The sequence below is a fragment of the Heloderma suspectum genome, chromosome 2, assembly GCF_057233095.1.
Source record: "Heloderma suspectum isolate Gila_16-S chromosome 2, 16-S_ref, whole genome shotgun sequence".
NCBI lineage: Eukaryota > Metazoa > Chordata > Lepidosauria > Squamata > Helodermatidae > Heloderma > Heloderma suspectum.
This window is the reverse complement of record NC_139459.1, coordinates 273,269,815-273,509,630: the sequence shown is the minus strand read 5'-3', so window position 1 is coordinate 273,509,630 and position 239,816 is coordinate 273,269,815. Positions and strand designations below refer to the sequence as shown.

The window sequence follows — 239,816 nt, the reverse complement described above, 5'->3', positions numbered from 1 at the left end:
TGACCTAAATCATATCCCTTATGAATATACAGTAGAGGTGAGGAATAGATTTCAAGGATTAGACCTGATAGACAGAGTGCCTGAGGAACTATGGACGGAGGTCCGTAACATTGTTCAGGAGGCAGCAACTCAATCCATCCCAAAGAAAAAGAAATGCAAGAAAGCCAAGTGGCTGTCTGAGGAGGCTTTACAAGTAGCTGACGAAAGAAGGGAAGCGAAAAACAAGGGAGAAAGGGGAAGATATACCCAACTGAATGCAGAGTTCCAAAGAATAACAAGGAGAGACGAGAAGGCCTTCTTAAATGAACAATGCAAAGAAATGGAGGAAAACAACAGAATGGGAAAGACTAGAGATCTCTTCAAGAAAATTGGAGATCTCAAGGGAACGTTTTGTGCAAAGACGGGCATGATAAAGGACAAAGAAGGCAGGGACCTAACAGAAGCAGATGAGATTAAGAAGAGGTGGCAAGAATACACAGAAGAACTATACAGGAAAGATCTGAATGTCCCTGATAGCCATGACAGTGTGGTCACTGAACTTGAGCCGGACATCCTAGAGAGTGAAGTCAAGTGGGCCTTAGGAAGCATTACTAACAACAAAGCTAGCGGAGATGACTGTATTCCAGTTGAGCTATTAAGATCCTAAAAGATGATGCTGTTAAAGTGCTGCACTCAATATGCCAACAAATTTGGAACACTCAACAATGGCCACAAGACTGGAAAAGATCAGTTTATATTCCAATTCCAAAGAAGGGCAATGCCAAAGAATGTTCAAACTACTGTACAATTGCGCTCATTTCACATGCCAGCAAGGTGATGCTCAAAATCCTACAAGCTAGGCTTCAGCAGTATGTGAACTGAGAACTACCGGAAGTACAAGCTGGGTTTCGAAGAGGCAGAGGAACTAGAGATCAAATCGCCAACATTTGCTGGATCATGGAGAAAGCAAGAGAATTCCAGAAAAATGTCTATTTCTGCTTCATTGACTACGCTAAAGCCTTTGATTGTGTGGATCACAACAAACTGTGGCACATTCGTAAAGAGATGGGAGTACCAGACCACCTTACCTGTCTCCTGAGAAACCTGTATGAGGGTCAAGAAGCAATAGTAAGAACCGGACATGGAACAACCGATTGGTTCAAAATTGGGAAAGGAGTACGACATATTGTTGCCGTGCTTATTTAATTTATATACAGAGTACATCATGAGAAATGCCGGGTTGGATGAATCACAGGATGGAATTAAGATTGCTGGGAGAATTATCAACAACCTCAGATACGCAGACGATACCACCCTAATGACAGAAAGCGAAGAAGATCTGAAGAGCCTCTTGTTGAGGGTGAAAGTGGAGACTGCAAAAGCTGGTTTGAAACTCAACATTAAAAAAACGAAGATCATGGCATCTGGCCCCATCCCTTCCTGGCATATAGAAGGGGAAGAAATGGAAGCAGTGACAGATTTTATTTTCTTGGGCTCCAAGATCACCGCAGATGGTGACTGTAGCCATGAAATTAAAAGACGCTCGCTCCTTGGGAGGAAAGCTATGGCAAACCTAGACAGCATAGTAAGAAGCAGAGACATCACCTTGCCGACAAAGGTCTGTCTAATGAAAGCTATGGTTTTCCCAGTAGTAACGTATGGCTGTGAGAGCTGGACTATAAGGAAGGCTGAGCGCCGAAGAATCGATGCTTTCGAACTGTGGTGCTGTAGAAGACTCTTACGAGTCCCCTGGACTGCAAGGAGGTCAAACCAGTCCATACTAAAGGAAATCAACCCTGACTGCTCATTGGAAGGACAGATACTGAAGCTGAAGCTCAAATATTTTGGCCACCTAATGTGAAGAGAAAACTCTCTGGAAAAGACCCTGATGCTGGGAAAGACTGAAGGCAAAAGGAGAAGGGGACGGCAGAGGATGAGATGGCTAGATAGCATCACCGATGCAATGAATATGGACTTGAGCACACTCTGGGAGAGCGCGCAGGACAGGAAGGCCTGGTGTGCTATGGTCCATGGGGTCATGAAGAGTCGGACATGACTGAACGACCGAACAACAACAAAGTATAGTATAGTATAGTATAGTATAGTATAGTATAGTATAGTATAGTAGTATTAGTATTTCAATTACTTTAGATGCATTTCTAAAAAAGAAAAGAAAGGAAAGACTCAGGTCAACTTACAACAGAATTTAAAAAAAAACCACAATTTAAAACAGCTAGAATTATTAACAAAAATACAAGCCCCCCCATAAAACAGCCTCCCCTAAGCTGGTGCCTTCCAGATGTTTTGGACTTAACTCCCATCAGCCCCAGCCAACATGGTCAATGATCAGGAAGGCTAGGAATTGTTATAGTCCAACACCTCTGGAGGGCACCAGATTGGGAAAGGCTGCCATAAAACAAAACATCAGGAACAACCTTAAACAATTAGACATGCATTAAACAGTTCATCATATGCCATCATGTCTTTTAACGTGGCAACAAAAATATGACAGTGCTGGCATCAGGTGGGCGTGATGGGGGGAATATTCCACAGTTGGGGAGCCACCATGGAAAATGCCCTTTCCCTTGTTGCCATCCTCCAAATCATCAGGTATTGCGGCCCTAAGACATGTAGAGCTTTATAGGTTCAAACTAGCACCTTGAATTGGGCTTGGAAACATATTGGCAACCAGTGCAAGCAGGCCAGAATTAGTGTTATGTGCTCAGACCTTCTGATCCCTGTTATCAATCTGGCCAGTGCATTTTGCACAAGCTGCAGTTTCTGGACCATCTTCAAAGGCAGCTCCTCACAGAGCATCTTGCAGTAATCTAACCTGGAGGTTACCAGAGCATAGACTATTGAAACTTGGCCACCAACCAAAGTTGGTAGAAGGCACTCTGTGCCACTGAGGCCACCTGAGCCTCAAGTGACAATGATGATTCCACGGACCTGTCTTCATGGGTGATTTGCTGCAGATTGGGACTGTTTGGAGGTCCTTTGTGGCACATGACGTCATGGCCAATTCACGGCCGGTCTGCAGCCACCTCAGAGTTTACCTGTGGGGAAGCTGCATTTTTACAGAGTACTTGTACTCCATTATTTTCTTTAATTCAGCACCCCTGCAGTTCAACTGCTGTGTGCCCATTCCTCTGCTTTAAATTCGGTATGATTGGGGCGTTCCTTTCACGTGACTGTGTCCTTAGTAACCTAGGTAACTAGAGTAACTAGCCTGCCTTTCCAACTCATCAAAATGCTAGATCACTCTTTTGAGCCTACAGAATCATGCTGCACTTCCTTTTTTGCCAGTGGAAGTGACTGGGCTCCATGATTATGCACTTGTCTGATGTATGTGTTAAGTTGCTTCTCTGATGTTGTGCTAGGTCACTTCTCTGTTGTTGTGCTAAGTCACTTTGCTGATGTTCTATGAAGTTGCTTCTCTAATGTTGTGTAACTTTGCTTCTCTGTGATGCTTACAGTAAGAGCTTAAGGGCATTTTATCACAATGGCAATCTCCCACGGTCTTGAGATCACAGGAACAGAGAAGCCTGTCATTGCAAGGAGGGAGAAGTGGCGAGGGAAGGTGAAGAGGGGCTTGGAAGCTATAATTCCACAAGAGTTTGCTGGAATGGGATGAAATTGGGGTGGTGGGGTGCTCCCATGGGGAACCTTCAGATGCTGTACTGGATAATTGGGGATTTTGACTTCTTCATGGAAAACTGTGAATAAGTTACTCTCCATTCATAATAATTTAATAGCAGGGAAGAGCCTGGACAGCGGTGGGAACCAAGCCTCTCTCATTATTTGAGCAGCACCTGCCTAGATGATGACATTCAGTTCTATTCCCCCCACCCAACCCGGAAGTGAGTTCCTTTCAAGCACTGTGTGACCTGTGAAAAGCAATTTTACAGGTAGGGTACACTTGGCTTTTCTTGCTTCGTGTGTCCCTGACAGACCAAAGCAGATTCCATGAAAATCTGGATAATACTCCAAGACAGTTTTCATTCTGTTGTCATGAAGATCCCCCCCCCCCCCGGAAACCCCCCAAGCTGTGAACTTGCTCCTTCTGGGAGAGTGCAACCCATCCAGAACAAGTTGAGCACCCTCCATCCAGTCAGAAGAACCACCCACTAACAGCATTGAGCTTCAGTGTATGAGACCTCATCCACTCCGTTGTTGCAGCCAGGCACAAATTTATCACATCCACAGCTTCACCTGATGAAGATGAAGAGAAGAAATAGAGCTGCATGTCACCAGCATATTGATGACGACACACTCTGAAACTCCTGATGACCCTACTCAATGGTTTCATGCAGATGTTAACTAGCATGGGGGACAAAGCCATCCCCTGAGGAACCCCATACTGGAGAATCCACATGACCAAGGAATATCCCCCAAGCACCACCTTCTGGAGCCAACCATTGAAATAGCGGTGAGACCACTGCAGTGCAGTACTCCCCACTCCAAGCTACGACAGTCACCCCAGAAAGATACCATGGTCGATGGTATCAAAAGCCACTGAGAGATCAAGAAGAATCAATAGGGTCAAGATCAAGAAGAATCAATAGGGTCACACTCCCCCTGTCTGTCTCCCAACATAGCTCATTGTACAGGGCAACCAAGGCTATTTCCATGCCAAAGCCGAGCCTAAACCTCAACTAAAATGGATGCAGAAGCGTAAATGTAAAGCTTAACTATATACAAGCTAAGCCCACTGATAATTTACTACTGCAGTAATAGGTGATACCATCTTCTTATTTTTCCTGTGCTAATGTTTTACAACGATCTCACTACTTTAAGAGAACTCCTGAAGTTTAGAATGAAATACAGTCATTATTTTCTGCTTGTGTACTCTCCCTCCAAATGAATTCTTCATTTTCCACCTCTCTGATTTATTGGGAACAGCTCAAATGGTCAATAGATACCATCTGCAAACTGCTGCTCTTTTGAATGTTTTTTTCCTGGTTGCTTTCATGTCACTTTGTCTACACAAAAGGAATGCAGTGGTCTTTATGGAGAAAAAGAGATCAATATTCTTCTGAAGAGGTTGAACAGCAAATAAAGAGGGGGTTGCTGTTGTTTTAGTCTCCTGAGATTTTCACAAAAGCATTTGCAAAGTAAACAGCTAAATATGTTTACCCTCTGATCTTAAAAAAAAAAAAACCATGAAAGCAAGCTCCGCTGATTTCAGTAGAAGTCAATTCCACGCTTAGGACTGTGGCATTCATCCTTTCAGCTGGTCTCTTTGTACTCATAATTTTGAACCAGAATCAGAGCTCCAAAGGAACTAGGATTGTGATTTGCTTCAGGGTATGATCTTCCTTTTCACAGTATGTACCACTGCAGGGGACCTTTATCAGACAGAATCCAGACTAAATTAGTTGCATTCAGGTCCCTTTGAAATCAATGTGAAAAGTGAGCCATGGCTTAACTTCTCATTGATTTCAAAAGGACCCAAGGGTAACATCCAACATAAGTCCTACTTAGAGTAGTCCCACTGAAATAAATGGGACTGAACTTAGTCATGACTAACTTAAGTCCCATTCATTATAATGGGTCTACTCTGAGTGGGACTTATGCTGGATTTTACTGTAAGTGCTACTAAGGCAAGCAGCAATCCTATGATCTCTTACCTGGGAGTAAGTCCCACTGAGCTCAATGGGCTTACTTCTGAGTAATTGCCCTGCTAATCTGCATCCAACCCTATGGTCTTATGGATGATTGTGAATCCTCACTTTTCTGTTGCTCCAATTGCCGTGTCTTTATGAGCAGTGCTGTTGGTGATGATAAGCACAGGTTGCAGTCCTAAGACCCAATGAACACAGTGGCACCTACTTCTGAATGAGCATGCATAGGGTTGTAGTGACACAGTTTCCCAGCACTTCTATAACAGCATGAAGTTGCTGGGAGAATCTAGTTGTTGAGCTAGCCAATAGAACTGTCTCCCTTGTTTTGCTGTGGTAGACCTGCGAGTATCTCAGCCATTTGTTGGATAGTGCCTGTGATGTCACATGGGCATGTTAGTAGTCCTTCCCCAACCTAAATGTTCCATTTTGAAACTCTCACGAGTCGAAAAAGCCCTTTTCCAGTGTTCCCCACCACCACCATCTTCCCCAGAACATGCATTCATATGCACACCCCAGAAATGAATGAATGAAAAAATAATCTGCCCATCATTTAGCAACATGGCTTTCCTCTGGCAATATGACTAATCTTGACCTTCCAGTATATGAAGAAAGAGATGCAGATATACCATACTAATACAGCCCTGGTCATTTACACCTATCCTAGAAGCCAACATCCATCTGGATGTACCCAAAGAAGCCTGATTTATACGTGACAATGAATAGATGAAGCCTAATTTGGTATCAGACATCACCATTCATCTTACAGGGTAGTGATAGTGAGGGAGTGCAACTGAAATAGAATTGACTATGATGGTGGTTTTTCCCCCACTGTAACTAAAAACGTTACAAACTACTTTTCAGTTCCTTCACATTATTATAACCTTGGTTCATTATTTAGAAAAGGGTAACTAAAGGCGCAATCCTATGCATCTTTAGACAAAAAAGTCCTACAATTCCCAGCATTCCCCAGACAGCCATGCTGTCTGGGGAATGCTGGGAGGTGTAGGATTTTTTCTGTCTAAACACTCATCGGATTGTGCCCTAAGGCTGTAATCCTAAATACACAGGGAGTAAGCCCTGTTGAACATAGTGAGTCATTTCCAAGTAAACACGTTCTACAAGTGGACGGAAGCTTGGGCAATGGGTATTTTTCTTTCCCTCCTTCATCCTGCAGTCCCCTGTTGGCCTGTACCCCTTGAAAACCTCTCCAGAAGTTTGGGGGCCTCTCCTGAACAGTGGAGCCTGTGTTGCATATGGATGCACTGAAAGTGGGGAAATGCCCGAAATGGCACAGAAACATCTGCCACTGTTTAAGACGGCCTTCTGCTCGCACAAGCATTGGACGCAACCCCACACATATAGAATTGTGTTGCACATCTGAGAAATACTTATTAACACAGAACCATAGAGTTTATTGCCAGGCAGGTATTAGGATATAAGTCCCAAGCTCACCTTCCCCGCCCTGAAGCGTCTATTAAAAACAGTTGAGGGTGTGTGTGTGAAATTCGGAGATTGCAGTAACTGCTCCAGTTAATTAGAAAGGGACTGAGCCCTGATCATTTTTTTCTCTGGAATATGACTGTCACTTTTTTTCCTAGCAGGGCTCCATTTCTCCATGATACAGCTTACAGTGGTGTTTATTCAATTGCTATGCTTCTAGAGTGGGTTCCTATACACACTTACTTGGGAGCAGGTTCCCTTGAACTCACTGGTACTTACTTCTGAGTAGAAATGTATAGACCGGGGTAGGCAACCTTTTTGGGTGATGGGCACATTTAGCAATTTGAGAAACTGTCCTGGGCACCACCACAAAATGGCTTTCATGGGGGGCGGGTGTCACCTGCCCAAAAGACTGAGTACAAGGCAGAGATGGGGTCTGAGCCCCTGCACCCCAAACAATTCCTTTGAAACCTGTTTTCAGCACCAACAGAAACCTATTTCACAGCCATTGCAGCTGTAAGAAAATGTGTTTTCTTTTTTTAAGTGGGACGGGCAGAGCACCGTGGCAAGTACCAAGAAAGATGTCTGGGGGAACATTGCTGTCTGTGGGCACCACGTTGCCTACCTCCTGGTATAGGTGTTAGTCTTTTACAGTGCACAACCCTATTACAGGTAGTAAGTCCTACTGAATTTAATGGGTCTTGCTCTCATCCAGATAAGTGCAGTGGAGGCTGGTGGCTCTGATTTTGGCGGGGCCGTCGATCCGCTCTGGGTTTCAGTCAGAACTCTAAGGGAGCTATCCAAGCTGCTGAACCTATTTGGGGGATTGGGTTCAACATCTTGCACAGCTCCTTTAGAGTTCTGACTGCAACTCAGAGCGGATTTACAGCCCCACTGACATCAGAGCCACCAGCCTCCGCTGGATAAGTGTACAAACAGGGCTGCAGCCTTAAATGTATCCTTGTGACGCTCATGTGTCTTTTCTCTATTATTATTTTTTGTAGATACATCTCGAGCTGCCTCGAGCAGGCTGTAGAAAAGTCCCGCAAGCAAACAAACCAACGCCCGGCAGAACATCATCAGCTGCACGGGTCCCTCGTGGCAGGACCGCCTCGGTGCCGGAGTATGTATGTAAGTATGTATTTCATTTATACCCCGCCTTTTTTCCTCTTGCGAGGAACCCAAGGCGGCTTACATTATCCTCCTCCTCTCCGTTCTATCCTCACAACAACCACCCTGTGAGGTGGGTTGGGCTGAGAGTCTGTGACTGGCCCAAAGTCACCCAGTGAGCTGCCGTGGCCGAGCGGGGACCAGAACCCGGATCTCCGGGCTCCGAGTCCAGCACTCTCGCCTCGACACCACGTGATCGTAATGTGCCTTTTCTCTGTTCTTATTTCTTGCAGTTACATCTGGAGCTGCCTCGAGCACGCCGTCGAGAGCGGAAGGCAGGCCGTCGCCCCCGCAAGCAAAGAAACAAAGAAACGCCCGGGGGAACATCATCCGCGGCACGCGTCCCTCGTGGCAGCAGCGACTCGGCGCCGGAGTCAAGCCCGTCACTCGTTCCTGCCGCAGCCGGCAGAGGGCGCATGGACAGGCTGGCGAGGGGAGCGTCCTGCGGAGCGGCGCCTCGCGTTGGGCGCTCCCGCGCATGGGAGCTGCGAGAGCAGCCGGCGTCTGCGGTTGCAGGGGCGCCTCCGCCGCGGCCGCGGAGGCGCGCCGTGCTCCCTCGCCTCGATGCCGCCAAGTGGGCGATTCCCTCCAGGTGAGTGCATACCTTCCCGCGAGCCAAACGAAGCCTCTCCCCCGGGCCTGAGTCAATCCCACGTGCGATGGAAATGCCCGCGCCGCAGGTTCGGGCGCCCAAGGAGTAAGGCGAGCGGCCGGCTCGTCTCAACCTGGAGCAGGGCAACCTGCGCGCCAGAACGGATCGCGTTGCGCCGCACTTCCCGCGGCGCGCGCCTCTCGAAGGATCCGCGTCGAATCGTGCTCGACGTCACCGGCCAACATCTGTCTTGCGGGATGATGGCTTCCGTCAGGGGCGGGATTTGATAGGAGCCACCCAGGAGCATGAATGAAATCGCCGCGGGGCGGCCGGGTCGCTCTGTTGCGGCAAAAACATCAAAGAGTCTTGTGGCACCTTAAGGACGAACCGATTTATTCCCGCGTCAGCTTCGGTGGACACGAATTAAAGGGGCTTAAAACACACGCGCGCACCCTTGCAAACACACACGCGCGCGCGCGCACACGCGCACACACACACTAAGTGCAAAAGCAACCGCAGCGAAATAAAGAAGTCGTCATGAAGGCGACGTCCCTCTGAAATCGCGCTTCCCAGCAAACCGTGGGAAGGATCATGCTTGGCGTTGCAGAAGGAATGATTTATTCCATTTCCATCTTCTTGCTTTGTCTGAGGCAGGTTCCAGCTAAGGAATCAGGATGGACAGGTAAGTGTCTGTGTCTGTGGAGGGCAGAATAATAATAATTTTTAAAAGTGGACATAAAGGGTAAAAAGATAGCCACATCTGAGTAATGCATGAACCATCAGATTATAGCGGCTGAGATTTGACTGGGAATATTGTGAGCATTTAGAAAGAGTACTTGCCTTTTATTAAAGGATGAGGTACTTAACTGGAAGCCTATTATGGGAACCTGGACAGGCCAGAAGATTGCAGCATTTCTGACACTGACATACACACACACACACACGCATGCACATGAGTGCACATATAAATAACATGTATAGAATAGATCTAGAAGGGGGAAGCATAACAGTTGCTGCCTCTTTTTCTGATTGTTGTTGTTCTGCAAGCAAAGAAGCTTGACTGCAGAAGTAACATATTTGTTTGTGAAAAGATGTTCAACAGGTGTGCCCAGCCCAGGGGAGTGTTTTCAGAAATAGAGCTGATGTTTTTCTTCCTTTCCCCGTTGTCAGCAATCCAGTGTCAGCAGGACCAGCAAGGGTAGCGAATGGTAGCTGTAATTAGTGGTGCAACCCCACACTTGGACTAAATGCAGAAGCCTTTAGTTGTAGGCTAACCATAGAGACTGGCAAGCCTCTACCCAGTGGGCTGTCCGCGGGGCTGTGAATTGGGTTTCAATCAGAACTCTAAAGGAGCCAGCCAAGGTGCTGAACCTGAGCCCCGAAATAGGTTATTATCCATCCTAATGCCATACATGAGAGAGAGAGAGAGAGAGAGAAATCTAGCCAGGGTGGTGTAGTGATTAAAGTGCTGGATTAAAACTGGTGAGACACAGGTTCAGATTCTCGCTGTGACATGAAGCTCATTGGCTGACCTTGACCTAGTTGGAATCTTGCAACCTATCCTACCATACAGGGATGTTGTGTTTATAAAATGGTGATGGGACGCTGCCTTGAGCTCCTTAGAGGACAAGTGGGATATAAATATAATAAATACATAAAGAATGCGAGAAAGTGGCTTCAGTGCTTGGCTCCTAAAACAGGATGTTCTGGGGTTTAAGCCGTGCCACTGCTCTGTTCCATGATCCTTTGTGTATGTGGACAGGCAGTGGTTAATCAGTGGTGAGGAAAAAGCATTTTCCACATGTTCAGAGTCACATTTCTTTATTCACATATTCCACGACCTGGCATCAAAAACCAATTTGGGGACTGAATCCTGTTTCATGAGCTGTGGTGGAAGTTCTGGGTTGGTTTTAACCTGTATTCATCTCCATTTCCAATTCGGTAGCAAAAAGCTTCTTCTTTCTGATGTGCTGTCATGATTGGAATAAGCCCCTTCTCAACTGTTGTGTTTGGTTTTGGCTAAAACAGGATTAGATCCTCTTAGATTGCAATCCTATATGCAATGGAGGCGGGGGGCTCCAATGTCTGTGTGTACGCATCCACTCTGGGTTTCAGTCAGAACCAGCCAGAACTCTAAAGGAGCTATCCAAGGTGCTGAACCTAAACCCCCAGGTTCAGCACCTTGGATAGCTCCATTAGAGTTCTGACTGAAACTTGGAGTGGATTCACTGCCCACTGACACTGGAGTCCCCAGCCTCCGCTGCGTATATACCACTCTTCCCCAACCTGGTGCCTGCCAGATGAGTTGGACTAGAACTCCCAGCATTCCTGACCATTGGCTTTGCTGGCTGGGGCTTGTAGGAAGTTGTAGTCCAACATACCTGGCAGGCAGCAGGTTGGGGAAGACTTCTATACACGCATACCTGGGAGTAAGTCCCATTTGCTGCATGAAACGTATTTCTATGTTGACATGTCCGGGAGTTCACTCTTCATTTCAAGAATGAAGGCATGGGCACAGCTGCATTTAAGTTAAATCTGTGGAATTTCTCACATTTGATTTGCATGCTTATTTCCACAACCAGCATATGGATCAGCACAGGATCATAAAAAATACTCTCAGTGCTTATGATGATGTTTTTCAATTTGTGTGTGTGGGGGGGGGCAAGAGATTCTGCTGAGACAAGTTCTTTTTGGTATGTGAGTGTAACGTATGCGTATGGCAGGCACCAGTACAACACACTTGTGCATTTTTCTTATGTGTGCGCGCGTATGCTTTGTGGCTCAGAGTCACGTTCTATGACATTTAGAGGCTTACACAGAGTGGCAGAGAATCCTTAGAACTGGAGATCTGACAGTACCAACGCAGAAGAGCATTATATTCAGGCATCGCATAAGGCATTATGAAGTCCAACAAAACTTTATTTGGAGCGAGGGATAAGGATATAGAAAAAACTAAATAGAATGGGTGTTGTGGTGGTGGTGGGAGAGACGGATACAAAGCAATCCCTGTTAAGAATGCTGTATTGGATATTTTCTGGCATCACCACTAGGGCTGTACAGACTATGTAAAATCCATTCCGTCTGTGTTCTGCGGATTGTCAGACACCTTTTGTTCTGTTGTCCACCCATCGCCAGAATCAGATTTTTTTTTTGGTTTCCAAAATTGCGCAAATTTGCATGTGCAAAAATGTGCAATTTCTCCCCAAATGTGCAAATTCTCCCCAAATGTGCATTTTTACACTTTAGCCTAAGGGAGAAGTGCATGTTTTTGGCCATTGTATTTTTTTGGAATTGTATTTTTTCATATTTTTCTACAATTGGGGAAGTTAGAAAAATGGTCTGCAAGTCCACAGAATCTGCCCGACAGGGGAGAAGCCAGTCCGCTGTGGGTCAGATTCATAAAAATCCAAACTCATTTGGTTCCGTTGCAGATTCCTCCAGCATCCCTAATCACTACCCTTATCATAATGTTGATAACGTCACATGACTCCAGGAATGGGGTCCCTAGATTCTAGAATGATTTCCCTTCATCTTGAAAACATGCATCTTCATCTGTGGAGAATAGCGCAGGTGTCTGTTCGGAGTGTCTTTGGCAGGGGGAGGAGAACTGGGGATGCTTGTTCAGCATTTGGGGTTCTAGAGGAGCCTGGACAACTCACTGTAGTTTTCACATTGTTATCAGCCTCTTTGATGAGCCAGCATAATACAACTTTTGCATTAGTTGAATTCTGAACTGTGCAAATGTTCTTTTGGAACTGCACATTTTGTGTCTAGGTGGACACTCAAAAAATCCCTGGATAAGCTTTCCAGTAAGTGGAGACTTGTAGGAACCGTTCTACGCAACACAGAGCCTGGATAATGGCTTCCAATACATTCTCTTCATCTATGGCAGGGGAAGGCAACCATTTTGGGCCCATCCTGGGCACTACTACAAAATGGCTGTCACGGGAAGAGCGGCAAAAGGCAAGTAACCTGCCTCAAAGACTGCAAGGCAGAGGTGGGGTCTGAGTACCAACACACTAAACAACTCATTTGAAACCACAGTTTTCTGTGCCAGCTTCATCTCTTCATTCACTTCGTGCACATTCTCAGGCTGTATCAGCTGCAAGTGAGCCCATATAATTGGACCGGATGGGGCTCTGAATCCCTCCACTGTAATTGTACCAAAGACCGCAGCAAGATCATGGCAAATTTGAGCAACTTTATCTTTAAAGTACATTGCAGACTTGTCACAGCAGGCCTCTGGGAGTTCTGTTACATACCTGCTAGGGCCAGATTTGATGATGGTGTCAGTGGAGGCTGGTGGTTCCAGTTTCAATGGCACTGTGAATCAATTCTGGGTTTCAATCAGAGCCAGCCAGAATGCTGAAGGAGCTATCCAGGGTGCTGAATATAGTTTGGGGCCAGGGTTCAGCACCTTGGATAGCTCCTTCAAAGTTCTGGCTGGTTCTGACTGAAACCCAGAATGGATTCACAGCCCCATTGGAGCCACCATCCTCCACTGAATGATGTGGTATTGTCACATAGTTGGATCTGACTGGCGCTGTGGTGCTGTGATGTCCTGCTATTATTATTATTATTATTATTATTATTATTATTATTATTAATTTTATTATTATTTAAAATGTTTCTTGGCCGCCTGCTAGCTATGTGCTAGCTACATGATCCCTGACTGGCTGGACCTCATAGCCAGGAAGAAGAGGAATCATGTGTCAAAGCAGTAGCCAAGAGTGCAATGAGCCTGAGTAAAATGATGTGAAAAAGTCGATAGGTTTTTTGGGGTGGGGTGTGGGTCACCCAGAAAAATTCAGCTCAGCCTTAGTCTCTCGTGTCTGAAAGATGACCATTCTGCTGTGTCAGTTTAACTGTACATAAATAAAACTTTATTCTGCCAATTATCTGGATTATTTTCTGATCCCTGGTTAAATGATATTGCATTCTTTGATTTCTCCACCCCATTTTTTTCTTATAAGGTCTTCTATGAATGCTGTGTGTGTGTGTGTGTGTTTTTAGCACAACTGTTTGAGTGTGTGTGCGTGTGTGTGTGTTTTCTGGCAAATGATGGCTGAATGCCCTGACATTGACAAAATGGTTTTGATTATGATTATACTTGTGAAAAAGAAGATGGAACACTTGAAAAGCATTTGAAGATTCTGCTCCTGAAATAAAGGATGCTGCCGACTGGCAGTAAGAAGGCATGGTGGCTAAATGAATCAGATGTTACTGACTTTTGTGCTGCTGTTCTCTCATGACTTTTTCAGAGTTCATATCAGGGCTTTGAACAGTCGCTTATGTTTCTCCAGGAACAAAGGATGCAGTCCACTCCCAGGTGCACCGTGAAATCATAAGACCTCAGTGGAGAGCAGATGGAAGCTCTGGCAATGATAAGGTAGGTTTGCTTACAATGACAGGAAAGGTTTGTGCTTTCTCATCCCTTTCAGATAACCACTATCCTCCTGATCTGATCACTGGTGGGAATGATTTAGCAGTTGGTGGCTGGCAGATAAGTAGCTTTAAAATCTGCCTGAGCAGGATACAGTGAAGGTCATAAACCCATGCACCCATGATCAAAACAAGAGTGTGTGTGTGAAGATGTTCTCTGGCCTTTTGCATTGGCACCAGACAAGAGCATTAAAGCTAAAGAAAGATTCAAGCACAGTATTTTGATGCTTGGGTATTTATTTACTTTTGTTGTGCTTCCAGAAGAGCCAGTCTTTGGAAATGGGATTGATCCTAAACATTTGTTCCAGCGTTTCTGCTGGTGGCACCAGCATGTTGTCATACTTCGTAATGTGGTTCTGGCATAGGTGAACCCAGTTGTGCATACTATTAAGGCAGAGTGTTTTTAGAATTGGCTGGCCTTTCATGTATTATAAGTATCTTTTGTGTGACCTTGTTCTTTGTGCTTCTTGCTTAGGGTGGCCAGGTGTCTTACTTTACAGAGGACAGTCCTCTATTTCAAGAGCTTTTGGAGGACAGTCCTCTATTTGAAGGTGTCCCCTATTTGACGAGCTGCCCAGACCAAGTCTGGGTTAAAACCAAAGAACCATAAGAAGGGAGAGCAGCAGGGGCCTTGAAATTGCCCATCAAGAGTTAGCAGACAGTAGACTGAGCAGGCACACAAGTCATCTGGTCCATCTTCCTCGTCATGGTGAGATGTATTTCTGTTTAAATTATAGTATCTCTAAATTTGCATTTATGCATATAAATTAGCTTATGCAAATATGATGCAAATTGCTGACCTCCTTTGTCCTCTTTTGGTGATACATGAGTGGCCACTCTACTCTTGCTACTGCCCTTAGATTTACCTGTGGCCATTTGTGAAAATACTTAACAAAATGGCAGCTACTAACTCTCATTTGGAACTTTTGGTGAAGAAGTGCTTTTGGTGTGGGGCCCAGGGCCATGGGAAGACGAGCATGTTATCCTTATCAATGTTTATTTAACAGAGTTTCATTTGTATTCACCCCCACCCCTGTGAGGTAGTCCACTATCATTCATATTGCAAAGATGAGTAAGTGATAGTGAGGCTGAGACTGTGTCATTTGCCCAAGGCCATCTAGAGGAATCCTGGACCAAAATGGGAATCAAATCCATGCCTCACCCTTGAGTAGATCACACTGGTTCTGAAAAGGATTGGGAACAGTTCACACTGTTTCCCATATTTGAGCATCCACAGCCCCTTCTTGGCCATGTAATCACATAAGGAAACTGCAAACCTGCCTCCACATGGTGACAGCAGTTCTTTGAGACTGCAGCAGCTGGAAAAACTGCAGCTGTGATTGCGGAAATGTATGCCAGCTGTCTCCATGTGTAGCCTAACTCTGGCTCAGGCTTCCCTGCTTGTATATACAGGAATCTGATTGTGTGAACCAGATGTTGGATCCAGTCAATACTGCTGTTAGTGTCCCACCTGCTCTAGGCCTCAGGCCAACATTGGGAGTTTCTTCAGCCCCAAGTTATTTCCTACAGAAAAAGAATGGCTACAAGTGTGCAGCAGAATTGTCTGCAGAGATATTTTGTTGTTGTTGTTGTTGTTGTTCTGCTCCTCCCCCCCCCCTTTACTGTGTGGAAGCACCAGGCAGGTGTAAAGCACAAGAAACACAGTCAAAGCAAGCATAGATTTTTTTTATTATTATTCCTGTGTGTGTGGCAATACAATATGCTTTTGATCAAAAGATGTGGGAAGGGAACAGTTTTCTGGCTCACTGGCTATCAGATCCCTTGCTGAGTTACGGACTAAGAAGGATGTGGTAGGCCTTCTTTGACATGAACTAAGATACTTTTGTGATTTCATTATTATGCTTGGTGACAGAGTAAGTAAATAGATTGCCCAACAAAAAGATTGCATAGGCAACACCCAAGCTGGGAACTAAACTCACATCCTGTGCATTAGCTACAAACAGGGCACAAGCATGGTGAGGAGTACACTTTACCAGGGCCTGTAAATCCAGGGGGTTCCAGCCCAGGCTGCAACCCATGATCATGGGGGAAAAAATGGAAGTTGTACATCGTGCTTGGGGATATTTATGGAAATGTATTTCCCTGTATTTCTGTACCTATTGCCAGAGGAACGTATCGCTGGAGATCCTGTGAGATTTGCCAGAGGCAGTCGGAAGCACAGTAAGAGCAGAACAAGTAATGTTTTGAACAATGTGTTGCTGGCCCAGGGCTTGTACATGTGGGAAGGAAGGAGTTATTTGCCCATGCCCATACACTTTCCCCCCCCCTTCCCTTTACTGGGCCATGCTGGTATCCTTCTTAGGCCATGACAAGGAATCATTCTGATTAGTCAGCTTCCCCTTCTGAGGCAATATCCGTAGTTGTAGCAAGAGGATTGTTTTTTCCTTCTTCAGGACCTGCTTCCAGTAAGTGCCACAACTTGTCCACTTCTTAATTTTCTTGTAAGACAAATCTATATGAGTTACTTACATTGAATGTCCATGTATTGTTATAAAAAGTGTAGATTCTTAGAATCTTCCATGGATTCACAGAAGGGATATTATTCAAGGTATTTTCTTTTATTCCTCTAAGAGGAAGCATTTATTGCATCCAGGAATATCTCCATTAAAAAAAGCAATACATTTGAGAATTGGAAATTACCTTGAGAAAAGGCCCTAAAAAGATTCAAAGGTATGACTGAGCAATGAAGTAATCCATCTTTGATGGGATTAGTAGAAAAATGGGCGACAGAAAGCCACTTTCTGGGGGCAATATTTTCAAAATAGATTAGTAATTATGCTGTTCATCAACAGGACAGGTGGATTAGGATAGTTTGAAGATGTGAGGAAAGTCTGGTGGCAACAGGAGCAAATATTATTTTGAAAAATGATAATTGAGTACTGTGGTGAGAAGAAGGCCAAACAATATCACAGGAGATATAGAGATATTCAGAAGATGCTTTGGTACATATCAAATGTGTCCATTATTACAGAAAACTAGATGGGTGGCGTTAGGCTTTGCATCTTTCCCAATGAGCCAGTGATTCTCAAACTTTGTTGTATTGTAAACCACTTTTCTGTTTTGCTTCTTCTTTGAATCAGTCTTGGCTAGTAGTGGCTTGACTGGCAAATGTCACACAGCGCTTACCTTTTACCTTCAACTCATGCATTCACTGTAGTTACACAGCACTACAGGGGGTGAATTTTAATTCAGGGTTCATCACTGTTAGCTCCAGAAATGTGTTTTCCAGCATTTCTCTCCATTTACATTGTGGCCTCATATACTTCTTGAAAGCACCCTCTGGACCAATGAACCTGCAATATTTATTTATTTTATTTGACACTCAAGGCGGCCACAGCGTATATTTATCTGGAATTAAGTTCCAGTGAATGCTGTTGGATTTTCATCTAAGGAAACATGCATTGCATTGGGCTGTAACTGCTCAGCAGATGACTATTTAAGAATCAGTGAAATAAACAAACTGGTATCTTTGTGAAATTGTGTTTGATGCCTTGATGCGGTAAGACAGCCTTGTGGGTGTGAACAGAGCCCCTTCGCACCTGCCTTTGTTGCAGAAACAAACACACCAGGAAGTCTCTTATTAACTATAGTTTCCCATTTCATTCCAGCCAGGAAACTGTGGTTAACAGCGGAGGTGGGTAACTTCTAGCTCTCTAGATGCTTTGGCCTACGGCTCCCATCAGCCCTAGCCAGCATAGCCAATGGTGAGAGATGGTGGGTGTTGTAGGCCAACAGTTCTGGAAGGCCACGAGTTGCGCATTCCTGGTTAACAAGTTTGGAACAAGCCAGGATATGAAGCCGTGGTTTGAAGTTGGATTTCTCCAAAGCTCTTCAGTTTCCTGGTCTAGACAAAATGGGAAACTATCTTTAATGAAAGCCTTTCTAATTTGTTCACTCCTGGTGCAAAAGGTGGAGTGAAGGGGTTGTGTTCATGCCCATACTTTCCATTAGGATTATGGAGCTGAGATACGATTGTGTGATGCTGCCCGGTATATGTTTGTGTGTGTAAATGTTGGATTCTGTGTTATATGCAGCATCCACCCAGAGCTGAAGTCAAGATAACAGCTGAAGGAAGAAACTTCATCTTGGATGTTGAGAGGAATGAGTAAGTAAGCCGCCTTGTATGATATAAAGTTAGGGCATAAGTATATTTAAATACATAATTCAGGACTCGATTAGTCTATTATGTGAACTAGTGGGGGGCTTCCAGTTATTTTAGACTGAATAGCTTGTTTGGAACAGAAACGTTCAGGAAATGTAACATCTGCTGCTGCCACGCTGAAGACGTTGGACAGCTGTATAGCAGTCCAAAGGTGTAAGTCCCAAATTTGAGGGTTTGGCAACCCTCCAAAATTGCATTGTGCAAGCCATACATATACTTGCTGCAAAAACTCCAGCTTGGTCCTGTTCCCAGACGCTAGGAATGGAATCCCTTAAATCCATGGATTGAGGGGCAAAGGCACTTGAGGAAAGGCAAGATTTGATTTTGTATGAGTGAGTCTGGGCTGCTGCCATTGAGCCAAATAAAACAGAGAATCCTGGAGCAGTTTTGACCCCAGTGTTGAACTAGCCAGTGACTGGCATGAGGTTGAAATGTCAACATTTTTCAGTTCTTATCTAGTGTTTGCATTCTAGACCCTTGTAGTCCATATTTTATTTATTTACTTATTACATGTCTATACTGCCCAATAGCTGAAGCTCTCTGGGCTGTTCACAAAATAACACTTAAAGCCATGCAATGGGAAAACATAATGTAAAAAACTAAAGAAGTTTAAAACAACAACAGAATAAAACCAAAGTGAAAGCCAGCAGCAGTGCAAGTTCTAAAAATCATTAACAGCATTTTTAAAAACCAAGGGAGCAATCCTGTGGCCTCTAGTCAGCGGCTAGGCAGCCATAGGATATGTCGGTTTCTGGGAACTGACCTTGGAGCCCGGGCTCCGAGGTTGGTTCCCGGAGAACTGACCCCCACCCCTCCAGAATGGCCCCGTGCTCCACGCTCAGAAGAGGAGCGTGGAGTGGCATAAAAGGGGCGTTCCTGGGGGTAGGGCGGAGCGGGGCAGGTGGGAATGCTGGTACAACACATCCTATGTGTCGTCTGGCTGCTGCCACCCCTCCTCCTACTTCCTGCGGCCAGACAGCAGATTTTGGCTGTCTAGCCGTGAATGCACGGCAGGAGAAGCACAGAGGAGATGATCCCCTCCATTTTTCTCCTCCCCTGCATGGGATAGGCAGTCACCTCTGAGTTCGGCATATGCCTATCCTCATATGACTGTGCCCTAAATGACTCGAATGCTTGGGAGAATAAAAAGGCCTTCACCTGGCCCTCAAAAGACCACAACATAGATGCCAGGTGAGCCTCCCTGGGGAAGGCATTCCACTATGGGGGTGCCACCACAGAAAAGGCCCTCTCAAGTCATTTGGTGGGGGCACCCGAAGGAGGGCTTCTGAAGATGATCTAAGGGTTCAGGTAGTTATATATGGGAGGAGATAATCCTTTGGATAGCCTTGCCCCAAATTATTGAGGGCTTTTAAGGTTAATAGCAGCACTTTAAATTGGGCCTGGAAATGGACTGGCAGCCAGTGCAGATCACAAAGCACTGACATAACATGATCACATAGGCCACTCCCTGTTAACAGTCTCGCTGTCCTATTTTGGACCAGCTTAAGTTTCCAGACCATTTTCATATGCAGCCCCACATATAATGCATTACAGTAATGTATCCGAGAGGCTACCAGAGCATGGATAACTGTAGCTAGACTATCTCTGTCCAGATAGGGCAGTAGCTTAGTATATCAGCCTAAACTGATAAAAGGTGCCCCATGCCTTGATGCCAGCTGTGCCTCCAGTGACAATGCGGTATTCAAACTATGGACTTGTGCCTTTAGAGGGAGTGGAACCCCCTCCAGAACAGGCTGAAGACCAGCAACCCGCTAACAGTACTTCTGTCTTGTCTGGATTGAGTCTTAGTTTATTCGCCCTCAACCAGTCCATTACCATATGCAGGCACTGCTTCAGAACACCCAGTACTTCACCTGGATTTGATGAAAAGGAGAGCTGGATGTCATCTGCATATAGCAAACAGTTACTCTAGATTTTCACCCCAGTCACGAGGGCTGGAATGCAAGGCCAGCCCTCCCATTAAGCAGGGTGGTGTGCCTGCATCAGGCAGCGGAGTGGGAGGAGCAGCTCCTGCCAGGAGGGCCCGCTGCCACTGCCCTGCTGTCTGCAGTGGGTGCTCTGGAGAGCCCCGCCATTTGCCGCAGCAACAGAGTGGCTGGTGGGGCTCTTCGTGGTTTCCCTCGTCGTGTGCCCCCCTTGCTTTTGCCACTGCTGCATCAGCTCTATAGGGAGGCCCGCAGCTGGAAAAAACAGCTGTGAGGCTCTTGCGAGAGCTCGCCGCATCTCACTAGACCCCAGTGAGCTGTTGCGAGAGGCCCGCAGCCGCTTCTTCAAGCCATGCGGCTCTCCGTAGAGCCAATGTGGTGGCAAAGGGAAGGGGAAGGGGGCTTGATGCAGTGGTGGGTGTTCTCCTTGCCTCAGGCAGCGAGAGAGCTTGCGCCGGGGTTGCTGGATTGTTCGTGTTTATACACATGAAGCCGTGGAACTCCAAATTACACTGGAACCATACTTAACGAAGCTGCAAAAGCCCATTCTCCCTTGCAAGCACTCTCAGGTGGGGCGATTTGCTCTGGAGGAGGAAAGGGAGTATTTAACCTTTAACCTGCCAGTTGCTTTTCCTCTTGAAACTTCCTCTCCCTGCAATTGCCTGTATCCCTGCCAGCATATCAGGCTCCATGTTTACCTTGCAAAAACTGGTCTCGTACCCTGTAGGGGTAAGAGCAGCTGGGTGCAGGATTCAGGGGGCAGGGGAAAGTTTAAGCATTCCCTTCTCCTCTTCCTCTGCTTCAAAGCTCCTTCCCCTGTGAGTGTTTTTGCAAAGGATAAGGAGCTCTTCGTGCTGTGTTGCGCGAAACTCCAGTGTAATGTGTAGTTTGTTTCTGAGAAGTAAAGAAAGATAACAAAGACTGAGTTGCATTCTTCCTTTCCTTGCTTCTCAAATAATGTAGAAAGTAGGGACTCTCAGCTCTTACTCCTGTGCCACCCTGGGGGACTACGCAGCCCCTTGCCGCACCTTGTCCCTCACTGTCTCGCAGGCCGAATGAGTGAGATCTAGAAACACTCTTGTGTAAGTAAAGAAAGGAAGAGGGCAAATGCTGTCCTGTTAGGGCCACCTGCCTGCTACTTACAAATCAGAACTAGTTTTCATGAAGGCTTATTTTGTGGCCTGGACTAGAGCTGCTTATGCCACCGTATGAAAAACTGTTTTCCTATTTCCATTTGCTTACTAGTCCATCAGATTGGATACTTGCTTAGCCTCTCAAAATTTTACCCCGTGTCTTTTGTGTAGTCCCCCCTCCCCATTCTAAAGGGTTGAAATGCCTCTGCTAAGGCTTAGTTACTTAGGGTACAATCCTATCAATTGTGCCCGGGGTGATCAGAAGCCCATGAACTTGGAGGTGTCCAATCATCCAATGCAGGGTGGGAGGAGCAGCGGAGGTGACCTTTTGAGCCTGTCTAGCGAGGGCACTTCAGAGGGGGAGGGAAGGAGTCTGGGGGAGGCTCAGAATAACTCATATCCTGGCCTACCTGGTCTCCTCTCCTCCCTGCCCACTGGAACACCCCCTTTCCTCCTCCTCCAAGGTCATGTTTCCAACCTCGGAGGGCTGCCAGCACCGTTCTTTCCACACCGGCTGCGAGGGGGCAGGGGAGGAGGGTCTGCTCTCCAACTCCCCCTTCCAAGGTTGGAGCGCTGTCTCTGACATCGGAAGGGGGAATCCAAACAACCCTATGGTCCCTGGGACACTTGCCCAGTGACCATAGGATTGCTCTCTTAGTTAAGCTAAAATATGTTGGTATTTTTGACTCTGTCCTTTTGCTTTCGGCCCACTACTAGAATGCAGTCCCTGAGAGCGTCTCCATAATTGAATTCAGGCCTTGGGCTGAAAGAGGTTCAACACCTCTGCGCTAAAGGAAGCATGTGTGGTCCATTATTTAACGTAAGCTGTAGTTGGACCCTCAGAAGGAATTCCATTCCATGTCTCAGAAGGAGAAGAACATTGCAACTTTGCTTTGGTCAAGTGCCTTTAATCAACTGCAGCCAATTCTGGGGTAGAACATAGCAACCGATTAAAAAAAAAGCCACACACACAATACTGAAGAGTAGTTTGTAAAAGATGTTTGCTCAGCTTGGTTGAAATCAGAGGCATGAGTACACAGGGTTTTTCTCAGGATTTGGATGTCCAGAATTAGCATATCTGATCACTGTAACACACAGGACATCTGAATGGATCCCCTGCAAATCCCCGTAGCAGTGAGGAAGTGAGGTCATGTTGTGCAACACCCCATGTAACATGGTTCCTTGTCTTGGCAATGCAAGGATATAATGTAGGGCAGAGTTCCACAACCTTTTTTGGACCTGTGGGTGCATTTGGGAATTGGAGATACTGCTGTAGGCACCACCACAAAATGCCTAATCAGTGGATCGCCGCTTTGGTGTCTACCTTTCGCCGCTGTGGCTCTTAGGCTGTGTCTTATTGAGCAAAAACATTTGCTTTGTGTCTTTTGGACACCACAACATCTCTTTAATAAGGGATTGTCTAATACAGCTAATTGCTGGCAGTGCAATACAGCTAATGCTTCTTTTAAACATATGTTTTGGCAGTGTCCAGTAGCTGCTTCTTTTTGCTGGGACGTTGTTACACAGAAAAATTTTGTACTGAAACAGTCTAATATTCACTGATGCACAAGCGTTTTTAAATTATTGACATGCTTCATAGAAATTAACAAATGCTCAGCGTAAATGGATTATCTGTACCCTTTGGACAGCTAAAAGACTGATATTACAACACTGGAAGGAAAAACACTCATCTCCTATAATGCAATGGACTGAGGACCTTACAACGTTTTCAATATTTGAAAGCTGGCATATAGATGCCACCTTCAAATGGATACTTATTTAGAAGTTTGGTCCACTTTTGTTGAAGCCCATGTATAATTGCTAGAAAGCTGTATGCATTTCATACAAATCCATGTATGTATAGTTAAAAAATGGGGGGGGGATGTTAAAAATATATTTTCATTTGCCAGCAGGAACCATACTGGGGACCCATTTACAGGTGCCACTGGAGGTGCCCTCAGGCGCCACATTGAGGGCCACTGATGCAGGGGCTGATGCAAAGTGAAAATCCACTATACTCATTTTTTGCATCTAGACTAAAATCTTTGCTTCCTTAAAACTAAGGGAAGTTTTATTGACCTCAAAGAAGTCCAGCTTTCATTCCTGCTCCGATAAAGATATTTATGCATCTGTTCATTTGGTAAATGTTGGAGCAATGTTAAATGCATGCAAGATAATCCTGTTATAAAGTCAGGATCTAGCTGGAAAATTGACCCTTTTATTGGGAAAAGTCTTCAATCTGTTCCCTTGAGTTCCTTTGGGTATGCATCCTTGAGTAAACATGACCTTTGGGCATTTGCTCTTAAACTTTCAGCAGCATTTTTAGTTGTCCAGAACCTCAAAGGTAAACCTATTGGTGCAACAAAATTGGCAGATACAAAGTCTTGAGCAAAGCATTAGCTGTAGATTTAACTCTGAGCATAATGACATAACCTGCAGGTGTCTCCTGGGAACTCTTCTGAGCTATTTTCATCTGTAGCCTGCCCTCAACATGCTAGCAAAACGGAACCCATATATTGTATTTATTTCCTGCGTAGGCCCCTCATTCATCCAGACTCGCATCGTCATTTAACTTTGTAAGGAATTGCAGGAAAAAAGTAACCGGTGGAAGCATAATTTTGCTTGGTATCTAGTAAGTGTGACATCTCACTCTTCAACCAACTTTTATTAGTTACCCCAAACACAGAACCTTAGTTCTATACCAGTAGAAATAATATTCTGCTTATATTTAATTATGTCTGAAATAAAAGGATAATTGAGTCCATTGGTCTTCAACTGGTGGGTTATGTGACCCACAACAGTGGAGGCTGGTAGCTTCTATGAGTGGGGTGGTGAATCCCCTCTGAGTTTCAGTCAGAACCGGTCAGAACTCCAAAGGAGAATTTTGTTTAGTGCACATTGCAATGCAAACCGGCCTGATTCCCAAACCAATACGTGAACTGAAACACAGCTATTTTTTGATATTTGAATTTGGTAATGCTGTTCTCCAATTAAAAAAATGTGTGTATTAGGGGAAAGTGGCACAGAAATTGCATTACTAACAACAAAGCTAGCGGAGATGACAGTATGGAACTAATGTACAAAAATGCTTTGTATTAGGGCAAATTGCATACAGAATGCATATATTAGTAGATATGCCCATGGAAATACATACAAATTTTCCTGTGGACTTTTAAAAAAATTGCAAACTGGTGCTGAAACAGGATGGAACTGGGCTTAAGGTTGGAATGAGGTGCAACGGATAGAAACCCAAATTGACAGATTTGTCCATTTCTATTAGAGGTACAGTAGTAGACTGCTTGTGTGCTAAGCAGAATCCTCAATGGGACTTGTTTCTAGGTAAACATAGGATCAAGCTTGTATTGAGATCACTGTAAAAATACGGAGATCTCTGATTTTCTATTACTCTTTTGCAAGTCATTGAATGCAATAGTTTAGATTTCCATGGTTAACAATCTGAATTTGAAGCATAATCCTGTGTGTGTTTACTTAGGACAGGTGTGGGGAACCGGTGGCCTTCCAGATACTGTTGAACTACAAGTCCCATCACCCCTGACCATTTGGCATGCTGGTTGAGGTTGGTGGGAGTTGGAATCCAGCAACATCTGGAGGGCTACAAGATTCTCAGCCCTGACTTAAAAGTAAATCCACAGACTTCAGTGGGACTTCTCACCATGTAAGTGTGTTGGATTTTACTGTTACAGTGCAATCCTATATATGTCTACTCAAAAGTAAATCAAATTAAGTCAAATGGGACTTACTCCTGTGCAAGTGGGTATAGGATTTCAGCCATGCAGTGCAATCCTATACATGTCTCCTTATGAGTAAGCAAGCCCCAGTGAGCTCACTGTTAATGTTTTGCAATAAGCTGAGTACATACTTGAGCGCTGATTCTAAACATCTGAGGGTACATTGAGCATGTAAGAACTAACACTTGTTTATGTTTGGATCATTGTTTTTGCCAGTATTGAAGGGATACAAGCTGCATTTAATTCCACGGGAAGTTACTCTATTAGATATAATCTCTCAATGGATTCCCAAGCACCCGGTGCAGTCCCATTTATTTTTATAAAATGAGTTGTTGAGATGCTTAGGCTGTACAGCTGCAAAACAGAAAACCCAAGGCAGATGGTTAGCAAAATATATGGAGAGGCACTAAGAATAACATTGGCCCAAGCTCAGGAAGAACGTCAGACGTAGACAGATTGTTTAAAAATATGCATTTTGGAAAGAAAAGATGATAGATAGATAGATAGATAGATAGATAGATAGATAGATAGATCAACTTTGGCTGAAGATGTGCTGAAAACATAGGTTATATTTGGAAATGCTGTGTTTAAGGAATAGGCCCATGGGGTGAACATCAGCTGTCTGCACAGGACAAATTTCTAGGGGGAAAGATGTATTGGGCGGGAAAACCCTGCTGCTAGATAGTATCTCCTTTTGAAATGGAGGTGCCTTGTTGATAATCTACAAACTGTCCAACCAACTGCCCCTCTCTTCCCCACTTTGCCCATTTTCCAAAGTTGAATCCAGAAACTGACATCCAGGTTTTGTCCATAATAAAGGACAGACAATTATTTGAGCCCAGAATTTGTGGTGGTAGGGAGCTCCCAATTTGACCAGGGCAGCAACCAGGAAGGAGTACCTGTGTGTATATATCCTTGCATAGAGTAAAAATCAGCTTGTTGCTGCTGATGTTGGTTAGAAAAACTCCTCTCTCTCTCTCTCTCTCTCTCTCTCTCTCTCGTGTGTGTGTAACTCCCCCTTCCCTGGCCAATTCTTGGAAAGAAAAACAACAATCCCTTATATCTCAGGAAAATACTGACATCAGGAGATCCAGGGCTTCTCCACATGGAGCTTTTATCCCGCTATTGAGATTTGTTACTCACGGAAGTTTGTGGGCCCTTTAGATGATGTCGTCAACCTCCAGGGCATCTCCCACACTAAATGACCTTTATTCCAGTTTTTAAAAGATTGGAGATAATGAGCTATCAAATTACCGCTCCTGAGTTCTGCTTGAGTTCCCTCCGTGAAAAGAGGAAAAGCTGCAATAAGAGGAGCTAGACCACAGCACCATCTATCAGCTGTATAATGAAACGTATGGAAGACTGGGAGCATCTCTACACCAGCCTAAAATCCTGCATCTAAAACGGGGCTTTCTGCTTCCATTTTAATTGCAGGATCACGACGGACTCCCTTTACATGTGCTTCCTCCTCCCTTTCCCCCTCCTTTCCCCCCTTATTTGTTTCATTTCCATATGTTTCATTATACAGCCACTAGATGGTGCTGTGGTCTAGCTCCTCTTCTTGCGGCTTTTCCTTTTTTCATGGAGGGAACTCAAGCAGAACTCAAGCGCAGTGATTTGATAGCTCATTATCTCCGATCTTTTAAAAACTGGAATAAAGGTCATTTAGGGCGCAATCCTATGGCTGCTAGTTAGTGGCTAGATGGCTATAGGATAGGTCGGTTCCCTGAGAACTGACCTCCACCTCCACCCGTGCTGCCTCATAGGCAGCACGGATCAGCCCCGTGCTCTGTGCTCATAAGAACAGCATGGAGCAGCAAAAATGGGGCGTTCCTGGGGATAGGCTGGGGTGGGGAGGGCGCAAGTTCCTTTCTGACGCTTCCTATGTGTCGTCTGGCCTCCCCCCGCCCCGCTCCGACTTCTCACGATTGGATAGCTGAAATCGGCTGTCTAGCCGTGAATGCAGGGTGGCTGAAGTGTGGAGAAGAAGATCCCCTCCATGCTGCTCCTGCACTGGATAGGTGGTCGCCTCTGAGTTTGGAGGTGGTCACCTATCCCGCTAGGATTGCACCCTCTGTGCAGGAGCTGCCCTGGAGGTTGATGATGTCATCTGAAAGATCTGCAAACTTCTGTGAGTAAACAATCTCAATACCAGCATAAAAACTCCATGTGAAGAAGCCCTCAGATAAGAGGAAAAGGGGGGTGAGGAAGTGCATATCAAGGGAGTCCGTTGTGATCCTGCATTTAAGACAGAAGCAGAAAGCCCTGTTTCAAATGCAGGGTTTTAGGCTGGTGTAGAGATGCTCCTAGGCATAGATCCCCTGTGTTACCTGTTTTTAGCCCAAAATGAATGAGCCAGACATTTTGCTTGACATCGAAGTGAAGGCACTGCTTCTACACAGTTTCATGGAGGCAATGCTTCTACACAGTTTTGTTTAGAATTGTTATTTATACTTCAGCCATTACTGCATGCCTTGTGCCAAGACATGCAGTAATTGGCTAGTTGACCAGACCAGTTGACACAGAAAATATGCTGGCTCCCAGCCCAATTCAGATGTCTAATCCTAGACTTACTGTATCTTGGGAAACAAAGCTGTGTCACTGCCAAATGCACTGTACGGTTTCCTTGTGTCAGGGCTAACAAGAAAACCCCTCCCCACCGGACCGAAGATTCTTAGCCGGTGGATACTGGGACACATCCTGTTTTATCTGGGTCATTTCCTGCATTATCTGGTTTCCTGCTTATTTAAGGGGTCCATTTTAGTGCTAGGTAAGAAGGATAGCTAAGATGTTCTGCACTGTGGGTGGCTATACGGTTTCATTTTCTGGTAACTTCCTACATGCAGGGATACTAAATGTTGACAAATGATGGAAGGGTTTGACCTTCTCTCGCAGGTCTCACAAAGTGTATCTGAATGGTCAGAAAAAAACCCAGTTCTGGCACCTGGAGAGTTTTAGCTCTTCTTCCTCCCGGAATAATGATTTCATTGTCAGAAGGCCAGATAAGGAAGCTAGGCTTTCTAAGTTATCTCTTCCTTGACTCCAAACATTGCACAATTTCCTAGGCAGGAAGAATACTTCCTCCCTTCTCCCCTGCCCTCTTCTTGTTGATCTTGCTGGGAGATGTGCTGTTTGCTTGGCTTTGCATCTTTGCAGTGCAGTTCTTTGATCTGTGGGGGCATAAGGGGGGCTGCTTAGTTCTGCTGTAAATGCCCCTGATAGGAAAATGTTTCTAGAATAGCTCCTTCATCATCGGTAGGGTGGTGGGTAAACAGAACCCAAGTCTCAGGCATCAGCAGGACTAGGAGAGTGATACAATTGGATCCAAAATGGATGACCCAAGTTGCAAGCGTCTCTCCTCAGCTTGTGGGACTGCATATGCTTATGAAAGATACGTTCCATTCAGATAACCCCAAAGGGGTGCTTTCAGTTTTAATGTGTCAAGCATGGGCGGGAGGGTGCTGTTGCACTCATGTTCTGCTTGTGGGTTTCCCATGGGCAGCTAGTTGGCCACTGTACGAACAGAATGCTGGACTAGATGGACCCTTGGTCTGATCCAGCAGGGCTCTTCTGATGTTCTTAAGCAGCGCCATCTGAACATAACCCTGATCCAGTGAATAGCAAGATGGTTAACTGGGAGATGCATGTGCAAGCAGGCCTCTAAAACATAGTCCCAGCTCACATATGCATGTTTATTGAGCTGAGTGGCTGCAAAGCAAGTGATTGTTGGCATGTATGGAAGGACCATTGCTGATCAAATACCCCAAACAGAGCCATCATATGACATCACCTCAAAGTCAGTATTTCTCCATAGAGTTAGCCTGGTGGCCTCCCAGTGTTGGGGTGGAACTCCCATCATTCTCCTGAACAAACTGCCTTACCTTGCTTCATAGTAGGACTTGCCCTGGATGGGTGGGAGAGATCCAGTGAGCAGGGGCGATGAGAACTGCTTAGTGTAAAATGCATTTGCATGGTGCACCGTTCAGATGATGCATCTAATATGCATGTGACTGGTGTATGTGTTGGATTTGGATGGCGTATGGCAGCCTTCCCCAACCTGGTGCCCTCCAGAAGTTTTGCATTAGAACTCCCAGCATTCCTAACTATCAGTCATGCTGGATAGGGCTGCTGGGAATTGACGTCCAAAACATTTGGAGGGCACCAGATTGGGGAAGGCTGGTGTATGGAATATACCCTCCAAATGCATGCACCATTCCAATGCATACTAGAAACACCTTCCAATATGTGTCTGCATTCGGATGGTATATCTAGTATCCCAAGTCCTACTTGAACAGAGCCTTTAGCTGTGTCTGTGCATGTAGCATAGGAACTTGTGAGAAGATCCTCTTGTCTACTGTATGCTTTTTTCTATGGGCCAATCTACATTGCGCCCGCCATCGCAATGAATTCGGTGTCTCGTCGGGTTAAATGCTCTCGCATTAAAACGTGATTATTCACACTCACCCATTTTCCCCGTTGCAGTGCTTCATTGAATGCGCAAGCTCGGTTCGAGCGCTGTGCTGTTTTCCTGCGCGTGCTTGTCTGATCTTGGATGCTAATCAGGGTCGGCCCCGGTCAGTAGTTGGATGGGCAACTGCCTGGGAATCAGGCTTCCTGCATTGAGCAGGGGGTTGTTGTATCCCTTCAAATGAGACTAAATTTTACCCCCTCCTATCCCCTGCTCCGGATGTTTTTTTTTAAATTAAGGCGTTATCCTCGCAGAATCGGGGCTTCTCTGCGATGTTTTTTTTTCTAATTGAGGCATGATCTTCGAAGCTTCGAAGTATAGGAGGGGGTAAAACTTAATCTCATTTGAAGGGATACAGCAACCCCCTGCTCAGTGCAGGAAGCCTGATTCCCAGGTGGTCGCCCATCCAAGCACTGACCAGGACCGACCCCGCTTAGCTTCCAAGATCAGACAAGCACACGCACATCCAACCCTTTGCTTGTTGCTGAGGAAATGGGGGCCGCTGAGGAAGCTATGTGATCGGTAGCCGGAAGAAGACATGGGGCTGTCGAGAGCTGTGATTGAACCGGAGGGAAATACAAACACCGCTGTATATGGACAGGCGGGGGAGGGGACTACGACTGGATATGGTAGCGAAGGTGGAAAATCAGAGCACATTAAGGGGAAATACCGGGATATTAGGGTATTGAAAGCGGGAGCACGGAAGTGGGAAATTCCGGTTCCAATTTGAGGCGGCTACTGCGTAGTGTGAAAGGCGGGCGGTGAAACCTCATTGGAAGTGAAAAAAGGCAGTAAGTGTAGATCCAGCTTTTGACTTTGTCTGCTTGTACACTTGGGGGCAACAGCTCAGCACCTGCAACCCCAACCATGTTCTGCAATTCTGACACCTGGACACAGCTTTGTTGAAACATTGTTGACCCAAGGAAAGAGAGGAGTGTTTGCAAATAACACTAAGCTTCTTACAAAGAAAAAACAAACAACCCTGAACCATTCATCCAAGAGCTACTGGCTTTCATCTTATCCTGACTTGGTGGGTAAATGTGTTCTCCTCTGTCCCAAGGGACAGCGTGAAGAAAGTGTAATGTACAATAACTTCCAGGATTCATAAGCCAGCTAAAAACCTCCAGCTTTAATTATTTTATAGGGTTTGAACATTTCCAATCCCACATGACAGTGGAAATTAAAAAGCAGCTCTAATCATTACTATTCTGCTGGCCACATAATGCATGGGTGGAATAGTTTTGTTTCTCGTAACAAATGGTGATTTCATGTTACTGGAGTAGTGTTGCCACAGCAGAGTCAAACTATCACTTACTTGAAGGCTCTTTTGGGGTGATGTGTAAGTGGCCACCCTGCGAAATGTTTTGGGCTGGCAATGAGGCTGTGTCTGTGTAATCTTCTCCTAAGACGTTGTGAGCTTTCCTTCACAAGGCTGTTTATCCGCTGTATCTACTTGTAGTTTTGTTGCAGAATTGAGATCCAAGCTCTACAAAAAGAACTTTTCCTTTCCTGCTTTTCTGCTATGTAGCCTGTAAGAGGTGCAATATTGCAATTACAGAAGTAAGAAAATACCCTTTCTTTTGCTTTCAGTAGTAATACATCATTTTTCCTGCTCTAAAAAAGCCTGGAAAAGTGCTCTTAAAAAAACAGAAGCAAAACTGGAGGATTACAATGTCATCCAAAGAACTCGTAACATCCATGAGTAAGGTATCACGAGCACACAATAAATGCCTCTTCTAGAAAAGCTCTGTGTCCCTCTGGCAGGTATTTTTCAGCCCTTTAAATAAATTTCTCCAACAGCTGGCTTAGTTAGGCAGACTTGTATTAGCCAGATTTTCTGGGATCCTAGTACCAATCTATCCCTTTCCCAGCTCTGTTGCCACTTGAATATTTCATCATCCCAATAGTTCCGTGTAAGCCTAGTTCTCTGAGGTTAGGTGACTGAAGGCTGGTGACCTGGGTAATTTCTTTGAAGCACAGGCTATTTCTACCCACGAGATTATTGTTGAGCATTTTCCAGCCCAGGATGTCCTGGAATATCATATGGTGATACTGTTGTAACCCCGGGGGTGGGGACTGCTTGGATGGATCAGGAACAGTTATAACAAAGTACATTTAACGATAAACATGCCCGGAAAGCAGTAGCATATTCTGCTATCCAAACCCGGTGCTGCACATCTCTTCTTTTTGTGAGTTACGTTACAGTTACATGTCCTCATTCTTGTTTTTATGGCAGTTCAAAGGGCGGCGTTAATTCAGATGTGCACTTCTGTGCTTTTGCAAGTTTAAGATGGGCGGCATCTCTGAGACCAAAAGGTCTGGCTGTGCAGGCATGTGGGAAAGTATGGAGATCTGGCTCCATTCTGAGAGGGGTGTCAATTGTGTAGGAGCTGATGAAATCTACAGAACAGCCACGCGACAAGGGAGCTGTGATATGTGTGTATGTGTCTCTCTATTCCCATGTTGCCATTTAATGACATAATAGTCTCTTCTAACCTAAATTTCCATCTGCTCATTCACAAAGTATTTGACACTCCCCGCCCTGCAAATGGTGCTCAGTGCCACAAAATAGAAGCCCCCTTCACTGCAGGCGCTTTTACTGATCAGCCCCAAGGCTTTAAGATGGAGGCTTTGTTTGGAACAATGCTATCATTGATGGAGCCCAGCCGAGCCAAGAGCGCTCTGAATGGGGCTGGAGAGGAAGCACAGCCCTTAAGACATCTGTACATTATGGCTGTGGGCCAGAGCCTTGCTCACTCTTTGGCTCTGACGCTGCTCCTGAGGTTTGCAGCTCAATAAGAACTGGCAACAGCTGTCCACTTTGAGCCAGCGTCCACACTTCAGTAGAAGGAGGCTAAAAACTGTAGGCAGCAGCAGGCAAGCTGCATCTACACAAGCTAGTCTTTTAAAGCAGGCCTAGGCAACCTTTTGGGCCCCATTTGGCAGATTGAGAAGCTGTCCTGGGCACCTCCACAAAATGGGTGCAGTCCAGGTGAAAGCATCGGCCTGCAGCCACCCGCCATCTTCATCGCCTAAAAAAGTCTCTGAGCCCCATGTCTTCATGGGGCAAAATCCAACATAAGCCCTACGTAGAGTAGACCCTTTGGAATGAATGGGACTTAAGTTAGTCATGACCAGATTTAAAATGAGACTCAAGTCTCATTCATTTCAGGGGGTCTACTCTAAGTAGGGATTATGTGCGATTTTACTCGTTGGGAAAGTCGATGGGAAATAGCTAGAAGCCCTCACTTTGCTGTGAAGCCATCCCAGTTAGGAGTAAGAAACGTTATTTAAAATAAAGAAAGAAATAAAAAGTGGGAGGGATAAGGCACCTCGGCCGGTGCTAAGAAAAATGTCAGAGGTTGCACTGGTGCCTGCACACACCATGTTGCCTACCCCTGGTTTAGTGCATGCTGTGTGGCCTATTTCTTGCCTCTAGGTTAAGGCTGCGATTCTCTGCTAGAGATTTGAAGGTCCAGGGAAAAATGAGGAGGGAATCCACCCCCCATTTTTTCTAGACCCCCCACTTTTCCCCCATTTCCCCTCTGCTCGTTCACATCTCTGCTTTCTGTACATTTATCTGAGAGTAAGCTGCATTGAACTTTGGTGGAATGTACTTCCTAGCAAATATGTATAGATTCGAACTGCATGGTTACTTGGGAGTAAATCCCATTGAGCTTGCTTCTGTATGTAGCCATGCTGTAGACCTACTCTGAATTTATAATAGCCATAGAAAATCTCAAGTGTTTAAAATCAGGTTTTACACTAAAACTATCTATAGCTGCCATATTTATTCTTTAGATCTTTCTTTCTTTTTGGCTAATTCAGTGGAAGAAATAATCTGAAGTTGCCATCCTGCATATGCTTACTTGAAATTAAGTTCAATTGAATTCATAGGGGTTTACTTCTGTGTAAACATTCCTAGGCTCATGCTGTACATGGTCCTATGTTATTTTCCCCTCTATATCTGTTTTTGGGGGCTGGTTCATGCAGACAGTGCTTATTTTCTCTGTGTGATGGGTACTGTGTATGACCAGGTGGAAAAACATTATTGTGAACAGCTAGAGAGCCCCAGCCTTCTCAGTGATCACTGCAGCTTGAAAAACAGTTCCACATTTGTAGTTAACTTTATCAACAGGAGCAGCTTCCTTTCTGAATGGTACAGATAAAATATTACATTAAAAATCAACACTAGCAAAGTGCTGCTATAAGGGATGATGCATGAACAGCTTTTTAAAAATGATAGCTGATGAGTCTTACAGAATAAAGATCTATCAACCTTGCTTTGCTGCCAGGTATTGTGGATTTGATCACTTTTGCCCTACATTCATTGTTATTGTTACATTTTATTCTTTGGTGCCATTATGTGATGGCAGAAGAAATAATCAGCAAATCAATGAACAGGACTATTTATTGATTTTCATGTCCTCAGCAAATAAAAGTAGCTGGGAGGGATCGGAACTCATCACTCATATTACCTTGTCACAAACTTTATATTGTTTGCTGAAGAGAAATGTAGAGAAGTCATGAGAAACCTTGGTTCTACTGGAAGTGCATAATCAAAACAATGTAGGCACCAGGCAGACCTCTCTAGGGAGGGCATTCCATGATCTGGGGCTGCTACAGAAAAGGCCCTCCCACTCATGAGTTGCCACCCACTGAATCTCAGTGTGTGGGGACACTCGGAGCAGGGCTTTAGATGATGATCACAAGGCATAGGCAGGAACACATGGGAAGAGACAGTCCTTTAGATACTGTGGCCTCAAGCCATGTAGTTTAACACCAGAACTTTGAATAGGGCTCAGAAATGAACTGGGAGCCAGTGAAGATGATACAAGATTTTGTAGTAACTGAAGTTTCCGGACTGCCTTCAAGGGCTTACTCCTAGGTAATTGTGCATAAGATTGCAGGGATCTTGATTGAATTCAAACATGCATAAATTGGAAGTATTGTATTTGTTAATATCTTAAATGTAGGTCACAATCAGTATTGGTTCCAGCACTCAGGGAACCTCTCTCACCTGTAAAAGGCAAGACATGCATACTGAGAGTTCTCTTAGCTTGCATCTGATCTTCTTGGAAATGGTAGCACTGTTCAGGTGATCACTGGACCTCTGCTGGTCTTGGGACCCTGCCTTGATGCCCAGCATTGCCACCCCCTGGAGCCAGTCTTGGTCACAATAATATTAAGTATATGTTGGTAGCAGAGCGAAAATCAGATTGTGGAGTTGTGTTTGTTCACTGTAAATAATCCCAATATTTCCTGTTTCTTTCATAGTCTAAAGAATGGCATCATAGGCTGGGAAACAATAAGGGGAAATGGAGTGAAAGAGAAACAGTTAAGGGAATATATAAACAATATTCACTAATGGTACTGTACATTTGCTGAAAGAGGGGCTGCGGTGGCTTAGTGGTTAAGACGCTGAACTGCAGACTGGAAGGTTGGCAGGTCAGCAGTTCGAGACCCGAGTGCCGCGTGACGGAGTGAACTCCCGTCTTCAGTCCCAGCTTCTGCCAACCTAGCAGTTCGAAAGCAAGAAATTGCAGGTAGATAAATAGGTACCGCCTCAGCGGGAAAGGTAACAGCGTTCCATGCACCTCACTGTTCAGTCATGCCGGCCACATGACCACGGAAGCGTCTTCGGACAGCACTGGCTCTTCGGCTTAGAAACGGGGATGAGCACCGCACCCTAGAGTCGGACACGACTGGTTGGGGACACCTTTACCTTTATCTTTTTGCATTTGCTGAGGTTTAAATCGTAACTTGGTTGCTGTTTAAAAGAGCTGTCCTCTTTTAATCTGAAAACTGAGCTGGAAATGGGGGGAGATTAAAGATGATCAGGTAAAATAAAGTTCAGGTGAACAGGTATATGGATGAAATGATATAGGTAAGGATACATGGGAAATGTGGTGAACTTGGAGAAGCAGGAGATGCAGGTAATGGTGGTTTTGATTAAGTATGATCTACTGTATGGCAGTACATGGGAGAACAATGATTTTATAGCCAGCATATGACTGACACCTTTTCAGCTACTGACCCGACAACTCCTTTTCTATTAGGACAAGATTTCATGCTATGCTCAAGCCTGCAGCTGGTCGGATGGCCTAGGTGTGTGGATCATGACTTGCTCTTTTCTTTCACTCGAGATATATCTACATTAAAAGCATTTCTATGTCTCCCAGGAGGGTGGATTAGAGACGTGACTGAAGGGTTGTATACACTTATAAAGCCCACTGACAGGTATCCCTTTCTTCTCATCCATGTGGGAACAAATGACACCTCCAAGCGGAGCTACGAAGAAATCTCATCAGACTTTGAAGCTTTGGGAAAGAAACTTAAGAACTTTGGGCCCAGATAGTTTTCTCATCCATCCTTCCAGTAGTTAGAAGAGATACAAAGGGAAAAAAAATAGTCGAGGTGAATGACTGGCTACGAAGGTGGTGCCGACGTGAGAGATTTGGATTCTGGGACCATGGGTTATACTTCCTGGTAGATGGACTGTTGGCAAGGGGCGGGTTGCACCTCACAAAGGATGGGAAGAATGGATTTGGCCACAGCATGAAGAACTTCATTAGGAGGGTTTTAAACTGACTCCTGCGGGGGTGGGAGACATAAAGTTGGGAGTAATAATGGATGAAAGCTCATGCACCACAACGGACACAACAGCAGCTCTAATAGCACCCAATAATAGTCTTCAGAAACATGTAGGGAGAAAGCCAGACTATAAAGCACATGGTCTTTGATGTCTATATACTAATGCCCAAAGTATGGGAAGCAAACAGAACGAACTTGAACTCTTAATACAGGAGGGAAGTTGATAGGTATATCTGAGACGTGGTGGGATGACTCCCATGACTGGAATAAAGCAATGGAAGGATATAACTTGTTCAGAAAGAACAGAAGGAACAGAAAGGGAGGTGGAGTTGCACTATATGTTAATAATACAGATCTCTGCACAGAAATACAGGAGGATGAACTTTGTAGCCCCATCGAGAGCATCTGGGTTAAAATAAAAGGAGCAAAGAATAAAAGGAACGTGGTGGTCAGAGTCTACTACCGGCCACTCAATCAAGGAGAAGACGAGGATGAAACTTTTGAAAAGCAAATTGCCAATGTTTCAAGGAAGCATGATGTAGTAGTAATGGGGGACTTCAATTTCCCTGATATTTGTTGAGAGACAAATTCTACAAAACATGCCCCCTCCAGGAAATTCCTGACTTGTGTGGTGGATGACTTCCTCCTACAGAAAGTGGAGGAAGGAACTAGAGGATCAGCTCTCCTTGACGTGATCCTAACCAACAGAGATGACTTAGTGAATACAGTAGCAGTTACAGGAACTCTGGAGGAAAGTAACCATGTTATACTTGAGTTCATGGTTCTAAAGGAAGCAAAGCTGAGTACAGCCAAACTCGTACCCTGGATTTTAGGAAAGCTGATTTTACTAAACTGAACAATGATCAGTAAGGTCTCATGACAAGCAACCCTAACGAGAAAAGGAGTCCAAGATGGGTGGGAGTTTTTTAAAAAGGACATTCTCAAGGCACAATTACAAACAATTCCAACAAGAAGAAAAGGTGGAAGACAACAGAAGAAGCCAGTGTGGCTTCACAAAAAGCTTAGAGTTGACCTGAAAACAAAAATGACACAGATAGGAAGTGGAAGGAAGACCAAGCTACAAAGGAAGAGTACAGGCAGGTAGCACAGAATTGCAGGAATGGCATCAGGAAGGCTAAAGCTGAGAACGAACTGAGGTTAGCGAGGGATGCTAAAAGCATCAAAAAGGCTTTCTTCAGATATGTGCATAGTAAAAGTCAGATAGGTTCAACTATTAAATAAGGATGGCAAAATGATAACAGATGACAAAGAAAAGGCAGAAGTGCTCAATTCCTACTTTGGCTCAGTCTTCTCCTGAAAGAGGGTCTCCCCCCCCCCCCCCCGGGCAGAGGCGAAGTACAGACTGAAAGGGTAGGATTGCAGCTTGACATCGATAGGCATATGGTCAAGGAACACCTAATGACTTTGAATGAGTTCACATCTCCAGGGCCAGATGAACTGCACCCTAGAGTAATAAAGGAATTGGCAGAAGAACTCTCAGAGCCACTGCCTATTAGGGAAATCATGGAGGACGGGTGAAGTGCCAGATGACTCGAGGAGGGCTATCTTCAGAAAGGGCAAAAAGGATGAACCTGGGAACTACAGACCAGTCAGTCTAACATCAGTCCCTGGGAAAATTCTGGAGCGGATTCTAAAGTGATGAGCATGTAAGCACCTTGAAAACAATACATTGATTACTTGAACCCAACATGGATTTGTCAAAAACAAATCCTGCCAGACAAATCTGCTCTCATTTTTTTGATCAGGAGCCTCCCTTGTGGATTGTGGGAATGCTGTGGACATAATATACTTCGACTTCAGCAAAGCTTTCAACAAAGTGCCCCATGATATCCCGATGAGCAAACTAGCTCAAAGTGGGCTAGATGAAACAACTGTGGATTCACAGTTGGCTACAGAATCGGACTCAAAGAGTGCTTATCAATGGGATCTTCCCAAACTGGGGAGAGGTAACAAGCAGGGTACCGCAGGGCTCAGTCCTGGGCCCAGTGCTCTTCAACATTTTTATTAATGACTTGGAGGAGGAGGTGCAGGGAATGCTGATCAGATTTGCAGATGACACAAAATTGGGCGGAATAGCTAATACTTTGATACTAAGACAGAAACAAAATTCAAAGTGATCTTGATAGACTGGAGCGCTGGGCAGAAAACAACAGAATGACATTTAATAGGGATAAATGCCAAGTTCTGCACCTAGGAAAAAGAAACCAAATGCACAGCTACAAGATGGGGGATACGTGGCTCAACAACACTACAAGTGAGAAGGATCTTGGAATTGTTGTCGATCACAAGCTGAATATGAGCCAACAATGTGATGTGGCTGCAAAAAAGGCAAATGGTATTTTGGGCTGCATTAATAGACGCATAGCTTCCAAATACTGGGAAGTACTAGTTCCCCTCTACTCAGCATTGGTTAGGCCTCCTCTGGAGTACTGTGTCCAGTTCTGGGCACCGCACTTTAAGAAGCATGCAGACAAACTGGAGAGGGTTCAGAGGAGGGCAACGAAGATGATCAGGGGACTGGAAACAAAGCCCTATGAGGAGAGACTGAAAGAACTGGGCATGTTTAGCCTTGAGAAGAGAAGACTGAGGGGAGATATGATGGCACTCTTCAAGGGCTTGAAAGGCTGTCACAGAGAGGAAGGCCAGGATCTCTTCTCCATCATCCTAGAGTGCAGGACATGGAATCATGGGCTCAAGTTACAGGAAGCCAGATTCTGGCTGAACATCAGGAAAAACCTCCTGACTGTAAGAGCAATACAGCAATGGAACCAAGTATCTAGGGAAGTAGTGGGCTTTCCCATGCTGGAGGCGTTCAAGATGACGCTCGACAGCCATCTGTCAGGGATGCTTTGACTTGGATTCCTGCATTGAGCAGGGGGTTGGGTTTGATGCTCTTATAGGCCCCTTCCAAACCTACTATTCTATGATTCTATGTTATAATAATCTAACAGCTACAGCTTACCCCAAAGAATTCTGGAAATCGTAGTTTGGTGAGGATGCTGAAAATTCTGTTGAGAGATCACTACCCTAACCCTCATCTCCAGAAAACTACAGTTCCCATGTTGCCTTGGCAGAGGAAGTGATGGTGTGTAATATAGATAATATGTCCTAAAGATACTTTTATATTCTTCTTGTCAACCCACGTTCAAGAACCAGGTTTTAGTTTTTTTTTAAAGGTAGCTGAAGTGGGATTTGACAGAGGTTTACAAAATTATGAATAGCATGAAAAGAGTGGATAAAGACGAATTTGTCTCCTTTCAGAATACTAGAACTTGAGGTTGATTGATGAAACTGGTTTTCAAACAAAACTGTACTCCTTCACTTGGGAAATAGTAATAATAAGCAAAGCGCCGTCCATATTTTCACCTGTGCCCCTGAACTGCCATCCTGGAAAATTTACTTTAGTGTAATCTTGGGGTAGGGAACCTCTGGTCCTCCAGTTGTTGTTGGACTACAACTCCCATCAGTGATGGGAGTTGTAGTCCAACAACAACTGGAGGGCATCAGGTTCCCCACCCCTAGACTAATCTTATTGTAATCAGTAGTGTGAGTCCAGAAGTAATAACAACATTTTCTTTTCTTTTTTTTAGTTTAATCATATTTAGGTTAAATATATCACCAGAAAACAATCTCGGCACAGTCTGTCCCAAGGCCGTTGCTTGCTTTGAGCCCCTTGCTTAAGCCATTTGCCTGGAAGTTAATCCAATAGGGAAGGGACAGTAATTGCTTCTTGAAGATTCATGCTATTTAGACCATGACAGTGCAGGAGATAATATAGTGTTTACTTTGCAGGTTGGTGTTTGTATGTCTGTGTGTTTTTGGTTATCTGTAGTCTGCAGATGCAAGATTGTGTGACCTGTGTCAGCAAGAGTGAACAGAAAGAAGCAAAATTAGTTTTGCTAGAGGGCAGTACAGTGAGGATAAAAGTGTTAGGATGGCATCAGTTAACTCTAATTATCTCTACAGCACATTCAGTGTACAAAAAACGTTTACAATTATATGTCATTTAGGATGCAAACCTATGCATGTTCTGACAGAAAAACATCCTGCAACTCACAGCATTCCCCTGACAGCACGGCTGGCTGGGGAATGTTGGGAGTTGTAGGACTTTTTCCTGTCTAAATATGCATAGGATTGCACTCTTATTCTATGAAATGTATGAGGCTGAGAGTTCGTGGCTTACCCAGACCCTGTCCAGTGATATAAATGATCTAGGTTTATAAAATTAAGAACAGAAAGGGGGTAAAAAGAGAGCCTGTTTTCTTTCTGTCTAATAATTCCTCATGGATCATGCTGAGGTGCCAAGGGTCATTTAACAATGAATATCAGACCTCCTGCATGGCCTACTGTATTTGTTTATTTGACTCCATATTATGGCATAGATTGCAATTTATTTCAGCAATATATTGTTCAAACCATCAAAAAGTACACTTTTTATTGATACAACTTTAGGGAGGCCCAACCCAAATTCCATGTATGTTAAGCAGAGGTGTATCTATATATATGTTCTTTTCCAGATGTTAGGGTATGTCCTTGATTAGACAAGACAGCAAGTTTTCATGCACATGGATAATTTCAGTAATAATGCGTAGAATATAATTCTCTCTCCCCCCTCCCCCCTCTCCTCTCTCTCCTCTTTGTTGCTGGTAGGCACCTCTTTGCACCAGGCTACACTGAAACTCATTATACCAAGAGTGGAGTCCCCCACATGGTCACTTTGAACACCACAGTAAGTATTCCTGTGTAGTTTGTTTCTAATGGCAAAACAGCTTGGGTGCATAATTCTGGTGGGTTCCACATGAGCCTGTAAGAGGGTGTGAGGCCTGGGACAACGCCAGAAGAACTAGTTCATGGGAACAAGGGGTTAGTAAGAGCATTATTAGGGGTACCAAGTACAATTATACTGTGAGTGAAAGCTGGAGGAGCAAATAGAGTACTCGGAAATATTTTGAGGAAGCCCTCACTGCACCCTTGGAGACATCTCATTGCCAGATGTGTGACCTGGTGGGTTTACTTGAAAGTGGGGATTGTATGAACTTGCACCTTCATGGGAGACTTATATGGGTATCCATTAATTGTCCACTCGGGATAGTGGGATTTGAATTCTTGTTCTACTGTCAGTCATTTGCCAAGCAAAGCTATGCCAGCTGGCTCCTGCAGGACCTTCCTCAGGAACTAATTGGCTGGAAATGTTTTGCTTAGCTGGCACTTCACTGAAAAAGCACAAAATGCACTAATTATATGATTTAAAAATAAAAGCTAATAAAAGCTGAGATCATCCTTCTTGATATTGCTTCTTCTTCTCGTCTTCCCAGCATAAATGTTCCTTATAAAGATGGCTGTGTTGGGATTTTATTGGCAATTGAGTTGTAAAACCCAGTTCCTTGCCATTTATAATGACAGGAAGCCATATAATGGGGCTTTTTCACTTCATGCCATGCGGCTTTGCAAAAGAACTGAAATTATAACTTAATATCCGTCAGTCTAGCATTTATTTTATTAAAAAAAAACATTTTCTATCCCACCTTATATCATTGAGATCTCAGGGTGGTGAGCCAATGTACACCAGTTGCTGGGGAACATGGGTGGAAGGGTGCTGTTGTGCTCATGCCCTGCTTGTGGGTTCCTGGTCGATAGCTGGTTGGCCACTGTGTGAACAGAATGCTGGACCAGATGGATCCCTGGGTCTGATCCAGCATGGCTCTTCTTATGTTCTTAGGTTCTTATGAAAGCCTTCTCCTCCATGAATTTGTCCAGTCCCCTTTTAAAGCCATGCAAGTTGGTGTCCATAGTTTAAGTTTGCTCTGTGTGAATAAGGACTTAGTTTTATCTGTCCTGAATCTCCCACCAACCAGCTTCATGGGCTGACCCTGGATTCTAGCATTATGAGAGGACAAAAATGTCTCCCTATCCACTTTCTCCACACCATGCACAATTTTGTACACCTCTGTCATGTTTCCCCTAACTCGCCTCTTTTCTAAGCTCAGCAGTTCCAGATGTTGTAACCTTTCTTCATAGGGGAGTTGGTCCAGCTCCTTGATCATTTTAGTTGCCCCTTTCTGCACTTCTAATTCTACAGTATCCTGTTTTAGGAGCAGTGACCAGAACTGTACGAATATTCTAAGTGTGGTTGCACCATAGATTTGTATAAGGGAAGTATAATCTTGGCAGTTTTATTTTCAGTTCCTTTTCTAATTGTACCAGACTCATAGGAGTTGGAAATACCCAAAAAGGAGATTTAAATGTATAGTTGCTTTCAAGAAAACCATAGAAGTATGCTGCCAGATAGAAATGATTAGCAGTTGGATCCAGTCATACTTAGAGTACACCCACTGAAATCAATGGGACATGTTTAGTTGTCACTAAATTACATCCCATTGGTTTCAGTGTTGTTGTTGTTCAGTCATTCGGTCGTGTCCGACTCTTCGTGACCCCATGGACCATAGCACGCCAGGCCTTCCTGTCCTGCGCTGTCTCCCAGAGCGTGCTCAAGTTCATATTCATTGCATCGGTGATGCTATCTAGCCATCTCATCCTCTGCCGTCCCCTTCTCCTTTTGCCTTCAGTCTTTCCCAGCATCAGGGTCTTTTCCAGAGAGTTTTCTCTTTGCATTAGGTGGCCAAAATATTTGAGCTTCAGCTTCAGTATCTGTCCTTCCAATGAGCACTCAGGGTTGATTTCCTTTAGGATGGACTGATTTGACCTCCTTGCAGTCCAGGGGACTTGTAAGAGTCTTCTCCAGTGCCACAGTTTGAAAGCATCAATTCTTCGGCGCTCAGCTTTCCTTATAGTCCAGCTCTCACAGCCATACATTACTACTGGGAAAACCATAGCTTTGATTAGACGGACCTTTGTCGGCAAGGTGATGTCTCCGCTTCTTACTATGCTGTCTAGGTTTGCCATAGCTTTCCTCCCAAGGAGCAAGCGTCTTTTAATTTCATGGCTACGGTCACCATCTGCGGTGATCTTGGAGCCCAAGAAAATAAAATCTGTCACGGCTTCCATTTCTTCCCCTTCTATATCTCTAGCTATATCTCTAGCTGCTTCCCATCTTCTTTTCCCTTGAATGCCTCTGGGCCACATGTGGGGCTCAGAGACAACCTTAGGAAATGAAGTTGGCAGGTGCCTGCTGCTTTCACTTGAACTACACCCATTTTGTGGAGGTGCCCAGGACAGTTTCTCAAATTGCCAAATGTGCCCATGGGCTCTAAAAGGTTGCCTACCCCTGCCGAAGAGTTGGCTGACAATAAAAGTAAAATGCATATGAGTGAATCGACCATAGTTTGATTTCTCGTATGCTAGAATAAATGTGGTGTGTGTGTGTGTGTGTGTGTGTGTGTATAAGAGAGAGAATGAGTGTATGAGAATGAATGGGAGAGAAAATGGGTTCTAAAGAACTAATCTGAGGAGAATGTAGACTATCGCATATCATATCCCTGAAGGATTAGTTAGGTCAGGATGGGATCTCTGCCCTTTGTTGTCCTTTTCCTGCATAGTACTGAATTCAGTTCCAACCAAATGGGGGTGACAGTGGGAAAGATGAATAGTTTACAGAATGGTATCTTCCCTTTACAACCTCCATTTTGTCCTCCCAGGATCACTGCTTTTACCATGGTATCGTGAGAGGGATGGAAGACTCAAGTGTGGCACTCAGCACATGTAGTGGACTACGGTAAGGTCCAAGCTCCCCCTTACAATATCTCAGATCGGATTAATTCTCTGGATTCAGAGGGCCATTCTTATTGCTTTGTAATTCACTATTACAAGGTGGGATCCTGGCCAATAGCTAATATGACTGTTTTTTAAGGAATAGGCTAATTCATGGAGGAATGCTGATGTTCTTCTGATGGTGGACTTCCATAGGCACCTGCATGACTGTAATCAGATGCAGAATGTTAGATCCTTGATCTACTATATCAGGGCAGTTCTTATGTTCTCCCAGATGAGACATATCAAAAGGCGTCCATGAGGGATCCCCAGAACAATACATTCCAAAGGAAGTTGTCTGCATTATTCTTTTTATTTCCAAATACCATAAGAAAAAAATGTTCATTATGTACTCAGGAATCTAATTTCTCTGGGTTGTTCTTTACATCTTACCATGAATAGACTTAGGAAAATAGGAAGCTGTCTTCTACTGAGTCAAACCACTGGTCCGCCTGGCTCAGAGTTGTCCACTAGGGGTGGGAAATTCACAACAACAGAATAAGATCCATGTTGGGGTGTTATCTGGATTTTCATGGAATTGGCTTTGGTCTGTCAGGGACACACGAAGCAAGAAAAGCCAAGTGTACTGTATCTTCATAGAATCATAGAACAGTAGGGTTGGAGGGGGCCTACAAGACCATTGAGTCCAACTCCCTGCTCAGTGCAGGAATCCAAGTCAGAGCACGGATAAGCACACTTTGACTCTGATTCTGTAAAGATCTTTAAAATCTGGTTTTCGTGGGTCACACAGCGCTTGAAAGGAACATACTTCTTGGTTTGGTGAGGGAATAGAACTGAACGTCATCAGACTGGTAGTGTTTTGCACCTTGGATAGCTCCATCGTCGTCGTCGTCATCATCGTTGTTATTATTTATTGCATTTCTGTACTGCCCCATAGCTGAAGCTCTTTGGGTGGTTTACAAAAGTTAAAACATTAAATACAATATAAAAAGTTTAAAAGCCATTTACAAAAAAGCGCATAAAAGCACACAAACAATATACACAAACAATATATAATTAAAAACAACATTGAACTATCAGACATAACTAAAAACACATCCAGGACCGATTAAAACTCATCATATGCTAACAAATGCCTGGGAAAAGAGGTAGGTCTTAACCTGGTGCCGAAAAGATAATAATGTTGGCGCCAGGTGGACCTCATCAGGGAGCTTGTTCCACAGATGGGGGGCCACCACTGAGAAGGCCCTCTCCCTTGTTGCTGCCTTCCGAGCTTCCCTTGGAGGAGGCACTCGGACAAGGGCCTTAGATGCTGAATGTACTGTACAGGTAGGTTCATTTTGGGAGAGGCGTGCCATCAGGTATTGCAGTCCCAAGCTGTGTAGGGCATTATAGGTTAAAACCAGCACCTTGAATTGAGCTCGGAAGCATATAGGCAGCCAATGCAAGCAGGCCAGAGTCAGTCTTATATGTTCGAACCGTCTGGTCCCTGTTAACATTCTGGCTGCTGCATTTTGCACAAGCTGCAGCTTCCGAACCGTCTTCAAAGGCAGCCCCACGTAGAGCGCATTGCAGTAATCTAACTTGGAGGTTACCAGAGCGTAGACAACTGAAGCCAGGTTATCCCTGTCCAGATCTGGGGGGAGAGCTGGGCCACCAACCGAAGTTGGTAGAAGGCACTCCATGCCACTGAGGCCACTTGAGCCTCAAGTGACAAGGATGGTTCCAGAAGGACCCCCAAGCTATGGACCTGCTCCTTCAGGGGGAGTGCAACCCCATCCAGAACAGATTGAACACCCTCGATCCAGTCAGCGGAACCACCCACCAACAGCATCTCAGTCTTGTCTGGAAAGGTTCCTCCTGTGCAAGCACCGAGTCACTGCTGACTCCTAGAGGGACGCCGCTTTCGCTGGCATTTTCATGGCAGACTGTAGCGGGGTGGTTTGCCATTGCCTTCCCCAGTCGTGACTACCTTTCCCCCAGCAAGCTGGGTACTCATTTTACAGACCTCGGAAGGATGGAAGGCTGAGCCGACCTGAGCCGGCTGCCCAGCACCCAGCTTCCGCTGGGATCGAACTCAGGTCGTGGGGAGAGTTTTGGTTGCAATACTGCCACCTACCACTGGATTGAGTTTCAGTTTATTATCCTTCATCCCGTCCATTATTGCAGACAGGCACTGATCCAGCACATCCACAGCCTCACCTGAAGAAGATGAGAAGGAGAAATAGAGCTGCATGTCATCGGTATACTGATGACAATGCACTCCAAAACTTCGGATGACCGCACTCAGCGGTTTCATGTAGATGTTGAACAGCATGGGGGACAAAACGGACCCCTGTGGAACCTCGAGCAGTGTTCCCCAAGCACCACCTTCTGGAGCTGACCCTCCAAGTAGGAGTGAAACCACTGCAATGCAGTGCCTCCCACTTGCAGCTCAGAGAGCTGTCCCAGAAGGATACCATGGTTGATGGTATCGAAAGCCGCCAAGAGATCAAGGAGAATCAACAGAGTCACACTCCCCCTGTCTTTCTCCCGACATAGGTCATCATACAGGGCGACCAAGGCTGTTTCTGTGCCAAAACTTGGCCTGAACCCCAATTGAAATGAATCCAGATAATCGGTCTCATCCAAGAGTGCCTGGAGCTGGTTGGCAACCACTTGCTCAAGGACCTTGCCCAGGAATGGAACATTTTCAACTGGCCTATAATTATTAAGGTTTTCTGGGTCTAGGAAGGATTTCTTCAGGAGTGGTCTCACCACTGCCCCCTTCAGGCAGCCCGGGACCACTCCCTCTTGCAAGGAGGCATTAATCACCTCCCTAGCCCAGTCGGCTGTTCATTCCCTGCTAGTTTTTATTAGCCAAGAAGGGCAAGGATCTAATATGGAACTGGTTGCACAAACTTGTCCAAGAACCTTGTCCATGTCCTTGAGCTGTACCAACTGAAACTCATCCAAGAAAACTGGACAAGATTGTGCTCTGGATACCTCACCAGATTCACCTGTAGTAATACTGGAGTCTAAGTCCTGGTTGATGCAAGAGGTTTTATTCTGGAAGTGCCTAGCCAGTGTATTACAGATGGCCTCAGATGGTTCCATAGTGTCCTTAGGGCCGGAATGTAAAAGGCCCCGGACAACCCTAAAAAGCTCCGCTGGGCGGCATATGGACGACGGAATAGAGGAAGTGAAATATTTTTTCCTTGCCGCTCTCACTGCCTTTGAATATACCTGGCCCTAGGCATGCACCAGGGTTCGATTGCATCCGCTAGGAGTTTTCCTCCACTTGCACTCAAGCCATCTCCTATTTTGTTTCATCACTCTCAGCTCCGGGGTGTACCACGGAGCCATATGAGCTCTACTCTGGAGAGGGTGCTCAGGAGCAATCGTGTCAACTGCCCAGGTCATTTCTGCATTCCACAGATGGACCAGGTTCTTTAGAGTTCTGACTGGATCTGACTGAAACCCAGGGCAGATTCACTGCCCTACTGACATCAGAGCTGCCAGCCTACGCTGATTACAGTATCTTAGATTTTCACTCATGCTTGCTCTCTTGACTCCTCAGTCTTATCCCTTGCTTTCAGAACAGTCTTCTGCATTTTGTGCGCGCGTGTGCGCACACACACACACACACACACTCTCACCTTCCATCCTTTGGTGTCTTAAAAGCTTAATTTCTTCTGCAAAGCTGTCCTCTGCTGTTTATCCCTCCCGACAACAGCATTTTACAACGTTCCTGGTTAGCTGTGAGTCTGTAATGTAGATATGCACCCATTTACTCCACATGAGGAGGACTTGACCTCCAAAAACAATAAATGAAAGCTACTGTTTTTTATAAACAGGACATGGTCACCTTTATTCAAAGCTGGGCTTCTGTCCAATCAGGAAACAGTTTTGGCCAATTTTTATTTTTTTTAAGAATCCCTCAACAACCTCAAGTCACTTTTAATGTAAACAAACTGATGGATGTAAACAAAGTAAACCCTGGCCATTTATGGCTGACATAATGCACACAGCCCACACAAAATAGGAAGTATCACAGGTGCAACCTGACCCACTTTTATCCCCCTCACCCTGATTTTCCGGCTCTTTTCTGGCTGCCAAGTTGCCATTTAAAAGCACACTTTTCATTTAGAGTAGACTTGCTCCCCATGCTGGCCCGCACCCTTCATGTTGTTCTGACTTCTAAGTCATTGTAGGATTACTGGAAGTATATAGAAGCTAAACACTTGCATATGTTTTTTACTTCTTGGGCGGGGTGTGTGGGGGGGAAATGAGCAGGTGGGGAAAGGTGTGACTCTGTCCCTATAGGCAGTGCCTTCTTCCTCTCTACAGTGTGCTCTTAACAAATCCACTTGAGAAAATGTTCCCAATCATTCTGCATAAAAAAACCAAAAACAATTCTGTATAAAACTATACTATATTACTTCCCTCTGTGGAAAGCAGACCTTTCTGCAGCCTATGGTTACAGTGGTATGGACTAGTGCTTCTTCAATATCTACTGAAAATATGTATCTGGCTAGAGTATAATTCATAATGCATATGCCACCCTACCTCCAATGAGCTCATAAACATAAATGGATGTGAGGTACCTCACTTTGTCAACCCAACAACCCTGAGAGGTAGGTTTGGATGAGAAAGTGTGACTTGCCCAAAGACTCCCAGCTGGCTTCATGGCTGAATAGGGATTTTAACCCAGATCTTCTTAGCTGAAGCCCAGCACTAATCATTACCCCACATTTAGTATGTTAGTGGTGTAATAAAGGAAAGCATCAGTGAAAATGTTGTCAGTGCAGCAGCATTTTGAGAAGAGCCCTCCATTTGACATGTTTGCCACATTTTAAGAAAGAGCCCTCAAGCTTGCCAGCCTCGATCTCGCCACTCACTTTGATGAGCCGTAGTCCTTTAGTTTTGACTTTGGCATGGTGAAGCTCATGGCTCATGGTGAATATGAGCCAACAATGTGATGTGGCTGCAAAAAAGGCAAATGCTATTTTGGGCTGCATTAATAGAAGCATCGCTTCCAAATCCCGGGAAGTACTAGTTCCCCTCTACTCAGCACTGGTTAGGCCTCATCTGGAGTACTATGTCCAGTTCTGGGCACCACACTTTAAGAAGGATGCAGACAAGCTGGAGAGGGTTCAAAGGAGGGCAACAAAGATGATCAGGGGACTGGAAACAAAGCCCTATGAAGAGAGACTGAAAGAACTGGGCATGTTTAGCCTTGAGAAGAGAAGACTGAGGGGAGATATGATAGCACTCTTCAAGTACTTGAAAGGTTGTCACAGAGAAGAAGGCCAGGATCTCTTCTTGATCATCCCAGAGTGCAGGACACGGAATAATGGGCTCAAGTTACAGGAAGCCAGATTCCGGCTGAACATCAGGAAAAACTTCCTGAGTGTCAGAGCAATACGGCAATGGAACCAATTACCTGGGGAGGTGGTGGGCTCTCCCACACTGGAGGCCTTTAAGACGAGGCTGGACAGCCATTTGTCAGGGATGCTCTGACTTGGATTCCTGCATTGAGCAGGGGGTTGGACTCGATGGCCTTGTAGGCCCCTTCCAACCCTACTATTCTATGATTCTATGATTCTAAGCTCAGAGGCACTCTCTGAAAGGGCCGCCATTTTGATTGCTTTCAGAAACGTATGGCCTTTGTTAAAATGCAGCTTTGTTGCAAGCGTTTTAAGGAACTTTATCTTTCTGAATTAATAATATCATCATTCAGATTTTTTTTAAAATGATACTTGTAAGTTCAGATTAGAACAGCAAAAATCTGGAACATACATTAGAAGAAGGCAGAATAGTGTACAGGGGAAGCCCAGTCTCCAAGTGCCCTCATAGCTGCAGGATTATTGTTACTGATTCTTGCAATTTGTCCAACTCCTGATCTTTCCTTAAAAACCAACAATACAACAGACCCAGAACTAAATGAAGCTCACACTGGGAAGAAATTATCTCAAGGTCTTGACTGAAGTAAACTCTCTCTGTCTCTGTCTCTGAGAAAGTGACAGGAAGAAATGGTGTAGGGCCCATGAAGAAGAATAACCACTTTTCTCTCATATAATAAGTTTGATTATGTGATGGCCACCATTTTGGCTTACATCAGTATGAACTGGTATACTCATATGCCAGCTCTACGTTTTTGAGGGCCCGTGGTCAAGACATGCTCAATGGGCCCCCTCCCTCAGTGAGTTTGCCTTCTCGCCACCATTGTCACCAGCTGCTATACTCCTCTCCCTCTTCCTTAGAATTGCCACCACTTGCTTGCTTGATGGGTAGACAGCCAGTGAGCAAGCAGGTAGTAGCATCTGCTGCTGCCCCTCCTCACCACCACCATTGTCTGGGCCAGAGGAAGAGGCAGGAGAACAAACAGCATGCAATGATGGTGAAGAGGAGGGGCAAGTCCAGGGGGCTTTTGTCAGTGGAGTGTGGGCCCTTGGCTTGGCAGGCTCCCAAGCATGCCTGCCCTTGACTTCAGCCCTGTCCTCATAACTTAAAAAACTGCCTACACCTTTTATTTAGGCAAAGTCACAAACTGTGTAACTGGATTGTATCAGACTCCAGACAAGGGCACCCAATTCCTCATTTCAGTTGGGATGATGCAATGGCTTAGCAAATGAATAGCCCTCTAACATTTACCAATAATTTTAGACATCTGTTGGGGAGTCTGGTACATAAGGCTCTGCTTATGTTTCACACTTCTTATGTGTCCAGCAATTGCTTAAGTTTCCATTTTAGGAAACATATGTCGTCTTCCTATAGCTGCAATTCATATTTCTCAATTTCTTGGAAAACTGACAGCCGGACTCTGTTACGCCTTGAACATCTCCCATAGTTACAACAGTTTCATTTACACAATTTATTTTTGCAAATATTTTTAGCATAACCCGCTGGAAGCAATCTGGGGAGCATCCTACAAAGAGGTCTATGTAGTTGAACTCTCACAGAATTCTTATTTGTTACTGAAAATGCAGAGTAAAGGGACAGTTTGGGCTTTCAAGGGCAGCTGTCCAAACAATCAGGCAAGACTTCATAATGGTTCTCAGTTTGCTTGAAGTTGTGCCGGCCTGGTAGCTTAGAAGGTCTTGTGCCAGTAAAGACCATTAAACTGACAGCACGCTTATCATCTATAACATTTGGACAACTTGCCTAGACTTCTACCGTTGTAGTAACGCCATAATGTTTCCCGTATCTATTCATTTTCCTTTACACTTCTTTTTGATTACTGTGTTTAATGTAATATACTCCATCTTTCTTCCCCTATAAACTGTTCCAGAAAGCAGAATACTCTAATTGTGTTGCACAGCTTGATGAAAATGTGTGCAGCCAGTGTGTAGCCACTCTAAAAAAGACAAGCTCCATGTTAGATATAATTAGGAAAGGAACTGAGAATAAAACTGTCAATATCATGCTGCCTTTATACAAATCTATGGTGCACCACACTTGCAATACTGTGTACAGTTCTGGTCACCACACCTAAAAAAAGACATTGTAGAGCTGGAAAAGGTGCAGAAAAGGGCAACTAAAATGATCAAGGGGCTGGAGCTTCTCCCCTATGAGTGAAGGTTACAACAGCTGGGATTGTTTAGCTTGGAAAAAAGAGGGGAAGGGGAGACATGATAGAGGTCTACAAAATTATGCATGGTATGGAGAATGTGGATAGGGAGACATTTTTCTCCCTTTCTCATAATACTAGAACCCAGGGTCATCCCATGAAGCTGATTGGTGGGAGATTCAGGACAGATAAAAAGTACTTCTTCACACAGCTCATAGTTAAACTATGGAATTCGCTGCCACAATGTAGTGATGGCCACCAACTTGGATGGCTTCAAAAGGGGGCTAGATAAATTCCTGGAGAAGGCTATCGATGGCTACTGTTCCTGATGGTTATGTGCTACCTCTAGTATCAAAGGCAGTATGCCTGTGTACACCAGATGCTGGGGAACATGGGTGGGAGGGTGCTGTTGCACTCGTGTCCTGCTTGTGGCTTCCTGGTCGACAGCTAGTTGGCCATTGTGTGAACAGAATGCTGGACTAGATGGACCCTGGGTCTGATCCAGCGTGACTACTCTTATGTCCTTATGTTCTAATTGGCTAAGAGGATTGAAGTCAAATATGTGTCGGAACTAGCTATCTCTTTCCTTCGTTTATTTCAAAGTTTAATGTGCAGTTAATATTTTCCTATCAAATTCTTACAGCTTGATATTATTTGCATTTTTTTCTGGCTTCCGGTTCTAACAGTTTGATTAATTCTGGTCTAGGAAAACTGGGAAAAAAAAGTCTGGTAACCTTCTCTTACTAGAAATGAAATAAAATAACAAAACAGTTTTTACCAGAACCATGTAAAATGCTCTCAAAAAAGAATTTTGACTTCTTCTAAGGGAATGGTTTTCAAACCTTCTACCTTCAGGGATTCTCTCCAAATTGACGTGCCTGCCAGAGAACCTCCTTGCGCATGGTAGAAGATTATGGGGAATATGTTTTTGTTTGTACAGTCAGTTTCTGTAGAGGACTACCTAGGCTTATTGGGCCTCCTTGTTGCCACTTGGATTGAGAGAGCATCCTGAAACATACAGAGTACAGGGCGCTGGGAGCATATGCTTTCATAGAATCATAGAATAGTAGGGTTGGAAGGGGCCTACAAGACCATCAAGTCCAATCCCCTGCTCAATGCAGGAATCCAAGTCAGAGCATCCCTGACAGATGGCTGTCCAGCCTCGTCTTGAATGCCTCCAGGGTGGGAGAGCCCACCACCTCCCTAGGTCATTGGTTCCATTGTCATATTGCTCTAACAGTCAGGAATCTGGCTTCCTGTAACTTGAGCCCATGATTCCGTGTCCTGCACTCTGGGATGATCGAGAAGAGATCCTGGCCTTCCTCTCTGTGACAACCTTTCAAGTCCTTGAAGAGCGCTATCATATCTCCCCTCAGGCTTCTCTTCTCAAGGCTAAACATGCCCAGTTCTTTCAGTCTCTCTTTATAGTGCTGTGTTTCCAGTCCCTTGATCATCTTTGTTGCCCTCCTCTGAACCCTCTCCAGTTTTTCTGCATCCTTCTTAAAGTGTGGTACCCAGAACTGGACACAGTACTCCAGATGAGGCCTAACCAGTGCTGAGTAGAGGGGAACTAGTACTTCCTGGGATTTGGAAGCTATGCTTCTATTAATGGAACCCAAAATAGCATTTGCCTTTTTTGCAGCCACATCACATTGTTGGTTCATATTCAGCTTGTGATCGACAACAATTCTAAGATCCTTCTTGCTTGCAGTATTGTTGAGCCAAGTATCCCCCATCTTGTAACTGTGCATTTGGTTTCTTTTTCCTAGGTGCAGAACTTGGCATTTATCCCTATTAAATGTCATTCTGTTGTTTTCTGCCCAGCACTACAGTCTATCAAGATCACTTTGAATTTTGTTTCTGTCTTCCAAAGTATTAGCTATCCCGCCCAATTTGGTGTCATCTGCAAATCTGATCAGCATTCCCTGCACCTGCACCTCCTCCAAGTCATTAATAAAAATGTTGAAGAGCACTAGGCCCGGGACTGAGCCCTGCGGTAGCTCGCTTGTTACCTCTTCCCAGTTTGAGAAGATTCCACTGATAAACACTCTTTGAGTCCGATTCTGTACCCAACTGTGGATCCACAGTTGTTTCATCTAGCCCACTTTGAGCTAGTTTGCTCATCGGGATATCATGGGGCACTTTGTTGAAAGCTTTGCTGAAGTCGAAGTATATTATGTCCACAGCATTCCCACAGTCCAGAAGGGAGGTTACTTCATAAAAAAATGAGATCAGATTTGTCTGGCAGGATTTGTTCTTGACAAATCCATGTTGGCTTCGAGTAATCAATGCATTGTTTTCAAAGTGTTTACAGATGGATTGCTTTATCAACTGCTCCAGAATTTTCCCAGGGATTGATGTCAGACTGACTGGTCTGTAGTTCCCACATTCCTCCTTTTTACCCTTTTTGAAGATAGAGACAACATTAACTGGGCATGTGTAGCCCTGAGAAGAGAAGACTGGGGGGAGATATGATAGTGCTCTTCAAGTACTTGAAAGGTTGTCACAGAGAGGAAGGCCAGGATCTCTTCTTGATCATCCCAGAGTGCAGGACATGGAATAATGGGCTCAAGTTACATGAAGCCAGATTCCCGCTGAACATCAGGAAAAACCTCCTGACTGTTAGAGCAAGACGACAATGGAACCAATTCCCTAGGGAGGTAGTGGGCTCTCCCACACTGGAGTTATTCAAGAAAAAGGCTGGACAGCCATCTGTCAGGGATGCTCTGACTTGGATTTCTGCATTGAGCAGGGGGTTGGACTCAATGGCCTTGTAGGCCCCTTCCAACCCTACTATTCTATGATGCTATGATTAGCCCTCCTCTAGTCATCTGGCACTTCACCCGTCCTCCATGATTGCTCAAAGATAGTAGACAGTGGCTCTGAGAGTTATTCTGCCAGTTCCTTTATTACTCTAGGGTGCAGTTCATCTGGCCCTGGAGATTTGAACTCATTCGAAGTCATTAGGTTTTCCTTGACCATATGCCTATCGATTTCAAGCTGTAATCCTGCTCCTTCAGCCTGTACTTCGCCTTTGCCAGGGGGGTCATAGACCCTCTTTTGGGAGAAGACTGAGCCAAAGTAGAAATTGAGCACTTCTGCCTTTTCTTTGTCATCATTTTGCCATCCTTATTTAATAGCTGAACAACCATTTCTTTCCTCTGTCTTTTACTATGCACGTATCCGAAGAAAGCCTTTCTGTTGCTTTTAGCATCCCTCACTAACCTTAGCTCGTTCTCAGCTTTAGCCTTCCTGACACCATCCCTGCAATTCTGTTCTACCTGCCTGGACTCTTCCTCTGTTGCTTGGCCTTCCTTCCACTTCCTATATTTGTCCTTTTTTGTTTTCAGGTCATCTCTAAGCCTTTTGTGAAGCCACATTGGCTTCTTCTGTTGTCTTCTACCTTTTCTTCTTGTTGGAATTGTTTGTAATTGTGCCTTGAGAATGTCCTTTTTAAAAAACTCCCACCCATCTTGGACTCCTTTTCTCATTAGAGTTGCTTGCCATGGGACCTTACTGATCATTGTTCAGTTTAGTAAAATCAGCTTTCCTAAAATCCAGGGTACGAGTTTGGCTACACTCAGCTTTTGCTTCCTTTAGAACCATGAGCTCAAGTATAACATGGTCGCTTTCCCCAGAGTTCCTGTAACTGCTACTTTATCCACTAAGTCATCTCTGTTGGTTAGGATCTAGTCAAGAATAGCCAATCCTCTAGTTCCTTCCTCCACTTTCTGTAGGAGGAAGTTATCCACCACACAAGTCAGGAATTTCCTGGAGGGGGCATGTTTTGCAGAGTTTGTCTCCCAACAAATATCGGGGAAATTGAAGTCCCCCATTACTACGACATCATGCTTCCTTGAAACATTGGCAATTTGCTTTTCAAAAGTTTCATCCTCATCTTCTCCTGGATTGAGTGGCTGGTAGTAGACTCCGACCACCACGTTCCTTTTATTCTTTGCTCCATTGATTTTAACCCAGATGCTCTCGATGGGGCTACCAAGCTCATCCTCCTGTGTTTCTGTGCAGAGATATGTATTTTTAACATACAGTGCAACCCCACCTCCCTTTCTGTTCCTTCTCTTCTTTCTGAACAAGTTATATCCTTCCATTGCTGTATTCCAGTCATGGGAGTCATCCCACCAAGTCTCAGTAATACCTATCAAGTCATAATTTCCCTCCTGTATTAAGAGCTCAGTTTCGTTCTGTTTGTTTCCCATACTCTGGGCATTAGTATATAGACATGGAAGACTATGTGCTTCATAGTCTGGCTTTCTCCCTACGTGTTTTTGAAGACTATTTTTGGGTGTTATTAGAGCTGGTGTTGTGTCTGTTGTGGTGCATGAGCTTTCATCTATTGTTACTCCCAACTTTATGTCTCCCTTCCCCGTAGGATTCAGTTTAAAGCCCTCCTGATAAAGTTCTTCATGCTGTGGCCAAACCCATTCTTCCCATCCTTTGTGAGGTGCAACCCGTCCCTTGCCAACAGTCCCTTTGTTTCTAGCAGCTGTTTGGCTGGCTGGGGGAAGTGTTTTTCTGCAGAGAAACAACACACCTTGTTTCCCAAGAGGGTCACTGGGAATCTGGTCGTGTACCAGCGTTGGTGCTGGCCATGGAGGCAGCAGCAGGGCACAGTGGGATCCATCCTCTGGCATTGTGTCCAATTCCAGTGGTGGTGAGGGAGGGGTGCAGCTCACAGCAGGTTCTGGGTTAACCAGTACAGACTCCAGTCCACCAAAGTTGCCCACTCCTGCTCTGCATGGGGGACACCTTTGCACATGCAACTTCCGCATGAGCCAGAACCCTAATTGTTTTTGTTGTTGTTCAGTCGTTAAGTCGTGTCCGACTCTTCGTGACCCCATGGACCATAGCACGCCAGGCCTTCCTGTCCTCCGCTCTCTCCCGGAGTGTGCTCAAGTTCATATTCATTGCATCGGTGATGCTATCTAGCCATCTCATCCTTTGCCGTCCCCTTCTCCTTTTGCCTTCAATCTTTCCCAGCATCAGGGTCTTTTCCAGGGAGTTTTCTCTTTGCATTAGGTGGCCAAAATATTTGAGCTTCAGCTTCGGTATCTGTCCTTCCAGTGAGCACTCAGGGTTGATTTTCTTTAGGATGGACTGATTTGACCTCCTTGCAGTCCAGGGGGCTTGTACGGATCTTCTCCAGCACCACAGTTCGAAAGCATCAATTCTTCGGCACTCAGCCTTCCTCACAGTCCAGCTCTCACAGCCATACATTACTACTGGGAAAACCATAGCTTTGATTAGATGGACCTTTGTCGGCAAGGTGATGTCTCTGCTTCTTACTATGCTGTCTAGGTTTGCCATAGCTTTCCTCCCCAGGAGCAAGCATCTTTTAATTTCATGGCTACAGTCACCGTGTGCGGTGATCTTGGAGCCCAAGAAAATAAAATCTGTCACTGCTTCCATTTCGTCCCCTTCTATATGCTAGGAGGTGATGGGGCCAGATGCCATGATCTTAGTTTTTTTAATGTTGAGGTTCGAACCAGCTTTTACACTCTCCTCTTTCACCCTCAACAAGAGGCTTTTTAGATCCTCTTCACTTTCTGCTATTAGGGTGGTATCATCTGCGTATCTGAGGTTGTTGATCATTCTCCCAGCAATCTTAATTCCGGCCTGTGATTCATCCAACCTGGCGTTTCTCATGATGTACTCTGCATATACGTTAAGTAAGCAGGGCGACAATATGCAGCCTTGTCGTACTCCTTTCCCAATTTTGAACCAATCTGTTGTTCCATGTCTGGTTCTTCCTGTTGCTTCTTGACCCTCATACAGGTTTCTCAGGAGACAGGTAAGGTGGTCTGGTACTCCCATCTCTTTAAGAATTTGCCAGACTTTGTTGTGATCTCCACAATCAAAGGCTTTAGCATAATCAATGAAGCAGAAATAGACATTTTTCTGGAATTCCCTTGCTTTCTCCATGATCCAGCGAATGTTGGTGATTTGATCTCTTGTTCCTCTGCCTCTTCAGAACCCAGCTTGTACTTCCGGTAGTTCTCGGTTCACATACTGCTGAAGCCTAGCATAACCTTGCTGGCATGTGAAATGAGCGCAATTGTGCGGTAGTTTGAACACTCTTTGGCATTGCCCTTCTTTGGAATTGGAATGTAAACTGATCTTTTCCAGTATTGTGGCCACTGCTGAGTGTTCCAAACATATTGTTGGTATATTGAGTGCAGCACTTTAACAGCATCATCTTTTAGGACTTTAAATAGCTCAGCTGGAATACTGTAATCTCCGTTAGTAATGCTTCCTAAGGCCCACTTGACTTCACTCTCTAGGATGTCCGGCTCAAGTTCAGTGACCGCACTATCATGGCTATCAGGGACATTAAGATCTTTCCCGTATAGTTCTTCTGTGTATGCCTTCTACCTCTTCTTAATCTCATCTGCTTCTGTTAGGTCCCTGCCTTCTTTGTCCTTTATCATGCCCATCTTTGCACAAAACATTCCCTTGAGATCTCCAATTTTCTTGAAGAGATCTCTAGTCTTTCCCATGCTATTGTTTTCCTCCATTTCTTTGCATTGTTCATTTAAGAAGGCCTTCTTGTCTCTCCTTGCTATTCTTTGGAGCTCTGCATTCAGTTGGATATATCTTCCCCTTTCTCCCTTGCTTTTCGCTTCCCTTCATTCCTCAGCTACTTGTAAAGCCTCCTCAGACAGCCACTTTGCTTTCTTGCATTTCTTTTTCTTGGGGATGGATTGAGTTGCTGCCTCCTGAACAATGTTACGGACCTCCGTCCATAGTTCCTCAGGCACTCTGTCTATCAGGTCTAATCCCTGAAATCTATTCCTCACTGTATATTCATAAGGGATATGATTTAGGTCATACCTGAATGGTTTAATGGTTTTCCCTACGTTCTTCAATTTCAGCCAAGATTTTGCAACAAGAAGCTCATGATCTGAGCCACAGTCAGCTCCAGGTCTTGTTTTTACTGACTGTATAGAGCTTCTCCATCTTTGGCTGCAAAGTACGTAATCAATCTGATTTCGATATTGACCATCTGGTGATGTCCATGTGTAGAGTCGCCTCTTGTGCTGTTGGAAAAGAGTGTTTGCTATGTTCAGCGTGTTCTCTTGGCAAAACTCTATTAGCCTTTGTCCTGCTTCATTTTGTACACCAAGCCCATGCTTGCCTGTTATCCCAGTTATCTCTTGACTTCCTACTTTAGCATTCCAATCCCCTATGATGAAGAGGACATCTTTTTTTGGTGTTACTTCTAGAAGGTGTTGTAGGTCTTCACAAAACCGATCAACCTCAGCTTCTTCGGCATCAGTGGTTGGGGCATAGACTTGAATTACTGTGATGTTGAATGGTTTGCCTTGGATTCGTACTGAGATAATTCTATCGTTTTTGAGATTATACCCCAGTACTGCTTTTCCCACCCTTTTATTGAGTATGAGTGCTACTCCATTTCTTCTAAGGGATTCTTGCCCACAGTAGTAGATATAATGGTCACCTGAATTAAATTTGCCCATGCTTGTCCATTTTAGTTTGCTGATTCCCAAGATGTCGATATTCAATCTTGCCATCTCATGTTTGACCACCTCCAGCTTACCTTGATTCATTGACCTTACATTCCAGGTTCCTAAACAATATTGTTCTTTACAGCATCGGATTTTCTTTTCACCACCAGACACATCCACAGCTGAGTGACCTTTCGGCTTTGGCCCAGCTGCTTCACTCTTTCTGGCGCTATTTGGAAATTCCTTCTGCTCTTCCCCAGTAGTATATTGGACACCTTCCGACCTGAGGGGCTCATCTTCCAGCGTCATATCTTTTAGCCTTGTGATACGTTCCATGGGGTTTTCTTGGCAAGAATACTGGAGTGGGTTGCCATTTCCTTCTCCAGTGGACCACATTTTGTCAGAACTCTCCGCCATGACCTGTCCGTCTTGGGTGGCCCTGCACGGCATAGCTTATGGCTTCACTGAGTTACACAAGCCCCTTCGCCACAGCAAGGCAATGATCTATGAAGGGAAGAACCCTAATAGTGGTTAATTATTCCAATAATTAATTGCAGTTACTCATATGCTCCCCCGCCTTACTGCTCCTTGTGTCGTTTTGTATTGATATTGTAGCTGGAATTGTTTTAAACATGATTTGTATTGCTACTACAGTTGGAATTGTTTTTAATAGTGTATTTTAAATGTGTGGTTTTAATATTTATATGTGAAATGCTTAGAGATTTTATTATATTAAGCGGTATATAAGTATTAAGAAAAATAGTGCAGGGTTCTGGCTAGCATGGAAGCCTCTCTGCAGACATTCATGCTGTATGCATGGATGCCTGTGGGAGGAGCTAAACAGTACATGCAATATCAGGGGCGGAGCTGCTTGGTACAGCCCCATCCCCGCTGGTATGTTCAGGTAAGTGCAGCTATGATGGACACAGCTGATGGTGTTGGCTGCGGAGCTTGACCCTTCCACACACATTCTCTCTCTACCCATTTGCGATCTAGTCATTTCTCTCCCATGATGGAAACTTGGCTAGTATTGCTGACCATTGCTACTGGTATCAAAGGCCATCCTTCAGGCAGAACAGAATCCCTGACAGCCCTCTGGCAAATCTTTCCTTGAGGAAAGGCACCCTCCGCTGACAGCCAGATGAATATATTTGAATAGAAGCTTTTAAAAAGCTGGAGTCATTTCCCCCTTCCGTAAAGTATTTCCCCATCTGGGAAAAAACAATTTATTAAGTTTCAAATAATGTTTTTCCTAAAATCCCAAATGCACTACATTCACAACTCCCCGTTGTCTCTTACCGTCTGTCCCTTCTCTGATCTTAGACCTTAGCCAAATATGCTTTAACATTCTGATATTTTTTTAAAATGCTAAAATGTTCAGCCGTGTCACAGCATTATTTTTTTGTCTTAATTAGGAGAAAGGCCTTGTGTGTTAGTCCTAAAAAAAAGGAGAAGTGGGATCATTGTTATGGCTACAGTTTCCATAGCATCCAATGGGAAGAAATAACCAAATCCTGTTCGTAGCCAGTAAGGACACACCTGCAAGTTGCTTGTTTTAAGGCAGGGGTGCAGAACCCCAGACTGGAGCCCAAGTCTGGCTTTCCTGGGGTTCCAGTTCAGCCCATTGGGTTCCCTGCATAGCCAGGCCTCTTTTCCTTGGCTCCACCCCCTTCCCACCGACACCAATCATTTGGTGGTTTCCCGGCTTTTGTGCAGTTTTTTTCTTGCATTCTGGAAGGTTGAAAAGTCTCCCCTAAGGTGTCGTTGCTGGCAGTAAGAGTTTCTATGTGGGCATTTTTCTATTTTGGCCACACCCCTTTCGCCTTTGGCCCCGCCCACCACTGGAATGTGGCTCCCAAGAGCTTCTCCAAAATGAAATTGGGCCTTCAGGCTGAAAGCGGTCCTGAACCCCTATTTTAAGGGGTTGGAGGCATACCTGTATAATTGCCACAGTCCACACATACAGATCATGTTAGCATTGCTGGTTTCCCAAGCGCTCAGGCAAGTGATGCACACCCCCATCTGGACTACCAGTCAACATGGCTGGCTTTCTTCTTTCAGCACAGGGATATTCTAGGGGAAGCAGTGACTGCCCTCTGGACTTTGGTTTCAGTGCTACAATGCCAGGCAGAAGAAGGGGGAGTTGCCAGTTTACGCCTCGGAATTCCTAACACCTCGGAATTTAGAGATATTCTATGATATAGAATATTTCAGAAGTCTAATGGTGCATGGTCTGAAAGGGGGTGGAGAGGCAACTGCCCTTCTTGCCCTACATTAACTAACATGTAATGAAACTGGACCCAAATCAGCATAAAATGCCCAAAATACGCAAGGTGAGGTGGTTATTGGTTAGTATTCAGATAATTAGCAGTATGATCCTACACATGTCTAGTCAGAAGTAAGCCCCATCGAGTTCAAGTCTGGTAACTGGGTACAGGATTGCAGTCTTAGTTTAATTTTTGAGTAATCAAAATACTTGCCTTTCATAGGTTCTGTCTTATTGACATTGTCTTTCAGAGGCCTTATAGTTCTAAACAGCAACCTCAGTTATATCTTGGAACCACTTCCTCATAGTCAGGAACAACACTTGATCTACAGGTCTGAACATCTCAATCTCCCCAGGGGTACCTGTGGAAGTCAGCATTTGGAATCAAATGCTATGGATTGGCTTACTAAGTTGACAAATCAAACTGAGCCAGGTTATCACAGGGTGAGTACTTTTAAATTACTCCATTATTTCCTGTAAGATTAAAAAAATTAAAAATCCTAAGAATTCATATAGCTTCTTAAGCATTCAGAGTGTCGCTCATCTTAATAATCCTTACAACTACCCTATAAGGTAGGGCAGTTTATTACCCCCATATTACAGATGGATGGCTGAAGCTGAGAAATAGTGCCTTGCATAAGGCCGCCCCGTGAATTCATCTCTGAGCTGAACTGTGGCTCAACCAGATAATCTTAACCTCTTCACTATACCAACCATTTTTTTCCATTACTAATTTGTTTTAGTTTTCTTTTGAGAATGAAACAGAACGTTTTGTCAACCTGTTGGCCAACAATTAGGCCACCGGGAAGAGAATGCATCAGGTTCAGATGATTTTGAATTGTTTCACTGCGTCACAATAGGCCATCTTCTAACCCTCAAATTCTTCAGAACTGCTTTGCTTGAATGACACAGCCATTCAGGCATTCGAGCTTCCCCTTAAAATGATGAAGACCAGAAATGTTTCCTAATGTTTTTAGCATATGGGAAATTTAAAAAATACAATTTAAATTTGTAGGACTTATAACAAGACATTTACAGGGAGTGGATTCATAAATGCATTGAGAACTGAATAAGAATTCAAGTGATCCACAAAACTTTAAGTATGTGTCTGTGTGTGAGATGAGTGAGAGTGGGACTAAGATGAGGAAGAGACATGGTGAATTGCCTGTAGGAAAACAGTTCCTGGAAAAGTGACACAATTTCAAATACATCTCACACCATGTATACCATTGAAAAACTCCCCATGCAGGGCAAACTCATTTTTGGAACTCATTTGCCTTAAAACCACCATGTAGACAATGTCTTTTTGTATCTGACAAAATGAGTACTTTTTTAAAAAAATGTATAATTAGGATTTGAAGAAGCTTTATAAATCAGTTGAGCAAATACATATCTGTGCTTCTGCCATAGGTGAAGAGGGATGATCAACAGTCTATGAAATATGTGGAGCTTCTGCTAGTGGCTGATCATGCAGAGGTAAGAGAAACACGTATTTACACCAGATCAGAATCACACCCAGGATTGCTAGATGGCTCAGTGCCAAACTACACATTACACAGGACATCGGTGATGGAGAGAGCAAGCTTTCAACAAAGTGCCTCATGATATCCTGATGAGCAAACTAGCTCAAAGTGGGCTAGATGAAACAACTGTCAGGTGGATCCACAGTTGGCTACAGAATCAGACTCAAAGAGTGCTTATCAATGGGACCTTCTCAAGCTGGGGAGAGGTAACGAGTGGGGTACCGCAGGGCTCAGTCCTGGGCCCAGTGCTCTTCAACATTTTTATTAATGACTTGGAGGAGGTGCAGGTGCAGGGAATGCTCATCAAATTTGCAGATGACACAAAATTGGGCAGAATAGCTAGTACTTTGGAAGACAGAAACAAAATTCAAAGTGATCTTGATAGATTGGAGCGCTGGGCAGAAAACAACAGAATGACATTTAATAGGGATAAATGCCAAGTTCTGCACCTAGGAAAAAGACACCAAATGCACAGTTACAAGATGGGGGATACGTGGCTCAACAACACTACAAGCGAGAAAGATCTTGGAATTGTTGTTGATTACAAGCTGAATATGAGCCAACAATGTGATGTGGCTGCAAAAAAGGCAAATGCTCTTTTGGGCTGCATTAATAGAAGCATAGCTTCCAAATCCCAGGAAGTACTAGTTCCCCTCTACTCAGCACTGGTTAGGCCTCCTCTGGAGTACTGTGTCCAGTTCTGGGCACCACACTTTAAGAAGGATGCAGACAAACTGGAGAGGGTTCAGAGGAGGGCAACAAAGATGATCAAGGGACTGGAAACACAGCACTATAAAGAGAGACTGAAAGAACTGGGCATGTTTAGCCTTGAGAAGAGAAGCCTGAGGGGAGATATGATAGCGCTCTTCAAGGACTTGAAAGGTTGTCACAGAGAGGAAGGCCAGGATCTCTTCTCGATCATCCCAGAGTGCAGGACACGGAATCATGGGCTCAAGTTACAGGAAGCCAGATTCTGGCTGAACATCAGGAAAAACTTCCTGACTGGTAGAGCAATACGACAATGGAACCAATGACCTAGGGAGGTGGTGGGCTCTCCCACCCTGGAGGCATTCAAGACGAGGCTGGACAGCCATCTGTCAGGGATGCTCTGACCTGGATTCCTGCCTTGAGCAGGGGGTTGGACTTGATGGCCTTGTAGACCCCTTCCAACCCTACTATTCTATGATTCTATGATCTTATGGTCCCTGGGCAAGTGTCCCAGGGACCATAGGAAGGCTTGGGGAACCCCTCCAAGGTCAGAGATCTGACCCCAGACCCCTCCCCTTTGCAGCCGGAGCAGAAGGAACTGCAGCAGCTGCTTCTCCGACCTCGGTGGAGGAGGAAAGGGGGCATGTTATGGATCTGGTCTTGCTGGCTGTTTTCAATATATAGTTTCAGTATTTAGGAAGAGCACCCCAGCTAGATGGGCTGAAAAGCCCATCTAGCAAAATACAGGAGATCGGAGGGCGGGGAGGCGAAGATCTCCCCACCACTCCTTCCGCCTTGCTGGCTTCAGCCCGGCAGGGCATAGGAATCTCGGAAGCCCCTGAGTTTGGAAACTTCCAAGCGGCAAGAGCGCAGTCCATAGGATTGCGGCCTGAACCTTTCAGTGGCTGATTTTTTACATAAAAGTAGCTGTAGGAGTATCCTGTAGCTATATTTCTTTTTTCTCCACCATGGCTAATATTAACTTTGGCATATTATTGGCTTTTGATTTGGAAATGGCATGGGGAGAAAGGGGCTAACTTCTCCTAACTTCCAGTTAAAATTGGAATTTGGCCGTGGCTGCTTTTATGTAAAAATCAAAAATCCAATTTGGATCTCCTGCATAAACTGCTGTTTAGCTACTGCGTGCATTTTGCAGATCCAGCCTAACAATGCTCCTGAGCCCAGATCTGCAGTCATAATTTTCCAGTCCTATTCATTTAATTACCAGCCCTTTACTGAAACATTTAGTAAAGGATGGAACTGTGGTTGATACCACTCTCTTATTTCACGTACCCCTTGTAAGCAATTGACAGAGATATAAAAACATCCTGTCTGAATATGCCTGGGATCTGTTTCTCATCAGTGACCTGGAGCTTGTTGGGTCTCCTTAATCGCCCCCAAGAGCATTAGGTCATGCACGCATCTTTCATTTTAATGGCTTTTTTTCCTGGCACACTCTCCTTCAAATATGTGGTGGCTGCTCATATAATTTATCTGGAGGAACCTGATCCTCCCACTGTATCTTTATATGCCTGTTGTTTTCCCACTTGTAATTTTGCAGTTGATGTAAAGTGCATGTTCCCACCACCATCAACAATGTCTATAATTTATTCTGAGTAAAAGTAGAGCAGAAACACCATTGCATTTCTCTCTTCCTAAGAATCTGTGCCTAGGGTGTGAGAAAAATGCAGCAGATGCTGGTGCTTCCAGTGTATGATTTCCCTTATTCTTTTACTAGATAAATGGAATGTGCGCATTTGTTTAGGGACCTCAGAAAGAAATGGGCAACCTCGTTTTTCCAATCTCACCTTAAGGAAAAAAAGAAATGCATAATATTGTTGTTTTTAAAGAGCACACAAACCCACTAATACAGAGATGGGGGACTTGTGGCCTTCCATGCGCTGTTGGACTCACTCCCATTTCCCCCAGCTAGTATGGCCAATGGTCAGGGGTGTTAGGAGCTGTAATCCTGATGTAATCCAAGAACATCTGGAAGGCCACAAGTCTCCCACCTCCTGCACTAATAGTTGCTTGGATCAAGCAATGCATGTTCAGTTAACAGACAATTAATGCTAGTAGTAGAAGATACATTTTAAAACAATGTTGCAGAACCTTTTTTGGTGCAGAACGCAAGGGCCAAATTCCATTCTGGAAAAGCTCATGGGAGGCAACATGCAAGTGGCGAGCAGGGCCAAAGACAAAATGGGCAGGACCAAAAATACAAAAACCACCAGCATATTGTAGCTTCAAGTTCTTTCTGCATTTCAACCTTTTAGAATGAAGGGAAAACATGCAAAAGCCAGTTAACCACCACACAATTGGTGGTTGGGGGAAAGAACTTGGGAAACACAGAGGGCTGGATTTGGTCCCTGGGGTTCTGCACCCCTTCTTTAAAAGATAGGCATGGCGCACACATTTTTTGCAGTGTTTCCTTTGCAGAGGCTGCAAAGCAGAAGCTACATCGGCACTTGCAATAGTCATGAATTATGGCCAGCACAGGACATTACTGAGGTTGCTATGCAAACATCTGGACAACGTGACTTATCATGAGGCTAGTATGAGGTGACAGAACCAGATGAGCCTGAGGGAGAGGGATTAAAAACATTGGTGTCTATAAAACATGCTGTGCGCACCAAGACAATCCAAATAACCTCTGCCAAAAACGTCCAGATTCCATCTTCAGAATAATGTTCCAACTGTGTTGTGTAATGTAGAATGGGGAGATGGCCCCCTTTGTGGGGGATAATCCATTGTGGGGCTTTGAGAAGACACAAGCTAGGATCTGCTGTGCTAAAAGGTGTTTTTGGAATTTGTGGTGCTGTTCAGATGTTGCGGTATAAGCAGTTTCTGCCTGTCTGCTTGCTGTGGCACCCCCATAATGCCTGCTCAATTTGTCCATTTGTAAATAAAGAAATTATTACGACGATCCCTTAGATTGTTAGTGTTCTGTATTAAAAACAACAATGATTTGACCTACCATTCAGAAAATTGGGATCATGAAACAATAACATCAGCAGATCAAGAAAAATATGCATGTGATTACACTGAATAATTCATTCAATTTTCATTTCATTCATTCATTAGATTTTTGTGTCGCTTCCCACCACCAAGGAAGACTTGAAATGATGGACACACAAGAAAAGAACAAAAACCCATAGCCAATATAACAAAATCATACAAACAGAAGTAATCAGTATAACAAAATCATACAATATAAAGATACATTCAATAAAACTGTATCAAGTTGTATTTATTCTGCTTTATGATTGAATAATACAATATTTCATTTAAGCATGAACTGGGGGAGCAGAGGCTAAGGGAAAAGATTTGTTAGGTGTCCTTATTAAACCAAAACGTTGACTTACTTATGTTCATGGGATAAACTGAAATGTATGTTTCAAGTCCTGTGAGTTGGCCCGTAACAATAGGCAACTCCCTGGGGGCAGCATCACAAGGGAGCCAGAACAGAATCCCGCAGGAATACACTCCGCAGCCATGATCTTTTGCAGAGTGGTTCTGAATTGCTTTTCTTTCCCCTTTCAGTTTCAGAAGCATAATTACGATCTTCAAGCAACCAAGAATAAGTTAGTGGAGGCTGCCAATTATGTAGATAAGGTGAGACCAGCTATGTAAGTTTTACAAGAAAACTGGCATCCTTCAAAAAGGAAAAGCTGAGGACCTAATTGCATGTTATGTGCAGATGCCTACTTTTTTTCCTAGAGAAAAGCAGGTTGGAGGAGAAGTGCCTAAGCTTTTCTCCTCCCATAATTCCAAATCTTCCCACCCCCACCCTCATGCCACTCTCTCCCTGTGGGTTTCTAGGTGTTTCAGAGGACAAACCTGTTGCATGGGGAAAAGCCACTGGGAGAACACTGGAAGCAAAGGAGTGGGAGGCTGGTGGCAATCACCTCTTTTCCCCATTGCCCCAGCAATGTGTTGGTTTATGCTAGTGCAACATCATTAGTGCTAGTGGTGGCGTGCAGTTGGATCCTACCCTAAGCACTCATCTCCACTCTGTTCCTCTGCCTCATGTCACCATGCTCAGCCACCCAAGCTGCTGTTCCAAATAAGAACTGACACGGAGCAATTACAGACGTTTACATGTAATGCATAGTTTGTCTCTAAGAGACACGAAGAACTCAATTAAAACAGGGTTATAGAACGTCAGCATTTTGCTACATGGTTGTGTCACTTTCCTTCCTAGGGCCACTGGACACGGAGGAAAGTGGCGCAACACATTCTTCCTACAATTGAGTTCATATTAGAGATAGAAATAGGTAGAATCAGAGCCAGTTGATTAACTTCAGCTCTTCTTTTCCTCAACCTCTCAGTTTTACAAATCCCTGAACATACGGGTTGCTCTGGTCGGACTTGAGGTCTGGAACGACCACAATAAGTGTGATATCTCTGAGAACCCCCATTCAACCCTGTGGTCTTTTCTTTCTTGGAGGCGCAAACTGCTATTGTATAAAAAGCATGACAATGCTCAGCTGATCACGTAAGTTGCTTTTATAAGAAAAACATTTCCCCCTTTCTCCATGTTTGCAAGATGTGACCTGATATTATTCTTTGTGAAGGTGTCGCTACTCATGACACTTTGATTGTCTCGGTAGAATCAGCTGCAGTTATGACTCAAAACCAGGAAGTGCATTTTTTAGCAAATGTTCATGAATCCAGGCACATGTAGAAATGCATCTGTACTTGATGCTACGTGTTTGTTTGGGGAATATTCTAATTTTATATACCACACTTCCACTTCATATATCATTCACAGTTACTCGACATATTGATGACGCATTCCACTTGATTTGCTGAGATGTATGTTTTCCACAAGCATCTGTACATTATCATTATTATTTTGAATATCTGGTTCCTAAAGGATCGGTCATCGCGTGTGTCTCTCAGTACATTTAACAGAGAGAAGGCACAGGGTCGGAAACTGAGCAGAAGCTATTCATTTACCCTATTTATCTGACTTTGGGTGAATTCAGATGACGCATTAATGCTCCAGTTATATATCGATATCTGTCCCCTGTGAGTTTTCTTCCACTGGACAGGTACTTTATGTAGGTGTCAAAACTGTAAAGACCATTACAACTTCTGTCACTTTCAATAAAGAGCAGTGCATGGCCTTCTGTGGATTCCCAGAGGTCCGGATGTGGTCCCCCCACCTGAGGTTCCCTACCCCTGGCACAGATGGTCACAAAAGGCTCTGGTTTCTGTGAATCCCTTAACATTCGGCATTTGGTAATTTTAGTCTTATCTGCAATTGCATTCTCTCTCCAAATATATTTCAGTGGGATGTCCTTCCATGGTACTACTATTGGCCTGGCCCCTTTAATGGCCATGTGTTCTGTCTATCAGTCTGGAGGAGTAAATATGGTAAGTTATTCTAATACAGGAACGTAACTTGCTAGGAAGTTGTTGTGCTCAACATCTTCCACTGAAATGAAAAGGGGTGGTGCTTTGCGTGTGCTGCAGCTACAATCGGTAGAACTCGGAAGGCCAAAACAGACATTAATTTAAGCGTGTGTCTAGCGGCTGTGTCATCTAAAGAGGCGCAGTGGGGCCAATCCAGATCTCGAAAGCCCCTCTACCCTGCTGTGTCAGGGCCCCAATCCAGAACAGGGGCCCTGCACTTACTCTAGAGTAGAAAATGGGGGAAGAGAATGCTGTTGGACACACATTTAAAAAGGAGTAATAGATGTAGCTGTTAGATACACAAATTAGTTGGCAGTACGTTCAGGATATCCAAAAGAAAGCGCTACTCTGTGCAACATGGAAGTAAGGCATGGAATTTGCTGCCACAAGACACAATGATGGCCACTGGCATCTATGGCCTTGAAAAGGGTGATTAAGTAAATTTGTGGAAGACCGGTCTATTGGCAGCTACTTGCTATGAGAGCTAAATAGAGCCTCCATGTTCAGAGGCAGTATGCCTCTGAATACTATTTGTTGGGAGGACAAACAGTAGGGAAGGGCTATGGTCTTCATGGCCTGCTTGTGGGGTTCCTCCCAGAAGCATCTGGCTGGCCACTGTCAGGAACAGGATGCAAGACTAAGGGTGCGACCCTATACATGTTTAGATGGCAAAAAGTCCTACAACGCCCAGCATCCCCCAGCCAGCCATGAACTATGGGTATGATCCAGCAAAATGGCTCTTATGTTTTTAATAGAACATGGCCCCTAAAACATGGAATTACATACCTTTGTGATTTAAAAAAAATCATCCTAAAGACAAAATTTTGATGAGGAAGAAAATGCAGTAGCAACCAAATCTATAGCATTTGCCACATGAAGGTGGAGTCACTGTCCCAAATTGCTTCTAAGCCCACAAAAGCATTGTGAGAATGGATCAGCTCCCATTGTCCACCTGCTTCAACCAGTACTTGTTATAGACCATGAAGAAGCTCGCTTGGAACTTGAAGTCACATTTAGATGGCATGGGACCATATGCCAAACTCCTGTGATCATTATGGGTTTCCCAGGTTGATAGACTAGAGCTGCCATTTTATGTAAGGGTGTAAGCCCCATTGAACACAGTGGAACTTACTTCTGAGTAAACATGCATAGGATTAGACTGTAGGTTTAGAACATTTAATCTGATGATAGCTCTCTCTGGGGACATTGTACAGTTGGGGAGAGGACAGGTAGTCCATGGTGGTTACCAATGTCTGCAGAAGACAGAGCGCAACATTCACATGTGCATCTGAAGGATCATCTCTTTCCATATATACCTGCCCAGTCCATAAGATCATCCTCAGAGGCCCTTCTCTAGGTACCCTGCCAAATTAGGTGAGGTGGGTGGCTACTAAGTAGAGAGCCTTTTCGGTGGTGACACCCCTCTTGTGGAATGAGCTTCCCAGAGAGGCGTCCCTGGCACCTATGTTGTGGTCTTTTGGGCACCAGGGGAAGACCTTTTTTTTATTTTCCCAGGCATTTTAACCCTTCCATTTAAAATATTGCATTACGGCTTTTTTAGATCTTTACACCACTGCTGGCTTTTATCTTGGTTACTACTTTGGTTTTATTGTGTTTTAAACTTACGGGTTGTTATATTATGTTTTACTGTTATTGTATTTTATGGTTTTAAGTGTTGTCTTATGAACTACCCAGAGAGGTTTGGATAATGGGTGGTACAAAAATTTAATTAATTAATTAATTATACTACATCATCGTGTTGGCCATTCTGATTGATAAGCCCAACTCCTGAGCTAGATGGCATACATTTCCATTCCTGCATGATCTGCTGACTCTCACCCTCGATTCTATGCCTGAACAGGACCACTCTGAAAATGCCATTGGAGTTGCTGCTACCATGGCCCACGAGATGGGACATAATTTTGGCATGAGCCACGATTCAGCGGGCTGCTGCACTGCCAGCCCTAAAGATGGAGGATGCATCATGGCTGCTGCAACAGGGTGAGTTGGCTCCTCACGTTGTTCACTAGAATATACTAAACACTGAGCTCCGTCGTTGTGTTTTCCTTAATTTAAGTCTGAGTTGAGGAAAGAGATGCTATTAGAATTATAGCTTGGTCCATGAGCAAAAGGTCTGGAGTGTTCATACAGTCTAGTATTTGAAACTCACGACTAAAATTAAACAAAGCTAGGGTATTCAACACAAGATGGATTCCAACTTTAACAACTACAAAAAATTACAGTCCTAGTGGACCCACTTTTTACTCAACATACTAATGATGGGCTTTTCTACATGAGGCTTTTAACCCGCCACTTTACCGAGGCTTCTGCTTCCAGATCCTTTGTGGGATTAAGATCGGTTCCATTACACATGTTTTTTTCCCCCAGGGGTTTTCTTTCTCTACCTTTCTGTATGTTGCATTACACAACCACTAAGTGGCACTGTGGTACAGCAGAATTGTGCAACTGCACCAGGGTTTCACGCCGCCATTCACAGAAATACCAGACTTTCCCTTGTTAGAAAACCCCCCTCTATAATAGTTGCAAAGCACTGGAGAGGCCCTGGAGCATGACAATGTCGCGTAAAGCACTCACAAACTACTGTGAGTGAGGAATCATGAGCGCACAAATAATGCCTTGTGTTGAAAGGATCAACATCCTTAAGAAAAAAAGCATTGTTGTTTGGCAGGTTTTTGTACCAGAATATTCTCTGGGATCACTGTTATGGATGGACGGACCACTCTTTTTCTTGTCTGTTTCAGTTTCACGTGTGTTCATTTATAATTCTGTTCCATCCCATTTCTTCATTAAGAAGAAGATTTTAAAAAATTCACATGAAAATTGATATTTAAATATATTATATATTCATAAATTGTATATTTGGATGTGTATTTTTAATTATTTATAAGTATATCTTTTTGAATGCTTTTTCTCGCAAAATGTGCATTTCTCAGTGCATGTTCTCTCAAAGTATGCATTTCTAAATTTTTTTTTTAATCATAAAGAATACATTTTAGTGGGATGGATCCAATCCGTTGTTCTGCCAGGATACCGCTTGCAGAACAGGACTTCCAAGTCCTCTTCTTCCCCCTGTAGCCCACCGTGCGTGCTCCAAATCTTCTCTGAGGGGTGCCCAAATCTAGATGCAGCCCTACCTTTGGTATATTTTTTTGAGCTGAGCGCTGCATCCCAATATTTTAAGATGTGCGGAATCTGAAGGCTGACTGCTTTTGATCTATATTTCATTCTGGGAAGTGCAGATCAGATCAGTCTGCTTCAGAATGCAGACTGAATGAAATCCTTAAGCATCAAGGGTAGGCATGGTTGAGCACCTGCTGAGGGCCCACACCCCAGCAGGGGCCCACTGGCAAGAGCCTCCCAGAGTTGCTCCTTCTCTTCAACACTGCAACTTGCTGGTGCACCATTGAGGGCATCTTGCCCAGGGGCCCTTAAAAACCTGGAGCTGGAACTATCCTTAAGCATCCCTAGTCGCTGTAATATGTCACTCGATGATCCATTCAAATAACGTATCCTTCTGCCCCTGTTTGTTTACAGGGACCCATTTCCCCGGGTTTTCAACAGGTGCAATAGGAAAGAGCTGGACCGGTACTTGCAGTCTGGTGGAGGGATGTGTCTTTACAATATGCCAGATACGGAGACCTTATATGGGGGACAGAGATGTGGAAATGGTTACCTGGAAGAAGGGGAAGAGTGTGACTGTGGGGAAGTAGAGGTAACTCTTGTTTAGTTCGTTCCATAAATGTCATGGTCAAAGGGATTGCTAGTAAGACCTTCTCCTATCTGTGAACTACAGCTTTTGCTGGAATTAAAAACTAAAGTATAGGTTGCACTGTAGGCAGAGAGTGAGAAAATGGAACTATGTAGGATCTGCTCTGGGGTCTTTAGATTGTATTTCTGGACCCTGCTTAAAAAGTCCCCCCCCTTAGTGTTTATTTTGCTATTTCTTTAATTATTCCTTTATAGGAAACTAAAGCTCTTTGATACTCCTTTAGGGCACAATCCTATGTGTGTCTAGACAGAAAAAAGTCCTATGACTCCCAGCATTCTGGGAGTTATAGGACTTTTTTCTGTCTAAACATGCATAGGATTGCGCCCTTAGTCAAAATTCATCCCACCCAAGGCTGTTGAGGTTAAGGCATGTCGGTTTGCATAAGGGGGTGTGATTCAGCCAGATTTTAAGTTTTCTAGTCCTGTGGCTAAGGTACCCATTTGAAACGGAATGAACTATATGTTAGAAGAGAACAAGAGACACCAGAACATAGGAAGTTGTCTTACACCAGGTCAGAATATTTGTCCATCTAGTCCAGGACCATCCATGCCAGCCTTCCCCAACCTGATGTCTTCCAGATGTGTTGGACTACGACTTCATGCTGGTTGGGAATGATGGGAGGTGTAGTCCAACACATCTGGAGAGGGTCAGTTTGAGGAAGGCTAGTCTATGCTGACTGGTGCAGGGTCTCAGGTGGAGGATCTTCTCATCACCTGTTCCTTGATTCTGTTAACTGGAGATGCCGGGGATTGAACCTGGGACCTTCTGCTTGCAAAGCAGGTGCTGTCCCTCTGAGCTCCATGGTCCCTCTCCACAGAACTATCAGCCTTTGAAAATGGATGTGGATTGTTCATTCCCTTCTCAGGCTAGCACTCCAGAAGTCTCCACCCTGTATTGAGTGTCCTAATTTTCAATTTACTATAGAATATCATAGGTTCTTATATAAGAATGACAGAACATGAATGATCTCTCCAGGGCTCTGCTCTCTCTGGGGCTGGTCTTGTCCTTTCCCACCACTGTTCAGATTTCTTGGTGTTCTTCTGATTCCCCTAAAACAGGGGTGCAGAACCTCAGGCCCATGGGGCAAAGCTGGCCCTTCAGGGCTCCCAAGGCTCCCCAGAATGCCCTGCTCCCTTCCCTAGGCTCACTCCTTGCCCCCAACCACTGATCATTTGGATGTTTCCCAGCTTATGCGCAGTCCCCCCGCCCCCATTCTAAAAGGGTGAAATACCTCTCCTAATTTTATTTATTATTTCATTTCATTTCTATACTGCCCAATAGCCAAAGCTCTCTGGGCAGTTCACAGAATTAAAACCACAGAGCTCAGCATAAAACAGTATAAAATATGACAGCTTAAAACCACAATATAAGAGTACAACCAGAATAAAACCCAGCAGCAATGCAGAGATTTAAAATACAGATTTAAAACACCAGAGCTAAAAGACTAGGAAGCTAAAATGCTAAAATACTGGGAGAAAAAAAGGTCTTCTCCTGGAGCCGGAAGGTGTACAATGTAGGTGCCAGGCAAACCTCTCTAGGGAGCTCATTCCATAGCTGGGTGCCACAGCAGAAAAGGCCCTCTTCTTGGTAGCCACCTGCCCCACTTCCTTTGGCAGGGGCTCCTGGAGAAGGACCGCTGAGGATGATCGTAGGGTCTGGGCAGGCACATATGGGTCTGGGAGGAGGCAATCGTTCAGATAACCTGGCCCCAAGCCATTTAGGGCCTTGAATGTTAACCAGCACTTTGAATCGGTCCTGGAAATGGACTGCCAGCCAATGCAGCTGGAAAAGTACTTGTGTGATGTGATCTTGTTGGCCAGTCTCTGTTAACAGTCTTGCTGCCCTGTTTTGGACAGCTAAGTAACTGACAACTAAGTCTTCGTTACTGGCAGCAGGAGCTTCAAGCTAAAATATTCTGGGACTTTTGGGATTTTGCCCGGCCCCCTTTGCCTGCGGCCTCTCCAGCAGTGGATTGCGGCCCCCGAGAGCTTCTCCAAAATGGAATTTGGCTCTCAGGCTGAAAGAGGTTCAACACCCCTGCACTACAAGAGCAGGTAGAAGCGTGGATTTTGGATTCACAGTTCTCATACATACAAACTGCATTGCATATAGCCACAGGCCATCGCAACCTAAAAGGAAAAGAAATGGAACATCCAACATAGATCCACAGTGATCGGGTACTTGCCGTTCTCCTAACATACAGTTGCAGGTCCTGCTGTATGAGAAACTCAGGCCTGAAAATAGTACGGTGATTCCAGTTTTTTTGACAATCGGTGCAGTTCGATCACTGTGGCAGCCCACAAGAACATTGCAGTGGCAGTGATATGGTGACTAGAGAGTATGCTTGGGGTGTGTTCCAGATTCTTTGTTATGCTTGGGCGGAAGATCGAGAACATGTGCAGCAAGAATCTTACAGCCCATCCTGAACAACAGCCAAATGCTTTCCGGTGTTTTTAGACTCCGAACATCTGCCCTGTAAACACAGCATGTGTCTTGTTTCTTCCATCTCTCTCTCAGGAATGTAATAATCCTTGCTGCAATGCCGCTAATTGCTCTCTGAAGCCTGGTGCTGAGTGCGCTCATGGGACATGCTGTCACCTATGCAAGGTGGGGCGACTTGGTTCCTCTCTCTTTGACGCAAGAAAAGAAAGGACAATAAATGAGAAGTAGAGGGTGGGGACAGATGACCTCATTCAGTCTGGGACCCATTTGGATGTTAGATTTTGTGGGTGTGCGAGCTGATCCACACTTCTTTTTGGAAACTGCAGTATAAAAAGTAGTCAAGTTGGAGCATTTACTCCAGGGCAACCTGGCTGGCTAAAGATGCAGGCCCCATTCACAGCTGACGATGCCACATTTACATTTTGCTCTTATGTGGCCAGTTTTTGCTTGAAACACCTACTGTGACCACCTGTTTTGTGACTGATTGAAATATTCAGGTGTTTGTATGCTTTGGCAAGACTATGAAAGAGCCACCTTTTTTTGCCCTCTTCTGTATCTTTGGGGAGCCCCCCCCCCCCCCCGCAGCATACACACACCAGCTGTTTGGGCTTATGCTGGTGCCACCCTGTGAAGGGAGTTAGCAACTGCTTGTCTTTCAAAGGCAGCAACTGGGCCTTGCTGGGGTTGGAGTTGAGCCTCCCTGCTTGATTGTATTACCAGTTTATTAGCGTCTGTTTTTGTGTGCTGTGCCTTAATATGTGGAAAGACAAAACATGTGCTTGGCAATGCAGAAGGAGTTCTCCAGGGGGCTTGAACTGTCTTGCATCTTGACTCATAGCTTTCTGTTCTGGTTTCTACTGCACACTTGAATTCCTTTACCAACTGACTGACTGATCAAACTACACCGACCGGGTGGTTATATATACAGGCAAGGGATGTCCAAGTCTCACTTTACATCTCAGCTTTCCTAGGAACATGTCGTTAAAATAGTCTTGGTATGTTAACTCCTTCCATGCTCCTCCCTGAGGGCCATTTCTCAGGATAACAAGGGGTCCACTGGCTGCTTAAAATTGCTGTGCGTGTTGGTCCTACGTTTGTGGCCAACTGGTCACGCGCAGCCACTTTACACGAGGGATTCTGCAATTTGCACGCTACTGCCAGCCTGTATTTGGCATGCAACGTCTTAATCCACATTGCAGCAGCTGCATACAGCTGGCTGGGTACAGGCGTGGCACCAACAGACACAGCAGTGTTGAGCAGTGATGGTAAGAATCCTGAGCGATGGGAAGAATCAGTTGCGCTCTTGCATTTTACATACATATAGGCTTCCTTGTGATTTTGTGAGCACAAATGCTTTTCCTTCCTGCCACTGTGCTGAATTCAGCAAGGGAGGTGCTAAGGGTCAGCATCCGGTGGGCCTGCTGGTAGCCAGCAGCTTGGTGAATGGACAGGGTGCTGGCTGTGATTCTGGAGCCAGGGACTTGGAAAGTACTAGTGAAGATTTATGCAGTACCAGTCGTACATGCCAGGCACTGTATAAATGTAGAAATACTACTGATACTCGGGTTTGTTGAGGAAGCTCTTCAGTATCTCAGGCAGACACTTTTACCAGCCCTAGTGTCTGAGTGAGATCTTCTAAACTACCATTGAACACGGGACCTTTTTACAATACAGACTATGAGCTCTTCTGCCATGGAGTTATGAGCCCTCGCGTGGAAGAAGTCAGGTCATGGATATTGAGTAGTGAGGGTGGAGTATCACGGGAAGAGCACCTAGAGTGGTTTAGAGAGCGGTTCAGGGGAGACGTCGCTTTAAGTTAAACAACTTAAAAGGGGAAGATCTTGACAAAGAGAGATGGGAGATTGACTCATCCAGGTAGAGCTGAGACAAAAAGGGAACACATTTTTGGCAATGGTGAAAAGTTATTTCCGTTTTCGTGATGCTTTGTTGAATGAAGGTAAAGGTTTGCCCATGAAGATTGTGTGGTGCTGAGGATCCCGTTGATTGGAATCAATCATGTGACCAATCCAGGAAGCATTGGAGTTGGCTTTTTTGCCCTCAATGATGGTGTCACATAGTCAAATCTGATTGGCGATGTGTCACTAAAATGTCATCCTGATCATTACACAATCGCTTATTGGCTGGGAGACTCTAGGAAGGAGAAAGATGCACGAACCAGGAAAAAATGGTGCTGAGGCCAAAACATAAACCTGTTGGTCACCGGATGTGCACACTTGAGTTCCATGCTGAGAAAGCTGTTTGCATTAATTAATTAATTATTACTATATTGATTATAAATAATAAGATGTGTTCATCTGTGTTTCACCCAGAAATAACCCCTTCATTTATTTGTTTTGTTTGTTTGTTATTAATTGATTATTTATTGAATTGTTTTAATTCTTTAGCTGATTTTACCAGGAATTCTTTGCCGGGAACAAGCTAAACCATGTGACCTGCCAGAATATTGCACAGGCAAATCACCATTCTGCCCGGCAAACTTCTACCAACTGGATGGCACTCCATGTGCCAATGGGAGAGCATATTGTTACAGTGGAATGTGCCTGACATACGAACAGCAGTGCTTGCAGCTCTGGGGATATGGTAAGGAGGGTTTTTCTCTGAGAAGGAAATGTAACCAAATTGGGGGCGGCAGGCTAGGTCGAGAGCTCTAGGGGAATGAAGGGAGTATGTTGTTCCCGTACTGAGCTTGTGGAGGCTGTAGCTGTTTCATGATGTAGGAGCAGGGGAAGGAATAAGTTGGGACATGGACTTGACTCTCTATCCACTGAGGCGACTGTGATCTGATTTGATGGAGCTTGTCTGCTTGTGTGCTTTAAATAGCTGAGCAGAAGAGGGAATTTTACAAAGTGCAGCTTGTCATATCACTATGCTATAGAACAGAGAAAAATGGCATCTGCTGAAATTTCATCTACTACACTCAGAGTTAAAGGCCCAGTGTTCTGTTGCATGTGCTCACCTACTGCATCTATTACCCTCATTTTGGTAGTCTGAATGAGAGAAATCGTTCCACTCGACTCTGCTTGATTGGTGCATTTCTATCCAAGGTATCCAATATCGAATCCCAAGCCAGGGGATTCTAAACATTATGAAATTGCCTTTAAAATTTAAATTACAATATAATCTGGCTGGTTTTTTTTTTTCTCCTTTTCATCTTGTCCCGAATGTTTTCAGAGTGAGGAATCACTCTTGAGTTTATCTTCACAACCATGAAGGCTAGAACTCCTTTTTTAAAAAGTAGTATGACATTCTTGTGATTTTATCAAAAATTTCTATGCCAAGATGAGTTGTTCGGTAAGCAGCATGCGGCCCACATCATGTATATTTTTCAGTTCTGCTGTGTGCATCAGCTCACTAACTCTCATGCCAGGCTGTGTCACAGGAAGAGTGATATTCAGAACCAGCCATTAGGTAGAGTGAGGCAACTGCCTCTGGCAGCAGATTGTTGTTCCTGACCCCCTGGCCTCCTGTCAGAAGACAGAACTATGTGTGTCACACAGCCTTACTTGGCCCACCTAAAGTAGACTACTGTCTCAGGTATGGTGGAGGATGGTATTCTGTTGCTAGTGTTGAAGTAAAATTCACTTAGGGCACAATCCTATGGCCACTAGTCAGCAGCTAGACAGCTATAGGGTTGGTTAGTTCCTGGGAACCGATCTCGGAGCTCACACTCTGAGGTCGGTTCCTGGAGAAGTGCTCTCCACCCCCTCTCACACTGCCTCATAGGCAGTGCTGATCAGCCCTGCACTGTGCGCTCGGAAGAGCAGCACAGAGTGGGGAAAATGGGGCATTCCTGGGAGTAGGGCGGGGGGGTCGGAAGTGCCAGTACGACACTTCCTATGTGTCATCCGGCCTCCATTCTGAGGCCCCATGGCTAGACAGCCAAAATTGGTTGTCTAGCCATGACAGCAGGGTGGCTGGAGCGCGGAGGAGATGTGCTCACCACCACTCCTCCCGCTCTGCAGTGGATGGGTGGTCGCCACCGAGTTCAGAGGTGGTCGTCCCCCTCCCCCGGATTGCTCTCTCCATGATGTTTCCTTGCCAGTCCAGTAACCTCCTGTATGTGGAATGGGAGTGGTGGTGGGGGCTCCATCTTATCCTTTGCCTCAGGCAGAAAAATGTCATGGGGTGGCCCTGGTGATATGGATGACTTGGGTGGTTTAGTCTCCAGTGAGAGAACTTTTTGTTGTTGCCCTTCTCACCTGAAAAAGATAGTGCTGGGCTCACATCCAGTGCCATTGATGAAAGCAGGGGGGGGGATGACAGATTTGGGTAAGCTATCATCTTCCACAGATATCAGTCACATGAATCTCTTCCATACAGGTGCGAGGCCAGCGCCTGACCTCTGTTTTGAGAGGGTTAATGCTGCTGGAGATTCCTATGGGAACTGTGGGAAGGATATCAATGGCAGTTACAAGAAGTGCAACACAAGGTAGAAAGCAGACCAGCTATTCTGTGTGGGATGGGATAGTTCTGTGTTCTCACAAGTGAAAGGCTGAAAAATTAATCAAGTCTACGTTGTGACTGGTTACAAATTTTAATCTATATTGTGACTGGCTACCGATTAATGTTGATTCCTCAGCAATTTTGTTGTGCTGTATAAATGAAATAGCTATCTGATACATTGCGTAGTGGTTAGAATGTTGGACTGGGACTCGGGAGATCCGGGTTCTAGTCCCCACTTGGCTGTGAAGCTCACTCGGGGCCTGATTCTCAGCCTAATCTGCCTCACAGGGTTGTTGTGAGAATAAAATGGAGAGGAATAAATCACGTAAGCCACCTTGGGTTCTTTGCAAGAGGGCAAAAGGCGGGGATATAAATGTAGTAACAAAATAACATATCAAATTTTTTTAGGGCATGTTCACCTGGTCTGGGAAGGAGAAATCAGTCATTGCTCCTAGTCTCAGAATATCCCTCTGCTGCTCTTTGTGGCTGTGCGGTTCATACCTGAGAAGAACAGCAGAATAATGGTGTGTGAGTAAGCGCTCCTGCTGCTATGTGAAATGGCAAGTGGGAGTGCCTACTCATGAGCAGATTTGCTCCTTGGAGCAGAGCCCCTCCCCAGCCAGCACCTGATGATGGGTTGCAGCAGATCTGCTACTGAGGAGGAGACAGCAGGCTTGTGGGTTTACTCAGGAGAAACTCTGAGAAATACACTTTCCAACAAGGAAGCCTGAAAGCATAACACTAATCAGTGACTTATTCTAGGGTGATCCCAAGAAAGGACTGGGGGGAAGCTAATGAATCACACCCTTTAGTTGCAGCTGAGGGTCAAACTAGACATGATTTTAAGCACATTTTAAAATCCTTTGCTGAGGATTGGCCACACCCTTTTCTTTAAAAAAAATAAACAAAAACAGCCAGAAGGGCCCTTGGTCCAGATCAGGAATGCAGCAGAGGGAAGAGGGTTAACCCTTTCTTCCTACACTGTTTTCCTGCTGAAAGTCTCCCCCGGAAGCTTCTAGGTAACTTTTTTTTTAACAATGGGGCAAATAGCAGCTTTGGTTCATGGTTTTCAGTGGGAAAATAGCACAAGTGGAGAGGGTTAAATCCACCCCTGATCTGGATCGGGACCCCCCTTTTCCTTTTTGAAAAGGAAGATGTGGCCCATTCGAAGCATGGACTAGAAGAACACACTTCAAGTCACACTCAGTTTGACCTGACTGCAATCCCAAGGGTGCTCACCTGCAAGTACATCCTTAGTCTCTGAGATACAAAGGGCCTGCACCAATAAGGGCTATATACACATCAACATCAGCACCTGGGATTATTCCCAGAAAGCAATGGGAAGTCACTGGCAGTGTTGGAGCACATATATCAAGGATGGAGAACAGGTGTTGTTAGGCTGAAACTCCCAGCATCCTTTGCCCTTGGCTTTGCTGGGTAGGGCTGATGGGAGTTGCAGTCCAATAAACTGTGAAGGGCCACATGTTCCCCATCCCTTCTTTGTAGAATCATAGAATCCTAGGGTTGGAAGGGGCCTGCAAGACCATCCAGTCCACCCCCCTGCTCAGTGCAGGAAGCCTGATTCCCAGGCAGTCCCCATCCAAGTACTAACCAGGGCTGACCCTGCTTAGCTGCCGAGTTCAGACGAGATTGGGCACATCCAGCCCTTAATGTGCTTCTGGAAACCTACCCCCATCAGGATGAACTTCATAAGATGAATCTTACATGTGGGCATCCTGACATAGAGCACAGCATCGTAATCTAGTCTTGAGGCTAATAAGTGTGAATTATGGCTGTCAGCTCCTGATCACCTAGGACATCCTCAGTAAGCCCTCTGAATCTCCTCATATTGTAGGACGTAAATGACAGCTCATTTGATGTGAGGAACACTGAAAGTTTAACCAGAATGTTCAGATGAATGTGTCCCCCACTTCTCTTTGCAGAGATGCGAAGTGTGGCAAGATACAGTGCCAGAGTTCTGCTTCCAAGCCCTTGGAGTCCAATGCTGTTGCAATTGACACAACTATCACATTAGATGGAAGGCAGATCCACTGTCGCGGGACCCATGTATACCGAAACGAAGAAGATGAAGGGGATATGTTAGACCCAGGCCTTGTGATGGCAGGGACGAAGTGCGGTGACAGTCATGTAAGCACAGTTTGCCTCCTGCAGTCTCCCATCCCACCCACATTCGCACTTGGAAGAGAGCTCAGCGTGCTTGTTTCCAAAGTTCTCAAGCCCTTCTCGAAGGTTCTGTACATCTTTGAGCATCAGAAAACCACTGGAACTCTCATCAGACTGAACAAGAGGGCTGTGCTGCTGGAAAGCAGCTCAGTGTGAGAGCGGATGTCCTGGCCCCTAGTATGATGCTCTCTCTGGTCAAGAGCTGTGCTGCCATACTCAGTACAAGGCAGTGCTGCCAGGCTTGAGGCTGGTTATATATTTCTCTCCCCCTCACCCCCATATCAGAAGTTGGGTGCATCACCACAGAACTGTGAAGGCTGCCGAATTCTTGTTCAGCCTCATGCCAGCAAAAACAGGAAACCCTGGAAGAATGATGAGTTCCTGCTCTTCTTCCAGCACTTACTGACTTATGTTGGTTCTCATTCTGCTGGCCTGGGCAGCTCCATAACAGCAATGTTGTCGGGGGTGGGGGTGGTGCTGGAGTTCACAGTGGATGTTCAGGCTTCTCAGGCAATGCTGATGCAGCTCTGATGATCCCTCAGCCCAGGCGTTTCTTGTACCCCAATCGCATCATATTTAGTCTGCCTGCCTACCTGCCTTTCTTCTTCTTCTTCTTCTCCTCCTCCTCCTCCTCCTCCTCCTCCTCCTCCTCCTCTGTTATCATTAACGCATATCTTTCTCCTACAGGTTTGCTTTGAGGGGCACTGTCGGAACACTTCCTTCTTTGATACTGGAGACTGTGGGAAGAAGTGCAATGGCCATGGAGTAGGTGTCTTGGTTTCTGGCTTCTTAATCAGACACTGGTGTGTGTGTGTGTGTGTGTGTGTGTGTGTGTGTGTGAGAGAGAGAGAGAGAGAGAGAGAGAGAGAGAGAGAGAGAGAGATCTATTCGGGAAGTATAAATGAACTGGAAACAAGAAACAGTTAATGCAAAAAGAGAGATTATACCCCGTCAGAAAAATGCTCAGCCTTAGAATAGCTTCCAGTTCAATTGCATCTACTTTGGGACGAGGTTTCCAACGTAACACTTAAAAATCAGTTCTTGCTTAATTTGGTTTGTTGAAGGGTTAATGTCAAGCCTACATTGCCCAAAATATACAACAGGCTTCAAAAGGCCTTCCCTCTCCTATTTTCTATCCTGTATTATCAAAGATAACATATGACATAGATAACAGGTGGAAGATACAAAGGTGTTTTCTTGTTTGTTTGTTTGTTTATATAAAACATTTGTATCCCACCCTATATCATTAAGATCTCAGGGCGGTGTACAGATGAAATCTGTGTGTCAGTCCTCTTAAAGTAAACCCATAGGGATAACAGAGCAGTCCTAACACCCAGATCTAGCTTGCTATAGGGGGTTAGGATTAGGCGGTTAGGATTTGGCCTCCACCGGTAGAGAGGAACTCCAGGTGGGCAGAGGCTCCACTGCTGTGGAGGCCCCCATTATGCCTGCAGTTCTGCAGGTGTAACTGTACTACCAGTGATGTTCCGATGGATGGTAGCCAATGGCAGGTCCTGAAATGGTGCATTCTGAGGGCAGGGTGGTGCTGGTGGTGGTAGAGGGGAAGGCGGCTTTAGATCTACCAGTCTGAAAGCTCCTCCATTTTCCTGAAGGGCCCCAGGATTGGATCCCTCATCTGTGCTAGCATGGAGCTGGCATAGGAATTTTCCATCCCTCTGTTGTATCCAACTGGAGGGATTTTTTCAAAAACAAAAACACACCACTAAGCTTTTTTTTAAAAAAAAAATCCCCACCCCACACCCTGTTCTGCAGAGACCAGCATAAGCTGGCAGAACTTTGGATGAGGTAGCATATCTGCCACTTAGTTCCCCTGTCACCACCAACCCCATTTTGGATTGCCCTGTTAGGGCCATACATGTTTTGACATGAATACTTTTCATACTTTGTGATGAGAGAAGATGGATTAAAGACAAGGGAGAAACGAAACATAGAGTACAGTTAATTTAGGTTTTATTGCCCTAAACCTATCAGACTATGTTTTATAATAACATCCACAAATTAGCAGATCTTCTACTGGACATAGTCAACTGATCTGTTAGAGACGGTTGGATGTTGAGGAACCTGTCATGTCAGAGTTGATGCCCTTCAGGCAAGACTTAATTGGAGTTCCCTTCCCAATCTAAATTAATGTTGAATTGAAGCTATTAGGGATTTGTTAGGCATAGAAGGAAAGACTATTGAGTGTGATGTAGATCTTGAATACCAAATGTTGGATGGCCTGGCTTTTCTTAAGCTGTGGTGCCACATTTGAGAAGAAGCTATCCCCATGTGTTGTGGCTAGACAATGTTAGAGAGAATCTCAGCTGGGAGGTTAAAAATAGTGGGGAGTTATCTTGGTCCCACTTGAGGAATGTACATATACCCCAAGAGACTTTTGAGGGGTGGAAATATATCCTTTGGAACGTGGACAACAGAAATGACAAGAATGTTCAAACACTGCATTTCTTGGGGAGGCTGGTTGGTATGAGTGCTAATGAGATGGGGAACTTTCTTCATATAGATCTAGATTTTTCGGAGGGTTGAGCTCCAACAGATGCTGGTAGAAGATGCAAATGCTTCTTACTGATCAAAGCCTCTGTGTCGTAGAATGTTCATTGTGTTTCTGGTAACTAGGAAACACTGGTGTTAAATGCCTTGATTGTTCTCTCTACAGGTTTGCAACAACAACCAGAACTGCCATTGTTTCAGTGGATGGGCACCTCCATTTTGCAACAAACCGGGGAATGGCGGAAGCCTGGACAGTGGTCCCATGCTTCCAGAAAGTGGGTGTGACTCATGTTATTTGTGGAAATTTAGGAAAATTAAATGGATGAAGGTCATTAGTGCAGGGAATTAGGGTGACCAGATGGAGAACAAGAGCATCTATACCAGCAAAGCTGAACAGAAGAGGAAATTCAGCAGATGTTTTCCTCACCTATGCAGAGTTGTGACATGATATAACAAGCAGCCAGCCTTTGCTGAAAATTTCTCTTCCTCTCAACTATTAAAAATACAGCAGTCCTGTCCTCTGATTTTTTGTGTCTGGTCACCATAGGTAAGGAAATATTATGGGAAAGGGGGGCTCCAGTAACCTTGTTGCTTTTGCTCTTCTCCTTGCCAGGTCCTGTTCCAATCATAGCAGGAGTCTTGGTTTCCATCTTGCTTTTGATTGCATTTGCAGCTGCTGTTTGCTGCTATAAATGGAGAGCCAGGCGTGTGCCACTAAAGCAGACTATCATCACGCCAAAGAAAACCCAGCAGTTCAGGTGAATATTTAGAGCGTGATGGTAGCTGATGTATTTCCATTTCTGAAGCTCAATAGGCCTGGGACTGGGAGCTTTTCTAGGCCAGGTTTTTATTGTGTGTTCACCATTTCTTGCTCACAGTTCCTCACAGGTGCTTTAGATGACATTGTAACCCTCCAGTTGTGCTTTTGTTTTCTAAGAGAAATTTCATGGGAGGCAGGAATTGGAGGGGGAAAATCCCGTGTTTGGGGCATTGCAAAACAAAGTTCAAGTCCACACCAGTAGTTGTACTATTCTGCTATACCACAGCACCACCTAGAGGTTATGTAGCAGAAAATTCAGAAAGGCAGGAAAGGGAAGTAACTTTACACAGAGCTCTGAACTGAATTCTGCAATGAAACTAGAAGTAGAACAGTGGCTTAAACAGCCTCGTCTAAAAAAGCTCTGGATGTAAGAGCAGGATACATATACCAACAAACAGATTTCTGTAACTACAAACATTTAGGTATTGAAAAGGGAAGCAAGTGTAACTAATTCCTTTATCTTGTGCAAAAATCCCAGTTACTTTCCCCCTTGACTATTCATTTCACCCAGTCAGTACGTACCATACAGAGACCTCCTGCTGGAAAATTTAGTCTAGATGTATCAAGAGTCCTCTGTGCCCATAAATGAACCTGAATTATTGCAGCACAGTCAGCCATTACACTGGCCTCTTGAAAATATCTTTCACAGGCCTGATACATCCCTTTCTGATTCTAGTCTGGTTTGGACTGCTTCAGCTTGTATAGGGAATCATTAAACATATACATTGAGAAGCAGCTGCAATCACAAGCGTGGTTTGTCATTCTTGTTTCCTTTTGTTGTTTTGACGCAGCTCCCCTCCTCCTGTTCTGAATGTTGCCAATGGCCATGCCAACCCAGCCTTCAAGCTGAAAACCCCACAGGAACTTCAAAAGGTACTTGAAACAGCTTGCACCTCCAGAGTGGAATAATGTCCGATCTTCTCCATATTGTTAGCTCTGATTAACCCAATTTACAAAATTATGCCTGGTGTGGAGAATGTGGATAGGGAGACATTTTTCTCACTCTCTCAAAATACTAGAACCCGGGGTCATCCTATGAAGCTGATTGGTGGGAGATTCAGGACAGATAAAAGGAAGGGCTTCTTCACACAGCGCATAGTTAAACTGTGGAATTCGCTACCGCAAGACGTAGTGATGGCCATCAGTTTGGATGGCTCTAAAAGGGGATTAGACAAATTCCTGGAGGAGAAGGCTATCAATGGCTACTAGTCCTGATGGCTATGTGCTACTTCCAGTACCAGAGGCAGTGAGCCTATGTACACCAGTTGCTGGGGAACATGGGCGGGAGGGTGCTGTTGCGCTCATGTCCTACTTGGTGGTTTCCCACAGGCAGCTGGTTGTCCACTGTGTGAGCAAAGTGCTCGACTGGATGGACCCTTGGTCTGATCCAGCAGGGCTGTTCTTATGTTCAACATTGATCCACACTGGTCATTCCGTACCATTATAAAACATGTGATCCAAAGAAATGTCTTAGCTATAGGGCTGCTTCTCTTCTTACATTTTAAGGACACAGGATGAATGAAATTGTTCAGTGGACCATTTGGGATTCTCCAAAGCACCATTTTCTCACTGCAAATGTTTGCAGGCAAATACTCAGTCCAGCGTTATTTTATGGATTTTAAAATTTTAATATAATTGTTTGAAACAATGAATTCACATTGTTTATATTTTTTATGCAAGCCACCCCAAGGGCTTTATGGAGCCATAAAGACAAGGAGTGCCCAGAGGTGGGGGTGGGGAACGTATATGGTAATAAAATTGAGATTGTGCAGCCAGGACATGAATATATCGTCAGCATCCCTATTTGGTCATTTGAAGTCTCTAAGGAAGAAACCTGGGCAATGCAAACACAGCAATTTCAAATTTTTCAAATTTCAATGTTTCAAAAACATCACCTGCTATTTGTGTGATTTGCACGTAGGTTCTTGGCGTACCGACTATCCCTCCAAAACCTGGAGTGCTTTATTGCCAGCCAGCTCCTGAGCTCAAAATCCACGTACAGGCTCCACCCGCACTTCCTGCCAACTACACAAGGAGACCTCCCATTCTAGGGCATCAAGCCGAGGTCAAGGTTCTTCCAAGACGAACCCCGCCAAGCAGGCCAGCCCCGCCAGCTCCGAAAGCCATTGCTCCGCAGGTGAGAAATGCGATACATGCAGATGGAGATCCTCTGTATCAGTGTTAACCTGTTCGCATAGCTTGCTGAGAACAGAGGGCGTATATGAAGTTCAGGCTGCTTTTGGCATCGCCCCTGGTGCATTTTGGTAAATGTGTGCTAATGCAAACAGATATGTCTTTTTTATGTAGAAATATGGATTTGGTAGAAGCAGCTCAGGTATTGCTCTCTCCCTCCGGTCATGTGTGTCAGCACGGAAATAAACACCCGTATAACCATGTTCGAATATTTCTTTTCCCTGGCACTGCTGGGACAATCTGCACTGGCACTGCTTTCCCTGCAGGGGGAGCCCTTGTGCCAGTTTCCCTAATCAAATAATATATTATATTGGCATCTATCTGGCCTTTATAAAGAGGTAGCTGTAGTATTTGCAGAACACCAATCAGGCTGAAACAGCAGGACCATCCAGGGGCTCATGCAACCCTTGTGCGGATCTCTCCCCTTCCCTAGTCATCTTCTCATTTCTGTGTCTCACATTGGCTCCTGGGCGCCAGCAGGCTGTCGTGGTGTCTCCATTGGACAGAAGCACCAGCCTTAAGGTTCACTGCATTCACATGTGCATCCCACCTTCCTCCAGGGGCTTTGGAGGGTGTACAGCAGGGGTGGAGAATGTGTGTCCCTCCAGAGGTTGTTACATGTGGGTGGCTTTAAAAGGGGGTTGGACAAATACCTGGAGGAAAAGGCTATCAGTGGCTACTAGTCTTGATGGCTGTGTGCTGCCTCCAGTACCAGAGGCAGTGAGCCTATGTACACCCGTTGCTGGGGAATATGGATGGGAGAGTGCTGTTGTGCTCATGCCCTGCTTGTGGGTTCCTGGTCGACAGCTGGTTGGCCATTGTGTGAACAGAAGGCTGGACTCGATGGACCCTTGGTCTGATCCAGCATGGCTCTTCTCATGTTCTTATGTTCTTAACTCCAATCAGCCCCAGCCAGCATGCCCAATGGTGAGGGATGGTGGGAGATGTAGTCCAACAACATTTGGAGGGCCACCCCTTGTGTAGAGAGTGGAGATATCCTCTTTGATCCTCACAGTTAACCTGTGGGTAGGTTAGTCTGAAAGGGAGTGAATGTCTAAATCCAATGAGCTTTGAGGTCTTCCCTCTGGTCCTAGTACAGTACTCTGTCCACTAAAGCACACTGTCCCACTCTATGGTGGTGTCAGGAAACCCAGTATGATTTATCCAAGATCAGATGGGAAGCTGCCTGCCTTATCCTGAGTCAGATCATTGGACCATTTAGCCCAGTATTGTTGACAGTGACTGGTCGCAATGGCTCTCCAGGGGTTCAGGCAGGAGTTTTTCCAGCCCTGCCAGGAGGAGCTGGAGATCGAACCTGGGACCTGCTCGACCACTGAGCCACTGCCCTTCCCCTTCATCCATACTAACCCGAACCCTTCATCCATATTAGCGTAATGACTTGATTAGGCCAACCAAAAGACCACAAAAATTGTGCCAACATTTGCACATTTTTTGGTTGGCCTACTCAGGGTATTACACTAATATGGATTTTGGACTTTCACTTACGGCCAACATGGCCGCCTTTGCTTTTTGTGAGCTTTATTTATTTATTTGATGTTTTTTCAGAATCGCCCCCTTCACTCAATGGGTGCTCAAGGCAATTTACAATAAAAACCATATCACAGAATAAAAATAAAAGAACAACAACAGTAATAAAAACCAAAACAATAAAATGCAGTCATCAATAAAATGTAATGGTAGTATTGGGCTAAAGCACATTATATGCAAATGTGTGCTAACAATAGCCTACAGCCCATTTCAGTGAGGAAAATCACTTTCTGGTGGAGGCAGTCCAGAGTGGAACAGGAGCAGGGGAGGGGCAGTTAACCCCTTTCCTGCCTGCTTTTACCCTCTCCAAATCACTGTCACCAAATAGTTGCCCCCTCACTTTGGCATTATAAATGCAGGAACTCATTTTAAATAGCCCATGGGATAATAGCTATTTAGGGGAAGTGATATGGAATAGGGAGACTGTGGGCAAGGGAAGAATTAAGCATCCCTCTCTCCCCCACTGCTACTTCATTCCCAGTGGTATAGTGGCAAATTCTGAAGTGCAGGCGCTCATCATAACAGTACCCATAGTCACACCCCCAAGGACAGTGCCAGCAGTCAGGCAGCTGGGTTGGTCAATATCAACAAACCACTTCCAGTAGTTTTCATATCTATCCAGAGCAGGTCTTGTATAACGCTACTGGGCCAATGGAAGAATAGGCCATCCCCAAATGCCTTGCATTACAGCAGAGATCGCTCACAGCTATATAGTGTTGCTGAGGAAATTAATTCCACCTCCCCATGTACTGTGAGGATTGCAGCTAAGCTCAGAGCAAACGGAGTTCTGAGGGGGCTGGCAGAGGACGTCCATGTCCCGGCTAATCAAAAAGCGCCGGTGTTACGCCCTGTGAGCCCCGGCTCCACTACACCACTGCTCATTCCTGATGTTCCCCACCAGAAGTGATTTTCCCTCCTCTAAACGGGCATTCAGGAATGTGCATATAGCTGTGTAGTTCTGAGGGAAATCCTTCTTCCAAAGCTAGTACTTGCTGTGGTGGGGAATTCCCTTTTATGCCAATGGGAGATTCCACACCCACACAGCCAGCAAATACCAGCTTCACAGGAGGATTTTTCTTCAGGACAGCATCAGGAAGAAAGGAAAGGGTTAAATGCCCGCCTCCACACCTGCTGCAGCCCTAATACTTAATAACCCACCTACTCCAGCTGGTGGTATTTGCATTTTTAAAAACCTGCACATTTTGATTCAATGGGACATGTAGGGCGCAATCCTATGGCCGCTAGTCAGTGGCTGGATGGCCATAGGATAGGTTGGTTCCCGGGAACTTACCCCCACCCTGTCCCGCGCCGCCTCGTAAGCAGCACTGATCGGCCCCGCACTCTGAAGAGCAGCGCAGAGTGGCGAAAACAGGGTGTTCCCGGGGGCAGGCCGGGGTGGGGAGGTCATAAGTGCTGGTACGACACATCCTATGTGTCGTCCGGCCGCCACTTCCCACGTTCCGAGGTCTTGCGGCTAGACAGCTGTGAAAGCAGGGCAGGGGGAGCAGGGAGGAGATCCGCTCCTCACCACTCCTCCCGCCCTGCACTGGATAGGCGGTCGCCCCCAGGCTTGGAGGCGACCATCGACCTAGATAGGATTGTCCTGTTTAGTTTGGCCCTCAGTGTCACACTGGGAAACAGCATGAGTGGCACAACATGCCTGCTAGCCATAGCCGACCCTTCCAGTGAGTTTTTAGAGAGCTTCGGTACAGGAAAAGCCAATAAATTATTGAACCATAGTATATTTTCTCGGTGGTCTTTTGGGCAGTCGAAGCTGTGGATCCTCTATTGTTCTTCTCTGTATGGAATGCCACGTGGTATGGGAATAGCATCATCAGAATCTTTACAAGAGTTGATCACAGTTGGTTATTAAAAACAAACCAAGAATCGTGATTGGGTTTTGTTGTTGTTTTAGCAAATCAGAAATATTTAAGCAGAAATTAGAAATGATCAAATGAATCTTCCTATTAAATGCAGCATTTTACAGAAAAGCACATTTGGAGATGAGGCTTTGACCCACAACTTGGTGAGGCTCGTAATATAATGCAGTGAAGACTGATTGATATAATAGACTGATTGATTGATATAATCAATCAGTCTATTGATTTGATCATCATCGTCATCATCATCTTTCCTCCTTCTCCCTGCATTGTCATCTCTGAAAGGTCCAAGGGGGTGTAAAAATTATGGTGATACACGGACGGTAACGTGAGGCTCAGATAGAGAACCTTTCTCTCTGTCGGTGTCGGGCGGGCCTGACTTTACCCACCTTGCCCAGTGGTCAGTAAATGTCAGGAGTGAGCAGTGGTCAGTATTTCTGTGCATAATGCAGGAAGCCTTCTGTACAAGGCTTCCTGCATTATGTCAGGAGAAGAAGCAAAATCTCAGCCTGTGTCAGTTGGGAAGCTTCTTTGGACTGCAGTTAGGCACAGTTTGCAAGGACGCAAAGATACAGTCGTTGCCCTTCACCTGCCTCCTCTCCCCACCAAAAGTTAGGTCTGCCTTCCCCAACCAGGTGCCCTGCAAGTGTGTTGGACTGCAACTCCCATCATCCTGAGCAGCACGTGCAGTGGGCACACTGGGGCTGATGGGTGTTGTAGTCCAACAGAAGGGTGTCATATTGGGAAAGACTGATGATTGGCCATTTTAACTTTAGCTTACATTTCCAGTGATGCAAATGAATTGCAATCCAACATTTTGACTTGCATATAAATTTTCGAAAAAAATATTTAAAAGTACACCGCATTCTCATTTCTTGATGCCTACTATTTCTGTAGCTCATAAAACAGGAAACAGGGAAGCAGCAGCCTATAAGTCATGACTACATGTCATTAATAAATACACTCTTCATGGCCGGTCATTTATTTCGATCCTGGGATCCTCAGGTGTTCTTGACATCACAATGGAGATTTGGGGTTTTGTCCATTCTGGCCATTGGATCACTACCAGTTTTATAGACTTTACATAAGAACTGTAGAAGAGCCCTGCTAGATCTAACTCTCTTGTCCTAGGATTCTTCCAGACCACGGCCCCCTCAGAAAGCTCTTCCTGCCAATCCGATTCCTGCAAGCAGCAGAGCTGGGCTGCCCAAGGTAAATGCAGCAGCCGTACCACCACCACACGGTGCTGCAAGGAATGCAAGCGTGCACCGGCTTTTTAAGGAGGTGAGGCATATAAGATGATAAAAAAGACAGAGAAGCATGAGGCAAAACGACTTGCCCAGGCATTGTATAGCCATATCTATTATTTCACTGATTTATGCTATTTTACATTGGCCACTCAGTGGTTCTCCGGAAGGCTCGCAAGGATAAAATGATAAAGTACAATATTAAAAATATCATTAAAATTGCAGCGTAAAAAATTCAAGCAGAAAGGAGACCTAAAACCACATTTACAGAATAACTAAAAACATACTGTATACAATCAGTAGGATCAAAATTTCGATTTTAAGATCACACAGTTACAAAGCTGGAGAATACAAAAAGGTCTTCACCTGTCACCGAAAACGCTATAAAGAAGATGTTAGTTGAGTTTCTGTTCCATAGCCATGGTGCCACCGCTGAGAAGGCCCTTTCCCTGGTAGCCTCCCAGCTCGCGTCATTTGGTGGGATGTATGGCGCCAGAGCCTCAGAAGATCTTCAAGCACCTATAGGCAGAAGGCAGTCTTGCATCTAACCTGGTGGCAAGCTGTTAAAAGGATTAGCAGTTAAGGCCAGCACTTTAAACTGGACTTGTAAGCAGACTGGGAGCAGGTGCAGCTGACAAACCACTGGTGCAATATCAAACCTCCTGATGGGGTCAGATGTTCTAATTCAGCATCATCTGCAAGCAATGGCCTGTTCTGCTGAAGACATGGGAAATACAGAAGAAACCATGTGACTAAAACAAATGTCCACGGCCAAAGCAAGGCCGTGCGTTTTGAGTTGCCGTGGATAAACGGGGTGGCCATCACATTGAGCTCCCAGAGGCCTCTGGTTGCCTGATGCTGGAAAGAGTGCATGAAATGAGATGGATCTTGGTTTGATCCAGAATATACATTCCTATATTCTTATGAGACTAGCTCATCTGCTGTCGGTTGCACAACAGCATGGCTGGGCCTGGCTATCATCCTAGAACATTAAAGTGTGACTGCCCAGGCCCAAGAGGATAACAGGACCATCCTGATCAAGAAGCCAGTCAGTGCTTTCAGATGTTAAATGGGACTCAGCCCAGGATAGCTTCATGTTTCATTGGGACAGGAGTAACTACATTGGCCTGCTTTTGTAACACATGAAAGGGCTTCCAAAGAATTAGTTTTGGGAAGTGTGTTTTTTGTCTGTGAATTTAACGATTAGAGATTAATAAAAATCAGTGCTGCGAGTTCTTTTACTAGTAATCTGAAGTGTACACATACTCAGTCAAGGGAAATAGTAAAACTTTTTTTCCCATAAACTTCACTGTTGATTGAACATACCAGCAACTTGTTTGTTTTTCCTAATATATCTTACTACCATTCAGTGGACTTGGTACAGGCAGTAATTGCCATGCTGGTTCCAAGATAAAGAGCCCTATGAATCTGCACTGAGAGCAGCATGAATGTTGGTGTAGAAGGGTGCCAGTTTATGAGTTACACAGAACTCTTCATGAAGCAAAATAAAACACTTAGCTGGAAGTTTTATTGCGCTCAGCGGACCTTATTACTGAGAAAACACATATGAGATCAGGCTATAACTCTGTCATATAAAGTGAAAATAGTTACAAGAGACTAAAAATGTTTCTATCTAAAAGATACTATTCCTATCCATTGATCCACCTAAACCTAAGAAATCTCTTATCTGAGTTAGCAAGCATCCATTGCACAAATACTCATAATAATTTCCTCTTTCCTAGAATTCAACCATCAAGAATGCCGGATCAGTGAATACTCTGAAGTTTAGACACTGAAGTTCACCTTGCAACTCTAAAATCCACACCACCAGTTCCTTCTGGCTTGACCTGGGATTTCCCATGGGCTTTGTTTCCAGGAAGAAGACATGCCGGTCATGTACAAATCTCGAATTACGCTCCCCAGTCTCGAATGACTAACTGAGGCCACTTTCAGGTCTGGCTTTTGCAAAAGTATCTTCCATCCTTAGTGCAGGTAGATGCAACTCCCTTGGAAATGACTGGGGATTTTATCTGTGCACGCCAAGGTTCATGTGACCTGCTTTGCCTTTGGGCTTTTTTTCATGACAGGATTTGCTTGTTTAAAATGGCACTCACATGTTATAGTGCAATATGTTGAAATGAGAGAGGGAGAGGCCTTGATTCTCTCCCAGTAATTCATTGTCTCAACAAAAGACAAATTGATTTTAATCAACATCTAACCATCAAGCCAGTAAGTTCTTCTCAGCTTTCCCAGAACACCAAAATACTTTGTTAGAACTATGAGGAGTCCTATGAAGAAGGGCGAACTGTGATGCCACATCTCATGGCTAACAGGATCTCCTCCAAAGTACTTTACACCATATGGAAGAGTCTCCCAATCTTGTGGAATTTTGCTATATACCAATTTAGGAGGAGAGCTCCCTCCCTCCCTCTATTAAGAAATCTTCCAGGGTTCAGTACTTACTTAAGCTGTGTATTTTTCCCCCCTCTTGTGAAGTCTGATGTTCTTCTATGGACCTAATAATCAGCTTCTCAGCAAAAAGGTTTTTTTTTTCTGAACATAGCTTTCATGATTTGAAATCATTAGTGGTATAAGTACAGTGAGTCCTCACCCTGCACTCAACTTCCAGGGTCCTCTGAAGTCTACTCAGCCCTGTTTTGCATTTGGCATCTTAACAACAGATTATGTCCAATGGTACAGAATGCTGGAGCAGTTTTTTCTGGTGGCACACCGTTCCCTAGGACAACCTCCATGGACTTGGCATTTTTGGGCCCCCAACATTGGTGTTCAATTAACTCTTTCCCTGGCATTTCAGTCATCGCTGTGCTTGCTTCAGATCTCATTCTGGCAGGTGATAGGTGAGGTGTACACCACACCAGAAATACCAGCGGGAGGACCGCTCTATCAGAGACCCAGTCTGTTGACAGATTCTTCTTACATACCATATTTTTCTGCTCTGAGATAACATCCATGTAAGAAGAAGTTCATAAATTTTTCCTGGAGTACATAGCCTGATCCATGTACTAAATTCTTATGTCACATTTCATGCACTGTGATGCATACATGCTGTTTCCTACAGGAACTTGATCCAGATTTAGGCATATGCATCTGGGTTGCCAGAAGCAGATAATCTTGCCTCCTCCCCTCCACCCCCCTGAAACTGCTATACAGAAAGTTGGGTGAGTGAGGCAAGCTGTGATGTTTTGGGGAAGATCCCCAAAAATTTGGTGGAGGCACCTTCCCTGAGCACCTTTATGTCCATGGAAGGCAGAGCCTGGATCCAACCCATTATCTTCATGTGGGGGAAAAAAATCACACATGAAATAGCCTCTATTTTCAAATTGTAGGTTATTGAATTACAAGGGGGATGAGGGGAATTATTTGGGCTCCAAATAATTCTAGTTTTGGGTTTGTGCTTGTTTGGAAGATCCAAACCCTGCCAGTCAACCAAATATTTGCAAGACACTTTAAGGTTTTTGTATAAGTAATTGCATTTAATGATTAGTTCTGTCATGCACCATCTTGTTTATATAATCAGTACGCTCAGCTTAAGTTTTTGTGTATTTATCTTTCTTTTGGACTGGGCTTGTTCACATACAGAAATTGCTCCATTAATTTACTTCAGGGTAAATTACTCTGTAATCATAATCTTGGTTGTTCAGCAAGTTTTGGCTTACAGCTGATGTGCTTTACCCTAATTCAGAGTTAATCCAAATTAATGTTGAGCAATTTGGAAATAACCCCTGATTAAATCTGAGAGCAATTCAAATGCCCGTTACGTCTTTCTGATTTGGGACTGATGTAAAAAAGATAAAACTCTAGCAAATTTGTGACGTGAACAAGCCCTCAAACAAGGTACTACAGGCAAACTCCCTAGCCCCAATATAAGGAGAAACTATATCCTGTTACCACAGTATTTTGCTGCATGTCACCTCATTCAACAAAAATTCGTAGGCTTTGTGCCTCCCTTCATGTTCCAGTTCACCTGTGGGTACCCAATCATCCAAATAATTAGGTGTCCAACACATCTCAGTTGGCTCAGTAGAAAATTTAACTTGAGTCATGGTGCTTTCACCATTGGGCAGCTGATTAAAAATCCAACTTCCCTATAACTGGGCACCACGGTGCAAGCTGTCTATGCACTTTAAACAGTCCGGAGTTCCAATTATGCAGCTGCAGAACTGTCACTGATCTGAGGCTTTGCAAATATTCTCTCAGGTTTTAAAATCTTCATGGTGTTTTCTTTGCCCTGTGAATTTTTTTCTAGCTTGCTTTGCAACCTGTTGGTGCTAAAGAAAAGGAGGAGCTGTTTTTCCTGCCCTTGAATACAGATGACTTGAATCAAAACTACCACAGCCAGTCTTAGAAAATCTAGGTGCTAATGCAGAGAGTGTTTTGTTGGCTGTAATATAAACTGGTTTTGAATTTTTTTTTTTTTTGTTAATTTACCCAAGCTTTTATTTTAGGCTTGGTTGTAATTTTTTTTTTTAAAAGATGGGCCAGAGTGATTATAGCCCAGTTGCTCAAAATGCAACTTCGACAGTCCAAAGATCAACTAGGAACCCAAAGCAGTGTTCCTAGAAACGTGTTTCAAACTTGAGCATCAGCAGTTCCTGGTTAAATAACTTTGTGATTATCAAGTGGTATCTTCACTATGTAGCTTACATTGCTCTCATGTTACAGAATAAGAGGTTCACGTTAGCCCTATTAGGCCCGAATAAGGCATACTAACGCGTGTTAAGAGGGAGAGGGCTGTACACACCTGCCCTGCCCTGCCCTGCTCTGAGGATCCTCAACTTTCCCATGTTGACCAGGCAGGTCTGCAGGAGGCCTCTGTTGGTGTTCACTTGAATGTGGGTGGGAGCCGCCACGTGACTCGGAATCCTGTTCTGTCAGCGAAGTGTTCTACTCGCACTCAGGTGAACATGTATGTACCCTGCCCTGAGACCATAAATTTAACCTATCAATAAAATGAACAGATGCTGCCTGCAGACTTCCGTGCTCAACGTGGGGAGGGCAAGGATTTACCCTATTTACACATAACACTCTTTTGTCTACTGAATATCTACAACCATGGGTAAGTAATTTGTAGCACTCCAAATTCTTTCCACGATCCTCAGGTTGTGCTCATTACTTCCCACCAATTCCAACACTAGTTCTAAATATGAGATTGTATTATGAACAACACTCAAGATTTTTTGAGTCCTGTTTAACTTAAAATATTATGTGCATTAAGTGCGTGCGTGCGTGCATGCGTTTCAAATCCCGCAAGCAGCCATTTACTGGAAAGTGTGCCTCTCCAGAAAATGTAGCAGCCATGTATGCTGATCTCTGTCCTTGTAGGCTTAAGTTTCAGGCACTATCAGGGCAACGTGGTCAGCAATCCTCCACTCAGAGCTGTGACAGATGAAGAGATAACAAATACGTTCTGTTCTTATCTTAGTACTTCCTTGAGCAAATACTGAGTCTTGCCATAGGTTTAATTCATCCTTGGTTTTTGGCCATCTCAGAGTACTTGAAAGAACAACTGGCTACCATTCCAAGGAAAATGTTTAGAGCTGAATGGACAACTTCTTAATAGGGTTACCAACTCTCAGAAGGGGCTTCCTTAAAAGTTCCACAATGAAAAAATGAGCATCTTGCTTTCAGCTCCTCAATGCTACAAAAATATGGCTGTGTGTCCTCTATCCCCACCCGCTGTGGCCTGAAGCTAAAGATTCCCTGTGTTCTACCAAAGACGGGAGAGGAGGATGGAGGTTGCATTGCTACTTTGCCGTGAGAGAAAATCAAATTTGCTGAATTTCTTCTTTGTATGGAGCTTCTAAAAGGAGCTGTTTCAGGTTTGGGAATTGGCAGCCTTACCTCAGGTCTTAACAAGGTTGCTAAGTGGTTCATAAATAATTTTGTAATTTTTTTGTATGCCAGGAGGATGGATTGGGAGAAAAACACTAAGTGTGGCTGCAGTCCTATGCACACTACTTAGGAGGGAGGCCCACTGTATATAGTGGGACCTGCTCCCAAGAAAACATGCACAGCGTTGTGCCGGGTGATTTTCATTGCTATTATTTTGGGAGAGCCTATGCACCATGTGTCACTCTTTTATGTCTCACAGGTTTACAATAAGATCTCTGTTTATCTATGCAAATACTTGAATAATGCAGTTTGTTGTGCCTTTCGCCTAGGTATATTTAATAAATTTTGTGGTTATTATTACTGTAATCACTTATCAAATCATTGCATGGGGTGGAAGCGCTGGATTTGCTCTTGAAAGATGGGGAAGGGAGAGAGCTTACATCACTGCTAGTTGTCTGTCCTACTTGCATGTGAAGAACTATGGCTATGCTGCAAAAACCGAAAACCCAAATAATGATTTCTCATTACCAGCAGAGGGCGCTGCAGTCCTAGTTTTGTAGCACTTGGGTTTCTTGCAGGCTGGCCATGGAGAGCATACATTATGCAGAGCAATACAAAGAAGCAAACAACATTTAAAACAAAGCAGATCTCCACCTTTAAGAGTTTATATAAAAAGACCTTTATTCTCTCTTTCCAAGTATAAATGAGCAGTGTTGAAATGTCATATAATCAAACTAGGGTGACAAATCCCAGTCATACATCAAAACTATTCACAAAGCCACATTGATCTTGTTTAATTGTAAAATACATTCATTAGCAACAAAGATCCCAGGAGTTTTAAAGGACCTTTGTGGACAAGGAGGAGCTGCCACAGACCTGCACCACACACTTGTAACTGTTGCAGTGTTCTGGAAGATGCTCTCTCAACTGACTTGGTAACTTCCACTTGCTCTCTGATCTGCAGTTTGTGCTCTCTCAAGATGCATCTTCTCCTCCTTTATCCAGCTAAATGGTTTTTGTTAGCTACAGAAGATAACATGCATGCCAAAGGTGAGTGTTATTGTATCCAGGATACAGACTTTCATTCTGATGCGGCGAACTTGGTTATGCTTTGAAAATGCCACAGAGCTCTGCTCGCCAACCAAGCTCTTCAAGTGAAAAACCTGCAGCAGAGCAAGGACTGACTTGTGTTGCTGTGGCTGAAGTGGAATTGTATCACTGTCAAGGTTAGGCTGGCTGACTCTGCCCCACTTCCCAGAAAAATCTTTCCTTCCCAAGTATGACTACAGCTATGGCTGCTTTGTGCCAAAACACTGCTGTGCATGGCTTGGGAGGAAAACACCAGCGCGTTAGCACTGCAGTGCCTTGGGCTGGTCATGCCACTGAAGTGAGGCAATGACTGGGTTCACACAACTTGCTAACACACTCAGTGGTTGAGTGTCAGCTGTTGAACTGTGGTTGGTTTGTTGAACCATGGGCTAGCGTGCTGCCTGAACCCAGGATATTTTCTGCAGGGTGGCTTGTTAACCATGCAGTGTGGCTTATTTTTCTCGAACAAGTCACCTTGGGAACCCATGGTTTGTTGCTGGGTTGTTCAGAGTGGTTAACAAGCCACCCTGCGGAAAATGTCCTGGGTTCAGGAAACACGCTAACCCTACAATTCAACAAACAATCCACAGTTCAACAACAACCTGCATTCAATCACTGAGTGGGGGTTAGTGTGTTGTGTGAACAGCCCCATTGAGTTATTCCTTCATGCCAATGCAGAAAAACCGCTCTTAATATTAGGCCATTACAGCTAAATATCCAGAAGGCTTTCAATACCATGGGCTGTATCTTACCCTAACCATCCACCAGTATAGCAGAAACTGCTGGCAGAATGGTTTTCCTCGGCCCCCCTGCACACCTTACTGCTGAGGGATGGGGGAACCTCCAGAGCAGATTTGGAAGTCGCACAGGAGCCTGTCGGGGGTGGGAAGAAGAGAGCAAGGGGACGTCCCTTTGCACAAGTGAAAGACCACTCACGTCACGTTGGTTTGAAGCCCTATTATCATCTAAAAATAACAAAGACATTAAGTATTTCTTGCTTCGTTCAACAGTCTCATGATTTTGAACAAGTCTGGCCCATAAGCCTGTCTTGTGTTATCTTATTTGGTTTCCCACAATCAAAGACAATATGCCCATTAAAGAACTTTTTACAACTTTTTGGTCATCCAGGCTATGAGAAGAGACTTTCATTGACCAGGGCTAATCATTTGGGAAGCCAGTGAGGATCATGGGAGGCAAACCCTGACTCATTCACCTGTTACCACACCAGAAATCCCACCGGATTTGACACCCTTGATCCCAGTTTACACGGCTGTGATCATAACTGGGATCTGAGCTGTACAGAAAGATAACTGGGTCTACTACACACCCAGACTTCTACAGAACTTACAGTTCATTAACGTTAGGAAGCATTATTCCTTATTCTCGCCTTAAAGAAGGTACCTAAAAACACACACATGGTCCCAATTTACCTATCTTATTAAGACTAGAACTTCTTGCACATTAAGTTTTGCTACTCCATTAAAATGTGGCATGACATGATCCCCAAATAGAAATAATGGAGTACCACAGCTGCTCTGGTACTTAGCTGAGGAACACTGAATGAACACACAGAAGCACCAAGAGAAAAACCAAGGCCAAGTTTTCCCATGATACCAGCGGCATGGAATCCACAGTGCCTCCACTTCCCATGCTATCATGTACATGGCCCAAGTCCACATGGGAGGCACCCACATTGTGGCATGAATCCAGTTTCCCAAGGGATGGCGCTATCTGTCATGGGCAAGAGCTGCAACAGTGCCCCCCCCCCCCGTGTTTGTCCAAGGCGCCAGAGAAACGTAAGTACTGGGCCCGAGCACACAAGTGTGTAATCAACAATGTCGGGGGAGAAGTAGTTGACCCCAGCACCAGCATATGTGGCAAAGAGTTTTGTTATGGGAAATGTGGAAAACTGGAAGCATGGTAACATTCTTACTGCCACATGAGAGAGTACCGCAGAGGGCCACCTCGACCCATGGTTGTACGTACATTGATTGGTAAACGGTTGTCGAACACCCTTGGGTCATTTGCCAGCCCTTTGGTATAACGATGAGGCTAATCGAAGTACAAACAGCACTTTGCCTTATCGGAAGCTTACTAACGGCCATGGAATGTACTTCACAAGTTTGCATTGTTACACAGGCCTTCTGGGGAAAGAAATCAGATCACAATCACAATTAGCCTCTTGATATTCACTAGCACTGCAAAATGGTTGCTACAATATCATTCAAAACAACATCTAACGTGCTAGCTCACCAATTTAAACAAATTTATTTACAATAGTGGAAGCCTAAAAAGACACTAAAAACAATCCTATGCATATTTAGACCAAAAAAAGAGAGTTGTAGGGCTTTTTTCTGTCTAAACATGCCTAGGATTGCACCCTAAGGCTGCAATCCTATACCCATTTACCTGGGATTAAATGCCATTGAGCTTAGTGGGTCTTACATTTGAGTAGATATGTATAGGATTGCACTGTAAAGGCAAATCTACGCATGCAGAAAAAGTATGTGGTATAGTACTACTGGGATTCTACCAGTTAAGAAAACAGGTGAGACAACCACATGATTGAATCTCCCCACCCCACCCCAAATAAAAATCAGGAACTCTCAGGCACCATTAGAAAACTAGAGTGTCTGGGGAAAGAGTTCTATCATAGCATTATCCCTGATATAAGTAGCTTCTTTAAAAAATACACTTTCTTTTGCAGAACACTCTCAGTAAAGGATTTCAGGGTTGAAGAAGGTTGAATGTGAACCTTTGAAGCTTCATATTTTATTGTGGCTCTTGGCCTAAAAGTGCCCAGAGAAAGCCTTTGTCTGTGCTGTTAGAGAGAGGATCATCTTACCGAGGGACCAAGAAGCAACTTCAGCCATTGATATGGGCCAGTGAATACCTTGTTTTTTGAAACAGGCACAGTCATGTCAATCATGGAAATTCCAAGGAGTACAGAAAGTGCAGTGCCATTCCAAAGGATGAAAAGAAGGGATCCTAGGCAGATATGTGGCGAGGGAGCTCGTTCATTGCATTCAACAGGGAGCTTGTTCATTGTGTTCAATACATATTTTCAGAACATGTATATGGTGATGTTTCACTGAACACAAACTCTTGCACACATACAGTTAGGTCCCAGTCCCTGCAGCTTCAAGATAGTTTAGGTTTCAACTGTAGATCATGAAAACTTTGGGTTTGCCATCAGCCTTGGTTCCTGGACTATCCAACTCTATTAGGATGTTCTTGTCGTCCTTAATCGCAGGGGCCTGGTCGCTATTCTGAAGTATTTGTGGGAGGTTCCTTAAACTGATGTCCATATCTTTGAAGGCGTGGAGTAAAAATACCCCTAAAATAATGGTAAGGAATCCACATACTGTCCCAATAATGTCCACTACAGACATGGTGACCCACTCTTTAAAGAGGATGACGGAAGTGGTGATGACAATGGTAGTAAATAGCACATAGTAGACGGGGAAAACCATGGAGGTGTTGAAAATGTCCAGAGCCTTATTGAGGTAGTTGATCTGGGTGGTGATGGAGACCACTAATGTGATGACAAGAAGCCAGGTCAGTGGGTGCTGCAGAACAGGCCGGTGAGCAAAAAAGCCCGTGATGGCGATGCCCAGCCCTTTGACTGAAGATACGGAGAAAGCCCCGATCACAGAACAGATGGTGAGGTAGATGAGAATATTGGTCTGGCCATAACGTGGCGCTAGGAAAAAAATCAGAACCAGGCAGACCACCAAGAGAATGCTAGCATAAACAAGGAAACCTGGAAGAAAAAACAGCAACAGGAGGTGACAGTCAAGTAGCAGCAGCTTTATGCAACACAGAATGCAATTCATAGGTGTGGTTTTAGTACTGAATGTGTTGGCTTCAACAAGGCAAAAATGCACATAAATAGATAGATGTAAGGACTTCAATCAACCCACTGGATTCTAGTTGTAAGAAATGGGTATCCTTCCACTCATGTGAATGGAACAATATGGTTTTAGCCTGTCAGAAGAATTGGCACAAAGAACTGAAAGGAGGCACACATATTCAACAGGGCAGGAGCCAGAGAAAGATGTGTATACCGCCCATGCATGTAATTGCATTTCCCTCAGACTTTGCTTATTGGAAGTGGTCCCTCCCTACCCAGAACCCCAAAACTCTGATTTAAACTCCCACAAGGGGAGTTCAAAAGGAAGTCTAAAAATAAAAAAAGAAATTGGCAAAGGGACACGGGCAGTTTCACCCAGGGAAGAGCAAAACGGGGGTGGAGGCATTCCATGCGACAGCACTGAATTACAATATGTACAAGTATGATGGCTGCCACACTGGAGACTCACTCTTGTTGCGTCTGTCAAAAACTGCTTCCGTACCACCACCATCATGCTTGGGCTTCAGACAAAAGTTACGTTTTCGGTTAAATGGTGACATCTTTAAACCTATGTTACCATGAGTCATGGTTACCTGGCTCTTTCAGTTTAGAGGACATTTCATCCAGAGTGGTGACTTCCTCTTCCTCCGGAGCATGAATCACAAGTACTGTACTCCCCACAATGCTCAGCATGCAACCAAGTTTGCCCAGTAGGTTGAGCCGTTCTCCGAGGAGATAGGAGGACAAAATGGCACTGTGCGTAGCAGAAAAATAATTCAATGAAATTGCTTTGATATAATGCATTTACAGAAAAGTAAGCAGAAGTTAAAATGGCAAGACTGTCCCATTAATAACAGATTTATGGAACTTTGGAGAGGGCTGGGGGATTTCAGATGCATACGCAGTATTGGGATACCCCCAAATAGGAATTAATCATCGGACATTCTGTCTTCTTGGAGAAATGTAGCCTTCAGCAAGCAAATGAATGCCATTAATATGAGATGGCACACTTTGATAATGGCATCTTCCAATGATCATTACTTGAAAGTGACAGAAAATGTAAAACAATACAAATTTGTAATTTTAAATGAATGCTAGATTGAAGTCACCCCAGTATTAAAACGTAACATGCAAGCACTGCTCTGCAAATGAAAAGCTAAGCCAATATCTGTCTATTTGCATACTAGGAGAATGTTATCAAGCTATTTTTCTGTTTGCCTAGCAAATCACACTACTCCCAGCTGGAGATTTTCAGACCTAGAATAAATATGAGAGAACAGAGTAAATTGTGAAAGGAAATCACCTTATGAGCACACTCAGTGCTCCGAGTGGTGTAACAATTGTTGCAGGTGCAAAAGCATATGCGGCAAAATTGGCAGCTTCTCCTCCACCCACTGAGCAAATAGTCAAAGGAAAAACAAAGAACAAGTGAATTACAATAAATATTTTTCACGTTCCGATCTTCTTGCTAATCTTGTTTGCATTCAATGCCATAAAGTTTGCCCGCCACTTAAAAGGCGCACTGAAGTCCAGGGAACAAGAGTAGAGAAATTTTATGTCCATGGTCCTCTTTAAAAGAGAAAGGATTTTAGAGTCACATGATCAATAAGAATCAGCAAACCCCCATAGAAAAAGCCCCTAGCCAAATATCTCCTGAGTTTTGCAATGGATCCAAAATGAGATCCAAGGGAGAAAGATGTTGATCCAATTTTGCAGAAAGTACAAGAGGTTGGACCCAATCTATAAGCAAATCAGAATTTGTAGTAAAATGGCAACACTTCGGTCACCTTTGCCTTTGATCAGCAACTTCCAGAGGAGTTAGTCTGCTGCAGCAAAAACAACAGAGTCTTGTACCATTGAAGTGGGTTCTAGTCCACGGAAATTTATGCCATAATAGATCTGCTTGTTCTGAAAGGTGCTACAAGGCTCTTGGTTGTTTTTGATCAGCACATATGGATTCCTCCATATGTTGCAGCCCTCACAGGGAAGCTACAGAAAATGGATTCTGTGCTCCAAGGGACAGTGGTAACCTTTGAAAAATGATTTTTCACATGATTCAACTTAACCAGTTCAGTGCACAATCCTATGCATGTTTACTCAAAAAAGTGTCCTACAATCCCAGCATTCCCCGGCCAGCCATGCTGGGTGGGGGAATACTGGGAGATGTACAGCTTTCTTCTGTCCAAACAAGGATAGGATTGTGCCCTAAGGAGCTTCCAGATAGAGGGCTCTAGCACAAAAAATGAGAAGCCATTTTGAAGCTGTTTCACCTTTTCTTAATGGATTATCTGTGGTAAGAGAAAAGGCAGAAGAAGCAGTGGGAAAATATGGGAAGGTTACATGCTGAAGATGCAAATGTCTGGACACCCCCCACCTGCCAGCAAGATGTTGTTAACAAGGCAGGGCAATGGTGCCACAAAAGCTTTATCTGGAAGCACCCTTAGAGATGTTCCATGCCACAATGGAAAGAGGCTTTCAAATGCTGCAGCCAGCGTAAGGGGCACCACTACATGAAAGTGACCCCCCCATGGCATTTGTGGTGTATGGAGCAGGCCACACAGGGAGAGAACAGGGAGATGGGGATCAAGTTCTCCTGATCATCAAGATTAAACATTGGAGCAAGTTCAAATTCAGGCTAGTGTGAATAACCATACTTACTGGTGAGCAAACCAGCCCACCACAGCCAATCCCTTAGGTAGCCGTGACCTCCATTCCCTGGAAAACAAAAGGCACACATGCTTGAAGACTGATAAAAAAGACACATGCTGCCTTAAATAAATAAAAGCAAATAGCTAACTAGATGGTGAACTAGAAATATGAAGCAAAAAAAGGGCAAACCCCTCCTTTGGGAAAATACTAGTTTAACTATAAGCAATAGCAAAAGTATTTTAAGCCTTATAGAGGTTATAGAGGCAGGGTTTTTTAAATTCCTTCTGAGAATGAAAAGAAAATATTACCTGATCAAAATAATCACAGAGCACATTTTTGTCATGCATCCTCATATGCAATCCTTTTGTACCAAGTCTGAAAACACTATGGGCCTTTTTGCAAGTAATGCTAAACCATAGTTTAATGCTACAGAAGGGGCTTCAGACTCAGGCGCTCTCCCTTTTCTCCTTCAGCCTGACCACAAGGAGGAGATCAGCAGCTTTCACAACTGCTTTTAAACTAACCAGAGTTGCCATTATGTCCAAACTGAGGGAAACTCTGGTTAGTTTAAGCTATGGTTTGTTCGAACAAACCAGGCTCATTAACCATGGCTTGTTCCTGGCTTGTTTGAAAAGCCACAGTTTAACCACAGTTCCCTGAGAACTATGTGGTCACCTTTTTTCTGCACAATCACAAAATATGGAGCTTTGTGGCTTAAAGATTATGTCCACAGGACACTAATATTAATAAATCCAGAATAACTACATCTTCTTAATCCAGTCCTTGTTAATATAATACTAGAATAATTGCTCCCCATATAAACATGGATCAAAGCTGTGCAACCCATTCATCTTTTTTTATGCAACGTGCCAGGCGAAACGTCCTATGAAGATGATCACTGGCAAAGAAGGTGACAGTTACTATCCCAACAAGAGGGATAACAAACAAGTTCGTTATCAAAGTTGCCACCACTCATCTACTGCATTTCAACCTGCCCGGCAAATGCAATTCAGGCAAAACGGGACCCTCTGCGGCAAATCTGTATTGACAGGCCCATGCGAACACCCACTGCTTTCCTACAGCAAGCATCAGGCAATGTCACAGGAAGCTGCCTTATCCTGAGTCAGACCCTTGGCTCGTCTAGCCCAGTGCTGTTGACACTGACTGGCAGCAGCTCTGTAGGGTTTCAGGCAGGATTTTTCCTCAGCCACCAAGCTACAGCCACGTCGATGTTGTCTGTCTACTGACTGGGTTCAGTGATGGCCTAACCGTGCTGAAGATTATGTCAAAGGATTGGAAAAGCATGCCTGGGTCTACTCCACAGATGGATGCTCAACTACCCTGAGGCGTACCATTCCTACTTATATGGCTGGGTTTTCCCTCCACACTTTACCTTCTTGCCTAGGACTCGGATATTTATATCCATTCTCTTATTGTTTATAGTCACTAATTGTTACTAGCCCCCTTCAGACATTCTGGAGGATTCTAAGCGTGTTCAGCTGAATGCATGAAAACACCCCCCACCGTCAGACCTTTAGCCTCAGCATGCAAAGATCGGTGGGGGGGCAGGGACATTAAAGGCAGCGATAACCCATATGACCTCTCCCGCCATGCACTGCTCAAACATGGGGAAGAAAATTTCTGAAAAGGGCTGCTGTAACATTTTGTTCTCTGCTCTAACTAGTGAATTGTGTGGTAAGCCACAGTGTGCCATTACTGTTGACCTTGTGGTGTATGGTCGGTGAAGGGTTAAAAGGAAATTGGCTGTGGCCACCCTTCCTCCCATAACTCAGTGGGTGGGACTTATGTTCTGTGTCCTTCTGCTCCCCTCAGTCAGTCTTACGTTTGTGAGCCTCAAGGCCAGTTATATGTGTTACCCTCAATAAAGCTGTTCAACTGTTCTCCAGAAGTCTGCTGTGTTGAATGGCCAACAGAGAGGTGTGCAGTCATGTGAGTAATTGCACAGGGACCCATACAAGAATACTGCATGGTGTCAGAAATGGTCCTGTTCTCCATTAATATCCCAGCACTGTGGCAATGGAGCAAATAGAGTCCCCAGGAAAGCTAGTGTTTCAGGGGGAAAGTGGCCAAATAATTTCTTAGAAAAAAGGGAGGAATTATTGGACTATTTGTCTATTTATCCCTGTGCTGTCAATACTGATGAGGAGCACCCCTCCAGTGTCTCATGTATAAACACTTCCCAGGCTTGTTACCTTAGATCCTTTTATAGTTGGAAATGCCAGGGCCTGAACATGGGATATTATTCATGCAAACCTGTGCTGTACTACCGAGCTATAGGTGTTCTGTTCTGGATACTTCCAGATCAAGGGCCAAATCAGACATTACGAAATTTCTAGATGGAAGGCATTTCTGTGTAGGAAATAACGTGGAACCCTTGTGTAGAGCATAAGATGCGACAACTGTAAAGAAGTACTTCTTCATACAGAGCACAGTTAAACTATGGAATTTGCTACCACAAGATGGCCACCAGTTTAGATTACTTTGAAGGGAGCTAACTGTACAAGTGAGATCTGCATCATCTACACATAATGCAGTGCCAATCCCAGCATGTGTACATGCAGTGAACAACCCAAATACGCGACAATGACACCGTATGATCCAAGTTCCAATTTCATAATAATTCCTACAAGGAAGTACCTTATACTTTCCTTGAAGAGCACCAATGTAACATGAGAAGCTTTTCCAAGGTCAAATACAGAATGGTTGTTCCTCATATCAAGGAACTGCCTTGGAGGCACTCCACAGTCAGATCAACTCCTTCAAGGTCAAGAGAGAAATGACCAGTGTCCTAGAATCACAGAATCATAGAATAGTAGGGTTGGAAGGGGCCTACAAGGCCATGGAGTCCAACCCCCTGCTCAATGCAGGAATCCAAGTCAGAGCATCCCTGACAGATGGCTGTCCAGCCTCGTCTTGAACGCCCCCAGTGTGGGAGAGCCCACCACCTCCCTGGGTAATTGGTTCCATTGTCGTATTGCTCTAACAGTCAGGAAATTTTTCCTGATGATCAGCCGGAATCTGTCCTACTCACACCAAAGGTTTAGAGCAGAGGTGTTGGACCTCTTTCAGCCCTAAGGGCCAAAACCTATTTTGGAGAAGTGCTTGAGGGTTGCATACTAGTGGTGGGTGGGGCCAAAGGCAAATGGAGCGAGGCCAAACCCCCAAAATACCAGCATATTTTAGGTTAAAGCTCTTACTGCCAATACGTAAGCCACAGGAGAGGCAAGTCGGCCTTTTAGAATGGGGTGGGGGATGCATAAAAGTCAGGAAACCAGCAAATTACCACTGGTTGAAGAATGGGGTGTGGCCAGCTGGAAAATCCTAGAGGGCTGGATTTGGCCCCTGAGCCTGAGGCTCTGCATTCCTGGTTAAGAGCTTCACTGTGAACAAACCACTGGGGTACAAATGTGCTGTGTGGAAAGCTAAATGCAAGCTGAGCATTTTTGGAGGAAAAGCAAGAAAACCGTGGGAGAGTTACTTCACCATAGGAAGATTTTTATTTTTTTTTTACAGACATTTAGTTTTGTCCTATCTTGTCCAGCACTTCATGTTGGTCTCAAAAGGAGATACTTCAGCTCTCACAGAGGAGTAAAATTAAACAATATGGCCATTGTGAAGTCTGTGGCAATTATTATTATTTTACTGGGAAAAAAAGCCTCCCTTAGCTTCAGAAATGGTGACTGGCCCTTTAAGTGATGACTGGTAGGTGTCATTGATGAAACTGCGGATTTTGAAGTGATGTTATTTCCAAGGTTAATTACACTTCTAACATATTAGTAACTTGTTTCATGCTCTCTATTTAGCAATACTGTGTTATTTTCCAAAAATAAAGTAGAGCTTAACTATATATGTCTACTCATATCAACTTAGTGCTTCCTATCACATTAACAGATAGCTAACTGAACGTATTGTTGTTGTTGTTTATAATATATAGGATGTTATAAAAACATCCTAGTTTTAGAAATATACATTTCACAACACTGGAGTGCACAACACTGCAAAATAAGGAAGATGGAAATTTTTTTTATTTTATTTATTTATTGCATTTATATCCCGCCTTTTTTCCTCTTGCAAGGAACCCAAGGTGGCTTACATTATCCTCCTCCTCTCCATTTTATCCTCACAACAACAACCCTGTGAGGTAGGTTGGGCTGAGAGTCTGTGACTGGCCCAAAGTCACCCAGTGAGCTTCCATGGCCAAGTAGGGACTAGAACTCGGCTCTCCCGGCCCCCAGTCCATCACTTTCACCACTACACGACTGGCTGAGATTATCAGTTGCTACACATGAAAGTCCTGATTCCATTCCAGGATTTTATTGGAGGCAGAAGAGGTTGAATAATGCAAATATATAATAGCACAAGAGGAAGCACTACCTCTCACTACATCTTCGACTCACAGGAATGTAACAGAGACGTACTAATACACCATGGCAACAAATCTGGCCTGAATGCCTAGATGGAGAGATTAGATGGGCAGATAAAGAAAGCAGAACAGTGTTGTCCCCAAACTCCATAGCACCAGAGGAGTGACCACACTTGCATCTGTTCTTCCTTTTAGCCTGGGCTGGAAGGATTTCTCTAAGGCAGCCTTTCCCAATCTGGTGCCCTCCAGATGTGATAACTCTTATCATCAAAATAAATGGAGCAAAGACTAAAAAAAACCTGGTGGTCAGAGTCTACTACCAGCCACCCAATCAAGGAGAAGACGAGGATGAAACTTTTGAAAAGCAAATAGCCAATATTTCAAGGAAGCATGATGTAGTAGTAATGGGGGACTTCAATTTCCCCGATATTTGTTGGGAGACAAATTCTGCAAAACATGGCCCCTCCAGGAAATTCCTGACTTGTGTGACGGATAACTTCCCCCTACAGAAAGTGGAGGAAGGAACTAGAGGATCAGCTCTCCTTGACGTGATCCTAACCAACAGAGATGACTTAGTGGATAAAGTAGCAGTTACAGGAACTCTGGGGGAAAGCGACCATGTTGCACTTGAGTTCATGGTTCTAAGGGAAGCAAAAGCTGAGTGTAGTCAAACATGTACCCTGGATTTTAGGAAAGCAGATTTTAATAAACTCAGAACAATGATCACTAAGCTTGCCCATGGCAAGCGACTCTAATGAGAAAAGGAGTTCAAGATGGGTGGGAGTTTTTAAAAAAGGAAATTCTCAAGGCACAATTACAAACAATTCCAACAATAAGAAAAGGTGGAAGACAACAGAAGAAGCTAATGTGGCTTCACAAAAAGCTTACAGATGACCTGAAAACAAAAAAGGACATATATAGGAAGTGGAAAGAAGGCCAAGTAACAAAGGAAGAGTCCAGGCAGGTAGCACAGAATTGCAGGGATGGCTTCAGGAAGGCTAAAGCTGAGAATGAGCTGAGGTTAGTAAGGGATGCTAAAAGCAACAGAAAGGCTTTCTTCAGCTATGTGCATAGTAAAAGTCAGAGGACAGAAATGGTGGTTCAGCTATTAAATAAGGATGGCAAAATGATAACAGATAACAAAGAAAAGGCAGGGGTTATCAATTCCTACTTTGGCTCAGTCTTCTCCCGAAAGAGGGTCTATGAGCCCCCTGGCAAAGGTGAAGTACAGGCTGAAGGGGCAGGATTGCAGCTTGAGATCGATAGGCATATGGTCAAGGAACACCTAATTACTTTGAATGAGTTCAAACCTCCAGGGCAAGATGAACTGCATCCTAGAGTAATAAAGGAACTGGCAGAAGAACTCTCAGAGCCACTGCCTATTCTCTTTAAGAAATCATTGAGGATGGGTGAAGTGTCAGATGACTGGAGGAGGGCTCATGTTGTCCCTATCTTCAAAAAGGGTAAAAAGGAGCAACGTAGGAACTACAGACCAGTCAGTCTGACATCAATCCCTGGGAAAATTCTGGAGCAGATGATAAAGCAATCCATCTGGAAGCATCTTGAAAACAATGCAGTGATTACTCGAAGCCAACATGGATTTGTCAAGAACAAATCCTGCCAGACGAATCTGATCTCATTTTTTGATCAAGTAACCTCCCTTCTGGACTGTGGGAATGCTGTAGACATAATATACCTCAACTTCAGCAAAGTTTTCAACGAAGTGCCCCATGATAGTTCAGCAAACTAGCTCAAAGTGGGCTAGATGAAAGAACGATCTGGTGGATCCACAGTTGGCTACAGGATCGGACTCAACGTGTGCTTATCAATGGGATCTTCTCAAACTGGGGAGAGGTAACGAGTGGGGTACCGCAGGGCTCAGTCCTGGGCCCAGTGCTCTTCAACATTTTTATTAATGACTTGAAGGAGGAGGTGCAGGGAATGCTGATCAAATGTGCAGATGACACAAAATTGGGCGGGATAGCTAATACTTTGGAAGACAGAAACAAAATTCAAAGTGATCTTGATAGACTGGAGCGTTGGGCAGAAAACAACAGAATGACATTTAATAGGGATAAATGCCAAGTTCTGCACCTAGGAAAAAGAAACCAAATTACAAGATGGGGGATACGTGGCTCAACAACACTACAAGCGAGAAGGATCTTGGAATTGTTGTGGATCACAAGCTGAATATGAGCCAACAATGTGATGTGGCTACAAAATAGGCAAATGCTCTTTGGGGCTGCATTAATAGAAGCATAGCTTCCAAATCCCAGGAAGTACTAGTTCCCCTCTACTCAGCACTGGTTAGGCCTCATCTGGAGTACTGTGTCCAGTTCTGGGCACCACACTTTAAGAAGGATGCAGACAAGCTGCAGAGGGTTCAGAGGAGGGCAACAAAGATGATCAGGGGACTGGAAACAAAGCCCTATGAGGAGAGACTGAAAGAACTGGGCATGTTTAGCCTTGAGAAAAGAAGACTGAGGGGAGATATGATAGTGCTCTTCAAGTACTTGAAAGGTTGTCACAGAGAGGAAGGCCAGGATCTCTTCTCGATCATCCCAGAGTGCAGGACACAGAATAATGTGCTCAAGTTGCAGGAAGCCAGATTCCGGCTGAAGATCAGGAAAAACCTCCTGACTGTTAGAGCAATACGACAATGGAACCATTCCCTAGGGAGGTGGTGGGCTCTCCCACGCTGGAGGCATTCAAGACGAGGCTGGACAGCCATCTCTCAGGGATGCTCTGACTTGGATTCCTGCACTGAGCAGGGGGTTGGACACGATGGCCTTGTAGGCCCCTTCCAACCCTACTATTCTATGATTCTATGATCCCCACCAAATATGGCAACTTCCCAAGTTGGTTGGGGATGATGGGAGTTGTAGTCTAACATATCTGGAGGGCCCCAGGTTGGGGAAAACTGGTCTAGGGCTAAGAAGGGATGGACCAGTCAGCAGTCTTTTCAGTCCTGGGACCGGCCTTTAGTCAAAACATGCACTTGGGGAACCACTTCTCAATTTTTTTAACCATACGTTTGTATGGCAGGCATGCTGATGTTGCTGGGGGTAAGGCTGGGAGCCAGTTGTGGGTCCTGACCAACCAGCTGAAGGCCTATTGGTTAGATTACATATTGACCCAGTGCTGAGCTGGTTCACACATGCATGTTCATCACCTGATTGCAGCATAAGTGATGCCTTGGATGTGTGGATGAGCCCTCACAGTTCAAAGTATCATATATACTAAAAACAAACTCAGTTCTCCAAGCACTGAGCCCAAACAGCACACCTGTACACAACAGGGCAGTATCAGGAGGATTGGGGGAAACCCAACGTTTGCAGAAGTAGAAAAACAAATATTGGGGAGGGGGAGACCGTAAGAAGAGAGAAAACCCCAAAACAGGCATTTTGGGGTTTTCTCAAAGGACCAGGCATGCTCAGTGGCCACAGAATGCTGGTTGGCAGTTGGAGGGGAAGGACTGGAAAACCAGGAGGGACAATGGAATGGAGAATGCTGAAAGAAGCCACGGCTGGCTAGCTGGCATCCTAAAGAGGAGCCCTCCACAGTGCAACACTTTGTTCCATGTCCCACCCATGGGACTAGAGTTGCAGGGGTTGCCAAGTGGATCCCCATGACCACTTGAGGCTGTATTAACAACCCCTCAACTAACAAGGGGCTTGGTCCTTTATTGCTTTGTATCATACATTTTTCCCACCATAAAAATGGTAAGAACGGGCAAGAAAAGATGGAATTTATGATGTGCAAACTTCCACCCACTGATATTTGATCTACCTTTCTCCCATTCCCAACTACCTAAAGATTGTGATCCTCAGGGCCACTTCAGACATTATATTTTTAGGTGCGCGCTTAATGTGTTTTAAGCATATACCTTAAACTGAAAGAGGTATAAACACACAAGTGATTGTGACAAACCCATCTTTGCAAGCACAAGTCAGATACAGGCACACTCAGTAGGTAGCCATGATTGGCTGCAGCTTCCTGCTGAGCATACACACAATGCCAAATGCAGGTTGTGCTCTGTGTAATGTATGGAAAGGCCCTCAGATCCCAGAAGCCTTTGGGGCTCAAAGCGGACCTCTGTAACTTAGATACCACCATTGCTTTTTCAGAATAGACCTTTCTTCTATCCCTTCTCCCGCAAAGTCATACCTGCCCTGGTGCCTCCTTTCTCTACAAGTCGACGCAGTCCTTTCTTTTTGAGGATGACGCTGCTGCCAATGAGGAAGCTGGAGAAGATGGCCAGAGCCAAGCCAATGTAGAAGCCATATTTGTCTTCTACCTGCACCACCCAGCTGGTGTTTAAAGTGAGATTCTGGTGGGGTGAGGCTGTTGAACTGACATTCCCGACAACCTGGCAGACAGTCTGATGAGACAGGCAAGTCAGAGTGAACAATGAACCTGGTGAGACAAGAAGATTGGGAGCAGGGGTGGGAGAGAAAGGGAAATGAAGACGTCAATGGGTAATAAGCTGCTTGCCTCTATCTTACATGCCATCCCTCAAAATATATCATTATTTCGCTTCCTTCCTCCTTCATTTTGATTTCTGCATATTAAAAAAAAAAGTGACGTTCATGTATTTCTTTACAACCATGAGATTAAAACCTTATGTATTTTGAAACTTGCCAAGGTTAGGGATGTGAAACATGATGGTATCCAGAAACCTTGACTACGCAATTCTTATCCCAATGCTTCTTGGTTCTTCCTCTTGTTCTATAATGAATTTGCACCTGCAGATGAGCATCAGTCAATTCCACTCTAAACAGGTCATACTTTATGTATTGGTAGTGAGATCATCTTCAAGCACCTTAATTACTGCACAATTTCCACCTTTTGTGGAAATGCTCCTGTAACAGGTAAAAGGTTTCTCACCACTAAAGTCCTATTGTGAAAATCTTCAGCTGTTGACTTTCTGACAGCTATGAAGCTGTTAAAGGCACTGGAGCTCCACCAGAAAAAAGGGTGCCATCCTTATGCAGCTCAGTTAATGAGCTTTGGTCTGACTCTGCAGTACCCAAACTAGTTATTAAGAGTAACCCTATTGTTCTGAAGTGAGCAATTTGACAACTTATTCTGAAGTAGGGCACTAACATCACTGGAAGCACCATTTTGAAAAAGCTTAAAGATCAGACTAAAAGCTGTAGCAGATGGCAGGACCGATGCTTCCTTTTTAGGGTTGCACTGTCCTTCCCTAACAGAACTTTTAACAAGAGGAGTAGCTTTTCTTGTCATTGAGGAGATGGGAAAAGGAACTGGCATCTGTTCTATTTCTCACTATTAAGGCAAAAACAGCTCATTAGTAAAAGGCGAAAGATTTATACGACCTGAAGAGAAACCAGAGTATTTTTTTATTTTGTTCTTTTAAAATTTTTTTAATCTTTTTTTGGGGGGGGGGGTTGGTTTGGTTATGTTTTCGGTTTGTTTTGTTAAAACTCACAATAAAAAATTGGGAAAAAACCCCCAGCTCTGTGAGAAGACGCAGAGTATTGTTAAAATGTATTGTTAAATTGTAAAATGTATTGTTAAAATGTATTGTTAAAACTCACAATAAAAAATTGGGAAAAAACCCCCAGCTCTGTGAGAAGACGAGGTGGTGGCGATGGTCATGGCCAGCGCCAGCCCTCCAGGATAGGTCTCCGCGCCAAGCTATTTTTTAATTGATTGATTGGATTTGTACGCCGCCTTTCTACCAAGAACATGGTGCTCAAGGCAACTGTCCTAGTGCATGCTCCGTTTTGCCATCACCTGCCCTGAATTGGCTAGTTCACATGGAGGGAGGGTAGACTCCCTCTGCTCTCTGTTTATTCAATAGGAGGGAGAGCGCAGAATGGGAGGTGACAGGACAGTCTGCATCAAAACGAGGCTCCTCCTTCCTCAGCCGTTATGTGGAAAACGAAAATGTCAGCTTCGCCAGGTTGCTGGGCATTGTGACAGCAGCAACCTTGCCCACCTTGGAGAGGCGCACGAGGAGGGCTGCCATCTTTTTTTCATGACAGAGGCCTTGTGCTTTTAATCCCTGCAGAGCAGCCAGAAATTCAACCAGATAAGCTTTTCCAAGAATGGAGTTCAGCGAACTGGGAAAGATGAACCTGCTGTGTTTGTCTCTGCGATGTTAAAAGGCAGAGAGCCTCCACTGGCTTGTCCCATGGTTAGTTCATGAAATTGATAGGTATCTAATGCACAGGATAATTGTGAGGATGATGAGATAAAGGAGTTTCATGTCCCTGTGAAACCATTATTGCAGTAAAACAGATTATAATTCTAAGATAATAACTAGGGAATGGCATACATGGGATTGCGTTTTAGAACTGTCTCCTATGACAAGGCATGGATGTTATTAGAAGAGCGGACATAAACATAGAAACTTTATTTCTTGCAGTGAGCCTTATGATGTGTTGCATCATTTAAAAACATTTTGGCTTGGATCCAGGTTCTTTTCTGTCCATGGGAAATCACCACCTCCTGCACCATTACAGAGGATTGCCCAATCCTCTGGAGAAGATCGGGGGGCGGGGAGGCTGGGGACTGAAGGAGGAGAGAATAAACCAAGATCGCTTACTCCCCATCCACAGACATGCTCCACTGGATTGGAAGCCTTTGAAGGAGAATGGAGATACTAATATAATATAGTCATACACATATACTTTCTGTTAATCCCAGAAGTGATCAGCACACTACTATTGTTATCATGCAGCTATTAGTATAGGTCAAAAGGCCTTTCAAAAAGCTTCATAGCACATCTTTGGTAGTGCAAGGTGGCACAATTTTTGGTAGCACAAGGCTGACCAAAAAAGCTGGAGTCAGCATAACACGGCAGGGGCGTGGAAAGGTCATACGAAGAGAAACCTAGGAAGGAAGATGCAAGGACAAGACATTTGCTGACTTGATAGTCTAAAAATAGAGACAAACAGATGGGTTTGTGGTCTATATGTCAGAGGACTTCCTGGGGACAGTGAGGGTCGTCAAAACTTTGGAACAAACAAGTGAAGTAGGCGAGAGGCATGGGTAGATGGGAATAGGCCAGGATATGGGCAGGAGCCAATCAGACTTTAGGGCACACCATTACCAAGTCTGATATTTTGAATGGGGTTTTTAAGGCAATGTTAAGTTCTTGAAACACATCACACCTACCATTCCTGACTTCTGAGGTCCTGTAAGAGGGGTCACCGCTGCGGGAAGTTATCATGATTCACTGCTTGTTAAGACTTCATAAGTCAAATCTTCTTTGTGTTTTTTTTGTGTGTGAATGGGATATCTACTGTATATTTATAACCTGAATGAAACTTAGTTGCATTTATAAAGTGACTGTGCTGTTCAATTCAAGAAAGTGGGCAGAAACCCAAGAACCAAAGCTTCCCCTGTGGGACGAGGTTTGTAGGGACTCATCTAAAAACAGGGCTTGTGTATTTTACAGTATCTCCAAAAATCTCCTCCTCCTTCTTCAGACAGAAGCGGCAATATTCATTCTGCTAGCACAAATGATGTTGCGCTAGTGGAAACTAGGTTCCAAACTATGCGCAAGAGGAGGATCCAACTAAAGTTAGATAATGCTTTCACAATGGAAAGATTTGGCAGAGCTCCGCTAACACTACTGGAGTTTGCGAAATGACGCCATTACATACTGCCAACGAGCCCTTCCATTTAGGGAAGAAGGACCACGGATTCAACCCAGTATTTCTCAAACTGTCTCACACACATGGGCTGAATTAGTATTATTTTCCTCACTAACAAGTCATTCATCACAAACCATAAAGCTGGAAAAATTCGATTTATCTGCAAGCAGGGATAATAATAATTAACTTGCCCCCTTTTTTTGCAACTGCAAACACATCATGTGTGACTGATGGATATGGAACTATACATAATATATAAGCTATCCTTCCGGAAGCCAGACTATGATAGCCCACAAATTCTGTTAGTTTACCTTTGAAAATCCAAAACATGCAACCTGGACAGCCCTTAAAATGTTAAGTAAATGAAAGTCAAAAACATAGGATAAAATAAGCTAAAGGCTATAATTTTCACACTAACAGAATAAAATCTTCCTAATGGAGGATAATGGAATTCAATCAGTGGGCTAGATAGATAAACAGAAAAAGAGAAAAGCAAAGCAATTACACATTTAGAAACAGAATTGAAAGATAATACTCTCTGCGCCTGCCCACCCACACCGCCCCCCTCTTGCAGGATGAAACATGTAATTTATTTTTAACTGGAAGTAACACAGATACAAACAAGTTTTATCAGTTAGAACATACATACATACATACATACGTACGTATCAGCATCTGCAACTAAGGTGTGTCAGCCAGTGTGGGCGGGGAAGCTGATGAGACTTTCTGGTTCCCAGACTCCAGACACACCTAAGACACCAATCCATTTACATCACACTACAGGTCAAGTGGAAAGTATTGCAGCACGCTCTTTAAGAAAGCTCTTGATTGTACAAACATGATGCTTTAATGAGTGACTAAATGTGGGCGTGCTAATGGTTGAGATTTTTTTAATAAGAAATCTCATAATGCGCATTAAAATGGGTGGGGCACAGATAAAGATTAGGAAGGGCAAGTAATGGCAACAGTGCTTGAGAGCATTGATCTCTATGCATAGGACAAAAATAGGTTGGACCTATTGCCAGAAGGGAGAAAGAGGGGAGAAAAGCAATAGACACAAAGAAGGGGTGCTCTTAAATCTTATCCAGCCAACTGGTTGAACTATGCAGAGTAAATGACACTGAGCAGCAGCGAGATCCTAAGAGTTGAACTGCTTTGTGGAGGACCTGACTCTGGGTTAGCACAGTCTGCTATGTAAACTATGAGAAGTAACTAAGGAGGTGATCTGTTTTACCAACTGATTGCCAACTGATCAGAAAAAAATGCCTTCACCTGTGCTTGTGCCTTTAACAACAGCGTGATTGCAGAAATCAGCATGTGACACTTTTAATGACATGGGATATACATTATCAAGTGCTAATTACTCCCCCCACAATCTGAAGTACAGTGGGTGGCTACAAGATCTAGATTCTATAATGATTCGTGGTGGTTGCACCTCAGCTATGGAACGTACCGAAGTGAGAGACCTGCCTGGCACCACCGTGATCGGCTTTCAGGGTGTAGGTGAAAACCTATTGGGATGAATCCAGAGACAGAACTCTTCTTGTTGGTGTTTCCCTGGCTTATCTCCCCCACTACAGTCCCCTGTGCTCCCTGGAATGGCAGGTGGTGGGGCACAGGGAGTTGCAGGATGGGGCAGTTGGTAGGGCTGCCTTGCACAAGCAAAAGCATTTCCCAATCACATTTCCCAATCGCATTTCCCAATCATATTTCCCAATCCCAAAAGCATTTCCCATCACTAGAGCCAAGCCATTTATTCAAAAAGGATTTAATGGCTTGGATCCAGCATCAATATTCTGCCACCGGAGGACACCACTGGAGGAAGAGGACTTCCGTATGCTCTCCTCCCCCATCTCCTCCGCAGGGTTCCCCAACCTTCTGAAGCAGATTTGTAGGGTGCCCGGAGAACCGCAGGGGGGAGAAGAGGATGTGAAAGTCTTGTTCTGCCAATGGTATCCTTCTGCTGGCAGAATGAAGACGCTGGATCCAAGCCAATAATTTTTTTAAAATCTTAGGCAACATGTAGTATTTTGATGTTATGCTTTATTGAGAATGTATACGTTTTTTACAAAAATGAAAAGTGGATCCAATTATTTTACTCTTACTAATTTTTGTTAGTACAAAACTAACACTGAACCCATTGTCAAACAAAGGATCTTGAGGACCCCTAGGATGATGGTTCAGGGGGATCTCGACTTCCATGCCGAGGCTGCTCTAACCGGGACGGCTCAGGACTTCATGGCCAGCAAGACAACCATGGGGCTGTGTGAAGGATCAGTAGGGTTCGCTGCCTCTTACCAAACGCCTCACAAGTCACTCAGGGCATCACTGGTTTTCCCTGCACATACTGAGGTTCTCAGGCCAACGTGAAGGGCCAGGACTGCACAGCCACAGGTTCAAACAGAGAACGTCGCCAGCCGTTGCATGTTTGCAGCAGGGTCCATCCAAATGGGCATCACCTGAAGTGGGGTGTCGGTGGCAGGGAAAGGGAGAGAGGATAAAACAAAGACTGGACAGCAAGGATCGGGGGGTCTGCGGGACGAGCGAGGTTACCCATGGACAGCAGAGGAAGCAAGCCAAGAGGGACAGAAAGAAAGGCAAGAGAGGGGCTGGAAAGAGGAAGCAACTTGGGAAAGACAATGAAAAGGTATACGTGTGGGGAGGGCGGGGCAGCCCCGGAATGGGACAAAGAGTTAATGCAAGGCTGGTCTAGGATGCTGCTGCTCCCTGGGGGGTCGGGGGGGGGGAGACTTTTCAACCTCCTGTAGTTAACCCTAGTGTGGTAGGATGGACTGAATGACACAGCAGCTCAACTGTTCGGCACTGGAGAAGGTGGAGGCACGAACAGGATGGCATATTAGAGGCAAAGCAGCCAGAGATATTTTCTGCAAAGGAATGGGCAGCTCTGGGCTTAGGGTCAGCTAGCATGCTGTATGAGGACTGTTTTCCAGGGAGGAGACAATCCATTCCTTGAAGGTCAAAGACTGTTCTGTTATTGTTTGTTGTTGTTTATTCAGTCAGTCGCCTCCGACTCTTTGTGACTTCATGGACCAGCCCACGCCAGAGCTTCCTGTCGGCCACTGCCACTCCCAGCTCCCCCAAGGTCGAGTCCGTCACCTCCAGAATATCATCCATCCATCTTGCCCTTGGTCGGCCCCTCTTCCTTTTGCCTTCCACTTTCCCTAGCATCAGCATCTTCTCCAGGGTATCCTGTCTTCTCATGATGTGGCCAAAGTACTTCAGTTTTGCCTTTAAGATCATTCCTTCAAGTGAGCAGTCTGGCTTTATTTCCTGGAGTATGGACTGGTTTGATCTTCTTGCAGTCCAAGGCACTCTCAGAATTTTCCTCCAGCACCACAGTTCAAAAGCATCTATCTTCCTTCGCTCAGCCTTCCTTATGGTCCAACTATGGTCCTCAGCCATAGGTTACTACGGGGAATACCATTGCTTTAACTATGCGGACCTTTGTTGTCAGTGTGATGTCTCTGCTCTTAACTATTTTATCAAGATTTGTCATTGCTGTCCTCAGCAATAACAGTAACAAGTTATTGTTTACGGAAAGCTAATCCCTTTTGTGTTACAGCTTTAAGTGGACTGCCAGTGAAGGCAACTAGGACAGTCCTCATCAATAAAAGCTATCTTAACACTCACTGCTTGTTGCCATTTTGATGGAGACAATGGATCAAGGGGGGGGATTGATGTTCCCCTTCCTCAAGACCCGCTCACAGGCTGTCTCAACATGTCTTTGGCCCAACACATACTTGATCTGGTTTTCTAGATTGCTCAGGAGAATGGTGATTTGAAAGTGGAGGAATTAACATCTATCCCCTTGTCATGGTAAAATCACTTCCTATTGAGGTTTAGATTCTAGGTGGCCTTTGCCTTCTGCAAGGATGGGGGACCTCTTAAAATGGTCTGTCCCTGGAGGCTAATGGATTCCGATGGATTTGAGAGGGCTCTGGGGATTTTCCTGCTGGTATAGCTGGTGCTCCTGTCGAAGCCCAGATCGCTCTGTGGAAGACGGCATCGACACAATTGCGCCCAAGTGCCCTTTCTCCCTCTGAGCAGAACCAGGCCAGTTCCTTGGTATACACCCGACTGAGGGCAATGAAGCGAGGTTTGAGCTCATTACTGAGCCTACTCTGTGGCAGTGAGGGTGGCAGAGATTTCTTTTCCACCCCCAATGCATCTTCTCAGTATTATCCAGTGGCTTTTTTCTGAGTGGTTCATGTCCTGCTACACGCTGGGCCAGGGAGGGAAACTGTGGAACCCTTGGTAGCACACTGTGATGAGTTTGCACAATGCTTTAAAGACAAAGTTGCTCAGACTCGTTATGAATTGGACACCACAACTAATGCTGTTCCATTAGTAGAGGCATCCAGAGCACTGTCTGGTTCAGTATTATTGGAGGAGTTTGAGTTATTGAGGCTCGAGGATGCAGACAAAGTGCTTGGCTAAGTCCGGTCAAACACCTGTGTGCTTGATCCTTGCCTATCATGGCTTATCACATTAAATAAGATGGGGATGTCCAGCTGGATCCCAGAGGTTGTAAATTCCTCCTTGAGAGAGGGAGTGATGCTGGCCTCTTTGAAAGAGGCAGTAATTAGGCTATTATAACCTGGACTTCGAGGATATTAACGACTATAGGTCAGTAGCTAACATCCCCTTCCTGGGCAAGGTGCTTGAGCGGGTGGTTGCAGGACAGCTCCAGGCACTGTTGAATGAAACAGATTATCTAGATCCATTTCAATCGGGCTTCAGGCCTGGTTTTGGAACAGGAACTGCCTTGGTCGCCCTGTGGGATGACCTTTTCTGGGAGAGGGACAGGGGGAGTGCGACCCTACTGATTATCTTGGACCTCTAAGTGGCTGTCAATACCACTAACCATGGTATTGTTCTTCTGGACAGGTTGTCTGGGTTGGGAGTTGGAGGCACTGCACTGCAGTGGTTCTGCTCCTACTTGGATGGCTGATTCCAGAAAGTGGTGCTGGGGGATTACTGCTCTGTGCGTTGGCAACTCTCCTATGGGGTTCACAGGGTTTTAATTTTTGTGAACTGCCCAGAGAGCTTCAGCTATTGAGCAGTATAGAAATGAAATAAATACATACACACACACACACACACACACCCCAAAACTTGTTTTAAGTGTATTACTCAGCCAGAGGTTTCCTAAGTAACTATAGACTGGTAATGCTCAGCATAGTCCAAAAATCATTCCCCAACTCTTAAAAGCACAGGGACCCTACCAGAAGAACTAATGTTGGTAACCCTATGCTGAAAGGAAATGGCATGTGCCCATTTGCTAGAGCTGTTTAAATGTAGAATGAGAAAACAAGGCAATTAAATCACCTATAGCCAGATTAAAAAAGCACAACATTGCAGCTAAACTGCAAATACAGTAATGCAAATGTGGTATGGTGTTTAGACCCTGGCACTTTGCCTGATACAGGCCAGTCTTTGTGAGCCTGAAAACAAAAAGTGAATTATCTCCACCATATGCACAATGCTCCAATGTCATGGAGTAGCCTTTTCCTTCCTCAGTGATTGACAATAATACCAATATCCCACAAAGCAAAGATCAGCAGCAAAGATGGAGAAGGGTGAGGATGGAGGCCAGTTATGTTCTCACTATTTTTTTTTAGCTCAGGTTCTGCTATATTCTGTGAGGAGAAATTCAAAGAACGCTCAAGTCTTTTGAAGGGATAGCAGACATATCTTAGGCCTTGACTATACATGCAGCAGAAAAAGATGGTGATGAGGTAGAAGAGTCCTGAGGTAGCAGAATTGACTATCCTTTCAGACTGTGAGTGGAAGTCATTTTTTTTTTAGTACTTTCCTGTGTTTAAAGAACATGCAATGTAGTCAGAAAACTAGTACAAAAGGGAATGGGCCTGGAATACCATTTTTATCCTTGATGTGCTAGTGGGCTTTTTTTTTTTTACTTTCAGGAAGTTTATTCCATGTAGGAGAGCAACAAAAAATGTCTTCATGACAGCATGAAGTGGTACAGTCCACTCTTGCACCATAGGATTCTGTCACCTCATCTGCTATATATGTGAGTCAGCCCTTAGTATTTCCAGGTCAGCTTACATAAAAACTCACTACAGATAAAAGTAAATGTGCAAATGTGGAGCTTAACTAGACAGTATGATTTGTAGTGTAATCCAAAGCATGTTTATTCACAAGAAAGTTTCACTTTCAATAGGACTTGCTCCCTTATAGATTTGCCTTTGAAGATGATTCAGAACTGCAGCTTGTGGAAAATGCGGCGGCCAGTTTGATAACAGGAACCAGAAGGTCCGAAAATATCACCAATTCTAGCCCACTTGCATTGGCTGCCTGTACATGTTCGATCCTGATTCAAGGTGCTGGTTTTGACCTATAAAGCCTTACATGGCTCGGGACTGCAATACCTGATGTTGGTTCTCCAGGTATGAACCTACCCATATACTACGTATGCTCATTATCTGAGGTCTTCCTTCAAAGGAGACTCGGAGGGTGGTAACAAGAGAAACAGCCTTCTTGGTAGTGTCCCCCCAATTATGGAACTATCTCCCCAGTGAGGCCTGCCTGGTGCCAACGTTATCATCTTTTCGGTGCCAGGTTAAGAACTTCCTCTATATTCAGGCATTTGGCAGCATATGATAAAGTTTTTAATTGGGTCCTAGGATTTCTTACTGTTGATTGTTAAAATTGTTTCTATATGTATGTGTGTTTGTACGTAAACGATTTTAATATTATGTTACAATATTGAGTTTTTAAGGTTTTTAATCTTTGCAAACCACTCAAAGAGCTTTGGATATTGGGTGATATAGAAATCTAATAAACAAATGAAAATGAAGAATGAAGCTAAGGGATGATAGTACGCTATAGATACCAAAAAAAGCTGCAGCTGGTACAGAATGCGGTGGCTCGCCTGATTAAAGGCAGCCGCCAGCGAGATCACATCACTCCAGTGCTGAAGGAGTTGCACTGGTTACCAGTTGTTTTCCGGGCCAAATTCAAGGTGTTGGTTTTGACCTTTAAAACCCTATATGGTTCCGGCCCAGCCTATCTTAAGGAGCACCTCCAGCAGCACCAGACAGGCCGCTTAACAAGATCAGCCTCGGATGGCCTTCTCTCTGTCCCATCAGCCAGGACAGCTAGACTGGTGGGGACGAGGGAGAGGGCCTTTTCTGTAGTGGCCCCCACTCTGTGGAACTCCCTCCCTAGGGAACTCCGTCATGCCCCCTCTTTAACGAGCTTCCGTCATGCATTAAAAACGTGGCTGTTCAGGCAGGCATTTGGGGTGGGTTAGGGTATTTTAGAAAATGTTTTTATTGTAGAATTTTATTGTTTTATTGTATGTTGTACATCGCCCAGAGTGGCTGGGTGACCAGCCAGATGGGCGATTAATAAATATAATAAATAAATAAATAAATAAATAAATAAATAAATCTACTCATGCATCTTTATTATTGATGTTTCCTTGGCACTGCCATAATGCCTGAGGCTGAGATGCCAATTAAATCACATTCTTTGGGCCTGAGCTGAGTCCCCTTTGTTTCTTTGAAGCCTGTAGGCTGACTCCCATGCCAATAGCATGTTGGGGAAGGCTGCTCGAATCTAAGAAGGTACAGGTGCAGCAATTTCATACAGGTGTATGCACCTCATGCTTAGGGCTTCCAAGTGCCTGCTGATTGCACAGAGGCAGTCTGATGTCTTATCTATTGTTGGATCCTTTTTTCATTCCCTCCAAAAACATATTAATGCCATTTTATCTGTACACCTAGACATTTCGTTCACTACTTATCTCCTAATTTCTGAGCTGAAGGTAAACCTAGCTACTTCATAATCTCACAGCCTAGCTACACAATGCTCTCTCAAGATGTCTGCCCACCCCACCCCCATATGATCTGAACAGGAAACATCCACAACGGTAGCCATGCCATACTCATGTATAGAGGTAAAAAGAACAAAAATGCCCTATGGCATCATGAAGACTAAGAAATGTATTGCCTCATACCTTCAGTTTATTTTTTAAGATGTGTATGACAAAGTAGACTCTACTTCATTATGAAAGCAACTGTTGCCTTTGACCCTACAAGACTTTATTTAAATATGCTTAGGGAATTTCAATGGCAACGGAGAGTCAGGGAGAGAAACCGTCTCTCACATTTGTTTGTGAGTAGATGGGTGAGTGGCCAGTTAGAGAACACTGGCCACTGTATGGTCTAATACAGTTTTCTCAAACTTGGTGTCCTCCAGATGCTATTGACTACAACTCCCATCAACCCCACCTCATGTGCCTGATGGTCCAGGGTTATGGGAGTTGCAATTCAAAACATGTGGGGTTGGATCCAGATCTAGTAGACCCACTGAAATCAATGTGACTTAAGTGAGTCATGACATACTTATCCAGTTGATTTCAATGGCTCTACTTGAAGCATGATGGGATCTGGATAATCCAACTCCTGGAGGACACCAGTTTGGGGAAGGCTGCTCTAATCTAAGCAGCAACGCAGTCTGTAGAATTCACAAATCGTCATCCCAGAGACAATTCCCAGCATAGCAAGAAACTGAATAACCTAAGATTGGGAAGCTATTCTAGCTGAGCATGGCTGCGGGCGGGATGCCAGGATATCACCCCCACTTGGCTTTTTCCAGATTCTGACAAGCTTCTATGTTTGGATTTATGATAAAACTGGCGTTAACTGCTTCCGTGCTGAACTGTTCAACAGCTCCCATACTATACTCTTCGCTTTCTCCACTCACTTGCGTCACTAGTACAGTTGCCCCAGGGGACCATAGCCCACATTTCACCGGAGTTCCTGGGTCTGTCGCTGGGGGTACTCCAGGAGAAAGCCTCACACGCACACCACGTACCCGTGGAGAAACCCTCCTTTCACAAACGATAACATAACACGAAATGTCAGGTACACATCCTTCTCATGCACTCTCATCACCTCGCCAGTTTCAGCAAAGCAGTTTCAGCAAAGTTTCAGCAACACACTCCAGACTTTCTAGATCTGAGTATAAGTGCGCAGTTCCCAAGCGAGGTAGGAAAGCAGCCCTCTCGCAAAATCAGTTTCTCCCTCTGGATCTCAGCTAGCCTCTCCACGCTCTCTTTGCACAATCACCTTTTCTTCTGTGCCTTTTTTTGGGGGGGGGGGGGCGATACCTGGACATAGGACGAGAGCTGAGAAGGACCAGGTGAACAATCCCGGGAAACGCAGGAGAAAGCGCCTGCTTTCCTAACCACCATCACCCCGCTCGAGAACAAAACCAGAAACCCATCGAGACGCGGAGCGGACTCATCGGGCCCGTAAACGGCCAAGGGGTGCGGAGAAGAAGGGAGAAGCTGAGCCCTGGGGGTCGTGGCACAGTTTCTGACGGCCCCTAAACAGTCACGCGGGTCTCCCGGCAAACTCCTCCCGAGGTCAAGAGGCGATGTTAAGGGGGGCGGCGGCGAGCGGGCGGTGCTTCCAAGTCGTCTTGCAGCAGCGTGGGAAAGACCGAGGCCAGGTTCTTGGGCCCACAGTGCCACGCCCGGTGGGCTCCCTTCGAGCTGGGGAATGGGAGGGGAGGGGACTGTTTCCCTAAACCTGAGGAATGGAGGGCGAAGGCGGCGGCGGCGCCTCTCCCCTGCGGGCCCCTTCTCCGCCACCCGTCGCCCTTCCAACCCGCCCTGGCGGCGGCACAGCGAGTGCCTTCACTCACCGTCGGCACAGCTGCTGTTCACCCGCAGCAGCTCGGGTCGCTCCATGTGCGCCTTCCTCCTACGCCTCAAGGGGGGTCAGCGCATCTCCGGGCAGCAGCAGAAGCCAAGGGGAAGCGGCCGTCGAAGCCAGGAGCGGCGGGAGGGTGGTGGTGGCACCCGCCGCCGATCTCCTCGATTGCTGCTGGTTCTCTTCTTCTTTCGCCCGCAACCGGAGGAAGACCAGCCTCGCCTCGCCCCAACCTGTGGCGAACTGGAAAGTCGCCCCCGGCAAAACTGGGATCGCACCTGCTCCAGCCGGATACACCACGCCACGCTCCTCCCTTCTCCGCCTCCCCCTTTTCTCAAACGAGCGCAATGGGCACAAGCAGCGAACTCGATCTCCCGCCTCTCTGCGGCCGCAAGAGGAGCCGAGCGAAGCCCACCGTGCCGCGCACGTGCTCGCCAGCGCGTACGTGCGCAGAGGCCTCTGCGTTCCGGCAGCGCGCAATCCGCGCGCAAAGCTTGCCCGTGGCGAGAAATCCCATTCCTAGACGCCAAATGCCGGAGGTCGATTTGCATGGGGTGCACAGGTAGCCGTGTCGACCATAATTCAAATTCCGAAATCCGTATTAATGTAACGCCCTGATTAGGCCGTCCAGAAGAGCACGAAAAACGTGCAAGCTTCCGAGAACTCCAAATCTCTTCATTATGCAAGATTTTATAAAAAGCAGGTGGAGGGGGGCGGGGGGAGAAAAACAACCTGAGAAGAATGGAGAAGTCACATTGTTTGCAGTCAAGGACATGCAACACTATGACTTCACCATCGAGTCATTTTTTTTCTCCCCTGTTGCCCCTGGCCCCTAAATAAAGTTTTGTTTTGTTTTTTATGGAGAACCTCTTAATTTGAAAAAAACAAAAATAAAACGTGTCCCCACTATTTATTTCAAAATATGCAGCGCTCAAGCCTGCTTGGAAATCCTGAAAAAGTCCTTCCTTCCTACACTAAAGTGTGGGCACTGGTTGAAGGTTTCTTTTAACTTGTGAGTAGGGTCAACCCTGGTATCTAACGCCACCAAATTAAAATGACTCATGAGTAATCCACTGTGGACATGACTGTGTGAACGACCCCTCAGTACAAAAATGCACATATATCATCATGTGTGAAGATTGTGCAAATGTCTCTTTGAATGTATGTACTCTTGGCCAAATAAACACTCACATGGGTTACATGAACCTAAATCAGTGACAACATGGGCTCTAGAACGTGCTATTAAAGGAAACTGCCTGACCAGATCATAACATCATTGTGTGATACCTGTCACTGGCCTGGTTTGCGAAGCGCACAAGCCTCTGGGCTCACAGATTTCCTCTTCCCCTCCCTTCTCCAGCACAGCCACAAGGAGGTTATCAGAAACTTTTGCTTACAGTTTCACTCAGGGAGCAATCCTATGGCCGCTAGACAGTGGCTAGACGGCCATAGGTTATCTGGTTTTCCGGGAAGCGACCTCCCCCCACTTCTGTGCTGCCTTGGAGGCAGCACGGAACAGCCCCATCCTCTGCCCTCGCAAGAGGTGCGCAAAGCGGCCGAAAAGGGGTGTTCCGGGGGGCATTCTGGGGCGGGGACGGCGGAAATGCCTGTACGACACATCCAATGTGTCATACAGCAGCCTCCCCCCTCCCACTCTGCCCTCCCATGGCTAGACAGACAGCAATCGGCTGTCTAGCCAAAAGTGCAGGGCAGGAGGAGTGTGGAGGGAACAATCGCTTCTGCGCTTCTCCTGCCCTACACTGGATAGGCGGTCGCCCCCCAAGTTCAGAGGCGGCCGCCTATCTGAATAGGATTGCGCCCTTAGTTACTCATGTCCAAAGTTGGACAAATTGTGGTTACTCTTAACTATGGTTTAGGGAAACAGACCAACTTCAAAATGTGGTTCACAGTCCTGGCTTGTTTCCCTTTGTTGTTGTTCAGTCGTTCAGTCGTGTCCGACTCTTCGTGACCCCATGGACCATAGCACGCCAGGCCTTCCTGTCCTGAGCACTCTCCCGGAGTGTGCTCAGGTTCATATTCATTGCATCGGTGATGCTATCTAGCCATCTCATCCTCTGCCGTCCCCTTCTCCTTTTGCCTTCAGTCTTTCCCAGCATCAGGGTCTTTTCCAGAGAGTTTTCTCTTTGCATTAGGTGGCCAAAATATTTGAGCTTCAGCTTCAGTATCTGTCCTTCCAATGAGCACTCAGGGTTGATTTCCTTTAGGATTGACTGATTTGACCTCCTTGCAGTCCAGGGGACTCGTAAGAGCCTTCTCCAGCACCACAGTTCGAAAGCATCAATTCTTCGGCGCTCAGCCTTCCTTATAGTCCAGCTCTCACAGCCATACATTACTACTGGGAAAACCATAGCTTTGATTAGACGGACCTTTGTCGGCAAGGTGATGTCTCTGCTTCTTACTATGCTGTCTAGGTTGGCCATAGCTTTCCTCCCAAGGAGCAAGCGTCTTTTAATTTCATGGCTACAGTCACCGTCTGCGGTGATCTTGGAGCCCAAGAAAGTAAAATCTGTCACTGCTTCCATTTCTTCCCCTTCTATATGCCAGGAAGTGATGGGGCCAGATGCCATGATCTTAGTTTTTTTAATGTTGAGTTTCAAACCAGCTTTTGCACTCTCCTCTTTCACCCTCAACAAGAGGCTCTTTAGATCCTCTTCACTTTCTGCCATTAGGGTGGTATTGTCTGCATATCGGAGGTTGTTGATAATTCTCCCAGCAATCTTAATTCCGACCTCTGATTCATCCAACCCGGCATTTCTCATGATGTACTCTGCATATAAGTTAAATAAGCAGGGTGACAATATGCAGCCTTGTCGTACTCCTTTCCCAATTTTGAACCACTCGGTTGTTCCATGTCCGGTTCTTACTGTTGCTTCTTGACCCTCGTACAGGTTTCTCAGGAGACAGGTAAGGTGGTCTGGTACTCCCATCACTTTAAGAATTTGCCGCAGTTTGTTGTGATCCACACAATCAAAGGCTTTAGCGTAGTCAATGAAGCAGAAATAGACATTTTTCTGGAATTCTCTTGCTTTCTCCATGATGCAGCGAATGTTGGCGATTTGATCTCTAGTTCCTCTGCCTCTTCGAAACCCAGCTTGTACTTCCGGTAGTTCTTGGTTCGCATACTGCTGAAGCCTAGCTTGTAGGATTTTGAGCATCACCTTGCTGGCATGTGAAATGAGCGCAATTGTGCGGTAGTTTGAACACTCTTTGGCGTTGCCCTTCTTTGGAATTGGAATGTAAACTGACCTTTTCCAGTCTTGAGGCCATTGCTGAGTGTTCCAAATTTGTTGGCATATTGAATGCAGCACTTTAACAGCATCATCTTTTAGGATTTTAAATAGCTCAGCTGGAATACTGTCATCTCCGCTAGCTTTGTTGTTACTAATGCTTCCTAAGGCCCACTTGACTTCACTCTCGAGGATGTCCAGCTCAAGTTCAGTGACCGCACTATCATGGCTATCAAGGACATTACTATCATGGCTATCAAGGACATTAAGATCTTTCCTGTATAGTTCTTCTGTGTATTCTTTCCACCTCTTCTTAATCTTATCTGCTTCTGTGAGGTCCCTGCCTTCTTTGTCCTTTATCATGCCCGTCTTTGCACAAAACGTTCCCTTGAGATCTCCAATTTTCTTGAAGAGATCTCTAGTCTTTCCCTTTCTGTTGTTTTCCTCGATTTCCTTGCATTGTTCATTTAAGAAGGCCTTCTTGTCTCTCCTTGCTATTCTGTGGAACTCTGCATTCAGTTGGATATATCTTCCCCTTTCTCCCTTGCTTTTTGCTTCCCTTCTTTCCTCAGCTACTTGTAAAGCTTCATCAGACAGCCACTTGGCTTTCTTGCATTTCTTTTTCTTTGGGATGGATTGAATTGCTGCCTCCTGAACAATGTTATGGACCTCCGTCCATAGTTCCTCAGGCACTCTGTCTATCAGGTCTAATCCCTGAAATCTATTCCTCACCTCCACTGTATATTCATAAGGGATATGATTGAGGTCATACCTGAATGGTTTAGTGGTTTTCCCTTCGTTCTTCAATTTCAGCCGAAATTTTGCAAGAAGCAGCTCATGATCTGAGCCACAGTCAGCTCCAGGTCTTGTTTTTACTGACTGTATGGAGCTTCTCCATCTTTGGCTGCAAAGGACATAATCAATCTGATTTCGATATTGACCATCTGGTGATGTCCATGTGTAGAGTCGTCTCTTGTGCTGTTGGAAAAGAGTGTTTGCTATGATCAGCGTGTTCTCTTGGCAAAACTCTATTAGCTTTTGTCCTGCTTCATTTTGTACACCAAGGCCATGCCTGCCTGTTATCCCGGTGATTTCTTGACTTCCTACTTTAGCATTCCAGTCCCCTATGATGAAGAGGACATCTTTTTTTGGTGTTAGTTCTAGAAGGTGTTGTAGGTCTTCATAGAACCGATCAACCTCAGCTTCTTCGGCATCAGTGGTTGGGGCATAGACTTGAATTACTGTGATGTTGAATGGTTTGCCTTGGATTCGTACTGAGATCATTCTATCGTTTTTAAGATTGTACCCCAGTACTGCTTTTCCCACCCTTTTGTTGACTATGAGTGCTACTCCATTTCTTCTAAGGGATTCTTGGCCACAATAGTAGATATGATGGTCACCTGAATTAAATTCGCCCATGCCTGTCCATTTTAGTTCGCTGATTCCCAAGATGTCGATGTTCAATCTTGCCATCTCATGTTTGACCACCTCCAGCTTACCTTGATTCATTGATCTTACATTCCAGGTTCCTAAACAATATTGTTCTTTACAGCATCGGATTATCTAATCAGTAGTTAATATGAACAACAGTTCTCACTTCAGATGAAACGAATAACCGTTGTGACTTAAAAATGGAAGTGAAAGCTTCTGATCTCATGGCTGTGCCAGAGGAGGAGAGCAGCGAAGACTCCCCAGTCCCAGTTTTGTCCCCATAGTGATAAGCAGTGGTTTAGCATTATGTCCTAATGTGTAATCTTCAGACCTAAGGATGTCAAACAGTCTGATCTGCAGCTCCATTTAGATAACATAGTTGTAGTTAGACTGATTTGTCCTGAAGACACCAATGAGATCCACAGCCCAATATTAACTCAAATGTAAATCCCATAGTGTTAAGTGAGTCTTAAGAAATTTTCTTCGGATTGCAGCCTTAGGCTGTGACCCATTTTGAAAGCAAGTTCCCAAGAACACATTGGAACATAAGTTTAGGTGAATGTGTTTAGGAGTGAGCCATAAATTAGGTATTATCCACTAGACTGAGGCATAATCTAGTTTTATGTAGATTATGCCTCAATAAATAGTTTTAACTAGATTATGGATTGGGCTGGCCTAGGTCATTTTAAAGTGTTGCATGCCAGAATCTTCCCATCGATGGTATTAAAGACTGATATGCCTGAATAATTATTAGCAACAATGAAGATATGTAACTTCCCAATAAATGGACATCCTTTAAATGAAGATGTTTAACCCCTATCACAGAACCGTAGCTCTTCCCCTACTAAGCTCTTGTACTGGTGGAAACAGGTTGTACCTATTCAGTGTTTATACGGCCAGGAGGGAAACAAATGGGTGTTCTTCCCTTTTTCATATTAGCTTGTTTCCATGGTCATTTGTGATTCAGGCAATTTGTGGTTTCAAGAAATTAAAATAATGAAGTGCCCTCTCCCCACCTTCTGGTAACAGTTTTAAAGGGAAAGGGAACTTCTGTGTTGTATGTGCAGTTAAACCCAGGTGAAATGGGGACATTTGTCAAATGACTCCTTTTAAAAAAGACCCACCAACCCAGCCTGCCCCCCCCATCCCTCCCAATGAAACTCTCTACAGAACATTACTCTCTTAGCAATGCAGCCACACTTGAAATACTGGTTTGCAAAAAGGGAGCCGTGAGTCTGAGGTAACTGCAAGAATCTGGAGAGTAGGTTAACACAGTGCTTTCTGCTATGTTATTTGACTGTATAAGCAATACAGTTATACATAGTTGAAATCATTGTTGAAATATCCATCAGGTAGATGTGCCTGCTGCTGTGCTAAGGAGTTTTAGCAATGTCTTCTTCTTAAGCTGTTTTACCTGCTGCTCTTATTTCCTTTCTATATTCTATTGCTGTGGTGGTTTTATGACTTATTTTGTACTTTGAAATTGTTGCAAGCCATCCTGAGTGGATATAAATCAGGATATAATTTTTTAATCAATCAAGGTATTCAATACATAGTATTTTAAGCTGTTTCTGTATCCTTTTATATTGCTACATCCAGTTTTGTTTTGGTGAATCCCTGCAGGCCTAGAAACCAAGACGTTTCACCAAAGAGACAAAATCGTGGTATCTCTTCCTTGAAGTAATGAAAGTGTTTATGCCTGCTTCTGTCCTTCATGTTCAATGAGGGAACATTTCTGCCGCAGTTGATACATGACAACCACAGTATGCTTGGGAAGGGGGGTGGAATTACTAGCAAATCTGGCTGACCAGATGACAGGCCCATCAACTGTAAATTGGCTAACAACTTAAGATTTCACTGAAGCAAGACTGGCTGTAGGTAAGAGGCACTGTGAGGCTGGAACGCAGCAGCCAAGTGCTACACAGTACTCATTTCACTTGCAGTTCATTTATTTACAAAGTATTCCTAATGCCAGCCTGATAGCAGTGAACATATTTGTTTAAATTTTATTTCAAAGGTGACATTTTCTCAGACTATTCCTTGGGGATCGTTACATCTCTCTTGAATAAACAGGGCTCTCTTAAAGCAGTATTTTGACCTGAAGACCTCTACCTAAATGTTCACCCAAAATGTGGTTAATCAAGAAATAGTAATATGAAGAGAGAGGAGAGCACACAAACTATGAGATTGAAATAATGAAGTCACAATCCAACACAGTTGGGAAATGCTTGAACACATTGGGTTGGTTCCAGACTTTCCCCTCTTTGAACAGAAGGCCTCCTTTCTGTTAGCAAGGCAAACCAAAATGGAGGGTCCCCCAACCCACAGGAGCAAATTTTCAGGAGGCTACAAGGGGAATGATTAATGTGCGAAAATTACTGCCTTCCTCCAGTGGGAGCATCCCATGACCAGAGTTCCACTCAGGAACTCTTGAGTCCAAGCCATTTATTTTAAATGGCTTAAAATAGCCATAGGCTTAAGTGTATACAACTCTTGGGTTGGGTTGTGATCTGTTTTATTGCAAGCACAGGTGTTCTCATCTTTATAGACAGGAACTACTGCCTGAGGGGTGTAGGAGATTGTATTTGAAGGCCTTTCAGCTATGTGGATCTGGGAAACTGAACATAAGGGAGATAAATACATTAACTTTTCAAAGAAGAACAAGTAAAAATATTTTGGTTGGTGTAACTTCATCAGGCAGAACCTCAAAGAAGAATTATATGAAACTCAAAAGCTTGTTGTTGTTGTTTATTCGGTCAGTCGCTTCCAACTCTTCGTGACTTCATGGATCAGCCCATGCCAGAGCTTCCTGTCAGCCGTTGCCACCCCCAGCTCCCCCAAGGTCAAGTCTGTCACCTCCAGAATATCATCCATCCATCTTGCCCTTGGTCGGCCCCTCTTCCTTTTGCCTTCCACTTTCCCTAGCATCAGCAACTTCTCCAGGGTGTCCTGTCTTCTCATTATGTGGCCAAAGTACTTAAGTTTTGCCTTTAATATTATTCCCTCAAGTGAGCAGTCTGGCTTTATTTCCTGGAGTATGGACTGGTTTGATCTTCTTGCAGTCCAAGGCACTCTTCAGAATTTTCCTCCAGCACCACAGTTCAAAAGCATCTATCTTCCTTCGCTCAGCCTTCCTTATGGTCCAGCTCTCGCAGCCATAGGTTACTATGGGGAATACCATTGCTTTAACTATGCGGACCTTTGTTGTCAGTGTGATGTCTCTGCTCTTAACTGTTTTATCAAGATTTGTCATTGCTCTCCTCCCAAGAAGTAAACGTCTTCTGTTTTCCTGGCTGCAGTCAGCATCTACAGTAATCTTTGCGCCTAGAAAGACAAAGTCTGTCACTGCCCCCATGTTTTCTCCCTCTATTTGCCAGTTATCAATCAAGCTGGTTTCCATAATCTTGGTTTTTTGAGGTTTAACTGCAACCCAGCGTTTGCACTTTCTTCTTTCGCCTTCGTCATGAGGTTCCTCAGCTCCTCCTCGCTTTCAGCCATCAAAGTGGTATCATCTGCATATCTGAGATTGTTAATGTTTCTTCCAGAGATTTTAACTCCAGCCTTGGCTTCATGAAGCCCAGCACGTCGCGTGATGTGTTCTGAGTACAGGTTGAATAGGTAGGGTGAGAGTATACAACCCTGCCGTACTCTTTTCCCAATCTTAAACCAGTCCGTTGTTCCGTGGTCTGTTCTTACCGTTGCTACTTGGTCGTTATACAGATTCCTCAGGAGGCAGACAAGATGACTTGGTATCCCCATACCACCAAGAACTTGCTACAATTTGTTATGATCTACACAGTCAAAGGCTTTAGAATAGTCAATAAAACAGAAATAGATGTTTTTATGAAACTCCCTGGCCTTCTCCATTATCCAGCGGATATTGGCAATTTGGTCTCTAGTTCCTCTGCCTTTTCGAAACGCAGCTTGTACATCTGGCAATTCTCGTTCCATGAATTGCTGGAGTCTACCTTGCAAGATCTTGAGCATTACCTTACTGGCATGTGAAATAAGTGCCACTGTTCGATAGTCTGAACATTCTTTGGTGCTTCCCTTTTTTGGTATGGGGATATAAGTTGATTTTTTCCAATCTGTTGGCCATTCTTGTGTTTTCCAAACCTGCTGGCTTATGGCATGCATCACCTTGACAGCATCATCTTGCAAGATTTTAAACAGTTCAGCTGGGATACCATCGTCTCCTGCTACCTTATTATTAGCAATGCTTCTTAAGGCCCATTCAACCTCACTCTTCAGGATGCCTGGCTCTAGCTCACTGACCACGCCGTCAAATCTATCCCCGATATTATTATCCTTCCTATACAGATCTTCCGTATATTCTTGCCACCTTTTCTTGATCTCTTCTGCTTCTGTTAGGTCCTTGTCATCTTTGTTTTTGATCCATTTTTGCCTGGAATTTACCTCCGATGTTTCTAATGTTCTGGAAGAGGTCTCTTGTCCTTCCTATTCTATTATCTTCTTCCGCTTCTGCGCATTGCTTGTTTAAAAATAATTCCTGATCTCTTCTGGCTAACCTCTGGAATTTTTCATTTAATTAGGCATATCTCCCCCTATCACTGTTGCCTTTTGCTTTCCTTCTTTCTTGGGCTGCTTCCAGTGTCTCAGCAGACAGCCATCTTGCCTTCTTGGTTTTCTTTTTCTTTGGGACACTTTTTGTTGCCGCCTCCTGAACAATGTTGCGAACTTCTGTCCATAGTTCTTCCGGGACCCTATCTACTAAATCTAGTCCCTTAAATCTATTCTTCACCTCCACTGCATATTCATGAGGAATATTCGTGAGCTCATATCTAACTGATCTGTGGGTCTTCCCTATTCTCTTTAGTCTGATTCTAAATTGTGCAATAAGAAGTTCGTGATCTGAACTACAATCAGCTCCAGGTCTTGTTTTTACCGACTGCATAGATGTCCGCCACCTTTGGCTACAAAGGATGTAGTCAATCTGATTTCGGTGTCGACCGTCTGGTGAAGTCCATTTATAAAGTCGTCTCTTAGGTTGTTGGAAGAGAGTGTTGGTTATGCACAGTGAGTTGTCTTGGCAAAATTCTATCAGCCTATGTCCTGCTTCATTTTGTTCTCCCAGACCATGCTTGCCTGTAATTCCAGGTGTCGTTTGATTACCCACCTTAGCATTCCAGTCTCCTGTAATGAAAATAACATCTTTGTTTGGCGTACTATCCAGTAGGTGCTGCAGATCCTCATAGAACTGCTCTACTTCTGCTTCTTCAGCATCTGTGGTTGGGGCGTACATTTGGATCACTGTGATGTTAAATGGCTTACCCTGAATTCGAATTGAGATCATTCTGTCATTTTTTGGATTGTATCCAAGCACTGCTTTAGCCACTTTATTATTAATTATGAAGGCTACTCCATTTCTTCTGTAGTCCTCTTGTCCACAGTAGTAGATCTGGTGGTCATTTGATGTGAAGTGGCCCATTCCAGTCCATTTCTGTCCACTGACACCCAAAATGTCTATATTTAATCTTGACATCTCCCCAGTAACCACATCCAATTTGCCCTGGCTCATAGATCTTACATTCCAGGTTCCTATGGTGCGTTGATCTTTAGAACAGCGGATTCGTCGTTCACCACCAGCACCATCAGCTGCTAGCCGTCCTTTCGGCTTTGAGCTAGCTGCGTCATCACATCTGGGGCTAGTTGAACTTATCCTCTGTTCCTCCCCAGTAGCCTTTTGACCATCTTCCGACCTGGGAATCCCATCTTCCAATGGTATACCGACATATCTCTGGTTGTACTGATCCATTTAGTTTTCATGGCAAGAATACTGGGGTGGGTTGCCATTTCCTTCCCCAGGGATCGTATTTAGTCTGACCTGTCTGCCATGACCTTCCCGTCTTGGGTGTCCCTTCACGGTTTAGCTCATGACGTCATTGAGGTGCTCAGGCTCCAGCACCTTATTTGTTCAAATATATATAATTGGTCCCAGAGCACAGAACATGCACTTTAACTGCTAAAACCTGATTTGCACTGAATTCTGGCTAGCAGTCATGTGACCACCTTAGCCTGAAGCCAGTGACAAATTAAGGCAGGAAATGGCAGAAGAATAAATTGTTGAATCCCAAGGAGGCAAAAGGAGAAGGGGACGGCAGAGGATGAGATGGCTAGATAGCATCACCGATGCAATGAATATGAACCTGAGCACACTCCGGGAGAGTGCTCAGGACAGGAAGGCCTGGTGTGCTATGGTCCATGGGGTCACGAAGAGTCGGACACGACTCAACGACTGAACAACAACAAGGAGTTGTTGACCCCTCCACACTACTATTGCAAAACAGAGGTTCATTCATTTACAGCCTAACCATGAGTCATGGTACATTGACTAAAGGATTGAAAGTAGTACCTTTTTTAATATATTGCTTCATTTCTGGACTACAGAGCATTTCATAGGTTTGTTGTCCTGACATTTATTGTCCCATAGGCGACATAATTGCATGTATGTGCTCACACATGGGTAACTTGTAAGAGTTATACACTGTTTGCCAAATGTAATGCAAAAAGGAGCACAGAGCTGCCTCTGAAATTATTATTAGTATTATAATATTATTATTCCATTTACAAGTTACCCTATAGCTGAATCTCTCAGGGCGACATACATAAAAGTAAACATGATAAAACAGTGATAAAAGCAATAATATAAAGTATTTTTTAAAGCTTTAAAAGCAGCAACAATAATTTAGGGTGCAATTCTATGTAGATAGGTGGCCTCCTCTGAACTCGGAGGTGACCACCTATCCAGATCAGGGCAGGAAAAGCATGGAGGGGATCATTCCCTCCGTGTTTCTCCTGCCCTGCTTTTTCGGTTAGACAGCAGATTTCGGCTGTCTAGCCGTGGGAGCACAGAGCAGGGAGGGAGGCTGCTTTACGACACATAGGATGTGTCATACAGGCAGCTACGCTCTCCCCACCCCAGAATGTCCCCAGTCGCGCCCCTTTCCAGCCGCTCCATGCTCCTCTTGCGAGCTGCCTTCAAGGCAGCGTGTAAGTGGGCAGAGGTCGGTTTTCTGGGAACCAACCTCGGAGCGCACCGAGGTCAATTCCTGGAAAACAGCATATCCGATGGCTGCCTAGTTGCTGTCTAACGGCCATAAAATTGTTCCCTTAATAAAATAATTTAAAAGAGGTAAATGACTCCTTTAGGAGACAATTTATGGAATGCACCAACATCCTTTTCAAAATAATATGGGGAGAGCAAGACGTAACTACAGATGCAAATATTAGATGTTGTGTGAGAGAAAAAGGGGATGAGCATTTCAGGGGTTTAAATTATGCTAAAGGAGCAAAGAAAGCCATGCTGACATACTGCATTGCTTCACTCTCCCACCAATGAGCACTGATTCCCTACTGTAGTTTTCAGCTCTTATTTATCTTAATTCTTGCTTCAGCTACTGATTAGAACTTCTTTTCTATGTTACTGAATCCAGTACACCTGCCGAATCTAGTACACCTAAGGGTAGATACTGTTGAATATTGTTAGATTGTGAGAAAAGTGTATACCAATTAAATGGGTGTGGTCATACTAGGTCACTAAATGCTTTTGAAATGGACTGCTTTTAAAACACACTTTGAAGACATCCAATGGAATTTAATTAGACACTCGTCTATCCTGATTCCTTGAAATGCCCTAAGGTGCTTCTGTATAAGATACTATAAACATTGGATGCGCATACTGAAGGGTTTTGAAATTAGCACCTTTAGGATGAATGGAGTAGTTTGGAAATCTTATATTTTTTAAGTCCATATGATGATCGTGGGTGTTCTATGTGCTTCTAGAAATGCGAGTGGATCTTTTGAGAAGGTTTTTCTTTTGGCCTGAAGAATTAGCTTCTTAGAGTCTTAGAGTTCAATTCTGCTTGTGAACAGCAATGTAAAATGTTGCTGTTCACAAGCTTGTAAAATGCCCCAAATTTGTAAAAAATCAAATTTTATTTATGTATTTATTTATTTGCATCTATATACCAATTTACCTGCTAAAAAGCCATCAAGGCGGTGTTCAACAATTTAAAATAATAAAATGGTAAAACAAAACAGGAACATTAAATAATGGTAAGAACATTGAAATATTAAACTACACTATTTTGAAAGGCTAAATTGAAAGATGTGTCTTTACACCTTTTCTAAAAGCCAAGAGAGTGGGGGCCAGTTCTTGAGGGAGCGCATTCAATAGTTTGGGAGCAATACAGGAGAAAGCCATTTCACACATTCCCTACAAAAGTGTTTCTGCAAGGAATGGCACCCTCAAAAAGCCTTTTGCAGATCTTAATACCCAGATAGGTTCATAGCAAGACAGGTGGTCCCTGACACAGCCAGATCCTAAGCTGTTATGGATTTAAAAGTTAAAACCAATACCTTGACTTGTGCCCCAAAAGCCATTGGCAACCAGTGCAGGTCTTTCAGGAAAGGTGCAATATGGTTCCGATATTATGCACTGATTAGCAGCCTATTGAAGCTTCTGGACACTCTTCAGTGGTAGCTCCACACAGAGTGCATTGCAGTAGTCTAAACAATGATGTAACCAAGGCATGGATATCTTTCCAAGGCAGACCAATTCAGGAATGGTTGCAGCTGGCACACCAAGAATAATTGTGCAAACGCATTCCTTGCCACCATCGCCAACTGAGGATCCAGGCACAGTGTAGGATCAAGGAGCACCCCCAAACTACAGACCTGATCCTTCAAGGGGAGTGCAGCCCCTTCCAGGACAGGTTGTATCCCAATCCCCAAGAAGTCAGGCTTTCTACTGACCAACAACAACACCATTTTGTCTGGGTTTAACCTCAGTTTATTCATCCTCATCCAGTCCATTATTGGACCCGGCAGTGTTCAAGTGTTTTGACTGCTTCCTTGGTGTTAGGTGACAAAAAGCAATAGAACTGTGTGTCATCAGTATATTGGTGGCACCTTACACTAAAGCTCTGAATGGCCTCTTCCATCATGGGGGACAAGATAAAACCCTGTGGGACACCACAGGCCAAAGGTCATGGAGTTGAAAAGTAATTCCCCAGCATCACCTTCTGGACATGGCCTGACAGAAAGGATGGGAACCACTGCAAAACAGCACTCCCAAGGCCCAGCTCTACTGGGTGGCCCAGAATGATACAATGGTAAATGATATCAAAGGCTGCTGAGAGGTCCAGGAGAACTAATTGGGTTGTGCTCCAACATCCAGTTCCCAGTGTAGGTCATCCACTAAGGTGACCAAAGCAGTCTCAATTCCATGTCCTGGCCAAAAGCCTAATTGAAATGTGTCTAGATAATCATTTTCAGGGATGGATCTGGAGTTGCAATGGCTGCACCTTTTCAATTACCTTAGCGGTACATTTGAGACTAGCCCCCATAGTTAGATAGAACCCCTGGGTGAAGGGAAAGTTTCTTTAATAAAGGTCTAATTATTTTTAAGCAAGAAGAAGCAACCCTTCCTGAAAGAGGCATTAATCACTTCCCTTAACTATGGCATCAGTCCCACCTTGGCTGATTTAATCAGCTGAGAAGGGCAAGTGTTGAGTACACAGGTGGTGGCCAGACACCTTGTCCACATCCTCAAGATGTATAAGCTAAAAAGAATCCAAAATATCTGGAAAAGTGGTTGCTGAAGGTCGATATGCTGGTTGCACCGCTTCCTGGAAAACAGGGATCTAACAACTATCATTTATGATTTTCAAACTTCACAGACAGTTTAGTACACTAAGCTGTTTGTGGGACTGCTCTTGAAGGCATATACTTCACCAGCTCTTAGTTAAGTTTCGAAGCCCAATTTAAAGTGCTGGTTATTACTACCAGGGACCAGTATAGAATGCCTTCTTTCTTATGAAGCTCAACATCTATTGACCCAGCTCCATGTTCCATCAGGTCAAGAAAAGGCCAGAGAAGCATTTTTTCGGTTACACATCCCCGACCTCAACCTCCCCCCCCCGCCCCACAAAGATGTCTCCCTGTTAAGCCTTTAGGCAAGCACTTTCTTGCTCCAGCAGGCCTTTAAACTAGGTATGTACAATCTTTATAGTGCTGAGGGGTACATATGGTGCTGACTGGGGGCTGCACAAGTATATCCATACACGTATGTGCACTTACAAACACATGTACACGCACAGTGATCTTGATTCAGATTCCTCGTTCCATACCACTAGCAGTGGCGTGGAAAGAGTGATCTGTATGACGCTGTCTGGGGGACTGAGCAAAGAGCACAGGCATTGCAGAATTCAGTGGTGGTGGCGGCAAGGCCAAGTCCCCATGGAGGACAGGCCTCTGGACCGCACATTGTGCACTCCTCCTTTAGATTATATTCATTGTCCTTCCACCAATTCCTTTTGGGTATGCAGTTATTACAGTACAATTTCTTTTAATAAAACAGTTTTATGGAATTTATTATAAATTGAGCTTAGTAGTTCTTATGTTTGTTGTGCTGTAAACCACGTTGGGCCTCCAGACTGCTTGTGCAATGTGTGTGTAACAAGATCTCTTTTAGTCTTTCAGCTATAAAAATTGTGTCAGTGCATTTTTAAACCTTTGCATTTCTGCTGGATTTGGCTTTGGTTTTATTCTGCTTTAAACTTAAAGGGAAATATCCAATACTGCTGCTACACCTCTGCTCATTCTTTTGCACCCATGGGATCAACCGGAAGCACAACAGGGACTAGTGCTTCTCCTGCCTCCACCCCCCCTCCAAGGAATGAGTGGAAACACTCGTTTCTGGAATGGGACAGCTCAGCCAAGCTCCCTTCTGCAAGCTCTGCTAACCTGCCCCATTCCAGAGATGAGTGTTTCTGCTCATTTTTGATTGCTTCAGGAACTGCTAGTTTCCTGTTGTGCTAGCAGTTGGTCCCATTAGCACACAGACAGGACTGGATAATGCCCACTCTTTTTATATTATGTTTTACTATGTTATTGTATTGTATGGTTTCAAATTTTGTTTTGTGAACTGCCCAGAGAATTTTGGCTGTTGGGTGGTATAAGAATGTAACAAATGAATGTAATTAAGAATATAACGAATGGATGAATGAATGAATGACACAATTTTTATAAATTAAAAAGTTACTGTGCTTGTCAGAAATTGGAGATTACTGCAGCTGTCTTTTCAGAGTAAATGTTAATTTACTCAGCCGTGCAGGGATAACAGTGTTTGTTAAGTACTGTTGATCTCCGGTTACTAACCTTCACAGTAACGTATACTTCAAGAAGAAGAAATCAGCAGTCAGAAGAACTCGACACAGATAATCATTGGGCCACCATCAGCGACTATCAGATACACTTCTTTCCCTTAACAGGAGCTATTATAACACCAATGATAACTGGTCGTAAATACGGTGCTAAGTACTGGTGGTATCTGGGCACCTTTGTTCATGGAAATGGTCACCCATGCTTCAAACTATATTATGTAAACATCCCTGAAAAGATATCTGGATTATGCCCTTAGTCTGTGCCTAGAGGCTTGGATCTTTGAGCATTAGGAAAGTTTGATGGTCATGGTACTGTGGCAACTGGATGGGACAGGGAACAGCAATGGAGAAGGTTTGAATCCCCAATTCTATTTGCAGCACTGATAAGACTTTAATGGTCCCAATTAGGGTTGATTAATCTCTTACCCCAAACCACATGCAAGCAGATGTGCTACAGATATTTCTTCACCCCGAAGTTCACACCATATGACTTAATTTTTATTTTGTTTCCTTGTTAACAGGATTCATCCCAGCTTTGCTGTACACATTGTTAAAGGTTGCAGTACAGGTCATCATGTCACCACACACAAGGTGTCTCAACATTACAGAAGCATTTTGAATTGAAATGAAAAAACTTCTGTTTACCAATGAGGAAAGAACAAAACATACAAAACAATATATATCATTTTCCGCTGCATAACAAATATGATTCAAGAATTCAAACACCATAGTTGATCACTATTGTAAATATACTGCACCATAAATAAATGTAAATTTGTTGTACAAAAAGTCCTGGACAATTCTTCATACAAATATGGTACATTTGGAAGAATTATGGAACGTTTTTCTTTAAATGCTTTCTTAAAAACAGAAACAAAACTCCAACCAATATCAGTTAAAACCAGAATAATAGAAAGGAACAGAGGAATTAATTGGTACCCCTGACAAGGGAAAGGGATCGTGGTTGAAGTGCACAAGAGTTTGTTCATTTTTTATGCCAAGCTATTAAAACCAAACCAATAGCAGACTGGAATGTTTAAGAGCCAAAAGGGACCATGGCTATTCATTACTGTTGCTGAAGAAGTCTGGACTCTTTGATCTTGGGCCTGGTTTATCCTTATCTGACTACTCCAAGACATCTTATGATACATATCTTTATGGTTTCCTAGATCCCACTAGGAATACTTAAGTGCTAAACTAATATATTACATGGAGTTGCATGTTTCTTCCTGCCCATCCACCTGTATGTTTGTTTCTTCTTTTCACTGAAAAGCAGCCTCAGAGGCTGCAATTAAGAGTAGGAAAGCAGTAGTACGTGTGGGGTGAGGGTGTTTAAACCTTTCTCTTCCTGTTGTTAGCCTATTCAAAATCATATTGCCTTTCCCTCTCACTGGGAATAAGTTATGGGTCACTGATCCAGACTTCTTACTTAGATTGTGTTTCCCAAACTTCTGATCAGTGAGGAATACAATTTTTTCTGAATACCGGAGGAGCATTTCACATTTGCGTCCCTCAAAGGGATGCTTTGGAATATGTAAGAGTAAGGACTACCTGCCCTCCGGGGATCTCTGCCCTGTATCTCTGTTTGAATCACTGTTCTGGGCACTCTTCGGGAGCAAGAATTTATGCTGTATGGAATGATCCATGCAAGCCCAATAAAAGACATGACAGAGATTTCCTCTTGCAGCACATGCCAGTTGGAAGGCCAGAGCAAAACAGTGGATCATGCAGAGATGCATCAGCAGCCTCCTCTGTGGGTGTGGCACTCTAGACTTGCAGGCATATTTAAGATGTTTTATTTGTTTCTAGTGCCACATGAGCAGTGTTGTTTTAGAACTCTAGTGTGTCTCGTTACATGGTTTGGAAATGTCTGACGTAGAACTTAACATTTTCGGCATGTGGAAATACCTGGTTCCTTCAGTTCACTCTCTGACAGCACATTTATTGTGTAGTTCAAGCAGAGAGTAGCCAGAACTATCCCATGAAGAACGTTCTATAAAGGCCACTATGAAGCCACAGTAAGGAAATCAGAGGACAGAAATCTTAGAGCAAAAACTTCCTGGTAGAGGGGCCGATGTTGGACATACATTTTTTTAAAAAAAAAACCTTCTAGGAAATACGTTAAACTTAGCCTGAATTTTCTCATACTCAGCAACTAGAATTATTACCCTGAGCTCAATTCTGCCTTCCTTCTCACTTCTGTACAGATAACATTTAGGATTTCCCCACAAATAACATCAACCTCACTATGGTATGACAGAACTGTGTAGTAACAGTGTAAAAATGTGACATTTAAGCATATCTCAACAAATCCATTTCATAGAACTGAAAACCATTATTAGAATTACGATCGTCTAGTTGACTACTGAACACAGGATGTAAAATGTAACACTGATTCTATAGCACATGCCCTAGGGTGGCATTTGTTCTGGATTTTCATTGTTTTCCCAAATGAACGGAGAGTTTAGACTTGTGGTCTCTTGCTCTGGTGAATAATTACCACAGCTGTTAAAAAATGGTGGGTTTTTTTCCTTAAAATCTGCAGTAATAAAAAGAAGACATGAAGGGCAATGGACCTGTCTATCTCATTAGAAGGATTCAGAATCTAACCCTGTTATATACTCAGGTTTGGTCCAGTTCTGTAACTCTGAAGTCCAGGGCTATTAGGGCATATAAGGATAATGAAGTTAAGCAACACTGGCAAGATGAAAACCCTGAAGCACTTGAACTGTTCCAATAGAAATTTAGGATGGGATACAATAGGAAGGAACTCTTTCCCGTTCACACTCTGAGACCTTTTGATTATTGTTCCTGCCTGAGTCAGAGTCTTCAGATGACTTCTGCGCCTTCCCTAATTCCATATTTCAGTGTACAAGAAGTATCTTGCAGCACACTGCTTCAGGACCCATGGCAAATGTGCTCACCAAGTTCTACAGAGGAATATTTTATCAGTTACTGTAAAAACCGATGTAAGTCTTTAAAGCAACAAAGGAATTTGTCAAAGGAAATATACTTCGGGCTAATAATTTTATGCTGCTGCTGTTCCTTGAGACAGAGTGTTCTTCCTCAATCAGAGACAGAACATTAAGATGTTTCTACTTCATGTGCTCGCTCAAACAGAAAAAAGTATTTGTAGTCTCTAGCTTCATAACAGCTGTCACTGTTATGTGGTGATGAACCAAACACCAGCAATTAAGTGTCGGCTTCATGGTGAGATGAAGAAGGAAGGCCACAGATTAAAACATCTGAAATTTAAATGGGTGGATGCTGGCTTGACCAAGGAATAACAAGTCTGGAGCAAGCTAGAGTAATTGCTGGAAATTCTGACATTTGTCCCGATGCTAAAAGAGACCCTGACTTTACTTTTAACAGGGTAAAAATCAGGGTAATGCTCCCATCAGAACTGCAGCAGAACTAACATGGTATTGGGTGCAATCTACCAGGAAGTTTTCCTGAGCATGCCCCCATGAAATGAACAGCATCACAATTATGCACCACTCCCATTCATGTTATTGTGGCCTGCACAGGATTGCTTTCTGATGCATTGTGCCCTTTGCCTTTAATGTCTAACAAAGAACACTGACTGAATTTTAACTATTTCCTTAATGCTTAGTTTTGGGATCTGTACAGCAAATAAGAAGGGAAATAAAGCATTCTCTTTCCCTTGTTGAAAATTAAATCGGAACAACCAAAATATTAGAGGACTGCAATTCTAAAATCCCTCTCCCCTAATAGTCACAGTAGGGAGGGAAACATGTATGATCAGGTGACTTATGGTAGCCTGACAGACTCAAAAATAAATTATTCTCTTAAGATTGTAAGGACTGTTCCTTTGACATGATACAGGGCTATACCTGGGTAACCAGGCTGGGCAGACTTGTGCTAAACTGGGTCCAATTTCACCCTTGGGATCTAATTTATCCTATTTAGAGCTGGGAAGATTTTCTCACCAGGTCCAAGAATATGGTGACTTATTTCTTAGCTCCTTTTCTCTGTAGCATTATTGCATAGCTTCTTTGCTTGAAGTACTTTGACTTGTCTTACCTTGCCCCTTATTCTACACACATCTCTTGTGTAGGGTATCTTACTTATTTCTGCCTCCTGTGGGTAGTTATACTAAACTATATGGACTAATCTGTTGGAGGTGCATTTGTAGGAGGAGGTCTAATCTGGTGTGAGGAGCTGCAAGAATATGACATTTGAGTCCAATCTACATCCACAGTTCTGTGAATTGTTCACCTAGGTGTTCTTATGTTTACCTCTACCCTTTGTTTTACAGGATTATGATAGGGAGCTTTTAAACTTCTGTTGGAATTCCATATGTCTATAGAACCATACACGTTAATGGAAGACAAGCTTCTACCTATTACAAAGCAAGGACCAAATGTCATATTGGGTGTATTCTTAATCCTGTTTCCACTTTACCGAAGTTTGGGCATGTAATCCTGAACTAATTATCACATATCATATACTTCCCAGAATATAGAAGCATACTGGTTGATCTCATTATTCTGTTGAATGCATTCCAAAGAAAAAAGATGCTGAGCTAAATGCATGAATCACATTTCTAAAATAATTTACTGGTGTCTTGACCTGATAACTTCATCAAGAGTCTGGGCCATTACAATCTCTGTTTCTTCTCCTGGCTGTCTATAATGCTAAAAACTGAGAACCTTGTTTTACTTTGTAGGGCCACCACAGCAATGACAGTCAACACAAAATCTGAGCGGATTCTCTTGTCAATATCCCACTGCTTAACTAACTCCAGGCATCATGAATTTGACTTAGCAAGATTAAATAATTGTAAAACGGAATAAGGAGACAAGGCAGTGACAAAAACACTCTAATCCTAGATGGACAATGATGTTAACGGAACATGACTTTTTTGCTTGATTCCATCAAGCAGTTTCCCACCACCTGCGATGGGAAAAACACATTATTTCAGAGTGTTTAAAAACTAATTTAATGAAACCAATGTTTTATATCACGTAGAAATGTTGTTCTGTCTCACTGTGCATTGAACAAAAGACTAGCAACACTTTGAAACATTGGTTGCTTTATCTGGAACCCCCCAAACAATGACTATTTTAAAGACCGTAGAGTTTTGTGCTTGGTTGGGTGGTTCTGGGCCATCATGAAAGTAGAAGAAACCACAGGGTAACAACCACATTCTGCTCCTCACCACATTTTGAAACCTATGGGTAAAACCAACCAGAAGGATACAGAGTAACATGCTTTCAAACTGGGCCTTCTAGGAAAATGCATCTTTGTATAATAGGTCCATCCAAGTCTGCACTGTTGCCAGACATGTGTTCTTAGGTTCTCCCTTCCAGGTCTTTGTTGGGGTCCAGTCTCCTCTTCCTCCTCCTCCTCCTCCTCCTCTTCACCGATTTCAGATGGAGAAACATAAATACTCACATTGCATTCCTAACACTGACCACTTAACAGGTGGTGGCCAAAGACTGGTGGATGGGGGGCTGGAAGCAACGCACATGTTCAACTGTAGAGCTGTCAGTTTCCACTGACTTCATGTACTTGTTCAGGATGGCAAAAATCTCATTGTTCAGAATCTGGTACTTTCTGATCCTGTCAGCCATTTTCTTAAGTGGCTGGAGGTGAAAAGAAAATACAAACAAAGAAAGGAGGGATGAAATGATGGGCCTCCATTTCTACAGCTAGCCTACTGCTGAAAGAAGTCACAAAGACAGCTGGAGAAATTCCCTCAGAAAAATGTTTCAGTTATCAGCTGATATATTTCACCTACTTCTTACCACCTAAATAATATCCACTGGCAACACAAATGTAATTCAAGCATGTCTATAGCCTCAGTCTATGCCAGGAGTGGGCAACTTGTGGCCCTCCAGATGTTTTGGCCTACAGCTACCATCAGCCATTACCACTGGGTAGACTGGCTAGGGCTGATGGGAGCTGTAGGCCAGAACACCTGGAGGGTCACACATTGCCCACCCCTGTCTATGAATTTCCACAAAGGAGCTTGAGAAAGGCAACTCTTGACAAGTAAGTAAGGCCATTTAGGCAAAGTGAATATTATATAGCAACACTGATTTGAGGCACAGGCAGCACTGCACTTGTTGAGTAACCATCTGGGAATGCACGTCCCTTACATTTTGTGACCAAGGTATTGGGGACAGGCTGACCTTGTCCCACCTCCTTTTTCTCCCTAGGCTGTTGGGAACTGCCCCTCCTCCAAATTTCAGAGGAATGGGGAGAGGTCAACTCATTCAAATCCTCTTTTTCCTCTTCCTCATCGCCTTTCTCCTGAACACCCAGAGACAGATTCTTTCTCAGCTGAGCCCTCCAGCACATCCTAAGCCGTTCATAAAGGCCAGTGCAGCTTGCATATGCCTTGTGTGGATTTAGGAGATCCATATCATTCCTTCATGATCCTGCGCTTTGTGGCCAGCCAGGAACCATCATTCATTGTTCTGCCAGCTGACTGACCCCTCTACGCCCAGTGTGGGGAAGCTGGCAGATTCTGTTGGACTACAGCTCCCATAATCCCTGCCCATTGACCACACTGGCTGGTGCTGTTGGGAGTTTAAGGCCAACAACTCCTGGATGGCTACAGATGTTCCCCTCTCCTGAGCTATATAGTCCTCATCTATAGAATCCTAGCAACTCCTGCTTGCATCTCATCCTTAAGGAAATCTGCTGTCTTTGAGGAAAGCCAGGGGCTGTTTCAGGGGTGGGACTATGTCTTACTGGTAGAGCGCCTGCTTTGCATGCAGCAGGCCCCATGTTCAATCCCTAGCATTTCCGGGTAAGGCTGGGAAAGACCTCTGACTGGAACTCTGGAGAGCCACCGCCAGTCGGCGTACGTAATGCTGAGCTAGATGGGCCAGTAGTCAGATGTGATGTAAGGCAGCTTCCTATATTCCACTTTAGGCAGCAGGTGAAGTAATGTGAGAGACGTTTGCCTAAGACCTCGGAGAGCCACTGCCAGTCATAGTAGGCAATACTGTGATAGATGGACACAGTCTGGTCCTCATCTCCATACTTACCACATTCTTTATTATTTCGTCCTTCCCATCCTGCCTCTGCACCTTTAACAGGTGGTAACAGAAGTCAAAAAGATCAAAGCGACGCTGCTGCCCCAGGAGAACTATGACTGAACAGCCAGCCCAGTTCAAACCATCTCCAAAACATTGCCTAGAGGGAAAAGGGACAGGGAGACATTACATGGAGAATGACTGGCCAACATGATATTACAGAGTTGCTTGTTCTCTGAATTCCTGGTTGTTTGATTCTGTGATAAAGTAACAGCAAATAAGAGTGTATGAGGACATGAACTCAGATGCTAGTACAGCCTTCCCCCACCTGATGCCATCCAGATACCTTGGACTGCAACTCCCATCATCCCACAACCATGTGGGATGATGGGTGTTGCAGTCCAACACATATGTGAAGGCTGTGCTAGTACAACGGAAGCCAGTGCATACCTGTGCTCTTGGACCAGATAGGCCAGAGTTATTCAGAGAATAAAGCACTTGACTAGGGAATCCTAGACCCCCTTCCTGATTCAGCCACTAGCCCCAAGATACAAGGCTGGCACCAGAGACAGCGAGACTAGTCGCTGGTAAAGTGGCCCACATTCAACCATGCAGAACCAAACCTTGAGTATGGAAGCATTTGCAGATCTATTATCGCTTTCATTGCTGTGTGGAAGATCCTTTAATACAATTAGAACTCAACAGGCCAACTCACTCAGCAGTGAATTCATTGGTTCCCACAGGAATGCAGTACACAAACTGCATGGCGCTCCAAAGCCGGTGGAACTCAACACACTCATCAACATGCATGACGCCATTAGTCGGAGGAGGCCCACGCCAGATGGGGTCCTGGAGATAGCTCCGAATGCGGGTCAGGATAACCTCAAACATGGACAGGCCACAGCACAGCCTCTCCTTGGTCAGCAAGTCTCCTTCACGGGCTATGGCAATTTGCTGAGGAGGAAGAGAAGCCCAACAATAAAGATGTCACTTCCTTTTAGAATTTTCATGTTCATCTTTCCTCCCTTCCCCATGTTTTGCACCTGGTAATATATTTAATGTAGGAGTTACCTTGACCTTAAGGAAAATCCAACTAAAGTTTGTGCCTAAGAACATTGAGCTATTTTATTATTTAGATTAGGAGGAAGTTGTCCAAAGTATCCTTTATCCAAATATTCAAGGATACCTTCAGAATGCAATAGCATATTGGAAGAGGGAAGCTGAAACGTGCTTCTTTACCAGGATTTTTTTTTTAATCTTCAAGATTTCCTGCACATTGCATTGTTGCTGCATACTTAATTCTTGCCTGCACATACTGCTTTGCAGTGGTGCTTTGTTATTGTAGTGTTTGTAGTGAAGGCTGAACTGCCACACAGTGTAGTTTACATATGATCATGTGTTTTACATGCCTATTTGTTAGAGTTTTGTTACTAACAAGTGGTTATTGTGAATTATTAATCCAAATCTGCACATCCATGCTAGTTATTTGGTATCTGCTGTTTAGGATGACCTAATGTTTATGGTTAAATATGGAAGTTTAACTCTGATAATCAGGAATGCAAAGTTCTATGAAAATCTTAAAATTAGACAGATACTAAAGAGAAATACATGAAAAAGTATGGTAGTGTTCCAGTATTTTTGTATGCATTTTAGTTATATCAGCTAGAAATTTAGGAATAAAAAATAAATGGAAAAATTGATTTTTCTCCAGTTTGTGAGTTATAGTATCAAAAGCTGAACTTTAAAGAAAAACATTACAATGATCCATTCTTCCACTCACCCAGTTTTGTAGAACTCAGTGCTAAGAACTCCCCTCACACACTGGACAATATAGATAGGGCAACGTGTTTAGAGTATGACTCTTTTGCACGTTGAAATGAATGAGGGTAACATGGGACCACTGCCTGGAGAATTGCACTCATAAGTCGTATACTTTCATTTGATGTAGAACGATAAATAAGATGATGAGAATACAAATACGCAGCGCAGAAATGGGAGGCAGGATGGCATGATGAGATGGGGCCGCACAGGGAACAGCTAAAGGCATTTCAGCCACCATACAGCTGTATCATCTCAACTCTAACTTTTGATAATGTAGTTGCAACCAACAGAGAGCACAGCAGGATGGATTTGACCCATTCGCTTTGCAGAGGATGCTGCAGCACAAAAATCAGCACAAGCCGCTCACTGCGTTATTCTAGCTTTGTTTATCTTTACATTAAGAACACCAATGCCCCCATTAAGGATTCATCCCCCATTCCTTTGTGGTAAAGTAAAGCTGGAAGGCTAGCATGTAATGTGGAATTGTTTCAGTACTGGCTTCTTGACATGGATGAAGTGGACTGACGTATTTGTTATACCTTCACAGAATAAAACTGGAAGACTCTATAGAAAAGTGTGATTCTGGTGAACCTTTTCCCATGAGTAAGACAATACATGCAGATAAGTCACATACTGGAAATAATTCATGGACGTGAAAATATTGTCAACACCGTACATCTGTTACTTCTTGCATTTTCAAAGATGTATACTTCTTGCATATTAAAGATTCTTAGGTTGAAATCTTGTATATACTTACTCAAGGGAAAATCCCATTGAACTCGGTGGGAGTAACTTCCAAATAATTATGCATACGATTGGGCAGCAGGATCGATAAGAGTGGTAGTCAAATGTAGGCTTGACAGAGTACATAAATACTCTTCATCAAAATACTTGGCATATTTACTTATTTAATTCAAGGAATCATACCAATCAGATTTTGAGCAAAAGGCCATGTCTAGATTCGATATTTCCAGTACTTATGCAGACCATCAGCCCCCAAAGTGAAATTTGACAGCATCCCATTCTAATGTTACAATCTCTCCTGTCTGGCAATTTCTTTAAAACCTGTTTTTTTTTTAAAAGCTAGATAAACACAGCATCATCCCCAAATGCCAGCTCCAGCAAGTGGGGAAAAAACCCTGATCTCCTAGGATAATCTGGTGCAGTCCTTCTTAACTAATGACAAGCCTGTCAAGGTACCTTTCAACAAGAAGAAAACTTAAAAGGGAGTGACAAAGTTCAAGACAAAACAAGTGAATGAAATTCTCATCCATGTCGGAAGCTTACTTGAGTGAATTTTCTCAAGGTTTCGACATAAGATTTCTATGGGAGTCTGTCCCTCCTCTCTAGCCTTTCACTGTACTGTACTCCTGTATTAACTACTGTAACGGAAGAAGGCTCAGTTCAGCATCAAACCAATGAAGACAATAATTTCCCTGGGGAGTGGGCTGTTTTCTGTCAAAACGGTGTAGTAAGTTCCTCCATCCATACATGAGAGACATGGAAAATCCTTTTTTCCTAACTGACCTCCTCTAGTGCCCACATGGAGGCACCTTAGTGGTTCTGGCTCTGGCTCTATGATCAACCATGCAGAGCTTCCATGTGAGCAGGACTTCTCCATTCACTGCAGGGGACAGCTTTGTATATGCACAGTGGGAATGTGTGCATCACGCTGACCTCAACCCTGAAGCCAATAGGGAAGTCTCTGCCTGGCGATGAGTCATATTTGTGTAGAAGAGCCACAATATGATTGCCCTATGTCTTTCTTTATGACTCTTGTAACAATTTCCAGAAGGGTGGCCATGTTAGTATGTTGCAGCAAAAACAACAGTGTTGTGGCACCTTAAAGACTTAACAATTTATTCTGGCATATGTGGACGCTGTCAATGAAAGCTTATGCCAAATAAATTTGTTAAGACTTTACGGTGCCACAAGACTTTTTGTTTTCTTTACCTCAAGGGCTTCTCTCCTGGGTAATGTAGGAAGCTTGCCCTGAAGTGAACAGGTATGCACAACCAATGCTATTTTAGTTTTATGCACATAGTTAAATCTCACGTTTCCTTTCACCTGAATTGTCATGGCCAGAAATCTGACATTATTAGTTTTAGCCTTCTCTTTTCTGCCACAAGTTTCTCTAGTAAATTAAATGCAGGCTCCATCATCTAGAATCAACATCTCTCAAAGTTTTTAGAAAGCTTGAAAGATATGACCCTGGCTTAACTATTTCAGTTGGTAAATGTTGAGATTAGGAGTTCTACTATTGCTATCTAAGGTACATAGTTACAAGGACATTATAATGGAGAATAAAGGAATTAATATTCAACAGACAGCAAATGCAAAAGGGAAGAAAGTCAAGTTATTGCAGAGAACCTTTTCAGGTTCTAGGTTTGGAAACTTCAAATATTTTCAAAAAACAACAACAGAATTAAGGCCCTGTTTCCAAGTGGATAACCTTAGTGACATAAGCCTCAGACCCACATCCTTCACACTCTGTGTAAGAGCCATGTGTCACTGGTGTTCCACTAGTATTCCTTACGGTGAACATTTAAAATGTAAAGCTAGATTTGGTTCCTGATTATGTATATGCCTGAGTACTGAGACATGCATGTCTGCCATTCATGCTTACATCTGCGCTATCATGGGAACACTGGAGAATACAGCTCTCAAACTGGCCAGTTAAGCTAGAAAGAGCCAGCCACACTTTCACAAAGTGAAAGGGACCCCTCTGCCAAAGCTGGGTAGTTGGGCCAGAGCAACTAACTCCTTTTATTAATCATGAGTAACTGGGCACAGAACAACAAGCTCCAAGAGACGCCTGTACCTATGAAGATGTGAACACCATTTATGTGTATCTCAGTCCAGGCTGGTTCATATGCTTATCCAGCCCCACCATGATGCCTTTCCCATGGTGAAGGAGTGGGGGCTAACCTGTGTACCTAACCTGTGTACCTAACCTAACCTGTGAAGTGAGTGCACTATGTGGAAGTCCAATTGCACCATCTTTCCACCCATACCCTTCTTCACCACAGGATGAGTATCGTTGGGACAAGTATATATGTGAACTGATCATCAGCAACGTTCATATGGTGGCCTAGAAAAAGAAATGCTGTGCAGATGCTTAGCTCTTTAGGAAAATGTTAAACACAAGGGTTTTTTTTCTTCCTGCTTTACCATTTATCACTTGCTCACTGGGAAGTTTTGCCATTTTTACAGTCTTGTTTTCAGACATCAGGCTTGGTGAAAAATAAGGCTACACTCTTTACTTTGTGAGTTAATCAACTAAAGTGTTATCAGTTGGAGCAACTTTTGCCCAATCAAGTAAAGATGTGTCTTACCATTTTGTGTTTTTCTGTAATGCTTAACTGTCTGTCTGTCTATCCATATTGCTGAATCTATTGCCTGGATTGTCTCTCTAGTCTCCCTCATGAAAAAAAATATAGATTTAGGGCACAATCCTATGCATGTTTAGACAGAAAAATGCATAGCTGGCTGGGGAATGCTGAGAATTGTAGGAGTTTTTTTTCAGTCCAAACATGCATAGGATTGCACCCTTAAAATATTAAATAATAGATTTTTTGGGGGGAGCATATAGACTCGTAAATATGGATGGATAATTAGTGCACCAATTACAAGCTTCGGTTTGGACCCTGATTTGATGATTTGGAAAACCAGCCTGATTTGGCTTGGACTGATTCAGAAATGGCCAGTTTTGACTCGGCTCCAAATGTTGATATAGAAATCCAAATCTTCATGGCTCCCATTGACAATCATTGGAAATCATCAAACACCTATACCTTTTTTCTCTTTGTCAGACCTAGATGATATTTTCAGGAGTAGTAACCAATTATGAGGGGAATATGCCCATCAAATTTCATGCACAGAGGTGCAGGGGGGTTGTGTTAGATGCCTTTACATTTTGATTTAAAAGGGGGGGGGGCTGCAAAGAACATCTTTATTTCTTGGCAGAATTGGATGAAATTTGCAGGGATTATTGTCTGTTATGAGGGGATCAATCCTACAAAGTTTCAGATGAATAGATGCAGGGAGCTTTGTGCAAAAGCCACCTTGGCGAGCCAGATTTGGGGGTGTCAATATATTACTTCAACATCCCTCTCCCACAGCCCTGGGATTGGAAAGCCCTGGTAAAAAACCATTCACTTTGATTAGTGGCTAGAGCTTCCAGTCACAAAACTACACCCCCCTCCTTCCTTCCTATTCTCTACCCTGGCGTTTTCCTTATATGGACAGCATGGGGAGAAATGTATCCATTTTTGGAGATACACTGTCTGTGTCTCTGTGTCCCTATGAATCCCAAATCTTCAGGAGTGTTCAGATTTGGTCCACTTTGGACATCTCCCAAATCTGTCCAAATCAGCCTGATTCGGTTCTGGATTCAGCCGAATCTGAAGCACACCCCTAATAATTAGCTAAGCATTATATATGTAGGAACACGAGATAGCACATGCCATTACTTGATTTATACATCTATTTGCAGACATAGGCCTTTGGAAGTTTGTACTAGCTTTTGGAAGCTTGTAGTGGCTTCCAAAACCAAGTCCTTAAAAGTCTCTAAAAGCATTTATGTATATTAGGATTAGAAAGATTCTTATCCTGGCTCCCAGTATATGGCCTAGGAGCATCTGATGCTGTAGCATTACTGCAGGGGAAGTGCCTAGATGGAAGACCAAAGAGCCTCATATAAGCTGCACTGAGTTTTCCAAAGGAAAACCAGGATATAAGTCTAATAAAGAAATAATAATAAAACTAGTGGGTGAACAAAATATATCCATAAAATGCAGCCTAAAACATAAGGTGTGATGAGGGAGATTTTTGATCAGGATTCTCCTGCAGCTGAGTTAATTTATTGGCAGCTCCATGCAATGGCTTTGAAGATCACGGATGTGGGACTGAGGGAGGAGTGTGTGTGTTAACCTTCCCCATCCCTAAGTTGCCATTAGCTCTGTGGGAGAAAACATAAAGGTACCTGCAGCTCCGGAGCAGTGGGGGGCATTTAGTTCAGGGAGCTACAAACGGGTTAAACATTCCTCCCCCAGTGCCAGCTCCCCAGTCTTCAGTATAGCTTCGTGAGACTGCTAATGAGTTAAAAACGGAAAACATGGGAGATCCTGATCACCGATCTCCCAAATCACATCATGTCTGACCTGAAGTTAAACTCTCTTGCCTGCCATTGACTTCAGCTGGAGAGTTAAGCACTTGGTTAAATATCTCTCGCTTAAATAAATGGGAGAAATAGGAATGCTCAGATTTGCCTCGGTTATCTCTCTACTGTCTAATGTCCCTTATGAATTGATTAGAGACCAGTGTTGAGACTAAGGGTAAGTGAATAGAGTCCGGAACGTGGATGGATCGTTAGACAAACAGATAGCTAAGCTTTACATACACAAAAACACACAAGCGCGTAGATGAATGTTATCACAACATTCTCTTTGAATTTGACGAGAGAAACACCTTTAAATAATTGTATTGCAATCCTCTTCTGCACTTCAAGCACCCTTGCTTCATCTTGCCCCCAAGAGAATAAAATTCAGAATGAGTTTATGTTGTAAAAATGATTTAATATGAAATATTTAAATAGTTCTGTTGATTACATTGTTACTATATACTCTTCTTATATGGAATGTTTGCCCCAGCTATAGCAGTGTAAATTATCTATCTATCTATCTATCTATCTACCCATCCATCCATCCATCCATCCATCCATCCATCCATCTATTTAGAGCGGAGATGGGCAACTACAGGAGGTCCAGGGGCCATTTTCATCCTGACCCCTGGCAGGCCACACCATCCAAGGGGCACCCCATAAAAACAATTGCTTCCAAGTGGTTTGCTGCCAAAATTCTGTGACAACCCACTCTGTAGTGCTACAGAGTGTTACAAGGGTTACATTTAGCTTGTTTGCAAGCTAACCCTTTCAGTGCTCCAGAGTGGCTACAAAGCACTAGAAGGGTCACATTTAGCTGGCAAACAAGCTAAATTGCCTGCTTTGGTGCTCTGTAGCCCTAAAACTGCCATCCCCCCAATGTTTCTCCCATGATCTCTATGAGCAGTAATGTGGCAGGGGCTGTATGCGGCCCACATATTGCCCATCCCTGATTCAGAGACTAAAGTGGCAATCCTAAGAACACTTACCAAGAAATAATTCCCACTCAACTCAGTGGGACCTCTTCCAAGTCAACTTGCTTAGGACCTGGCTTCAAGACTTATACTTTAATGCACCAGTGTATATAAAACTTCTCATTGTTAGTTGCATTTTTTAAAATGTATGCTAAGCCAATTTCAGAATCGGTAAACTTGAACACTGAACATATATTTTTAAATTAAGACACTGAGAAAACCATCCCATTCAGAAAAGCATTTAAGAATTATGCTTAAATAAAGGCATGCAAATATATCTCAAGCATGCATGTAAGGTCAAACATTTTGTAAATGGATTCACAATTCACATTTTCAAGTGCCCTTCTGAAGTAGGTTCTTGAAAAGTGCTATCCTGCACCCTAGTTATGTGATCAGTTTCCCTGACATCAGTGCATATAAGTGGTTGCAGAACTGCAGCTTCAATCAATAATGATAATTGCTTCCTATGAAATTCCATTTCCTTGTAATTTGTTTATAGTCAGATGTCATGATATGGAACAATAACGAGAATGCTGTCAATCATATGTATTGACTTTCTAAAGTTTAGAATCTACATAGACTCACAGTCACCCTTATATTGGCATCTGTCTTTTGAATGGTGCCACCATTCCACCAGTTTAGAAATCGTGAAGTGGTAAAGGAATGAAAGGCAGCAGGCTGCTGTGAGGCCAAACCAAGGAGGAAAAGAGAGGAGGGGGGCGCCTGGGGCGTCATTCGAGCTTGCAGGGGCTTCTCCACGTGGCACTAAATCTTGGCCTAGCATTACATACGAATCAGGACAATGTTCAAATCCAATTGGCTTTCAAACACAATGTGTACTGGAAAGGAGTAAACATCCAGAAGTATCTTAGACGGGGGCTACATATTTTATTCGGGGGCGGAGAAACTCACAATCTGAGTTTCATAACCACCACAATTCATATGGCAAGTGTGGCCAATATGTTACAACTGAAGACCAGTGAGGGGGCGGAAAACTTGCCACTGAGCTGTCATAATGGTTAGTCTGGGTCCTTTTCCTTGAGATGATGGAAATAAGATAGAGGATTTTAATCACGGCTGTCATATTTGTGATTATGCGGCAGCTTTGAACTAGGAAGGCCTTGGCTCAATGTCTTTGTGGGTAAAAATCTAGATCAAGTACTCTGGTATCATTATCAGGAAAATTATGAACAGACTGATTCTTTTTGATTTTGGTTTAGTTATCTAGTGAGTGATAACAGGAGACACCGTTGGACACACAACACACAGAGCCTCAATAAAGACAATCTAATTTTGCTTGGTAACAGTGAAGTATCTATGGACAAACTACATAGTGTAGAACTGAAATCCAGATAACAGCTCAAAAGACTTCCTGTGGCTTAAGGGACAATTGCGGGGTGGGGGGTGGGAGCACCTAATGTGAAATTTTGGCTCACCCACTCAACGTGGGTTTTAATGTCATCCTTACCTGAGGTGTTCCCAGCCTCTCTATTAAGGGAACCAGGTGAAGTGGGGCATATTTGGCTTCGAGACGCTTCATGCGTACCTCCAAGCGTTCTCCTTCTGTTAAGCGAGCAGCAAACAGTGAAATGAGAAAGCAAAAAGAAAAAAAAGTCTAGCATTTCAGAGTCACCTCCCAACCATTATCCAGCTCTGGGACTGGTGTGACAGAACAGAAACAAGGTAATGCATTGTGAAGAAGGGTCTGTGTTTACAGCCACGACACCAGCACACTTGCAAAAGAATCATCTTTTAAAAGCAAAGATCTTGCTTTTGCTCATAGGGTTCTGCAATGTTACCTTTCATGTGAAGTGCTCAGTGGGGCTGGTAAACTGGGGTCAATGAATGGCTGAGTAGTCCTAAGGTTCTCTGAAACTTATTGATCGCAAATATATATCTGTAACTTCATATGTGTTACACATCTCTGGGAATAATGACTGACATCTCTCCATCTCTTCACTCCTTACCTTTGATGTAGACCCTGGGCAAAATATTTTGGAAGGGAGCAGCATGCAGCAAATCACACACTTCTTCCTGGGACTGAGGCAGGAGGAAGAAAGATAAAAGGTGTTAAAAATTCCCTATGGGACTGATTGTTCAGCTGTCTGTAGGCTTGGGAAGGGCATATTAATATATTTGCCTCAAGAGGGCATATTCAAATATAGCCCAATCTCTAGGATGACAGAACTGGAAGAAAATGCCTTTTGAATCAAAATATGTTTATACAATCCTATCCAAGATCACTATATTTTCTGTAAAATCTGGAGTTTTGCGGTGGTTCTTTACCTCATCTATTTACAGAATCTAAGGCAAGGCTGGATAGCTTGTCTGCTTGGCTGTACAAACTCTGATGCTCAATAGTGTGGCGCTCTGATTCCAAACAAGTACTGCTCACTATTAACACAAGCTCCTGCCTACTTTGTGTGACACAATGTTATCCAATGGAGGCTGGTGGCTCCGATGTCAGTGGGGTGGTGAATCCACTCTGGGTTTCAATCAGAAGCAGTCAGAACTCTAAAGGACTATCCAAGGTGCTTTGGATAACTCCTTTAGAGTTCTGACTGAAACTTGCAGTGGATTCACTGCCCCACTGATACCAGAGCCACCAGCCTCCACTGATATTATCATGTACTACAAATGGTAACAGGCACAGTCTCCACTTCTAAACTTAGCACAGCGAATATACAAGCCTAGTATTGTAACCTGGCCCCAAGACCCTTCTATTAGTGCCTGCTTAGTCAGGTCCTTCCATCTAGGACAGGGATGGGCAACTTGTGGCCCTCCAGATTTTTTTGCCTACAACTCCCATCATCCCTCAGCATTTGCTATGCTGGAAAGGGCTGATGGGAACTGTAAGCCAAAACATCTGGAGAGCCACAGGTTGGCCCACCCCTGGTGTAGTTCTCAAGCCCCTTGAATCCACCACATCTGGAGTCCAATATGGGCCTCTCCAAAGGCCTTTCCTGAAGTCAAGATAAGTTACCAAGTTACTAACCTCAGAGGGGCAACTTAGACCTTTCAGAGACTAAACTGGGCCATCTAATGCTCAAGGAGCTTCTCCCCGCCACCACCCTTCTGATGGCTCCTCAGTGAAGAAAGAGAGGACATAATCCCACGCCATTCAATATGACACTACAGTAAAAGGCTTCAAGCACCTTCAAGTTCTGTGAAACTCAGGTTGAGAAGCAGGTTTCTGGCACTACTCAATGAGGGGCATAAAGACACTGTTAAGAACTGTTGTGTTTACAGCTCCCTTTCTTAATAACTTCCACTGGGAACTATCCCAGGTCCTGCAGCCTGAGGGCCACACTAGACATAGCATGAGAAATTCTGTTCAAAGATCCCTCATGTTGTTGTTTTTAAATGTAAAAGCAGCCACAAGGATGGGAAGGGAGATTTGGATCTACTGAAGCTTCCTGAAACTGTTATTTGCCTTGTGGGAGGAAAACATACAGGTTAACAGCACCAATCCAAATTACACACACCTCTCACTGCTGCTTTTAATTAAACAAACAAACCCTATGCATGTACTGTTCATAGATCTCCTGTGTTAGGCCTGCTTTGGCCCTGAAACTCATCTCAGTCTGATTTGTTAGCTGTGGCTTATACTGTCAGGATTGATTCTGAGCGCAGGGAGATAGTTAGCAGCTCAGATTCAGAAGAGGAGCAGCCAGAACTGGGGGAGATATTTTCACAAGCCAGTTCAGATATGGGTAGGCGTGCTTCTCAGGTTACCAGCTCCCAGATGGCCGGGCATGAAGCTTCCTCCTTGCCCTCCTCTGTAAGAAGCAGCAAGCAGGAGGAGGAGGGGCTTGAGAACTGTGACCTCAGAGACGCGAGGTGGTGGTGCAGAGCTAAGGGGAAAAGATCGGGGCAGAGCTCAGACAGTTGAACCGGTTAGCAATGCGTGAGTGGCTACGCAGGGAAGCATCGTGCGAAGGGCGGGACCTCCCTCCCTAAGTTAGCCTAGCCAGACAGCCGCCTTTTCAAACTGCGGGCAACTTTCGTTTATTCCCATTTGAATCCCCTGGAGGCATTCCTTCATAGCCAGAGTGTCTTCGAGGATTTGCATCTGTAATGAACCTCTGAATAATGAATTAAAGGCGTGAGACTGAAGCCTCTCTATCTGTGTGTGTGTGAGTGCTTGAGGATAGAGGGGGCCAAGGGATTTGTGACATATACTCTGGACCTGTTATCTGCTGCTGAGTGACTATCTGGGTGACTATCTCATGTTGCTTACCACATGATTGCATGTGCACTGCAGTCACTTTATAAGCAGCGACCGTGTGCTAAATCAGCTTTCCCCAACTTGGCACCCCCCAGATGTGTTGGACTGCAATTACCACCACCACTAGCCAGCATGACCATTGCAAGACTGTGCTACATAGTCATCTGTAGCTACTCCTAGTCACTTTTCATTTGATTCCTTCTCATTTTGCCCATTGTTGAGCCTCTGTTGATCCATATTTACACTTAAGATGGACTGAGATCAGCACAGGAATGCAAATGTGCAGATTCCCCCCGCCCTATGAGGCAGCCTGTGGTAATTACTCAAATATATTTACTCACAAGTCAACACTCCAGCTTGCTGCTTGAAATTAGAGGCTTAGATGCAGCCAATTTATTTCATTTTATTTATTACATTTCTATACTGCCCAAGAGCCAAAGCCCTCGGGGCAGTTCAGAACAGTGAATGTCCCTCACGTATCTGGGCGCAACATTGCAGAGAATTTTAGTGAGGTACTGAGTTTCCTGGTACGAACCCCAGAAGAGCGATCCTAATCAGGGTCACTATCTGGGATGAAGAGCTCCTTGAGCTAGGGCAGCTTTATCCAACCTGGTGCCCTCCAGATGACCATGCTGAGTGGAGATGATGGGGGTTGTACTCCAACACATCCATAGGGTGCTAGGTTGGGGAAGGCTGTTCTAGGGTCTTTCCTGGGAAAAACAGCTGCTGCAGACATGCCCAGTGTCTTGCCACTAAAAATGGATGAAATGTCCTGGGTGCCTTTACAGGCTGTACCTACAGTAAGTTTGGAGACTCATTAAAAAGGACTCATAAGAGTCTAAGATTCATTAAAAAAAAAAGGTGCCAGCCGGATACACACAGCTGGCTTGTGGCTCACCCAATGGTATATGCACAACAAAGAGAATATAAATGTCTTTCTATAAACACACTTACTTGGAAGCAAGTCTTTTTAAATGTAAATCACAGCCTGACAACTTAATTGCAGTTGTTTCTAGGTTCACACAACACTATCTCTTGGGAGAGACTCTTGTAGCTCTGTGGTTGTAAGCCACATGTGTGTGAATGAAAAAGATCTTACATAATCTCTTATGTTTGTTTGATCTGATATCACTCTATGTAAAGCATTTACTCTTGATGCTAACAGAGGAAGACTTAGAAATGCCACTGGGGAGAGAGGAATAAACAGTATCAAGATTTCAATCCTTAGCATACTTTTTTTTAAAGTAAAGCCCCGTTGATCTCAAGGGGGACATTTTCAAGTAACCATATTTAGGAATGGGCTGGAAGAGGCCAAGAGAGGAACCACAGAATGAGAAGCAACTTGAAAACACATACAGATATCCAAAGTTAATCCAAACTGCAGACACACAAAGAGGCAAGACCTGGGAAGCAGTAATGCTGGAGGAGACTTGAGTAATGGTTGGCAGCAAATTCTGCATGAGTCTGCAGGGCGGTACAGCAACAAAGTAAACCATGATGGCTGCAGGCTGCATGCAAAGAGGCAAGACACTGCAAAAGGAGGAGGTGTCAATATATCTTTGTGTGAGGACACATTTGGAATGCTGTGATCAATTCTCCAATCTCCAGCCATGCCTTATAGTGTCAAAAGTACGTGCGTAATCCCTCATCCAAACCTCTATTGCTTACAAAAAGTAACTTTATTAAAGTTTTAGAAGACGGGTGTTAAGTTAGTCATTTCAACTTCCACTGCAATATTTTTATAAACAGTTAATTGTATAATGCAATGTAACTGCTTCATAATTCATAAGAAAGCCCACACTAGAACTGGAGTTTTTGTCCAATTTTATCTTACTCTTAGAACGTCAAACATAGAAGGGAGGCTTTCATTGCTGGCTACAGCAACAATAACTCCATGAACACATGGGGCCCTTTTTCCTTTCATAGCAGTCGAGGAGGAAGCCATCCTTGTGCACACATACCTTGTTTTTATCACATGATAGCTTAAGAGGACAACTGCCTGTGCTCTGTTGCACATCCTAAGCACCTGATTAAGTTAATAGATTAGTAAATTGATAGATTAGTTTGTCCTTGGAAAAGGAAATGTTTTTAAAATTATACAAGAAATTGAGTTTCATTATGATGTTCAGGAAATCATGAATTCTGATGGTCTTTGTGAAAGGCCATTCTACCCGGAGTTAACATCTACTGGTAAAAATGTCTACTGCTCTGGACCTTTGATCCAGAATAATATTTGCTGTTTTGGAACGGTGAAGTTAAGAAAAATATGATCATGTCAAAATGTTCTCCCTTGAGTCACAAGTAGGAGATAAGCAGAGTCACTCAGTAACTGAGTTTGTATTGCATTAAGTCCTATATATCTTTATGGCTGTGAGAAAGTCCAATGGAATTATTTTACACGCAGAATCAAAATCTTCACTGAAGGGCTTAAAACTGAGAGAATGATTAGATAACCTTGTTACACATACAATCAATAAAATCTCTTCTTATCATCCTTCCCGGAATACCTTTCCTCTACATATGACTCACCTTCATGCTGCCATTGGCATCCTGCTGCTATGGCAGGTAAGACTGGCTCTTTAATACACTAATAATGTGTCATTACTATGAGAAGCAATTAAGTCGATTAAGCATCCAGTAAGAGGAAAAAGAAGGTGTTGCACACAATCGAGCACAGGTTTGACATTATGCAGATCAAAAGGAACAACATAACCACAAAAGGAGAAGGCACTATTCTAGAGAGTATGGTACGTTCAAATACCCTAGCATTCTTCATCTTAATGGAAGATGAGGAAAAACAAGAAGGATTAGACTGGACACTAACAGATATCCAGATAGCAGCTTCCCACATTCTCAGTTTGGTGTTGGGTGCTAAACCAGATGTCCAGGAAGCAGGACAGAGTAGGTACCTTGAGAAATCAGGCACTGCTCTTTCAGATTCTAGCATCAATGTCATGAGAAATACACATTCTGCACTGATACCACTTTTGCTGCCACACCTGAAGTGGATAGCACAGGCAGGGGACCATCAGGGGCGGAGGCCATGGGTATACATGGACTGCTAGGGCTAGCACCACAAAGCGCATTCTGCGTGAAAAACACCATGAAAATAAGCCGCAAACTTCCCTTCACCACTGTAGCTCTACACTGTCAGTACATAACACTTCTCAATCTACAGTGAAATTCCATGGTGATGTGTTGTGAATCAAACTAGATTCAAAACACAGGACCCATCTCGATTGGAACCAACCCATAAACTGTGCCACTTCCACACTGGTATAATTCCCACATGCAACGATTCTGACTGCATTGCATTACCTCCTAATGCCTGTTCTCATTTACACAGCTTTGCAGTTTAGGCCGAATCCTCTTCATCGTATATATCTAAACAGCACCACTGTCAATAGTTCACAACCACATTAATGCCTTGTTGAACTGGGAGCTCATTTATTTGTTTGTTTGTTTATTTAAAGTCGTTTTAGCCCCGCCAATTTAAAAAAATCATTTTAACTCACCAGGGCCTGTTCTATGAGAAGGCAGAAAAGAATGGCATTACCCACTTCCCTCAGGCTCTGGAATACATCCGTCTTTAGCTCTGCATACTCAATTATGTCCTTCAGCTGGTGATGAAAAAACTCCAGGATTCCTTGGGAAAGGCAAGGAAGAGAGAGAGAGAGAGAGAGAGAGAGATTAACCAGGGGATGGCTATGATAGGAAAGAACACTACCAAGTATGAAGAGCAAGTTGCTGTCAGCTCATGCCTTTGGAACTAGTTGAGGCCCTGAGTGCCTGCCTTATGTTCTCTCCACTCAATTCAACCTTCCTTGACATCTATGGCCACATCTGTGCTGTTTAGGAATGTATGAGAAGTTCAATTCATTTTTCACCAGAATTTACTGAATTTACACCTCCCAGACCCGAACGCAAACTCCGACACAATCTGCGGTCAACGTTCGTACATTTCTGAGCTTGCGGTGTGATTCGCAGACCCCCCCAAATGTGTTTGACAACATGTGTACATTTGAAAAATGCGCATGAAAAAAGCATAGTTTTGAAAAATGCACACAACATGCTTTAAGCAATGGGAGAAAAATGCATATTTTTCAAAAATGTGCACAACTGATGCGTACATTTAGGAAAATGTGCAGTGAAATCTGCACAAATTTTCGTGCAAAGAGAAAAAAGTGAAGTTCATAATCTGAGATGGACATGAGCTTTGAGGTGGAATCATAGGATCATAGGGTTGGAAGGGGCCTACAAGACCATCGAGTCCAACCCCCTCAGAGAACTTCGACAGCTTGACTTTTGCTGAATCGGCTTGACTTTTGCTGAATCGGCTTGAATTTTGCTGATTCACACATCCCTAGTATTGTTGTATTCCTGCTTCAGCACAACAAACACATCTAAAAAGGAATGGTGTGGCCAGAAACTATGAACACTTCTGCAGCTTTCTAGTACCTGTTTATTAGCTTTATATTATTGATTTTTTTCACTGGTATTTTATTTGTTTCCTTATTATCATGATGTAAATTGTAAAACGCCTGGAAAAATTATTTTATCAGGAATTTAATAAATTAATTAAATAAAAAAACAAATAATAGGTACGATTCTCAAACCCAACTGCAGTGCAGATCATTTATTTATTTCATTCTTTCCCATTTTCTCCACCCAAATAGACCCTCACAAGGCAACATACACAGAAATAAAACACAGCTAAATAATTAAAGACCAATACTAAAACAAGCCTTTAAAAAGCAGGTGAAATAAATTTCAAACTACAATAAATGCAGCAAGGAAAATAAAACAGGAGAAGAACAAAGTTACTTAAAACTACCCTTGAACGATCTATTGAAACAGAAAACCTCCTGGAATGCCAGCAAAGATTCAGTGCATTAAACAGTGTTTTCTGAATTCTGCCATCAACATCCATCCAATGATGCAGCACACTGTTCTTTGCAGCGGCTGGGAGAAAGGTGTGGGTGTGGAGCGAGGAGCATGCCCCTGTTCGTAACGGCAGTCACTACTGGGAGAATACTGGGTTCGGATAGCTATGACAGGCCCAGCTTGTTCAGTGCAGGCTGGCCATATCAAGCGGCACAGGCTCCCCACACTGGGCAAACTAAGAGTGCTGTTGCACACCCCACCGGGTTGCCTCCCAGTGGTGCCTTCTGACAGGTGCAGAGATCCTCTTCACTGCCTTCACTGCTGTTTCTCAGAGGTGACCACGAATAGCTGTATGTACTGTAGCATGGCCCATTGCTGGCTATTTTGCTAATCCAATCAGTGTACACTGCCCTGAGCTCCTTGGAAGAAGGGTAGGATAATAAAATAATAATAATAATAATAATAATAATAAATATTAAAATAAAATAAAATAGTGGCAGTGTGGTGTACCTAAATCAGGGAGACCTGGGTTCAGATCCCTGTTCAGCCCTGAAGTTCACCGAGTGGCCTTAGGATAACCTCAGATAAATCACTCTTAGAGAAAGGGTGGGAATATACAAATGCCATTGAGAAATAAACAGTGGAAGAATTGACATCTATAGGCATCTCAAAATGCAGCTGTCCCCAACTTGGTGCCCTCCAGATGTTTTGGACTTCAGTTCCCATCAGCGCCAGCCAGCATGGCCAGTGGCCAGGAATTCTGGGAGTTGTAGCCCAGAACATCTGCAGGGCACTGTATCGGGGAAGGCTGTCATAAATGCAATGCGAGTACCAACCTGGAGATCCGTACTCGTGCCTTGGCAGGCGGCAGATCTTTGGCATCACCTCTATCAAGGTTTTCACATACTGAAGGATGGTCCCTTGCAACTACCAAAGACAGTAGAAGATAAAAGTCATGTAAAAGATGGACTGAAAGCTGGAAGTGTGAATGGTTTTACGAAGTGGCTGGCTTTGATAGTCAGCCAATATTGGCTAGTGAGCTCATTCTCAACCCTCTCTCAACTCAGAGAAAAAGAGAGAGAGAGAGAGGTTTTTGCTATTATGGCAAAATTAACACATTATATTAGAACAAGAAAAGAAGACAAAGAAAGGGACATATTTGCAGAATACTGGACATGCTTTCTTAATGTTTGCAGAAATAAAGCAATATACGCAAACACTCAGCTTTGTTTTGCAATAAACTGACTTAGGCTGCAGTCCTATACCCACTCAATGGTACTTACTTCTGAGTAGACATGCACAGAATTGCACTGTTATTTTTTAAATGTATGACTATAGAGGGAAGAGAAAACTTTTTATTGGTTTTGGATTCTGCATATGAAACATAGAATGTATCGTGTATATTGAGTGAGAAAATGCGTATATCTTCTTTTAGAAACCCAGAGAAAGGACTCCTTATTGATTGTTGTACATAATACTGTATTGCTTTTATTGTATGCATAATTTGTCTTTAATTTTTTTAAAAAACACAGGAATGTTGGATCTTGTCTCTGATGTCACACTGAGCTTTGGAGACAGATGTAGCAATTCCCCATCCCTCTCCTGAGTTCAAGGCTGAGGAGGAGGAGGAGGAGGCTGGGAGCCGGGCTTTAGAGCCAGGCTTTAGAGATGTCAGATTTCTCATTTGCATCTGCGTGCCTCTAAAGTGGAGTTTGGGACGAGGCAGCTCAAGACTGCAGTTGTGCTGCCTTCTGGAGTCAGTTGGAAGCTGTGACACTTCTTGCTGCTTCTGAGTACTTTCAAAGTGCACCATGAGCCATCTGCCAAATTAAAATAGATGGTCACAACTGGTGACCTGAAGTGGCCCCCTGAAAAGAGGCCCCTTTCAGTTTGTGATCTGAGCTACTACTTCACTGTTGTTGTCAGCTGCCTGAGAATATTTACATTAAAAGCCAGCATAGAAATTGACCAGATAAGAAGTATAAAGACTTTAAGTACACTGAAACAGATTTTAAAAAGCCCACCCCTTGAAATGCAAACCCCAAGCCATATCTCAAGTTTTTTGCAAATGAAAATCCATTTTCAAACATCTGTCTATGTGGTATTTGACAGGGCGGGTGTGTGTGTGTGTGTTAAGGAGAAACACAGTGTTTAGCAAACAGTTTGAAGCTTATGCACCAGCCCTGTTAAAAGTTTTAATAAGAGCTTCTGTATATTTCAGTAAGCAAAACATTTTTGCTTGCTTTCTTACTATTAACAAGCGGATACATCCCACCAGCAGATGTGCTCATCAAAATGATTTACAGTAGTGGTGATCTGATACTTTAGGTATCTGAGGTTCTGAGCAAACCTTCAGGGGACTCTGGGAGCTGCAGTTCTCTGATGGGAGCTGGGAACCTCTAACACAGCTTTCCCTACCAGATGTTTTGGACTACAGCTCCTATCAGCCCCAGCCAGCATGGCCAATGGTAAGGGATCATGGGAATTGTAGTATTCCAAACCATCCAGAGGGCACCATGTTGGGGAAGGTTGCTCTAACAGAATTCCTCGCATCCTTACCAAAGGACAGTTCCCAAAATCCTTTGAGGAAAACCATGTCAGTCAATTAGACTGGTATAAAATCGGTATGTACACAGTATAAATGTGTATAGCCTATAGGGACATCTTGCATTTTCAGATTGCTTAATGTTGCTCTCACATGCAGAGGCAATGCAATGCGATAAGAGTTCAGAATATAGTGTTTTCAATGGAGACACTCTGCCAAGCAAAAACAGGCATCTAATTCTCAAGTTCTTCTCAATGCATGTTCTTCTAAATGTCATGTTCATTTAAATGTTCTAAATCCTTACCAAAGGAGAGCCAGTGTAGTGTAGTGGTGAGAGTGACGGACTGGGAGCCGGGAGATCCGGGTTCTAGTCCCCACTTGGCCATGGAAGCTCACTGGGTGACTTTGGGCCAGTCACAGACTCTCAGCCCAACCTACCTCACAGGGTTGTTGTTGTGAGGATACAACGGTGAGGAGGAGGATAATGTAAGCCGCCTTGAGTTCCTTGCGAGAGGGAGAAAGGCGGGGTATAAATGCAATAAATAAATAAATAAATAAATAAATGCGTATTTTTCTAAATGCCACGGAAATCAAATTCTAAACGCACTTTCTAAAATAATATACATTACAAAAATCATGTTCCAGCCAAAGCTGATTGACTTCCTGGCCTGAGCTGCATCCCCAATTTCAAATTTCACCATTACCAGGCTCTTGACGATCTTCAGCAGTTCCTCCATCACCACAGCGATCCCTTGGTATCCAAGGAGCCGGCAGATTGTCTTGAAATGAGGAGGCCCCACAAAGTTCCGGTATGAGCTATAGATGTGGCTGTAGGCAATGTTGAGAGGCTGGGAAAAACAGGAGCAAAACGGTTACTGGGACATTCTAAAAAATCATTACCAAGGCTTCTGAAAAATCTGTATGGCCAAGACGACACCTGGGAGTAAGGAATATTGCAATGTGTTGCCAGTTTGGGGTGAAAATCCCAGTAGACTGCTGAATAAGATTTTTTTCTGTTTTAATGAGAGTTTGGGCGCAATCCTATGTAAGTTTAACCAGAGAAAAACCCTACAACTCCCAGCACTCCCCAGCCAGCAAGGGCTTTTCTCTGGCTAAACTTACATAGGATTGTGCTTTTAGAGGCACACTGATTACACCCACTCAGCCAACTGGCTCCTAGTCAAGGTCTTTCTGCTCTTATACATCTCCTTCCATTTTTTTTTCTCTTTAAGCCTAATTTTATACTCTCAATACTCTAAGTGAAAACATGTGAAGAAAATCCTCAAATATACTGAACTATACAAATTATTTGAAATGCACAGATTACTAAATATTTACTAAATGTGCTGATTACTAAATAAATGTATTCGAATTTCACGAATTTGCAGAACATATTTCAGAAGTGACCGGTGGGAACTATGGTCACCATTTCCCATTTCAGCAGCCTTCCTCAACCTGGTGCTCTTCAAATGTTTTGGACTTCAACTCCCATCAGCCCCAGGCAGCATGGCTAATGGTCAGGAATGCTGGGAGTTGTAGCCCAAAGCATCTGGAAGGCAACAAGCTGGGGAAGGCTGCTTTGTAGTATTATCTGGAAAACGCATATTTCCTTGCCAAGTTTGGAGATACTTTTCTTAGACCACAATCCTATATCCACTTATCCGGGAGTAAGGCCCACTGACCTCAGTGGATCTTACTTCTGAGCAGCCATACACCGTCAATCTCCGTTTTCAAGGGCAACATTGAAACGGACACTTCGCAAGTGCCTGAATGCTTACTTGTCCTCCAATTCCCTCCACATGAAGTAATGCCCAAAGGCACCAGGCATGAGGGCAAAGACATATGCCAAACAAATGAGGGAAACAATACATGGCTTGGTGGAGAAGGTAAAACAATGAACACAGTTTGATAGACGAGCAGCAGTTTCTGCTGAACCAGCTGACCAATTAAAAACAATTTGTCTCACAGCATCCTGAGGAGAGCAAGGATGGTGAATGCAGACTCCCTCCATCTGAACCGCTGAAAGCAGGTTTCTTGGGAAGGAGGAGGAAAAACAAATGTATACTGTCTCCAGTCCTAAGGCTTGAACAAGTCTAAATACGAGTAAAACTCAGCAGAATAACAGAAGCTAAATAAATGCACTGCAGTGACAGTTAGATGGGAATGGAGCCTGTGTGTGTTACTATTGCCTGGGAAAACGTGAAGTCTTCTTTGGCTCTAAGCTCTTGCAGGTTCTAATTGTCGCTTCAGATTAGTTTTGGAAACGTGTGGACTGTCGCTGTACTTAACCTCTGGAATCTTTATTGGGCCCAGGAAAGAAGGGAGGAAAATTTATTCAGACTCGCACCTGAAAAGCACTGTCAATCAGTTTTAATCATGCCTTGACATTTTCAGTGCCTGCTCTGACAAGGGCAGAATCACATCATTACAAGTCCCAGGAGAAAAGGTGCATGAGTCACTCGCCTTTCCACCATCTTTTCAAATTAAAATTGTTACAGCATCAATAAGCACCACAAAATGTCATCCTGGGTGGCTATCGGGTATAAAACATTTTCCTAAAGCAGTGCACATGAAGCATGAGCCATCTGCTTAGGGTCTGCTAAAAAAAAAAAAAGGTTTAGGTTAAAGAATGTAAACTAGGGTCCCCCACTTGTTAACAGTAAACGCAGTGTAGCTCATTTGGACATTTATTTATTTACAATATTTATATTCTATGAAATCACGAAGATTCTCTGGGCTGTTTATAGTAAAAAAAAATCAAAACAGCATAAAGAAATAAGACACTAACCTGAAATCTAAAACAAAATAAAACCAGCAACAGCATAAAACCTGAGTAAAACCGGCAATATTTATTTATTTATTTATTGGATGAATTGAATTGTACCCCACCTTTCTACCAAGAAAAATGGCACTCAAGGTGGCTTACAAACACAAATAAAACTTGATAAAAATAATAAAACAAATACATTAAAACACAATTAAAAACATAAGAATAACAGAGTAAAAACTGCATCCAACCCAACAGACACATCTGCTTACACATCAAAAACCAGCCTGAATAAAAAAGTATTTGCCTGCTGGCGGAAGGACAGCAGAGAGGGAGCCAACCTAGCCTCTCTTGTCAGCGAATTCCACAGCCAGGGAGCGACCACCAAGAAGGCCCTCTTTCACATTGCCAGCAAAGGGCCTCTGAAGGTGGCGGTCTCAAAAGAAGGCATCTCCTAGAGATCTTAAAAACCAGGCAGGCTCATATGGGGGAAAGTGGTCTTTCAGGTAGCCTGGCCCCAAGCCGTATAGGGCCTTATAGGTCATAACCAGCATTTTGAATTCTGCCTGGAAACAGATAGTGAAACTGCTGTAACAAGGGAATTCCTTCCCTGCCAGTTTTTATAAGCCAAGAGGGGCAGTTTAGTGGTTCTTTAGATGACATCATGACCCTCTAGTTTCGCTTTTGCTTTTTAAGAGTACTTTCCGGGGGGGGGGGGTTTTGAATGGGGAAAATGGAGTATTATTTCTGAAAGTGAAAGAAATGGTATTTTCCTACTTGTGTAACTGCAATATTCTGCTATAGCACATCGCCACCTAGAGTTTATGTAGCATAAAACCAGGAAAGGAAAGCTCTTGGTGTAGAGCTCTGATCTTAATTCTGCGATGAAACCAAAAGTAAATACAATGGATAAACAGCCTTGTGTAGAAAAACTCTTGTTAGGGCTGAAAGGGTATAAAATGTTTATATACATGAATAAATCCCACAACTGACTACATACAATGGCGTAAAAAGTGTCCACTTATGTGGTCAATGGAGAACCACATGATAAAATGAAAGCAAACAGAATGATAGCGTACTGTTGTCATGATTACACCACTTACAGGTATTTTGGGATATGGACAAAAGTATAAAAATCTATTAAATACATACATACATACATACATGGAGACAATGATGTGGGCTATGCAGTACATCTTCAGCACCCACAAAATCAAAGCTCAACAGGGCAGGGATCATCGAATTTTGTGCTTGTAGAATATTTTGAAAAACAAGGCATTTGGAAATAAATAATACTGGCAACATTTTGGAAGCCCCAACTTTACATGCCCCTGCTAACAGGCAAGCTTGATATTTTGGGAGTCAAGAAAAACAGGCAAGAAACTCAGATTGCTGGATAAAACAATGAAGAAAAGACTAATATCTGCTGAATCTATTCTATAGCTATCACAAAGATAAAGAGAACAGTTACAGGACACTAGTATAGCAGCTGATTCACATTCAGAGGAGGATTCATAAAAAGGTGAAGCTGCATTTAATGAATAGAAAGGGTTGGATGGCTATGAATCAACATGTTCTATGTGAGAGTTCAGGCAGCCCCTTGTTCCTGCTTCAATGCATCTGTATTATTAGCAGTGGAACAGAAAGTAATGATTCACTTGCTAAGATGCTTGCGGTTACTTCATAGTCCTGGAGAACCTAGAAGTTCTCGGAATCTTGAATTTTCACATTTTTTCAAACACAGAAAGCATAATGTATTTCCGTTCCTTGAAAAGTCTTTGAAGCTGGAATTCTAAGTACACACTTTTCTGGGAATAAACTGCACTGAACACAGTACTCACTTATGCATCATCCCAAAAGAAGAAATGCACCAGGTACAAAATAGGGCACAGATCTGCATAAAATGTGCATGTGCTAGGTGCACATTTAAAAACAATGACTATAATTTAAATAGAAATACAGTACATAAAACCAAGTGAGGAACACTGTGACCAGGAAACCTGTGTGCCTCCTCAGTCTGCTGTCCAGATGCAAACAAAGCTGGAGATAATTTTTGATAGTATGCTGGGTAAAAAAAGAAAAGAAAAGCCAGATTGGGTAGCTTTCCCTAGTAGTTGGAGAGGATGTGCTCACAGAGAATAAAGTACCAGCTTTAGGTGCTGTAAGAACGTAAGAAGAGCCATTCTGGATCAGACCAAGAGTCCATCTAGTCCAGCATTCTGTTCACACAGTGGCCAGCCAGCGGTCGACCAGGAACCCACAAGCCAGGCATGAGCGCAACAGCACCCTCCCACCCATGTTCCCCAGCAACTGGTGTACACAGGCTCACTGCCTCTGGTACTGGAGGTAGCACATAGCCATCAAGACTAGTAGCCACTGATAGCCTTTTCCTCCAGGAATTTGTCTAACCCCCCTTTAAAGCCATCCAAACTGGTGGCCATCACTACTTCCTGTGGTAGCGAATTCCATAGTTTAACTGTGCACTGTATGAAAAAGTACTTCCTTTTATCTGTCCGGAATCTCCCACTAATCAGCTTCATAGGATGACCATGGGTTCTAGTATTTTGAGAAAGGGATAAAAATGTCTCCCTATCCACATTCTCCACACCATGCATAATTTTGTACACTTCTATCATGTCTCCCCTTACCCTCCTTTCTTCCAAGCTAAACAATCCCAGCTGTTGTACCGTTCTCTCATAGGGGAGATGCTCCAGCCCCTTGATCAATTTAGTTGCCCTTTTATGCACCTTTTCCAGCTCTACAATATCTTTTTTTAGGTGTGGTGAACAGAACTTGACACAATATTCCAAGTGTGGTTGCACCATAGATTTATATAGGGGCAGTATGATGTTAGCAGTTTTATTCTCAATCCCTTTTCTAATTATGCCTAACATGGAGTTTGCCTTTTTTACAACGGCTGCACACTGGGTTGACATCTGTATCAAGCTGTCCACCACAACTCCAAGATCTCTTTCCTGGTCGGTCACCGCTAGCTCAGATCCCATCAGGTTATACTCGAAGTTGGGATATTTTGCCACAATGTGCATCACTTCACATTGATCACTTTACAACGTCACTTGTAAATTGATCACTTTACAACGTTTACATCACTTTACAACGCTTACATTGAACTGCTCTTACATTGTAAGATCATCTTCCCCCAGTTAAGGATCCCACTGACAAGTGGCTAAATTTGGAATTTACTAGGTCACACAAAACATGAAGGTAGGCATGTTGGCCAAAAGAAAATTTCCAAAATCCATATCACCATAATATCTTTATTACGCCAATTCAAAGTTTACAAAATACTGTGCAAACTTTTGACTTCTTCAGACAAGATGGTAAGCAAAATATAAACAAATTTTATATCCAGTTATGTTAATATAAGAACTGTCTAGTTTCTCTCTACTTCTATTTTCCACCTTTTGTTTTACCTAAGGATGGATAGTTTTTTTGAGTAACAGATAGATTTTATATTTTCAAAAATAGGTATCAATCATCATTTGGTTGTTTTATCTTCCTAGCAACCCTTGGGAGGGTCCCAGGTACAACATGGAACCATATTTGTACTTGGTAGGGACTAATTTGAATGTCTGCAGACTCCATAGCTTTGACATCAGCCACATCACCACCCTCGTATTTGCTTTGTTTAAAATCCTGTCTGACAAAGAATTCTGAAGAACTAGAAAGCTTGCACAGTATTTTGTGACCTTTAAGCTACCTTCACTTTTTGTATGTGGAATTTTAGTTCAGGTTTTTAAGGGAATTCATCCTTTTAAAAACTTTAATTTACTTAACCCACATTTCCTCTGATGCAAAAACTGCTATCTGGTACATTCCTGTGAGTAGTTGGCTATTTTCTCTTCTCAGACTTGACTGACTTTTTCCCATCTCTCTGCTCAATCAAAAAAAAAAAAGGAGGATGAACCAAACAACTGAAAAATTGCTATGTCTGTTTAATTTCAGATACAGCAACAAGTATGTATCCACAGTAAAAGGACATATATTAAGGACTTCTCTCACCAAATTGCTCAACAATGCCTGACTACTGTTTCCTATTGGTTGCTAAGGCAAGTGATGACAGCCAAGAGATGTATAATACAAGAACTGTGGATGTGGGATTGATTTAAGCAGCAGGCAATGGAATAAAAAGGGAACTCTGGCTGTGGAGAGAAGAGAAGACTATCATCAAAGCAGGCTCTTGCCTAGTGACTGAATATTCACTGAACACGGTTCAAGACAAGTACTAAGGTAAATTGCTTTTAAATAATGTAATTGATAAATGTCATTTTATAAGCTATCGCTTATAAAATATCTTACTTCATGATAGGATCACATCAACCTGTATCGATTTTTCATATTGCAAAAGCTTTCAGCCTTCTTCTTCCATACTGACTTAAAGACCATTGTTTTCTGAGAAAGAAGTTCTTCTTAATCAAACGTCCCCTGTTCCACCTTCCCCCCGTCCCACCAATTGTATTTCCATTTTTTTCCTTACAATGTCTGTTAATTTAAAAATAGAATACTTGGTTTTTGACAGCTCATTCCTATGCATGTCTACTTGGAATTAAACCTCACACAAATAAGATTGTGTGTCTGTTTTAGTTGTCTATTAGAAAATTTACAGAAATGGAATGATTCCAGTGTTATCAAGCTAGACCTTCTGTTCTATGAGGTTCCTTATGCTTAAATGTATCTACAACAGATCCCCTGTTCCATCTTTTACAGAGAGAAGGAAAAAGATTCCACAATCTCTTTTTTAAATAGCTTATTCTAAATTATTTTTCAAAATTATGAAAAAGTTATTCCTGATATGGTAAAGAGGCATTCCCAAGGTAATGTTTCAGTTGTTCCATACAAGAGCCCCACATGTACTGTCATATGCCTGCACATCTGGGCTGCCCCATCTTTTTCAATGATCTTTTTCAATTACCAGATCTAGAACTACAAAACAATGTGCACTGAGATGGGCTCCCCCCATTGAAATGAACTGAAAAACCTTCATGGGCAGGCAAGCTCTGCACCTATAAGGACTACAGAGACTGACGCAAATTGATAAAAAGCAACAAGTTAACTAATCACAATACACTGAGAATTTAAAAGAATGTGAAAATAAGATCTCTGTCTTTGAAAACCGCAAGGGAACTGGAAAGTGATTTTCTTTGATAATAAAACATCTGATAAGGAACCCAATTATGTGTTTGTCGATTTTAAAACAAACAAGCAAAAAGAACGCTATTTAAAATAAATGTTTTGGAGAACCAAGAATTAGAAAAGTCTTAGGATGAACTGTCCAGGTTTGTTAATCTAGTCCCTTTCTAGTTTTCACCTTTCACATTGGAGCATAGGAAGTCCCTAGGAATGCAGCATGCAGTTCTGAGCCTGATCCCATTCATCTTGATTTCCTTGGCCCAAAGTCAATGGAAGTTTGGTTATGGACTTCTCTGGAGTCAGCAGAGAATTCCAGGAGCAGGAGGTTTCTTTTAGTTAAACATCTCATGTAAGCATTAGGTACGTGTCACTAGAGACAGACCTGTGATCTTCTTGTCCTATGATAGTTCCCTGAGCTGGATCTATATAGTGAGTGACACTAATAAAACCTTCCCCAACCTGGTGCCATCCAGATGTTTTGAACTTCAACTCCCAGCAGCTCCAGCCAGAGAGTAAGTATGTCATTAACAACCTGAGCATGAAAAAGGGGACAATGTAAGGGCTCTCTAGATATCTGATGAGCTTGCAACTAGATCTTTTTAAAGTAAATAAATGACAAATGTTCTTGCTTATATTTTCAGGGACACAATGGACATAAAAGTTTGCAATATCTCCCATACAAGTGCTACTGTGTCATGGTCCACTGACCATCCTTGCCCTGAGAACAATTACCACGTCATGTATAGACACAACTGGAACAGTGTGTTTGCAGGCTATCTGCACCAAAATGTCTACTATGAACAGAGGGTTTCACATTCCCTCAGCTCTCTCGTTCTCCACAGACTTACTCCTTCCACCCTCTATATCTTGTGTGTCACATGCAAAAATTCATACCCATCCAGCAACCACTGCACAACATTCCATACCCAAGAGAAGCATCCACTCTTCTTCAATGGCTCAAAGCAGGAGTCTATCACCTCCATATGGATGGTATGCAGTCTTTTGCTCTTTTGCTTTATGGCTCTCTTGCTTTATGGTTGCCTTCAGCTCTGGTCCTGGAAGTGCCACCAGCAGCAGAGAAAAGAGGACAGCACCCCAGAGGAAGAATTAAGAGAACAAACCAGCTCCCCTGAGGGATCTCTGAGAAGTGACCTAAAGGAAGAGCTGCTGGAAGTTCCCATGACACCCATACTATTTAGGAATTCTGGCCTCACAAGGGGGAGTCCACATATATCCCCTTACTGCTTTTTTTCCAGATAAGGGCACTGATGACAAAAGGGCCATTTTACCACAGTATAGGGTGAAATAATTGAGAAACTGAAGAAAGGTGAAAATGCTTAATTCTTTGTTGTTTTTCTCTGTAGCATGACTTGCATAATACTAGGCATGTTATGATGATCGTACACTGGTGTCTTGTCAAACTTAACTACTCAATACTTATGTGGTATGCATTATCTAAGTATTAGTGCCCTGCAATGAAGACTGGCATAGGAAAGCCAGTTCAGAAATAAAGATTTTAAAATCAAATTTATGGGAAAGCAGTTGTTCTCATTACTGATTTCGCTGGAGCATTATTTTGCTTTTAAAAACCATCTTCATGTTTGCCCTTTGTAAAGACTTAAGCCCAGCTCACACTGATGGGAATTTGGGCTTTCTAACCCACACCAAGACAAGAAGCAGGAACAGGCAACAACAGTGTTCAAGCCAAGAAAATAAAATGTAACAAAACAGGTGAAGTAACAGTTGGTGAGGCATATGAAAGCATTTGAGCAACACAAAAGCCTTCAATGCACAAAATGAGAAGGTGGCAAAAGGACAATTTACTCACTGTGGCCACCATGTGGAGACAGCTGCACACTGCACCCACATGGCAGCTTCTCAATACTGTAGGTGGACATCAATCCCCTACATCGTGTGAAGGTATCACACGTGCCAGTGATGGAACAGCCTGAACATCACTGTTGATGTGGTATTGAGAGGCATGGAGACCCTCCCCAAGATGAGGAAACTATCTGACATTTTTCATCTGGTTTCAACCGGTCTGTAGCTGGAGTAATGTGTAGACAAGGATCTAATCCTTGGCTAACACACAGAACAAAATTTCCCAGTAATGTAATTTTTTGGTCACTGCAAGGGGATAGTAGCATAATAATGATTTTAAAAACCCATTTCTCTTTTCCCAAAATCTATAGAAAAAGTACATGGGCTCATGATCTCTGTTTAAAGACCTGAGCCTAAATACCCTTTGACAATCCAAAGTAATGATCTGAACACACCAGGGTGGGGAACATGAGGCCAGGCCTGCAGTCTAAGCTTTGTTATTAATGCTACAGCAATTTCCACTGCCAAAGAGATAAGGGCTGTTTACTTGAGAAAGTAGTTTGCCTCTTCAGCAGTGGTAGGAACCTCAAGCAAAGCTCGTCCTGTGCACACATCTCTCCTTGCTGTGCATATATTTTCTTTGGATTACAGCCATTAACTATAGTAAGGCTCACTGACTTCAGTGAAATCTGGACCTCAGCTCAAAGCTCCACCGGTGCTCTGAAGCACACAGACAGCTCTACAACATGCAAAGGCTTCCTAGTTCCCAGTAGAATTGGGGGTAGCTCAGAATGTGCAATGTGTACTGCATTTCTCCACGAAACAAGCCTCAAGATGGGGTAGAATAACATACAGGAGTAAAGCATCTGAACCCAGCTTGCAATCTTATTTTGAAAGGGGCTTTTAAACCACAGTTTCCAGATCACTATTTGGCACTATAAATTGCAGGCGTGAGAGGCCCAATCCCACAGCAGGGGGATGGGGAAGGGTTAAAGTCCCCCTAACCCCCCACCCCCCACCCCCCACCCACACCAGGGTCCTGATGTAGATTGATACTCCTGCAGTTACACTAAAGAAAAAAGGAACAAAAGATTTGGCTGCTTGCTACACCTTTACTGTAATTTCTAATACGGTCCTTAGAATTCATTTCCAAGTAACATGTCAGAGCAGAACAACTGCATTGCAGGATTCTCTGACATTAATATACCTAAGTGTAGGTGAGACAGTTTTCACAAGTTATGACCATTTGGCCATTTCTGGCCAGATGGCTGATTTTTCTGTGATTTGTACCAGAAGATACTGTTCTAAGAGGTTTCAATCTCCTGTTCGTTTCATCTGCCACATCAGTAAAGTTTTATCAGTAAAGGCCATCTATGGACCAACAAACCATGGTACAAACCCCTTATGCTCAATAGATGGTGCTGAACTTCTAAAGGACAAAGGGTCTATTGCACTGCATTGGAAAGAGCATTACCACAACCTCCTTAACCGTAACTCTATTGTGGCTGATGAGGTTTTGTTGCAAATCCCACAAAAACAAACCAAAGATGAGCTTGCAGTATCCCCTAGTTTGGAGGAAGTCAGTAAAAGCATTAACCAAATGAAAAATAATAAAGCTAGTGGACCCGATGGCTTCATCCCTGTTGAAGTCTTTAAAGAAGTTGGGCCTGAAGCTACACAACAGCTTCACAAGCTCATCGAAAAAATCTGGATGAGGGTAGAGATGTCAGAGAATTCCGCCACGGATCTCGGGGAGGCCGAATGCCAGCGCATTCGGCCCTCCGAAATCGGTGGTGGAACGGTCTGCCCCCCCGCCCCCCCGGGACGAGACTTACCTGGGGCAGATCTTCCTGGCGGCGGCGGCTCCGGTGGCTAGTCTTCCGACCGGCGGCCACCGCCGCCATTTCCAGTTAAAAAAAAAACGTGATAGGCTACGTAAAGATTTACGTAGCCTATCACGGCTAGATTTTAAAAAAACACCGTGATAGGCTATGTAAATCTTTATGCAGCCTATCACGGCTGACTTAAAACAAAAAACAAAAAAAATGCGCGTATGCAAATGGCGGCGCCCATGGGCGCCGCCATTTGCATTCCTTATTTTGGCACGTCTTAGTCTACGTAAACATTTACATAGACTAAGACGGCGAAAATAAGGGGAACACAAATAGCGTAGCGTCTACGCTATTTGCGTTCCCCTTATTTTCGCTGTCTCAGTCTATGTAAATGTTTACGTAGACTAAGACGTGCCAAAATAAGGAACGCAAATGGCGGCGCCCATGGGCGCCGCCATTTGCATACGCGCGTTTTTTTTTAAATCAGCCGTGATAGGCTACGTAAACATTTACGTAGCCTATCACGGCTGACTGCAGGGACACAAACGGCGGCGGCTATGGCCACCGCCATTTGCGTCTCTGCTAGCCAGCAGCCGGATGTCCGGCTGCTGGCGAAGCCAGCCAGCGGCTCCGCAGAATCCCTGCGGAGCGGAGCCGGCTGGCCAGGATTCCGGGGGGGAGCAACGGAACGCCTCCCCCCCTGGCCAGGATTTCAGGGGGAGGGACGGAACGCCTCCCCCCCAGCATCAGCATAATCCGCGAAAAGGTAAGTGACTTTCGTACATCCCTAGATGAGGGAGGAGATCCCAGCAGACTTCAGGGATGCCATAATTATCACTCTCATAAAAGGGCTGATAGAACAGATTGTGGAAACTATCAAGGCATCTCCCTTCTAGCTACAGCAGGCAAAATCCTGGCAAGGATCCTCGCAAACTGCCTTCTACCTATCTCAGAAGACATCCCCCCTGAATCCCAAAATGGCTTCCGCCCTTCCAGTGGGACAGTGGATAAGATCTTCACCACACGACAGCTCCAAGAAAAATGCAGGGAGCAAAACCAAGCCCTGTACATGGTGTTTATTGTTCTGACTAAGGCCTTCGACACTGTAAATTGTACTGCTCTCTGGACCATCCTTCTGAAAACCGGATGCCCTAATAAATTTGTGAACATCTTGCAGCTCCTCCATGACGACAACAAGCTTGGATAACAATGGCTCTCAAAGTGATCCATTCAAAGTGGGATCAGGCGTTAAACAGGGATGCGTCATTGCTCCAACCTTATTTGCTATCTTCATCACTATGATTCTACACCTTGTTGAAGGGAACCTTCCACTGGTGTAGAAATCATATATCGAACAGATGCAAAACTTTTTAATTTCAGTAGGCTGAAAGCAAAAAGTAAGGTAATTACATCCTCTGTCATAGAATTTCAATATGCTGATGATAACGTAATCTGCGCATATTCAGAGGAAAATCTCCAACATCCTAAACATCTATCCTAAACATCTTCGCAGAACCATACGAAAAGCTCGGCCTCTCGTTTAACATCAAAAACCCCAAAATGCTTTACCAGCAAGCACAAACTAATCCCTCTGTAGCACCATCAATACAGCTTAATGTTATGATGCTGGAAAATGTCGATCACTTTTCTTATCTTGGCAGCCATCTCTCCACAAAAGCCAACATCGATGCTGAAATTCAGCATTGCCTGAGCTCTGCGACTGTAGCATTTTCCCGAATGAAGCGTAGAGTGTTCGAGGATCAGGACATTCACAGGGAGACCAAAATGCTTGTTTACAAAGCCACTGTACTACCGACCTTGCTGTATGCCTGTGAAACATGGACCATCTATAAACGCCACTCCCAACTTCTTGAAAAATTCCACCAACGCTGCCTCCGAAAAGTTCTGCAAATTACTTGGGAAGACAGACGGACATGTGAGCATATTGGAAGAAGCAAAGACCACCAGTGTTGAAACAATGAGTCTCCAACATCAACTGCGCTGGATCGGCCATGTTGTTCGAATGCCTGATTATCGTCTTCCAAAGCAGTTACTCTATTCCCAACTTATGAATGGAAAACGGGATACTGGTGGACAGCAAAAGAGATTTAAAGATGTTCTTAAAGCTAACCTAAAAAAATGTAACATAAGCATTGAGAACTGGGAAGTTGTAACTCGTGAGTGTTCCAACTGGAGGTCAGCCTATATTAAAGGCGCTATGGACTCTGAAGAAGCATGAGTACAGGGTGAAAGGGAGAAACGAGCTCAGCGGAAGGCACGTCAAGCAAACTCTCATCATGACCGCCTTCCATCTGGAAACCTATGTCCTCACTGTGGGAGGCTGTGTAGGTCCAGAATCGGCCTTTACATTCACCTGCAGACTCACTGCTAGAGATCAATGTGTTGAATTGATTGACGTATCTTCTATGAATCTGTCTAATCCTTTTAAAGAGTTATCTATATAGACTCTATCTTTGGAAGACAATCTTACTCGGTCACGAGTGATCGCCATGAAAGTTAAATTTGCCTTTTGAAAAGATTTAAGGGAAAGAAGCTTAACAAAAAGATTCACTGTGCTGCATCTGGGTCACTTGATATAGTTATTTGAAGTTATCATATAAGATCCACTGGAGGCACATTTGCAGGGTCGCAAGAGAGGGCCACCAATGGTTGCTCCCAGGCTCTGAAACTTCCCTCCAAGGAAGGCTAGGTTGGCATCCTCTCTATTGTCCTTCTGTTGGCAGACAAAGACATTTTTATTCAGGCAGACCTTTGGCATGCTGGCTGGTTTGTTGGCAAAGGCAGTTTTAACTAGTTGGGTGCTGTTTATCTCTTTTTATTGTCCTGTTTTTAATTGATCTGTTTTTATGTTTTAATTGAGATTCTGTTTTTAATCTCTGTTTTACTATTGTTAGCCGTCTTGAGCACCATTTTTGCCAGAGAAGCAGGATATACATTTTATAAACTAATAATAAATAATAGGTTAGCAAAGCACAGCTAGAGGTGTGGAACAGGGTTACTGGATACCATGCCTTGAGTCTTCAGTATGTTCAGGGTTGTGCGTTTATATGAATTTGGCTGTTTTCAATATTACAACCAAGAAAAACAAGTAAAGTGGTCTATTGTGGCTTTGGGGGTCAGATGTCAGCTCATTTTCTTCTCTGGCAGTCAGAACAGAATTCAGTTCAGTGAATTTGCAAAGGATACTCCTGTTCAACAGGGGATTTTAGATCACAACCGAGTGTCATAAGGATAAGTTCTAGCTGGTGCTTCAGGCTGCAATCCTATGCATACTTACTGGACACACTGAATTCAGCGGGCAATTTCCAAAGCCAATTGACCCATTCCCTCCAAGCGTTCTGTGTGATTAGGATTTCCAACAGTGCAAAGAGCCCGCATGTGAACAGCTGTAGGGGGACAGAAGCCCCTTTCATATTAGGGAAACCTAATGAAGCTGTTTGCTTGCTAATATCAGTGTTGCTTGTGTAAAATCCCCCATATGCTTCTTTCTCTTGTTTTGATCATGGACCTGTTCCAGGCATATCATTTGTTATGTGTGATCTTTCTATACATTCTGCTTTCTTAAACTAACTCCATTCGTACTGGGCTCTGAATAGTAAGTGCGTTTCTTGACTCACCTTAGATCCATAAAGGTAATATGGCTGGACGTTGGCTGGTTTATCCCTCTGGGGTTCTTGGGTGAATGGAATTGCTGTCCGCACAAATCTGGCATTTGTGAAAATGAGAGCGAAATAGATTTTTCATAATCTATTTACAGAGGGTAGTACGTTTAACATCCCCCTCCCCCTCCACATTACAGACAAAAATATAGGTCGAATCCACTGGCTGTTTGGAGGATTTTTTTTAATGGATCTTCATAATAACAAATTATATTTAGTCTCTTTTCCATAATCCAGCTGCATTAGACATCATTTTGTGATCTAAAATCAATTATGCCCTAAACCTGGCTGATTCAAGAAATAAGACTAAAATTGCTGTAATTGTAATATGGGTTGCATGAAATTCATAATACAACTTCATTTTGATCAAGCAGATTAAAGAGCAAACAAGAAGAACCTAAGCTTGGCCTTCAAACAGGACTCCAATGGACCCCACTTTGACATTTGCTTCTTACCTGTTAGTAGACCCATTGTAGCAGTAATTAGGTAAAAAGTCAAAGTTTAGCTCCCAGAAGACATGCAGGGTGATGCGTCCGTAAGGAGCTGAGACGTTGTGATTGGCCTCTCGGAACATGGCATCGAAACTGTCCAAGGTCATGTGCTTGCACAGCAATCTATGTGTCAGACGGTTTATCTCCAAAAGCCACTCAAGCTCCTGCATCCAGAGAAAGCAGCAGCAAAAAGACATTCTGCATCATCAAGGCCACATGTGAAACATCTCCTACATCAGCAAGGACATGATATATAAGGCATGTAGAACATGCTCTATAAAGACAAAATCAGTGGCATATAAACTTGAGGAGGGAAGTCTTGCCTATCACTTGCATACCTACAGTGGGTGAAAACAGATTCCTCTCTTATCATGATCTTTTAGAATATTATCTTTTCTCTTGGAATATCATTAAGCCTGCAACCCTATATACACTTACCTAGGAGTGAGCCCCATTGAACTCACTGGGGCTTATGTCTGAGCAGACATGCATAGGGTTGTGCTGTAAGATGGATTCTTTTATACCTGCTTGATTCCAGAGACTCTTCTAAGAGGTTGTTGACTGACCACAACACCAAACACACCACAGTATCGCTAACATTTATATTGTTTACATACATTATCTGAGTAACCCTTACAATCCTTATTATTTTACCAATATAACAGCAGGTGGCTACCAAGAAGAGGGGCTTTTCTGCTATGGTGCCCTGGCTGTGGAATGAGCTCCCTAGAGAGGTTCGCCTGGCACCTTTGTTGTGCTCCTTCTAGCACCAGGTGAAGACCTTTTCATTCTGCCAGTATTTTAGCATTTTAGCTTCCTAGTTTTTTAGCTTTGGTGTTTTGAATCCGTATTTCAAATCTCTACATGGCTGCTAGGTTTTATTCTGGTGGTACTGTTATATTGTAGTTTTAAGCTTTCATATTTTATATTCATATTTTATATTTTATATTCTCCCAGTATTTTAGCTTCCTAGTTTTTTTAGCTTTGGTGTTTTGAATCCATATTTTAAATCTCTGCATGGCTGCTAGGTTTTATTCCGGTGGTACTGTTATATTGTGGTTTTGAGCTTGCATATTTTATAATGTTTTATGCTGTGCTTTGTGGTTTTAATTTTTGTGAACCACCCAGAAAGCCTCAGTTATTGGACAGTATAGAAATCAAATAAATAAATAATAAATAGGAAATGGGGGGGACCCCATTCCCAAGACCCCTGACTGAATTCATGGCAAAGGCAAGAGTTGAGAGGGGTTCAAAACTGAAGACTGAACTTTCACAGTGCAATCCCTTAATCGTTGGGCTATACTCTAACTGCAATTGTCTACTGCTTGAACTGCCTGCAAATCCTCACGGTTGGGTGCAGCCTTTCCCATCCTGGTGCTCTCCAGATGTTTTAGACTACAACCTCCAGGATTCCTGATCACTGGCCATGCTGGCTGGGACAGATGGAAGTTGGAAGTCCAACAACACCTGTAGGGCACCAGGTTGGGAAAGGCTGCTCTAGTGTGCAATTATTTATGCATCCTCTTTGAGAACAAGAGGGCCAAGAAACCTTATCTTTATTCATCCTGAATGAACAAAATGTGAAGACTGATGACATTTCTTCTTCTATCTGGAAATAAGACTAGTGAAAGTGGATAGTCTGGTAAGGGTCATTGTCAACAGATGCATGTAAAATTGTCAAAATCCCCTTGTGATTTTTGCCTGTGATGTATACACAAATGGAACTGAATCAATAGCAAACAAGAATATTAGTAACAGTTTCATGGACAGTTTGGTGGAAGAGAACAGAATATATTTGTGGTTAGAGATGTACTGTGTAATATCCATGCAATAAGAATCCCCATGCAGTAGGAAGTAATTCTTTCCTTTCTGTATCCCCTATTTAGGGCAATACTTGCCACAATGGAGGTCAGATCCTCGCTCTCAAAGCGGCTAATGGCCTGGTCCAATGATTTGTACATTGCAGCTGAGATACGCTGGGTGATAAGCCTGTTTAGGTCAATTGACCGGCCTAGCAGCTGCAGAAGACACAAGAGACAGACAGTAAATGAGGAGATGATTAAAAAGTCAACCCAAATCCAAAACAAAAATGTAAAAGAACTAAATTAGATCCCAAATGTATTAGCTGACCTGCCTCTATAGAGAAGAAGGTAAGAATTTCAGCCCATTCATTTTAGTGGAAGGAGCAGATCCATGCTTGCAAAGTAATATGCATGATGATCTGCTTTCTCCACTGTAGTGAGCTGTGGGTAAGGGAGAAATTCTATTCATGCAGTGAAGCCCAGTGGCTGTAAGAAACTGCTGGTTGGGGACATATGTATGTGAAACAAGAAAAAACAAGAGAAGCGGGGGGGGGGGGGGAGAAAAAAACTTCCATATTTGAAAACATGCCATGCGAAGAACTGATGAGAAATGCCAACTATATCTGTTCATTCTGCTAATGCCTGTTGTTTCACTAGGGATACTGACCATGTTAAGGATACATTCACGCAACCAACTGATGTGCCAAAAATGTGATGTTTCTCACCACATACAGCAGCAGAACTGAAGCAACCACAGATGTATATTTTGCTTGTCCGGTTATCTGAGATGTGCTATAGGAAATTATAAAGGCTTTCACACATGCATCGTTATGCATGGTGTAGAGGGCAAATGCATAGCAAAACCCACAGACTGTGGCATGAAAAATTAATGTGAAGTCCACTCTAAGTGGCAGGCCCATATAAAACATTTGGAATCTGGTTGACACTGATTAAGTTGTACCTGGACATGCCTCTGTTTGAGCAGCGTTTCATAGCGGTTGGATGGTGGGTAAGGGATAATCACTCCATAATTCTTGCATTCAGCCCGGAATCGTTTATCCAGTAAGACGCTGCAATTGGAAAATACTTGTCAGTACCTTTACTTGAATGCCTCTTGGCTGGCCCAATTAATTTCATGAACAAGGTTTCTTCTAAAAGGAGATAGGTGCAACAGGACAGCCTTCCCCCAACATGGACCCCTCCAGATGTTGTTGGACTACAACTCCCATAATCCCCACACGTTGGCCATGATGCCTGAGGTTGATGAGAGCTGCAGTCCAAAACATCTGGAGGGACTCAGGTAGGGAGAAATATTGAGGAAGCAGGCTGGGGAAGATAATAATCTTCAGATAATGGTAGGAAATAATGACTGGAATTTAACAGATCTATTCTGCTTTTGAAAGATAAGTAGTTTTTAAAAAATATATAAGCAGTAAAATTTGAGGACTGGAATCCTCGGTCGCATGATAGTAGAGGAAAGTTTGCAAATGTGAGGAGCTAGGGAGTAAGAGACTAAAAGGGCCCTTGGGGAAGGCCCCTGGTTAGTAGGAAATCAAAATTAGTTATACAAATTCATCAAGGGGGCATGTGAACTGCTAAATAAATTGCACAGAGTGCACGAAAAGATGAGATATTCTGAAAGCACAATCTGGGCTTCTGATATCATAAAAATTTGGTTTCCTTGGTGCAAAATATCTTTTGGACACAGAGTTTAGGCAACAACTTTCAGCCAAGAAATAATTTTTAATTATAAAACGGCAGCTGTCTGCCAACAGTAGGCACTAATGCACCATCAATCAGGCTTAAAAATCACATCTGAAATCCCCTTCTGTTCCCCCTTTTTGTTCTTTCCCCCCCACACAGGGAATTGAATGAATAATCATTACACTTTGGCCAGAGATCTACCTGCTGTATAATCATTCTAGGCCATGTGCCTAGTGTGCGGATCACTACAGTTAATGTGGATCACTACAATCATTTTGACTCTGTGCTAATAATGTCTTCCTCTCATTTGTCAGCAATGTCTACTTGTTGTGATCTCATCACTGTGCATAAGATTTTCAGATCAAGAACTAATCTTATAAATGTCATTACAACAGCTGATGTGACACAGACATAAGCTTGACTGAAGAGATGTTTTGACAACAGCACCAAAACCCAACAAAGGTCTCATACCTGCCAGCCATTGCTTTATAATAAGCAAAGATTTGATCCGCCAGTTTGTACACAAATTGATCAAAACACAAGTTCACCTGACAGAAGATGGGTGAAAGAAATAGGTTTTAGAACAAACATTCATAAACGTGGATAACTGTTTATGAAATTCCTAAAACAAATTATTAACAAAGAAAAAGGAAAGAAGCTCACCTCTGCTTCAATTTCATCATAGAGAAACTGTTTTTTAAACTTTGTCAAAGCATAATAAGCACTGTCATTGTAGAGGTCCAGTGGATACAGCACATACCTGCAATGAAGGAAATGGGCTCAGCACAAAGTTCAGGCATTCCAGTCATCTTTGCCCTTTTTAAAACAACGATATTTATTGATTTCAAATGTTTCTAAACTGCACCTTTCACCAAAAATGGATTCCAGGGAGGTAGACATAAACATCTCAGTTATCAATATAATGTTAGACAGCAATAAAAATTAAACATCATCAAAATGAAACTGAGAGACAATAAGGAATAACTATTCAGCTAGCTAAAAGAATACAATAATTTTAAATGCCTGGGCAAATCTGGCATGAGCCTACTGTACACTATGTTCATCATCTAAGGTCTTCCTCCAGGTGCCTCCTTTGAGGCAGGCTGGGAAGCCAGCAACAAGTGAGAGGGCATTCTCGGTGGTGACCCCCCAATGCGGCCTGCCTAGCGCCAATATTGTTATCTTTTTGGTGCCCGGTTAAGACCTTCCTCTTCTCTCAGGCATTTGCCAGCAAATCATAAGATTTTAATCAGGTCCTGGATTTTTCTTACTGTTGATTGTTTAAAGTTGCTTTAGAAATACGTGTGTGTCTGTGTGTGCTGTTTGTTTACATGTTTGTATGTAAATGGTTTTTATAAAGTATTTTTATGGTTTTAATTCTTGTAAACTGCCCAGAGTTTTGGCTATTGGGCACTATAGAAATGTAATACATTAATAAATGGGCAAATGAAACGTTTTGACTCGGTCTTGAGAGGATTACAGTGCTGGCACCCTTGGGAGAGTATTCCAAAGTTGGGGCACCACCACAGAAAAGTCCCTCTCTTTGGTTGATGCATAATGCACATCTCCTACAATGGAACTCCAAGAGGGCCTTATCTGATTATCTTAATGCACTGGCAGGTAAATTAAGTTTTCCACCTGGTCATTTAGCACTAAAGCCAATCTGGAGTACAAGGAATCTTGTGCTCAGGTATGAGGAAGAAGGGATAGGCCCATGGAAAGTATGGGTAAGAAGTTATACTTTTAGGAGAAAGGGCTGCAAATGGGAGGCAGTGGTGGCAGAAGATGGTGGAAATGACAGACACACCACAGGAGAACTGTCCATGGGCTCCATCACACAGGTGGAGAATCCCATATCAATGCCGGTTCTTTCCCCATCCAGTAGCATTGCAGGACTGGGTCGTTCCCTTTAGATGGCTGTCCCTGTCAAGTTATTTTTCATTTCTTTCCTTCTCACGGCAGTGGTGATGCTGCTCAGAGGCACTGCCACCTTTCTGCAAAAAAGCATCACACGTGCTTGGAGTGTAGCGACAGCTCCTCCCTGGTCCCTGCCCCTTTCCCTCCCCTTGCACGTTACTCGTGGATGGGGACTGACATGCAGACAGTCCCACCATCAATCTCCCTGGGGCCCTCCGCCTCCCTGTTCAGTGTTTTTGACAATCTCTGCCATTTGCTCAGCCGTTTACTTCCTGGGAATGCACAGCAGGGGGAAGTCCCGGCAGGTTGGAAGGCCGGCACACTGCTCTGCCACTCTGCTGTCCTGTCGCTCTGCCGACCTGATGACCTGCTGCCTTGTTCAGAATGCTGCAGGCATAAAATGGCAAGGACACAAAGTGGTGCAGGCACGGGAAGGCGACATGCCCCACAGCCTGTTGTCATCACCTTCACCATCATGACCGCACCCCCAACAACCCAAAACAACCGCCCATAGCCGCCAACACACAGCGGTTCATTCGTGCTAGGGGAGAAATACACGGGGAGGTCGTGGCACTCCATTTGTGCATATTTGGAAAAATACTACATTTTTTCCATTTGAGGAAAACACGGGATAGGTGGGTGGAAATGGTGGGATAAGGACTGGATGATGAGGACGTCATGTAATGGACCCGCACAAGTCAGTGAGTGGCCAATCATGAATGTGCAATAAACTGGAGGTGTAGAGATGCCCCATGGCAGGGAGGATCTTAACCTGCATGTGTGTGTCTGAGATGAAAACTATTTTGGTTTTGTACATTAAAAATCACAATTAGTCATGCATTTTATTACCCTTTGGCTCTATTAAACAATTTCTTCATGCATACAAACTGGACTTGACAATATATCACTGATACAAGAGCGGTGAGAGCTACTGTAATGGAACCTTCCCACTGCCATAAATTTTCATTCATTTATTTATTTGCAATATTTCTATACCCCCATCAAAAAACTGTTCTCTGGGCCATTGACAAATTACTTCCTGTCTCATTTGTTCCATATGCCCTGCAAAGTCCAGGGAGAGGAACACAGGTTTTATATATCACCTACTGTCCCATGTTAGCGAGACAGTCTTCAGTCCCCCACCCCTCCTGATGATAGCACAACTGGACCATGTAGCACAAAGCGAAAAAAGAGACCTTGTGAAGATCAGACCCAGATTTTGGTTGCTAGTCACCATTTCCTCTCACATGCTAGAATGCTAACTTTAAATAAGTTAAACATTTCCTCAGGCTGTTATCTCAAAGATACCCATGCCCATACATTTCCATAGATACACCCCACATCACTGAGTTCTTACTCCATCATAGAAGGTTCTTTGGTTTCCAGGATGTGATCTGTTAGGATCCAAGGCATAGACATCTCAATAGGGAACTGAATTCGACGGCCCATCGTCAACTCCAGAAAAAATTCACGGAACCAAAGCTGCGATAGGTCACAGCACTGTTGAAGGGCTTCTGAAAACACATAATATTTCCCCACCACCAAGAGCAAGAAAGGTTCAATGCGTACGGAAAAGCCTGTTGTACAGAACATTTCTGCAATTTTTTAAAAAAATCTTCTCATGGATTACAAATTGCAATATAAGAATACAAAAAGATGCCGAAATTAAGGAAACCACATAGAAAATTATATACAATTTTATATATAAAAATAAATACGCTTTACTTACAACGCTATCACCATCAATTTTATTTATTTATTTATTTATTTTCTATACCGCCCAGTAGCCGAAGCTCTCTGGGCAGTTCACAAAAATTAAAACCAAAGAGCACGCAATAAATTATTCAATAAACCAGTTAAAACTTTGATGAGCTTCCGCCAGGCTTTAAAACCCTGGCTGTTCAGGCGGGCATTTGGGGTAGGTTAGGGTTTTTTAGAGCAGTGTTGTTTTGTCATGTTGTTTTGTTTGGTTGATTATGTAAATTTGTTATTAGTATTGTACGCCACCTAGAGTGGCTGGGTAGCCGGCCAGATGAGCACCTAATAAATCTAATAATTAAATGAATAAATAAAAACATCCATACTAACCATTTCTTACCAAAAATACACCCAGACCTAAAAGAATCTTAATATAAATGATGGCAAACGGAAGGGATTGGCCTGACATGTCGCTCATCTCAGACATGCATTCACAACAAACCGGCCACTTACCACTTATGTTGAGAAGATGAGTGAAGAAGAAGGACTGCTTGTGGAACTCTTCAATGGCCAGAACTATTGGTCCATCCAGGCTGCTTCTGAGAGTCTTCTTTGAGCCACTCTTGTCAGCAATAAGGGATTCCAGCATGGTTCTCACCATGTAAAGCTGTAAGAAGATGTCCCCTACTGTTATTATAGCCTTTACAGACACATCATGTATTGCTCATGACTATAACCGCTCAAGGGTGGATGAATGTGTAGTTTGTCTCCACTGAATACATATAAACAAAACCCATTTTTTAAACACGCACACACCCCCTGAAAAGGAACACCGCCACTACCCCATCCTAAGAGCCACAATTCCAAATCAAAAGATGGGGGGGGGCGCATTTCTATCATTTATGCTACTTTCTCTAATACAACTGACTAAAAAGAATGCAGGTCTGATTGCATTCCAGGCTGCTCTGTGATGATACAAGGTATTTGGCTGTAGGCAGCAAAGGTGGCTAGGATGCATCTTCTTCTGTCTCTGCATGGAAAGCAGTGAGCTTGTGCGAATGCCCCAGCATGTTGATCCCTAGCACTGGTTACTGCTAGGCATTATGCTGAAGCAGGACCCATGGATCTCAACAGGATTTGCTTTCAAGTAATAGCCCCAATCCAATGAGAATTTAAAAAAAAACCCTGTGCATGATGTGTTGAGTGGATATGATCCTGCACTCACAAAGAACTGCTGTGGAGATGGGAAAAAAATCCCCAAACATATATGGCCCCTATGGCAGCCTTCCCCAACCTGTTGCCCTTGCCCTGCCCAATGTGTTGGACTGCAACTCCCATCAGCCCCGGCCAGCATAGCCAGGAAAGGCTGCCCTATGATATGTGCATCTGCTGGATTTTCAGTGCTGTCAGTTCTGATAGTGCTGATTTCCTGTTAGGTGAGGGGGGTCTAACCAGACCACCCAACTCACCTAAGAGGTGACCAACACTGTTTGACCTGACTGTGCTACTATCTCTTTGGCAGGAGGAAGGAGGCTCTTTGCATGTAAGAATGGATAAGTGGTCTAATGTTACAGAAGATGTTCTTTGTATCAGGCCAATGTGTTTAGGACTGACCTGGAAGCCCAGTAGCGGTATGTCCAGCACATCAAACAATGCTGCAAATTGTGGTGTCCTACTTGCCCCGGAATTACAGTGCAAAAGAAGACTATAATAAACATTTTGTTTACATGGATAACAAATGTGTGTCCTTAGGGAAGGAAGAACATACCTGCGTGCTAGAAGGCCCTACAGCTCGCCGTGGGACCTTAATATCAAAACCACCTTTAGGATCCTTCTCCCCCCTCAGACAGGGGTCATTCGGAGGCTCCCGGCCTCCCTCCCAATCACAAATGGTCTTTCTAATTGCCTGAAGGACACTGGGAAGATGAAAGAAATTTGATTAAAATCTCCACTCTGCCATGAAGCTCACTCTATGGCATTGGTAAGTCACTGTCTCTTCAGCATGGCCTACCGTACAGGGAAGTTGAAAGGATTAAATAGAACAACCCCATGTACATTGCCCTAAGCTTATTGGAGTAAGGATGTGATACAAATGATGCCAACATCAACAATAATTAAAATTTCCAGGGGGGTAGCTGTGTTAATCTGTTGCAGCAAAAACAACAAAGCTTGTGGCACCTTAAAGATTATCACAGCATAAGCCAGGGGTAGGAAAAGTGTGGCCCTCCAGATGTTTTGGACTGCAGCTCCCATAGCCAGCACAGCCAATGGTGAGGGATGATGGGAGCTGCAGTCCAACAACATCTAGAGACTACACATTCCCCATCCCTGGCATATGGTTTTGTCATATGCGTGAAGCGTTGTCTTGAGTAACAGGTGTGTATGTGTGCGTTACACACACACACACACACACACACACACACGGGTGGGGAATGAAGAGAGAAAAATACCTTAAATACAACTTCCCGAGAACTAATTAAAAATAACAGGATTGGTATGAGCAGGAGAAAAATAAATGTCAAACTGCTCCTCATTTTCCCCTGAGAATCCTGAGAGAGACCCTCAGACATAGCTGAGGTAAACCATAGATCAATAAATGCTCAGAGAATAATCTGAATGATGGGAAACCACCTGGGAACCATGCGTAAGCTGCTCGGAATTCCTTGGAAGAAGACCAGGATATAAATACAAAATAATGTACAAAAATGCATTGAAATCGATTTCCAGGTGTGGAGTTACGTAAGTAATGCTTTGAAGGTGTTCCATTTTATCTCTGTGCCCTAGTTCTTTGCACAAATATGCACGTAACAAATTGCAACTTGATAGTGGGTCATTTGCACAAACTTTTTAACTTAGTTTACTTCCAGGGGCTAACAATGGCAGTGTCGCCTGGGATGCTCATTTTTTGAACATGGATTTTTAAGGATTGTGAACATATGCAAGTGCCCTATGTTCAGTCAAAGCACTGCTCCATTTCGCCTGGCATTGTCTACTTTTGCAGCAGCTTTCCAGAGTTTCAGTGTAAATTGTTTCCAGCCCGGCTACCTTTTTTAACTGGAGATGCCAGGGACTGAACCTGGGATTGGCTGCATGCAAAACATGGGCCCTGCAACTGAACTATAGTCCCACAGTGTAACTTCTGCATGGCAATTTTACTCTGGAGCCAGGTATTCAGACAAACATGGAATCAGGTCAGCACGCCCACAGCGTTTCCAGGGAGTAAAACTGACATGAGGGTTGCACGGTTAGCAAGGAGTTAATCACACAACTCTTCTCAGGGTTATACGATCTATGCCCACGATCCAGAAAACTGCATTTCGGATTCTGTGCACTGGATGCGAGTGGAGCAAATGACGTTTGAAACTTCACTCAGTTTATGATAAGGTATTGGAATTTGGGGTCTGTCTGCTTATCCAAGAAAAAAAAAAAGTCCTGTGGTTTCAGACAAACTCTTGGACATTCCTACAGTAGCTCTCTGTACTGCGGACCTTAAAAAGTTAACATCTGAAGAAGCGTTCAGGTTTAGGAACATCCTGAGCTTTGGAATGCATGTCTTCCTTCCATTATTTTTATTTTTGGTCTCAGTTCAGACTCATGGCTGCTCCCAAGTGTTGAAAGAAAGATACACAGGGTGGAAACAAATTATGACTGATGCCACCAAACGTGGCAAACCCATGGCGAGTTCTCGCCCTTTTCCCCATAATGGTCAGGCACAGTTACCCTTCTCATGATCTCATTAAGTTGTGTCCTGCTCCACCACCACCAGCAGTAGGCAATTATGTGGAGCATCAGAGGGGAAATTATGATGTTACAGCATGTTGAACTCCAGGGGAACTCAGTCCAGGACTGCTACTTTGGGCAGCACTCTTGTGCTGAGTGGAACATCCAGTTCTATTCTCTCAGCGCACACAGTGAAATTCTGCTCTGCGAAGGCCAGACTCACCTGATCAGGACATTCTTTTTCTTCCTGACAGCTTGCCTCAGTGGCTCTCTCAGTGTGACCTGAGCAAAATCCTGCAGAGCAGCATAGATAGTATTCCTGATAGCCTGGTTGAAGACACTCTCCATGCGGCCCATGAGCACTTGGAGACCTTTTATCATAGCAATCACCTGGATAATTAAAAAAGAAAAAAGGGACATTTATTTTCTGTGCCCTCCTGTGGTAAAGAAAGAACACACCTTCCGTTCCTGGTCCATCAGTTTGTTTGTTTGTTTGTTTGATGGTTGCCTGTCAATCATATTAATTAGACCTTCCCAGCAACAAGGTATTTCATTCTCGGCGGTGTTGGAGGGGGGAAATATAATTTCAAAACTATTTAGCCATTTCAACAACAACAACAAAAGAGTAAACCTTTCCCTTGATGTTCAAATTATGCAAGCACACACAAAGTTTCTGTGGTAAAACTTGATACATACAAATCAAATAAAAATATTCTGGTAACATTTTATTATTAATTCTAAAACTATGCTTCCTGATGAGGTCCGACTGAGAATTTCCCAATCATATTTATTATTAAATTTTATAATATTAATATTAATTAATAGCATTTATCACCTGTACTGAAGTATAACTAACCCGTATTAAAACTGTTTTTTTCATATACTGTATAAAGAAGTCATTCATCTTTTATGATTCCACACATGTAAGGTAAGATCCAAAGAGCTACTCAGGCTGCACTAATTCAGTGGCTTTTTTCTTTTTATTTCTTTGACGAGCTGGCTCCCAAGCCATATCACAGACTACTTTTGAAACCACCCTCAGTTTCAAAAAGCAGTTTCCCACATAGTACCGAGGACAGGTATTCCAAGAAAACCAAGTCTAAAGCCCCATAAAAAATTGTATGGTTCTTTGGATACTAGCCACAGATGTCCATGGCAAACCTGGCAAAGAATCTGAATTAATGAGACTCTCCACTCTTATTTGGGAAGCAGGAGATCTTCAGAGGAAGTGGGGACACTGAATCTTCGCCTTAACTGGAATACAAATATGAAAACTTAAGAAGAGCCCAGCTGAATCAGAGCAAAGGTCCGTCTAGTCCAGCATCCTGTTTTCTAGAGCGGCCAATCAGATGCCTCAGGGAAGCCCACAAGCAGGGGGTGAATCAGGATCTGATGCTTCTGCTCCCAGCAGCTGGTATTTGGAGGACTACTGTCTCTGAACCCAGAGGCTGTATATACCCATCATGGCTACTGATGGTTCCCGTGCATCTCACTAGGATCTGAGGTGGTAAGAATTCTTCCTCTCTGTATTCTATTTACTGTGCAGATAAGATTCTTTCTTGCAGATTACAGCTACTGCCAATGTATATCACTGGTAATAATAACTATAATCAGAAAGCCTATGCCAGCAAATCATACTGGTAGCGCTCAGTTTGCATTGGTGTTGTTTTATCATGTATATATGTCCTCAGAGCAAGGGTGGGCAACTTGCGGCCTTCTAGATATTTTTTTTGGCCTACAACTCCCACGATCCCTCACCATTGGCTGAGCTGGCTAGGGCTGATGGTAGTTGTAGGCCAAAATATCTGGAGGGCCACAAGTTGCCCACCCCTGCCTTAGAGAGTAATATCACAAAATCACAGCATAAGCTGCTTGAACAAAAGAAACGAAAAGGAGCAGAGGCAATATGCAATCCCAGATTTCCTGAATCTCACACACTGGTGTTTTGATCATCCTTTTAAAGAGACACTTGCTGCTTTGCACACAATGAGCCAATGCAGCCACCCACCTCCACAAATGCAAACTTTTCTTCACTGGTGTAATTGTACCGCGTGGCTCTCTCGTACTCCTCGGCAGTGCCTGGGCAATCTTTGTTACAGAATTTATCGGTGGGATGGACGAGCTTCCAAGAATACTGAACAGAGAAAACAAAAGCAAAAATAATCCAGACACCAGCTTTCGTTATTTTGGATAAGCTTTAGCTGGATCATTTCAACATCACACAATTCCTCTGCTGTATGTAGGATCTCTGCTTTTTGTATGCTAGTGTTTTGGCCTGGTAATTAATATTTATACAAGCATATCTCAGTAAAACACTCTTTGATTATGGTCAGCTATCGGTCTGAATGTGAACCAGAACATGTCCAAGACTACTGATAGCTGTATGGGTATAGCTAATGCTTACCACTTCCATAACATGCGCACTCCACTTGGACAGAAGTTGCAGTCCCCGTAAAGCCAGGTCAAAAAGCTCCCTGTATTCTTCATCTGACTTTTGGCTGTCCAACCCTGAGCCAGTCACAACCTGTAGAACATCAGACAACTATCTATCTGAGGGACACAGTATTGTAGTTCCTTAATATCTAAGACAATCACATCTTTATGACATGCTACTATCTCCATTAACTGAGAAAATGTAAAGACTTGTAAAGAAAAAAGAAAATGGCTGCACTGAAGGGAGCCAGAAGAGCAGAGACATGGTTGAAATAAGATTGTGGTCAACAAAATGATATTACTCCCCGAACTTAATTTCCTGCTTCAGACCATTCCAATTTACATCCCAGGCAATATCTTTTAGAAATGGCAAAAGTAATTAATGGTGTTATATGGAAGAACAAGAGGCACAGAAATAAGAAAAATATCTATATACCAATGGAAAAAAGCCTGCTTGGGGTGGGGTGGGAGGGCAGGGCTGGGGACTCTACTGAGAAACAATTCCATTACATCAATTCATAAATTTCTATTGTCAGGCAGATTTTCATTGGATAGGGATGGAATATATACAGGAGGTTTAGAGTTTTCCTGTTAATGAATTCTTGGTCATTCCAGTCAAACGTCTAGATGAGATCAGGAATCTGAGGTCAGGAATCCTTTCACCAGGACAACTTCCACAGTATGGAAAGGATGGGCAAAAATCTTGGCATGCCCTTTAATACCCAATATGTTTAATACTTCAATATGTTTTTTAAAGACAATCATGCTAATATGTCTTATAAAGATTGTAAGGAAAACTGTTTTGAGTTAGTTTTGGAACATTATTTGTGACATTTCATATATCTGGATTGTCTCTACACATGAGGGGAAGTGGGGATGAGCCTGCCAACCTTGCCCCCCTCCTCATCACTCTCCTTGTGCTCAGGCCGCACACCTGCAGTGGGGAACCTTTTGTATCCACGTAGGCTCCCCATGCAATGCAGTAGAACCCTGAAAAATCAGGGTTTTATATTGCACAGCCAGCCAGCATGGATACAAACGGCTCCCCACTGCAGACATTTGCCCTGAACATGATGAAAGTGATGAGGAGGAGGATGGAAGGGGGCAGTGCTAACAGGCTTGTTCCTGCTTTTCTCCTCATGTGTGGAATTCGCAGAAAACAAACTGTGCACAGGGCTTAATTTTGTAGGTCCTCTGAAGCATTACAAGCTGAGAAGTGAATTTAGGGAATGTTGTTTATTCGTTCAGTCGCTTCCGACTCTTCGTGACTTCATGGACCAGCCCACCCCAGAGCTTCCTGTTGGCCGTCGCCACCCCCAGCTCCCCCAAGGTCGAGTCAGTCACCTCCAGAATATCATCCATGAATTTAGGGATGCTGATAGACAATTCCCATTGGGATAAGTGTTTCACTTGTGTCTCAAAAAAGGCAATGTGCAAAAGTGAGGCAAGGGAAGTGACTTTCAGAGTACTATCTCATTCGTTACTGGGAAGTCAAGGCACAAAAGTTCATCAAAACAGCCTCAAATAAAAGTTGGAGGTGTTGTCAAGGGACCAGTATGCTTATCCACATGTGGTAGCCATGTCCTCTGGTAGAGATATTAGTGAGAAGACTTTCACAGAAATTATAAATATGACTGAACAAATTACTTCCAAGATGCCAATGCTTGCAATTCTGGGTATTTTTCGAAAGGACTTGCAGTCTACATTGTATAAAGGGTTTATTTCACACTTGTTAGTAGAACCAACCACTGGAATAGTTCAGTGGACATATCTAGCAGGACAGAATTGGCTTGGGTGGGCCAGAAGGCAGTGCCTTGTCCCTTATCATCCTGCCCAGTTACTGAGGACATCAGATAGCATGCTCGTGGTGGTTCCACGTGAACCTATGGCCCAACTGGAGTCCACCTGGAGAAGAGCCTTCAGTGTGCTGGCCCCGTTTCTATGAAACTCCCTGCCTCTGGAAGTCAGGCAGGCAGGCACCAACATTGTGTTGTTTTCGGCACCTCCTGAAAATATCTTTATTTCAAAACGCTTTCCTTGATTGACCAGCCATGTTTTTTATTGGTACTCTATTTTAAAAACAAAATTTTAAACAGATGTTTTATTCTTTTTATCTTTTATTGTTCACTGCTCTGGAATCTGTATAGACATGGAGCGGCATATAAATGTTGAAAATAAATAAATAAATAAATAAATGTACTTCACTGTGGCAATTGCATTCATCCTCATAGGGCAGGTTATCAAAGAGGGAAAACTGAAAGATCACAATTTTGTCACTGAGTTCATGGCCAATCTGAGAATTTTCCCAAGTTCCACATCCACTATTTCCTCTTTCATCCCCTGCATTGCACTGGGGCCCTCTTTCCTCTCCATGGAGGCTTACCTCACTGTTGCTGTACCGAGCAAGTTCGGAGATAAAGCGGATATGGTCATCTCGGATCTGCACCATCTGCTCACAGATGTTGTATTGGGGACTGATGCTGCTCTGAGTGCATGTCCACCTGGGCAGAAAACCAATGCCTTTACGTTAATACGCACTGCAGTGAAGCAACGGTTACTACTTGAGACACCCTTGTTCCATCACTCTACAAGCAAATTGTTACACCCAGCGTGATTGAGCTTGTTGCTGTGCCCAGTTACAGACATCTGTTAAACTGTGCTTGTGGGTATAGGTCTGGCTGGCATGATGTTACACAGCCAGTCATTTACAGAGGACAATCCTGTAGCCTCCTCATCTTTCATAACTTCGTTATATACCTATAGTAAACTTATCTTGCAGTCATGGGGAAAACTGGACTAATGGAATTGTCATAGGCAGCAAACTAAATTATCATCTGCTCAGTAAATGGATGATGGAAGTAGAAGACTGGTTTTCAGTAACTATCACAGAAAGAAAGCATTAGGATCAAAAGCAGAGGATGAAAGGTCACCTTAATATTTTTTTCTCAGTTCTGGGTCATATGCCCGGAACAAAAAAAAAAACCAAAAATGTCTGTGCAGGAGGTGGAATTATTACACTTAACTGGCACAAAAAAGCACTAGTATATCAGTATCTGTCTATAAATAAGACTTAGAACCAATCATGGGTTGAGTTTCCACATGTACAGGCAAACTTGCTGGTCTGCTTTTATTTTCCACCCGCTCAGCACTTCCATTTCTGTTCTGCACGGACCTCTGGAGGCAGAGCAACTATGGTGTGTAAATTCAGAGACCACACATCACATCTAGCCCCATTGATGGTTTGTAAACCCACTTCAAACTGATTTTTTATTCTGGTTTGCTAGCTGACTGCAAACAATGGTTTGTCAAAAGCAACAGTTCAGCATCTTTAACATGGTTTCACGTGATGTCTGAACTTAGCCATTCATCTTCCCTTTCCTATGATTATGAACTATTCACAATAACTGGTGATATAAATGTTTTGGACAAAGCAAACTTCACTCAATGGCACCTGTATTAGCTATCTGTCATGCTACCTGCTTTATTATTCCAAATCTGCTGCTTGTTTTGTGTCATTAGCCATATGAAGACACAGGATTTTTTTTACCCCATTTTTGGAATCCTTGGTTACATTGTGGTAGATGCAGTTCTGTTAACTATGTTGACAGTAGATGATCATGTCCAATTGTATCTACAGATGTTCCACAATCCCAATACTTCACTCTTACCCTTTCAGTGTCCTGCTTCCCCCAAAGGAATCGGCAGGTTAACAGGGATGACCAGATACTTTGCTGCGCTAGCCCAGCCTGCCACATATAGTCTAATCCATAACACATAGTTAAAAGGCCACACAAGAAAAACATAGTTGATTGCATCTCAGCACAAGGGTGGGACAGGATAATAAAGGGGACAACATGAAAGCGCAGGAACATAGGAAAACTGTTGTGCAGCCAATTAATGTCCGAAATCTCTTTCCCAGGGAAGGAGAGAGTCGCAAGAGCCACTCCGCTTTTGTTGAAAACTGAATGAGAAAGGAATTGTTAGTAAGTGAGGATGATAGGAAGAAATATTTCACATTTTGAGTATTGGGAGGGAAGTGAAGCTATTACAAATGGGATTAAACACATACATTGGAAGACCTTCCTTGATTCCGTTGAATTAGTTCAGGCTAGGATCAACAGATTTTGGCAGTATATAGTAAAGGTTAGGATGATTAGTGAGAGACAAGCCACGCATTCATGCTGGTGAGGGAAACCATTAGTGAGATACTTTTAGACCCATCACAAAACTTAACATGTTAAATAAATATGCACTGTTTGCCAGTTCTTCACCAAGTTACCCTGAAACCTGAATTTCTGTAAGGGTTACTGCTTCCTAAATAAGTTATTACCCTGTGACCTTTGACTTCTTGAGGCCTTGTCTTGATCTAAATCTAAGCAGCAGCAAGAAACAAGTTCCACAGACTTGGCTTGCATTTATGGTCACTTCATAAAAGACACAGGACAACTCCATCAGCTTAGGGAGTGTAATGGAGACTGAAGGTGCTATCCAATACATACCAGTTAAGAGATTTGGACCAATATTCTAAGCAAGCTGGTGGTCTTGGCATCAGTGTTATTAGAGTCACACCAGAACAAGTCTTTGCAACACAATTAACAGCAGCCGTCACAGTTCACACATGTAAGTAGCCGTAAGGATAGATGCTTGGAACACTACTATGCGATGAGGCTGCCCATGCATCTTCCTACATGTGTGAACTGGGAGATCCTCAAACAAACCTTTAATTTAATGTTCAACAACATACCTATTTAAACTGATAGTCATTGAGGAATGGCTGACAATACTCTCCAAGGCAGCAGAGACATGTTGTATGTATACTATGGTGCTCAACGTTCATTTCCAAGTGTTCCCCCTCCCCCACATATGATTTTAATCCCTATAATCATTTCCCTTGAAAGAGATTCTACCTTGAACCAGTAGGTTTCACCCTACATTTTCTCTGATGTCCCACTTGAGAGCTCCCACACCCGTCTGAGAATTCGTATATTACAATATTGTCCCATAACTATCTTCCCCCCAGAAGCAGTTTGGACTGGACAGATAGAGAAAGTGCTGTGTCCATGCTCTGGAGGATTTTATATCCTATTGAAAAATGTGGATAAAAACTACCCAGAGCAGGAACACCTCATTCACATCCCCAGCATTAGCATTCACACCCACATTCATAGCCACCAAGCATAAAAGCATACAAGAACAGACAGTACACATGCAAGTACAGAAACAGAACAGAACATTCACAAATATATTCACAGCGTACATTATCACACATATACACTTACATCTGCAAATACCCAACCACTTACTCGCTCCCATCCTCATGAACAGCCATCAATTCTGGCATGTACACACATCCTCAGCGGCATTCAGATATTGGCTCACACATACTCACACATACATATACTTTCTCAGTACAAACCACTGATGTTCACTCACAGTCACCTCCTTGTATCCTCAAAGGCACACATTTTCACATTTACAATGTATGAGTAGTTTATTCCAGATAGAGAGGGAGTGGGCAAGTCTGTCTGACTGGTAAGCATCAGGAGGTAATTGAGAAGGTCTTTGCAGGAATAGATATGGGGTAATAGCTAGGGAGGATTGGATCCAGGCAAAAGGCAAGGGCAGGATCGCAGAATAGGATGCAGGTCCATGCAAGATGGGTTCAGCAGAATGGGTCCAGGCAGGAGGCAATGTGGGTTTGGAATTGAAGCAAACCGAGTGGCTTCTGTGAGACCAGCAGAAGGATTAAGTGAGGTCCTGAACAATGAAGGACTGATGTGGAATCAGACAGAAGCAGCAAGCAGAAGGTGGCAGACAGTAGGAAATAAGAAGTAGATAACTCAAGGGAAGAAGTCAAAAACAGGGTCTGCATGACCTGGGAGAACTCCCAGGGAATACACAGTGCAGCTCCAATGGGAGCCAGGGCTTCACCGAGCTTAAAACATGCTTGTCAGATGTGAGTGGATGGCTCTTAAAGGAGCAGAGCCTTGGTCTGGTCCTCCCACTGACACATCTTTAACTGGCCATTTCAGGCAGAGGCTTGCAGAGAAGTTACAAGTTTGGGATTGGATGGCAAGGAAGCAGGTCCATGTTCTGTGCCTAAGAGGCCCAAGTTGCCATTTCAAAGGCAGAGCAAGATGCCATGTTCTCTTTTGAGTTATTAACTCTTGAATTGCTCCTTGGGTGAGCTCAAAGAGCCTGGAGTTTCTAAGGCACTCATCCACCTTAAGGTCACAACATAACACATCTGGGCTGTCTGAGGACTGGATCAAAACAGGGAAAAACCCAGAAAGGATCACTAAGGCTGCAGAACAGGTGATTTCAAAGATGATAGCAATGGGCAGGTATGAAGACTCAAAAAGAGTTCTCTCTGCATGATTTAGCTTTCCACTTCATTTTGCCAGGATCATCAGGAGGCTGGGAGAACAATGAGAAATGAGAATAGCTGGGACTTCAACAGCCCATTTTTTTCAATAGGCTTAAGCACACCCAACTCTGCATAGGACTGGGCTGTTTGATCAGCGTCATTCAAGGTACAGTAAGGAAGCAATGAGAAATGATGAACCCACATGCATCCCACATTGGAACACTCACTCCTGTGGAGCCATGCCCAGTAATGTCATTGCACAGACACATACTCACAGGCACCCATGCACAGATCTCACACGCGAGAGTAGGAGAGTTGCAAATGTCTTGGCAACTTCCTTTCTTGACCAGGACACACCAAAGCCAAGAGACATTATGGCAGGCACTCACTTGGATTTGTTCTCCTCATAGTGAGCACTGGTCTTAATGTATCTGGCCAGCTCTATCTGCATATCGCCGAATAAAGGAACCACCTGCAGCTGCTGGAAGAAAAAACAAAAGATGGTTTAAATAAGGCAGAGAGGTTCCCTTTGGTCTGAGAGAGCAATACAGGAGATTGGGGCAGGAGGAGGAAGGGGTTATTTAACCATCAGATGGGGATAAAGTTCCAGAACAGTTGCCTCAACAACACTTGCAAAGAGCATGGTAAGCTTTTCGAAATCAGTTGGATAAATGTAAGGAGGGGCCTAAAGGCAAATTAGTAGGATGACTCAAACCAGGTTCACACAATTCTTGACCTGGTAAAGTCATCATGGTGTGACAAGGCTATAATTTTACACATTGATCATTTTTTCTGAAGATGCCCCTCTGTGGTGAGATGCTGGTTTATCCTACAGAGCATTCAAAAACTAAATAACCATGTACAGCACATGGTAAACTCTCTGAACTCACTCAGTGGGAAACACTGAGAAAGAAACATCCATCACATGATAGCTGATGACAAATAAGGCTTCATGGTAACTACCCATCGAAAATTAGTATGAGAAATGATAGTGCGTCACCCAGTATGTGTGTGCATGACCAGTGCTCGGTAATACAGCGCTAATCACTCACAAAGGACACTTAGTGGGGGAGCAACCACATTCCACGTAGACTAGTAAGATGAACATAGATGAAAGAGGGCTGTCACACCAAAACAGAATAGGTCTAAACTAGGGTGGCCAGATGCAAAAGAGGAAAAGGATCGTGCATCTTTAACAGTTGTGTAAAAGGAATTTCAGCTGGCATACTTGCATGACAAGCTACACCACGAAAATTCCCTCTTCTACACAACTAATAAAGGTGCACGAGCCCTCTCCTCTTTTGCATCCAGATACTCTAGTCTAAACTCTTGTAACAGAAGAGTTATCGGTTATCTCTTTAACCTTGAACTTCCTGTTATGTTACTGGTGGTGATAGCAGGAAGCACATGTCAACACTCTGTAAAATTTACTGTAGGCAGGAAGACAGTTCTTCACCAATACTTTGAGGTTTCTTCTCTCTTCTTCTGAGGCAATACAAAGCTTGATTCATGTTTTTCATTTAACCACCATGATAATCATTTCTGCCTTATAGGCTCAGATGGTTATCATGTGTCAGCTGTCAGACAGAGACCTTTGAAAATGAAAATTAGTGCCTGCCAAGGGGGAGGGAAATGCACACTTATTAAATTGGTTAGGAAATAAGCTCTACTTAAAGCAAATACATCAATCCACCAATAACCAGCCCATAGCTTCAGTGGACGGAAGGCAAGGCCCAAATCTTTACAGGTACATGAAATGAAAGTTAGCTCCCTTGACTTCTCAAGGTCCTTCACAGTGGACCATGTTGGTGGGATTAATACTAAACTGATACACAAAAGCTCTTATCACAAGCAGATTATGTTACTTCCTCCAATCAGTGAATGAAGAGTTACATTTTCACAACAGATGGAGTGCAACTAAAGGGATGCAATGAAGCTAAGATGTAGTTCTTAAGTTACAGTTCATAATGGAAAAGACCTTCCTTAATTAGCTAACAGCAGCAAGCCGGTACCACAACCTTGTGCATACATCTGGCAGTGCTGCAAACAGATCTGCTGTTAAAGGGACAGCTAAAGGGAAAGGGGGTCCACAGGTCTACAACCTCTGTTTGCTGCCTTGATCACAGGGATTGTGTGTTGCCATGGACCCATAGTGGTGTTCTGAAGCCTTCACCCGACGCAAATTCAGGATGATTGGGGCAGTGGGGTGGGGGTGAAAATGGGAGGAGGAGACCAGGTTATTTTAAGGATGTGGGAAAATCAGAAGTTTTTGGAGGTGGGGGGCTGATCAGTAAAATGGTGTCAGCAGAGGCTCTTTTTTTCCTTACCAGAAAATAAGTTTTCCTGCTGCTTCAAGTGGTGCACAGCAGCTGCAGCCAGCAGCCAGATGGGATTCCATGTTCCTCCACAACGCCTCAGTTGAAATGACACTACATAATGATGTAGCATCATTCCAGAGGCGTTGCTGGGGGGAAATGGTGTGCAAACTGTTCAGTGCAATAGGCGGACAGAATGGATAGCAGGCCTAGGCCCTGCAATCAATGGCAAATAGATATCAGCTTTTCTTCTTTTGGTGTCGATATAAGAAGAACATATGTAAGGGTGCCTAGCTCAGAGCCCAAAAGGCCTCTTATTTTTTAAGATGGATTAAAATTTCCAGCCGGCGTGGCTTCTACTGTCTTCGCAGCACTGTAAATGGGAAAAACCATACCTGGCAAATCTTCTAAGCAACATTATGTTTAGGGACCCATTCAAAGTTTGGACATAATGCTGTTTAAAAGTACACCAAAAGCACTGAAGACTGAGCCTGAGTATTATCTGGAAATACGGCAAAACTTGCTTATTTGGGCTGGCTTTTAATAGGGTTAAGCAAGAGTGTAGAAATGATAATAAGTTGTTTTACACTATCATTTTTAATTGCCTTTTCACCATGTTCGAAAAACTGTTGGACCCTGGTCTGAGACTTGGGGATGGAGCTGGATAGATTGAAAAAATAGGGCCATAAGAGGATGTAACATAAAGAAAGTCAACAACAAAGGTACCTGATAGAAAATCAGCTCTCACAGTGAATTCCATAAGGAGTTTCTTCTTTGTTGTATTTGCTCCTAATCACAGCTTTGTTTTATCATTGTGAAATGATCTAGATTACAGTCTTCCACCTGGTTGATCGTGCCATATTGAAATAAATGGGACTTACCAAAGCATAAATCATGGCAGCCCTATACCCCTTGTATATAACTTCGCCAATGGTGGAGAAGAAATGGAACCAACAGACCAGGAGGGGCGGGGGGGAAATGGCAGCACAATGCTTGTGTAGCATATAGTAGTTCTAGCACTGAATAAGTATTTTTACAAATACATTCATGATCTGAACTTCAGGAGAAATCAGAGAGTTAACACAGAATTAACTCATTTGACTCTTATTAAAAGGTCATTTGAACATTTTGTGGAGAAAGTATCCAAAGCTCAGATTTGTCGTAGATTTTAATTGGCAGACAAAACAAGTTTTAACTATTTGGAATCACTGTACTTCATTACAGCAGCTTAACGTAAAATGGAAAGACCATTCACACTGCAGAGATAATTATACTAGGTGGGAAATACCTACATTCCTTCATGTATTTTGAAAAAGTCAAGTTCCCATTTGTGTCTCTGTGGTAAGTAGCCACGTTTCTGCCACACTGCTATGAGGTATGGCAGAAACATGTATCTGGAAACACATGGTAAGCATAAATCGTCACTGGCTGAGGTTCTCGGACTCATTTTTGCCAAATGTTTTCAGACATGTGACTCCCTTGCACACATTACAATGTTCACTACAGAGAAAACAGCCATGAGAACCCATATATTGCCTGTAATGTGTGAACTGGCCTTCAGGAGTTCCTAAAACTGGGTTACAAAGACGATTGCAAATAATCACTGAGCCCACTCAGGGGGCTTGAATAACATAGATGGCCTGAAATGGTGAACCTATTTAATGCATGCTGCCTTCCTCATTCACTTTGCCAGTTCATCTCTCTCAGTTCTGTGCACACTGGCTGAGCAGGTGGAACTTTGCCAAATGTCCATCCTGATAAGAAGTATTTGACAAGTAAGGTAATGCTGAAGTATTTTGAGTGGAGGTTCAAAACTCTGGTTGAACTTGATGCTTCAGTTATTGAAGAAAGCTGGGTTATCTGAAGAACTGTGGGGCTTGGGGACTCCTCTCTATAGTGTGCCTGCCTTCTGTTTGTGACACAGCACTGGGATCTAGATTCCAGTGATTAATCAGGATAACTGGGACTTGATGGGCACATTGTCTTGCCTGCTGGTCTAACTTCTATTATTTATTTATTTATTACATTTCTATACTGCCCCCTAGCAGAAGCTCTCTGGGCAGTTTACAGAAGTTGAAACATGCAAAGTTTATAAGCCATTTACATAAAATCACACAGACAATACACACAGACAACATATAACTAAAAACAATTTTGAACAGTCAGTCATAACTGAAGGCACATCCAGAACCACTTAAAATTCATCATGTGCTGCCAAATGCCTGGGAAAAGAGATAGGTATTAACCTGGCGCTGAAAAGATAACAATGTTGACGCCAGGCAGACCTCATCAGGAAGCTCGTTCCACAGATGTGGGGCCACCACTGAGAAGGCCCTCTCCCTCGTTGCTGCCTTCCAAACTTCCCTCGGAGGCACCCAGAGGAGGACCTTAGATGCTGAACACAGAGTACAGGTAGGTTCATTTCAGAAGAGGCATGCCATCAGGTATTGCGGTCTCAAGCCATGTAGGTCTTTATAGGTTAAAACCAGCACCTTGAATTGAGCTTGGAAGCATATAGGCAGCCAGTGCAAGCGGGCCAGAGTCGGTCTTATATGTGCGGATCTTCTAGTCCCAGTTATCAATCTGGCCACCACATTTTGCATGAGCTGCAGCTTCTGAACCATCTTCAAAGGCAGCCCCATGTAGAGCGTATTGCAGTAATCTAACTTGTAGGTTACCAGAGCATAGACAACTGAAGCCAGGTTATCCTTGTCCAGATAGGGGTGTAGCTGGGCCACCAACCAAAGCTGAGAGAAGGCACTTCCTGTCACTGAGGCCATCTGAGCCTCAAGTGACCGTGATGGCTCCACAAGGACCCCCAGGCTGGAGTGAGCAGCATAGAGTTAAAAACAGTCTTGAATAAGCACAGTGATGAAATCTCAATATTCTACTGCACTGCTGAAAATTAAGCCTCTTGAATAAGTATTTATTCAAGAGGCTTAATTTTCAAAAGTCCAGTAGAACATTGTGGTTATTTTTTTTTCCTTCAGTCTTTCCCTGCCCCCTGCTGCCTAGTCATGTAGCTATATAATTCCAAAGTGCTTAAATCCATCACTGAAATACAACAGGAAGATGTCTTATGCCAAGTTAGATGGCTGGTCCTTTTACTGCTCAGCAAAGTTAGACCAGCAGGCAAGGGAATGTATCCATCAAGCCCCAGCTCACTATTGTCTGCACTGACTGACAGTAGCTCCCCAGGGTTTTAACCTGGAATCTTTCTCATCCCTACTTGGAGATACGAAGGACTGAACCTGGGACCTTCTGCACGCAAGACATGTGCTCCACCACCGAGCTCTGGTCCTTTGCAATGAAAGCACTGTTGACGATGCAGAACGGGTTGAGGAATGGGCTTTCAGCGTGCCAACTCACAGCTTGCACACCACATGGCTGCAACACATAGGGTCTACCAGACTGTAATTGTAGCCTACCTGTAGCATAATAAGGGGTCAGGTGAAGCCATATTCTACATTGTAGCCAAGCTGTAAAAATGGAACAGGATCATAAGCACTGAGTCTGCAAAAGCAGGTATTACGGACAGAAATGTCACAGTGATGGAAATGGGAAGGGAGGTCCCATTCCGAGGCAGGATGAGGCTGCAAATTTAACAAGTGATGAGAAGTATCACAGACATGGTATCTGGTGAAAGACACCGCCATCAAGGTTACCGGAGTGTCAGACTCTAAAAATTTCCACAACACATTTGATGCCAGCATGCCAATCCTTCAAGTATTATGTTTCATCCATAACCAGTTACCTGAACAGAGTGACCTTAGTTTCCTTTGGAAATAATCCCAAGCCAAAGCAATGCCAGAAACTGACCTTGAAGAATTTATCAATTTTACTGAGGTTGATTCTCTTCTTGGCATCTAGTTTGTAAATGTTACTGACATTTCCGTCCATCAGATAGAGACCAAAACCCATCACCTAGAAGAAAAATGAGATAATCACAGAGGTTATGGTTCAGAGGGGTGAAGAAAGTGTAATATATGAACAGTGTTATTTCTAGGAAAATTAGAAGAAGAAATTAATCTAACATCACAGCTAGGCTTGTCAATTTATGGCTTGTCATTTCAAATTTTACTTCTGAAATCCACCAATAGCCACAGGAAGCTACCTTACCAGGTCAGACTATTTGTACATTTAATCTAATGTTGTCTGCTCTGATTGGCAGCAGTCTCCATGGTCTCCAGCAGAAAGAGATACTGCTACCATCAATCCTTTTTTAACTGCAGATGCCAGATACTGGACCTGAGGCTTTCTGCATGCAAAGCATGTGCCCTACCACTGAGCTATGACCTCTCCCCTAGTCAGGTCTCTGGGAAGAAGACGGTTTCCACATATCAGCAAGTAAGTGATGAGGAATTGCAGAAAAATGCTGCAGCTTTTCCCCTACCTAACATGTTAAAGACCATGACAGCATTGGTCCTTAGGTAATCACATGAATGAAAGGCTAATACTTCTACCATTTTTCCTATAGTTAAATACAAGATATGGAAATAAGGGATATCAAGTTGTCTTTGCAGAAGACTTGGTACCCCTTACATTTGAGTGCCTTTCTTGGAAATAAGAGGCTGTTCCTTCACAGAAAGTAAAAATTAAATCTGATACAACATGGAGGAAAGATAAAAAGCGAAAGAAAATTGAACTGAGGAGCCACAAAGGCATTTACTTTGAAGGAAGGGATCACAGTGTGAGAGGGAAAATCCAACAGACAGATAACTGATCCTTGCAGACAGTTGGGGGCATTACCTTTAAGAGCATGTGCTTCTCGCTGGGTGTCAAGTACATCTTATTTTCATAGTAATCCACACAGATGTTGACAATATCAGCCAACAGCTCCTCATAACCAGGGATGACTTCCAGCTGCTGATGCAGGCACTTAAAAACAATAACCCACAAGACCCTCAAAGAATTTAAGTAAGAACAAAAAAAAAGTTTTGAAAGGCTGTATTACATGTATTGCCAAGGACCTTTCCAGATAATCAGCACATGAGATAATTCTCATCCACTGCATAGAATAAAACATTTCACCTCAGTGATGCAGTCCTTTTGCAAAGATACTGCATTTCCCCCTTCAAACCACAGTATCTGAATGCTGGGGAAATGCAGTTCTTAACCCAGCATGTCCACTGCTATTGCGAGGGCTGTATGGAACATGGTTGTACAAGTGCCATAGGCACTTACTTCATAATGCCCACAGTTATTCATAAACAGTCAAATTGACAACAATCCTCAAAAAGACAGCTTGCATTTCAGTAGGACAAAAGACCCCAAACACAGATCAACAAAGCCCTATTCTGCTAAATACTCTAATGGGGTACAAAAGGGTAGTCTATGTCCTAAAAACAGAGATTAAAAGTTATACCACAAAGCAAAGCATTGTAACTTTAACTGAGCTCAAGATGGGACAAACAGTGAAGAGAAAAATACCTTACCTGTGTGATCCTGTTATGGTTTGCTAGGAACATGGAGAGGTTCTGTGATTCCTGGATAGACTGGGGATCAGCCATTTTCCTCAAAAACTGGGCTGCTCTGAAAATCAACAGAAGTCCTATCTTGTCAATGGCATTTCTGTATACTCTGCTAGCTTGTGCCTATGTAACAGTGACCTATAAAAGGAGTCTATCCCACAACGTTAACACAAGAATGCCATTTTATTATCTCTGCTTCACTGTAAACGTACTGTTAGAGAACAAGGATTCAAAAAGCTTTGTTCCACTGCTAAATATGGTCATGGACTCCAGGAAGAACATAGGCCATAATTCCAAGGATCCCAAAAATGTCCACTCTCTTAATGGCAGAAGTAGAGATACACTGACATTTACCAATCTCACCTTTTGTAGGCAGAGTGGTCGTTTTTGACACTGCACTTCATGTTCTTCAGTTCATCTAGGACAGCAAACATGTTGATAAACTTTCCCAATGTCAGTAGATACGCTTCAGAAACAAAGTCTTTCCTTCTCTCTGCATGGCACAAACGCTTCACCTCACTACAGAATCGTTCAATGGCCTTTCTCTGAAAGACAGCAAGAGACTGTTAATTCAAAGGTTGGATAAAAGGTTGGGTAAAAGGGGAAAGCATTTAGCAAGTTGTACCTGGAATATTTTTTTAATTTATTTTAATTTATTACATTTCTAGACCGCCCAATAGCCAAAGCTCTCTGGGTGGTTTACAAAGAATAGTTAGGTTCTGATTCGAATCTTGGGATCCTATCAACTTTTCTATCCCTTTCTCCACCCTGTATATTGCCATGCTTTAAAAGGGGGTTAGACAAATTGCTGGAGGAGAAGGCTATGGCTACTAGTCTTGATGGCTATGTGCTACCTCCAGTACCAGAGGCAGTGAGCCTATGTGCACCAGTTGCTGGGGAACATGGGCGGGAGGGTGCTGTTGCGCTCGTGTCCTGCTTGTGGGTTCCTGGTCACAGCTGGTTGGCCACTGTGTGAACAGAATGCTGGACTAGACAGACCCTTAGTTTGATCCAGCATGGCTCTTCTTATGTTCTTATGGTTCCACCTATCACAGTAGTCAAGAGATGCTGAAATGAATACTGCAAAACATGATATTTTAAGGTTTCTCCCTTTGGGAAATTCAAATAGTTAAAATTTCTCAATAGGGCCTACTTACTCAGCAGGCACCACTGTGGTTTCACCCACTGAAAGCTGTGTTTCAAGAAGAGCTGAAAGGAAAGTGTGTGTGTGTGTGTTGCAAGTGACAATGGAATGGCAAGATGGTCTTTTAAATCAGTGTTCTCTCTTGGTTGTTCCTTACAAAACAATTCAGGTAGAAATTATAGATCTCAAAAAAACAAACAGAAAAGCTGACAGATAGTCCCAAACTAGAAAAGAAAACAAATAACCCCATATCTTACTGGTCAGGGTTGCATGGGACATACGTGAAGAACAAAATGGCTGCCAAATATAACCACAACAGTACTACTCTATTTGGTAACCCTTGTTTATGTACATAGTGTGGCAGACCACACTATGATTGCTGTTAAATTTAAAGTCTTTCTGCTGTTACATTTAGCTTAGTCACATTCAGTCATACTTTCTTCTGCCTCAAAATGCTCTCATCATCTAGGGTCATGTCTTCTGACTTGGAATATGTTTTGTGCTGCAGCTAAGCACCTTGGAAAACACATAGGACACCACAGATCAGATTAGGGGTAGAAAAGTTTGCCCACATCAGTAGTTTGTTAGCCCAATGGTGGGAGGGGTCAGCCAATTTTGATAATATGATGTGTACAGGTTGATACCAAAGATGAGGTAGGTCAACTAAGAACTCCAAACGGGACAACTGTGTGGATGATATGCAATGGTGTAATGGAGAGGGAACATGGGAGAGTGCAGCTCCAGAACCTTTTCCAGAGCTGGAGCAGATCATTTGCCAAAGTGCCAGGGGAACTGATGGACTCTCACTGCTCTGGCAAGCGAATGAGGTGATAGCGAGCCATTCAAGTTTTACTATTGTTTGTAATAGATTAGTATATAGGGAGTCCAGGAATAAGGAACATAACTGAGGCTTAATACTTCTTTCCTTTGATGTGATGGGGTACCTATTTCACTCTAGCAGTTTAAATAGTAATACTTATTTGCAAGAATATTTGTGTTTCTAATTAAAAGCTAAAGATTACATTTCAGCTAGCTGAAGGTCTTTGGTTAAAGCTCCATTTGTACAAGTTGAACCTATGCAGTCAGAAGTAAGCACCACTGAGTTCAGTGGGGCATACTCTCAGGTAACTATGCATAGGACTGCAGTCATACTGATCCTAATGAATTGGATATTGTGCTATGTACTGCTGCTGTGTGTGTGTGTGTATACTATAATGATGAGCTTCTGCATGAGAAGAATGATGCTAAGTATTTGGCAAAGCCACCAAAACTGAGGTAGGCATATTACAAAAAGAATGAGATAAGTGAACTAAGGTACATCCCTAGAGGCATTTTCAACGTTACTCTATACCATTCTGGGTTGGAAACAATGATGACTGAAACAGGGAATTTGGAACCTCCCTAATACCTACCTGAAAATACATGAACTTCATAAGCTTCGTGACCTCTGGCTCCAAGACTTCCACTGTCTTTTCATAAATCTCAACCCGATTTGGCTGTTCATTACACTTTACCTGAAGGCCAACAGCAACCCATTTTCATTAGAAGTTCTAACAGACAAACATTAATCTTTTTTTAAAAAAACAACAACATGACAGAGAAAATAAATGCTAAAGAGGGTCACAGAGCCAGATGATTTCTAGAGGGAGAAGCCATGTTGCAGCAAAAACAAAGATTCCTGTGGTATTTTATTACAGCATAAGCTTCCATGGCCTGCAGCCCACTACATGCATCTGAACGTTCATTCCTTAATTGTTTTTGTTTTGTAGGTTTCTAGAGCTTCCATTTCCTAGCCAAATCAAAGCACATTTATCTTTCAAATCATCTGAAATAAAAACATTGTTTCCTAATTACTTTCCTTCAAAGTAAGAAAAAAAAACATGCCATTTAATAAAAACAAATTTCTAGAAAATGTTATACCTTCTATTCTTTTGCATATATTACATGAATAGATTAATAGATGGATTTTCTGGTGCATTATGTGGAGTCCACTACATGCACATGTGGTAGAACTGCCTATACCCATACGAACCTGCCCAGGCCTGTAGATTGTGCTCAAAGGCCCTACGTTTTGGCCCACCACTAAGGTCAATCTGATTGGCAGGCCAGGGGCATGGAAAGGCTAGGGACACAACCTTTTCAATGGTGGCTCAACACTTGTGGATTTCCTCCTCTGAGGACTCTGCTTTAAGTAACCCCTTTAAGCAACCCCTAAAGACTGTTTTATTTGACCAAGCTTTTCTTGATCTCATTGCTAGTCTCTTCTATATGATTTTTATCTCCTGTTGTTGTTTTAATTATGTTTGATCAACTGTTTTGTTTTTAACATTTTATTATTTTAAAAGTTGACAGTTTCATTGCCAAAAAAGGTGGGATAGAAATATAGTAAAAATATTAAATAAATACAGATAAAGCTTCAATGTGGATAACAGAAGGGTAGCATATACATGCCAGCTCGTCAGATCTACAGAATTGCACGTCAGAATCTCAAGAACTCATGCACAAGAAAAAGTTCATCTCTTAAGAGTCATTCCTTTCACCAGTATATTCCAGTGATCTTTTAACTTGGTCTCCATTAAAATTTGCCTGCAGCATGCTTCAGTGATCAAAGGAAGAAACTAGAGCACAAGATCAAAAATTCATGGGAAGCAAGCAAATATTCAGTTGGGAGTTATAAAGGTTAAGGCAGCATGGGCACATGAGACGGGAATGCATTTTTATCCATTCAAAAGACACCAATACCAGAACAGTTTGCTGGATTATAATGCTTCCAGGGCTGAACAAACAACAATCTGATATCATACTGACTTCACTCTGGAAATAATTTTTAGCAATGATCCAAAACTGACACATGGTAACAATTCTGAACCTGCTACTAAATGAAGCAAACCCTGTACTGAAAGTTGTTGAAGTTCTTCAGATATTTATTTGTAATTAACAGGACTATCAAAATAACAAACGTCAGGGAAGAAAAGTCGTTTCAGTGAAAAACAGAAAATATATAGAAATTGCTAATAAGACTACAGCAGAATCAATCCTGTCAAATCAGCAAAAAAACAGAGGTGAAAGTGAGTACGGGGGACATCTGTATAAAGCTGCTGTAATAGTGATTAAGAGCATGAGATGAAAGCCAGAATGTTGCTGATTCAAATTTCACTTCAGCCATAGCCCATTAGGTTGCCTTAGGTAAACCACAATTTCTACGTTTCAGTCCCCACAGACAGAGTATGGGTATAACAATACCAGCTTACTTTACAAGGTTGCTATAAGGATTAGTAAGAGCTTTGAACACTTAGGGAAAGTGATTTATAAGTACTATATTATTCCAGTAACGGAGATTCCACAGCCTCTCCAGGCAACTTGTTTTACTGCTAGACTTACACAAACAGCATAATTCTATGCATCTCTACTCACAAGTAAGTCCTACTGAGGTCAATGAGATTTACTTCCAAGTATGTATGAATAGGATTGGAACCTTAGGAAGATTTTGACTTCCTGCAACATGTATCAATGCTGCTGCAGCTTTAGCTTTAGCTGCAATTGCTTTATTAGCAATTACTTATTGTCATTTCTCAGATATCCTGCATTTGTTGTTTATACACACACACACACACACACATTTATTTATACATGTAAAAGTAATTTACACGGCAGGTCTTTTGTTATCCTTGCTGCTCCTCGTTTGTCAATAATTTCTCCCTTCTGAAATTCTGGTGGTCAAAAGTTAATCACACCAGCCTAGAAGCATCCTGAACAGTGCTGAGTGTAATATTATTCCCTAGGTCCTTCATGCTACTTGGAGCTTCTGCTGATACAAAGAAAACTGTAATCGCTCAGACTGCAACAGTGTCTTATTGCCGATTTGTGTTTAATATGGGCAACATAACTGTAACCACAGTAGGCACAATGAGAGAATCTTGGGGCCCCAGGAAATAAAAGCTTGCAAACTCCTCACCCAATAACAGAGCCCCATCCCACCAGCCAAAACACACACACATATCCAGAGATTTGGGGGCCCTTCCAGCACCTACTCCATGAAGGCTCTGCAAGTCAGTGGAGGGGAAGCCTCTAGCAACTTAAGCAAACATCCCAGGACCCAATCAGAACCTTCACTCCAAGAACTAGCCTGAGTTCTCTGCCAGCATCCTAGATATTCCCATCCCTTGTTCCTACCATATTGTGATTTCTAGTGTCCAGCTGTACATCTTACCTGGGGAATGGCCCTGGAACAGCTCCTCCAGGTGTAAAGCATCACTGCATATTCATGCCCTTCCTCCAGCATTTCATTCTGAAACACAGACACACCTTGTGGTAGAACGGCAGTGCTGGTCATCACAGAAAACCAATTATAGTTCAGCAAGTTGTACAGTAGGTCCCCTTTAGTTAAGTTGGTTGTGTATCATCTGTAACACTTACCATGCTTGAGTGCACCGTAGCTTGTTCGATATATCTGGCAATGCCAGTTACAAAAGCATTTCTGTCTTCAAAATTGGTGTCAAAGTTGGCCTGAGAACATATCAAGAGACAAAGGTTAACATAATTTACAGTTAGGATTAGAGTGAGTTCACACACTGTTATATACATGGTAGCTCCACTGATCATTTGATACATTGGGCACATGCATTCACAACATCTGGCCTTATCTTTGTACTTTTTGTTCTCCCCCCACCCCCGCCCCGCATTTTGCAGCATCTAGCCCAGGGGCAAGCAACCGATGCCCTCCAGGTGTTTTGGACTACAACTGCATAATCCAGTAACATTGGCCATGCTGCTTGGGCTGATGGGGGTTTTAGTCCAAAACAACTGGAGGGCACCAGGCTGCCTACCCTTAATCTAGCCTTATGAAGAGTTCTGGAGTACTCAAAACCTTGCATACTCTTTTGTGGCATTTTAGTTGGTCCTAATAAAGGTATTGCCCAATTGTGGATTCAATATGTAGTCACCACAAGATCACTGCCTTTTATCACCTTATGTCAAGAGGGGGAGCCATGCTGGGAAGTTTTAAGAAACCATGTGATGTCACAAACTGATGCAAACAGTTAAGACATGTGAATTTATGATTATTAGATCATTAGTGTGCTTAGAATGCAAATCTATAACCAACATATATTTCAACAACAATATAGGATGAACAGGACCCACTTTGAAGGATGGGCAATGAATCTAAGGATGGACATTGTAATATAGGAAAAGGTTCCACTGCTTTCTTTCTGTTTGGCATCAAAACTTCCCCACAGGATGTCAGGGAGAAAAAAAACATATAAGAGAGAAATACAAAAAACTTTATTAAGGACTGGAATATTATCTGTTGCAAACCCTCTTCCACCCCAAATGGGGTGGTAGTGATTTAGGTAGATACCTTCCACTACCTAAACAGTCAAAAAAGGAAGAACATATGGCACAGGACTGACTCTCCCTCATCTTTCCTTCTGAACACCTCAGCTTCCTGCTCTGTTATCTGGTCCCAGGCATGGTCTGAAGGCACATGAGTCAGCTACCTTGCTGAAGCTAAGCAGGTCTGGGTCTGGTCAGTGCTTGGAAGGGAGACCACCTGGGAACCTTGAGTTCCACGATGGAAGAAAGGTGGGATATAAATGAAATAAATAATAAAAATCAATATTAAGGCCAAAGAGGAAACAAAATCTCCTATTTTTATGCATGTTCTTGGGTAAGGCAAAACTATGTCATACAGGAGGGAAAGGATTTGTTATTAAAAGCAGGTGGCATAATGTCAACCACTGTAGCACTGACCACTTTTAGAAGAAGACCACATTCTTTGTGTTGATAGCATCACATGCACTGGATGGAACTTGATAACAGAAGAGAGGAGGATTATGCCGCTTGACAAGTTTACAAAAGATTTTACCACTGCCTTTCCCCCCTGAATTTAGAGATGCTACTTCCATAAAGACTCAATGATTTCTTTATGTTGTAAAAATACATAAATTCACTACACATAAAGGAGAACGGATAAGCTTGGCTATAATAAACCATGGACTCCCCGGCCTTCATTCTCCAGTGCTCCACAAGGAGATCAGAGGCATATACTTCCTTTTTAGAATAACCACAGTTTAGCTTGCTATGGGAATCCTCAACTCTGGTTAATCTTACCTCTGGTTTGTTGAAACAAGCCAGGTTCACAAACAATGGTTTGAAGTTAGTATGTTTCTAGTAACAAAATGGAAATGTCAAGCTGCAGTTAATAAGAAGCGGAAGCGAACACTTCCAAACTCCTCCTTATGGCCATGCTGGAAGAGGATGCAAGACCACATGAACCCAGGGAGAAGCTAGGCTTATTCTTATAACACTAAACTATGGTTTAGCGTTACGTCCAACCTATCCATGATTTATATTCTCTTGCTGCTGCAGCAATCTGCATTTTTCTTTCACTTGCCTTCTCCCATGCTTTGCTCTCCGTCTCTTGCTTATTGTCCTGCATCTTTGTCAAATGACAATGTTTTCTGCTTGTCTTCAAAACACCATGAACTGCAGAAATGAATTGTACAGTCCTTCTGGGACATGATGTCTGAGGAGCTGCTACTTACCTGGTACATGATAGATGATGGAGGTGGCTCGATGCATGGCTGTTGATCAGGTAGTGGCAGCTCCTCCAATAGGTCCACATTGGACAGAGCATCCTCCAGGGTTACGTGAGTCGTCATGGCTCCGAGCTTTCAGACTCACCACTAAACTCAAAGAAAACAAGATTACATTACAGAACCAAATCCAGAAAAATTAAAAAGAGATTCAGAAAGAATGGAAGCAGATTAGACAACATGCAGTTAAACATATCCCATTAAAATCAATGAGAACTGAACATGCTATAACTACGGATTACAGCCTCAGTGTGCAATACAGTGAACACTTTCCTGAGAGTAAGCCTCAGTGGGGTTTACTACTGAGTAAACACACACAGGATCAGGCTGCATGACTCTTCACATTACCACAGGGTAACAGTGTAAAGATACTCCTTTCATAGCTATTCGGGAGGATTTACCTTAACTGCTCATACTGGCTCTATATACAGAAGTACATTCCCCACAAGAAGAATCAAGCTATTCTGAGGATATCTCAGGGTTCTCCTCTGCTAATCTTTCTTGAGATGAAATAGTCACTTCCTCTTTAGTGCATCAAGTGCATAATGTTCACATAAACAAATATATCAAAGCTATTATTATTATTATTATTTACATTTCTATACCGCCCCATAGCCGAAGATCTCTGGGTAGTTTACAAAGTTAAAACATTAAAATACAATATACAAAGTTTAAAAACCATTTACATAAAAGCATACAGACAATATATACAAACAACATATAACTAAAAACAATTTTGAACTAGAAACATTTTTTTTAAATCCAACAATAAAACACAGCTTAAAACAACACAGCTTAAAAACAGTATAAAACAAGAGTTCTAAAAAGGGAAGGTCTGCCAGAATAACAGAGTCTTTAATGCCTGCTTAAAAACCTTCAACGAGGCCAGCAGGCACATTTCAACCAGTGGGAGGTGGCAAAGGAGAAGGTCCTCTTGCGTGTGGCTGCCGGTCTCACATTAGGCAGCCACAGCAGAGAGCCCTCCCAAAGGTACCTTGGATCTAGACCATATCAGGCTTTAAAGGAAGGAACCAGCTGTTTATATTTTGCTCAGAAACAAATTGGCAGCCAGTGTAAAGATTTTAAAACCAGTGTAATATGGTCTCCACAGGATGTCCCAGAGACCAATCTGGCTGCCATATTTTGTACCAGTTGGAGTTTCCGAACTAAATATAAAGGCACACTCAAGTATAACACATTACAGAAATCAAGCCTAGAGGATACCAGCGCATGCACGGCCGTTACCAGGTCCATATGTTCCAGGAATGGGTGTGGCTAGCAAATTAGCTGAAGCTGGTAACAGGCACTTCTCACCATTGCCTCCACCTGGGGTGCTAGGAGCAGGGTTGGGTCAAGAAGCACCCCCAAGCTATGAACTTGCTCCTTCAGGGGGAATGCAATCCCATCCAGAACTGGTTGCATACCTCAATACCTGAATTAGGACCCTTCACAATGAGCGCCTCTGTTTTGCCTGGATTCAACTTCAGTTTGTTCTCCCTCATCCAGCCCATTACCAACTTCAGGCAGTCATTCAGAGGAGTCATACCTTCCTTGGATAAAGATGTTAAGGAGAAATAGATTTGGGTGTCATCAGCATACTGATAACACTCAGCCCTAAGCCTCCTGATTATCTCTCCCAGCAGTTTCATGTAGATATTAAACAGCATCGGGGATAGAATGGAGCCCTGAGGGACTCCACATAATAGTTCCCTTTTCAAGGAACAACTATGCCCAAGCAACACAATCTGGAACTGTCCTGAGGGAAAGGAGTGGAACCATTGCAGAGCAGTGCCCCCAACTCCTTCAGGCAATCCAGAAGGATACCATGGTCGATGGTATCGAATGCCACTGACAGTTCCAGAAGAATCAACAGGGATGCAGTCTCCCTATCAATTCCCAGGCAAAAATCATCCACCAAGGCAATCATGGCAGTCTCAACTCCATATCCCATTCGGAAGCCGGTTTGAAATCGTAGGCTTACTATAAAAGGTACTATTGATAGAGGAAACCATTGCTCTCCCAGTGTTAATGATGGAGAAGAGACATGCAGAAAGCTCAAATGGCTTACCCCAACTCTCTCTCTCAGCCCTAGTTCTACATCTATTACATAGGAATACTAGATAATAACCCCAGGTGGGTTTTTCTAAGGATTTTTGAGATAGTATATGTCGAGTATCTAGAAAAAGCTAGGGGTGTATGGATCCCCTACCTTTCCGGTCCAGGGAGGGTCTGCAGAGGGGGTGGCGATCTGTCCCTCCCCCCACCCCGGAATCCGTCCAGGCCGGCTCTGCTCCGCGGGGATCCTGAGGAGCTAGCCGCTGGGTCCGCATTGTTGGCGATACGGCCGCCCGCCATTGCCGTGCCATGCCGTATCGCTTCGCTGTGCTAACTAGCTCCAGACGCAAATGGCGTCCACTATGCCATTTGCGGCCGTAAAGCTGGTAGATTAACCTAAATGCAGCCGTAAATGGGGTCCGTGGCAGAATTCTCCAACATCCCTAGAAAAAGCACTATATAAATGGTATTAGAATGATTTTATTTGTTTGCTTTGTACCCCACCTTTCTATAAGAAAATGGCACTCAAGACGGCTCACAACCATAGATAAATAAAAACTTGATTAAAATAGTAATAAAACAAATACATTAAGGTCACAATCCTATGGCCGCTAGTCAGCGGCTAGAGCTCGTAGAACAAGTTGGTTTCCGGGAACTGACCCCACCCCCTCCTACACCACCTCGTAGGCAGCACAGATCAGACCTGTGCTACGCGCTCATAAGAGCAGCGTGGAGCGTCGAACATGGGGCGTTCCCGGGGCAGGGCGGGAAGTCGGGAATGCTGGTACAACACATCCTATGTGTTGTCCGACCGCCGCTTCCTGTGCTCCGAGGTCCCACAGCTAGACAGCTGAAATCAGCTGTCTAGCTGCGAAAGCCGAGTGGGGCAAGCGAGGAGGAGATCCGCTCCTCACCAGTCCGCCTGCCCTGCATTGGATAGGTGGTCACCCCCAGGTAACCGTCGATCCAGACAGGATTGCTCCCTAAAAGCATGATTAAAAACACAACACTAAAAGAATGGAAACAGCACTTAACCCAACAGACCCACTTATACACCAACAGTGTGCTTGAAAAAAAAGTATTTGCCTGCCAGCAAAAGGACACCAGAGTGGAAGTCAACCTAGCCTCCCTCGGCAGGGAGTCCCACTGCCTGGGACCAGCCACTGAGAAGGCCCTGAGACAATTACTTTATTACATATAAACGCTGTGAACACAAGGTAACATCACAATTGTAGGGTGCACAGTTGGATGACTGTGTCTTTCCTGAGAAAGTTATGAAGAGTCACAGATGACAAGCACAGGAATAATTGGTAGTTTGTCAATACTAAGGTATTATGGTTATTCAGTGGTAGAGGGCTCAAGTTTAGGGATGCTATCAGTTCCAAGCCTAAGTATGTTATTGTTATATAGCAGGAGAGGTGTCCCTTTTCCTTTCCTTTTTCCTGAAGCATCCCGATATAGCACAGGGAGGACAATTTTAACCTCATATACATATCCCACCAGCAACCCTAGTAACCTCTCCAGGTTACTCACTATAAACTGTTGGGGTCTTGAGCAGGCCATTTTCCTCCCTGTCTCTTGTTTTCCATTTTTTATTTCCCCCCTCAAATAACACTCTGACATTCTGCGTGTCACCTGCTCTCAACCGTAGGCTACATTTATAGACTCACACAGTTTGCCCAATTTCTAGTTCCTTTAGACCTCTCTTTTTTGCCCCCAGGTCGGAAGTGAGAGCTACTGCTGATACAAAGCAATGGAAACATTCAAGATTTCAGCATAACTATGACTGGGTAGCAGCACATGACCTTGCAGTGAAAGATAGCAGCAAATACAGTAGTTCCTGTCTTTTTCAGTGTGGACCAGAAAGTTGCCTCTCCAGACAATAAGCTTAATTATTCTAGATTTCTTATCTCTATGCCCTCAACATTCTGCAAGTTCACAGGCCCTTGTCAGGTCATTTTAGTGTTGTTTTAAAATCCCTTTTAATTTACAAACTTTATACTTTCATGTATACAGGAAGTCCCTGGAATATGTCAAAATGTCCCCTTATTTTTAGGTGGTCCTTTTTCACTTCCAGACTGATAGACATTCAACCACCTGTTCAGTATTGGAAGGAACGGTATGTCCTCTAATGATACTTTCACAAGTTACATTAAGAAAACATTTTCCCCTTTATTGCAGCTTCTTTTCATAGCTCTTACCTGTTCATGCTAGTTAATTCAATTTCGCTGATCCAATGGGCATGTGTTTTCCATTCTGTGTACTTTGTCATTACTTACACCAGAAAAAGAACCAACAGATGCCTGTGACACTTGTACATATGCAGAGTGGTGGAGGCAGTTATCTCTGCAAAGGAAACTAAACTAAAGCCTCTCCTGGACACCGATAGCTTGGCCACAGTGGTACAGGGACTAGTAACCTCAACACTAGAGTAGTGCAATGCACTCTATGTGGGGCTGCCCTTAAGACTGCTCCGGAAGTTGGAGCTAGTGCAGAACGCAGCAGCTCAGCTGTTGTCAGGAGCTGCCCTTCTTCAGCATGCCACTCCTTTGCTGAGGGAACTGCACTGGCTGACTATTCACTATTGGGCCAAGTTTATGGTTTTGGTAGTAGTGTACAAAGTAGTGTAAAAAACTTAGGACCCAGATACAGTACCTGAGAGAGCATCTTCTTCCTTGCCAATCTGCCTCGTCACTGAGATCATCAGAGGGCATGCTCCTGGTGCTTCCACATGGACCTATGGCCCGATTAGAGTCCACCCACAGAAGAGCCTTCAGTGTGGTGGCCCCCTTTCTTTGGAACTCCCTGCCCTGGAGGTCAGGCAGCCAACACCGTGTTTCTCCTGGTGCCTCCTGAAAACCGCTCTATTCCAGGAAGCACTCCTTAACTGATTAGCAGTTAACCATTAACATGGTTTTTATCGGCATTTTGTTTTTTAAAATCATAATTTTAATATGGTGTTTTAATCTTGTTATCTTCTTACTCTCTGCTCCAAAATCTGTTGTAGATATGGAACGGTATACAAACATTGTAAATAAACAAATAAATACCTTGAAGGAATGTGTGCAGACTCTGCACAGCAAATACATGTGCATTTATTGCTCAATAAGATATTCACATGAAAAGGCTCTCACGGTATATACAAAACATTAAGTTTTATCCATTCACAGTATGGCTACTATCAATATAGCATGGATGCCCACATTCCTTGAAAATGTTATTATTAATCCTGCGTCTATAAAAGCTGTGATCGCAGCACACAGTGCAATTGCAGGATTTCCCTCATGTTTCCAGAGGGCTTTTTATATTTGAATTTACTGTTGTTTTTAAGGGCAATCACCTGAAGAGAATAAAAAAAAAAGATATGCAAAAGCATCAATGTTTAGCAGGAGGATGTGTGTTTTTTTGACATGTCAATACATAAATTCTTATGACTGTCCATTTATCTTGATGTATTTGTGGGTCAGTCGCACCTTGAGACATATGACATCCAGTGAGGCCCTGATTCAAAGTGCATTATAAACTAAGTACAGAAGAGACGGCAGATGGACACAACAATCAGATGAGGTAATTCTGAAATGGTCCTTAGGAGAAGTGTGATAAACAGCTGTCAGGGCAAAGCAGCCGCCTGCCTAAGCTTCATGGTCAGAGTGATTTATAACAAGAAACTTGTCGAAGGCTGACATATGGATCCCACCTATTTCATTTTAAAGGAATTAATCTGAAAACTCTTACGCATTACATTGCTAGAACCTGAAAGCTTGAATTTCATTGTCCTGGTAGCAACCCAAGGAAAGGAGGGACAGCAATCCTCTTGAGGAATACACACATTGTAATAATATTCCCTCAGAGATACTGAAGTGACTCTTTGTTTATCTCAATGAAATCTTACTTTATGGGGTTACATCCCATAATGCAATTCTGTGAAATATTTATATTATGCATTAATGCTACTTTCAGGACTGGTTCACACATGCTGACTAGCAGCTAAATGTGCCAAATGCTTCCATAGAAAAGCATTGTCTTTCAGATGATGCATGAGCTGATATGAGGGATTAATTTATGGTGCTTGATCTGTGATGATAATACTTAGCATTTTAAAGTGTTCCGAAGTCTTAGAAAAGGAGTGGGCTGCCCCAGACAGTGACCACTGGTTTCAGAAAGGGAATGTTACAAGTTTAACAAGATAAGAAAGTTATCCCTACTTTCATCTGTGGAATTTTGAAGAGTATGCAAGCAAGCGCAGAAAACGAAAACCACAAGTCACTTGTGCTTGCCGATTACCCCATTTGAGATCATGTTCAAAGTATCTCTAACAGTCCGTTTGGTTTCTGCGCATCAATAAACATACATGCCCAAGTTTCTCTTTACAATTATGGGGCCAGAAAGCTGCTTTAAAAAAAAATCCTAAGATCTCTTCATTGCAAACTCCATCCAGTATAACAGATTTCATTCCGTGCTTGTGCTGCAAATCAGGGAAGGCACAAAAACACACACACATCCTTCTAAATGCTGCATGTGTTCAGGAGAAAAAAGGTTGCCAACTCGTGAAATGAAGGAGACTTATGTGTGTTTTAACAGATTCATGGCAGCGAGCAGTTCAGCAGACATGGCTGCTCCTGTCACTGCTGGCTGGTTAGAGATACTATTTTCTTTGATCAGAAAAGCCTCACTTACTGAGCCTCTATTTGAAGCTGGTATTAAAAGCAAAGGAACCTAGAACAGGTCTGAGGGTGGCAACCCTCATCTATAGCCATAAATGTTCACCATAGTTATCATTCAAATATTGCTTCTTAGAAAAGTTTAACTGCAATATGGGAATAGGGAAGGATGGGCATTTTCTCTCAAACAGCACACTGGGACTCGAGTCCCAGATACTTTTACAATAAACAGTAAAAAATATTTATCTTTAAAATGTAAATGAAAAAAATAGTGAAACAAAGCGTACGTACTGTACATAATTAGGGTTGCCAACTTCTTCCCTGGCTGGGTCCCTGTGCCTTTAGCAGCTACACCTGGCCAGAGGAAGCTTTCTGCATTACGTAATTTCCACACTAGGAAAAGTTTTCCCCACTAAATTTATTCGCGTTGGGCAACTGTTAAAGGCACAGGTGCCCTGTCAGAAAAGAAAAATTGGCAATTACTAGTTTGGTTTCTACTGATTACATGAGAAGGTTTACACTAAACTCTTGCCTGTTCCTCTCCAATTCATGATTTCTAAAGAGCGATTTTGTTGCTGTAATGGTAGATCTACCAAGCTTTCCTATGTAAGCCAAGAACATCTGCTACTTAATGCTATCATCATCTTCACAACCAGCCCAAGCCAAAGAGAGTCCTTCTTTTTCAATGATATGGCAATGGGGTCACTGGGTCAGTGATCAAAAGATCAGCATGGGGTATTAGCCAACAGAAGCCATCTGTGCCTCCCGGGCTTATATCAGGCAGGGTTGACAGGGTTGACTGGAGCGGGTGCTCAAAAGGGAACAACACAGGATCGGGGAAGGGAGGGGGAAATAAGCAATATTCTTTGTGGTTCATGTATAGGTGCAACACTTCCTGCATTGTCATGTCTGACAAACAACCATTGCAACACCAAACTCTCAACATGTAACTATACCAGAGGTGTATTATATCAGCAAGCTTGAAAGGAGGACTTTTGCAAAAAGAGATGCTTTACCTTTCACACAGGAAATGGACTGCTTCAAATTAAATGATGAAGCACAACAATCACTATCTCCAGAAAATCTGGAGTCTTGTTTTTTTCTTTAAAAAAATATTTCCATGCAATGCTTTCCTTTCTTCACTTGGGCCTGAGAAGAGTACTTAAGTATTTCAAGACATCACAAATCTGGCTTAGATCAGCAACTCCCTTACACAAAATCTGTGCTATGCTAAGCTGACCTTTTGCTCTCTGAAATGAAGTTGCGTTCTGATGAACATAGACAAGCTACTCAAGTGGCCTGGGCAACTGCTTACATAAATGTGCAATCAACATCCTCTGGGGATCAACAGAATAGCTCCTCCATGTTTAACAAGGAACATGTGCTTCAGACATCAACCTAGGACAGCTCCATCTTCAACAAGGGAATAACCTGGGTTAAATTTGTAACAAAAAGGGCCCCTTATAGATTTTATTTTATATATTTTAAGAATGTATCAACTGCCCTTCATCTACAAGGGATCCCAGGACAGTAGACATTAATATAATATAATAACAACTACAGTAATAACCTGGGGCCGCGGTGGCTTAGTGGTTAAGACGCTGAACTGCAGACCGGAAGGTCGACAGGACAGCAGTTCGAGACCCAAGTGCTGAGTGACAGAGTGAGCTCCCGTCTTCAGTCCCAGCTTCTGCCAACCTAGCAGCTTGAAAGCAAGAAATTGCAAATAGATAAATAGGTACCGCCTCAGTGGGAAAGGTAACAGCATTCCATGCACCTCAGTGTTCAGTCATGCCGGTCACATGACCACGGAAGCGTCTTCGGACAGTGCTGGCTCTTCGGCTTAGAAACGGGGATGAGCACCGCACCCTAGAGTCGGACACGACTGGTTGGGGGCACCTTTACCTTTTTTTACAGTAATAACCAACAACGATAACATTACAAGGTAAGAGGCATAAAAACTATTCGACCAACAACCAAAGAAACAGATCAAGCAATGGAATAGCATCGTCCAGAGCTGTGTGGGTCCTGTAATTCTATGATCATGCCATGCAAATGCTGAATTTGGTACTAATGTGCAATTCAGCATCCTGACAATCGCATTTCTTGTTTTCAAGGATACAAAAGGTTGGGAAAGGCCTTGACATTGTGTGGGCAATGCCTGTGGAATTTCAAAAACCAAAGCAGAGGCTCAGCAGGATGAGTCAAACTACATATGACTAACAGGAGCCAAATAAACAATGCAAAATAGCAAATGCAGGGCAATTTTGCACCATTTATCTACCAAACAGATCAACAACGTTATGCAATCCAGACCACAGGGTACCACAAAAGGAGAGCCACAGGATACCATAAAATGATGCCTGCAGAGCAACTAGATTCAAATAACTGAAGCATGGGAGTCTAGACACATTGCAAAACCCTGCTCTAAAAGCCACATATGTATAATGGGCAGTCCTGACCTAGGGAACGCCCCTCCCCAACCTGAGCATCTGTCATAAATATGAACAAAATGTACGTATCACCTTCCATGCCAAAGGAAATATTATTGGGACACCACCAGCATCCTACCCCTTGCTGCAGCTGTCCTTGTTATCAGAAAAGGAAGAAGGGTGGGAGTGGTAGACCGTAGATAAGAGGGGCGGGGGAACCAATCCTCACCTCACCCAAACCATCCAGATTATGGCACCAGAATAGAGATAACAAAATACTTTTGATGCTAGTTTCCCTTTTGAGGCCATTTCATTCCCTACCCTGTCAAGAGCAGCCATGACTAGAATCAGGGGCCTCCTGATATGTATGTATTTTACTGCTCTTGCGTTGAACATTGAAGGTTGCACAGGAAAGTCTGAAACAGCCCGATTATCCTCCCAGTACCAGGACAGCAACTAAAGGGCAACTAAATGATCAAGGGGCTGAAGCATCTCCCCTAGGAGGGAAGGGTACAACAGCTGGGATTGTTTAGCTTGGAAAAAAAGAGGGTAAGGGGAGACGTGATAAAGGTGTACAAAATTATGCATAGTGTGGAGAATGTGGATGGGGAGACATTTTTCTCCCTCTCTCAAAATACTAGAATGCGGGGTCATCCCATGAAGCTGATTGGCAGGAGATTCAGGACAAATAAAAAGAAGTACTTCACACAGCACGTAGTTAAAGTATCGAATTTGCTACCACAGGATGTAGTGATGGATGCCAATTTGGATGGCTTTAAAGGGGGATTAGACAAATTCCTGGAAGAGTAGGCTATCAGTGGCTACTGTTCCTGATGGTTATGTGCTACCTCCAGTAACAAAGGCAGTATGCTGGGGAACATGGGTGGGAGAGTGCTGTTGCACTCATGTCCTGCTTGTGGGTTCACATTGACAGCTGGCTGGCCACTGTGTGAACAGAATGCTGGACTAGATGGACCCTTGGTCTGATCCAGCTTGGCTCTTCTTATGTTCTTATGACAGCACAGTCCCAACCCGGGCTGCCCACTGGTTTCCCCACTTCCCTGGCCTGGCCTGGCGTAGCTGCAAGGTCAGTCTTGGGCTGTGCCTAGGCCTTCTCTGCTTTGCTTTCCAATTGCCTACCTTTCTTACCTATTTCCAGTCTCCCTGAGCTGTCTGTCTGCCTTGCCAGTCTTGCCTAGGCCTCCTGCAAATTCTGCCATGGCTGTTCCAAGCTCCAGTCCTATTTCGCTGGGGTGGGGGCCCATATCTCTAGTACCTGACACTCCTGCCTGCCCATGGCCCAGAACTGATACAGCCTTGGGACGATGCACTTTCACACTCAAAAAGGTCATGGTCACAAGACAGGAACACGGGGCGGGGGGGAGGTCACAATTCCCCCATGGTTCTTCATGCCAGGTGAACCTGGCAATCAGATAGGAAGAAGGGCTACATGACTTCACATTAATCAAATGTAATCCTCCTCCACATCTGCTAAATGATGTGTTAGTGGAGGCGAATATTCTGTTTGCTAACATACAAGGTTGTTTCAGGGTTTTTTTAACACTGGTAACCTTGGCAACAGTAGAGAGAGGTGCCAGCCCCCATTATTATATTTTGTATTGATTTTTATTCATTCCTTTTTGGAACCTTGATTTTATTAACCACCTTGAACATAATATGGAAACGTGGGATGCAATCAATAAGGAAAGAAGAGAGAAAGGAAGGAATCACAGGTTTTAATTCATACATTCATAGTGCAATCCTATGCGTATCTAATCAGACGTAAGTCCTACTACGTTCAATGGGGCTTACTCCCAGTTAATTTGCAGCCTCAACGTTTAAGATTTATTTATTCATTAAAAATATTTCTTGGGCATCTTTCAGGGCAGGAACTTTCCCAAGGTGGTGTACAACAGTAAAATTCACATAATAAAAACGGATGTGATAATCAAAACAGCAAACATTCTAAAAACAAACAAACACCAGCATAAAATAAAACCTACAGCACAGAATTGCAGCTACAACCCAGTCCAATAAAACATAATCAGGTACAGCCAAGGTAAAGGAGTAGGTTTTCAGGGCCTTCCTAAAAGCCTGCAATTATGGGGCTTGGCGGACCCCAGTGGCAACTCATTCCAGAGGCCACTGCAGAAAAGGCCCTTCTCATGTACTCACCCACCTAATTGCCCTCAAAGATGGGCAAGTGAGAAGCCCTCTCTTTCTGATCTTAAAGTGCAGGCAGGTTGATATGGGTGAAGGTGGTCCTTCAAGTAATTTGGTCCCAAACCATATAAGGCTTTAAAGGTCAAAAACAGCACTTTAAATTGGGTTCAGAAACACACTGATAACCAGTGCAGCTGGTGCAGTATGGATGTTATAATGAGGGTTTTACAAGGTCTTCTAAATGGAGTCATTGGATGGCAAAATGATAACAGATGACAAAGAAAAGGCAGAAGTGCTCAATTCCTACTTTGGCTCAGTCTTCTCCCAAAAGAGGGTCTATGAGCCCCCTGGCAAAGGCGAAGTACAGGCTGAAGGGGCAGGATTGCAGCTTGAGATCGATAGGCATATGGTCAAGGAACACCTAATTACTTTGAATGAGTTCAAATCTCCAGGGCCAGATGAACTTCATCCTAGAGTAATAAAGGAACTGGCAGAAGAACTCTCAGAACCACTGTCTATTCTCTTTGAGAAATCATGGAGGACAGGTGAAGTGCCAGATGACTGGAGGAGGGCTAATGTTGTCCCTATCTTCAAAAAGGGTAAAAAGGAGGAACCTGGGAACTACAGACCAGTCAGTCTGACACCAATCCCTGGGAAAATTCTGGAGCAGATAATAAAGCAATCCATCTGGAAGCACCTTGAAAACAATGCAGTGATTACTGAAGCCAACATGGATTGGTCAAGAACAAATCCTGCCAGATGACTCTGATCTCATTTTTTGATGAAGTAACCTCCCTTCTGGACTGTGGGAATGCTGTATACATAATATACCTCGACTTCAGCAAAGCTTTCGACAAAGTGCCCCATGATATCCTGATGAGCAAACTAGCTCAAAGTGGGCTAGATGAAAAAACTGTCAGGTGGATCCACAGTTGGCTACAGAATCAGTCTCAAAGAGTGCTTATCAGTGGGATCTTCTCAAACTGGGGAAAGGTAATGAGTGGGGTACCGCAGGGCTCAGTCCTGGGCCCAGTGCTCTTCAACATTTTTATTAATGACTTGGAGGAGGAGGTGCAGCGAATGCTGATCACAGATGCAGATGACACCAAATTGGGCGGGATAGCTAATACTTTGGAAGACAGAAACAAAATTCAAAGTGATCTTGATAGATTGGAGCGCTGGGCAGAAAACAACAGAATGACATTTAATAGGGATAAATGCCAAGTTCTGCACCTAGGAAAAAGAAACCAAATGCACAGTTACAAGATGGGGGATACGTGGCTCAACAACACTACAAGTGAGAAGGATCTTGGAATTGTTGTCGATCACAAGCTGAATATGAGCCAACAATGTTATGTGGCTGCAAAACAGGCAAATGCTATTTTGGGCTGCATTAATAGAAGCATAGCTTCCAAATCCCGGGAAGTACTAGTTCCCCTCTACTCAGCACTGGTTAGGCCTCATCTGGAGTCCTGTGTCCTTCCATTTTAAGAAGGATGCCGACAAACTGGAGAGGGTTCAGAGGAGGACAACAAAGATGATCAGGGGACTGGAAACAAAGCCCTATGAAGAGAGACTGAAAGAACTGGGCATGTTTAGCCTTGAGAAGAGAAGACTGAGAGGAGATATGATGGCGCTGTTCAAGGACTTGAAAGGTTGTCACAGAGAGGAAGCCCAGGATCTCTTCTTGAACATCCCGGAGTGCAAGACACGGAATAATGGGCTCAAGTTACAGGAAGCCAGATTCCGGCTGAACATCAGGAAAAACTTCCTGACTGTTAGTCAGGAATACGACAATGGAACCAACTGCCTAGGGAGGCAGTGGGCTCTCCCATACTGGAGGCATTCAAGACGAGGCTGGACAGCCATCTGTCAGGGATGCTCTGACTTGGATTCCTGTATTGAGTAGGGGTTGGACTCGATGGTCTTGTGGGCCCCTTCCAACCCTACTATTCTATGATTCTATGAGACTTTCTTTGCATGTGGCAAGAAATATCATTTTCAAAATTTACATAGCTATTTTCACTTTCTAATCAACAAAATCTCAATTTTATCTTTGGTATTTGTCCTTTCTCATTTTGGAACTATGTTGTTTGCTTAGGTAATTTCGGATTTGGTGAAAGAAAATACAACAAAATGAAAATGAATGCCATACATCACATGGAATTTTTAAAAGTCAAAAGCAATTAAATAGACTGAAGTGAAATAAACTTAATTATGCTCTGAATTCCCAATGAAATTTTCAATGAAATGAACTATAGGACTCCTAAATACTAAATATTCAAAATTAATACACTTTACATTGGCAATTATCCCACTTTGGTGACAGTCCTATGCACACTTGAGCTCTGCTCAGATGCTCTATACCTGAGTAGAGCAAACGCGTAAGGAGAGGGTGCACTCCAGCCCCAGTCCCCTCCGTTATCACATTAATTGCCCTCTACTCATGGAGGGCAACTGCCTGAAGAGAAGTTCCTGTATCCATGGAGGCTCACCATGCAAGTCAGAATGCTGATCTACAATGAGCCTAAAGTTGCCTTGTCTTTAACCCTATTGGTACTACTTCTGATCCTCTTAATTCTGTCTGAGAGAATATTCATTCCCACCATATGCTGCCATTTTAGGATTTTATTTATTTGTTAATAAAAATATTTTAAAACCACTCTTTGTCCTTGGGGATACCAGGGCAGCATACAAGAACATGATCAAAACCAGTTGCACAAATAGTCACGCACAATAAAACAATACCATCACCTTCAAATAGTCTCGACTCTGCGAAAATATTCAAGCAGACTGACAACGCTCAGGCAAAGAAAATGTTTTAACTTGGTCATGAAAGGATTGCACTGCTAGTAACAGCTGTACCTCTGTGGAGAGGATATTCACAATCAGGGAGCGAGCCATCACAGAAAAGACTCTCTCTCTCTTGTCACACAAATTACTTCTCCTAGCAAGGGTACATAGGAAAGAGCTTCCCCTGAGGATCTCAAGACATGGGCAAGTTGATAAGAGAAATGTGCTCTTTCAGGTATTTTACAGGGATATCATTTTGTAATAAGAGGAACTATAAGGGGATCCAACTAGCGTTTTAGAAACATCTGCTGTTTTGATTGGTGAGTTATTATATGCATAATTTGGGTTGCTGGAAGATATACAATTAAAGCACTTCCTATTAAAACACCATACTTCCTATGATAATAAAACCACTCTCTCTAATGACAAGCTTATATAAGTAAACATTAGCCCAATTATTTGGAAATCTCTCCCTTTGTTGTTGTCTATAAAACTTGATGATTTCTCATAATGAAAAAATAGAATATACCTATCTAATACAAGTACGTGAAAATGCAATGGTTGCATTTGAATACAATGCATGATGTGAACAAGCCTTGGGCTCGTTAGCTCATTCTTCTTTCTCCTCTCCAGCACAGCCATGAGGAAGAAAATGGAAGCTTTCACTTCCATTTTCAACTAACCACAGTTACTCATTATGTCCAAACACAAATAAACAGTGGTTAATCTTAACTATTGGGGTCACGAAGAGTCGGACACGACTTAACGACTGAACAACAACAAATCTTAACTATGGTTTAGGGGGAGAAAGCCAACATCAAACCATGGTTTATGATCATAAATTGTTTCCCTAAACCATAGTTTAACCACAGATCTGGATTTGGTCACAATAAACCTTGGCTAATTGAAAATGGAATCAAAACGTTCTGATTTCTTCCTTGTTGCCAGGCAGGAGGAAAGTTAGCATAAGACCAAGGTTCATGCACACAATGTTAAACCAGACATTAGCCTTACATCTGAAAAGATAAATGTTGCCCCCTCCCTCTGTCGTTTCCCCTATGTCAAATTTTAGATTATAAGCTCCTCGTGCAAGAGCCCTGTCCTCTTGTACTCTGTAAATCCTGATGCATACTGATGGTGCTAGATAAATTAAGTATAATAACAACACAATGCCTCAAAATTTGGCACAGTAAGCCTCCCAATGGTGGATTCAAATAAACTCTTCTCCATCAACTGTCCCCACCAGCAGCCATTCCAGTAGGTTGTGCTGAGGGAGATGAGATGGGGAATCAGGACTATTCCACCAGACCTGCTGAAAGACTTAATTTTTTCCCTTCTTCCCTTTGTATTCCTAATTCCTGATTATTGATAAGATACTCTGTGAGCCTTTTTGGTTGAGGAGTGGGATAAAAATACTCCAAACAAACAAACAAATAAACGTTTTCTGACTGGTGGCTATCATTACTAGGCTACCAAGTTGGCTAGATTTCAATAGTTAGTGCCACTCACTATGCAGCAAATCAGTGTTCATTTACATTCATTCTAAGTTCGGAGAACAACCATTTGGGCTTCTCCAAATGTAGCTAACGTGAAACGGTGGCTAGCCACCATATGCATAACTAAGGAGCAATCCTATGGGTATTGCCAGCCGCCTCTGAACTCAGAGGCGACCACCTATCCAATACAGGGCGGGTGGGGCACAGAGGGGATCTTCAGCTCTGCAATCCAGCCGCCCTGCATTTGTGGCTAGATGGCTGATTTCGGCTGTCTAGCTGCAGCACTTCAGAGCGGGGCAGCAGGGGGAGCAGCCAGACAACACATAGGAAGAGCTGTACCAGCCATTCCAAGGTACCCACCCCTCCCTGCTCCCAAGAACACCCCCTTTCCTCCCACTCCGCTCTTACAAGCGCGGAGCCCGGGACAATCCACACCGCCTATCGCCGCTATCTGAAAGCCATAGGATTGTGCCCTTAGTTCTTTTGTGACTTATCCTTGTGACTTATAGCAGAAGCCTATGCATATCTACTCAGAGGTATGACCTATTGATGTGTGTATATGGCTGCAGTTAAAGTTGAGTTTTTGTTCCCCTAATTTTAGTTTCTCCTTTTTATTGGCAATAGTATTTTTGTATTGTATTGTTTGTTTTTCATGTTTGTAAGCTGCCTTGGGGGCTTGCCTGGTCCAAAACCTGGGGTAAAATATTTAGATAAATAAATATGAGGCTAAAAAGAACAAAGAAAAGTGGCGAGGAGGAAACAGGAGGTATCCCAAGAAAGTAAAACAGATTTGCAAGAAAAAAAGGTGGTCTGGATCAACCTTCCCAGCCTGGTATCCTCCAAATGTTTTGGACTACAACTCCTAAAATTCCTGACTATTGGCCATGCTGACTGAGGCTGATGGGAATTGAAATCCAAGACATCTGGAGAGCACCAAGTTGGGGAAGGGTGGCCTAGATGATATATACACAAATGCACACATTTGTGCACTGCCAATTACTACAGAGGGAGACTTCTGTCACATTAATTTAGAAGGGCGTGGTTAGTTGGTAAGGGCCATTTCTTTGGCCACTTCTTTGGAGAAGAACATCTCCCAATTTGAGAACTATCGTGTTGAACAAAGCATGATATAAAAAAGTTGGACTCAGCCAATATCATACATTTCACCAACCAAAAAATCCTCTATACGCACAAAGGTCCCGTTTTCCCTCTAACAAAACAGAGCAGGAATAACACCTGATCACTGCATGTCTTTCTTCCACTTCCTGTAGTCAACAGGTCAGCTCAACCTCATTACTTGAAATTCTTGTGATGTGAAATCCTACTGCTCCAACCACAATGACAGCAACAGATGGCTCAAGGGGCCCTGCTGTAGCAATATCTTTCTTGTCTGTAAACTCCAAGTTCTGGGTTCTTTGTTAAAATTTAACTTCCACTGGGCACACGCTAAAGAGCCCAGAGAATCTCCACCAAAATGCAGCAACATATCTGTCCTCCCCTCATTTTTTCACAGATCTCAGCTGTGACTTATGGAGTGGTTCTCTGCAAAACTCATTCATCTTCTGTCATTTGGGACTTTCTTGGCACTAGAAACAAGCTAAGTCATTTCCAACCCACTCACACCTTGTGGGTTCAAAAGTCTGACTCAGACAAATACTTCCGTATAATATTGTTTTAATGTATTCTCAGGGATGGAATGTAGATATGGAAGAGGAAGGAACTGAAAAATCAGGCTTGCTTTATTTTTGCTCAAACCAAAACGTATTTTGAGTAGTTTTGTAGTACCTCTAATTCCTCAGGGTTCAAGTCCATAATTCCCATTGGCTCTAACCTCTTCTTTTTTCTTTCAGTATGACTCGCAGAAAATATTTTTACTTTGATTATTTATTCATCCCTTCATCTCTGCCACTTCATCATCTTCGTTTCTATTTTTCTGTTTTGACAATGTGCATGCTTGCTCTGAATCCCAATAATTTCCCATCGAGCATTTTCCATTCACCTCCCACACCCAGATCAACACACCACACCTTCAATTTTCCAACTTTAAAAACCCCAAACATCTAATGACTAAATTACCCGTCAACTGTCAAGGGGCTGGCTAGGAACTGATCCTCACAGCCATTGCTTAATTAAACCCAATCTGCTTCTTAAGATCGAAGAAGCATTTCATTTCACACAGAATCTTGGGGGCCATTACATTTTCCTTACAAAAAAACAGCAGTACAGCTTGATCATATGGTAGTTACTTGGTGCGCTATAATAAACAAGGAGGCCTCGAATATCTCAGGTAGTTCTAAGCATTCTGGGATATCTCTCGTAAAATGCGTCCTTAGGGCCAAGCTGGGCCCAGTTTCTTGAAAGAAGCATGGCAACAGCCCCGGCGCCTACTTTCTGCCTCCCGCCCCCTCCTTGCATCGTTCTTTGCAGATGGCGACCCCAAGCAAAAAGGGGGGGGAAGAAAGGAGAAACAGCCGCGGGTCTGGCTAGAAGCCTGTTGCAGAGCCGTCTGTATCGTGGCAGAGCTTTGCAGTCTCACGCCGCGAGCCGCCCTCCCCAGCAAAGCTGTCACATCCAGCTCCTCGCAGGCAGCTTCCCATCTTGCACCCAGGCAGCCTTGCTGGCCAGCGCTGCCTAGATCCTCCTCCCCGCCAAAGAGCCCAGGACCCTCCCCGCGATCGGCCAAATCTGGGGAGGCCGGCAGCGGGCGGATGAATGAATGGCCGGGGGAGGGGGGAGCTCCCAGTTGCTGTCGCTAGAGAAGGAGGCACCGCATCGCACCTGCGTCGTCCGTTTTAACCGCCCGCCCGCCCCTCTTTCCTCTCCCCCCGCCTCTCTCCAGCGCAGCCACAGACAGCTCCCCAAGAAGCAACCCCACCCCGCACCCCCTTGAGCGGCGATCACGGCCCCGCCACCTCGTGCTCGGTGGTGGCTCCCCAGCCACGCGGCGAGCGCGGGGCCATTATGCCCAGGAGGGTCCCCTGGACCAGAGGAGCGGGAAATCCTCCCCTCTTACCTAGCAGTGGCGGCGAGGATGCTGCTGCTGCTGCTGCTGCTGCTGCTGCTGCTGGCCTCTGCGGCTGGCCTCAGCGCGGATGCAGCAGCAGCAGCAGGCAGGCGGGCGGGCAACGAAGGAGGCAGAGATGCTGAGGCGCCGCTGCTGCCACCGCTCGGCAGTCTCCGCCTCCCCTCCCTGCTGCTGCCTCAGTCTATTTGTGTCATGCGCGCGCACATGCACCCGCACAGAGAGAGAGCACACGGAGACACACACAAAGAGCAGGAAACGGCTAGGTCCCGTGCACTTCCTGAGCTCTTCTGCTGAACTCACCACCATCCCCACCCACTGGAGGGAGAGAGAGAGAGAGAGAGAAACCTATCCCCCCACCCCATGCGCTCACCCCCCGACACACACACACTCAGTGCAGCTACTCCCTCCCCGACAGGCAACTGCACCTGTTAATCAGACAACAAGGGCTGTTTTTCATTCGCCTCCGTAGAGCATCGCGTCTCAAGACTTCCCCCGCCTAAAGAAACAAACACCAAAGAGATGCCCAAGAATAGATGGATGGAATTTGTGTGGGGCGGGGGGCGGGGTGGGATTGTGCAAACTTGTGTGCATT

At 43.7% G+C, this 239,816-nt stretch overlaps 4 protein-coding genes across 10 annotated transcripts; 2 read left to right on the top strand and 2 right to left on the bottom strand.

Moving 5' to 3' along the window:
• The first annotated feature begins 8,627 nt into the window (after positions 1–8,627).
• Positions 8,628–98,248, top strand: ADAM19 (ADAM metallopeptidase domain 19). Of its 3 annotated transcripts, none has more exons than XM_084839257.1 (23): positions 8,628–8,805; positions 14,109–14,194; positions 18,303–18,373; positions 40,992–41,070; positions 43,937–44,013; positions 61,563–61,755; positions 62,722–62,787; positions 67,086–67,157; positions 67,874–68,040; positions 68,840–68,924; positions 70,825–70,964; positions 72,519–72,696; positions 75,271–75,360; positions 77,601–77,796; positions 79,537–79,645; positions 81,603–81,807; positions 82,531–82,608; positions 84,518–84,626; positions 84,965–85,109; positions 85,963–86,044; positions 87,093–87,308; positions 91,924–92,076; positions 93,782–98,247. In XM_084839257.1, exons 1-23 carry the CDS (start codon positions 8,778–8,780, stop codon positions 93,833–93,835), a joined length of 2,679 nt encoding a protein of 892 aa, XP_084695383.1. In that variant the 5' UTR covers positions 8,628–8,777; the 3' UTR covers positions 93,836–98,247. The 3 variants fall into 3 exon arrangements, with proteins under 3 accessions (XP_084695383.1, XP_084695382.1, XP_084695384.1); XM_084839256.1 differs by lacking the exon at positions 8,628–8,805 and adding an exon at positions 9,147–9,487 and having other exon boundaries at positions 93,782–98,248; XM_084839258.1 differs by lacking the exons at positions 8,628–8,805; positions 14,109–14,194 and adding exons at positions 16,617–16,673; positions 35,786–35,834 and having other exon boundaries at positions 93,782–93,918.
• Positions 98,249–98,550: 302 nt separating this feature from the next.
• NIPAL4 (NIPA like domain containing 4) lies at positions 98,551–127,635 on the bottom strand. Of its 2 annotated transcripts, XR_014788438.1 has the most exons (7): positions 127,195–127,635; positions 114,035–114,283; positions 105,493–105,549; positions 104,138–104,228; positions 103,428–103,588; positions 99,570–102,744; positions 98,551–99,400 (listed from the first exon to the last, which is right to left on the bottom strand). XR_014788438.1 is itself a non-coding variant. In XM_084839259.1 (6 exons), the coding sequence occupies exons 1-6, from the start codon at positions 127,238–127,240 to the stop codon at positions 102,140–102,142; spliced, it is 1,209 nt and encodes a 402-aa protein (XP_084695385.1). In that variant the 5' UTR covers positions 127,241–127,635; the 3' UTR covers positions 98,554–102,139. The 2 variants fall into 2 exon arrangements, 1 of the variants encoding a protein (XP_084695385.1); XM_084839259.1 differs by having other exon boundaries at positions 98,554–102,744.
• A 15,908-nt stretch (positions 127,636–143,543) lies between these two features.
• Positions 143,544–239,432, bottom strand: CYFIP2 (cytoplasmic FMR1 interacting protein 2). Of its 4 annotated transcripts, none has more exons than XM_084839252.1 (31): positions 239,213–239,432; positions 220,549–220,689; positions 218,420–218,509; positions 218,214–218,291; positions 215,416–215,517; positions 213,223–213,404; positions 212,824–212,920; positions 212,138–212,266; positions 211,208–211,312; positions 205,463–205,554; positions 201,090–201,207; positions 198,678–198,797; positions 198,282–198,407; positions 196,497–196,663; positions 194,322–194,469; positions 193,067–193,220; positions 192,213–192,369; positions 189,602–189,698; positions 189,410–189,486; positions 188,196–188,304; positions 187,331–187,450; positions 185,397–185,596; positions 184,900–184,987; positions 170,395–170,538; positions 167,982–168,072; positions 165,777–165,907; positions 160,001–160,073; positions 159,502–159,596; positions 150,793–151,031; positions 150,090–150,237; positions 143,544–148,676 (listed from the first exon to the last, which is right to left on the bottom strand). In XM_084839252.1, exons 2-31 carry the CDS (start codon positions 220,663–220,665, stop codon positions 148,509–148,511), a joined length of 3,762 nt encoding a protein of 1,253 aa, XP_084695378.1. In that variant the 5' UTR covers positions 220,666–220,689; positions 239,213–239,432; the 3' UTR covers positions 143,544–148,508. The 4 variants fall into 4 exon arrangements, with proteins under 4 accessions (XP_084695378.1, XP_084695381.1, XP_084695379.1 ...); XM_084839255.1 differs by having other exon boundaries at positions 205,463–205,551; positions 239,213–239,375; XM_084839253.1 differs by lacking the exon at positions 239,213–239,432 and adding an exon at positions 237,985–238,006.
• Positions 178,257–178,917, top strand: FNDC9 (fibronectin type III domain containing 9). Its single transcript, XM_084832447.1, is given in 2 exon segments — positions 178,257–178,865; positions 178,867–178,917. Coding segments are annotated over 2 exon segments (660 nt in total).
• Positions 239,433–239,816: the final 384 nt, after the last annotated feature.

What these genes read in the sequence shown, in the direction of transcription:
- NIPAL4 (XM_084839259.1), bottom strand. Translation starts at nt 127,240, where the DNA reads ATGGAGCGACCCGAGCTGCTGCGGGTGAACAGCAGCTGTGCCGACG. An exon ending in GAACAGCAGCTGTGCCGACG is followed by an intron (nt 114,284 to 127,194) that starts GTGAGTGAAGGC and finishes TTGTCTCACCAG; the next exon opens with GTTCATTGTTCACTCTGACT. An exon ending in CTCTAAACTGAAAGAGCCAG is followed by an intron (nt 102,745 to 103,427) that starts GTAACCATGACT and finishes TTTTTCTTCCAG; the next exon opens with GTTTCCTTGTTTATGCTAGC.
- ADAM19 (XM_084839256.1), top strand. Translation starts at nt 9,397, where the DNA reads ATGCTTGGCGTTGCAGAAGGAATGATTTATTCCATTTCCATCTTCTTG. An exon ending in CTGCCAATTATGTAGATAAG is followed by an intron (nt 67,158 to 67,873) that starts GTGAGACCAGCT and finishes TCAACCTCTCAG; the next exon opens with TTTTACAAATCCCTGAACAT. An exon ending in CGAAGTGCGGTGACAGTCAT is followed by an intron (nt 81,808 to 82,530) that starts GTAAGCACAGTT and finishes TTTCTCCTACAG; the next exon opens with GTTTGCTTTGAGGGGCACTG.
- CYFIP2 (XM_084839252.1), bottom strand. Translation starts at nt 220,665, where the DNA reads ATGACGACTCACGTAACCCTGGAGGATGCTCTGTCCAATGTGGACCTA. An exon ending in TTCTCATAGAACAGGCCCTG is followed by an intron (nt 160,074 to 165,776) that starts GTGAGTTAAAAT and finishes CTCCTGCCTCAG; the next exon opens with TCCCAGGAAGAAGTGTGTGA. An exon ending in AGAGGCTGGGAACACCTCAG is followed by an intron (nt 151,032 to 159,501) that starts GTAAGGATGACA and finishes CTTCCTCCTCAG; the next exon opens with CAAATTGCCATAGCCCGTGA.